At 39.2% G+C, this 288358-nt stretch overlaps 5 protein-coding genes across 10 annotated transcripts in view; 2 read left to right on the top strand and 3 right to left on the bottom strand.

The window, feature by feature from the left end:
- The window catches only part of MORC4 (MORC family CW-type zinc finger 4), a 51098-nt gene extending 20778 nt beyond the window's left edge, over positions 1–30320 (top strand). Inside the window, exons 10-17 of one of the 2 annotated variants that reach the window (XM_023248882.2) lie at positions 8683–8781; positions 11555–11683; positions 13842–13910; positions 14315–14366; positions 15736–15911; positions 27793–28486; positions 28783–29028; positions 29372–30320. In XM_023248882.2, coding sequence (XP_023104650.1) covers positions 8683–8781; positions 11555–11683; positions 13842–13910; positions 14315–14366; positions 15736–15911; positions 27793–28486; positions 28783–29028; positions 29372–29452 — 1546 coding nt within the window. In that variant the 3' untranslated portion in view covers positions 29453–30320. Of the gene's footprint in view, positions 1–8682; positions 8782–11554; positions 11684–13841; positions 13911–14314; positions 14367–15735; positions 15912–27792; positions 28487–28782; positions 29067–29371 lie in introns of both variants that reach the window. The other variant, XM_023248881.2, reaches the window with a different exon arrangement.
- A 10846-nt stretch (positions 30321–41166) lies between these two features.
- Positions 41167–51508, bottom strand: CLDN2 (claudin 2). The gene is made up of 2 exons (XM_019824131.3): positions 51404–51508; positions 41167–43989 (listed from the first exon to the last, which is right to left on the bottom strand). Exon 2 carries the CDS (start codon positions 43806–43808, stop codon positions 43116–43118), a length of 693 nt encoding a protein of 230 aa, XP_019679690.1. The 5' UTR covers positions 43809–43989; positions 51404–51508; the 3' UTR covers positions 41167–43115.
- A 15266-nt stretch (positions 51509–66774) lies between these two features.
- RIPPLY1 (ripply transcriptional repressor 1) lies at positions 66775–71095 on the top strand. 2 transcript variants are annotated; one of them, XM_006943897.4, is made up of 4 exons: positions 66775–68031; positions 68937–69012; positions 69624–69688; positions 70240–71095. In XM_006943897.4, the coding sequence occupies exons 1-4, from the start codon at positions 67886–67888 to the stop codon at positions 70511–70513; spliced, it is 561 nt and encodes a 186-aa protein (XP_006943959.2). In that variant the 5' UTR covers positions 66775–67885; the 3' UTR covers positions 70514–71095. The 2 variants fall into 2 exon arrangements, 1 of the variants encoding a protein (XP_006943959.2); XR_006593091.1 differs by lacking the exons at positions 66775–68031; positions 69624–69688 and having other exon boundaries at positions 68935–69012; positions 70240–70342.
- Positions 71096–101753: 30658 nt separating this feature from the next.
- On the bottom strand, positions 101754–161594 carry TBC1D8B (TBC1 domain family member 8B). 3 transcript variants are annotated; one of them, XM_045050706.1, is made up of 21 exons: positions 161293–161593; positions 146661–146771; positions 144072–144190; positions 143356–143581; positions 142450–142690; positions 136482–136689; positions 135005–135172; positions 126453–126602; positions 125744–125894; positions 124911–125137; positions 119571–119688; positions 118303–118588; positions 117233–117362; positions 116143–116241; positions 112756–112824; positions 112345–112585; positions 111391–111456; positions 109674–109757; positions 108549–108605; positions 106875–106972; positions 101754–104269 (listed from the first exon to the last, which is right to left on the bottom strand). In XM_045050706.1, the coding sequence occupies exons 1-21, from the start codon at positions 161420–161422 to the stop codon at positions 103874–103876; spliced, it is 3375 nt and encodes a 1124-aa protein (XP_044906641.1). In that variant the 5' UTR covers positions 161423–161593; the 3' UTR covers positions 101754–103873. The 3 variants fall into 3 exon arrangements, with proteins under 3 accessions (XP_044906641.1, XP_011277708.1, XP_044906642.1); XM_011279406.4 differs by having other exon boundaries at positions 124911–125125; positions 161293–161592; XM_045050707.1 differs by lacking the exon at positions 126453–126602 and having other exon boundaries at positions 161293–161594.
- Positions 161595–167666: 6072 nt separating this feature from the next.
- Positions 167667–276644, bottom strand: RNF128 (ring finger protein 128). 2 transcript variants are annotated; one of them, XM_004000759.6, is made up of 7 exons: positions 275986–276644; positions 199230–199477; positions 182338–182409; positions 179259–179341; positions 177760–177856; positions 176674–176842; positions 167667–169090 (listed from the first exon to the last, which is right to left on the bottom strand). In XM_004000759.6, the coding sequence occupies exons 1-7, from the start codon at positions 276389–276391 to the stop codon at positions 168957–168959; spliced, it is 1209 nt and encodes a 402-aa protein (XP_004000808.1). In that variant the 5' UTR covers positions 276392–276644; the 3' UTR covers positions 167667–168956. The 2 variants fall into 2 exon arrangements, with proteins under 2 accessions (XP_004000808.1, XP_004000807.1); XM_004000758.6 differs by lacking the exon at positions 275986–276644 and adding an exon at positions 229488–230217.
- Positions 276645–288358: the final 11714 nt, after the last annotated feature.

Genomic DNA, 288358 nt, shown 5'->3' with positions numbered 1-288358 from the left:
AGGAGAAATTGGAGTTTGCTAAGTGGACAAATAGAGCAGGGACGTTCTAAGCAGAGGGAAGTATATGCAAAGTCATGAAAGGGCAAGGGGTGTCCTGGGAGTATAGAGGAAGAAGACATCAGGACATTTGGTGCCATTTTCCTTGAAGCCTCAGTAGCAGATTTTAGAGTGGGGGAAAAGTATTTCCCCAAATCTTTTTTCGTTTGTACATAAAAAATGTAATAGAATTAGTTAAGTGTTACACTTTAATTTATCAGCAACCATGGGAATTTTAGGTTTAGTGCTTCAAAAAGAGACAGCTGTTTGGATGGCAGCCCCAATTTAATTTCAGGGAAATTGGTTCTTGATCACTAGGGCTGCTTAGTGGGTATGGTAACTACCTGCCCCCAATTTAAGGAAAATGGCCTTTTATAAATGTGAGATCCTCCTTTTATAATGGAGATCTTTAAGACTTGACTCCTAAGAGTGAAAGCTTAGAAGTGACATCAGTTTGACACTGTCTGTGAGCCAAGTTTTTCTGCTTTTGTTTTTTTGTTTATTTGGTTGTTTTTTTGAGTGAAAGGAACAGTGAAATTCTGGTGATTAGCCAGGTAGTTAAGATTTGTGAAATTCAAATATTAGATATTAAAAACTACTTAATGTCTTTCTTATATCATCTTTGTCACTGCCTCCCCATCTCCTTTTTAAATTTTAGAAGTATTAGACCTTGGCTTGTGATCTTTCAGCATGATGTGTTTGAGGTGATTGCAGGGGATTCAAATAGAGAGATTCCACAGACAGTAGGTTTATTTAGTTAAACATCTAGGATTTCTGCCTTAAGTGGCTTCATATCTGCTACACATTAAAAACAGGAAACTGTATGTACTGTCCTACATACAGAGTCTTTTGAGGATAATAAATTTGCACTACTCTTATCCCAGTTCTGGCATCATTTTCCTTTTTTACGCCATTTTGTATAAAATGAAAAGGTGTTAAAAAAATAGGGGACTTGGAGAAGAGGGTTAGAGAAAGCTGTTTGCTATCAGAAACCCATCCTACGAGTATTGTAGATAATCAAAACTGCAAATGCTAAAAGAGATACCAGCCATCATACTGCTGGAATGTCTACAAATAAATCATCTGCAATATCACTCTTAATAGTTGTGGATATCAGATTTCAGCTGCACCTATCAAGGCTCAAACTTACAACATTTTTAGAGTGAGTTTCAGCTGAAGAAATATAATGAACACATACCCACTGAGCACCTCACTGGTGCATGGCACCATGGCTGGGCTTTATGGAATTTTCCAGAGAAATTCAAGACATGGTTGCTGTCTTTGAGGAGCTTACGGTCTGTTTGTAATAATGAATTGTCACAGATGTGAAACAATTTGGAGAGCAATAAAATGTGTGATCAATCAAAACCAAGTGATATGGTATAGGGAAAATGCCCTGATAAGACAGATAGGGCTTGAGATTTGTCTTACAGAATATGGGATTTAGAAACAGGGGGAAGGGAATTCCAGGACGTAATTATAGCATGATATAAAGCAGTGAGAACTCAGAATAGTGACAATATAGGCCATGGGGATAAGAGATATAACTAGAGTGAAGGGAAATAGAGTCAAACAGATAGAGTAGGGCCATATCCTAGAGCAGGAGTTGACAGATTTATCCTGTGAAGGGCCGGAAAGGAAATGTTTTAGATTTTGTGGGCCATATGGTCTCTGTCACAACTACTCAGTTCTGCTGTAGTATGAAAGTAGCCAGTCAATAAGTAAAGGAACGAGCATGTCTGTGTCTGTGTCCAGTAATTAATACACACACACACACACACACACACACACACACACACGCAGGCAGTGGCCTGAATTTAGCCCCCAGGCTGTAGTTTGCCAATCCCTGTCCTGGAGCCACAGTTCCCAAACTATGTGCCCAGCTGCACATAATGAACTCACGGGGGAGCCACAGGATATTTTAGATTTTTGAGGGAAATACAGTGATGCTTGACTTCTGCCTATAAATAATAGAAATAGTTTTCTACTCCTGTTGGAACAAATTACTGCGAACTTAGTGGCTGAAGACAACACTAAATTGTTCTCTTCGAGTTCTGTAGGTTAGAAGCCCAGCACAGATCTCTCACTAGGCTAAAATTAAGGTATTAGTAGGGCCACACTCCTTTCTGGGGGCTCCAGGGGGGATCCACTTCCTTGCCGTTTGCAACTTCTAGAGGCTGCTGGCATTCCTTGGCCCGTGGCCCTCTTCCTCCATCTTCAGAACCATCAGTGGTGGGTTGAGTCCTTCTCAAATCACATGCCTCCAGTGACCTTGCTTCTGTCATTGCCGCATCAACTCCGATTCTGCCTCTTCTGCCCTCACTCTTCTACTTTAAAGGACCCTTGTGATTACAATTGGATAATTCAGGATAATCTCCCTCTCTTAAGGTCAGCTGGTAAGTAACCTTAATTCCATCTGCAGCCTTAATTCCCCCTTGCCATGGAATCCTAATATAGTCACAGGTTTCAGGGATCAGTCATCAGGACATGACTTCTTTGGAGAGGACCGAGGACCATTATTCCGCCTACCACAGCCTGCCTCCTGGCCTTCGGAGATCCACTTACATCTCACATGCAAAATACATTTATCCCATCCCAACATCCCCCAAACTCTCAACTATTACAACAACTTTAAGTCTAAACTATCATCTAACCATCAGTAGCTCAGAATCCCCAAATCTCATCATCTGAATCAGGTGTGGGTCTGATGCATCCTGGCATAAAATTCCACTCCATCTGCAGTTGTGTCCCTTTTTTTGTATTTTGCTCTCAAGATATAATGGCAAGACAAGCATAGGATACCAGTTATAGATATTCCACTTCAGACGGAAAAGAAAATTGAAGGAAAATGGAGTCACAGGTCTCAAGCAATTTCAAAATCCAGTCCAACGAATTCCATTAAATTTCAAGACCTGGGAAGAATCTTCTGGGGCTTGTGGCTTCCTCCTATAAACTGAAGGCCCTGCCCTGTGGGCTCATGGCTGCACCCTCAGAGTCATCTTACCTTTCTCAGGAAAGGTAGCATGTATTTGCATCTGAGTTGTTGTATCAGCCTGTTTCCTGGCCTTAGAGTTTTGGAGGTCCACCAGCCTTCTTTCAATTTCATACTCTCTCCATCCCTTCAGTCCAGTCTGGCAGTTTTTGTGCTAGCACCCCATTCTCAAGAACCTTGTGGGTCTCCACATGTATGTCATGGATATTCATTCGGTCAGACAAGAAGCTCTTGACAGGTCTTTCCTAGATAATCCTATTTCTATTCTTGGCTTCTGCTGAGATGGCTGTGGTGATCTGAGTCTTTTGAAAGAGCTTTTTGTGTGACTGAATGCTCTGACCTTTTGATCTGAGATGTTAGCAAAAGGTTTTGTAGCTACAGCCTTGACTTTTTCTCCAGAGCATGCATGCTTTCCTGACAGTGAATGTCTTCATTTTAGCATCTTTTGCAATCTGCATAGGCTGAGGATGTCCAAAATCATTTAAGCCCTGGTTCCTTTTTGACAAATAGTTCTTTCCTGATCTGTGTGTTTCCTCCCACATTTTATGTCAGCAGCAGGAAGACACCCAGCCACGCTTTCACCACTTTACTTGGAAATCTCCTCAGCTAAATGTTTAGTTACATCATTTACAAGTTCTGCTTTTCCACAGAACTGTAGGACCCAATTCTGCTAAGCTTACTGCCACTGTGTAACAAGGACCACCTTCCCTCACATTTTCCATCAGCATGTTCTTCATTTCCTTCTGAGCCTTCACCAGCAGCACCATTAACATCCCTAATTCTCCTAGCCATCTGTTCACAGTGATTCAGATAGTCTCTGAGGACATTTGTGTTTTCTCTATCACGCTCCTCACTTCCATCTGAGCCCTCACCACAGAGCTGTTTAGTATCCGTATTTCTACCCACAGTCTGTTCAATCTAGAACCTAGATTACAATCTCGGCAATTTGTGTCATTCTCAAATTCGTTCAGCCTCTGCCCACTGCTCAACTCTAAAGCTGCTTCCGCATTTATGGGTATTTGTCACAGCAGTACCCCATTTCCAGGTACCAAAATCTGTTGCATTCCTTTTGAGTGCACCATATCTTTGTGAATCTGGGTTTTTGGTGGTTGCTGTGATAAAAAGTAATACATGAAAGTCAGTGTTGAATAAGAAGTGAGGGAAACTGTGTCCACTTTCATTCCAAAGTTCGAGTAGGGGTTCAGTACCCAACAGGCATGCACACACTTCCCATTAGTAAGTAATTGTGACTATTTTAAGAATGAAATAATTTATTTTCAATTCATATGCATTGATTTCTCACATAAATGCTACATTTTAGAACATAAATACCAACTAAATTGTTTGGACCTAACTGTTTAATAACTAGAACTGGTACATACCACTTTTGACCCAAAGGTGCCATGAAAAACTTGAGACTTCAGGGTGCCATGAACCAAGAAAGTTTGAGAACTTCTGTCTTAGAGGGATGTTGGATAGAGTAGTTGACGCCTCAGATGGTGACACTTCATTGTGTATTCTTGAATAGGGGAGTGACTTGAAACAATTCTAAAGAATATAGTTATAACTGTGTACTGCTTTGTGGTTTATAAGATCCTTTACATGAATCAGGTCAGCTGACAAATCTGGAAACAGGGTACAGGAAGTATTAAAGGCTCTTTATTGGAGGGACACCTGGCAGTTGAGTGACACCAGGCGGTTGAGTGACACCTGGCGGTTGAGTGACACCAGGCGGTTGAGGGTCTGACTCTTGATTTCGGTTCAAGTCATGATCTCACAGTTCGTGAGATTGAGCCCCGTGTCAGGCTCTGCGCTGACAACAAGGAGTCTGCTTGGGATTCTCTCTCCCTCTCTGTCTACCCCTCTCCTGCTCACACATGCATATGTGCACACATGCATGTGCTCTCTTTCAAAATAAATAAACTTTAAAGGCTATTGGAGTAACCTAGGTGTGAGGTGAACATCTGAAATAAGAATGGCTGTGAAAAAGGAAGGGTACAACAGACACTGTGAAGAAAAGTTCAAAAGATTTTGGTGACAGATAAGGCATATAAAGGAGAGGGAAGAATCAAAGATCACTGCAAAGTCTCAAATGTAGTACACTGGGATATTGGCAGGGTCATTGATAGAATTAATGACGTTGGGAAAAGGAATAGTTTCATGGAGTGGTGATGGTAGAAAGTAGCCTATAGGGGGTTAAGACAAGAGAATGAAGAGGAGATAGTGTCTAGTTACATACACCAGGATTGGGGAAGTGGAAGGAGATTAATAGAACAGTGAAGTCAAGCCAGGGTTTTTTGAGAAGAACTGGAATTTGAGAATCCATAATAACAGTATCTTGGTTAAGGTGGTGGTTACATGACTGTATACCTTTGTTAAAACTGATAGAACAACACACTTAAAAAGGTGCATTTCACTCTGTGTAAATTTTACCTGAATACATGAGAACAGAGCTTTAGTTTTCTTTTTAGTGAAGATACAATGCACATACCATTAATGTCACTGTTTTTAAGTGTACACTACAGAGGGTTTTAGTATATTCACAAATCGTTCAACTATCACCTTTACCTAACTCCAAAACTTTTCCACCACCCCAAAAAGCAACCACTTGTCCACTAGCAGCCACTCCACACTTCCCCTTCTCCAACCCCTGGGAACCACACAATCTACTTCCCTTTTTTCCCAATTTTCTTTTTATTGTGGTAAAATATTGTGGTAAAATAAAATTTACCATCCTAGCCATTTTTAAGTGTATAGTTAAGTGGCATTAAATATATTCATACTGTTATGCAACCATCGCCACCATTCATCCCCAGAACTCTTTTCATCTTGCAGAACTGAAATTCTATACCTATTAAACCATAATTCCCCATTCCCACTTCCCCAGCCCTTGGCAGCCACCATTCTACTTTCTGTCTCTACGATTTTGACTACTTGAAGTACCTCATGTAAGTGAAATCGTATAGTAATTTGTCTTTTTGTGACTGGCTTATTTTCACTTAGCATAATGTCTTTGGGCTTCATCCATGTTGTAGCCTGTGTCAAAATTTCCTTCTTTAAGGAAGAGTAATAATCACACACACACACACACACACACACACACACACATGCACAGTACATCTCGCTTATCCATTGGTCCATCAACAGACACTTGGGCTGCTTCCACATTCTAGCTTTTGTGATTCATAGTTTATTTGGTCTGATATTAGTATAGACACCATTTGTCTCTTTTAGTTACTATTTACCAATAGCCTTTCCTATCCTTTCACTTTCAAACTATTTGTGTCTTTTTTTCAAGTTTTTATTTATTTATTTTGAGAGAGAGAAAGAGAGTGCAGGAGGGACAGAGAGAATCCCAAGTAAGCTCCGCACTGTCAACATAGAGCCCAATGCAGGGCTCAAACCCACAAACCATGAGATCATGACCTGAGCTGAAGTCTGACACTTAACTGACTGAGCCACCCAGGTGCCCCCTATTTGTGTCTTTTTTTTTTATCTAAAGTTCATTTCCTGTAGTCAGTATATATTTAAATCATGTGGTTTTGTTTTGTTTTGTTTTGTTTTGTTTTGTTTTGTTTTGTTTTGTTTTTACCCATTACACCAATCTGTTTTTTGACTGGAGAGTTTAAACCGTTTACATTTAAAGCACTTACTGATAAGGAGGGACTGCTGTCATTTTGCTTCGTTTTCTGTATGGCTTCTAAGATTTTTTTTGTCCCTCATTTCCTCTATTACTGTCTTCTTTTGTGTTCAGTTGATTTTTTATAGTGAAAGATCTATTCCTAATTTCTTTTTGCGTATATTCTCTAGCTGTTTTCTTTGTGGCTACCATGGGATGACATGATCCTGTGATCAGGAGCAGCAAACAGCAGTCAGAGTACAGATAGCTTGTATTTGGAGGCAGGCTTATTTTGCCCACACTGGCCCCTACAAGCTGCTCTTAAAGTATGTGCACAGCTGCCTGCCATGGGGGCTGTGCGTGGATGGGAGATGGGTAGTTGCTGCCTTTCTAAGAGCTGAAATGTGTCAGTTTACCACTCAAGCCTTCTCCAGAATCCCATCTAATCTACTTCTTTTAAAAATAGTTTTAAAATAGGGGGCCCCTGGGTGGCTCAGTCTGTTAAGCATCTGACTTCGGCTCAGGTCATGATCTCGCGGTTTGCGAGTTTGAGCCCCGTGTCAGGCTCTGTGCTGACAGCTGAGAGCCTGGAGCTTCCTTCAGAGTTTGTGTCTCCCCCTCTCTCTGCCCTTCCCTTGCTCATGCTCTCTTTCTCTCTGTCTCTCAATAATAAATAAACTTTAAAAAATTTAAAAATATTTTTAAAATAGAATTTAAAGAAAAGACAAGAAACCGTTCTTCATCCGTGACTTGAAGGAAAGATATAATCATAAAAATGTGAACGTTAGTAGGTTGGAGTAGAGTAAGTGTTTGTGGAAGGGCTCACATATAATGACTTTATTCTTTTCTGTGTAGTCAGAATCTAATTTAATATTAGTAAGGTGGAGGTAAGGAAGAATTCCTTTTAAGGAGAGACGAGGCCTACAAAACCCCTGGGCAATGATCCAAGAAGTCCAAAGATTTTTTTTTTAAATCATAAATTTGTAGTATACCAGGTGTGTACAACTCAACATTATTGTGATCCTAGGTTCAAGGGGTGCCTGGGTGGCTCAGTCGGTTAAGCATCCAACTTTGGCTCAGGTCGTGATCTCTTGGTTCATGGGTTCAAGCTCTGCATCAGGCTCTATGCTGACAGCTCAGAGCCTGGATCCTGCTTTGGATTCTGTGTCTCCTCTCTCTGCCCCTCCCCTGCTTGTGAGTGCTCTCTCTCTCTCTCTCTCAAAAATAAATAAACATTAAATTTTTTTATTTAAAAAATTGTAATCCTAGGTTCTAGAATTAAATAGGAATTGGTCACTCGAATTGACAGTTTTTAAAAGTGAAGTTTAAAAAAAAGTAAAATTCAGGTTTTGTCTTCTACACCTTACATTGTTTGACCCTACGTTTACTGTTGTTCATTTGGAAAGGGAAATAAAGGAGACTGAGCAAGAGCCAGAGCTGGGGTCCAGCCTCCACTAACGGATATGTAGTGGAAGGTTGTAGGGGACTTTGTTGTCCATTGGTGCTGTAACTTCTGTGATCAACATTTGAATGAAGAACTGTGTAGACATTTTTATGTTAGTATTTGATTGATTTCTAATATATAGGGTACAGCATTTGATCCCTGACTTTCAGTTTGGTCCTGAATTGTTTACCTGTAGTCATCTGACAGTCTGAGCAGCTCCCCCTTAATCTTACCAGTATTTGGTTCTGTCCTAGCTCTGCAATTTAGTCTTCTCTCATTGTCTAGAATGTCATCTCTCCCACTTCGTGATTCTAAAAGACCTGAAAATTTAAAGAACACAGTATTTCTTAGGACTTGTGACCATTTTACCTTTTCAACCAAAGCGACTAGTCAACAGTATGACTTCGTCATTTTGACATGTAATTTGCAAAGGCAGTAGATTCCCATCCTGGTTCCTGAAAGTGTAGATGTTCAAACTTAGGCTGAATATTCTACATTGGTGGCCTCTATTAAATAGGAGCATCTCAGAGATCATAGAATTTTTCAACAGATCCTCAGCATTGATATGCTTCTTCTTCCTTCTTCTTTCAGGTTGACAATAAATGCCCTTGCCCAGAAGCTCAATGCTTATTGGAAGGAAAAGACCTCCCAAGAGAATTTTGAGACCTCAGCCATAGCCAGGCCAATACCGTGAGTAGTAAATGTAGAATATAGAAATGTCAGGGGTTAATGTCCATAGAGCAAATGGAAGGAACAAGGGTAAGATGGTGCTTTCACATAGGAAGTTTAATTAACTAAAAATAGGAAATAACAGGTACTGATTCATCATTCTGTAGACTTCTTCATTCTGGTTTAACACTTGTGTGGCTTGGGTCATAAATATGCAGAGTTTAGTACTGTCAGTTTATCCTACAGGCAGTGTGATATAGTGGAAGATGATGACCATTTAAATGAGACACTCCTGGGTTGAAACTCTGGATCTGCTTAATAGTTTGGGTGAGCTTGGGTAAGTAAGTTACTTCACCTCTGTAAGAATATGAAATGAGCATAACATTTGTAGCATAGTGCCTGGCATATAGTAGGTGTTCAGAAATGTTAGCAAACTTCCCTTCTCTTTATTCTTAGTGAACATTGTTGGACCTGTACCAAGGCATTTGAGGGTTGAAGTAGAGAACCCAGCATATCAGGAAAAAAGTAGAATTTATTGAGTCTAGGATGGCGAATTACATACAGAAGTGTGGATCAGGATGACATGCCTCAGTAACCAGGAAAGGGTAAAACAGAGGATAGAATACATACCAACACATATATAATCAGTTACATCCCTATCATGACAAGGATTAGAGTGTTAAAAGATTTTGGGGTTGACATCCATGCACTTTTTTTTTAATGGAAGTTATCAGGCAAATGTATGATAACAAAATTTTGTTTTGGTGCAACATGACTGACTGTTGTGTGAATATCACTCTAAAGATCTCTGCTCATGTATAACCTCTGTGGTTTTCAAAGAAATGCCAGCTAGGACAAGATGCCATTTTTTTGCCTTTCAAATAAGCAGTGATAAATGCCATTAAACAGATGTTCATATATTGCTAGAGAGTGTGTGTATATGTTATTCAACCTTTCTGGAGGCAGAATTGTAATAATTATTATTCTTTATTGAGTACTTACATGCCAGTCAACTGGTCTAAGTTTTTTACATGTATTTAGATTTATTGAATCGTTAACAACAACCCTGTGGGATAGACAGATGGTATTATTACCTTTTTACTGACACTGATATACTGAGAGCTTAAGTAACTTGCTCAAGATGAGACAAGTAGAAAGTGGTAGATACGAAGTTCAAATATAGGCAGTCAGACCCCCAAGCCCAAGTGCTTAGCCATAACGCTCTTCTGGAAGGATGCAGTAGGGGAGTATGGATGGTACAGCCCCTTCAACTACCTATTTATTGCAATCACAGCTAAATGCCTCTCCTACCTGCCTGGTTGGAAGGATCCTCCATAGTCTGATATAGCCTAAGGCAAGGATTTGCTGTCTCTAATGCTTCTCTCCAAGGCAGTCACATTGGCATGCTTCTGCATGCAACTCTTCTGTGCATCCACATGCCAAACCAAAGCCAACACGACCTTTCCTCTTCCCTCCCACTGCTGCTGAAACTGCCCTTTTCTGTCTCTGGCTCTAAATTAAGCAGTAGCTGTATGGAAATAAATAGACACCAGAGGTCAGGCCTGAGCTTAGAGCTTGGACGTTTCAAGGCTAGAGCAGCCTGGAGGTAGGAGATAAGGAAGCCATATATCCAAAAACACGAATTTTCCATGTTAAAGCAGACTTTTAAACAAGAAGAGGACACTGTGTTTGAGTGGTAGAAATATGCATGCCTTTTATTTTCTTTTTCATATCTTCCTGTGTTTTCCAGTTTTTCTGTAATGAGCTTATGTTACTTATAAAGAAAAAAAGCATTATTTAAACAAAATAAAGACTAAAGAAAAAGATACAAACTAAGACATAAAAGAACTCTTATCACTCTATTGAAAATGGGTACTGGTAAGAGCAGTATAAATGTGACATACGCACATCATGCTCTAAATTACATGTTTCTCAGACTGACCCTTGGTACCCCTGTGCCCTCTTTCTGTTTCTTTTCTCCAGCCTTCTCCCTCCAGTCTGCTTTTCACACCTTAGTTGCTGACTACTTCTGTTCTATATGGACCACCTCCTTTCATAGAGAAACACATTTGCTCTAAGGTGTAGGTGACTGGGTTATGCTTCCTGGCAGGGATTTGAGTGGCTTTGTATCTTAAGCATAGACCTCTAGAAGGATTTTGCCTTAATTTCACTCAGTTGTTAGACTGAAGCCACCCTTTCTAGTTACGAGATTTAATCACATTTATAGGAGTTTTTAAGATTAATGTTAAGGATACCAACCTAATAAAATTTTGGTTGAAGTGTAAAAAAAGACTTTTAAATGGACAAAAAGAGAGGACTAGGGAGTCTGCGGGGAAATGGGGAAGACTTTTTGATGATGATGCTTCCATAACCCCCACAAATGCATTTTAAACTTGTTACACAGTTGGATAGAAGCAAATACAATGATTCCATGGGTTTTGTTTCTTGGTAATATTGTAATATATATTCTTCCTTGTTAATTTTTAGAGTTAAAATGATCCTCTTGTTTGCTTAGAATAAGAGATACTGGAAAATATTATTTAGTTCCATAAATAATGGTAGCTTACCATGTTAAGACTTGTTACTATTTTTCTTATCCATGTTTGGTATAATTCTATTATTATTTTCTTTGTGAAGTTCAAGATGTGTGTTTTAAACACTTAGACCATAGCATTACGGTTCTAACACAATTCATATATAAAATTTTATTCTTTCCCTTTTAGGGTGTGCCTTTCTAACATAAGAGCACAGAGCTAGGATATACACAGTCATACTTCTGTTTTCCTTCATTCAGGAAGATTCCCGACCAGACATGGGTACAGTGTGATGAGTGTCTTAAATGGAGGAAGCTTCCTGGCAAGGTTGATCCATCTACATTACCTGCAAGATGGTTCTGTTACTATAATTCCCATCCAAAGTACAGGTAAGGTTATTATGCCAGAGAAAATGCCTGATTTGTCTCTCTGTTCTAAAACACTTTTAAAAAGCTCTTTTGAGTACGGTTGACATGTAATGTTACATTGGTTGGTCATGTATGGCATGAGCATAGTGACTCAGTAACTCTGTATATTATACTGTGCTCACAAGTGTGGCTACCATCTGTCACCGTATGGCACTATTACACTACCACTGACTATATTGCCCATGCTCTACCTCTTTTTCCTGTGACTTACTCATTCCATAACTGGACTCCCACTCCCTTTCACTCACTTTGCCCACTAAAACACTTTTTATCTCAAGTCCATACTCTTCAGCCTGGCATCCAAGCCTCTTGCTAACTGATCCCACCCTATCTATCCAACCTTATTTTTAACCCAAATCATATGCTTTAGCCAGGCTTCTGGCTTCAGTATTTCCAACACATGCCATGCTTATTCCCTCTCCCATGACTTGATAATGTTATTCTGCTTGCTTACAGTGACGTTCTGCATTCCATCTGCCTATCCAAATCATATCCATCTGGGAAGCTTAAGTATTTTGTGTGATACTTCTCCTGTTGACAATAGTTTACAGTGATTTTATGCTAGCTTCCCATGGTATTTAATTCTTGACATTTGTTTGCATACTGTTTTGTATTTTTTTTAGATGCTTTTCATATGTATATGCTTTGGCTCTTCAAAAGATTGTAAACTATTCAAGAACAAGGGCTTTACATTTCACGTTTAGTTGATGATTTCACTCATATGCTTCCTATGCCTGAATCTATTATAGTACATATTGTACATTTAATGCCATTTGTTTGCATGTCCCTTGAAGCATCTAACATCTAGATAGTGCCTGGCATACCCATGAGCATTTATTTCAATTTAACAAATACTTATTTGACTCAGTAATCACAGAGACTCAAAATAATTATCCTGTTTGCTTCAATTAGCTGTGATTTTCTTAATATTTTTTCTGCACAATAGCAGTAGAAAAAAAGGCACTAAAACAGGGTATGCTTTTTAGAAAAAAAATGTTTAAAATGGAGGAAATTCAGTAAGTGAGGTCTAGGTCTGTAATGAGTAAGCATTCCCCCATAGTCTCCAGATGTGCCTAAGCACCTCTTCCTGGAGAATAACTGGGATTGTGTGATTGGAATATGGGACTGAGTGCTTAGGAGTCTCATTTTTTAATCCTGTATCTCCTGTCAGTTTCTACTCAATCTGAGAGACATACCCTTCCAGGACACTGCCTCCTTATAAAATGGGTGTAATAGGCGCCTGAGTGATTCAGTTGGTTAAGTGTCTGACTCTTGATTTCAGCTCAGGTCATGATTTCATGGTTCATGGGGTCAAACCCCACATCGGGCTATGTGCTGATAGTGTGGAACCTTTTTGGAATTCTCTCTCTCTCAAGATAAATAAATAAACTTTAAAATAAAATAGTTTTAATAGAGGGTTTCCAACTATTACTAATTTTTGCTTATTTGTTCCTAGGACTGCTTTTGATCTTTGAATACACTTTCTAGTACTCCTTTTAGTGTTAACTCCTAAAATTCTCTTCCTTGTGCTTTACATATAACAGATGTCTTTCAATTTATAGAATCCTCCTTTCTTTCCTCTTTGCTAATCTGTTGTGTGGTTTTTGCAGTGTAAGCTCCTAATCCCTTACTGTTTCTCTCTCTCATAGCCTTTGATTTTCTTCAGGCATCATCACCTAGTTTAGGGATTCTTGTGCTTCTAAACTGCACTTTGGGAATTACTTTCTTAGTAAACAAGAGGCAAAAGACCCAGGTTCTACTGTTAACAATAATCTCTGTATGGAACCTCAAACAGGTCTCTCTTGAAACTCACTGTGTAAAAATAAAGATTATGCTTCTTGCTGTCCACCACAATAGGAACTTTGTAGCTGTCATATACTTTGAATGTCATGGGAGAAAGGTGATATATGCACCAAAAGAATTAGATGATGCCTTGAAATAAGAATTGCTACATGTTAACCTGCATACAGGTTTTGTGATGTGGGTGGAATCTGAACTCTGTGAGGTTAGAGGGTTGTTAACCTCAATGACCTATCTTGTCATAGTTGTAAGGAAAGTAAAGGGTAAAACTGAAAAGCACATTTTGTTTCCAAAAGATGATTTCTTCTCTGTACTGCAGGAGATGCTCTGTTCCAGAGGAGCAAGAACTCAGCGATGAAGACCTGTACTTGAACAAAGCCAAGAAACAGTTGAGTATACTTAAGGTTCTAGATCATAAGGTAGAGGAGCCTGACTCTAATAGGACAGGGGACCTTTGAGAAGAGAGATTTTTTTTTCTTTTTTGATTTTTAACTATTTCCCTCTCACTTCTCTATTCTACCAGTTCTTTATTCCTGCTGATCATCACCTGAGTGTCTAATTAGTGATTGTCTTTAGTCTCTCACCTTCCCCTCCCTGTCTCTCGTTTGATGGGACATTTGAACTCTCTCTTAAGTAGCAGAGTTTAGGAAGGCACCCTCAGTTATTCAGTGAGGCCCACACTATTTTTAAATTGGTAGGAACATTATATATAACCTAAATCTGCAATTGGTAATCCATTTCAGACGGAGAAATTTCATGAATGAACTAAATAGCACTTTTATCTTCTCCTAGAGATCAAGCTCTTGAGAAGAAGAAGCTGCCAGTGGACAGTGAGAACCACCAGGTGAGAGACAGCCCATCATCTTTTTTTTCTCACATGAAATTTTCCCCAACAGAGGACATAGGTGGAAGGAAGCAAAAATCTTGAAAGCTGCATAAAAATCATGAAACGTTTCTCCTGGTGGTCTTTTTTTCTGTTGAATCTTTTGATTTTGCTTTGATCTCCTGTTACTGATGTTCAGATCGCCAAAAATAGAAGAGCCAAATCATATATTTCCCAGATTGGGATTCCATACTGATTCTGGACAGTGTGAATATCACTTTCAATGTCACAGAATATTCAGGGTTGCATTCCATTCTCATACAGGCTGCTCCTGTTGAGTGTCTGTTTTTTCCTCAATCTCCTTTCTTCCAGGATTCAGGGGTGATTCCTTCCTCCTTCCTCTTGGGAAGAAGGGTTGGTTCTTTGTGCCCCTGCCCTCTCCCCGCTTTCAGGCTGGCTGGCTTTATAAAGACTCTGCTGTTTTGAATTTTCAGGAGCACTGTCTCTCGGACATGGTTGCCCAGCTCCGGACGCTGAAGGGTGCAATAAGGTTGGCCGTCCTCTCAGGGACACTCCTTTCCTGACAGCCACCATAGCACCCATGTATCTTCCCCACCCAACCTTGCCTTTCTGCATGATTGTCCTCTTGACCGTCTTTCCCAGAGATATCTGCTAGTCGCATGTTAGATTCACCTTCTACCCGCTCAATCAGGGTAGGTCAGACTGGTGAGGATAGAGGCAATTTATTCTTCTTCTGACATCCTACCGAAACCCGGGTATATGAATACACAGGTTTCAGACCCTAATGTCTTGGCTTAGTAGTCTGATCTGGAGATTGGGAGATTTCCTGGGACCGCCCTGTCCTCATTCAGTTTGCCTTCCCATTACATCCCTCCACCTTCATCATCTGTACTGTCTTCATAAGCTGGCTCTTCCACAAGATCTTAGATGCATGTCTCTGTGTGTGTGCATTGTGGATATACATTAGTCTCTCGCATGCATTTCTCCAAAACCAGCACTGACACTCGCTGCAATGCTTATTCCTTCCACCCCTGCCAGCATCACAGATTTCAGAGGAGTGAAAATCCAGCCTTAAAACTGGGTCACAGGAGAGAATTAGGTGGTGATTAGGGGGCCTGGGTTTTATGTTGTGGGTGGGATGACTGTAGGAGCTAATAAGTGAGTTGGGGAGGTCTGTCCAGCTGATAAGGTTATAACTGAACTGGGTTCAGTGTTCTAGTGTACATTACCGTGTGCTGTTTGTTTTGTGTAAGAAACCAGTTTCTTTTTATTTGGCCAAGTGTTTTCTCCAAGCATCAGAAGGATTGACTCATCCTTTGGTATTTCATTTGAAATTAGGATTTTTATGAATCATTTCTCTCTTTGCTAGGTGTTCACTAATCCACTGAGGATTCCTGCTATTCAAGATATGGATGAATTGAACAATAAGACAATTGGATATGAGGGAATTGATAGTCCTAGCCGGCCTCCATCTGTTGGAGAAGAAAGCAGGACACCTTCTCTTCAGCTTAAGCCTCTGGATTCCAGTATTTTTCAATTTTCCAGGTGGGTAAAACATAGTCTCTCTTCAATAGTAAACCTCAGGTCCATTTTCCTGTAAAGTAGGTATGGTTATCGTGTTTATGTGTATGTTTCTCCTAAGGCCTAGCATGGAACTCAGATGGAGAAATACCATTTGGAGCTGATAGACTTGTGTGTTGCATGTACTTCCAATTTTTTTGACATTACACCTGCTATGTCAAGTCTGTCTCTCTCTTTTGAGCTAGTCATCTGACAAATACTCATTTATGTACTATGTCTTCACATTATGTTGGGAACTATGTGAGTGAAATAACGGGCGTAAAAACTCTTTGAAAAGCATAATATGCAATCCAGATATAAGGGAGTGGTACCTAGATAAGCATTACTTCTCTCCTTACATTTAGTCCTGTAGGGCCCCGTAGGCCTAACATGTCGGTCACATATAAATAATAATGATTAGAAGTTTGTGTCAGTATTGATATGAGTTTAGTCAGGGTCTTCCCATGTCCATCTTCTAGCACCTCCTCAGTACGATTTTGTTCATCTTTATAACAGGAAGAAGCATACCTTTCCTTTTTCTTAAATAACAGGAGTGTTTGAAGTGCTGAAAGATACAACTGCCCCTCTACTACCATGAGACTGGAACTCAGGGCTCCTAATTATGACTTGCCTTCTCCTCTCTACTATGCTTCTCACTTCTGGCAGGGCCAAACCATAAGGCAGATAACAGAGTTGCTCTCTAAAAGTAGAAACTTCTGCAGTCATCAGTAATGTGATGATTATATAAAGGGTTGTTTTCTTAGGTGGGTCTCTTCAGCTTCTCATCTAGATAGACATCTCTGCATGTGTGCAGGTCTCCTATTCTGTGATTCTTCACAATTAAGCCCCATAGATAATGGAAGAATCATGTGACCCCCCTTCCATCCCCCACCCCTGAACATGAGCAGAAAGTCTCAAGAGGAAGTAAGCTATTAGGAGTAAAACTAACACAACGCTAAAGGAATTAAATGAGAATCTGTATGAAATTATCTAGAACAGTGCCTTGGAAGATAATAGGTACTCAGTAACTAATGTTAAATCTGAGTGATACTGAAGGAGCAATTTCTAAGATTGAACTGTGCCACAAAATATGATCCATTCAGTCTCAGGGCCTTGAGTCTAATTCAACTCTGTTCCTATCCATTGTTTTCCAACTCCCATTGTATATTGGGAGGGATAGACAGTAAAGTGTTGTGTGTTTTCAAAGCACATTGTTATCTCTCTACTTTGATTTCCTTGAGATGGTCACACACCCAAATTGCCACTGCCGTATCAATGTTTCATTGCCCTTGCAGGCTATTCTTTCCCTTCTGTGACAACTTTTCCTTTTGCTTCAGTGTTTGTTTTGATACTCTAGAGTGGTTTCTGGTAATCTGAAGGAGATTGCAAATGCTGATATATATATATGTGTGTGTGTGTGTGTGTGTGTGTGTGTGTGTGTGTGTGTGTATTTTATGAGTGCAGTATGGCAGTACATCCATTGGGTGGCATACTTCATCATCCTTTAATGGGATTTCCGTATGAGTTGTTTATGGAGCTGCTATATCTAGATTTGGGTTTTGGCTATAGAGGATAGGTAAAGTACTTCAATCATGTGTAATTTTAATTTGACAATAATATTCTTTCAAGGGAAAGAGATACGTGATAATTGATGCTGCTAACGTTATGTTTTATGTAAGGTCGGTAAGATGATTTTGTCATTTTAAGCTACATGTATAAAGGGATTCAGATTGATTGCAAAGAGTCTGCCTTTTTATAGAGAAAAATGAAGGTACACAAGAGTTTAGTAAAATTTACAGGGTTTTCTTGGTAAAACAGTGTTTGAAATAATAGGTTTATTCAGGAGTTACAAAGGTCCCTGTTATTATCAAAACCTAAAGCTAATAAGGCTCCTTGGGTCGTGCAGTACAGCTCTCCAACTCTAGATAAAATAAAGCCCACAGTATCCTACAGAGTTTTTTAAAGTTCTAGTGGAGTACAGGGCTCCAAAGGTGTCATTGGAAATAACTTTGTGAGTTTTCACAAACCAGCAAGGGGATGGGAGGACTTGCAGTAAAGAATAGGTTCAGCCAGTATGTAAGCAGGCATAATCGTTTAGCGTATTTTTGTTAAAGGAAATAGTCCTTTTTTCTTTATTCATTCTGCATATATTTGAGTGCTTGCTGAATGAAGGGTGGTGTTCTTTTTTTGGTTTATTTATCTATTTTTGAGAGAGAAAGAGAGAGAGGGAGGAACAGAGAGAGACAATCCCAAGCAGATTCCACACTATCAACACAGAGCCCAACGCAGGGCTCAATCTCATGAACTGTAAGACCATGACCTGAGCCAAGATCAAGAGGCAGACACTCAACTGACTGAGCCACTCAGGCGCCCCTGAAAGGCAATGTTCTAAGGCAGTAATGGAATGAAAAATGAAGGAACTTATGGTAAAGTTATATATGTAAGGATCTCCAATATATGCTACTTTTCATTAGGTGTGATACAAACTTAAGGTCTAAAGTATCCATTAGCATATGGACAAAGGAGAAAATCAGCGGCTGTAATTCATTTAGCTATTTAGAGACCCTTTGAATAAACTATATGTCAAAGGCTAATTATAATTCATGTTTTAAAAGGATAACAAAAAATACCATCCAAATGACACTGCAATAGCTGAAGGAGAGGAAGAAAGACATTCTAATATGTTTAAAGGAATTTTTGAAAACAACAAATACAGGTAGAACTAGAAGAACAGTTTTATAAATGAGTAAGGTTGATTCAGCAGCTAGTATTAATATTTTAAAAGATGATCTTTGAAAGCAACTTCCAGACTGGAGAAATGAGGAGTGTGATGGACTCTTTCATGAACAAATAACAATTTAACTGGAAAATATTAAACAGCAAAAACAATCATTTGGAGTTCCTAGAAATGGTCCTAGAGGCATACAGAAATATTCAATCAAGAAAATCTATGAAATCTCAGATACAACAGCAACAGTCTTTAACATTTAGCTTGTTCTCACTCACCCCCTTCCGAGCTATATTTTACAAAAACTTCTCAGGGAGCTCTAATGCAGGTGGGTATGATCCAGAAGTTCTTTCCCTAGCTCCCAGTCTAGAGCTATGGTTTCACCTGGGAGGAATAGGCCTCTGATATTTCTCATCTCCCCCAGTTCTGTCATGCAGAAGCTCTATTCCAGGCAGACTCAAAAGGAATAGGTCTCTCTTCTATGCAGTCCCCACTCAGGGGAAGCGCTCACGTAGCATGTAGAGATAGCATGTTGACAATACTGGACTCCTATTGCTCTACACCCAGCTTGCTTATAGGGCAGAGGTTCATGCCTGAAGAAGCAAGCCAAAAAACATCACCCAGCACCCATTCATAAAGAAAATTTTCTTTTCTTTATGCCACTTGTGCACAATGGCACTGAGGCTCTGCTTAGGGAGAGGCCTTAAAGATGAAGAACTCCTTAGTTCTGCCCAAAGGAGCTGACTTTATGTGGAACAGATCATGGAGAACTCCATTCATAAAAGCATTGTCAAAAATAATGGAGGGGCGCCTGGGTGGCTAAGTCGGCTGAGCAGCCAACTCTTGATTACCGTTCAGGTCATCATCCCAGGGTGGTGGGATTGAGCCGCATGTCAGGCTCCGCCCTAAATGTGGAGCCTGTTTTAAGATTATCTCTCTCCCCTTCTGTCCCCCTCCCCTTCCCTGTCCTACTCATGCTGTCTTTCTTTCTCTAAAATTTAAAAAAAAATGGAAATCTTGGTGAGCATTAATTAAAAGGACACTTATAGCTCCATGATACAAGTTACAACAAGAAAGATGACTGAGCAGTCAGAAGTTTGATAACAAAGAAAACCAAGAAAAAAGTCAAGAAGACCTCTTCTAGGATCATAGCCCTAGGATTAGGAAGGCTGTGCATAAGCATAAGTCTGCATTTACTCTAGAGCAATCAAACTAGGACATAAGGTGGACTTTAAAGCAGCCCTCAAGCCTCACACAGATCAAACAACAAAGGACAGGGCTCTCACTGGCACTAAGGGCTTAAGCACAACCTGTAACCACTGGCTGAACAGTAAGCTTTTCTGACCCATGGGCAATTCCTAGGAAACCAGGCTTAAAAATAAATCACACTTTTCCTGGTAGACTGGAAGACTGTGTGCATGCTCAAAGTTGTGTCCTCTCAAAGGTGATTAGAAAGGGAAAATCCAAGCTGCTACTATCTGGCTGAATGTGGGGTAGAAACAGATTCCTTGAACTGTGATAGCAGCCTCCAAGCCAATGGTACCATACATGAAATAGTAAAAGCTAAAAATCTAACTGGATAAGAGGGCTTAAGCATAATCTTTGACCAGTAAAGGGGCCTATGTTGACCCAAGGGTGACTCTTAGGTTGTCAGGTAAAAGGTAAAAACCAAGAAGAAATCTGAACAGGAACATCAGAGGCTGCATACTGTAGAGGAAATAGATTTCATGGAGTCAGTTCAGCCAAGTCACTAAATAAACAACCAAGCAAACAACAACAGTATCAACTACTCTGGGAGATGGGATCAGTATCTAGAGTTGTTATGCTGTGTTATCTAAAATATGCAATTGTTGGGGTTCCTGGCTGGCTTTGTTGGTGGAGCATGAGACTATTGACCTCAGGGTTGTAAGTTTGAGCCCCACATTGACTATAGAAATTACTTAAAAATAAGAAACCTTAAAAAAAAATATCCGGTGCCTGGGTGGCTCAGTGGGTTAAGCGTCGGACTCTTGGTTTCAGCTCAAGTCATGATCTTGTGGTTTCATGAGTTCAATTCTGGCATTGGGCTCTGTGCTGGCAGTGTAGAGCCTGCTTGAGATTCTCCCTCTCTCTATCTCTGCCCCTCCCCTGCTCGCACTGTGTCTGTCTCTCTCAAAATAAATAAAGTTTAAAAAATTTCCAATTGTCAACAAAAATTTATGAGACATGCAAAGAAACAGGAAAGTGTGACCTGTACATAAGAAAAAAAGCAAATAATAGAAACTGCCCTTAAAGAGATCCAGATGTTTGATTTAGCAAAGACTTCAAAGCAGCCATTGTAAATATGTTCAGAGAACTAAAAGGAGAGCATGTCTCATCAACTAGAGAATATCAATAAAGGGGAAAGTTATCTATACCTACATCTGTATCTTTCTATATCTGTATCTATATCTATATATTTTATATGTAAATACATATATAAAAGAACCAAATGGAAATTCTGGAGGTGAAAAGTATAGTAACTAACATGAAAATTTCACTAAAAAGACTCAAAAGTACATTAGAGTTGGCACAAGATAATTAGCAGACTTGAAGATATATCAGTTGGCACAAAATAATTAGCAGACTTGAAGATATATCAATTATAGATTATGCCATCTGAAGAACAGAGAGAAAAAAGAATGAAGAAAAATGAACAGCACCTCAAAAGAAATGTGGGACACCATTAAGTACACTAACATCTGCAGAGTAGGAGATACAAGAAGAAAAAGGGTAGAAAAAGTATTCAAAGAAATAACGGCTGAAAACCTCCCCACTTTGATGAAAACCATTAATCTACACATCCAAGAAGCTTAGCAAATTCAAAATAGGACAAATGCAAGGAGATTCACAGTCAGACATAGCATAGTGAAAATATTGAAAGCCAAGGGCAAAGAGAAAATCTCTAAAGCAGAAAGAGAAAAATACTCATCATGTACAAGAGAATCCCAGTAAGATTAACAGCTGACTTCTCATTAAAACAGTGGAAACTAGAGGGCAGTAGGATCACATATTCAAGGTAGTAAAAGAAGAAAGAGTGTGAGGCCAGAATCTTAAATCCAGGAAAACTATCTTTATAAAATGAAGGTGAAATAGATACATCCTCACATAAACAAAAGCAGATGAAATTTGTTTCTACAAAACTGCCTTTCAAGAAATACTCAAGGGAGTTCTTTAGGCTGAAAGTAAGTGATACCCGATAATAATTCAAATTCACATGAAAAAATAAAAGAGCACTGGCAGTGGTATCTAATTAATTATAAAAGACAATAGAATAGCATTTTTCCTGTTTCTGTCTTTAATTAAAGAATAATTTCACAAAACAATATGTATATATTTGTATATAATTTTATGTACATATATAACCTTATTGTTGGGCTCATCTACAGATGTAAAATGTTTGCCAATAATAGCACAGAGGAGGTGAATGGGAGCAAAGTGGTATTGGAGTAAGGAAATAACACCATAGTTAAGAAATGAAGAAAATTTTAAATGGAAAAATAAGGTTGATTTAGCAAACTGTGTAAACATTATCAATATGCGATTGCTCTGCTTTCTTCTCTCAGCTTCCTCAAAAGACATAACATTACATAAAACAATAATATATTGTTAGATTTGTAAATGTTAAATGAGAAAATACCCACATAACATAAAAAGAGAAACAGTAGAGGAAGAAAGGAACAAAGAATGCATGACACATGTAGAAAACAGAAAGCTAAGTAGCAGATGTAAATTCTGTCATTTCAATAATATTAAATATGACAACTTTTAACTATCCAATCAAAAGACAGAAATTATCAGATTAGATTTTTTAAATATCTAAATATACAGGAGACACACTTTAGATTCGGAAATACAAATAGGTTGAAAATAAAAGGATGGAAACAGATATACCATGCAAACAGCAACCAGAAGAGAGCTTCAGTGGTTATGCTACCATCAGACAAAATAGACCTGACTTTTTAAAAAGTTTTTATTTATTTATTTTGAGAGAGAAAGTGAGAGAGAGGGAGCAAGCACGAGCAGGAGATGGGCAGAGATAGAGGGAGAGAGAATACCAAGCAGGCTCTGCACTGTCAGCACAGAGCTTGTTGTGGGGCTTGATCTCACAAACCAGGAGATCATGACCCGAGCTGAAATCAAGAGTGCAGCACTTAACTGACTTGAGTCACCCAGGCACCCCAAGACAAAATAGACTTTAACCAAAAAAAAAAAAAAATGTTACTAGATATAAAGGGACACTTCATAATGATAAAGTTCATTAAGAAGATGTAATAATCATACCTAAATATGGACCTAACAACAGATCCCCCAAAATACATGAAGGAAAAGCAGACAGGATTGAAGGGAGAAATAAATACCAATAATGGTTGGAGACTTCAATGCCCCACCTTCCATAATGGGTAGAAGATCAACAAGGAAGTAGAAGAATTGAAGAATGCCATAAACCAACTGGACCTGATGGACACATATGGAACACTTCACCCCCAAAAAAGCACGATGCATATTCTTCTCAAGTGCACATGGAATATTCTCCAGGTCAGACTATGTGTTAGACCATGAAAAAAAAAGGCTCGACAAATTGAAAGTATTGATAGCATACAAAGGATGTCCTTCAGTCGCATTGGAATTAAATTAGAAATCAACAACAGAAGGAAATTTGGGAAATTCACAAATATGTGGCTATTAAACAACACTTCAGAATAACAGATGAGTAAAAGGAGAGCTCACAAGGGAAATTAGAAAATATCTTGAGATTAAAATGAAAATAAAGTATATCAAAACTTATGGAATGAAGCTAATGCACTCCAAGAGAAAATTATATTTGTAAATGCTCATTTTAAAATTGTAGGAAGACCTCAAGTCAATAACCTAAACTTCACTTGAAGAAACTACAAAAACAAGAGCCAGCTAAACTCACATCAAGCAGAAAGAAAGAAATAACACAGATCAGAATGGAAATGAAATAGAGAGTAGAAATACAATACAGAAAAATCAGTGGAAACAAAAGTCAGGTCTTTGAAGAAAAAAAAAAAAAACAATTCCTAGAAGAAAGCTTTGACATTGGCCCTAGAAACATTTTTCTCAATATGTCTCATCAGGCAAGGGAAACAAAAGCAAAATTAAACTATTGGGACTACACCGAAATAAAAAGCTTTTGCATAGTGAAGGAAACCATTAACAAAATGCCAAAGCAACCTACTGAATGGGAGAAGGTGTTTGCAAATTATCCTATAAGGGGCCTAATATCCAAAATATGTGAAGAACTTATACAACACCAAAAACACCCACAAATAACTTGATTAAAAAGTGGGCAAAGGACCTGAATAGACATTTTTCCAAAGAAGACATACAAATGGCCAACAGACACATGATGCTCAACATCACTAATCATCAGGAAAAGGCAAATCAAAACCACAATGAGATACCACACTACACCTGTCAAAATCAAAAAGAGCAGAAATAATAAGTGTTGGCAAGGATGTGGAGGAAAAGGAACCTTCATGCACTGTTGGTGAGAATGCAGATCGGTGCACCACTATGGAAAACAGTATGGCGTTTCCTCAAAAATTTTAAAAATGAATTACCATATGATCTAGTAATTCCACTGATGGGTATTTACCCAAAGAAAATAAAAACACTAATTTGAATAAATAATATGCAGCCCTATGATTACTGCAGCATTATTTACAGTAGCTTGCCATGTGCAACACTAGAGGGTATAATACTAAGTGAAGTAAGTCAAAGAAAAGATAAATATCCTATAATTTCACGCATATGTGGAATTTAAGAAACAAAATAAGCAAACAAAAAGACAAAGAAAAAAAGACAAAGGAAAAAACAGACTCTTAAATATAGAGAATAAACTGGTGGTTGCCAGGGGATGTGTGGTGTGGAATGGATGAGATAGATTAAAGGGATTATAAGAGTATGCTTTTCTTGATGAGCACTGAGTAATGTATAGAATTGTTGAATCGTTATATTGTATACCTTAAACTAATATAACACTGTATGTTAATTATACTTCAAGTAGCCACCAAAAATTAAGAAAACAGTAAAATGATTCTATTTACAGTAGCCTCAAAAATGAAGTATTTAGGAATAAATTTAACAGAAGTGCAAGAACGACTTGGGAACTGAAAACCATAAAATATTGCTGAATGAGATTAAAGAAGGCCTAAATGAATGGAAAGACATTTCGTGTTTATGGATCAGAAGATGTAATGTTGATAAGATGTCAGTACTCCTCAAATTGAGCTACAGATTCGATGCAGTCCCTATCAAAATATCAGCTTGTTCTTCTGCAGACAGACCTTTGAGGGCTATGACAAAAAGAAGAAAGAAAATGAGAAGAAACTATGCAGTTGGAGAAGAATTCCTGCTATTCAAACCCTATATTAATCTTTACTAAAATGAGTGACTCCAGGTCTAGAATAAGAATCAATCCCTAAAGGGAAGAACCAGACCTTAATTTACAAAGCTAGTAAGTACTTATAGAACCAATAAGTAATATCCACCTATTTTTCTCTCATTCACATAATAGTTTCTTTTTGATTTCCTCTTATATGCAAAGTTTTGTTCCTTCATTCCCATCTAGCATAGTTAGTTAAGCTCTCTTCGGTTAAGGAGTTTCTACTTTGGTACTTTAGTAGGGAACTTACAAGAGACACATAGGCACGCTGTAAAAAGTGATATACATTATAATAGAGCGCTAAGGTGCTATGGGAATTCAGAAGTAGCATTTGAGCTGGTCAAACTTGCAGTGTTGGGTAGGAGAAAGGCATTCCAATCAAAAGAAGCAGCATGAGAAATCATGGGACATTTCTTTTGGCTGGTGTTCTTGAAGGGAGGTAATGAGAGAGCAGCTAGGGCCAAATTATGTCCTAGCTCTGTCACTGACTAGCTGCAGTTAGTGCAGTCAGTGCTGTCACTGACTAGAGAAAGTTAACATCTCTAGGTCTGCGCATCCTCTTCAAAAAATGCAGATAATACCACCACCTACTTCAGGGTTATTGGAAAAATTAAATGAGACCATACACATTAAGCACCTGTCACACTGTCTGGCACAGAGTAAGTGCTGAATAATTGTTTCTTATGTTTTGGAGTCCACTTCAAATGGACTAAGCTAAAGCATACCAAGCTAAGGCATTTGAACTTTTCTGTTGTGGGGAGCAGTACATAAAAATTTCAATTAATGGTATAACATAATCAGAGTAACACCTTAGGAAGATTAACTTGGCAGCAGGTAATCTGGAGATGAGAGAAGGGGAGACTGGAGGAAGCCACTGCAGTAGTTCAGGAGAGGTAATGTGAGCTTGAACTTGAGTATTGATAGTAGTAGAACTATATGAAATTACTGAGAGTTTGCTGGTGTCATAACACATATCAGAAACATAGGGGAGGGAACAGGTTTAAAAATGAAAATGGAAAGGCCAGTTTTATACATCGTGAGGTACAGGTGGGACCTCCAGGAAGGAATGAGTGATGGGCAATTAGAAATTCAGTACTAGAAATCAGGGCTGGGGAAATGACTTTAGAGTTACTGACCAGAGGTTATAGCCAACAGGTTGTGTGAAGTTACCAAAGAAAAGAGAGAAGAGAAGTGAATTAAGAACAGAACCCTTAGAGGTGGGAAAATGAAGAGAAGGCAGATCATTTGACTTTCATTGCCTTTCATAAAACTTTGGGTGTTGCTATCCAGTATCCCATAACTTTCCTTCATGAAGACCTCTGAACTGACTGCTTTTTTTTATTTTTAAAATTTTTTTTAAGGTTTATTCATTTCTCAGAGACAGAGCATGAGCGGGGGAGGGACAGAGAGAGCGGGAGACACAGAATCTGAAACAGGCTCCAGGCTCTGAGCTGTCCGCACAGAGCCCAATGCAGAGCTCGAACTCTTGGACCATGAGATCATGACCTGAGCCAAAGTAGGACACTTAACTGACTGAGCCACCCAGGTGCCCCTGAACTGACTGCTTTACTATCTTCCTCAACGCTGCAGCTAAATGGGCCGTCTGCAGTGGCCCTTGAGCATGTTATATAGATGGATCCATATGTTCTCACATTGCCCGCAAATACTTTGGCTTTCCCCCAAAGGTTGACACAGCAAGATCTATTAAGATGCAGACCAGTTTTCTTCCTGAGTGAACGCTAGTTTTGAAGAACATTCATGGTGCTATAAGAAGCTAATGTTTGAGATGTCTTACGGATGTTGCCAAAAATTGCAGAGAAAAGCTAGTGGCCTCAAAATACTGTGAGGTGGCCCATCCTACTGTGAGGTCCCCATCCTACTGCATGATTTTAAATTGCCTACGGATTTCATGGTGCAAGTTTGTTTTGTTAATTCCTTCAACAGTCAGTGCACATAGCAGCCAGAAATGGAAGGTGACTCAAGATTACTGTCCTGCACTTTCCTGAAGAAATGAGGGAGTGCCTGTTTGCTGTGACGGAGGGGAGTTCTTTTGCCCTAAGAGGGAAATGACTTGAATTGGCTGATTCAATTTGTTTGTTCCTGACTAGCACCCTGTGTTTTAATTAACTTTTACAAGTGAATAATGGGCAATAACCACAATCCAGTTGGCTGGCAAAGGAACTGTATGGTGTTCTCTTGCAATATAAAAAAAATATGTCTAAGTCTTTGATACTGGAAGGTTTTTGTGACACTTTAAAATTAACGAGCTGGCTTGGTTTTCCTCCACATACTCTGCGGGGCTTTTTATGACCTTTTTTCCATTCTTGTGTTAAGGGATTTTGCATGTGTATTTTTTGTTTGTTTTTTCTGCCTTTCCTTGCATTTTGGGACCTCCTAATTCAGTCTGGTTTCAATCCTATTTTCAGAATTCTTACCAAGGTCAACCTGGTCTTGTTATATCCAGATGCTCACCCTCCTACCTTTTGATTTCAGCTGTCCCTTCAGACCGATTGCTATCTCAGCAAGTCGCATGAGTTGAAGGGTTTGGAGTTTGGGGGTTGAGTTATATTCCTAACTTGAAATGCTCAGTGGATAAAAGCTCAAGTCAGTTTTAATGCAGGAAATTTGGAGAGAGGCTCCTCAGGATTAAGAATATATTTAGCTTGTATTGTGACAGCTTAAAATTTAATTTCCTCTTCTTCTTGCAGTAAGTACAAATGGATCCTGGGAGAGGAGCCGGCAGAGAAACGAAGAAGGCTCCATAGTGAGAGGACAACACCTCCTCTAGACTATTCCATGCCTGGCCCTTACAGGAGGGTTGAGGCAGCTGTCACCTACCCAGATGGGGAGAACAGCCATGATAAATCCAGTTCCGAGAGAAGCACACCACCGTACCTTTCCCCAGAATACCCAGAAGCAGGCAAGAGTACCAGTCAGAGTAGGGAGGTCTCTGTTCTGTATTCAGGGGCCCAAGACCAACACCAGGGGTCCCTGCTCCCTGAAGAATTAGAAGATCAGATGCCAAGATTGATAGCAGAAGAGTCTAACAGAGGCAGCACAAACATAAACAAGGAGGAAGTGAACAAAGGACCTTTTGTAGCTGTCGTGGGTGTCGCAAAAGGTGTTAGAGATTCAGGAGCTCCCATTCAGCTGATCCCTTTTAACAGAGAGGAGCTTGCTGAGAGGAGAAAAGTGGTTGAATCCTGGAGCCCAGTGCCTTATTCCTCTGTGGCCTCTGTCAACACCCCTGCCGCAGCCACTGGGGAGAAGGGACAAGGTTATGAGGAGAGTGGAGAGTGCAGTACGCCAAAGACGAAGAACCAAAGAGAGCTGGAAGAACTGAAAAGAACCACAGAAAAACTGGAACGTGTTTTGGCCGAAAGGAATTTGTTCCAGCAAAAGGTTAGGGCACCCCCTTAACACTAGGATATAAGACCTTATTTTAACCAAGGGACCAGACAGTTGGAGCTCTGATGGTTTCGTGTCCTGAGGCCTTTAAACACAAGAAGCTATTGAGTCATTCTGTGCTGGGTCTCAGATTGAATGGGCCCAAATGGGCTTCCCTCCCGTATTTGGGGATTGAGAAGGCCCATAAGTAGAATATGGATAGAGAAATCACAGAGTGAATTTATCAGGGGCAATCCAGGGCACTCTCATAGCATGTGGGGGTCATTGAATTTCTGTTTCTTGGACTGCAGGTGGAGGAGCTGGAACAGGAGAGAAATCACTGGCATTCTGAATTCAAGAAAGTCCAAAATGAATTGGTGACCTATACTACCCAGGAGACAGAAGGCTTGTACTGGAGCAAGAAACACATGGGCTATCGCCAAGCTGAATTCCAGATTCTGAAGGCTGAGCTGGAGAGAACCAAGGAGGAAAAGCAGGAGCTCAAAGAGAAACTGAAGGAGACAGAGACACACCTAGAAGTGCTGCAGAAGGCTCAGGTCTCCTACCGGACCCCAGAGGGAGATGACCTAGAAAGGTTAATTACTAGGGTTTAGTTATCAGCTTGTGAGTGCTAATGGGAAGCATCCCTGAAGAACCCCAGTCACTGGCCATAGATAAGGGCGGAAGCCTTAATTAATGCATAGGCCACTAAGGATCAAGGAATTACTTAGAGAGCTGCAGTCAGTCTCCCCGTGCTTTGTGGCACTGTGCTTTCTTCTTTCTGTCTAGCTAATGAAAACCTAATTGTTGAGAAATGTAGGCCCGTTTGTAAGGAGCTTCATTTTGTTGTTGGCTAATGACTTCATGTCATCTCTTCTGCCCCCTCACTCCATCATACAGGGCTTTGGCAAAGCTTACGCGGCTGCGTATCCACGTCAGCTATCTCCTTACTTCTGTCCTCCCTCACTTGGAGCTTCGTGAGATCGGGTTTGACTCAGAACAAGTGGATGGGATCCTGTATACGGTGCTGGAGGCAAATCACATACTGGATTGAGCACCAGACTTACTACTCTATACACCCTCCTTTACCCTACTCTACTTTATTCTCCTCTCTTTTCTCTTCTTCTCTCCTCTCTATCCCTCCTCTCTCTCTCTCTCTCTATTCCTCCTCCCTCCTTCTCTCTCTCTCTCTCTCTCTCTCTCTCTCTCTCTCTCTCTCTCTCTCACCTTTATGCCTTATGTAGAGGATCTTTGAGTAAATCCTGGCTCTTACTCAGTCTGCTTCTTACTCAGTTTTGGTGTGGAGAAAGAGGCTAGTTGATGGGCTTTCAGGACTTCCAGGAACAGAAAAGCAATAGTCACCAAGCCAGATGACCTGAAAGCTATAATTTTCATGATGTAGATACTTGGCCTGTTTTATATCCTTTCCTAAATGGTTTGTATTCATTTAGGTGAAAGCCAGCAAATATTGGGTCCAACGCAGTAGGTGTTTGGGGATAAATTAAGAAATATAACTCATGGTTTCAGCCTTCAAGGATCTTACAACCTAGTTGGAAGCACAGGACACACACCAGGTCAACTAACTTGTACAAGGGAGTGGTACAAACATGACAGAAGCATTCTGGGAGCAAGGGGAGGAAGTTGAAGGAAGGCATCACATCAGATATGGGACCTAAACTAAGATTTGTTTAAAGCACTAGCATGATCACATTGTTAACAGTGGTCATTCTTTAGGTGGTAGGACCATGGTTGGTATTTTTTCTTCCTGCTTTCTTCCTGCCTTTTTCACATTTTCTATAATAAACCTGTTACTCTTATATTGGAAAAAATAAATTGTTTTAAAAAAGAATGAGTAGGTTTGGATTTAGATATCAGATGAGAGACTCTGTTTAACATATAAGGTAATTTTATATTTATAATTTATGTTATATTTAGCATTACCTCTGGAAAATAACATGAACAAAAGCATGGAAGATGCTAGAATGTGAAAAATATGGTTTTTTTGGCAGAAGTGATGGGCTCATGTAAAGGAAACTAAGGTCAAATCGTGACCATCTACCCACCCTCACATGGTATTTGCATTTTGATAAAGAGTTCTTGAAAAAAATCTTCAGGGCACAAATGTAAAAATATATATATACCACCAAACTGAGATTTCAGGTAGTGCGGGGAGCTATTTTAGAGCAGGGAGATCTATTTGATATTCCTCAGAATACACCATCTACCTACTCCTGGTCTAGTGCTGAGTAAGGGGTTGATCTCATACTATCAAGAATAGTAAAACCTATACTCTTGTAAAAGTAGACATTTTGTTTATTCATTACTTTATTGTATTTATATAGCATGTACTCTCCAAAGAGTTCAAGGTACTCTTCACAAAATGTTGAAGAATGGACACATAAAAATATGCCAGCCGTGAAAAAGAAAAAGTAAAGGAGAAATTTTAAAAGAAGGGGGTGGGGCAGGTGGGCTCAAGCAATTGCAATAGGATTAGTCTGCAGAGAAACGTTTTGGATATTTGTTCTGTTTTCCTCTGCAGGGTTACTTTGGAAGACTCTCCCACGCTTATTTTATCTCCTTGGAGAGGAAGCCCATCATAGTTACTGTAGTGAAACCGTCAGGAGTAGGGGGAGGCCAGAGCCAGGCTTCACCATCAGAATGAGAACTGAAAGATACCCCTGGTCCCCTTGCGCTCCCCTCACCACAGCTGTGGACTGCCATGTGGTTAATCTCTGTGTCAGATAGATGGACTGTGATATTGAAGTCCCCGTTGTCTAAATGTAAATATTCCTGAGAAAGGGGGAATGTATTCAGCTATCCTGTCAGTGATACTGGTTCTTCAGACGGGAGCTGTGAAAAGGTGGGACTTTGCACAGATACGGACAATATGGTTGGAAGGTGGTGTGGGAAAAAATTCAGAGCATTGAAGTTTCAGCCTGTAGGAGAGTGAACGCATGCATGCATGCATGCGTGTGTGTGTGTTGGGTGAGTGGGGGGCAAAGTAGGAAAGAGTACAGGCAATTGGGCTTTAAAACAAAAAAGTTGGAAAGCTTCTAACTCCTCTACTGGTGCTTACTCTCAGCCCATTTCCTGGTCTCAACCCCATACTGCTTCTTCCGGTGACAGTTACCTGTGTGAGTCCATTTACTGCCATGCCAGAACTACCTCTTTGTTACCTATTTACAGTGAGACTGGGCCAGCACGAGGACCCTTTAACCAATGTTCAGTGCCACTGTGGAGAGATTAAAAAGTGTCACACAGCTTTACCAGAGCTTATATAGTGTGGAGGCAAAAGACATCTGGAAGAAAAAAGTTGGTGCCTCCTCCTGGCTGTCCTGTTAGGTTAACATAATCATAATTGCCCTTTCAAATGTCTTTCATAATTTACCTTTTAGCTTTTCGTTTCCCCAATCAACACTTAAGTCCTTATTATTTTATGCCTTAAAAAGTGGAATAGGTCCTTAACTGGCCCCCCTTTCCTCCTGTTCTCACTCCTTCCATCCACTCTATTCACGATCACGAAATTACTTTTAATGACCTCATCAGGTTATGCCTCTGCTCAAAGACTTGCTAGTGTTCCCCATTGTCAATCAAGTTGTAATACAAATTCCTCTCCACTGTCACTGTGAGCTCTAGAGTCCTTTTTTAACATTCCAAACACAACCCTCATTCCATCCAAGCTGAATTAGTTTTTCAGTGTCTGAACCTGCCTTGAGAATTTCTCCTCCACCTTTGCTCTTCCATTCCCTTGGCCTGGAATGTTCTCCCTCATCATCTTTCCTTTGGCTCAAATGTCAACTCCCTGCCCCCCCCCCCCAATTCCTCTGATTAACCCAGCCAGGCATAACATTTTCTTTGAACATGTAGGCTTTGGGTCGTTTTTAAGGCCCTTACCACAAACTTCCTTGTCCTGTCTTGCTATTAGAAAGCTCTAGATTCAAATATATAGCTACCTACTTGACACTTAAATTTACATGTCTTGCAGGCATTTCAAATAAAAGTGTTAAAAATAAACAGTGACACACACACCCTGGGACCGTTCCCTCCCTGTTTTCCTTGTTTTAGAAGGTGGCACCTCCACCAACCCAGTCACATAAGGTAGAAACCTGGAAGTCATCCTTAATTTTCCTCTTTTGTAGTCCCCTACATTCAGTCTGTCAGAAAGTCTGTCCTTTCTATTGCCAAAGTATTTTGACTTGACTTTACCACAGCTACGTTAGTCCAAACAACCATCATCTCCCACAGATCATTGCAACTCATAACTGGTGTCCTTGCTTCCACTCTTGTTCCCACGATTGTCTTATTACAACAGCCAGATTAAAAAAAAATACAAATCAGATTATATAACTCCCTGCTTAAAGCCCTTCTATGACTTCCCATTGCACTTAGAATAAAACCCATACCCCCTACTTCATCTGCTTTGTCTTCTGCTATTTTTCATCAGATCTCACTTTTGGTCTTCCCACTGAAAAATGTCAGGCTCTTACTTCCCTCCAAGCCTTTCTCCATACTGTTCCCTCTTCTAAAATGCTCTCATCTCCAGTTTGGGCGTGGCTGCCCATTTCTCATCCTTCAGGTCTCTGTGTAAGTGTCCACTTTCTCAGGCCTTCTGTGCAGCCTCTTTTCCCCTCTCTTTACCCTACTCTATCATTATTTTCTGTTTTTTTTAATTCCTGGCACTTCTCACAATGTGCCGTTCGTTACATATTTGGCTGTTGACTCTCACCCATTCAACAAATACTCACTGGCTACCTACAATGTGCCGTGTGATACACAGTGGTAAACACAACACACATGATGTCTGTCTGCCTCTTTCCCTAATGAGTTCTGTGAGGGGAAGGGCCTTGCACATTTTTGCCTATCACTTTATCCCAGAGCTGATTATAGTACCTGGAATATAGTAGGTAATCAGTAAATAATTCATCCTTAATGAATGAGTTAATCATGGGAACTTGATATTTCCATCTACCTCAAGAGCCTGTAGCAGTGCCTCATTTGTAGAAGAAGGGGTTGGCTAAATTGGTATGAACAAGGTAGATCACAGCCCTGAACCTTAAAATCTGCAGATGCAAAACTGAAATGGTAAGTGCAACAGGTTGCAGGGGTCAGTCGGTGTGAGCCAGAGCAGACTACTGTTTTCTCTTTGGTTGAGTTTTCATTTGGATAATTGAAAGGGCTACCAAAGGAGAAAGGGAATACAGGTGTTCTTTCCCACAGACTCTGAATGTTATTGAAAGGAAGCTCCCTAGCATGCAATTTTAAAATATGGAGGATTACAGAATACAATCAGAAGTCTATAGAGACCAGATCTTGGGAATAAGAAAACATTTCTGTCCCCTTTTTCCAAGAGCACCAATAGCTTCTTTTCAAGAGAAGAAAGAGGAGCTATCCTTAAAGGTCAGACAGAGCAAGCCTCAACGAAATAAGTTCCTGGCCCATGTTAGGAAGTCAGTACCTGCTTGTTGGATGAACAAATGGGCACCTAGCAGGGGACCAAGTCAGAGATTCTGCAGAAAGATATGCTTGTCCATGTCCGGTGATTGCAAATAATCTGGGGCAATCATTTCGAAGCAGAGGCTCAGTTCCCAAAGGCAATCCCCAGATAGAACATGTTTTAGAGTTCTGTACTATGAGTCAAAAGCTCTTTCTGGGGGATGAGGGGCAGGGGAGCACCTGGGTGGATGAGTCGGTTAAGCATCTGACTCTTGATTTCAGCTCAGGTCATGATCCCAGGGTCGTGGAATCAAGCCCCGCTCAAGCTCTACACTCAGCACAGAGCTTAAGATTCTCTCTCCTCTCTCTCTGCTCTGTCTCTAAACTTAAATAAAACCTCTCTCTGTAGTACTGTGTTAGGAGTGAAGCATGAGGGTATGTTCAGGAAACCTAGGGGTGAGCTCAGGCTAAGTCAAGTGTAATTTCCCCAAAAGAATAACTTGGTCTTGATGACATGGACATCCCTAACTTAGGACTTCTCTTAGGCAGAGAGAAAATTCAGAGAACATACTTTCTGAATCCAAAGTCAGGGCACATGGTTGGATAATAAACTAGACAGTTTGAGAGGACTTAGTCTTGGGTATATGAAAGCTTTAGTCATTGAGACATACATAGCATTCATTTTTCTCATGTAAAGTAGCATCTGCAGAAGAAATGTGTTTTGTTACTTGCCTCCATCCCCAAGTCCAAAGTTTTGATGTGAATCCTCGGAAACCCCCAACCCACTTGTAGATAAGCATAGTTCAAATGTTTTGCGTGCCTTCTGCGCGCCAAACACATTTCATACATCTGACCATTGAGTCCTCAGGGGCAGGTAAGATGACTTTAGGCAGAGGCTCTGGAAGATGTCGCCAAAAGACCTGATATTTCAGAAGGCTATGGAAACCTGTAAAGATTGGAAAGGCAGAGGTGTGGAATTTTCCAGGTTGTAGGGAAGAGTATAAGTGAAGTCACAAGGCTAGGTAGGGGGAAGAGGTGTGAATAAAGCAACACCCGAGTGGGTTTGAGAAATATTGAATTATTTAACTTGGAGCCTAAGGAACAGAATGCATCCAGGGCTTGGGAGTACCAGCAAGGGGGGGGGGGGGCTATGCTAAATCTGCTTAAGAATGGAGCCTTTGTAGGCTATGAATTGGGGAAAGTGGTTGTTGTACCTCCCCAGTTGTCCCAGAGTTGGGGACATTAAGTTTGCAGTTCCCTTGGACTAAGATTTTCTCTAGGAGTAGAACCTGATTGGTCATGGTTCTGCTTGACCTCAGATTTTCACAGATCTGAATGAAGGTCTAAAAGCCATCACCACTCCTTTCTTCTCCAACTTCTCAAGTCTGCTTTTCCTCTGGCCTCTGTTAATGGAATCTGTTGAGCAGAAGTCTATTCAAGGTCTTCAAGGTGTTCAGACTTTTGGGGAATATCGAGAAATTTTGACCTGGGAAAGCATATCCTTTGCAGATGTCAACTGTTCCTGCTCCCCAAAGACACACATTTTGGTGTGACTTTGACACTACCCTTTGGGTCACCGATATGGTTAGAATACAGTTAATTACTTGCTGAGGACCATAGTAAGAGGCAGGTACCATTTCCATTTTACATATGAAGAAACTAACGTGTAAAGTATTGTAAGAGTCTCTCCCAAGGCCACAGAGCTAGAGCATGCAGTGGCCAAACCAAACCCAGGTTTGTCTGACTCCAAAGCCCAGGCTCTTTTCCCACTACACCATACTTTGGGTCTTGAAAACAACTAATCTCCTTGCTTTTGATAAGAAAATGCTAAAGCTAGCCCACGCTACCAGGAATTTCCAAGGAAGAAAGTTCCACAATCCCACACAATATTTAACTGCCCTCATGATCAGGAAATCGTTCACTTATGTAACGAATATCCCTCCAAACAATGTGGAAATTCATTTCCTCTTGACTGGGTTTTTCACTCAGGGCTGTCACTTGGCAGCTTTCCTGATATCAAAACAGCCATCAAGATCGTATTCTTACACTCCAGGAGGTCTTGGACTTGTTGGCCTCTGCCTGTGAGTGTTCTCACTGGCTCCTCTGCACCCCACCCCCACCCCAGACAGTGCTGAGGTGGACAAGTTTCTTGGGGAGTGAGAAAGTGACACTTGAGAACATACTGGTTTATTATTACATACAGAGAAGTAAAATTAACCACACGAGGTACCTCTGGAATTGTCGAGAAAAAGATGGCACCTCATCTTGTCTGCCTTTTCTTGATTTCTACTCTGTCTCCATTGGAGGCCATTGAGTCACTGAGTTGAAGAGTGCATGTGTTCCTCAGAGAAGTCCCCTGCTCCCTCAAGTTCCATTTTTTTAAACCCATTGGACTCATCTCATTCTGCCTCTTTTTTAAAAAGCACTAAACTGAGAAACTAGTGCAAATACTGACGTCAAGGGCTAATCTACAACTGAATGGGCTTCTCTTCCTAGAAAAACAGATGTGCTTTTTCATCAAAGCACTCAGTGCCTTTAAAATTTTTTTCAATATTTGTTCTTGAGAGAGAGAGAGAGAGAGAGCAAGCATGAGCGGTGGAGAGGCAGAGAGAGAGGGAGACACAGAATCCGAAGCAGGCACCAGGCTCTGAGCTGTCAGCACAGAGCTGGGCGCGGGGCTCAAACCCACAAACTGTGAGATCATGACCTGAGCCAAAGTCGGACGCTTAACTGACTAAGCCACCCAGGTGCCCCTACACTCAGTGCCTTTAAATCAAGGGAGCAGATAGCCTTTGTGGGAGAATGCCGATTCACCTCATTGCGTCCCATTGGGTAAAATCCCTGAAATAAGTGCAAATGAAGAGGCTGCTTGTAATTTTGGTGTGACTGGCCTTTCTCCCAAACAACCAGCATAGAACTTTGTCAAATGTCACAGACTTCCAAAAGTGGTGTTGGAGAAAAGAAGCCACCACTGAACCCTGGGTTACCTGCCACACTGCTTATACTCATTTGGCACCTTATTTTGCATCACATTATATGTGTCTCTTTGCAAGCAGGTGTGTTCTCTCTGTGTTATCTCCACGAGGTCATGTTTGCAAAAAGAAAGTTCTTCAGAGCCCTCCTAAGGAAGTGACTTGTGAAGTGGCAAGGGCGCCATTCTGGAGCAATGGGACCTGAGGGATGACGGGAAATAGAACCTGATAATCTCCCCGTGTAGAGTGAATTCCTTTTCTGTTAAGACCTAAGACAACTGCCACCTGGCTCATGCAGAAATGAGGCCCAGAGCAGGGACCTGTAGGCAAGAGTTAACTGGGAATTCCTGAGCAGCAATATTCAGGAAAGTGGTAGCTTGTGTGAGGCAGAGGGGGTGGTGAGATTACAGCTTCTGTATTGCTGTGCCTGATAACAACCTGTTAATATTTTATCAGTGATCACATCGCAGCATGGAGGAGCCACCACTTAGGGCAAGAGTGAGAGATAACCCGCTGGACTTCCTGTTTGAGGTTTTCTCTCCCGTTGAGATAACAGAATTTCACATCAAAGCTAGGAGCCGCTTGCTTGGGCAGGGAGACCAAGCTGGGCAAAGGCCAGGCTTCAGGAGGGGCACATGTATTTCCTAGCCTGGGGCCTCTATGTCCCAGAGTGGGCAGCTACAGACACAAAAAAATCTGTCCATGGGCCTGGGGCTGAGTGGGAGGGAACAGTTGACCCTTCAAGGCCTCATTTGCCTTCCTTTAGCGCTGTGCCCCTCTCCCTCCTTTCTCCCCTCTTCTACATCCTTCCACATCAGTCTGTGTTTCTCCTTTGGTCCAGAGACAAAAGGCCTCAGGACACTGCCTCTGCTGCCTCTACCAATTTCCAGCTACCTGCCGGAGGAAAGGAGATGAGAGCGAAGGTGCCGAGCCCCATGGTCACTCTTTCCATTGCAGCCACCTAGGAGCCCTGCGAGGCAAACTCAGAGGGGTTCTGGGTTAGCTGCACAGTATAACCCTGTTTCCTCATTAGCATTACTCTTCACCCTTTTTCTCTATTTCCCATGGTCCTTCAGTCACAGGAAGCAGTTTCTTTTGGTCATCATTCCCCCGAAAGCTCAAGCGGTGCCAGACCCCCCACTTCATATGGATAGGGATTTGAGGGGACTTACAAACCTTTCTAAACTAGCCCCTGACACCTCTATCTTATGGCACTTTTCCCTCACCTCTCACAGGACAGACTGTATCATGCCTTGACCACACTTAAGTGTGCATGTCTTTTTTTTTAAACACTACTTTTTTTCATTTTTTTATTTATTTTTGAGAAAGAGAGAGAGAAAGAGAACACCGTCAGAGCAGAGCCCGATGCAGGACTTGAACTCCTGAACTGTGAGATCGTGACCTGAGCCGAAGCCAAGAATCAGATGCTTAACTGACTGAGCCACCCAGGCGCCCCAGGTGTACATGTCTTATCTCCGCTAGATCATCTGTCAACTCCTGCAAGGCACAGGCTTAACCTTGTTCATCCTTGTTGCACTCAAAGACCTCAGCACATTGTCTGACACAGATTAAGAGTGCAGGTGGTATGGGCAGGCTGGCTGGCTAGAGAGCTGGTTGAATGGATGTTTGAAGGGCTGGAGGAAGGTCTCTCAGAAAGTTGGAACTTGCTTTTCCCCCCCAAGAAGCCAGTTTCAGCCTCCCCCTCCCCCATTAATGATCCCATAGCAGTAGGTCACTAGGGCCCCAAGGGGGAGAAAACATGAGTCACACTATTATCAGAGGAATGAGGGAGGGCAGAAACATCTCTCCTTGTGCAAGGGTCAGAGCCATCAGTTTGGGGCATAAACACAATGGCCTTCCCTATCCCCTCAGTTGTGGCTAATCTAAATTACTTTATGATGGAAGGCAATGGGGTGAGCTGAAAGCCGTTCAACTTGGACTCAGACACAGGAAGATTTCCAGGAAACTATTTAGAGCAAGGATTTTCTTGTTCAACCAGCCAAAGGGAACAGTTGCTCTTTATCGGGTTTGCCCGATTCTTCTAGTTGAGGATGAAATTCTAACTTCTTCTGTAGAATCTTCCCTGGTGAAAAGGAAGGAGGATGTCCCAGGGCAGCCCCATCCTAAGATGAAGGGAAGCTCTGTGCCCTGTTTCCCTCGAAGGTCCTTATATCCCAGCAGCAGACAGGGATAGGATGGCTGCAGGAATCTGAAGAGCAAAAGGCACTCTTAAGCCTTCCAAGACAGAATCCCAGACCCACGTTGCTGTGGGAAGAATTTCCAAGCTTATAGTCAGACTCTGACACTCGGTGACTTAAGAGAATTTACTCACCTCTCTGGGCCTCCATTTTGTCTCCTGTAAAAGACCTGCTTTATTCCGGGTATTCAGAGAATGCAATGATGTGGATCTGAAAGTGCTTTGGCTGCCAGGTGGTGGGTCATCAGAGCCCATACCAGACTGCTGCCCACTCAGCACAACACAGTCAGCAAAGCAACCCCATCTTCCAGCCCCTAGTGGCCACTAAAGCACTCTGGGGTTCCTGGTGCCAGACGAGAGACATGACCTCTTATTAAACTTCTGTTCAGAGAGCCCTTTCTCTCCACACTATTCCTGCCTGCCTCCATTCCCTCCAAATGGGCTTGGGGTGGGGGGGATGCACCTGGGTGACACAGTCAGTTAAGGGTCTGACTCTTGGTTTCTGCTCAGGTTATGTTCTTACAGTTCATGGGGTAGAGCCCCGCATCGGGCTCCGTGCTCAGTGCAGAGCCTGCTTGGGATTCTCTCTCTCTCTCTGTCTCTCTGTCTCTCTCTCTCTCTCTCTCCCTCCCTCCCTTGTTCATGCTCTCTGTTTCTCTCAAAATACATAAATAAACTTCAGTTAGAAAATTTTTTTAGAAATAAATGGGTTTGGGTGCTGGGGTCCAAGCCACTGCACCAAAGAAGGCCTACTTCAGGAGTGCAAGGCAGTACTGGTTATAACAGACTCCTGTGTGCTAAGGCCTGCTAGGTCCAGGAGCTGGGTAAGCTGAATCTTGCAGGGCCCCATTATTGTCACTGTTGCCATGGTTAAGATCTTTATGAATTAGGCTTTGTTAACTCCCAATGAGGCCAAATCATTGGCCTCCCAAACTCTTACACCTCCAGAGTTAGGGAAATTAGAACTGAGGTGTTGTGTCTTACTCAAAGGTAAGCTTGGCATTGCCCCCCAGATGACAGCCAGCCAGCTTGACAGGAAGGGCAATTCCAGGTGGCCCACTCAGTGAATTGGTCCTGCTCTCCTACATCTGCCTCACAGGAGACCAGGAGAATGTATGTGTCCCCAGTGTGACTTTGCTGGCCATAAGTTGTTTTCCTCTGGCACCTTGGGGACCCCGGCAGTCTCTTCCAATTATTGGATCAGCAGAGTCCTATTTAGGGAGTCTCGAGACTAGGACACTAACACCAGCAATGTGGCCCTGGGAAAAAATCTTTACGTGTGGGCCTTTGTTTCCCCATTTGCTGAATGGAGGTTGTCAGATCTGTTTTGCCTTCTTCACAATGCTGGTTCAGAGGATAAAAGAAATAAACACATAGCCATTTACTAAATAACTTCAATGAAACAGTTATGAACAGGGAGGAGCCCCGGGGAAGACAAAAAGGTTAAGGTTCCCTGGGAAGTTTGGGGGGTGTCTTTATTTTTTTTTAATGTTTATCTATTTTTGAGAGACAGAGTGTGAGCAGGTGAGGAGCAGAGAGAGGAGACACAGAATCCGAAGCAGGCTTCAGGCTCCAGGCTATCAGCACAGAGCCCGACACAGGGCTCAAACTCACAAACTGTGAGATCATGACCTGAGCCGAAGTCGGACGCAGAACCAACTGAGCCACCAAGGCACACCTGTCTTGCTTTCTTAATGTCTCTATTAAGGTCTAGAATTTTTTATCTACCCAGTGGGAAGAAAAGCCAGTCTCTTTTCTTTTCTCTTCTTTTCTTCTTTTCTTTTCTTTCTTCTCTTTTCTTTTCTATGTTTGTTTGTTTGTTTAGAGTGCATGAGCAAAGGAGGGGCAGAAAGAGAGGGAGACAGAGAATCCCAAGCAGGCTCCCTACTGAAAGTGGAGAGCCTGATGTGGGGCTTGATCCCACTGTGAGAACATGATCTGAGCCGAAATCAAGAGTCAGATGTTTAACTGACTGAGCCAGCTAGACACCTCAAGAGTAAAACCAGTTTCCATCCCTCCTCCCCTTGGCCCAGTTCTCTCTGTCACATCTGCCCTGTCTGGGCCCCTTTGAATTAATAAAACAGTAACAAAAGTACTCAATCAGCCAGTGTTTATTGATCACCTACTATGTGCCCAGCACTTTTACAGATAGTCTGAAGGATACAGAGAGGTCTCAGATATGGCCCCTACCCTCCAAGAGTTTACAATGTATTTGTGAAATCAGATACACACATATGAAAAGATAACTGTCCATCCAAAAAATATGAATAAGCATCAAAGAAGCAATATTTATATGTTGAGGGTTGGAGGAGAGAGGGTAGGAGAGGGACGGAGTGGTCAGAGGAGACTCAGTGTAGGAGGTGGTGCTGAGCAAGTTCTCCAGAAATGAGGAAGATGTGGCTAAGTAGAGAGGGCCTTCCAGCTTCAGAGAAGTGCTTAATCACAGGCAAGAAGGTAGAAAGGTGAAAGGCATGTTAGAGACGAGTGAGCCCCTTCTGCTGGCACTGAGGTTTGGGGAGGTGGACTGGAGTTTGTCAAAAGCTGGGTGAGCATGCTTGGCTGGTGAGGGAAAATGCCTTTGGTCTAGCTGTGACTCCTGTCCCCCACTCCCTCCCCAGGGGAAATGGAACATTCTCACACCTCCGAGCTGAAACTGTGTGCCTGGGAGCCATCCTCTGAAATCCCAAGGGGCAGCTCAGCTATGGCTTAGATCAGGGCTACAGCTCATTGAGCATTACTGTTCCACGCAGAAGCCCTCAGACACCTTCTAGCAACTCTGAGATGTCTGGTGAAGGATGGTGGGGCCAGCCTGAAGGGTGGCGGGCGGGGGGCAGGCACCTGATGCTGTGGTCACTCAGAGGCTCTGTACTGTTCTGTGAGGAGACCCCGGGGCACTGATTGCAGACTTCAGGCTGGTTGTCCATTAGGGAAGGTGCCTCTCTCTGGCCCGATAGAAACACCCACTGGAGCCACCACACGTGCCCACCCAGCTTCTGAGACCAAAGTTCTTATTCTTTCTTGGGCAGCATCAAGGAGTGGTCTCTTCTTCAGTCCCTGCTGTCATCCCCCAGCCAAGAGCCATCTTCAGAAAAACTAGTTTCCCCTTCCTAAGGAGATCACTGTGTAGGACCTATAGCCTTGTTTCTTAGCAGGAGGCCAGGTCAGAGGGAGGCAGGGGCATCAGTGAAAGTTGGGGCTGCAGTTTCTGGGGCAGTTCCTCAAGTGGAGTCAGAGTCTGATGCTGCCTTGAGCTTTCCACCATATCTTCTTTCTTTGTGCTTTCCTCTAGTGGGGGAGCCAGATCCCCAACCCACCACAGTAGAGAATTCCAGGAAATGTCCTGGGCAGTGATTTTTTTGGTCCTTGGCTGCCTTCCCTCCCTCTCACCCATTCTTTGTTCCCTCGGTACAATGGGATGGTTTTATTTCAGTTCATGCACAAACCAGTCTGAACACTGCGGAGTCATAACAACAGTGGGATGGAGGCTCCAGACCCCATTACTGGCCAGTTTCTTTGGATAGAAGCTTAGAAAGTTGGTGAGAGCCATTCCCATAAAAGCCACTACTCTTCCTCCCCCCACATCCCCCAGCAATGAGCTAAGAGCCAACAGCCAACCTGAGCCAGAGGGAGGGTCTCTGATCACAGAGAGGATTAGCCAGTGGGATACAATTAGTAGGTCTGGGAATGGATTCCCAGGTAAATCAAAGGGCAGAGGGGAGCTTCTGTGGCATGGCCTAGGGTAGAAGGTGGAGTTTGGAGTTGAGGGTTGAGGACTCCAGGTGGGGAGTGGGTGGTGGGCAAGGTGAAGAAAACAGAAAGGCTGGCTTGGCAAGCATCTTGACAATTCAACCTGCATGCTGTCACACCAGTTCCCATTTTTGCCTTTGCCTGATCCAGTGGCCAAAGTCAGTCTATCCTCAGCAGCACCTTCTGACATGGTCCAGTAGCAATGTCCCTTACTTATGGCCCTTGGGCGGGGGGTGCTGTCCACTGTTTTTCACAGACCCAGCCACCCCTATCCCCAGCTCTGGCCCCTGGTTCTTCACACATACCCTGTCAGGCTGTAGGAGTTAAACTCACTCTTGACCTTGGGTGGTTGACCAGGTCTTGGAGAGCCCCGAGTTGCAAGGGGCTGGGCCTGATAGGCATCATAGTAGTTGGAGCGATTTCCCTGGAGTGGGCAGGAAAAGCAGAGGATGATTCCAGCTACCAAGGAGAACAGGGAGGAAATAATGCCCAGGTAAAGAGCCTCTCCGATCTCAAATTTCATGCTGTCAGGTACCAGTGGGGAGTAGAAGTCCCGCAGGATCCCGTGAAGATTCCAGGCAACAGGGATGAAGCCCAGGAGGCCTCCAAGGATGAAGAAGACTCCTCCTACCACCGCCAATCTGTCTTTGACTCTGGAGTCCTGGCAGAAGATTGTGCATCTCATGCCCACCACAGAGACGATGCAGGCCAATGAAGAGACTGCACTGGATGTTACCATCATGGCCTGGGCAGCCTGGATGTCAGCAGGCAAGCCTAGAAGCGTGCTATAGATGTCACACTGGGTGATGCCTGTGCTGTGTGTGGCACACTCCATCCAGAGGCCCTTGGAGAAGCCAACTGCCGTCACGATGCTGGTGCCAACGTAGGAGCTGGTTCGCCAGCTGGGGAGCAGCATGGCTACCAGAGTGCCCAGCAACCCCAGGAGGCCCAGGATGTAGCCTACAAGCTGGAAACCAACAGAGGCCATGGCAGACCTCTCAGCAGAAGCGTCTTCAGTACCTGCTCCCTTCCTTCTGGCTGCAGCTCTCACTCCTTGGATCTTGGCCTTTAATCCCTCATTTCAGAGTGTCTCTACCAGGCTGATTTCTCTCCTCCTTACAAGTGTCTGTGGGTGGCCACAAGCAGGCTCAAGAAGGCATCTAGAAGACCTAAAAAAATCCATAAACCAGATTAAATATTGACCAGAAGCTTATGAGAAACCAGAAAATGCTGGATGCCTTTTGACCTTTGTTATCTTTAGAAATAACACATGAGAAAGAAAAAAAAAAAACTTTGAAAGTGGAGCCAAAATGTCATCACCTCCTGCGTAGGCACATGCCTTAGGTTGGCAGCCAGACAAAGCCAAGAGCCAGACGAGTGACTCTTTTCTGAGAAGGTAGTGGTGGAAGTGGCGGTTGTGCTGGACGCGTTAGCTCCAGGTCAGGCTGTTCGCTGGCACAGTTCTGTATCCAAAGCCGCTGTTTAATGCATTGCCCAGCAACAGTGCCACAGGGCCCCTCAGTTGCAGACTGAGGCCAAATTCCAGGAGACTGGAACAGGAGGAACAGGTCCTAAGATATAGCTTTGGACTTCAGGTTATTAGAGGCCTCTTAGATATCCAGGGGCCTAGAGGGCAGTGGTCTAACCCTGAGTCATCCTTCCCAAGGGGAAAATCTACTCCAGGGCAGGTTGGGGTAAGCAAAAAACACTTCTGTCCACACTCTGAGAGTTCAGGTCCTCTCAACCCTGCCCAAATTCCCTCTGCAAGCCAGCCTAAGTAAGGCCTCCTGCATGCATAACACACTCAGACATTTCCTACATGCTCTCTTAATAGATCCCCTTACGAGGTCTGGCCTCTCATAATATGTGGAAATATTCTAGCAAAGGTTGTACCAAGGCCTAAGGGGAGCCCTAAAATTCCCTAGGCTATCTTCTAGGGGCACTAGGATAAACAGAGGAAAGGGGAACTATTCTACAATGGAGGGCTTTGAAGGAAGAAAGCATCTGAGCCAGTCCTTTAGAATCTCAGAGCTGTCTAGGATTTTTCAGTGCTCAAGGTGCAAGCCCCCACACTCTTGCCAAGGTTCAAGACCCTGAGGGTCAAGGGCACATCCTTTTCCCCATTCTCTACAAGACCTTCCAGCCCACTCACTTTTCAGCCCCCCTAATCTGGCTATTCCATTTTAACCTTCTTCAAGATTTCTCTTTTCCTAATCATCTCTTAAATTCAAGTATTCCTCAGAAGTCCATTCCTTTCTCAATCAACACTCCATCCCTGAGCAAGTGTCCCATGACTTCATCTTAAATGGACTTAATCCACCCCATGACTTGATCTCCAACCTAGCAATTGGCACTTCCAAATCTGAATTTCCATCATAGACCTTCCTCCTGGGCTTCAAGACTGGCAGAGCAATCACGTATTTAAATGTCCACTTGGGGGGCGCCTGGGTGGCTCAGTCTGTTAAGCGTCCGACTTCAGCTCAGGTCATGATCTCGCGGTCCGTCAGTTCAAGCCCCACATCGGGCTCTGTGCTGACAGCTCAGAGCCTGGAGCCTATTTCGGATTCTATGTCTCCCTCTCTCTCTGACCCTCCCCCATTCATGCTCTGTCTCAAAAATAAATGTTAAAAAAAATTTAAATGTCCTCTTGGAAATGCTATACGCACCTCAAATTTGACATGTTCTTTTTTTTTAAATTTTTTTTAACATTTATTTATTTTTGAGACAGAGAGAGACAGAGCATGAACAAGGGAGGGGCAGAGAGAGAGGGAGACACAGAATCAGAAGCAGGCTCCAGGCTCTGAGCCATCAGCCCAGAGCCCGACGCAGGGCTCGAACTCGCGGACTGCAAGATCGTGACCTGAGCTGAAGTCGGGCGCTTAACCGACTGAGCCACCCAGGCGCCCCTCAAATTTGACATGTTCAAAAGAGAACTCATCACCTCTCCTATCGCACTCTTCCCCAAACAGTTCTTCCCTGGGTCCCCTGTGATCACTGAATGATACATCTATTCATCCCCTTGCACCAGACTAAAATCTTGGGAGTGATTCTTGATGCCTTTCATGCTTATTCATCACCTTCCATGGTCAATGTGTCACCAACTCTACCTCTTGCAATACCTCAAATCCATGGTACCCTTCTCCCTATCGCTACTGCTACTTGCTCAAATCAGTGCTTCATCATCCTTTCTCCCCCAGAATATAGCAATGACTTCCTAACTTGTCTTATTTCCAATCTTGTCTCATACAATTCACTCTCCACGTTGCTAAGGTGATCTTTCAACACATTAATCTGATCAAGTGTCTACATAAAGCATTCTAGTGGCTCCCCATTGGCTAAAGGATAAAGTCCAGACTTGTTTGTACTCTATGACCTCTCAAGTTTCATCTCTTGCCATTGCCCTCCTCATATTCTTGCTGAACTAAATTACTTTCAGTTCCTCAATCATGTCATGTTGTCTTTTGCTTCCAAACCTGACTGCAGGCTGTTCCTTCTATGCAGGATGCCTGGCATTCTTCTCTCTCTGTGTAGTGACTTCTCTCTGTTTAGGGTTCAATTCATATACCTCTTCCTCTAGCTTGGAACAAGTGCCACTTCTCCATGTTCTTGCAGCATTTTGTGTTTACTTACCTCCAACGTAGTAGTAGTAGTAGTAACAGTAATAATAATAATGATAGCAACACTTACATAGTGTTTCTGATGTGACCATTATAAGCACTTTATACAGTTAACTCAATCATCACAACAACTTTTTGTGGTAGGTACTAATAATCCTATTGTATAGATGAGAAAACAGCTACAAATAGTAGTTATTACACTGTATTTCAGTTTCCTTCTTAAATCTGTGTTCTTCCCCACTATTATGTGAGCTACTTGAGGGCAAGGACTGTATCTTATTCATCTCTGTATCTCAGGTGACTTGCATAGTACATTACTCAGAACAGATGTTAACAAATCTCTTCTTAATGAGTGGATGAAAGTGATAAAGAGGTTTGAGGGACTATAAGATATGGACTTTCTAAATGAGCCAATGACACTTCAGTGTAAGGGACTAGAGCTGCCTGCTGTTGGGAAAAAAGGTTGAGAGAGGTAATCAGAGGAAGGAAGGAAATGGAGAGACAGAGAGACAGAAAAACACAGAAGAGAGCCAGAAAGGGAGAGAGAGAAAAAAACAGAGACAGAGACACATAGAGAAAGAGAGCCAGAGAGAGAGAGACAGATAAAGAGAAACAGAGACAAAATTTCATCATTTTCTATGTATATGAATTTGCCAAATATCTTGTCTCTTCAAATTCTAAACCACCTGAGGGAGGAAATATATTATACTTATTAATTATTGAATATTTTAAACATATATTAAAATCTGTTGTGCCTCTGCAGCATTGGGTGCAGAGATGACAGTCAATACTCTTCATCAGTGATGAGTATGACAAGGTCAATGTTGATGAAAAGCAGCGTGGAGTGGAGGAGGGGGCACTACACAGTTGATGGGATGGGGAGGGAAATCTAGTTTGAATCTCAGCTCTGGCACTTACCAACTGCACAGGTCCTTTCCACGCATTGGTATTGTTACTAACTTCTAAGCTGGCACAACTCTACCCTATCCTGATCATGACTGCATCTCAGTGGGGCTTTCAGTGTTCTCTGGAAGTCCTTCTACTTCTCCCTGGTGAGCATCTCCTGGTGACTACTTCAAATATTTAGCACTTTCTTTGAGCTCCCTATCTGACCTCCTCCCTCTGCAGCTCTTACCCTATCCTCATCATTTTCTTGCCATCAAGATTCCTAAACAAGCCATTTAATGTTGATGTCTCTTTTCTTCCCCATCCCACCAAATGCCCAACCCTCTGCAGCCTGGCTTCTGCCATTAGCCCCCTGCTGAAACTAAGGTTACCAACAATCATATTATTCCCAGACCCAGCAGTCATCTTTCCGTCATCTCACTTTGTCCCTCTCCTTCATAGAACTGTCCTCTCCCTTGTCTTCTGTAATACCCCTCCCAGTTTTCCTTGCCCCTCAAAATGATTCTTCTAAGTCTTCTTCATAAGTTTTTTTTTCTTGTGCCCACTGTATAAATCTGACTATTCCCTCCAGGGTTTCATCTGGACTTCTAGACTTCTCTTTCTTATTCTTCACATTCTCTAAGGGTGGTCTCATCATTCCATCTCTATACCAGTGACTCCTGAATCCATACCTCTGGCACAGATCTCTCTCCTGAACTCAAGATTTGTATAATCAACTGCATTTTGATTGACCCCATCTGAATGTTTTAATGGCACCTCAAACTCAACATTTGCAAATCTAAAATCATCTGCTCTCTTCTCCCTCCACCTTCAAACTATTTCTCACACAGTGTTCCCTATCTCACTAGGAGCATCCCTCGTCCAGCAACACAAGCCAGTCATTCTTGATTCCTCCCCTCTTCTTGACATGTAATCAGTTATAAACTCCTATAAGATTTACCTTCAAAATATGTTCTGAATGCATCCACTTGTCTCCATCTCCACTACCTAAACTTTAGTTCAAACCATGCAGCTGTTATCTCTTGTCCATCTGGAAATCTCATAGGCACCTCAAACTGGTTTCTCTAATTCCACTTCTGCAATCAATTATCCATCCAGTAGCCAACGATCTTTCTAAAATGGAAATCTAATCCTAAGTGCCACTCCACCCTTTTGCCATGTTTTAAAACTTCAGGGCCTCTTAATTGCTTTCAAGATTAAGTTCAAACTCTCTAGCACAGGAAACCAGGAAAGCTCTCCATTTTCTGGCTTCTGGTTTTTTCAGTCTCATTTCCCATCAGTTACCTCCAACCTCATGTTTTATGCTTACACACACGCACCTAATCCAGCCATACCTGAACATGTGACTTCTCTGAATTTGCCTTTCTCTCTGTTTCTAAGCCCTGAAGTATGCTATTCTACCATCCAACATTTGCTTGGCTAATCTCTGGTCATGGTTCAGTACTCATCCTCTCTTTGAAACCTTCCTTGCACTCCCTCTTCCAACCCAAGCTAGCTTAAATACTTTTCCTTTGTATCTCCTAGCTATATGTGGGTTTTCAGTGAGTGTTGGTGAGCTACCTTGAGGTTTTTAGGGAGCAGACCCTCTGCTGTTCTGGGATGCTCTCCTGCTTTAGCCTTCCTGGGATGGTGGCAGAGGAGATAAGCTTTGGTTTCCCATGAAAGTCAGGAGTGTCCCCAAGAGGAGAGCTTCTCCCCAGAGTCAGTCCTGACCTGGTAAGCATAAGTAGAAGTATATTGGGGGGGGGGGGAGACAGATTTTTTTTAAAATGCCACCCCTGAGGTTTGGAATCTCTAGAGTCTGATTTGGCATGGCTGGGCAAGAGAAAGAACCAGTGGTTGGGGCTTATTCAATTGGGAGAAATGGCCCAAAGGAGGTCAGCTTTCAGTCAGGGTCAGGAAAGCAGGGATGGACAAAACGGCAGGTGGTTGGATAGTGCGCCAATCACCTGTGTTTATGTGATGAGCAGTCGATGATTTAGAGGTAGAGTCTTTACCGGAGAATCAAAAGACTAACTTCTAGTCTCAGTTCTGCCTGGAACCTGATGAAGAAGTCCCCTAACTTCTCCAGGCACAAGTTTGCTCATCTCCAAGGTTTTGAGTCTCAATTAAGGTAATGGGGAGAGGAAACCACTTGGACAAATATAGAAGACTGAACAGCTGTTATTAGAAGCAGACATCTTTAAAGGAAACTCTTCTCTCTGAGGGATCCTCCTCGAAGTCAAGCCCTGGCTGCTTTGGAGAAACAGAAAACTCTAGGCCTTGCCAGGTGAATTTGTCTTCTGGGCATGAGGCCAACACACTCCATGGCCCAAAGGCTGGGAAAGAAAGCTTCATTTAGGATCATTACCTAATCTTGCTTAGGGGAGGGATTGGAACTGCTGGAGAGGATTAGGAGGGTCAAGACTGACAGCAGCTCCTGAATTAACCCCTTCTTGCCTGGGTACTTGCCCTGCCTTTCAACAGTCCTTGACCCAAGAGCCTTGTGTATGGCACCTCTTCTTTGGGCTCCCATAAGATTGAGCAAAATAAGACAGGTGGGGTTCTCAGGCTCAAGGAAGAAGCTGAAGTAGTGTCCTGGGGGGGGGGGGTGGTGGTGATGAAGGCCACCACAGCCCTCTTCTGCCAGTCAGCCTCCTTTCTACATCCCTTGATCTGAAAGCCCCTCTCAGGAATCTGAGACCCTTGCTCTCCTCTCTGCACCTCATCCCCAGCTGCTGAGGGCTCTAGTAAGAGGCAAAGCCATTATTCTGAAGCCTTCTTTCTGCAAAGTGTGTCCTCGGAGCAGTTCACCTTTCCTTCTGCATCAGTTTTGGATGACAGCTCAGGGAACTACAACTGGATTGAGAGATTTTCTAATTGCTTTAAAAAGAAGTTCATTTTTGTCCTGACCACCAAAGGAAAACACTCTCACTCTGCAGTGCTAGAAAACACAGAAAGGCAGGACTTAGAAAACCGACATCATCTACAATCTCTCTAGCTATAAACGCAGTTAGTGTTTTGTTTCCACTTCCATTTTCAAAGAGGAAGAGAGAATAATGCCTCAGTCCAAAGAAGAAATTTCTTTTTTTATTGAGATCAAACAGGCATATAGTATTGTGTTGATTTCATGTGTACAACATAATGATTTAATATATGCATATATTGCAAAATGATCACAACAATAAGTTTAGTTAATATCCATCACCACACATAGCTACCAATTGGTTTTTTTTCAATGAGAACTTTTAGGATCCACTCTCTTAGCAACCTTCAAATATACCATACAGTATTGTTGGCTACTGTCACCACACTGTGCATTACATCCCCAGGATTTCTCTATCTTCTAGCTGGAAGTTTGCACCTTTTGACTCCCTTCATCCATTTCGCCTACCCCACCTCTGACAACCACCAGTCTGTTCTCTGTACCGATGAGCTCGGGGTTTTGTTTTGTTTTGTTTTGTTTTTTCAGATTCCACATATAGGTGAGCTCATCCAGTATTTGGTGTCTCTGACTTACCTCATTTAGCATCCTGCTCTCATGGCCCATCCATTTTGTTACAAATGGCAGGATTTCCTCCAAAGGAGTTTCTGACAGACTTTACAGACCAGTGGGGGAGAGTTATTTAAGAGATTGATGGGGAGACTTTATGACTTCACTCAGAAATCCACCTTCTGCTGACTCCCCAAAGCTTCAGGCAGAAGAAGGCACTGAAGCTGGATGTGAGACAGTGCCCCTCCCAGTCCTCCTCTGCCCTGTATGGTTGGGCACAAGAGTAAGCTGTAGCTCCTTTCCTCCCATATTGATATCTCAGTCCTTGTGCCCTTGAACACTCCATTCAGAAATTAGTATCTGATTTGGAGAGTGCTTCCTCTGGCCCTGTAATTTCAAACACTGGAAACTTTGAGGAAATACTACCAACCCAGGTGTGCACCTGACTTATCCCTCCTGTGCCCTTCCCTCGGAAACCCAAGGTGGCCCAGCCTGGCAATACCATGGGCCAAGATGGTAGCAACTAGGTAGCAAGAGCCCATGGGTGAATTTAAAAGGCAGCAAATAAATCAGAATTGAGACACTTACAAAGCAGTTCTTTTGCAGAGCCTCGAAGGAGCTGTAATGATCCTGGAGAGGGAGGAAAGGGTCCTGATGGAGGGGAGCAAGGTGCAAGGGGCCCCAGGCTGAGGTGATAAAGGATTTCTAATTGTTAGCCACAGCTTTGCAAAATCAATCTGCAAATCTCAGCTTTGGGTCAGAGACTTATTACAGATTAGAATTAAACCCCTGGAGTCTGTGGAAGATTGAGGTGCTTAAAAAAAAGTTTGGTGAGTTTTGTGTTTTTCCTGTCAAAAACTCCAGCTGGGCTTTTGTGTGGTGACCTCTTGTGAGCCCAGGAGAGGCCTTGCAGGGAGAGGGGTTTGGCCTAAGGAGGAATTTGGAACATTCCAGCTTTGGGGGTGGGGAGAAGAGGGGGCTCTGCTAGGCCCATCAGGTGTCCCTGGCTATGGGCCCTGAGACCCAGCAGGAAGTAAGCGTCATAAACACAGGTCTGGTGAGCTAGTGCCCATGAAGCCCTGCACTGTGTCCAGCCCTGTGGACTCTTCCACCCAGCTTTATTCTGTAGCAAACTCCTAGCCCTGCCCCATCCCTGAGGTTGACCCCAGTGTGCAAAGACAAACACATGGACTGTGGGTTCAGGCTTTAGTGGGTTCAAAAGAGTGGTGTCCCACGAGGTGGAACCGAAGCAGTTACCATGGGCCTCCGCTTTGTACTATACACAGCAGTACCAAACCCCATGCCATTTGAGTATCTCAAAAGTTCTGTGAAGTGCTGTGATTGGGTTTCCTCTCCAAATGAAACACTCACAAAAAGGCTTTTATGTTTTGTTTTGCTTTGTTTTTCTGATTGGAAACATACTAGATGTGCAGCATCTGGGTGGCTCAGTCAGTTAAGCATCCGACTTCAGCTCAGGTCATGATCTCACAGCTTATGAGTTCGAGCCCCGTGTCGGACTCTGTGCTGACAGCTCAGAGCCTTGAGGCTGCTTCAGATTCTGTGTCTTCTTCTCTCTCTGACCCTCCCCTTCTCACACTGTCTCTCTCTCTCTCTCACTCAAAAATAATAATAATAAATAAGAAACATACTAGATGTTATTGCAAATAATTCAGAAAATAAAGTATAAAGAAGAAAATAGAGGTCCTCATAATACCACCGGCAAAGGACATACTGTTAATCACTTTAACATTTTGATGTACTGTAGAAGAGATGAATAGAAACATTCATACAAAGTTGAATCATGTCATACCCTACAATTCTGTAACCTTCTATCATTTCTAATGAATGTAATGATATGGCCTGGCCTTATTTCCATGTCAGTTAAACAACAGACCTGCATCATTCATCATGGCCCCATCTTATTCTGTTATATGGAAATACAATTTATGTAACCATTCTCTAGTGACATTTTGGTTATTTCCAGGTTTTTACTATAACCTAACATCTTTGCACATGCTACTGAAGGATTTAAAGGCTCATACAACATATTTCAAAAACAGGGAAGCCATTACTATTTGCAGATGAGAAAGTCTAAGCCCAATCAGATGAAATGAATGAATGAATCACCCAGCATCCCAAGTTGAGCAGTAATAATTAGACCTGGAATCTAGGTCCCTAGATGTCTGTTCAGTAAACTGCACTGACTCTCTCCCAAAGATTCCTATGTAAACATGATAAGGCTAGTGGTCACTATTCATTGAACACTTTCTGAGTGTCAGGCCTTCTGCTGAGGGTTTTCATACATGTTGTCTCACTGAGCTACTGCAGAGCTGAGGCAGCCCTGGGCACCAAATCCAGCCAGCTCTGGCACTTGACTCTTAATTATTATGCTGTACTCCATTTTTGAAGTAATATCAAAGCAAACAGATTTGTTGTCCAGTGTGAATTCAGTGAAGCAAATCAGAAATCATCGTCCTTCCCAAGGTGGCCCGGAACTGGATTGCAGGTACATTTGGGGTACTACCCGCTCCCTGCCAGCAGTGCTCCTGAGCAGGGTCTCTCCAGGGTGCTACCCCATTGGCAGGCTGGAACAGGCTAAAAGGGCAGCCAAAACTCCAAATGGAGTTTGGGGGAATGAAAGCAAGCAAGACTGAGGGGGTGGGAGGGATAGCAGGCTAATCCCCTAACCAGCTGTGTGACCAAGTCTTCACATCTTCTTTCTCCAGGTTTCACCCAGCTCAGTTTCCAAGGCTGGACTCATGAATATGAAAGCATTCTGGCAAGTAGAAAATGTCAGTTGTGTGCAAGATAGAATTTGTAGGAGAGGGGCACCTTATCAGTTCATAGTGACTCTGTGCAATTGAAGGTAGGAAAAGGCAGAATCGCAGTGGCAGGTGCCAGGGCGGATGAGGGCAGGCCGTGTTGGCAGGATGTGGTTACCAGATTGGCAATCATTCAAGGACTAGGTTTTAACACTGTGTTTCCTACAGGTCAGCACTGTCACATCCTGGTGGATTCATGCCAGAGACTATGACTCCTCAGTGTTGAGACTGCAAAGCTCCTTAGTAATCAGCTAAGACCCCTGCTAAAATTCAGAGAGCTTAGATAGGTTGGGTGGGGGGCGGATGGAGAGGGACCTAAAAAACAGAGGGGAAAATAGTCTGAGAAAAGCAGTATCTGCTTAAGGAGAAGAGTAAGCAGTGAGATAATAAAGGGAAGAAAGTGAGGATCTGGGAAGAGGTGGGTTAGGAAAGAGAGTGGAAGAAGAAGAGGTAGGAGAGGGGTCTTTGAGGAACAAAACCTAAGAGAGTCCTATATAAAGCAAGGTCTTGAGGGAGAGGGAGGACATGGTGCTATGAAAAGAGGAGCCTAGAAGGAGAAATGAGAGAGACTCTCGGGGCAAAAGGGGCAGGGATGAAAAGTCTATGGGAGAAGGAGTTAGAACCTCAGGCAGAGAGAAAATTGGAGACATTCCATCCCTATCATTCCACCAAACCAAGAGATTCACATCAAGGTCACGAATGACCACACCTTCCCCCCCCCCAAGTCACCAAATTTAATGGGCCCTTTTCAGTCCTTAACTTTCTTGACCTCTACGAGACATTCAATGCTCCCAGATAACTTTGCCCTTTCTTCTCTTGGCCTCTGTAATACAACTCTCTCATGATGTTCCTCCTATCTCTCTGGCTACTTCTTCATTGAGTCCTCCTCCTCTGCTAGATCCGAGATAGAGGTATTTCTCAGGAGCCTGACCTATTTCTTCCTCCCTTCTCACTCTGCATTCCTACTCTCGGAGGGCCCATTTATCTCTCATGTACTTAGATGACTCCCAAATTGTCATTTTCCTCTGAAATCCAGACCCTTATATACTGACATCTCCATTTGGATAACTGAAGATCATCTCAAACTCAACACCTCCAAAATTATATCCTTGATTCCCTTTGAACTAAAACCAATCTTCCATCAAGTCTTCTCCATTTGGGAAGGCCAGTTGTTTAAGCAAGCAACCTCAGAGTTAGACTTGATTTCACTCCTTTTTTTCTCTGACCCTTCACACCCCATCTCATCCGATCTGTAAATCCTTTTAATTCTATTTCCACTATATGGCTCTTTTATCTATGTACTGGTTTCCCATGTAAAAATGATACCTCCATTACCATTTCTTACCATCATCTCTCAAAATCTGTGGTTTCAGGATGATTTTACACCCTTAAAATTATGTAAGAAAAAACCCAATGTCCTTCAACCAGTGAGTGGATAAAAAGTGTGGCACAACTGTACAATGGTTTACTACTGAGCAATAAAAAGGAATGTACTATTGATACAGGCAACTGCATGGATGAAGCTCAAATGTATTGTGCTGACTGAAAGAAGCCAGATTCAAAAGGCTGTTTATGGAATAATTCCACTTATATGACTTTTTTTAATTGTTCATTTATTCATTTTGAGAGAGTGAGAAAGAATGGGGCAGGGGCAGAGAGAGAGAGGGAGAAAGAGAATCCCAAGCAGGCTCTGTGCCAACACGAGCCTCTATCCCACAAAATGCAAAACCAGGACCTGAACTGAAATCAAGAGCCAGATGCTTAACTGATTGAGCCACCCAGGCACCCCTATATGACATTCTTGAAATGAAAAAACTATATGACATTTTTGAAATGACAAAACCAAATTAGTGGTTGCCAGAGGTTACGGGTGGGGGAGGGGGTTGACTACAATGCTGTGTTACAGGGAATCCCTTTGAGTGTTGGAAGCATTACAGAATGGTTGTTGTATAACTTTACCCATGTGTCAAAATTCATGGAACCACACACCCCAAAGCACGAATTTTATGTGTCCTTCCTTCCACATTCTGTCACACAGATTATTAAAATGCATGTATATTTAAAAAGAAAGAAATAAAATTTATTAGTTTAAAAAAGAAATAAATAAAAGGTATTAGTTTAAAAAATTCTTGAAAACTCCAAGGGCTTTCCTTTTTATAGGTTATATCTATCAGTAGTTAACACATTAGAAATTACAACTGATCAATTTTAAAACTATTTATTTACTGTAGTATAGCTGACTTAAAATGTTACATTAGTTTCAGGTGAACAACACAGTGATTCAACTTCTTTATACATGACACTGTGCTCACCAGAAGCAGGGAGTTGCCATCTGTCACCATACAATGCTATTACAACACCACTAACTAAATGCCCTATGCTGTACCTTTCATTCTCATGACTTATTCCATAACTGGAAGCCTGTACCTCCTGCTCCCCTTCACCCATTTTGCCCAACACCCACCCCCTTCCATCTGGCAACCATCAGTTTGTTCTCCGCATTTATAGGTCTTTTTCTGCTTTTTTGTTTGATTTGGCTTTTTTTAAACATGAAATTTATTGGCAAATTGGTTTCCATACAACACCCAGTGATCATGCCAACAGGTCCCCTCCTCAATGCCCATCACCCACTTTCCCCTCCCTCCCACCCCCCATCAATCCTCAGTTTATTCTCAGTTTTTAAGAGTCTCTTATGGTTTACCTCCTTCCCTCTCTGTAACTTTTTTTCCCTTCCCCTCCCCCATGGTCTTCTGTTAAGTTTCTCAGGATCCACATAAGAGTGAAACCATATGGTATCTGTCTTTCTCTGTATGACTTATTTCACTTAGCATAACATTCTCCAGTTCCATTCACGTTGCTACAAAAGGCCAGATTTCATTCTTTCTCATTGCCAAGTAGTATTCCATTGTATATATAAACCACAACTTCTTTATCCATTCATCAGTTGATGGACATTTAGGCTCTTTCCATAATTTGGCTATTGTTGAAAATGCTGCTATAAACATTGGAGTACAAGTGCCCTTATGCATCAGCACTCCTGTATCCCTTGGGTAAATTCCTAGCAGTGCTATTGCTGGGTCATAGGGTAGATCTATTTTTATTTTTTTCCGGAACCTCCACACTGTTTTCCAGAGTGGCTGCATCAGTTTGCATTCCCACCAACAGTGCAAGAGTGTTCCCGTTTCTACACATCCTCTCCAGCATCCATAGTCTCCTGACTTGTTCATTTTAGCCACTCTGTGAGGTGATATCTCAGTGTGGTTTGATTTGTATTTCCCTGATAAGGAATGATGTTGAGCATTTTTTCATGTGCCTGTTGGCCATTTGGATATCTTCTTTAAAAAAAAGATTTTATTTTTAAGTAATCTCTACATTCAACGTGGGGCTTGAACTTATAACCCTGAGGTCAAGAGTTGTATGCTCTACCGACAGCCAGCCAGGTGCCCCTTTGTTTCTTTTCTTTTCTTTTCTTTTGTTAGATTTCACATGTAAGTGAAATCATATGATATTGGTCTTTCTTTGTCTGACTTATTTCATTTAGCATAATAACTTCTGTCACAAATGGCAAGGTTTCATCCTTTTTAGTGGCTGACTAATATTCCATTGCACATGTATACAACACATCTTCTTTATCTGTTTATCTCTGGATGGACATTTAGGTTGCTTCCATATCTTGGCTACTGTAAATAATACTGCAACAAACATAGGTGTGCATGTATCTTTTTTGAATTCATGCTTTTGTTTTGTGTTGAACTATTTTTAATTTTTCAATTTTTTAAAAGATTTTATTTTTAAGTAATCTCTACACCTGATGTGGGGCTCGAAGTTACAACCCCAGGATCACGAGTCACATGCTCTACCAACTGAGCCAGCCAGGAACCCTAAAACTATTTCTTTTAAAATTTAAAACAATAAACCCATCGCACATTAAAATAAGTGACACATATTTACAAAAAATAAGTATTTTCCAAACTAAGCAAACTAACAAGAAAAGTAGCACTGTATTACATTTTTTACAAATCTGTTTCTTTTCTGACTCAATAAACAGACAGCCAGATTCTCATATCTGCACTTGCATTCAATCTGTTGCAATGCATTGTTTTGGTTAAGGTAGATGAAGCAAATCCATCCTCACAAAAAATATGTATGTGGAGAGGGATGTTAATAGATATTTGACATAATTCTAAGAATGACTCCCAAATGGCACTCACCTGTGTATAAATTTCCTCCTTTTTGAGAGTGGGTGTTTACAATGTTATTACTCCCATGATTATGTTAGTTATTTGGCAAAGATAAATTATCCAAGTGGGCCTAATATAATCATATGAGTCCTTTCAAAGCAGAGTGCTTTCTCCGGCTAGTGGCAGAAAAGGAAGTCAGAGACATTCAGTAGTGGGAGAAGTGCCTGCCACTGCTGGTTCAAAACTGGAGGGGGCTACATGAGAAGGAATGTGGGTAGCCTCTAGGAGCAGAGGGTGGCCTTTGGATGATAGCCAGCAAGGCAATGGGGACCTCAGACTTACATCCTGAAAGAACTGGATTTTTCTAACATTCTGAGTTAGGAAACAGACTTTCTTTCCCCAGAGCCTCCAGATAAGGGCCCAGCACAGTCAACAAGACAACTTGACTTCGGTCTTGTGAGACCCTAAGTGGAGAAGTTGGGTGAACCCACCTTGACTTCTGAGCTACAGAACTGTGAAATAATAAGTAGGTGCTGTATTAAGTTTGTGGTAATTTGTTATGGCAGCAACAGGAAACTAATACCTTGTGGTTATTCTTCTTTGATACCACACCTAAACTTCACGAGTGGTAGCTTCTTCATGTTTATTTGCGATGTTGAATCTGAAATCATATCACAAAAACTTTTTTACTTTGCTACATTACAATTCATTGGTCTGACTTGCACTTTGAATGGGTCTATTATCCATGCATGGTTTTGTAACATTATGCATTAGTCATTTGGAAACTATTGGCCTACCCAGTTATACAGATCTTCCAATTATTGACTCATTTTATGATTGTACAATAGTAAAAACTACATTCATCAATATCACTACTAATCTTATCAGAAATGTCTTTAGGGTATTGAGAAACTCTCAAGCTCATGGTGGTAGATCAAGTTTTCCAAAATTCTGCTTTTCACTTGAAAGCTTAAACATTATCATGGACAACAAAATACTAGAAGTTGTTTTCCTTAAGATGACAGAATCCCTATTCATTTTCAACATAACACTGGCCCAAGTCTGAATAGTTGGTCAACCATTCTTTTAAGTAAAAAAAAAAATTGATAATAATAAAGAGTGTTCTATGAAAAACTGGCTAGTTTAGCTTGCAATTCAATTGAGCAAGTGCTTTTCCTCATGACACTCATCATATTTCAGTAGAAATGTTTTATGCATCCTTTCTATTTTGTCACACAATTTGAAAAGACATGTACTCAAAGGGTTGAAATTGAAGAAAAATTAATCTTTCCTGTTTCATCAAGACAGTCTTAACTGAAACTGACATTTCTTCCACCAGGACTACACTGATGATGAAGAATAACATGAATATTAGTTTGGTGCTACCGCCTTGGCCGATGCTAAGGTGCCAACATTTTTACCCACTATTGCTTTTGCTCCATCAGGGTGAATGTCAATGCAGTGAAATGGCAAATAACATCTTAGTATTGTCATGGAAGTGGTTTTGACTGAACCCCTTGAATGAACATTAGGGGCCCCCCAGTGGCTTTGGATCACACTTTTAGGGCTGCTGGTTTAGGCCAAAGCTGGAAGGTGAAGTAAGAGGGAGGGTGGAGATGAAACTTTGTCAGGCTTAGAAAGGTCCTGTCAACAGAGGAGGCAGCTGGGAATAAAAAGGAGGAAAGCATTTCTGGATTTCTTCCCCCAAGGACCTCTGCTGTTCTGCCTTCTACTCCTGACCTGCCTTGCTCCTGAGCTGTCCCAGCCAAGGCAAAAGGTACCCTCTAAACACCCCCCGGCCCCATCCTGGGATTTTGGATGCTTCGTCTTGCAAGGCCAAAATACAGAGAATCCCACCCTGGCCCCTACACTTGTCATGGCTATTTGCTACCCAAACTTAGAGCCTCAAGGCTCTGCTAGACTGAATCTATTAGTCTTACGTGGACTTCCCTACCATCAAATGACATTCCATTCCTATGGAATGAGTACCTGCTGTGTACCCAGTCCTCTGCCAGGTGCTGATGGGAGGGAGGAGGGACAACAAAGCCCCTTCCCTCATCATGTTGATAGGGAGGTTCCTGTCATATCTGAAAAGGGAGCTCACATGAAATGGCTGTGGATATTGGCATGTCTCGGAGTCTTCCTGGAGTAAGTGTGCGTTCAAAGTGGACCTGGAAGGGAGAGGTAGAATTTGAGTCGTGGAGGAGAGAGGAGACATTCTAGACCCAGGCAGGAAGCTGCAGACGATCATGTGCAGGGCCAGTGTAGCAGCAAGGCCTGCTGGAAGCCAGAGGGAATGCTGGGTGGAGTTGGAGCTGTGGCTGAAAATATAGGGAAAATCGTGACCACCTGCCATATGCTGCCAGTGACGGGTTGCCGGTACAGGTGTGTGAGCAGGATGGAAGCTGTGTTTTAGGAAGCCAAATCTGGCCATGTATGCAGAAAACACCTGAAAGTATGCAGAACAAAAAGAGCTAATACCAATTTACCTGCAGTATTTCATTTCATCAACTCTAGCCCTGTGATATGGGCACTACTCTTTCCATCCCCAGGAAACACTACTTTTTCCATCCCCAGGAAATTGAGGCTCAGAGAGATTGGTTAATTTACCTAAGGTTACCTGGATAGTAAACTACTGAGGAGGGATTCCAACTCAAGCATGCTTCCAAAGCCTAAGCTCTGAACAGCCATGGTGATGGAGGGGGAAAGAGGACTGATTATAATAATGATGACAGGCAACATATGTTGAAGCTAAATATGTGTCAGACTGAACAACCTATACATTCTTTTTTAAAATGTTTATTCATTTTTGAGAGAGAGTGCAAGCAGGGGAGGTGCAGGAGGGAGGCCTGGACAGAGGATCCAAAGTGGGTTCTGAGCTGACAGCAGAGCAAACTTAGGAACGTGAGAACATGACCTGAGTTGAAGTCAGAAGCCTAACAACTGAGCCACCCAGGCATCCCTGAACAACCTTTATACTCTTTAATTTAATCTTCACTACCACCCTGCGGGTAGGAGACCCTTATTATCTCATTTTACCTATGGGGAAACTGGGAAATGAGAGGTTAAGTCATTTGCCCCAGGCCATACAGCTAAGTGCTGGAGCTGGGACTCACCCAAATGTATCTGACTCTAGAGCCCAAGCTTTTCCACTTTAAGATCCACTGCAGAAATACAGAAACTAGATGATAGGGACCTGAGCTGGAGTGGTAGCCAAGCCCCTCTGCAGCAATGGCTGGTGAGGGCTGAGCAAAGAGCTGTCATGAAGGAAGAATTGACAGCACTTCCAGCTGCACCCATTTTGTAGTTGGGAGGTGGGGCCATTGATGGCTGAGGCCCAGCCCCAGAACACTGGTAATGGTAGAGAGTTGCTCAGGTTGTGACACCAGTCACCCACTTCCACTGGCCTCTTCTGCCATCAGCCTAACTCCCCAGCAGCTCTGGGGCCCCTAAGTGAGGCACCTGGGGCAACTGCCAAAGGGACCAAACCCTCCACACAACTGTATTCTAGAATCTCATAGAGGGTTGAAACCAAACACATCTGCATCCCAATCTCAGATCTGTCACTCACTAGCTATTTGGTAAGTCATTTCATCCCTCTGTGCCTGTTTCCTGCCCATTTTTAAATGGGAGCAGTAATAGGGCCACCTGGGTGGCTCCGTAGGTTAAGCATCCAACTTCACCTCAGGTCATGATCTCATGGTTCATGGTATCGAGCCCCGCGTCAGGCTCGACACTGACAGTGAGGAGCCTGCTTGGGATTCTCTCTCTCTTTGCCTCTCCCCCACTCACGAGTGCACTCTCTCTCAAAATAAATAAAAAAATAATTTCAAAAATCTTAAAAAAATAAATGGAAGCAATAATAGTGCCTACCTCATAAGATCTCCATAAGGAGTAAATCATAGAAGAAAGAAAGTGCTTAGCACAGTGCCCCAACACATGGTAAGCACTCAATACATGTTACCATTTTTGTTGTGGCAGTGGCTATTCTTATTAGCTTGTCAGGACCCACCACCCAGGAAGATAACTGCCACTAGTTACCAGTATCTGTTGTTACTTAGGCAGGATCAGCAGGACTCTGGGACCAAAAGGGAAAGAGAGAATGCACTCCTAAGGATTCGGAGACTTCCAGAGGCCTAGGGCCAAGCTGGGAAAGAGGCTGTCCTAAAGGAGAGAGTTTGGCCAGGTTGGCCAAAGGAGCCAGGGATGGGGCTGGATGGATCGAATGGCGGAAGGAAGAAGCCTGGCTGGGAGGGACTTTCCAGGGCACCCTCCCTCCCACCCCTCCTGCTTCCTCGGAGCTCTGTTTTTCTAGGCCCCTATGGTCCAAATGAGGAGCAAATGGGGAGCTGTGAGGGGGCTCTGCCAAAAGAACCCTGCACCACATGGGCCACGGCCTGGCTCCAATGGCGGGCCAAGAGGCAGAGGGTGCAGGCAGAGGGCTGACCCAGCAACAAACTGTTCTCCAGAGGGGACCCCCTGTCCCAGGGACCCAAGGGGCTGGGTCCAGGACTTGGCACATTTGGGACATTTGGACTTGAGGGCAGAGGTCCCAGGGACCATTTGCTATTTTTGCTTTGGGGATAGGCTGGGGTGGGGGAGAGAACCTTCCTCTTTTCTCCTCTCTCAGAGCAGACCTTGCCTCGTTTCTTGCCTCCACCTGGCCCCCATGCTGGCCTTTCAGGCTTCCTGCCCCTAACACCAGGGTCCCTGGCTCCAGAGGAAGAGGCTGGAGGGAAAGAGTAAGCTCTTCTTTCCCCAGGTGAGAGCAGAACCTGTTCCAGGTCTTTCTACCTGCCCTTCCAGGCCCTCTTCCGTCAGTTTCCTGACAGCCTAGGCTCTCACTGTTCCCCAGTGGCAGTGTAGTGCAGTGGCCAAGAGCACAGAGACTACCTGAGTTCAAATCCCAGCCTTGTCACTTTTGGCTCTGTGACCTTGAGCAAGTATCTTAATCTCATCTATAAAATGAGGCTTGTAAGAGTGTCTTCCTCATAGGGTTGTTTGCGGGACAAATTAATCCATGCAAAATGCTTAGAACAGTGCCTGGTACATAAATGTTTAACAAATGTTCTCTCATCTTACTATCCGCTTCTGTGCCAGCTTTCCCTGCCTAGCCCAGCTCAATCCTGCCCCCTCCTTTGTGAGATCTCCCCGGCATTACCCATTCTCCTGACCTCTGTTACTCCCCAGTGAGACTAGACCCATTCTGAGAGCAAGGACTGTGATATGAACAGCACTAAATGAATCACAGAATAACTGTTGTCCCCTCAGTGCCAGTTTTGTGACTATGACCCACAGCAAGAAATACATTTTGCAGCATGGCATAGTACTTGCATTTGTGTATCTTTAAATCTTGATCTCCATCTACATATGGCTAAAGCAAAAAGTTTTACAGAACAATATACATCCTTACTACATGTGATCCACTCTTCTACTTGCTGTTCATTCATTTGGTTAAATGCTGTTTGCAACCCACTACACTGATTTTAAGTCCTGACATTGGTTGTGACCCACAGTGTTCTCCATGATAAACTCTACACAGGGTCAGATTAAGACCTTCAGAGGCCCTGAACTCTGAAAAGCTTAGGAGGGAAGGACTATGGCGTGTTTAGAGAGAGGAGGTCAAGTCAAGGGGAACCACAGTGGAAGGTGCATGGAAGGCACTGGGGGCAGAAGCCTGGAGAAGCAGGCTGGGCTTAGGAAGCAAAGGTCTTCTACTGCCACACAAAGAATTCTGGACATTTCCTTTAGGTAGCTGGGAATAACTGTAAGTTTTCCAGGGCAAGAGGAGTATACTCAGGTCTGTGGTTTAGAAAGATCACTGGGGTGGCTGTGGGGAGGATAGATTGGAAGGGCCAAGTCAAGGACAGGGGAACCAACTTGGAAGCTGTTCCAGGCATCCAGGTGAGAAAGCATGGATGAGGCCATAATCAAAGAAACAATGAAGAGCATGGGGAGCACAAGGGGGGCATATGTGAGAAAATGGCTGAGGTTTTAGCTTCAATTACCTGGGCAATATGATGCTGGTTACTGAGGTAGATACAGAGGAGGTTTTGGGGGGAGAAAATATCATTCTCAAGTTTTGATTCATTCAACAAACAATGGGACTGACATAGAGAAACTAACATTTTATTTTGCCAAGTTGGAACATTAAAGAAAAAGCTAATATCCACCATTGTTATAATTTCAAAAAAAATATTTTGCTCCCTCCAAGAATAGGAAAGGCCTAATCTCAGAATAAAGTCTTTTATAACTGAATACGTTTAGATTATTGAAAAACTCTACTTTGGATGTTTTTCCCATTTTGCTGTGACCCATTGGAAATATCACTGTGTATCACCCTAATTTGGGGACGGTAACTGACAACCACAGATCTGGGAATGGGCAGAGGAAAGGAGGTCAGCAACTGAGATCAAGAAGAGTGGTTCCAGAAGTAGGTGGAAAACAAGACAGTAATCATGGAGGCCAACAGAGGAAGGAGGGTTGAAGAAATGAGGACTTGGCCAACAATGTCTTTTGCCACCCAATGTTCAAAAAGATCACTGGATTTGACAATTAGGAGGTTATTTGGTGACCTTTAGTAGTGCCCATTCACTAGGAAGATGGGGTGAGGGCCCAATTGCAGTAGGTTGAGGTACATATGAGAAGTAGGGGAAAGTGGCAGTCTACAGGCTCTCCTTTCAACACATTTGACAGTGATGGAAATAGAGGAGAGAAGGAGGGAGGGAGGCAGGAGAGAAAAAGAGAGAGAGAGAGAACATGTTAGAGAAACAAGGGAACACGTCTGGGGAGGGAGGGGCCTTATTTTGGGGGGATAAAAAAGACCTCCATTTTGTAATCAGAAGGGAACGAGCTGGTATAAAGAAGCTGAATTTTCCTGAAGAGAAGGGCACAGTGTCTAGAGGAAGGGCCCAAAGAAGGAAGGTGGATGAGGCCAAGGCCCAGGTAAAGGGATTAGCCTTTAACGAGAGGGGCACCTTGCCCCCTGAGAAGGGAGGGCTGGAGGGGAAGGAAGTTGGAGAGGCAGGCCAATTTTGGGGGGGTTGGGCAGGGCACTGAGTTAATTCATGCTTGAAGGCTTCTGTTTTCTCAGGGAAGTAGGAGGAGAAGGGTGGGGCAGGAACGTGGTTGGGAGTTGAAGGAAGTTTGGAATGTAGCCCAGGGAAATGTGGAGGCTGGAGCTGGGGCTTGACAGAGGACCATGCTGGAGGGTGGCTGAGCGGTACCAGGGCCCAGCTGAGGTTAGTTGGGTCCGTCTTCCCCTGTGCAGCCTTTGTCTCCCTCCCTAAGCTGTAAGCACTTTGAGGCAGTATCCTCAGCACTTTCCTCTTTCTAGACCATTCCTTTGCCAAGCAATGCCCAGTGCCATGTAGCCCAGAGGAAGCACCCAGCCCTCTCAGCAGAGCCTGGCAAAGTACTGACAAAACCCAGAAATGTTAGGGGAAACAGTGGTAGGATCATAATCACCCTGACAAGAAGTTATTCATTTTGATCGTACCCACCCCTTTCCTTGCCACCCTGCTGGCCATCTCACTCCTGTTCTGTGCCGACTGCAGAGGGAAACAGCCAGGCTCCCATTTTTGCCCAGCAACACTTGCAGGTCTTAAATCCTTCAGGCTGGGGAGAGCCCAACAAGGGGGCAAGTGGCTTCATCTCCCATGAGCTGAATGGGGTAGGTGGTGGCCATTCTTAGGAGGTAGCAGGACAACCATTGTGTGTGGAGAACAAAAGGCCACACAGACACACCTAAAGGCTAATGGGACTCCAGGAAAGCATGCTGGGAGTTGGTATGAGGGGAACCCTGAGGCCTGCTCACAGGAGTGAAGGGGCTAGACAGCCAGTGGTGAAGGACCGTGAGGGAATAAACACAGGTTCAAGGTCAGAGGTAGCATGATAGGTGGCATGGCTGAGAAATGTCTACCTCTTCTCCCTTGACCTCTTCCCTCCTGCCTATTTTCACAGACCATGGCCACCTAGAGGTCAAAAAGATTTCAGGGAGTGACAACAGGTCTGCTTCTTTCTCCTTCACATGCCATGTCCTTCCAGCCCTTTCTTCCACCTGGCTCCTCCTCTTAGCTTCACCCCTCAGTTGAGCCAGCGAAGCAATCCAAGCAAACTTTCATCTTCCAGAGGCACATTTAGTGAGAACTGTGACAGACTGATAGAAACTTGGGCTCCCAGCAGCCCTCCTTTTCCCCTCTCCAGGATCCAGGATCCAGCTTGCACTTACACAATTCGGGGACACAGAGCTTATAATAAACCTCTGTTTATTGAGGGCTGGGACAGTGCCAGGCCCTTGGGTTAGGTGGTGGCTGCACTATTAGAATGTTTTTCCTTTGATGGAGCCAAAATGTGTCTGCCTGTAGCTTCAACCATGAGCTTCAGCCTTGCCCTCTGAAGTCACACAGAACAAGTGTTATTTGCCCAAGTGTGTTCTCTCCTGCAGAGAAGCACTACTTTCTTTCTTTTTTATTCTCATGTGTCTTGATTTTTTACTACCCAAAGAGCATCAGATCCTGTGGAACTTTTTAGGAAGTTCAGGAAAGCATAAAGAAAGAAGTAAAAATCCCCCATAGTCTTACTCGCAGAAGCAACCCCAGTAACCTTCTCTCAGCTTTCTAAAGTGAGGCATTTGTTTCTAATTTTCCTTTGCTACAAAGCACAGAGTGGCCCTGGGGTTTGAAATAGGGTGGGGGTAGGAGGCAGGGGAGCAAAGAGGGGCCCTTGAATAAAACTATTCATACTATTTTGGTATCTGATTTCTCTCCCCCCAACTTTCTGTGTTGATAATTATACTTCTAGAACATGATTGTGAGTGCCTGCTTAGTATTCGGTTGCAAAGACTTACCCTAATTAATCTAACTGGTTTCCTGTTATGGGGCATAGAGGTTGTTTCAAAGTTTTTGGATGATTACAAACCTGACTGTGATGAATATCCAAGAGGCTGAATCCATGCCGGTGCTGGACACTGAGCTCTGGAGGAATATTTTCGGGACTTCTACAGCACTAGGAGCCCGCCAGTAGTTGTAACTGGAAGCTTTCTGGCAAAGGCCCAGAAGACTGGCTAAGGCCAAGGACTGTGCTGTAACCGCCAAGCTTGCCTCTGGATCAGTACCCATTTACCCAGGCCCTGTCACAGAGTGTTCAGGCTGGCAGGGCCCTTTGAGGCCACTGGACCCACACCCTGCACCTTCCTCTCACACGTGAGGGAACTGAGGCCCCTGGGCCAGGGATGGTTCTTCAGCAGCTTAATGGCCAGGCAGAACCCTGCCTCCCAGCCCCCCTCCCACTAGCATGCTGGCTCCTGGTGCTGAGTTCTGAAATTTGGAATCTGAGGTGGAAGCCCTGAAATGCTGCCCACACACCTTTACCGGACCACTTACTGCTGAGGCTGGAGAGGAGACTCAGGCACTTTTGCAAATGAACTGACCCATAAAGCAAAGGGCATGGAAAGAAGATTTGAGGCTCACTCCACAGGCAACTGGACCTGCTCCATCCAGAACCTCCTTTTTTCCTAACCCAGGTGGTATGCTTAATGGCAGGCACCCCATGTCAGGTCCACTTGGCAAATCTCTTTGGGGTTTGAGCCGAAGTGATGTGTGAGTCCCTCACTCTCCCCTTCTTGTTGGGAACCGGCTTTGACAAAGGCCTGTCTATCCAGCCCTCTGTGCCTGACAACTTTCTGTGGTTCGGGGTGCTAATGAGCTTCCCTCCTTTCTCCCCTCTGGCTTTGCTACTGCCTGGGGAATTTGCACAAATGGTGTGTGATTTGGCCCTTTTGTGTTTTCCTTTCTGACTTGGAGGTAAAGAAAATCCCTCACCCCCCACTGACTCTCTGTTTATTCAACTGGGAGAACTTTCACACCCAGGGACCCAGCTCCCCCTCCCTGAGCTCCCATTCTAAATCTTCATCCCTCCTCCCAGGTCCCCCAGCCCTGCACTGCCCTGAATAATTTATGAGTCTAAGAAGGCCTTATAAAAGGGTCTCCAAGGAAAGGCCAGAAGAATGCAAGAGGTTCTGAGAAATAGGAGCCCCTACAGCCTGCCTGGCTTCCAATCCCCTAAGGATGGACTCTTCTGTTCCTGCTGCTGCCCCTGTCCCAGCCCTGGCCCTGGTCCTAGCTCCAGCCCTCCCGCAGGCCCCCCAGGCACTCCCTGGCCTATTAAGTCCATCACCACTTGCTTCCAGACAGCATGTAGGTGGCAGTGAAAGGTAAGTGGAACTTGGCCTTTGGCAACCTGAACTCAGGTTTAATGGGGTCATGGGGGAGGAAAAAAATGAAATGTCCAGGATGCCCCTGTTCTCCATGGAGGAGTAAGGCAAAGCCTCACAGCCCTCAGAGACTGCCCCTTCAAGATCTCAGGCTGAAATACCTCAACTGGCTTCCCACCTCACTCATCCCTCTAGGTGGCAAGAAGGGACTTGGGGACAGTGGGCATTGCCAAAGCTGAAAGCTAAGCAGCCAGGGCCTCATGGGCCAAGTTCCTCAGTCCACTGAGGAGCACAGGGGAGACTGCCATGAAGCCTGAGTTTAATCTGACCCAGGCTGAAGAGGGGGTAAAAGAGGACCAGAGTCCCAAGAAGCCTTTGACTGGGGGACTGTCTCCTGACCACACCATAAGATCTCCATTTGCTTTTTTTCTGACCTCTGGAAGTCCAGCAGGGAAGCAGTGGGCCCAGGAATATTTCAGACCCCTTTCCCCAGCCCAAGAAGATGGTAGGACTCTGAGCTCTACTTTTTGGAACAGGAGGTGGAGGCAAGATATTTTCCACATTCCTCCAAACATTTAACATTCCAAGAAACATTTAGTGACATGCCTACTGTGTACCAGGCATTGTACTGGGTGTTGGGGATTCAGACATCATCAAACATAAATCTGCCCCTAAGAAGCTCAAAGGTGAGTAAAAATAATTACAAAACGACATGACAAAAGCAATGATCACATTGTTCAAGCAGGGAAGAGGGCCCCTGACCTGGGCTTGGGGTCCTCAGGAAAGGTTTCCTGGAGTAGATGGCATCTGAGCCAAGTTTTCGGGAAGCCTCTTTTGTTATCTCAGGGATTTCCAGGCTCCAATTTCCTTCCTCCACTGATTGAGCTCCTCCTTCTTTGTCCTAGAGGAGCTTGCCTTTGGAGGCCCTGGCTGTCCTCTACAAATGACCCACCAACGGAGGTGAGGAAACTCATAGACTCGGTGAGTTTGAGCCCCCATTACACATGGTCACATGCATATGCGGCCACGTGTATTCACATTGACCAGATCCCTTTCCAGAGAGCCCTTGACCTTGGTCCAGGGCTGTGGATGTGGGATAGCATCTCCACAGACTTGTGCACATTTGATTCTGGCTCTGGGAGGAAGGCAGACCCAAGGTTTCCACGGCAATTTGAAAGATGAAGAGACAGTGCCCAGAGAGAGGAGGGACTTGGGCAGACCCCACAGATAGTCTGTGGTAGAGCTGGTGCTAGAAATAATCCTGGTCTCCTGGCACCTAACCCTAGTGCTCTTCCCCCAAACCCATCTCCAAATCTTTGCTGCTCAGTAGAACTCTGTCTCCTGGACAGTCTCCAAACAACACAGGTATTAGAACAGGGGCAGAAAAGCAAACAACCCCCAGGATTCTGTGTCCTTGTTTTACAACCAACACCAGGACACAACTCTTGCTGTGGGGCAGGAAAGGGCTGCTCCCAGGGATGTCTAAGGTTTCTTCTAGATTATCTTACCTGTAGGTTTGTGACCTCTGATACAGAGGAGGCAGTTGTCTGGCCACGTACTTTGACCCACATGCTAGCTTTTGCTTTGGACAGGCTACTGGTGGGGCAACAGGTGCCAAAGTCACCAAGGCTAACTCCGAGTTCCATCACCCTGTCAGGTAAGCTTCTGGCGCCAAGCTCGGAACTTGATGTAGATCCATTAGCTCTTTAAATCCTCACAACATCCCTGTGAAGCAGGAGTGGGGAGGCAATGCCACTATCTCTTTCATAGACCAGGAAACTGAAGCCCAGAGTGGTTAAGGGAATTGGCCAAGGTTGCCTTCCCTGCAGGCACTGTCAATGATCCCTAAGAATGAGCCCCTATGGACAGCGTCAGTGAAGAAAGCCTTCGTAGGACATGGAGGACACAGGGCTAAGTAATTCCTGGCTAGAAGACCTTCTGAAGTGGGGGGTGGGGGTAGGATCTGTGTCAGAGTTGTCAGGTGCTGGGGCAGGGGCTCCCCACAGCTATAGGCCCACCAGACATTACCTTCCTGCCTGGGGTCAATTTGTAACAATCTAGAAGGTTCTGTTACAATGCTTGCTTTCTTCTTTTCCCTTTCACCTCATTCATGCAGGTAGGGGAAGGAGTATAGGGCTTGGATTCCTTCTTGGCCTGTATATATGAGACCTGTGGAAGTTAGGGACCATATTTCTTCTCTGTCCACAGGTTCTTCTGGCCTAAATCCCACTCTTTTGACTACCTGTACAGTGATGGGGAGATTCTGCTGCAGAACTTCCCTGTCCAGGCCACCATCAATCTATATGAGGACTCAAACAGTGAAGAGGAGGAGGAAGAGGAGGAGGAGGAGGAGGAGGGGGAAAAGGACAAAGAAGAGGAGAAAAAAGAGAAGGCAGATGAAAAGGGGCTCGAAGAGTGTGTGAGGGCACCACACATAGCCACAGCTCATCCTCCTTCCCCACTCTTGATGTGCCCAAACTGAACCGGTCAGAGTCTGGTTGGGGTTTAGTATGCTTGGCAAGCCTCTAGAGCATCAGTTTGACAGGAATCTCCGGATATAGCCCTCTGTATTGAAAGTTGGGTTCTTGAGTCAACAGGTCACTCTGGCTATATTCAACTGGCCTATGAACATAGACCTCGGGCACCTCATTGTGTTGCTGTTGTGTTGAGTGAGAAGGTCCAAGGAGCTCTAGGGGAAGACTTGCTTTCCGAAGTCCCCTGGAAGCAGATCAAGACAATGCATGCCCATGTGGAGAGGAACAGTTACTCTTTGTTGGTGGCGGGGGGAATCTTTGACTCCCCAGCATTCCAGCTGGCCACAGAGTCCTGTCTCCCCACAGAAAGCCTGACATCTGGCTTCACTTCCAGGGATACAACCATCAGATACAAGTAAAGTTGAGGCACCTCTCTGATGGGCCTTGCAGGAAAGGAAAGGGGCATCTAGAAAATCAGCTTGCTTTGAGGGCCTCCCTCCATTTTGCCTGCTATCGATTGGGGTCTGTGTGTTGGTATGAAATGAATCAGGAGAAAAATAAACTAGATGATGTGTGCTCTTTTCCTGGAACTGTGATTTCTTAACTGAACTATGCCCATGTTGTGAAGCCACAGGCAGAGGGTCAGAGAACAGCTCAAGGCCAATTCATTGCCTTACCTGAGGTCAGTTGACAGATTTTACTCCATGGGAATATAGGGCCAGGGACCCAGCATGGGGCCAGGCTCTCTCTGTCAACTTGTGAAATCAGTTAGGCTTGATTAAACTTCAAAGGCAGCTTAGGAAAGTAGCAAAAAGGCCCCCCAAAAAGCAGCTTGAAAGTTGGGAGGATGGCTGAGGGGAAGAGTGAGAGGTACAGCCTCAGTTGAGCTTTGGAGATAAGCATATGCCTGTTTTGGGGGGGGGGGGATCAGAGGGTTACTAACCCCCTGTCAACTTTATCTCCTCGATTCCCTTTGTATCTACCACAGCTCAGGTCTTCATGCCTCTCCTGCCTCAATTACGCCAACTAATGTTCTTGCCTCTGGCGGGTCCCTTTGCAATTTACCCTCCTCACTGGCCACCAGGTCACACCATGTTGTGCCCCTGTGTAAAACCTTACCATGGCTCTTCCCTGACTCCCCAACAGTTGGATTTATCCTTTTTTTTTTATTTTGATCACAGACGCTCTTGAGAATCTAGGGCTTCTCTATTCATATATTCACAAACCAAGTCCTTAATTTGATATTCTAGGCTGTTCAACAGCCTGGTTCTTGCCTGTCTCTTCAGACTCATCTCTTGACAGTTGAAGCCTATGCTATCTGTCCTTGAACATATCATGCTTTCTAACACCGTTTATGACTTTAAGCCACTGTCTGGAATGCCTCAACACTTTTGTATGTCTGTAAGCTCCCATTCATCTAATAGGATAGCTCAGACACGTTCCTGTGAGGACCTCCTTACACCTTCCAGTCCAGGTTGGACGTCCCCATATATTCAGTACCTCCTCTGCCATAGCATCTTCCTCTCTTCCTATGCAGTAAGATGGGGCTGTGTTTGATAACCCCTTTTGACTTTATCACACAGCATGCTGCCTGGCACAAAGGACATACATACCCAGGAAATGTTGAAGGAAAAAGATTCTCAGGTCTTCTTAAAGAACTGCCTCTGTCCCTCCACTTGCTAGCTTCCCATATCTTTGTTTAGCTACAAACAGGGCAAGGGAACGTCATCTGACTCCAGAACAAAATGCTGGCCATATCTCCTCCTCCTTCCACTTAAGAAAGGCTGCTTCAGTTCTGAGCCCTAGCTGGGAAGTACCTGACCTTGGACAGACTTTGAGCAGGCCACCAAACACACATTGGTGCCATCTATTGGTCAAGATTTAACCTATTTCCTTAATGAAGGCCACCAGACAGTTGACCTTTGACCACTGTAGTTCTTTTAGTCCATCCTGTTTCTACTTATAAGTAAAGCAGAAACTACCATGTGCTAGCTGTATGACTTTGGGCAAGTGACTTATCCACTCACAGCCTCAGTATCCTCATCTGTCAAATGGCGAAAGTAATACTTCCTCTTAGGGGTTGTTGTGAGGATTCAAAGAGACAATAGATGTAACGTATTTAGCACAGCCCTGGCACATAGTAACAGCACTCAGTAAATGATGGTAGTCATCACAATCATAGCTGTAGTAGTGATTACTATTAATTTTATAACAGACATGAGCTTATCTGTAGAGTCGGCTAATGACTGCTTTACTCAATTAATGGATAATTTATCCTGATCCATGTGATCTCTCTGGCACCATTTGGTTTACCAGTAGAAGAATCTTTGTGATTTTTTTTTTTTTAAAAAGAGGTCAAATGTGGCTTCCTGGGCCACTCTCTACAGGTTTCTGGCCCCTTTTTCATAGGACAGAGGTTTCAAAACTTATTTTTTGTGCTTTAGCAGGAACACCCTTCTTTTGAATGGAATGCAGAAGCCCAATATACAAACCAAATGAAGAGGGAGTTGCCCTGGTAGAAGGCACAATAGCTGATGCAGAATTCATACCCTGCTGTCCTCTCTCCTGTAAACTAACTCTCTCCACCCCTCTGTGAGGCACCTTCGGGAATCCCTAGACTGTTGGGAAGATGGTTTGGAGACTGGTGTCCCAAGGGTTAAAACAAGATTGATTTGAAGCCGAAGGCGGATTAGTATTTTAACATGTCCAGTGTTCCATTTAAAACCTTTGTTTTGGGTCCTAAGCTCCCAGAATTTCATAGCTCAAAAATTGCTTGAGTCCTTGTGCCATAGGTTGTAGGCATTTAAAATCCTTGGAATCCCAATATCCTTGGTTTTAGGGTATTATATAGCATAGAATTACAAATCCCTAAATCCCCAGGGGCTTAAAGACCCTAAAGCCCTTGGAGCACTAATTCTTAACTCAGAATGAGCTCCTCTCACTTTTTCTCCCCTCCTCCTCCTTACTGCACACATGCTATTGGTCAGTGGCATTTTATCTACCTTTCCTCCCAGTCCCCTGCCCCTGAAATGGCTTCCAACCTCCCTCCCCACACATGGTTGCTAAGTGATTGGAATTCACTGTTATGACTAATGAGAGCCCAGTGTGAATTACTTTGTCATGGGTGTATCCAGTACTTGTGGCAACTTCAAATCCGGTACACAAACTCAGGAGACAGCTCTCTGTGCAAAACTCAGAGTCTTTCCTCCAGCTCTCTCAGTTGGCGCATCCTAGTGCCCTATACTTCTTCACTCCAGCACTAATGCCTCCCATTTCCCCCACTCAAGAGCAACTGAGAGAGGGCACGTCAGTTGTGAGGCTACATCTGAGCTGGGCTTTGAAGGATGGGCCCAGGTAAACAAGAAGGACGAACACTTTCCAGAAAGAAGCAGCTTTATGACTTCCTTCATTAAATAAATTTTGAGCACCTACTCTGTGCCATACATTAATATTATAATGACTAAGGGCATGGGCTTTGGAGGCAGGTGTACCTGTGTTCAAATCCCATATCTGGAGGCAGTGTACCTGTGTTCAGGTTCCCATATCTGCCAAATGCTGGCTCTATCCATAGGTCCACTCCACTCATGTGTCAACTCAGCTGTCAGCTCTCTGCTTATTTTCCTCTGTCTCTAGGCAAAGAAAGCCCTCTTCTCTACCGAGGTGGGTACTACCAACCCCCATCTCTCCCCTCCCCCCACAATTGAACCTGTGTGGTAATAGTGGGCAGTTTGTCTCCTTTCTGCTTCAGGCCCCTGTTTCAAAATTGTTGCCAGTCATAATCCCAAACAAGGTTGTTAGGTGGCTGAGTTCCCTGTTTTGGCCTGTCAGGAGCCTGGTGTCTGTTACTGTGTTTTTGTTCACTCCCAGGTGGGAAGGCTTGTAGCAACCTCCATGCAAGCACAGAAACCCAGGTACAAAACCGTGGCAAAGAGGTCAGGTGCCTGGGTGGCTCTGTTGGTTAAGCATCAGATTCTTGGTCTTGGCTCAGGTCATGATCTCACAGTTTGTGAGTTTGAGCCCTATATTGGACTCTGCACTGGCTGTGTGGAGCCTGCTTGGAATTTTCTCTCTCTCTCTCTCTCTCTCTCTGACCCTCCCCTGTTCACTCTCCCTCTCTCTGTCTCCTCAAAATAATAAACATTAACAAAAAGGAAAAACCCTGGGAAAGAGTGAGTACTCAGTAAGTGGTAGTCACCACACTCTTTGCCAGATACTTGCTATTTGTATTATTACACCCAAGATCTCCTATGGCACTATAATCACAATAATCCTAGGAGATAGGCACAGTTATTATGCCCATTTATGCATGAGAAAAACTAAGAGCAAGGTTTTTGTACCTGGGTTTGTGTGCTTGCATAGAGGTTGAGACTTGCCAGCAGGAAGTAAGCCAAAAACACAGTAGGCAACACCAGGTTCCTGACAGGGCAGAATAGGGAACTCAGGCCACCATTTTACACCAGGCAGTTAGGGAGGAAAGAAGACAAACTACCTATTAGATAACCATGCAGGCATAGTCGGGGGTAGGTGGGTAGGTGGGTTAGGGGTAGGTTTCCCCTCTGGATAGGGAAAGTGCCTTCTTCCACCACTAAGCTAGCCCTGTCCAGAAGGGACAAGGCAATGGGGTGGCTAGGAGGCTAAGAGTCACACAGCTGATAATTATTGAATTCTTATTATGGACTGGGCACATGGCTAGGAACCTTACAAGGATTAACTCATTTCATATAACAACCCCGAGGGATGGGTACAGTTAGGAAAACTGAGCCTTTGAGTGGTTTAAAAAAAAAAAAACTTGCCCCAAATCACACCACTGGCAATCCACAGCACTAAGTGCCAGCCACTTTACATGTATTATCTCATTTAATCATTACAATAATCCTAAATTATAAGTACTAGCATAGATGAGGAAACTGAGGCTCAGAAAGATTAAGGAATCTGCTCAAGGTAACACAATTCATAAACGGCTGAGCCAGTTTTTGAGTGATTACAATACTTGTCCCAGGTCACCCCAGTGATAAGCAGCAGGACCAGGGTTCACCTCTGTCTCATTCCAGAACCCTGTGCTTTCAGGAGATGAAATCTACAGGCTTGGTGAAGGATTATATCTGTGGGAGGGCAGGAAGAGAAAAAGTTTCAGTTCTGGCTGGAGAGAAGTGAGTCAGAGGTTAGGAGTAATTCTGGGCCAGGAAAAACTGACAGATGCTGAAAGATGTCACCGAGGGAGGGACTTTGGGGGCCTCCTCCCGGGCAGTGGCAGGTTCCCACAGAAGCTGGGCTTCTTCGGGCACAGGGCTACCAGGGGTCAGGGGCTGAGGGACTTCTGTTCCTGCCCCGTAGTGCTGTGTGGCCTCTGAGTGGAATAGACCCCTGCTGGGCATGCTTCTTTCTGGCTGAAGAGTCTGGGCCCAGAGGGAGGAAGTACCAGTGGCCGAGGCGGTGCGCCGGGCACTGAGCTCGGCACCACACATGCTTTATCCCGAACAAGGTTCACCAAACCCCAGCAGGGTAGGTGGTGCTATCCTCATATTCACAGGAAAGTGGCTCAGAGAAGTTGACAGCCAGGACGTTGGGAAGCTGAGGGGACAGCCTGGGCAATGTAGCTACAGAGTCCTGGCTCCTACTAAGCTCCTCCTACCTTTTACTGATTTCCCTAGAGAAGTCATGCAAGTGCCGTAAGGGCACACACAGCTCACCGGCTCTCCTGGGCCATACATGGAAGAGAATTTCAACTACTGTGCAAAGGCATTTCTATTCCCATCACGGGGGACACCGGGGCTTGGGGCCAGGTGTAAATTAAAAGGGAACTGAAGGAAAGTGTAAGAACAAGCTGGAGTCAGGCTCTGGGCTCTTCCCGAAGTCTTCCACCCCTGGGGGGAGAGAACAGCCAGCTCCCCCCAAGGCCCCAGCAAGTTACCTGGGATCTAGTAACAGCAGGAGATGCACTGCCCCCTAGTGGTTGAGCTCTAGCCTGAGCCTGGACCTTTCGCACTAGGATACCGAGGCCCACCTACCCAGAGGATTCTACAGTCAGCAGTTCAGCACCTGGTGGTTATGGGGACAGGCTCTGGAGTCTCACTGGACCTGGGTTCAAGTACTGGTTCTCTTCCTTGCTAGCTAAGTGACCATGGGAAAAATAGCACATTAGTCTTTAAGCCTGTTTCTTCATCTGTAAGATAAAGATAATACTAATTTCACAGGGTTACTGTAAGGATTAAATGAGATAATACATGTAAAGGACTTAGCAGAGTACATGGCACATTGTAGATGTGAGATACAATGATATATATAGCACTGTTATTTTTTAACTCCTCCCTGCCATCTTAACTCCTCAAGCACTGTTCTTTTCTGACACATCTTACCATCTTAGCAGTTTCATCTTTGACTCTTCTTGACTTCTCTATCTTGCAGTATTTGATCCTGGATACCCCCAGGTACACTGTCTTGCCCCAAGGTAGGCACTGTCAAGACACTCACCTAAAGCTTGTGTGCAAGACCTGGACGAAGACACGTGTTTTCTTCCATGTATACTTTTTTTTTTAAATTTTTTGACATTTACTTATTTTTGAGAGAGACAGAGCATGAATGGGGGAGGAGCAGCGAGAGGGAGACACAGAATCCAAAGCAGGCTCCAGGCTCTGAGCTGTCAGCACAGAGCCCGATGTGGGGCTCAAACACACAAACCATGAGATCATGACCTGAGCCAAAGTTGGACGCCCAACCGACTGAGCCATGGAAGGCACCCTTTCCATGTATACTTTTTTTAAGAAGTTAATTTATTTTGAGAGAGAGCATGAGCGGGTGAAGGACAGAGAGGGAGACAGAAAATCCCAAGCAGGCTCTGCAGTGTCAGTGCAGAGCCCAAAGTGGGGTTTGAACTCAGGAACCATGTGGTCATGATCTGAGCTGAAATTAAGAATCACTTAACCGACTGAGCCACCCAAGGGACCCTCTCCATATATACTTTTAAAGAATCTTGGACTGTACATCTTTGTCCTTCACTATCCTGTGAATGTTAATAAGTTTGCTTTACACAGTCTCTTTATGTGTTTCAGAGCAGCTTTAGATCCACAATTTCATTCGAATCTCTTAATACTCCCCATATGTTCCCAATTTTCAATGAGGAAATTGAAGATGGGAACAGAAGTGACTTGTTCAATGTTGCACGGCAAGTCAGCGCAAGAGTTAAGATTGGACCCCAGAGTCTTGTGTTGAGTTCGGTGCTTTTCCACCAACCCTTGCAACTGCCCAGGGCCCTGAGCTCTAGCTAAACATGAAGCATAGATAGCCCAGGACATGGCTTATTGTTCAGAGGCCACAGCACTGCACTCTGACGACAGGTTTCCTGCTTCTACTGAGGCCAAGTTGAAGCCCCAGTAAACGATCAAACTATTCTTCTAAAAGAAAGGGCAGCAAACTACCAGGACATGTGGCCCAAGACTGACACATGTCCAACACATACCAAGAATACAATTAAATGTTTGCTGACAGGTTTGAGGAGAGGTGAGCATTATCTCCCCAGCCACGCTGCATGCGATGCTGAAAAATTAACTTTTGTCCTGTACTCACAGCCAATTTGATTTATTCAATCATCTCATGTTGGACACAGCTGTCAGGGGCTCAAAAGGCCAACTCTGTCCTTAGTACAAAGACTGTGAAGTGTTGATATATGCCACGAACATGCGTGCTGATGGCGCTGTTTGCAAGCACTGCAAACTGTTAATAGCTCTCTGTTGCTTGACATGATTCTGGGGGTAGACGAGGCAGGCATGACTGTCAGTACCAGGGGCTGCCCCACTCTCACTCTAGCACATTGTCAACAGCACAGGCACTACTGGGATAACACATCACTGAGTGCAAAGACCCCCTCCTCAGCCTCTATGTGACACCGAAGCCGAGCTTGGTTCTGCTGAAGGGAGAATCTTGTTACTTCTGCCCCAGAGCATTGGATCTCTGGGTGGCACTGAATTTCTTTTTCTGCTGTCACTTGCTTTTGATGCTCTCATCACCATGGCAACCTAAGAGAGGGAGCCAGCATTGAAATCCATTCCCCAATAGACATATGTGAAACAGCAAGATTTCCTTCTCTCTGTCTCTTTCTCTCTGTCTCTCTCTCTCTCTTTAGAGAAGAGGAACATTTTTAACCTTCCACTTTCGTCCATGGTGGAGAGTAAATACTTTCACCCACAATTCCAGGTGCTTGATATACCTGTTTCTTAGATCTTCCTACATGAGAGCTACTCATCTGATTGGTCTGAGATGAATCATTAAGGTCACCTCTCATCAGTGAGCAAGACCATCACAGTGAAAAGTGATCTACATCTATACAGCCACTTCCCCCACCTCTGGGTTTTTAGGTCAGACCAGTTCTGAAGACCTTAGCCTCTCAGATTCAGAGGGAAGGGAATAGCGTAAGCTGCATTTTCCAATCCATTTTTTTAAACTGTAGAACCCTGCAACATAAAGATAGAAGAAGAGAGCGGTTACCAAGCATATGCTGAATTCTCAAGTCAAGCCTTTGTTAATAAATGACATTTTCCTGCTGTTCTGCTAATTGTTCCTTGTGCTGTAGCATTCTGAGAAGAAAGCTTTGAGAAGGGTGAGTGGTAGGATTCAGGCCTGAAAACTCCTCCTTGAACCCACAACACCTAAGAAGGTTTGCCTAGGGTCGGTCTTGTTCAAGTCTTTTTCTCACCTTCCACTGATCTCTGATTCCCTGGGGAGGAAGTTCAGTTTGAATTCAAATTCTATATTGAGCTTGTAGGAAGCTCTTTCATGGACACTCAGAAGTGACCTATGTAGTTAAATTGTTAGCCTGGGAGCAGGGGCTTTGTCTTGGGCTAAGACTGAACATTTCCCCTGCTCAAACAGATCCATTCAAACTAAATTATCAATTTGGAAAACTGAGGAGCAATTTCCACAGGTAAGAAAAGTTTAAAATAAAAATCCATTCTTTGTAAAATTATCAGATTTTATTCATGGCTATTGCATATTTTCTGAAGTAGGGGCAATTTTTGTGGGAAAGGAAGAACATCAGAATCAGGAGACTTGACTCAGGTACCTGTACAGGTGCTGTCATTTGTTATCTGTAACATCTGGGACAACTGACCTAGTTTCCTCATCTCTAACATGGGGACAGTCTTTAGCCTATCAACATCATAGCTTTGTTGGAAATGAGGTTTGAGTGGATGGTTATATGACGAAACCACTCTGAAAGTTGTAAAATGTTATATGTAATTGTATTCTAATAAGCACCATGAAAGGAACTTCAGTATAATAGTCTGCCTTTCAAAACATAGACACAAGCCCAAGAAATTTCTAGGAGAAAAACCCTTGGAGATCTGGCAGAAAAGACATTCAGGGAAAATCACAGGAGAAACTTAAGCTCATGGCTTCACTCCTAGAGTTAGCTCAGATATTTCCGTTTTTCTGTCTGCTCAACCTTTCCTGGATACTCTGTTTCCTACTCAACTTGGGGAAGCTGTCAAAGAGGCTCTGTTTTGTACAAAACTGTGAATTGGGAAGCAGTAGCTCTGCTTGAATGGCTGGGAGTAGTGACTTTTGACAGTTGCCATTGGTAATGGCTTATAGAATCTTCAGTTATACTATTTCTCCAAAGGTAGGCTGCATGCCCATTTGAGTAAAATAAACATAGGTCACTCTGAATGTACTCAGCGTGTTAGGAAAGTGCATTTTTTTTTCTAGAAGCCACTTTATGGACTCATGCTATTAAAATTCCAAAAAGATACTGGAAATTAAAACAAAGTTCTCTAAAATGGTGGAAAAACTTACAAATAGTTCATGAGAGTTACCACAGGCACAAGAACACCCTCAAAATGGTAGGAGAAAGTCCAACTGACCAAAACATTTGCTGAAACAAAAAGTAAAATGAAGGCAGAGTCATGAGAATACAAATGAAATTACTGAAAGTAAGAAAGCTTCTTCTTACTTTTAAAATTCTCTTTTTAATGTTTATTTAAAAATTTTTTTTACATTTATTTATTTTTGAGAGACAGAGAGAGAGAGACAGAGAGAGAGAGAGAGAGAGAGCACAAGTGGGGGAGGGGCAGAGAGAGAAGGAGACAGAGAATCCAAAGCAGGATATAGGCTCTGAGCTGTCAGCACAGAGCCTGACATGGGGCTTGAACTCACAAACCATGAAATCATGACCTGAGCCGAAGTCAGATGCCTAACCAACTGAGCCACCCGGGCGCCCCTTTAATGTTTATTTTTGAGAGAGAGAGAGAGAGAGAGAGAGAGAGAATCCGAAGCAGGCTCCAGGCTCGGAGCTGTCAGCACAGAGCCGGACACGGGGCTCAAACTCATGAACCATGAGCTCCTGACCTGAGCCAAAGTCGGACACTTAATCAACTGAGCCACACAAGCGCCCCTCTTCTTACTTTTAAAAAGGGGAAAGGTGGAGATACTAGTCTTTGTGCAATATATTATACACTTGTGTACCTTTCTCCTCTTAGACATATACAAAACCATAAATAGTTCCATGAAGAGTTAGTTGAAAGGAAAATCCCTTACTATTGAATAGAAAGAAGGTAAAAATTACAAATGTAGATGTCTGTAAGTCTTCCTTATATCTATTTTTGTGAATTCAAGAATATTACATTCCAGTTGGAGACACCACAACTGAAAGCATACAGAAGAGTGTATGATTTAAAAGAAATAGGCAGGGGATGAAAGAATTAGCCATATTAAAAGTGTTTACAAAAACCAATATCTGAAAGTGCAAATCTGGGGTTGGGTTAGGATGGTAACATTAGATGTGATTTTACCACATGTTCTCTTTTTTTCCAAATGCTGCTTTAAGAGCTTACACTGTTTTTAGACTAAGTTAAGGGTTAGGCAGTCATCGAAAAAAGGATGATTAACTTCAAAAGAGGAATGGTAACACTGATAGCTTAATGGAAACCATAGAAGCCAACAGACAAGGCGATGATATTGTCAAACAGCTGGAAACGTCTTAAAAAATGAAAACGCAGAGTCAAATTTGATATCCAGCAAAAATCTCTTTCAAAAGTGAAGGAAACACACCCACACAAGTGCGTCCAATTGATTCTTTACAAAAGCGCAAAAGCAATTCAATGAGGAAAGAGCCTTTCCACAACATGGTGCTGGAACAACCCAACATGCAGAGGCAAAAATAGGAACCTCAGCCCCAGCCCCCACCATGTGCAAAAATTAATGCAAAATGGATAACAGGCAAACGTAAAACACAAAATTATGAAACATCTAGTGAAAACCATAGCAGTACATTGGGGGGATCTACAAGTAGTCAGATAATTCTTAAACTTGACACAGAAGCACCATAGCATAGAGCAAAAATGGATAAATTGGACCTCATCAAAATCCTATGAATTACATAAAAGACAAGCTATATACTAGGAGAGAATATTTGCAAGCCACATGGCCAACAAAGGACTCGTGTCTACAATACAAAAAGGACCCTTATAGCTCAACAGTCAAAAACCAAACAATCCAATTAGAAAATGGACGAAAGACATGAAGAGACATTTCATTGGAGAAGATATACGCATAGTAAACAAGCACATGAAAAGATGTTCAACATCATTACCTATATTAGCTGGCTACAGCTGCCAGAACAAAACACTACAAACTGGCTTCAACAACGGAAATTTATTTTCTTACAGTTCTGAAGGCTAGAAGTCTCAGGTCAAAATGTTGGCATGGTTGGTTTCTTTTGAGACCTCCCTCCTTGGCTTGCTGATGACTGCTCTCTTGCGGGCTCTTTACATGGACGTCCCTCTATGCACACATGCCTCTGGTGATTCCTTTTCTTCTTATAAGGATATCAGTCATACTGGATTAGGTTTTCACCCTAACAGCTTAATTTTAACTGAATCACCTCTTTAAAGACCTTATCTCCAAATACAGTTACATTCTGAGGTACTGGGGTTAGGAATTCAACATACGAATTTGGGGCAGGGTGGGGGCACAATTCAGGCCATAATTAATTAACCATCATGGAAATTCAGATTAAAACCACAGTGAGATATCACTACATGCCTATCAGATTGGCCAAAATAAAAAAAATAGTGACCAGACCAAATGCTAGAGAGGATGTTGAGAAGCTGGATCACTTACACATTGCTGGCAAGAATGTAAAATGGTATAGCCACTCTGAGAAAAAAGAATGGCATTTTTTCACAAAACTAAGCATGTACATGCCATACAACCCAGCCATTGGACTCTTGGTGATTTATCCCAGATGAATAAAAATGTATGTTCACACAAAAACTTGTACATGAATACACATAGCAGCTTTATTCATACTATCGCCAAACTGGAAATGGTCCAGATGTACCTCAATCAGGTGAATGGTTAAACAAACTGAAACACATCCATACCATGGACTATTACTCATCAATAAAAGGGAACTAAGTGTGGATATACATAACAACTTGGCTGAATCTCCGGAGAATTGTGATGTATGAAAAAAGCCAATCCCTGGAGGTCACATACCAAATGATTCTATTTATATAATGTTTAAAAGGATAAAATTTTAGAAAAGGAGACTAGATAGTGGTCTCTAGGAGCTGGGGTGGGCAGCAGGTATGTGGCTGTGGCTGTAAAAGGGTAGCCTCAGAGTGCCTTGTGATATAGAACTGCTCTGTATCTGGACATGGCAGTGGTCACAAGAATCCTTACAAGGGATAAAATTGCATAGAATGAAATACACACACACACACACACACACACACACACATGAATACAATTAAAATGAGAAATCTCAATAAGGTCAGTGTATTGAATCAATATCAATTTCCTGATTGTGATATTGTACCATGTTCATGAAAGATGTTACCATTGGGAACTGGGTAAAGGTATTATGGGCTCTTTCTATACTGTTGCTTACAACTGCATGTGAATCTAAATTATCTCATAATAAAAAATTTAGAAAAAGAAGGTGAACTGAAGATATTTTCAGACAAACAAAAACTGAGAAAAATCTATCACCAGCAGATTCATACTAAAAGAAATATCAAATACAAATGATCAAGATGGCAGCTTAGACATGCAGTAATAAAGAACAATAAAAACAGTAAACCTGTTGGTAAATATTAAGTAAACATTGTATAAATCAACAATAATAATGGCATGTAAGGTCAACAATATACGGAGCATTCAATTATACAGCAATAGCAAATAAGTCAGGAAGAGACTTAAGCGGTTTATGCAAGAAGCATGAACTAGAGATAACAAGAATCATTTCACAATGACAATAGATTCAATTCAGCAGGAAAAGATAAAAGTTAAAAATTCTAATGTACACAGTACCCTAGACTCAAAAATTTTAAAGCAAAACTTGATAGGAATAAAAGTTGATACATCCATAGCCATAAGACAATTCTATCATACCTCTTCCTGTAAATGGCAGAGTAAGTAGACAAAAATTGGTAAAGCTGTAGAACTGTGTTGTCCAATACAGTAGCCACTGGCCACACATGATGACTGAGTACTTGAAATGTGGCTAGTTCAAGTTCAGATGTACTCTAAGTGTGAAATACATACTGGATTTCAGAGATACAGTATGAAAAAAAAAAAAAACGGGCGTGAGAAGTGGAGATGCATGAACGGGGGTGGAAGGAAAGGGGCAGGCTGCAAGCCCTGTCTTGCAGAGACCCAGAGCCCTCTCATGGCTGCCACTGGCTGGGCTTAGACCCAGAAGCAACAATGAACCACACCCCCACACCCCACGATCTGATGACAGCAGTGGCAGCCATTCTGAGCCAGATGGGCCAGCCTCAGGGTCTCCAGGGCCAACTCTGCCAGGCTTCAGAGAAACCCTCAGCAAGCTTCTGAGGATGCTGTCTGGTGTGGCAGGAAAAAAAGAATTCTGGCTACCCAAATACCACAGAGGGCAATTAGGAGCTTCTAGGGCCCAAAAAGGAGGTTCTAGGTGGACGCAACTCAGCCACCTCTTCAGGCCATGGAGTGATGCAGACCTACACCTGGGTCAATTGCTATGTCTCAATTGGACAAGACCCATGGATTTTGGGAGGACACAATTCAGTCCATAGCAGCTAGTAAGGACATGGAAAGATGCTCAACATCATTTGACATTAGGAAAATGCAAATTAAAACCACAATGGATACCACTTCACACCCACTAGAGTGGCCACAATAAAAATGATAGACAAGTGTTGGCAAGCATATGGAAAGTTGGAAACCTCATACATTGCTGGTGGAAATGTAAAATGGAGCAGCTACTTTGGAAAATTATTTGGCAGTTCCTCAAAATGTTACACATAGCGTTACCATATGACCCAACAATTCTACTTCTAGGTACATACTCAAGAGAAATGAAAATGTATGACCATGCAAAATTTGTAGCACGAATGTTCACAGCAACATTACTGATAATAGCCAAAGGGTGGAAATGATCTGAATGCACTTCAATTGAATAGATATACATATTGTCATATATCCATACAGTGGAATACTATGCAATAATGAAAGGGAACCAAGTGTCACATGATTCTATTTATATGAAATGGCCAGAAAGGACAAGTTGATAGACAGTAGATTAGTTGTTACTGGGGCTGGCAGTGGGAATGAAGATTAAGAACTCTCTTTTTTGGATGATGAAAATGTTCTAAAACTGGATTGTGATGATGGTTGTAAAACTCTCTAAATTTACTAAAACTCATCAGATTGTGCGTTTAAAATGGATGAATTTCCCAGTATGTAAATTGTATCTCAATAAAGCTGTTTTTATAAAGTTTATAAAAACTAAGGATAAAATCCTATAAAATAAAAGAAGGCTACATATTGTATGATTCCATTTGTATGAAACTCTAGAAAAAGCAAAACTAAAACCATAGTGATAGAAAGCAGATCAGGGTTGGTGCAAAGGGCCGGGGGTGGAGGGAAAGGGATGCTTCAAAGGGGTCTGGGGGAACTTTTTGGGCTAATGGAAATGTTCTTTATCTTGATTGCAGCAGTGATTATAACGAGTGTAAAGTTTCTTCAAACCTCCTCACACTGTTGAAAATCATTAAATGTTACTGTATGTGACTTGCACTTCAATAAAGCTGATTTTAAAAATGTTTTAAATCAATGAAAGATTCTAGCAGACTTCACAAAAGAAGATGCAAGAATGGCCCCCGTAAGTGCATTAAATGAGGCTGAACTTCATTAGTCATCAGTGAAATGCAAATTAAAACTACAATATGTAATACTACTACACACCTTCCAGAATGGCCAAAATTAAAAAGAAAAAATTTAAGAACGCCAAATGTTGGCAAGAATGTGGAGCAATCAGAGCTCTCATATATTGCTGGTGAGAATGCAAAAAGTTAATCTGGAAAACAGTTCGGAAGTTCCTTATGAGGTTATCCTGTCAATCCCATTCCTGGGTATTTATCCTAGAGAAATGAAAATGTTTCCAAAAAGACTTATACCTGGGGTGCCTGGGTGGCTCAGTCGGTTAAGCGCCTCTTGATTTTGGTTCAGATCATGATCCCACTTTTCATGGGATCGAGCCCCACATCAGCTGTGCTCTAATAGTGAGGAGACTGCTTGGAATTCTTTCTCTCCCCCTCTCTCTGACCCTCCCTGGCATGCACGTGCTCTCAAAAATAAATAAACTTAAGATGGAAGCCGGAAGATGGCAGCGTAGGAGGACGCTGGGCTCACCGTGCATCCTGCTGATCACTTAGATTCCACCTACACCTGCCTAAATAACCCAGAAAACCGCCAGAGGATTAGCAGAACGGAGTCTCCAGAGCCAAGCGCAGACGAGAGGCCCACAGAAGAGGGTAGGAAGGGCGGCGAGGCAGTGCGCGCTCCACGGACTGGCGGGAGGGAGCCGGGATGGAGGGGCGGCCTGCCGGCCAAGCAGAGCCCCCGAGTCTGGCTTGCAAAAGCGGAGGGGCCTGACGGACTGTGTTCCAACAGCAAGCGTGACTTAGCGTCTGGGAGGTCATAAGTTAACAGCTCTGCTCGGAAAGCGGGAAGGCTGGAGGACAAAGGGAGGGAGAGCTGCTGAGCCCCCGGACGACAGAACTCAGTTTGCTGGGGGAAAAGGCGCTCGCCAGCGCCATCTCCCCCGCCCATCCCCCAGCCAAAATCCCAAAGGGAATCAGTTCCTGCCAGGGAACTTGCTCGCTCTGTGCAAACACCCAACTCTGTGCTTCTGCGGAGCCAAACCTCCGGTAGCGGATCTGACTCCCTCCCGCTGCCACAGGGCCCCTCCTGAAGTGGATAACCTAAGGAGAAGCGAGCTAAGCCTGCCCCTCCTGCCCCCGTGCACCTTGCCTACCCACCCCAGCTAATATGCCAGATCCCCAGCACCACAAGCCTGGCAGTGTGCAAGTAGCCCAGATGGGCCACGCCACCCCACAGTGAATCCCGCCCCTAGGAGAGGGGAAGAGAAGGCACACACCAGTCTGACTGTGGCCCCAGCGGTGGGCTGGGGGCAGACATCAGGTCTGACTGTGGCCCCGCCCACCAACTCCAGTTATACACCACAGCACAGGGGAAGTGCCCTGCGGGTCCTCACCACTCCGGGGACTATCCAAAATGACCAAACGGAAGAATTCCCCTCAGAAGAATCTCCAGGAAATAACAACAGCTAATGAACTGATCAAAAAGGATTTAAATAATATAACAGAAAGTGAATTTAGAATAATAGTCATAAAATTAATCGCTGGGCTTGAAAACAGTATAGAGGACAGCAGAGAATGTCTTGCTACAGAGTTCAAGGGACTAAGGAACAGTCATGAGGAGCTGAAAAACACTTTAAACGAAATGCAAAACAAAATGGAAACCACGACGGCTCAGATTGAAGAGGCAGAGGAGAGAACAGGTGAACTAGAAGATAAAGTTATGGAAAAAGAGGAAGCTGAGAGAAAGAGAGATAAAAAAATCCAGGAGTATGAGGGGAAAATTAGAGAACTAAGTGATACACTAAAAAGAAATAATATACGCATAATTGGTATCCCAGAGGAGGAAGAGAGAGGGAAAGGTGCTGAAGGGGGTACTTGAAGAAATAATAGCTGAGAACTTCCCTGAACTGGGGAAGGAAAAAGGCATTGAAATCCAAGAGACACAGAGAACTCCCTTCAGACGTAACTTGAATCGATCTTCTGCACAACATATCATAGTGAAACTGGCAAAATACAAGGATAAAGAGAAAATTCTGAAAGCAGCAAGGGGTAAACGTGCCCTCACATATAAAGGGAGACCTATAAGACTCGTGACTGATCTCTCTTTTGAAACTTGGCAGGCCAGAAAGAATTGGCACGAAATCTTCAGTGTGCTAAACAGAAAAAATATGCAGCCGAGAATCCTTTATCCAGCAAGTCTGTCATTTAGAATAGAAGGAGAGATAAAGGTCTTCCCAAACAAACAAAAACTGAAGGAATTTGTCACCACTAAACCAGCCCTACAAGAGATCCTAAGGGGAATCCTGTGAGACAAAGTACCAGAGACATCACTACAAGCATAAAACATACAGACATCACAATGACTCTAAACCCATATCTTTCTATAATAACACTGAATGTAAATGGATTAAATGCACCAACCAAAAGACATAGGGTATCAGAATGGATAAAAAAACAAGACCCATCTATTTGCTGTCTACAAGAGACTCATTTTAGACCTGAGGACACCTTTAGATTGAGAGTGAGGGGATGGAGAACTATTTATCATGCTACTGGAAGCCAAAAGAAAGCTGGAGTAGCCATACTTATATCAGACAAACTAGACTTTAAATTAAAGGCTGTAACAAGAGATGAAGAAGGGCATTATATAATAATTACAGGATCTATCCATCAGGAAGAGCTAACAATTATAAATGTCTATGCACCGAATACTGGAGCTCCCAAATATATAAAACAATTACTCATAAACATAAGCAACCTTATTGATAAGAATGTGGTAATTGCAGGGGCGCCTGGGTGGTGCAGTCGGTTAAGCGTCCGACTTCAGCCAGGTCACGATCTCGCGGTCCGTGAGTTCGAGCCCCGCGTCAGGCTCTGGGCTGATGGTTCAGAGCCTGGAGCCTGTTTCCGATTCTGTGTCTCTCTCTCTGCCCCTCCCCCGTTCATGCTCTGTCTCTCTCTGTCCCAAAAATAAATAAACGTTGAAAAAAAATTTTTTTAAAAAAAAGAATGTGGTAATTGCAGGGGACTTTAACACTCCACTAACAGAAATGGATAGATCATCTAGACATACGATCAATAAAGAAACAAGGGCCCTGAATGATACATTGGATCAGATGGACTTGACAGATATATTTAGGACTCTGCATCCCAAAGCAACAGAATATACTTTCTTCTCGAGTGCACATGGAACATTCTCCAAGATAGATCATATACTGGGTCACAAAACAGCCCTTTATAAGTTCACAAGAATTGAAATTATACCATGCATACTTTCAGACCACAATGCTATGAAGCTTGAAATCAACCACCGGAAAAAGTCTGGAAAACCTCCAAAAGCATGGAGGTTAAAGAACACCTTACTAAAGAATGAGTGGGTCAACCAGGCAATTAGAGAAGAAATTAAAAAAATATATGGAAACAAACGAAAATGAAAATACAACAATCCAAACGCTTTGGGACACAGCAAAGGCAGTCCTGAGAGGAAAATACATTGCAATCCAGGCCTATCTCAAGAAACAAGAAAAATACCAAATACAAAATCTAACAGCACACCTAAAGGAACTAGAAGCAGAACAGCAAAGGCAGCCTAAACCCAGCAGAAGACGAGAAATATTAAAGATCAGAGCAGAAATAAACAATATAGAATCTAAAAAAACTGTAGAGCAGATCAACGAAACCAAGAGTTGGTTTTTTGAAAAAATAAACAAAATTGACAAACCTCTAGCCAGGCTTCTCAAAAAGAAAAGGGAGGTGACCCAAATAGATAAAATCATGAATGAAAATGGAATGATTACAACCAATCCCTCAGAGATACAAACAATTATCAGGGAATACTATGAAAAATTATATGCCAACAAATTGGACAACCTGGAAGAAATGGACAAATTCCTGAACACCCACACTCTTCCAAAACTCAAACTGGAGGAAATAGAAAGCTTGGACAGACCCATAACCAGCAAAGAAATTGAATCGGTTATCAAACATCTCCCAACAAATAAGAGTCCAGGACCAGATGGCTTCCCAGGGGAGTTCTACCAGACATGTAAAGCAGAGATAATACTTATCCTTCTCAAGCTATTCCAAGAAATAGAAAGGGAAGGAAAACTTCCAGACTCATTCTATGAAGCCAGTATTACTTTGATTCCTAAACTAGACAGAGACCCAGTAAAAAAAGGGAACTACAGGCCAATATTCCTGATGAATATGGATGCAAAAATTCTCAATAAGATACTAGCAAATTGAATTCAACAGCATATAAAAAGAATTATTCACCATGATCAAGTGGGATTCATTCCTGGGATGCAGGGCTGGTCCAACATTCGCAAATCAATCAACGTGATACATCACATTAATAAAAAAAAAAAAGAGAAGAACCATATGATCCTGTCAATCGATGCAGAAAAGGCCTTTGACAAAATCCAGCACCCTTTCTTAATAAAAACCCTTGAGAAAGTCGGGATAGAAGGAACATACTTAAACATCATAGGAGCCATTTATGAAAAGCCCACAGCTAACATCATCCTCAATGGGGAAAAACTGAGAGCTTTTTCCCTGAGATCAGGAACACGACAGGGATGCCCACTCTCACCGCTGTTGTTTAATATAGTGTTGGAAGTGCTAGCATCAGCAATCAGACAACAAAAGGAAATCAAAGGCATCAAAATTGGCAAAGATGAAGTCAAGCTTGCGCTTTTTGCAGATGACATGATATTATACATGGAAAATCCGATAGACTCCACCAAAAGTCTGCTAGAACTGATACAGGAATTCAGCAAAGTTGCAGGATACAAAATCAATGTACAGAAATCAGTTGCATTCTTATACACTAACAATGAAGCAACAGAAAGACAAATAAAGAAACTGATCCCATTCACAATTGCACCAAGAAGCATAAAATACCTAGGAATAAATCTAACCAAAGATGTAAAAGATCTGTATGCTGAAAACTATAGAAAACTTATGAAGGTAATTGAAGATTTAAAGAAATGGAAAGACATTCCCTGCTCATGGATTGGAAGAATAAATATTGTCAAAATGTCAATACTACCCAAAGCTATCTACACATTCAATGCAATCCCAATCAAAATTGCACCAGCATTCTTCTCGAAACTAGAACAAGCAATCCTAAAATTCATATGGAACCACAAAAGGCCCCGAATAGCCAAAGTCATTTGGAAGAAGAAGACCAAAGCAGAAGGCATCACAATCCCAGACTTTAGCCTCTACTACAAAGCTGTCATCATCAAGACAGCATGGTATTGGCACAAAAACAGACACAGAGGCCAATGGAATAGAATAGAAACCCCAGAACTAGACCCGCAAACGTATGGCCAACTCATCTTTGACAAAGCAGGAAAGAACATCCAATGGAAAAAAGACAGTCTCTTTAACAAATGGTGCTGGGAGAACTGGACAGCAACATGCAGAAGATTGAAACTAGACCACTTTCTCACACCATTCACAAAAATAAACTCAAAATGGATAAAGGACCTGAATGTGAGACAGGAAACCATCAAAACCCTAGAAGAGAAAGCAGGAAAAGACCTCTCTGACCTCAGCCGTAGCAATCTCTTACTCGACACATCCCCAAAGGCAAGGGAAATAAAAGCAAAAATGAATTACTGGGACCTTATGAAGATAAAAAGCTTCTGCACAGCAAAGGAAACAACCAACAAAACTAAAAGGCAACCAATGGAATGGGAAAAGATATTTGCAAATGACATATCGGACAAAGGGCTAGTATCCAAAATCTATAAAGAGCTCACCAAACTCCACACCCGAAAAACAAATAACCCAGTGAAGAAATGGGCAGAAAACATGAATAGACACTTCTCTAAAGAAGACATCCGGATGGCCAACAGGCACATGAAAAGATGTTCAACGTCGCTCCTTATCAGGGAAATACAAATCAAAACCACACTCAGGTATCACCTCACGCCAGTCAGAGTGGCCAAAATGAACAAATCAGGAGACTATAGATGCTGGAGAGGATGTGGAGAAACGGGAACCCTCTTGCACTGTTGGTGGGAATGCAAATTGGTGCAACCGCTCTGGAAAGCAGTGTGGAGGTTCCTCAAAAAATTAAAATAGACCTACCCTATGACCCAGCAGTAGCACTGCTAGGAAATTTACCCAAGGGATACAGGAGTACTGATGCATAGGGGCATCGGTACCCCAATGTTTATAGCAGCACTCTCAACAATAGCCAAATTATGGAAAGAGCCTAAATGTCCATCAACTGATGAATGGATAAAGAAATTGTGGTTTATATACACAATGGAGTACTATGTGGCAATGAGAAAGAACGAAATATGGCCCTTTGTAGCAACGTGGATGGAACTGGAGAGTGTGATGCTAAATGAAATAAGCCATACAGAGAAAGACAGATACCATATGGTTTCACTCTTATTTGGATCCTGAGAAACTTAACAGAAACCCATGGGGGAGGGGAAGGAAAAAAAAAAAAAAAAGAGGTTAGAGTGGGAGAGAGCCAAAGCATAGGAGACTCTTAAAATCTGAGAACAAACTGAGGGTTGATGGGGGGTGGGAGGGAGGGGAGGGTGGGTGATGGGTATTGAGGAGGGCACCTTTTGGGATGAGCACTGGGTGTTGTATGGAAACCAATTTGACAATAAATTTCATATATTGAAAATAAATAAATAAATAAATAAATAAATAAATAAATAAATAAACTTAAAAAGCAAAACAGCAAAAAAAGACTTGTACCCAGATGTTCCTAGCTACATTATTCATAAGAGCCAAAAACTGGATACAACAAAAAATGACAATGAACAGGTGAATGGACATACAAATTTCAGAATATTCATGCTAACGGAATACTAAAAAGAATAAACTTCCGATGTAGGCAACAGCATGGATGAATCTTAAAAACATTATGCTGAGCAAGAAATGGCAGACATAAAAGAGAACTTAGTATGTGCCTCAATTTCTTTTTTTTTTTTTTTAATTTTTTTTTTCAACGTTTATTTATTTTTGGGACAGAGAGAGACAGAGCATGAACGGCGGAGGGGCAGAGAGAGAGGGAGACACAGAATCGGAAGCAGGCTCCAGGCTCTGAGCCATCAGCCCAGAGCCCGACGCGGGGCTTGAACTCACGGACCGTGAGATCGTGACCTGGCTGAAGTCGGACGCTTAACCGACTGCGCCACCCAGGCGCCCCTGTGCCTCAATTTCTATGAAACTCTAGTAAAGATCAATTTAATAAATGACAGAAAGCAGATCAAGGGTTGCCTGGGTATGGGGGTAGGGGATGTTGTCCGAGTTGGGGAACAAGGGGACTCGTGGGGTGGTTAAAATGTTCTATACTTAGAGTGTGGTATGATTGTATAAATTTGTCAAACTCATCAAAATCTGCACTTTAAACGAGTGCATTAATTTGTATGTAAATTATACCTCAATAGAGTTTATTTTAAAAAATAATCAGGGATATGCAAATTTAAACCACAACGAGATAACATTATACACTCACCAGAATGGCTAAGATGAAAAAGGGCAGACCATTCCAGCATTGACGAGGATACACAGCTACCAGACTCTTATTTATGATTGATTGGAGTGTTAATTGGTACAGCCACCTGAAACCCATTTGGCATCTATCAAAACTGAACATGTATGTACCCTATCAACCCAGTAGATTCCACTCCTAGACATGTAAAAGATATACCCAAAAGAAATACATAAATATGGGCACCAAAAGAGAAATATAAAAATGCTTGAAACTACATTATTTATAATATTCCAAAACTGGAAACAACCCTAACATCCATTAATGGTAGAATGGATTAAAAAATTACAATATATCCATACAGTGAAATATCACATCATAATAAAAGGAAATGAACTGCTGATATACTATGTGAATGAATCCCACAAACATAATGTTGAGTGAAAGAAGCTGAACACAAAAGAATACATATTGTATGATTGCATTTATATAAATTTTATAGGTAAAACTAATGTGTGGTCTTAGAAGTCAGGATTGTGGTTTTCTCTGGGGAGAAGAGACGGAAATAATGGATGGTAGGGGGCAGGAGGGTGGATCCTGGGGTACTGGCAATATTCCATATTGTGCCCAGAGGGGTGGTGGCATGGGTATGTTCACTTGGTGATAATTCATCTATTTTTTTAAAAAATGTTTATTATTTATTTTTGAGAGAGACAGAGACAGAGACAGAGTACGAGCAGGAGAGGGGCAGAGGGAGAGGGAGACACAGAATCCAAAGCAGGCTCCAGGCTCTGAGCTGTCAGCACAGAGCCCGAAGCAGGGCTCGAACCCATGAACCGTGAACGGAAGGAGGACGCTTAACCAACTGAGCCACCCAGGCAACCTGGTGATAATTCATCTAAATGTATACTTGTTATAATTTAATAAAATAAATTATTTTTAAAAATCCAAAACAGGGGCGCCTGGGTGGCTCAGTCAGTTAAGCATCGACTTTGGCTCAGGTCATGATCTCACGGTTGGTGAGTTTGAGCCCTGCATCCGGCTCTGTGCTGACAGCTCAGAGCCTGGAGCCTGCTTCGGATTCTGTGTCTCCCTCTCTCTCTGTTCTTCCCCTGATCATGCTCTGTCTCTGTCTCTCTCAAAAATAAACATTAAAAAATATTTTAAAAATCCAAAACACAAAAAGGTAAACACAGGAATAAGGATATTTCTCCAACCTGTTTTCCATCTATCCAGTTGCCTTTTCTCAAAGGAAATCACCAAAATGTGCATCTTATGTACCTTTTTAGATACACCCTGTGCAGTGCAAAAAATGTTTTTTTATTTTGAAAAATTTTATCTTAAATTATACTGTAAAATGGACTTTTTCACTTGGTGTTCAGTTCTATGAGTTTTAATGCATGTATAGATTCATGTACCCACTACTACAATCAGATTACAGAATAGTTTCATCCATCCCCCCAAATTCCCTTTATAATCACACCCTCAATGCCACTAACCCCCAGCAGCCACTGGTCTATTCCCCATCAATATAGCTTTGTCTTTTCAATAATTTTTTTTATTTTATCATGTAAAGATCTAATAAATTTGACGAAAAAGAAAGCATTGGCTAATATGTTTTTGTCTAAGTCAGAACAGGATCTTACACTGAGAGCAGAAATGGGTGGTACATAACTTCTGGGCAGGAGGAACTAGTTCTCACTGAAATATATGCCAAGGGAAATTGTGGAGAAATTAAGGAGAAAAGGGATAGAAACTTTGTGGATGCCAATTTCAGTCCTGCTGTTTTCTTCTGCTTTTCTCTGTTCTTTACAAATTGGTAACCAGACAAAAGCCAGTATTTAGAATTCATCCATTTTCATATTGTTGATTCAGGTCTTGGTTTAGGAGAGAAAAATTACCCCAGGCATCTAAAAATTAGTAGTCTAAACAGGAAGAAGAGAGCCACAGCTAATCCCAATTTTCAATTTTAATCATGTGTGGAGATTTCCTCCAGTAGTGGTAAGCAAGGAAGTGAGCAAGTGTCACTAGTTAAAAGGAGATGCTTAGGATACCATTAATCAGTCACCAGAGAATAGGTAACAACTCAATAAATTACTGAAATAACAGGACACCAAAAAAAAGCCAATTGCCTGAGGTGGCAAAGAACAAAATATTTCTCATGTGTTGTATAACGTGACTCGGTCCTTGGCTCTTTCTCCTTTTCTTACTCGTTTTGAAAACATGAGAAAATAAGCTACTCTTCATAAAACACAAGATTAACAAATTAGAAGAACATCTGGGTGGCTCAGTTGGCTAAAGCATCTGACTCTTGATTTCTTCTCAGGTCATGATCTCACTCTGTGCCAGGCGTGGCGCTGGCTTAAGATTCTCTCTCCCTCTCCCTCTCTTTTGCTGTCTCTTTCTCAAAAACTAAAAAAAAAAAAAAAGAGAGCAATAACCATTAATAAAATAAATAAATAATGAAATGAAAAACTACTTTATTCATTGGAATATCAGGGAAGCCTAAAGAAAATGTACATACGACTGGTGGGCTTCACCATCCATGAGAAATAGCCCAGAGGGAGTGTACTATGCTTCTCAAAATGCTCCATATGGCAGAGAGAGTCATATGTGAAGAGTGGGGATTTGTGGAAGGTTATGAACTTGAGAAATCAGCTTGAAGCGAAAGTGAGGAAAAAGACTGCAGACCAGTGAAAGGGCAGATGGCTATGTGCTCCTTGATATGGCCTTTCTCCCGTATTACTTCACAAGTCTTGAGGAAAAAATACATAAATCATCATATGCTTAAGTGTGATTCAATTTCCTTTAGAAGATGGTGAGGGGGGTGGCGTTTGGGGCTAGGTTCTGATTAGAGGCCTCAGAAAGCCTGTGTGCATTTAGAAGCAGAAAACAATTTAGAGAAATGTAAGAAAACAGAGACAAAGTCACAGAAAGAACTCTAAGCTTCCTGTGATCCTGGAATTGGCATTCAAGACAAATATACTAAATTTTTTCCAGGGGCTAGGGTAGATACGGTAGCTTGGTGTTCAGCTCCACTCCACCTGCATCCTAGAGTGTCATCCTGTAAATGCAGATGATGGAAAGTACACATGGAAACACACTTCCCAGACTTCCTTGCAGCTGAAGTTCTGAATATGATTTAGGTTCAGCTAACCACATGCATGGGCATGAGATTTAGAAGGCAGAATATGGCTTTTGCTTTATTTCTGCTGCCTGTACTGAGAAGCACAGTGGTTGATTTGTTTATTCTTCATGAGGGTTAACAGAGGTCCCCTGGTCTAGTTATTAACTACATGAGTCAAGAGGCAATGATGGGGCACCCATTTTGCTGGTGCCAGTTGTATTGCACGTGGTATGTTTCTGGAACTAATAGCAATAATAATGGCTTCCTGATCGTGGCAATAGTGACATGGTTCTGGAGCCATAGGTTTCCTGACCTTATGGAGAGACAACAACTCTTTGATGGCTTGGCTTTGCGATGTGGCTTTGAGAGTCATTCTTGAAGGCTCAGCTTAGCATCTGTTTCTACAGCTCTCCTAAATGATTCTCTAAGCCATTTTATACCCTGTAATAAATTGCTTTCTCCTTAAACTAGCCAGAGGGGCTTCTGTTCTCTGAAACTGAACCCTGACCAATAAAGAATGTAGTACCAGGAGTGCTTAAAGGCAATAGCATTTCAAGAAAGTGGGAAACTCAAGAGTTATTAGATAGCCTGATTGCATTTGAAAGCAGTGATGATACTGTTAGTATTAGATGGGATGTTGGTAGTCTATGGGGCATAATGGTGAACCAATCAAATTATCACAAATGGGCATCTACAATGAAGTGTCTTGATGGACCAGTTAGCTGCTACTACAGATTATTTTGGCATTAATGATAAACCCAAAAACTGTGGAGTGGGATTTCTAACTGTGCTCTAGAGGTTTAAGAAATGAAATGGCAATCTCAGGATTTAAATTCTAAGCTCAAAGAACAGAGGACTATGAGTTTCTGTTCTCTATGTCAATCTCCTGTTTGTTGACATAGAACTGACATAGCTGAAAATTAAAGTCTGACCCTTTGGGTTATTAGATTACAACATATGCTGAACTCACAGTCTTGTCAGGTCACTTTTATGAAAGTTAAGGGTATTTGATCACAGGGAGACCCCTAGAATAGAAATGGGGATATTTGAGTGAGTTCAGATGACTCTAGGTACTTCACCAATGAGCCTTACTTGCCAGTGTAAGTATGCTATTTGATGAGGCTGGTTCTGCCTTGTTTGAACATCCTGAAGCTTCTTGCAAGGGGATGTCAATTTTTATCAGGTACCACCCCTACCATCTCTCATTGCTTCGAGACCTATAACCAGAGTTAAGTCACAGAAGGCTCCAAGGGTACAAATACAAGTCTGAACAGGGAGGAAATAATTGCAAACTTTTGCTAATTCATTATGGCAGAAATCTGCAGAATATGTGTAGGAATGTATTTTGAGGAAACTGTACCTTGGAGGAAGGGATGTAATTTTACATTGGGACAAATAGATCAACACCTGAATACTTACCAGAGATTCTCGATTCAATTACTAGCTTGCCCAGTTGGAAGTGGCTCTTTTTTTGCTGTTAACTGAAGCCAAGGCTGAAAATTAGCCCATATTAAATGAAGTTGATATGCCTTGGTCCTTGGTATAATATAAATACTCCAAAAACTTAATAAAATAGAAACATTGGAGTACATTTATGATATAGGACCCACTAACCTACTCCTAACCATGTCCCCCAACAGGACCCAGGGGATGTTCTCTTTCCCCAAGGCAGTGAAAAATATATTGATGAGAGGAGCCTTGTTGTTTTTGACACATGCTACAGCGGTAGTCTTCAGCAGGCCAGGGATAAAGGTGGGAGACATGGCCAGTGAAAGGACTTTGCTAATTTCAATGAGAATAATGGGATTCTAGAATGGCAAAGACCAAGCAGCAACACTTAATGACAAGATATGGGGTGAGCATGGCTAACGTGATAGAAATATGGCTAGAGATGTAATCTGAATGTTTTGACCTGCAGAGAAGTTTGGTAGTGGCTAATTGTTCTTCAGTTTCCTTTTGGAAATAAATGAGCAGCCTACTAACTTTTACTTGATCTGTATAGCCAAAATATATGTCTGGAGAACAGAGATCTACTTTAAGTCATTGTGATGGAGATTCGTGGCCTCCACTCAGTTTGCAAGCCTGAGTCAGTTCACATACCCAGACCCTTGAAGGGTAAGCAAGGTACACTTGAGGAAGGACACTAAAATACCATAAGCATGTAGTAAATGTTCTTTCTGGCCTTCATTTTTCTTTCTAGCCAGAGGGGCCTGTGGCCATTTATCAGGGTAACCATGACTGGGCAACTGGAAATACCCATACTTTTCAAAGATTGGACACTGATGCTGAATTCACACTTATCCAGGGCCACTGAGAATATAATGTCATCCACTAGTCAGAGTCAGGGCTTACGGAGTCAAGAGACAGAATTTTATACTGAATCCATCCACAATGGGTCCAGTGGATCTGCAAACAATCACACGATTATTTCTTAATGAATGTATATTTACAATAGCCATACTCAGCAACTGACAGATCTACCACATTTGCTCCCTGACCAGTGTAGTAAGGGCTATTTATGGTAGGAAGGGCCAAGTAGGGTTTGCTTTATCTGTCAATACTGTATCCCTGGGGAAATCAGAGATGAGTGCCCCCCCCCCAACACATGAAGGATGTGTGTGGTTATATGGGAGGTTGGAGGGATTTGTAGGACATCCTCATTTAACTTGCCTGTTTGGCTTGTGCAGAGGGTATATGGATCTTGGAGAATGAGTTGATTATCAAAATTAAACATTAATCCAAAACAGGATTAAAAAAATCTTTTTATAGTTTATTTATCCTGAGAGAGACAGAGATAGCATGAGTGGGGGAGGGGCAGAGAGAGATGGAGACAGAGAATCCTAAGCAGGCTGTGCTATCAGCACAGAGCCCAATGTGGGGCTTGAACTCACAAAACCCCAAGATCATAACCTGAGCTGAAACCAAGAGTCAGCCACTTAACTGACTGAGCCACCCAGGTGCCCCCCAAACAGAATTTTTTTTAAACAGTTATTTATTATTGAGAGACAGAGAGACACAGAGCATGAGCAGGAGAGGGGTAGAGACAGGGGGAGACACAGAATCCGAAACAGGCTCCAGGCTCTGAGCTGTCAGCACAGAGCCCGACGCGGGGCTCGATCTCACAAACTGCAAGATCATGACCTGAGCCGAAGTCGGTCACTTAACCAACTGAGCCACCCAGGTGCCCCACCAAACAGAATTTTTTAAAAAGCTAGATAAATCATCTGCAGTATACTGTGAGAGGATTTTAAGCCGAGGAATGTAGCTATGGGGATAATTTGCTTGTGTTGCTTTGAGGGATCCAGTGCTACAGAGCTCCCAGTGTCACATGTATCAATCTTACTTTAAATAGCTAAAGAAATGGATTATGGTTGGTAAAAGCAGAAAAAAAAAGACTTATTGAACTGTTAAGCTCATGGATCCACTATGAAGCTCCCCCCACCCAAAAGGGAGACTAAAGTCTGGGCATCCAAAAGCACTTTAAGTCCCACCTCAGAACCAGAGTGTTAACGTGAAGATGCCGCTACTGCCACCAGAATGTATTCTCCACTTTCCATCCTGTTCTGAGATAGATTAAGAAATTCCAGGCAGATGCACCTCATTAATCAATCCTTGGTCACGTGGCTACATGAGGTAGGGATTCTGGGAAAGTAAACATCTGGTCTTTTACATGGTAGGCAGAAAACAAGTAGTTGTTGGGTGGAGCGTGGATGTGACTATAAACAGCATGAGGGAGTTTTGGGGGACAATGGAACTGTTCTGTATTCTAATTGTGGTGATGGTTACAGGAATATATACCCGTGTTAAAATTTATAGGCGTGTACAGCAAAAATAAGTTAATTTATTGTATGATAATTAAAAGAAAACCACACAACTATGGCCTCATGACTAGTTGTAGAAATGAGGACTACATTAGCTACCCTTAGTTTCTCCCTTTTCCTTTAAGGTACACAATTATATATAACAATCAGTTTATTTCCCTACTTTTCCTCTACTGTTTTATATAATGTGAGTTTAATGGTAATTAACTTTTTAGTTCACATGTTACAGGATATCAAGATGGGATCGGGATTGAATTAGGACAAGTGGATATCACTCATCTATGGATCCAAACGACCAATAGAAACTCGAAACTTCCCTTAGGAGACAGAATTAATGTATTTTTGTTTGAAGATTTATGTTATGACAGGCAGCAGCCTGCCATTGATGCTATTAGCTGTTATGTATGAGTATGTGAAGAAGGGTACGATGCATGGTAAAAGAGGTAGATAACACAGGTGCTTGTAGTGGACAGACTCTATGGTGCACTCCCTATGATCCCTGCTTCCTGGTATACATGCCACTGTGTAATCTTCTCCCCTTGAGAGTGGGTAGGACCTGTGATTTCTCTTTAACCAACAGAATATGGCAAAAGGGATGAGATTATCACCACTGTGAGATTACATTATAGAAGATACTCTCATTCTAGAGACACTCTTTACTAGAGTAAGTGGCCATTTTGGGGAAGCCAAGGCAAGGAACTTTGGGCAGCCTGAAGAAGTTGAGGCAGATGCTAGGAACTGAGTGAAGCCTCTAGTTGCTGAGGACAGCCTCTAGCTGACTACCAGCAAGAAGCTGGGGCTTCCAGACCTATAACCATAAGGAAATAAATTTTGCCAAAAGCCTAAGTGAGCACAGAAGTCAATTCTTCCCCAGTTGAGCTTCTACATGAGAACAGCTTGGCTGACTCCTTGGTTGTAGCCTTGTGAGAGCCTAAACCCAGCACGTAGCTAAGCTGAGCCCAGAGTTCTAACCCACTATGGTGAGATTAATAAATGTGTGTTGTGGTAATTTGTTACACAGCAATAGAAAACAAATACGGTGCTCAACGTCCATTCTAGCCTCTCAATGTGCCTTCTTGTATTGCAGAGGCGAAAAAGCTAAAAGGGTATTTTCCAGATTCCCTTGCCATTAGGATTCTGGATACATTATAGGCCAATCACATGCATACTCGTGAGACTTGAATAGCTGAGGGGGAGGTAAAGGCTATGCTTGCTTCTGCCATTTCTGCTGGTAAACATGGTTGTGAAGATGTTTTCTTGCTCTATTGTAATTTAGTCACTAGTTTGTGGGTGGTGAGAAGTGGGATGGTTGGCATCTCTGTTGCTGTGTAAATCATAGCAGGTGGGGCATGGATCTGTAAGTAGCAGCTGCAACGTTGGCTTTTCATCATGGTAGCAGGAAATAGTTTCCTAATTGTAGAAGAATTAGCAACTCCCTTGGTGGCCTGGTTCTGTGGTATAGTTTTGGAAGTTGTTCTTGAAAGCTCAATTTAGATCAGTCCTCTTGATAATTCTGTAAGCCACTTAATGTCTGGTAATAAATCTTTTCCTGCCTTAACTAATTAGAGTGAATTCTGTTCTCTGCAACCTAACCTTAACTAATAAAGGATAGAAGTCCTCAAGTGATAACTAAGTATAAACAAAAATACATCATAATAAATAACAGTAATATCTTTAAGCAAACAATTTTTCATGTTTACTGTAATAATTTGTAATATTTATTTTTATAAAGTAAAGCCACCTCATAACATTTAATTTAATGCATAAGGTATAATGCAGCAGTTCAGTTTAACACAACTACATAAGATTTTTAATATTAAGAACTCATTTTCTTAACAAGGTAGCAGCTATAAAACTATGTAGTCATCTTATTTCTCCTGCAGACTCAGAAAATAAATGTTTGCCTTTTTAACTTGCATTTATAATCATTTTACAATTCAAAAATCTAAGTATTCAATTTTAATGAATATAGGCTAAAATACAATACCTAGTAATCTTTAATATTGACTTTTTAAAATCATATCAAATATTAATAACATATGCTCTTAGAAAGTATCTTTTTTGTAAATATAACTGACAAAATATTCAACAAAGTATGTGCAACAGTGCCTCTGTATATAAGCATAGAGCCTTATGTCTTTAGTCTAGAGTCTATGTAGTATAATTTAACAATCATTGCAAAATAACAGATGTATGATAGTTTATGTATAAACTATTAACCAAAGTCTAAAATTTGAACACATTTCAGCAAATCATTTCTGAGAAAAGGCATAGATGCTTATTTACCAACTCTGTCTTTAGGTGATAATGTTCTAGAAAAGGTTAACCAAATCATTTTAAAGATAACACTAGTAAGTGTTTGGCCAAGCCCAATTTATGAAATTTTCAAAGGGTCAATTAAAATTCTTGAATCTCTTTGAAAATAACATATTCTGTGGTGATGAAACCCTTTGTGTTAGGCCTTGTTCACAGTGGACTCTTGTCAAAGGCTGACTTATACCAATTCCTTTCCAGAAAGGGAGAATGTCTTGGGTTACTCTAAAGAATTTCTACTCTTTTATTGTTTCACATCTGAAAAGTCAAAGGGCTTAAAACCAAAGCCTTTTGTGAAGAAAGAAGCTCCACTGGATAACTTCTCCCCATAATTTCCTAAGTCGATTTATTAATAAATTGCTCTTGTCAAAAACAGCACAGAAGATTGAACAGGTATGGTTTGCTTGTCTTTTTTTCTTTAAAATGCTAACAAAGCCCATTATCTCTAAATGGACTTTCACTGTAATGACTGAAATATAAGCAGCATAAAATACTGAAATTACACATCTAAATCAGATAGATGGTCAAAACTTTTTAAACAGACACCAGCAATTACCTTAACTATCATTAAACATAAGTACTTTATGAACTTGCCAGACTAAAACAGTAATTCAGTCTATCTTATGTAGCTTAAAACATGACTGGTGAAAATTCAAAATCTACAGCTAGAACCAAAGCAGTCACAGCTACTCTGAGACAAATGCCACAAACAGCAGTGTTTCAAGTAATTGCTCAGTCTAATGAGACACCTATATACTTAACTGAATTGTTTCTTAACCCTTCTGAAGAGACTGGCTTTATCTGGCTTAAAACTAAATCCAATATTGTTTCTCCTTATATGTGCCCAGAATTTTGGACTTGTTCTTGACTTGTTTTTATCAGTCAGCAGCTGCTGAACTGCTCAGGTAGGAAGAATGTAGAAGTTACTAAAAAAAAACATTTATTATTAGAAAAATGAATGAGATTAACTTCAAAAAGTTAATATTATTTCAGTTTGATAACTTGAAAATGAGGTCCCCATATGGTAATCACTTAGATAATTAAGGCTATAGATCTAAGAGCCTGGATTTCTAAAGCATCATAATAGGAACTGAGGCAATCTGGAAAGTAGGGTTTATCAGATGACATGGCAGCATCACTAACACTCAAACATAACATTACATTTTCAAAATCATCACTAATCCATATGTAAACAGCAGCACAAACTAGTAATTTTCTTACTAAAAGTGATATGGTAGTGCCCTCTGGTGGTAACATTTAGCATATTCCCCTGATACTACATATCCTGTGAACTATAAAAAGTTCGTTTGTAATGGAGAATATCAAAAATTAGAGATTACCACAAAGAAATGAATCATTGTGCTTCCACATATCTTTTTTTTAAACCTTAAAACATATTGGTAACAAGATAAATCCCTGATCCCTATTCCCAAGAATGAAGCTGAAAGCTACAGGAATCTTAGTAAACTTGTCTATGACAGGCAATTCCTGTTAAAAGAGATTTACATCTTGGTTCTGAAACTTAACTGAGAGGTTTTTGCATTTTCGAGTTTCACTTTTACATCTATGGGTCTCTCAAAAAACCTCACCAAAGCTGGTTCATTCAACAAAGACGCAAGAATCTGTTCAAATGCAAATGACCACTGAAGTTCTTCCCTCAGAGAGGAGGGATCTTTCTTCAAGTGGCTCTCTGTTTTCCCCTCACTGGGTCCTCCAGAAGCACAGACTGTACCAGAGAATTCTTTGGCTGATGCTGTAGGGCTATGTAGTTTCCTTCCAACTTCTTCCATCCTGAGCAAAAGGCTAGTTACAACAGCAATGGCTTGATATAACGACTCTTCTTCAGGGTCCCCATGAAATAAGTTATACAGAGTCTTTGAAAACTGAATGAATTGTGACTGAAAGACACAAGTTAGAAATACCACGTTTGATATTACATTTAGCAAAAAGAAAGAGAACTTAGAAGTAAACAGTCTCTTTTTTGGAATTTGTACTATTTAACCTTCACCACAGAAGTTACAAAAACTAATGATTAATCTCCAAAAAAATCTTGGTTCTAGAAAGATGGGTATGAACCATGCAAGAAAATTCCATTTAAGTTTTCTCATTTGTTGCCTAGTAGCAGTACGTTGTATATGTATATTATATATATAATAATTCCTGGGCAACTTACCTACCAGTATTCCCTCAATGTTAGGTGGTTCTTAAATAGGCAAATTCTCCTATTTCCCCACATGCGAATCGTTCATTCATTGACCAATCTTTTTAAAAAATGTTACTTATTTTGGGGCGCCTGGGTGGCTCAGTCGGTTGGGTGTCCGACTTTGGCTCAGGTCACGATCTCACCATCAGTGAGTTCGAGCCCCATGTCGGGCTCTGTGCTGACAGCTTGGAGCCTGGAGCCTGCTTCAAATTCTGTGTCTCCCTCTCTCTCTCTGCCCCTTCCCTGCTCGTGCTCTGTCTCTCTCAAAAATAAAATTAAAACATAAAAAAAAATTAATGTTATTTATTTATTTTTGAGTGAGACAGCGAGCAGAGAGGGCAGAGAGGGAGAATCCCAAGCAGGCTCCGTGTTGCCATCACAGAGCCCAAGGAAGGGTTTGAACCCATGAACTGTGAGACCATGACTTGAGCTGAAACCAAGAGTGGAACGCTTAACCGACTGAGCCACCCAGGTGCCCCAACCAATCTTTTTTTTTAAGTTTATTTATTTATTTTGAGGGAGAGAGAGAGTGCACGCAACAGCATGAGCACAAGTGGGGGAGGGACAGAGGAAAAGAAAGAATCCTAAGCAGGCTTCATGCTCAGTGTGCACAAAGCTATACACAGGGCTCAATCTCACAACCCTGAGATCATGACGTGAGCTGCCGAAATCAAGAGCGGGATGTCTACTGAGCCACCCAGGCACCCCTCATTAACCAATCTTAACAAAAGGCTTAAGGATGAGTTTTCCTTGATCTCTCCAAAGGGCTAGAGTGGGCAGCTCAAGTAGGACAACAAATTATGGAAGAATGTTTTGGGAACTATGTAGTAGTACAAGGTAGTACTACAGAGCCCATTTAGACATGTTTCTCTTTATGTATTATTATTATTCTTTTTTAATGTTTATTTTTTGAGAGAGAGAGAGAGAGAGAGAGAGAGAGAGAGAGAGAGAGAGAAAAGAGACAGAGTGCAAGTGGGGGAGGGACAGAGAGAAAGGGAAAATTCAAAGCAGGCTCCAGGCTCTGAGCTGTCAGCCCAAAGTCCAACATGGGGCTTGAACCCATGAACCGTGAGATCATGACCTGAGCCGAAGTCAGGTGCTTAACTGACTGAGCCACCCAGGTGCCCCAGACATGTTTCTCTTTAAAGGCTGAGGTGGGACCCAAGTAGAGAAATAAACTGGTTTGTTTGCTAGTTGCCCCTAGATAATCCATAGATGTTGCTAATAGATATTTGAGAATTAAAAAGAAAAACTGATTCTAACACAAGAGTTCCATCCTACTAGAAAAATCTATCTGTAAATAAAAAAGCAAATACAAAGGATATACTTAATAAAAATAAACAGTACCAAACTTTTAAGTTTTATTTTTCTTCCTTAGTTTGTAGTACTATTTATAAAAAATTTTAGAATAAATACCATACTGATTCATTAAAAAAACTTATTCAGCTACCAAATTACCTAGTCCATGAGGAATACTGTTATTTGACAGTTCTTATTTTGGTAAAATTCTGGGGATCTTCAGTATATAAACCAACAGATTGTAATTTAAAAAACATAAGAACATAAACTGAATGACCAGTATTTAAGATAGACATGGATTTAGAATTGTGTCAAGTAGTAGTATTGTTTGAGCACATTCAAATATAAGATGATAATATAAGATGATAAGACACCAGTGTGTGACCTATTTTATTAACTTCTTATCCCTAGTACCTAGCATTGGGTGTCATCTAGTAGGCACTACAAAAATGTTTACTGAATAAATGAATGCTTCTAATAAAGCTGGAAATAGGAAACACTGAAATATATGTTTATACATACATCTTTTCTATAGTCACAAATGTTGTCATAGCAGAGGAACTATCCTGAAACTAAATACATTTAAATGCTTAACGCAGAAAATCATTTTGGGGAGCCTGGGTGGCTCAGTCAGTTAAGCATCTGACTCCTGATTTAGGCTCAGGTCATGATCTCACTGTTTGTGAGGTGAGCCCCATGTAAGGCTCTGTGCTGTCAGCTGTCAGCACAGAGCCTACTTGGGATCTCTCTCTGCCCCTCTCCCACTTGCATGTGTCTTCTCTCTCTCTCAAAATAAAAACATAAACATTAAAAAAATAAAGTAGAAAATCATTTAAAACTTTGCTCCTACTCTTCTGTGCTCATCTGAAACTTAGAGATGATACACAAATTATTTAACTATTTTTGTAATAGCATGTTAGCAATTTTTAAAGTTGGATACACCCACATTCATAAAAAAACAAACAAGAAGCTAGCATTTTTTTTCTTTGAAAATACTATACCTGATTCATTCTTGGTAAATCCTTAATGCTTTCTTCTTTTTTAGAAAGCTCATCTTGCCATTGACTTAGGTATGCTTGAATATCAACTTTTCCTTTGCCTGAAAGAGTGGAATAAAACCATTTCATAATGAACAGCCCACTGTATTTCCCCAAATCTCAGAAGGAATAACTATGATTGGAAGATATTTCATTGAGATATAAGATTCCACCTTTTAATAACCCAGGAAATTATCTGAATTTACCTTTTATTTCATCCACTGGCTTTCAGAATACGTATTCCATTTCTATTAAACTAAAACTGTTACTTTGGGAAGGCTGGGGACTAGGGAAGATGTGAAGAGAGACGAAGAAGGATGCATTTTAGATTAAACAGTATACCCTGGCTTGACAATGTAAATTTCATGTAGATGTTCTGATGCATACTATTAAGTTTAAAATAGCTTCTATATGATGTTCTTAATATGCAGATTCTGAAGTGTTATATGGTGGCTTTTCTTAAAAAAATTCAAAACACTACTTATCCATTCCTTTGAAGAGTTTAATCACAATAATTAATGTGACTATTAATAACTTAAGATTCATTGGAAAACTAGGTAGATATACAGAACCTTAGGGAAGGTGTCATAATTTAAATAGATCTTTGGCAATTCATTATTTTTTAACTAAATGTTAGTCAAAAACATAAAAAGAATGATGGATTTTTTTTAATGCATTTGACAGCCTTGATCAAAATGTTAAATGTGCATATTAGACATAGTATTCTCATACTTCTATGAATTTATCTATCCTAAAGAAATATGTATAAAAGTATCCTATAATGTAAGTATAAAATGTCTGTTGCAAAACAGTTTGCAATACAAATAATTGGAAACAACCTAAATGTCCATCAATATTGGGCTAGTTATTGAATTATGGCATGATCAAATCAAACAATACTCTATACCCATTAAAAAAGAATAAGACAGATCCCAATGTACTAACGTGAAAAGATATCCATGATATATCACAAAATAGAAAAAGCAAATTGTAGAACAGTATTTATGGAATGTTTCTTTTTTTAATAAAAGAGAGAGGTCTATATGTCTTTGTGTATACATAGAAACAAGTCTGGAAAGGATACAGAACAAAATGTTTTCACATTTACTTCAGGGTAGAGTTCAGTGGGAATATAAAGACTTCTGTTTAAATTTCTTTTAGAAGAATTATCTATTACTCTTGTAATTAAAACTAAATATTTTCGGGGCGCCTGGGTGGCTCGGTCGGTTAAGTGTCCAACTTCAGCTCAGGTCATGATCTCACGGTCCATGAGTTCGAGCCCTGCATCGGGCTCTGTGCTGACAGCTCAGAGCCTGGAGCCTGTTTCAGATTCTGTGTCTCCCTCTCTCCCCTCCCCTGTTCATGCTCTGTCTTAAAAATAAATAAACATTAAAAAAAATTTTTTTAAAACTAAATATTTTCAAAATAGTAAAATTAAATGAATATGGGTTATTTACTATAACTTCTGAGACTTAAGTATCAAGACAACAAAGACTGAATTGTTAAACTGACATCAAAACAGCAAAAAAGCTCTCAGGACAAATCAATAGCCTTTAAAGGGAATCCACTTTGTGCCTTTGCCACTAACTATTCACAAAAACAGTAACTTAAACTAAATGATATTCCTAATCATAGTACCTTTTTCAGGGCTCTTTTTTAGTGATTCTGCTTCCTTCACATTTATAGGCTGGGAAACTAGAGGAAAGGAAAACAATTGAATTTTTAAAAACATTTAATAAGTAAATACCTTTTGAAAGTAAAAGAGTATTTTATATAAAAAGGCACATGTTATTTTCTTCAATTCAGGAAACCAATTTTAGCTGCCATGACCTCCTATCATCAGAACACAAAGTATTCAAAAGCTTTTATAGTTGAAAGAACACTGGGGAGAATGTATACGAAAAAAAAATCTAAAAGTATACCAAGTTTAACAAATATTATTTACTTCTGGGGGGGATATTTTCTTCCCTGTGACCTACTTCAAACTAAACTGTATTACTTTTATTATTAGGGAAAAAAGCATGCTGGAAGTCAGAAGACTGAGCTACAGTCCTGATTGTAGCAGTAACTCATTGTGAAATCTTGCACAAGTCACTTCTCTCTGGGCCTCAGTGCCCCTATCTATATATAATTAAGGGATTTGACTAGATGATTTGTAAGGTCTCTTCAAACTTAGTGTTCAAACACTTAACATATAGTAACTATAAACATACATTAATCAGGACTTATCCCTCTGTAACACATTCATGTTTATGAAAAAGAAGCAAAGGACACAAAAATAAGTGCATAACACTTCCAAATTATGTCTTGGAGACAGATTCATCCCTGTCTCCTACACCTACAGTGATTTATAATAAGTATTCACTGTTTGAATAATAGCTATGACCTTCAATCATCAAAGATGCTATTGTCTCCACTGTATTTTAACAAGGCATGAAAATGATCTGATACATTTTAGAAATTTCTGCGATGTTAAGTAGAACAATTCTGCTACGTAAGTAGAAACAAAATGCATTTTCTAATCCTCCACTAGAATAAACATTCCCTAAATGAAAACCGAAAACACACTTTAATCAGTCAAATATTTGGGGGGTATTTACCATGCATTTAGCACTGTGCTAAGTGTTATGGTTGCACAAAGGAAATATAAAGTACCATTAACTCATATTTTACTAATGGTAGCTGGGTAAAAAATACTTAAGCCAGGAAGATCTCTATGAGTGACTAATCGTCAAAACAGATACATTTTTAACAGATATTTACCATGAAGCTGACTGAAATAAAGTAAGTCTTCTTTTGAAAGTTCATCTCCTTTTGAAGGGTCCTTAGATTTCACTTCAGTATAAGCTGAAAACAGATAGCCCAATCAATTTACTAACAATAAGGGACAGCAGTGGGTCCTATAATGGGGTCAAGTAAATCTGGGGGCAGAGAGTTAAACAAAAGGTCTCAATAAGACAGACGTGAAGAAATGTGGAAGTAATACTACTCTATAGCAAATAATAAGAAGTTCTTACCACTTTTAGTTCTATTCGTTCTCTTACTTTTTAATAGTTTTTTGAGAGCGATTACAAGTTGAAATAAGAAAATGTGGCATTTTAAAATCTCTGAAAATGTGAACTCATTTAAAAACATCTTTGGTAATAAGGCAAACATGAAGTTGAGTGCTGTAACCTACACAGTGGTTTCTCTATTTTTGATCTTTCTACTTAAAGTATATTCATTCCATGGCAATATTAGACACTCTAATAATAATTTGACTTGACAATGTAAAGTTCTTAATAATTAAGTTACTAGGTGGTTTTTCTTTGGTGTTTAATGCTCTGATTGTGATAGGAGTGTGTAAAGGGTAAGAGGTGGCTTTTAGATTTTTGGTCTGGTAAAGAATGGTTCCTGGCTATCCTGGGAAGTCTCTCAAAGAAATCCCAGGTTTAGCTTAAGACAAGTTATGAGGTGCTGTTTGCTTGTGTAAATTATCCTTTCTAAACTAAATGGTACCTTTGCAATGTTCCTTTAGCTTAAAACTTAAGACTGTTTTCCCAAAATATGGATCAGGTTTGGGAAAGCCAGACTCTTAAGGTCAGTGGAAAACACTGAATAAACTGGAATGGTATGGTAACATTAGGGGAGTATGGCAGAACAGAAAGAAACCTAAGCTTTGGAGTCAGACCTCAGTTTGAATCCCAGCTATGCAATTTATTAGTTATGTGATCTGTGGCCAATAATTTAATCTTTCTGAGCCTTAGTTTCCTTATCCTTGGAAAGATAGTACGTCTCAGGGACATTGTGAGAATTAAGTAAAAGAACACATGTAAAGTAAATGCGTCAACAGAGCAAGTGTTCAATAAATGGCAGCTTTTATTTTGCTTCCTTTTCCAAATGTTTAACATCCTTGCTGCCTAGTCTCATTTTTTCTGAATAATTTGTAGTATCCCACAAGTTTGGCAATTTGTCTAAAGTTAAATTCTACTCCCCAATAACAACATCACATGTCAGTATTATACCAATATTCAAATGATAGGTAGTTCTTACACATAAACTATTATTAAGTTGACCACTAACTGAGAGGAAGCTTGTGGACCCTTCTGTTACACAGAATCTCTTCTACAGATTTCACTGTAACTACCTATCAGAAAAAGTACTAGATATATGATCCATGGGCCACAATGAAGCAATGACCTTAGATCATATTGAAAATTACATTATTTATTAAAATTGAGTATCTACCATTATATTTGTTAAAATGGAATCAATTGGAGCACCTGGGTGGCTCAGTCAGTTAAGCATCCGACTCTTGATTTTGGCTCAGGTCATGATCTCACAGTTGTGACATTAGGCCCCATGTCAGGCTCCATGCTTTGCATGGAGCCTGCTTAAGATTCTCTCCCTCTGCTACTCCCCTGTTTGCACTCTGTCTCGCTCTCAAAAAAAAAAAATGGAATCAACTCCTGTATATCATTAAAGACTGTTAAACTCTTACCTGGAGGAATATGCAGCTTAAAAAGCAGCTTAAGCTTATCAGTGAAACTTCCATTGTACATTGTATCTGTTTAATAAAATTCAATTACAAATAATCATGTTTTCAAAGAACATTCAATCAATTCCAGCAACAAAGATTAATTAATATACAGGTATTAGCCAGTAATTAGGACTCAGAAACTTTGTCACTTAAACTAACAATTAAACAACCACCCAGTCAGCCAGATTCTCTTTCAAGCGTATAAGTAAAATACACTTTATCAGAGAAAAAATGCTCTCATGCTGATTTCCCTTCCCCCAACCTAAATCTTCTTTTTTCTTTTTAATGAGGCCTTATGCCTCAATTGAGGAAGAGAATTCCTCTTTAACGGGCAATCCCTGATAAGAAAGTATGCTGGAGTGTTGGATATTTCTCTACCACTTTTCTAGGTTATGTGATTGGATTTTTACTGAGGGGGAAACTCCTCCTGAAGCCTCCATGTGCCTGAATGGGGCAAGATATGGATATTTTCTTCCCTTGTGTTAACCTTTAAAACAACTATATCTAACAGCTTGCTTTTCTGAGAAGACTGGGTCAAAAGGAGACCAATATACTTATATTTAGCAAAAGGTCCACTTATTGCTCAAGTTGGAGATAATGTAACTCAGGCTGATAAAATCTGACTAAATTGGCACTAAAAGGCAGTACTAAGTATTTCTAGGGGTACCTTTATTTTTTTCTTTAAAAAAGAAAATTATTGTGGGCGCCTGGGTGGCTCAGTCGGTTGAGCGTCCAACTTCCGCTCAGGTTACCATCTCACAGTTCATGAATTCAACCCTGGCTTTGGGCTCGCTGCTGTCAGTGCAGAGCCTGCTTCAGATCCTCTGTCTCCCTCTCTCTGACCCTCCCCTGCTCATGCACTCTCCAAAATAAATAAAACTTAAAAAAAAAGAAAATTATTGGACATCATCCTACCAATTGCAGAGGAAAATTCTTTGAAGTTTATAAGGCAGTCAGAGTTTTCATCCAACAATCTGAATGTCCATAAGGCTAGTGAGTCTTTGTTTGCAGAATGAGCCCAGGGACTCAACAAGTGATATAACACTCTGAACTGCTGGCAGTCAATCTGATACTGTTCCAAATATGGCAGACTGGGGTCATGGTACTTCAATACTGGACAACCCAAACACCAATAATAAGAAAAAAACAGCTCTTTCTATTAAAAACAAAAAGAGGAGAGTCATTAAATCATAAAAAGCAATTTTATAAAATTATTTTCTTTTAAGCATGTCTACTAAAATAATTAAAGATAAAATATTTAAAAGTGGTTGTGGTAAAATTTTGCTTAAAAAGTACTACTTTTCACTTGAAGAAGAACAACAGTACCTTAAAGATGACATAAAGTTCATCCAATTCATGAAGGCTCAATTTCACATCTTGTGATACAACACGCAACTTTAAAAAGATTAAAAGCAATTTATAATTTAACACTTCAGTACTAAAATTATTGAATCCATTTAGAAAAATCTCACTCTGCAAGAATAATTTTCTTCTAACTTTTTAAAAGAATAACAAAGACAAATGTACAAATTTTGCCCTTTAAAAAGGTTGTACATAGGCTATAGTTCAATTATACTCTGATATGTACTTTGGTTCAACTCTGATATGTACTTTGATCTTCATCCCTTCATACCCAGACATCACTGCCAAAGGACATCCATTTAATGTCTATAAATATAAGTAACAGTATTCTAAGTCTCATTCCATATATTCCTCTCTTGACACATAAACAATGTGTCAAAGTCATCAAATGGGGTTGTCATTAAGCACTTCAAAGACACTGGGAGAGGTGTGCATTCCCTATCTGTGCCAAAAAAACCTATAATCCAAGAAATAATAAGCTTAGAAAATATGTAATTTTATCCTACTCCGTGAAGAACAAGCACCAATGGTACAACGATTTGGGTATTTAAGAAATTTAAAAGAGTAAAGATAAAATATAGAATTAATAAAATAGTGGAAATGAAAAACAACTCACTATGCTCAATAAATAAAACAAAAAGCTGGTTAATTTAAAAAAAGTAAACTAGACAAATCTGGCAAGTGTGATAAAAGAAAACACAAATAAACATCATTGAGAAGTAAAATTATAATATAAACATAGGTATAAACATAGGTCATTAAAAGTGTTCAGCACAGAGGTAGCATTAAATATCTATTGAATGAATTCTTTAAGCTTTATATCAATATATCTGAAAGTCTAGATGAAATGAATAATTCTCTAGGACAAAAATTACCAAAATTAACCCAGAAAGAGCAAATTCTGAAGAGACAGAACTGAAAAGGTAATAAAAAGTCTGTCATCTACCAAAAGGCAGCAGATCCAAATAGTTTCATAGGCTCAATTCCTCAAACTTTCAGGTAATTGTTAATTCCTGTGTGATCTAAACTATTCCAGAGCATAGTAAAATATAATTTATTCCAAAATTCATTCTATGACGTGAGCACAACTCTCATTAGAAAACTAAAGTTAGCACACACATAGAAAGAAAACTGTAACCCAATGTCACTTTAACAAAGATGTAAAGAACACAGCTAAACTATTTAGCAAAATTATCAAAGCAGAATATTAAAATAATAATACAACATGACCAAACAGAATTCATTTCAAAAACCCAACAGAAGGATATTAGGAATTCCTTAATATAACTGACTACATTAACAAGGCAGAAAAATATATAAACTCAACATATGGAAAAATCTTTTGGTCAAAATTAACACTCAATACTGATTTTTAAAAAAAGGTCTGAATCAATAAGGCTCCAGGTCAACAGGAGTACAGTTGACCCTTGAATAACATGGGGGTTAGGGGCGCTGACCCCTTGTGCACTCGAAAATTGACATGTAACTTTTGACTCCCCGCAAATTTAACTACCAATAGCCTACTGTTGACCGGAAGCCCTACGAACAACATAAACAGTGGATTAACACACATTTTGTATGTTATATATATTATATAATGTGTTCTCACAACAAAGTAAACTAGAGAAAAGAAAATATTAAGAAAACCATAAAGAACAGAAAATACATTTACGGTACTATACTGTATTTATATATATAAAAATCCATGTGTAAGTGGACCTGCACGGTATGAACCTATGTTGTTCAAGGGTCAACTGTACTTAAGTTTTGGGAAGTCAAAAGTTACATGTGGATTTTCAAGTGCACAGTGAATCGGGGCCCTTAACCTCTGCATTGTTCAGGGTCAACTATATAGCATGTCCATACTATGGTATACTATTCAGTATGTTAAGAAAAGTGAGGTAGAGCTATATGTACTGATATGCAATAACTATGATATATTTTTCAGTGAAAAAATTAAGTTGCATAAAAAAGTAACTGGTATGATCTCATCTAAAAAACTGTATCAACCTCCCCCCCAAAACACACACATTTATGTCTATAGATACATACTAAAAAGATCTGGAAGATCTTACTCCTTACTCCCTTACTCCTGGGGTAAGGAAATTTTACTTTTTTTAAAAAAATTACTTATTTAAATTCAAGTTAGTTAGCATACAGTGTAGTATTGGTTTCAGGAGTAGAATCCAGTGATTCATTGCTTACATATAACACTCAGTGCCCATCCCAACAAGGGCCCTCCTTAATACCCATCACCCTATCAACAAAAGGCAACAAGAGCCCAAATATCCATCGACTGATGAATGGATAAAGAAGATATGGTATAAGATGTGGTGTCTGTGTGTGTGTGTGTATATATATATATATAATATATATATAATATATAATATATAATATATATATATAATGGAATACTACTCAGCAATCAAAAAGAATGAAATCTTGCTATTTGCAACAATGTGGATGGAATTAGAGGGTAGTATGCTAAGTGAAATAAGTCAGTCAGAGTAAGATATATGATTTCACTCATATGTGGAATTTAAGAAACAAAACAGATGAACATAGGGGAAGGGAAGGAACTTTTATGTTTTTACATTTCTGTTATGTTTAAGTTATTAATAGTGAAAATGTATTACTTATTTTTTAAGTTAATATATAAAACCCAAAACAAGGGGGCTCTATGCTATGTCACAGTAATATCACTGAATTATTTAATTGAGAGCTAAACCCAGAATCTTCAGAAATGTTCATCTTCCCAGATTGGTATCTCTGAGGATATGGCCATTAAGCAAGTAAGTTTACAAAAACAATACATGCTTATGATAAAAGCTCAATCAGTACAGAAGGATATATACAGCAAAGTAAAACTCTCCCTCTTCCAACCAGCAATCTATTAATCCCATTAACCAGAGACAACCAATATTAACAGCTTCTTATGTAGACATCCAAATATTAAAAAGGAGAGTACTTAGAAACACAGTTTTATAGCTTTTTTACCTTATCTTAGGTTTCTAAGGATAATAAAATATATTAACAGCAATGACTACTGACTATGGAGGTCAGCTGTTCGCAATGATGAAGCACGTCAAAAATATGTTATGCTTAAATGCCTATATCACAGCATTCAATATTAAAGGTCAAATAACAAAACACTTTGGAGAAATCAACATAATTCCATTAGAAGAAAATAACTTACTTCCTCTCAAATTTACAGTAAGCTAAGCTGTGGCAAGAATCTAGCTCAAAAGTTTAGTTATATTCATTTTCTTCACATAGAATGTTAATTTTTTAAAGGAAGTTGGAAAAAAATGTTAATCCAATTGGCTTTCCCCCCATAAGGCAGATACTCACCACATTCTGCTTTGTTGTTTCCTCTAGGGTCTGTATGACATACAACCTATTTCGACAGCGCAAGCTGTGTATATCTTCATAGCGAATATTACCATATTTCTGCAAAAAAAATGATTTCAGCAGATACTCATTCATAATAAATATCTGCTTTTCTTACACCTGAATTTCATCAGACTCAATTCTCAGAGGCCTTGGTTCTATTTCTAGCTATTTTCCTAACTTGTTCAGTGGTTATGCAAATTTTCACCTCCCACGTTTCAGTTGTTCTATAGATTTACTGGAGAGAATTCAATCTACTATGTGTCTAGACTATGTATAAGAACATTGGAAAAATTCTTAGTCTCTAAGAAGAATTTTCACCTTTTTATATGGTGATAGATATTTATAAGTGGTCATTATCTGTGAAAGCAAGTGAGAATCATTTCATTTAAAGATAGCAAACTGAAGCAGGTGAGTCTATATGACCTAGGAAGAGTTGATAGAACTCATTTTTATACAATGGAGCACTACTCAGCCATAAAAAGAATGAAATCTTGCCATCTGCAACACATGGATGGACCCTGAGGGTATTATGCTAAGTGAAATAAGTCAGAGAAAGACAAATACTACATGATTTCACTTATAAGTAGAATTTAAAAAATAAACAAAACCCAAACTCATAGATGCAGAGAACAGAGCAGTAGTTGCCAGAGGAGAGGGGAGTTGGAGGGGGAAAAAATGGGTATGGGGGGATCAAGAGATACAAAGCTCCAGTTATAAAGTAAGTCCATGGAGATATAAAGTACAGCATAGGGAATATAGTCAATATTGTATTAACTTTGTATGGTGACAGATGATAACTACACTTACTATAGTGATCAGTTCACGATGTATCAATACAAATGTTGAATCAGTGTATTGTACACAGGAAATTAATATAATATTGTATGTCAATTATACCTCAATAAAATAAACAAATGAAATTGGATTTTAAGTTATATCTTTAGTTGTATTATTATCTTATTCTTGATATACCACTAGAGATATAACTATAGTACTGATCATTTAAACTATGCTATGTAATTATATTTGTGGTATAAAAAAAACTTACCTCATTTGACTCTCTAATCAAATCTGTAATATCCACTTTAATAAGACTGCTTTTCTCATCACTCACATTTGAACCCTGCTGAACACTTGAAGGCAATGGGCTATCCTTATTAGTGACACTGTCAAAGAACCTATCCAAAAGTGACAGTAATACAAAAATTAGTGGAGGTAAAATGCAGAGAAAATGATAGCTAATTTCTCCCTAGTTAGAGGTTAATGTCAACTGATAGGACAAAGGGTGGTCTTATGAAGAAGTGGAATCTGAAGATGGTTAGTAATTAGGAAGACAAGGGAGAGGGGAATGGGATGGTGAAGAAATTATTTCAGAGGCAGAGAGGAGAGCATGAGGAAAGCAAATAGGCTCAGAGAGTACTCAGCAAATACCACATAGCCTAGTAAGGATGGAATACAGGGTATGTAGAGGCACGTAAGGAGAAATAAAAAAGATACATTGAGGCCCTAACGTAGAGTGTTCTGAATGCCAGAGTGTTTATATTTTATTCTGTACAAAATGGTATTTGATGCACCCTTACAATAGTGACCCATTCATTTAACATATACGTACATAGTGTACATGTGCACATGCGCGTGAGCACGCACGCACGCGCGCACACACACACAAAGTGCTCCAATATAAAATAACATTCACAGAAAAAGTACTAGGAAAATAAGGCTCAGTATACCTGACTGAAATTACCTGAAAACCAGAATGATCTCTCCCACTGGTTTTTAACATTATCAACTATTCTTCCCCCTTCAAACTACTTTTACACAACAATACTTTATAGCTCAAACTGGGACTATGAAAGTCCCAGCGTACTGAATCAACAATATTAGTGTAAATGTGTATGTTACCAAGTGACTTACTTCAGAGGGATCTGCTCTTACTATATCTTATTTTGAAACAGAGAAGTGGACATTAGTCCTAGATTTTTCATACAACTAGCTTTGTGACACTGGGCAAATTGTTTAAAGCTTCTAGGGCTATTTCCTCATCTGCAAAACAAAGGGACTGAACAAGATCATCTCCAAGGGGCTCTCCAGATTTAAACGTTACAGTTCTGACAGTACCTGTTTAAAGTTGTCACAGCTTCAGCATCATCTTTACATGTGATCAGTTTGTCTAAATTATAGTCAAGTATTGCCAATCCCAGTTGTAAAATGGCCTTTATTCCATCATAGAAGAAACAGTCCACCACATTCACTGCACTTTCAATAGGCAGCACACTAATAAAAAGTGTGAGGAACCATGAGAGAGAAACTGAGGAAAAGAATGTCATATCGGTCATACGTTCTGTAAGTTGGGGAAAGTGATCCCTGATAAGTTCTTCAAAGACTGCCTGATCCACCAAGGCACCTGGTGAGCATAAAAAGAAGTTTAAAAATGAATCCCCTTCAAAAGGATTTGTTTCTGATACCTTCCCACTTACTAGTATGCCAATATATCTCATTTCTATTCCTTCAATTATGAACTTCTTCAGTGCCTTTCCTATATTTCACACATCTCTTTATCTGCTAGTAAAGTGTCATGAATCAAGAAGCACTTGAGAAACTCAGTTCAAATTCATTTGAACAGTAATTTATTTACTCTTTTGCAGAAACCTGTAATAGGCACCATAAGAGATACTCCAATTAATGAAATAGCCTCATCTTCAAAGAGCTTAATATCTAGTAGAACTTCAGATCAATACACAAATAACTATAATGAAAGAACTTTAGATAAATACACAAATAACTATAATGAAAGAATGAAATGCAATCAATAACCCAGCCATGATACTGAAGGCGTATGAGTGTACAAAGTAGAAACCACCTACAGCTTTAAGGTAGAGTATCAAAATCTGTAAATATTTGATGACTGAAGAAAATATTATACAATTAACAAACTAAGAACTTGACCCTTCTTTTAAACCTTGAAAATATCAATACAATTCATATAAATGTAGAGATTTCAAGCTGGTTAAAATCTCTCTCTCATTAAGTAATTATTAAAAATGTTCCAGTAGCTCTGGATGCTTCAGATCACCACTGTTTTAGCAATACAGAGATAGTCAACTTAAAATTTCTATTTCTTATTAAGAAACAGACCAGGCATTTTATCTTAAAAAAACAACATAATAAAAAAACTTTCCAATCATATATTCAGTACAAAAAGCTCTTCTCATGAGCATATCAGTGAATGTAACATTTTGATACTGCTTACATTTTGTGTATTTCAAAACCTAATTGATCAGTTCTTCCACTTGATACATAAATTGGTACATAATTACAAGAGACATGTAAATTGTTCAGAAAAAAATATGTGCTTATATATGGGATATGTATGTGTGTGTGTTTACCAATGATTCGATGGTTAAAATAATCAGGCAACATCCGTTCACACACAGCAACCAGAAGCCAAAAAGCTTCTTCCTCTTTTGCATACAGAAGCAACACTGAAGTTAAAATGTTCATTGCCTAAAATTGACAGAAAAATAAATAAATAAATACTGCCTGGGTGATGATTACATTTCTTTTTCAAACCCTAGTTTCAGTAATAAAAACTATGAAAAGTAATCATAATGGAAACATAAGCACTCTGAGCCAGTCTAAAGCAAAACAAGGTAAAGTCTGGCTAACATTTGCAATCAGTTACTTTATACAGTAAATTCAAAGAAAATGAAGCAGTAATATGAATATAGAACAAAATAAGCAAAACCTCTATAATTTTACACTAAATTCAGTGAATAAAGTATCTTAATTATTGCAAATTTGGAAAAACACATAATTTTCAAGAACATATTAAAACTGGAGAAACAAACTTCATCTGTATTTTCAACTGCCTACAAGAGAACATCTCTTAAATATCAATCATCCTCAATTGTGTTCAAAACTAAACACCTTTTCTCATTAAACAGGATTCTCTTCTTTGCTATCCTAATTTTGATCATGCTCGAAACCCTTTATCTGCCACATCCAATGTGTCTTTACAGCCTAGTTTCTTCTTATAAAATGTCTTTTTGATCTGCTTTATCCTCTCCATTCCACCCTAACTTTCTCCTTGTAATCTATCTTGCATACAAATGTCAGATCATTACTTTTACATTTGGCCACAGAGCTTGTTATGAAGGTAATAAACCCTTAATGTATAGAATCTGGAAAGAATGGAAATGTATGAAGGAAATTAAATCTCCTGTATCCTACCTACCCAGAGACCACCACTGTTAATAAGTTGATGTACTATGGGTGTGCATATGTGTGCTTTCCTTCCTTTTTCCCCTTCTAAAGTTTGGTTTTTTTCACTTACCATCTTATTACACATTCTCAATGCCATTAAATCATTCTAAAACAGTGTATTTAATGACTATGAAATAATCTAGTAAGTTGAATATACTATAAATTATTCAACCATTCTACTATTGTTGGACATTTATTTTGAATCCAATTTTTCACTACTATATGTAACACTGCAATGAATGTCTTTGTATACAAATCTTCAAGTATGTTATTCTTTTCTCAGGAAAGATATACATAACAATGAAAGTATTCAAATAATACTATTTTTAAATGACATGATATTACTACCAAATTATATTCCAGAAAGACTGTACCAATTTATATTCCTGACCAACAGTGTTTGAATGTTTATTTCACTGCTCCTTTGTCAATACTAAATACTGAGAATTGTAATAATTACAATTGGTCCTTGTTGATTTGATGGTGAAAATGTTGATTTGATAGTTTTAATTTGAGTTTTTTGAGGCCAAACTTTCTTTTTATACTTTATTAATCCATCTGTACTTTTGGTTCTATGACTAATCTTTTCATGCTTGTTGCTCATTTTTATATTTTAATACTTTTCTTATAGATTTGTGTATTAAGTATGTAGATTCCTTGCCAGATCTGGCACTGTATTTGACCTCAAGTTTAGTTTTTACCCCATCAATTTTCCTGTTCAAGAAGCCATAATGGCTTAGTCTGTTAAGCATCCAACTTCAGCTCAGGTCATGATCTCGTGGTCTGCAACATGGTTCAAGCCCTGCATTGACAGCTCAGATCCTACAGTCTGCTTCAGATTCTGTGTCTCCCTCTCTCTGCCCCTTCTCTGCTTGTGCTCGGTCTCTCTCTCTCTCAAAATAATAAACTTTAAAAAGTTTTTAAAAAGAAGCCATAATGGGAGGGGGGGTCAGTGAAAATGGCAGAGTAAGGCCCTCTGAAAGTGCTCTCCTTTATATAAGAAACAAGAACACTGGTTCGGGCGCCTGGGTGGCTCAGTCGGTTGAGCGTCCAACTTCGACTCAGGTCATGATCTCGCAGTTCGTGAGTTCAAGCCCTGCGTTGGGCTCTGTGCTGACAGCTCGGAGCCTGGAGCCTGTTTCCGATTCTGTGTCTCCCTCTCTTTGCCCCTTCCCCACTCATGCTCTGTCTCTGTCTCTCAAAGATGAATAAACATTTTAAAAATTTTAAAAAAAGAAACAAGAACATTGGAAGATACTGTCAGAATCAATTTTTCAGAACTCTGAAAATTAACCAAAATCTTATAACTCAGAAAGTATTTAATAAAATGGCTGAATCTCAGTAAAAACAGTGAGCTCTGTGGCATTTTAAATTGCCTGATACACATACCTCCTCCTCAGCTTCACATTAGCCTTAAAAACCAACACTCCAGCAATTATAGTAAAAACACCTAGCAGCCACTGCAGGGACCAGGCAGGGCTGGAGCTCCTTCAGAGCCCCATTTTCATATAATTGTCATTATTTGGCCTGTCTGGTGGTTTCCACATGAAGACTCCACTCACAAGGCTGTGTTTATTTGACCTGACACAGCGTTCATGGTAGGCAAACCCTTCTTTCAGTGTGTTTGTTGAAAACAATTGGAGGCAGTTGTTGAACATGCGGCTTGCTGAGGCAGTGGATAAAAGTTGGGTCAAATAATAGGCTAATAAAGAGTCAAAATGAAAAAACTGGGGAATGAGATACCCATAGGGGGCTTTGTAAGGCTCTGAGAAATTCCTGGGAATCTAGAAGGCCATGTGCACGATATGGCTTTATGCATGCCCAGAGCTGTGTGTATGCTCAGGAAAGAACAGAAAAGGCCCTAAGCTCTCACCTCTGGTTAATCTTGAAGTTCTGCACAAGTAGGATGTGATAGAGAATAGAAAAAATAGGGAAAAATCAACAAAACCAAAAGTTGGTTCTTTGAAAAGATTTTTAAAAATTGAAACAAACAAACCCTGAAATACCTTTAGGTAGCCTAACCAAAAAGATAAAAAACAGAGAAAGGACTCAAATTATTAAAATCAAGAAACAGAGAACAGTATTACCAATCTTAACAGAAATAAAAAGGATTCTAAGGGAATATGCTAACAAATGAGATAACCTAGATATAAAATGGTTAATGAGATAACCTAGATATAAAATGGTTAATTCCTAGAAAAACACAAACTACCGAGACCAACTCAAGGAGAAACAGAAAAATCTGAATAGACCTATAAGAAGTAGTGACTGAATTAGTAATGACATAGTTTCCTGCAAAGAAGACTCTAGGAACAGATAGCTTCTCTAGCAAATTCTACCAAACATTTAAAGAAGAATTAACATCAATCCCTTATAACTCTTCAAAAAAATAGGAGAGGAAGAAATACTACCCACCTTATTCTATGAGGCCCTGATACTAAAACCAAAGAGGTATCTTAACCAGATATCATTTTATTTTATGAATATAAATGTAAAAATACTAATCAAAATACTAGCAAACTGAACCCAATAACACATAAAAAGGATTATAGAGCCAATACCCAGGGAGATTTATCTTGGAAATACAAGGAGGGTCAACATATGAAAATACATCAATGTAATACAGGACATTAACAGAATAAAAGTAAAAAACCACATGATTATCTCAATAGACAAAGAAAAATGGTTTGACAAAATCCAACACCCTTTCATGATAAAAACATTCAACCTAGGAATATATAAGAACTTCCTCAACTAGTCCCATCAGCCATAATGAGTCAGTACAGTTCACATGGCTTTTTGATCAAAAGCAATAAAACCTGCTTATTAAATTCAGACTTTTTCTTGGCTTGAAAGATTCTCCATGATTTGTCCTACACAAACTTATTTACTTCTTGATTCTAACATAAATCTAGCCAGACTGATCTCCGTGGTAGGCTTATTCTCACATGAATGGTATCGTTCATATTGTTACTTTAACTCAGAATAACTTTCCTTGTGCCCTCTGTGTTTCTAACTTTGCTCTCATCTTTTAGAAGTCAAAAGCATGTGCCACCTACTTTGAAGGTGCCTCTACACTACTATATATAGATAACATTGCGGACTCTGTGAGTATAAGTTCTTTGAGAAAAGAAGCGCCACACTTGTTTTTTTTTACCTCTCAGAGATCCTAAAATACGCTAAATATTGTAATTTAGGTGATCCATTCACTTAAATTGTTTTTCAAAAAAATTCTCTATTGATAAGATTTAATGGATAGAATTGATACATAATCATTATATGTGCTCAGCCCACTATAAAGGAATATGTGGCTGATAGTGCTAGCTATCCACCACAATCCAGTCTCCCTTCTTCCATAGTATCTGGATATATATATGCTCAGTCACACTATATTTTGCAGACTTCTTTGTAAACAGGTGTGGCCAGAAGACTAAGACCTTCCAACAGAATGTGGATGAAGTGATGTATGCGCATTCTAGGCCTACTAGCCAATAAAATCTATAATTGTTTCTCCATGCTCTCTCCGGTTTCCTGTGAATGGTAATGGCAATGAAAGAACATCTTGGAAGCCATGTTTTGAAGATGACAGGGAGTGCTTCAGCCTAAGGCCCTGAATAATCTCATGAACGAGAGCTGCCTACTGACTTAAATACTTGCTCTTCTGTTTATTCCTTTGAGGAAACTTCTATTGTGTTTAAGCTATTACCTATTTGAGGTTATTTGTGTTAGCAGTCTAGCATCCCTAGTTAATATAGTGTGCTCCTAAAGGATTTTTTCAATGATTCCCCCACTGTCTACAAAATAAAATTCAAACTCCTGACCTCTCCCAATCTACCTGATATTTTTCCTCTATCTACTTAGCTTCATTCACCCTACATTTCTAAGAAACAAAACATGGTTCTACATACATTCTATGTTTACCTCTATCTGTGTTTGGTTACACTGATGCTTCTACCTGGAACATTCTTTCATTCCAGCTCCATACATCCAAAATTCACCAATTATCAAGACCTACAAATGCTACCTCTTCCACGAAGTCTTCTCGGATTCCTCCAGATGAAAATAATTTATCCCTATGATAAATCCTGATAGAACTTTACATTTCTTTAATAATTTGTCCCACTTGCTTTTTATTTGCCAATGAATATGTTTTAATACTTACTCGTTCGTATACTTTCAAGGGCAGGATCCTTATAGGATTCATCTTTATATAGTCTTAAGCACCTAGCACAGTATCTTTTACAGAGCAGGAATGCAATAAACACTTGTTAAATGTAAAAGAAAAATGAAGTAATGAAATATCAATTCTCTTAAGTATTCCCGCTACCATCTACTTAGATTAAAAATAAGCCCTTATCAATCTCAGCCCAACCTTTCTTATCACAATTTTCAAATAGAGCTATATTTGATATGATTTTACCATTTGGAATATGTACACAGATGGGCTCATACTGAAGTCATACCTGGCAGTATCCAATTTTGGGATTCCTGTATGCATAAGCAGTGAGTACCCGCCTCAGAGCAGATATGCCAGTGTCACTCTGAAAGGCTGGGTGTTCAGGCAGGGAGCGACGCAAATCACGTTCAATTTCTTCAGTAGCCAAGTTGCAGGTCCCTAAGGACTGCTCAACCACTTCAGCATAATAGCCAGGATTAGCAGCCATTTCATTAACAGCACCTGTAAAGACGACTGCATTAACATACAAAAGAAGAGGAATGTAATAAGGCCAACACTTGCATATATACATAAAGAACTGGATAACCTTTAAATTTAGCTTTATACTCAATTAATATCCTAGTACAAACAAAAGAAAAGGCTTCACTAGAATATAACATCAGGACACCAATTTAAAAAATATATTTATTTATTTTTGAGAGGAGGATGTGAGGGAGACAGAATCCAAAGTCCGCGCAGAGCCCAAAGCGGGGATCGATCTCACAAACTGTGAGATCCTGACCTGAGAGGACACTTAACGGACTGACCTACCCAGGCACCACCCCCAGGACACCAATTTTATCCAACAGAATTTTCATAAACTGTTTTTTTTCCCTTAACTTTCCTTTGACACTAGAGCTAGAGATATTACCAATTAGCCATATCTTGCCTAATAAACTAATTTGCTCAGACAATGGATGTGTGGATATATAAGTAAGTACACATAACTACCTTATTCTCTTTGACTAGTCTGAACTCATGAATAAGAGTTTGTTCTAGCCATCTTTGTAATTGTTTTTACTTAGTGCATAACTCCTAGAAGGGGCATGGCTAGTATCTGTTAGTAAAGTGAATAAATACCTGAAAAAAGCATCCACAGCTCTCCTCTTAAGGTCTCTGGAATCCCTCTTACAACCAGATCTCGAGTCTTTTTGGTCCGAAACATGCTAACCCCACGCCCACATTCTGTAAACAGGATGTTCCATGACTGTTCCTTCATTTTTTCTTTCAACTGTAACAAAAAATCAAAGCAACTAAACATGGTGACAAATGAACTTCTTTCAAATAACTTGAAAACTCTCTTCACTGTGAAGTAATACCCGTGGAAATCAAAAACAGAGAAAGTCAAAATCAGTATTCACAGAGAGGCCAAACACTGGAGCACTGTTCACAAATCTTTCAAATCCACATGAGTCTAATAGATGTATTTTACTATTTTAATTCTTACCTAAACTCATATAAAAATGGGAAAAGCATTACACTTCAGAGGTAAAACTTTGAACCATTATTCTCCCCCACTCACCTCAATTTTAGAATTATTGGCAATCTATGCATATAAAACATGATGTTTAATTTTCATCATTTATCTTAATTCTTGTTAATAGCCCTTTTTTTTTGAAAATAGCATTTTTATGTGATGGAATGAAATAAGTCACACAGTAGTACCTGCTGGAAAACTTTATCAAGCACCAAAAGAAGATTTCAGTTGTGGTACCTTCTAGTCTGCTCTAAGATTTTTATTTTTGATAAACTGTTTCAGTCCATAGATTTTAGTATTTTGTTTTCCTACCATTTTGGAATTAAGATTCTCCAAATTCTGAGGGTGAAATACTGTCATTAAGGCTTCGGTGTTCACAGTTTTACTGCATTCTCTCTGACATGTCAAAGACTGTACCTCAATATTATCGGATGGGTCTGTAGAATCAGAACTAATAGGAACCTAAAAAAGAAAAAATGTAATTGTCCCAAATGTATGCTTAAAAGTTTCTGCAAGAAGAAAAAGTGCTCATGTTTTATCTATCATTTATAAAGCACAATCTGTCTACATAATAAATATTGAAGCAATGTCTCAGAGAGACATTGTTTTTCTTTTGAAATTAGAGATAGCAAGAAATTAGTGTCTGGAACAGCAAACTCAAGACTTCAGTGAGCCCACTCCCCTGTAAAAACAAAATATTGGCAAAGAATTTTAAAAAATACAAGTTCAGAACACTGGAAATGAACCAAAGGCACAGAATGAACTGAAAAGCAGAGATACAACTAAAACTAATGAATCTCAATAGGACATCAGACTCTGTGAAGTTTTAACATGAGACTATTCTCATCATCCCTCCCTCCCAAGCTCAGAGGTATGGTAGCCATGAAAGCCTGCATTAACACAGCCAAAGGATCTTCTGGAGCTTCACTAAAATCCCCATCCCCAGAACACAGTCAATATTTTAACCAGACTAGCAGCTCCCTAGAAAATCCCCATTCTCAGGGTATTGTTATCATTTGATTTAATTCAGAACTCAGGTCTGTGAAAAAAGCCCAGTCCCCAGGGCATTACAGATGCCTAAGGCTATGATTTCAGTTTGGGGGAAACTGGAGCCTGGCTAAAAATCTAAAAGTAAGATCTAGATAACCATAGGGAACTTTGAAAGATTCTAACATATTCTTGGGGATCTAGAAGTACGTGTAAAAGTACAGGGGTGTGAAACTGGCCAGGAAAGAAACGGGACAGGGGAAGGCCCCATTTGCTCAATTCTGGCCTATTTTAGAGGTAAGAAGTGAAAGATAAGGCTGATTTAAAAGCTTCCAGAAGTTTGAGGTATACCTTCAAAGATTTCCTTTGCAAAAAGTAGAAAACTTAATGGTTCACAGCATTTAAGGAGCTCACTGACCCACCACTGGCTGGCCACTAATTTATACTGACTAAAGCGGGTAATCAGAGAAAGCCAGGTTTAAAAATAAAAACAGGAACTATTTTTAAAAAACAACCAACAGAAAATGTCTTTGAGAGGGCCCAGTTCCTAGATTTTGTAAACTAAGAATGTAAAGTAGCTATTATAAATATATTAAAAGAATGAAAGGAAATTATGTTTAAAAAAATAAGGACCCACTTAAAAAGTGGGCAAAAGATCTGAATATAGACCTCTCCAAAGAAGATAAAAAGATGACAGACAAATAATCATATTAAAAAGATGTTCAATATTGTATCACTAGGGAATTGCAAATGAAAAAAACAATGAGATACTATTGGCTATTAAAATGGCTAAAATCCAAAACACTGACAAGAACAAGTACTTGCTGCTGAGGATATGGAAAAAAAAATTTCATTCATTGCTGATGGAAATGCAAAAATGGTACAGCCACTTTGGAAGATGGTTGGCAGTTTCTTACAAAGCAAAACATAGCCTTACTATGATATGATTGAGGAATTGTGCTCCTAGGTATATACCCAGCTAGTTGAAAACGTATGTCCACACAAAAACCCACATATGAATGTTTATAGCAGCTTTATTCATAGTTGCCAAAAACTGAAGGCAACCAACGTATCCCTATTAAAGGTGAATGGATAAACATTGTGGTATATCCAGACAATGAAATATTTTTCCGCAATAAAAACTATCAACAAAACATAAAGAAATAAAAAAATCTGAACTTACTAATAACATGTAAGGACACTGAATCTGTAATCCAAAACCCCCCACCAAATAAAAGTGCTGGATCAGATAGTTTCATGGGTGAATTCTACTAAACATTTAAAGAATTAATGACAATCCTTCTCAAATTCTTCCAAAAATCTAAAGGGGATGGGAACAATCCCAAACAAATTTTACAAGGCCAGAATACCCAATACTAAATCCAAATAAGAACACAAGAAAAGAAATTATAAACCAAAATCCCGATGAATAGAGATGCAAAAAATTCTCAACATCATACTAGCAAATCAAATTCAGTAACACTTTAAAAGGATCATACACTATGATCAAGTGGGATTTATCCCTGGGAGGGAAGGATGGTTCAACATACACAAATCAATAAATGGCATACATCACATGAACAGAATAAAAAATAAAAAACATGATCATCCCAAAAGCCATCAGACAAAATTCAATGTCCTTTCATGATAAAAACTTTCAACAATGTGGGTATAGAAGACACATACCTCAATATAATAAAGGCCATATATGACAAGCCCATAGCTAACATCATGATCCATGGTAAAATGTTGAAAGCTTTCCCTTTGAGATTAGGAACAAGATAAGCCAGCCTACTCTCACCACTCCTATTCAAAATAGTACTACAAATCCTAGCTAGAGCCATCAGTCAAGATAAAGAAATAAAATGTATCCAAATAGGAAAGGAAGAAGTAAAATTGTTTCTGTTTGCTGATTAAAGGATTTTGTATACAGAAAACCCTAAAAATTCTACCAAAAACTACTAGAAGTGATAGAGGAATTCAGTAAAGTTAAATACAAAATCAATGTACAGAAATCTGCTTCATTCCTATACACTAATAATGAAACAGCAGAAAATGAAATTAAGAAAACAACCCCATTTACAATTGCAACAAAAATAATAAAATATCTAGGAATAAAATTAACCAAAGAGGTGAAAGACTTGTACTCTGAAACCCATAAAACACTGATGAAAGAAATTCAAGACAACACAAAGAAATGTAAAGATATTCCATGCTTATGAGTTGAAAGAACAAATATTGTTAAAATGTCTGTACTATCCAAAGCAATATATACACTTAATGTAATCCCTATCAAAATACCAACAGCATTTTCCACAGAACTGTAACAAACAATCCTAAAATTTGTATAGAACTACAAAAGACTTCGAATAGCCAAAGCAATCTTGAAAAAGAAAAACAAAACTGGAAGTATCATAATTCTAGATTTCAAATTATATTACAAAGTGGTAGTAATTAAAACAGCATGGTACTGGCATAAAAATAGACACACAGATCAATGGAAGAGAACAGAAAACTCAGAAATAAACCCACAATTATATGGTCAATTAATTTTGACAAAGAAGGAATGAATACCCAATGGGAAAAAGACAGTCTCTTCAACAAATGGTGTTGGGAAAACTGGACAGCCATAGCAAAAGAATGAAGCTGGATCACTTTCTTATACCATACACAAAAATAAGGTCAAAATGGATTAAAGACCTAAATGTGAGACAGGAAACCATAAAAGTCCTTAAAGAGAGCACAGGCAGTAATCTCACATTGGCTGTAGCAACATTTTTCTAGACATGTTTCCTGAGGGAAGGGAAATAAAAGCAAAAATACGGTTTTAAGGTATGTTCCTTCTATCCCTACTTTCTTGAGGGTATTTTGTCAAATGCTTTTTCTGCATCTATTGAGAGGATCATATGGTTCAGATCCTTTCTTTTATTAATGTGGTGTATCATGTTGATTGATTTCTGAATATTCAACCAGCCCTGCAGTCCAGGAATAAATCCCACTTGATCATGGTGAATAATTCTTTTAATGTACTATTGAATGTGATTTGTTAGTATCTTGTTGAGAATTTTTACATCCAGGTTCATCAGTGATATTGGCCTTTAATTCTCCTTTTCAGGGGGTTTTCGAATCAAGGTAATTCTGGCTTCACAGAAAATGGTGCTGGGACAATTGGACAGCGACATGCAGAAGAATGAAACTGGACCACTTTCTTACACCATACACAAAAAGTAGATTCAAAATGGATGAAAGACCTAAATGTGAGACAGGAAACCATCAAAATCCTACAGGAGAAAACAGGCAGCAACTTTTGACCTTGGCCGCAGCAACTTCTTACTAGACATGTCTCTGGAGGCAAGGGAAATAAAAGCAAAAATGAATTACTGGGACCTCATCAAGATAAAAAGCTTCTGCACAGTGAAGGAAACAATTAGCAAAACTAAAAGGCAACTTACAGAATGGGAGAAGATATTCACAAATGACCTATAGGATAAAGGGTTAGTATCCAAAATCTATAAAGAACTTATCAAACTTGGGCGCCTGGGTGGCTCAGTCAGTTAAACATCCGACTTCAGCTCAGGTCATATGATCTCACGGTTTGTGAGTTCAAGCCCCTCATCAGGGTCTGTGCTGACAGCTCAGAACCTGGAACTTGCTTTGGATTCTGTGTCTCCTTCTCTCTCTGCCCCTCCCCTGCTCATGCTGTCTCTCAAAAATAAATAAACATTAAAAATTTTTAAAAAAAGAACTTCTCAAACTCAACACCCAAAAACAAATAATCCAGTGAATAAATGAGAAGACATGAATAGATACTTTTCCAAAGATGACACCCAGATGGCTAACAGAGACATGAAAAGATGCTCAACATCACTAATCATCAAAGAAGTAAAAATCAAAATCACAATGAGATACCACCTCACACCTGTCAGAATGTCTAAAATTAACTTTGGAAACAACAGTTATTGGTGAGGGTGTGGAGAAAGGGGAACCCTCTTGCACTGTTGGTGGAAACGCAAACTGGTGCAGCCACCCTGGAAAACCGTATGGAAGTTCCTCAAAAAAAATTAATAATATGGGCACCTGGGTGGCTCAGTCAGTTAAGTGTCTGACTCTTGATTTCGGCTCAGGTCATGATCTTGTGGTTCATGAATTCCAACCCCGTGAATTCCACCTCTAGCGCAGAGCCTGCTTGAGATTCTCTCCCTCTCTCTTCCCCTCCCCTGTGTGTACTCTCTCACAAAATAAACTTTGAAAAAAATTAAAAATAGAACTACTCTATGACCCAGCAATTACACTACTAGGTATTTATCCAAAGGATACAAAAATGTTGTTTCAAAGAGTCACATGCACCCCAATGTTTATAGCTATATTAACAATAGCCAAAAATGGAAAAGAGCCCAAATGTCCATCAACTGATGAATGGATAAAAAAGATGTGGTATATGTATACAATGGAATATAACTCGGTGATAAAAAAAAAAGAATGAAATCTTGCCATTTGCAACAACGTGGATGGAACTAGAGTGTATTATGTTAAGAGAAATTAGAGAAAGAGGAGTATCATATAACTTCATTCATATGTGGAATTTAAGAAACACAACAGATGAACATAGGGGAAAGGAAGGAAAAATAAGATAAAGACAGAGAGGGAAGCAACAATAAGAGACTCTTAGAGAAACTGAGAGGCTTGAGGGGAAGGTGGGTGTGGGAATGGGCTAAATGGGTAATGGGCATTAAGGAGGGCATTTGCTGGGATGAGCACCTGGTATTATATGTAAGTGATGAAATTAACACTACACTGTATGTTAATTAACTTTAAGTAAATAAATTTTTTAAAAATTAAACATTTTAAAAAGCCAAAATAAACTATTGGGACTATGTCAAAATAAAAGATTTCTGCACAATGAAGAAAGCAATCCACAAAACTAAAAGGCAACCTACTGAAAAGCAGAAGATATTTGCAAATGACATATCTGATAAAGATTAATATCTGAAATATATAAAGAACTTATACAGCTCAATACCCAAAAAACAAAAAATCCAACTAAAAAATGGGCAGAAGACATGAATAGACATTTCTCCAAAGAAGACAAACAGATGGCCAACAGACACATGAAAAGATGCTCAACGTCACTCATCAGGGAAATGCAAATCAAAGCTGCAATGAGATACCACCTCACACCTGTCAGAATAGCTGAAATGAACAACACAAGAAACAAAAGGTGTTGATAAGGATGTGGAGAAAATAGAGTCCTCTTGCACTGTTGGTGGGAATGCAAACTGGTGCAGCCACTTTGGAAAACAACATGGGGGTTCCTCAAAAAGTTAAAAACAGAACTAGTCTACAATCCAGTAGTCGCACTACTGGGTATATTTACACAATAAAATACAAAAACACTAATTCAAAAGGATAAATGCACCCTTATGTTTATTGCAGCATTATTTACAATAGCCAAACTATAGAAACAGCCCAAGTATCCATGGATAGGTGTATGGATAAAGAAGGTGTGTGGGTGTGTGGCTGTATATGTATTTACTGCAGCATTATTTACAACAGCCAAACTACAGAAACAGCCCAATTGTCCAAGAATAGGTGAATGGATAAAAAAGGTGTGTGTGTGTGTGTGTGTGTGTGTGTGTGTGTTTATTATTTAGCCATAAAAAAAGGGGGGAATCTTGCCATTTGCAACAACATGGATAGTGCTAGAGGGTATAATGCTAAGTGAAATAAATCAGCCAGAGAAAGACAAATAACATATGATCTCACGCATATGTAGAATTTAAGAAATAAAACAAATGAGCATAGGGGGAAAAAGAGTGAGACAAACCAAGAAACAGACTCTTAACTATAGAGAACTGATGGTTACCTCAGGGAAGGTAGATGGGGGATGCGGCAAATAGGGGATGGGGATTAAAGAGTACACTAGAAAAAAATCCATTTCCTAGCAAACCCGTATACTGACTGGTATTTTGTACATATTCTTATTAAACCTCTAGAAATGGGTAAGAGAGACTAGAAAACCTTAGAACTCTGACATATATCTGAAAAGATGATAAACTCATTCTGAAACAAAATCCTTTCTGGATAACTGAGCATACCCAACTCCCAGAGGCACCTGAGAGTTTTCAGGGAAAAATTCCAGTTCTTTAGGTTTAAGACACACAGATAAACTGAAGAAAAAAGATAAGCAGTACATTAAATCTAACACACAGACTGAACCTGAAATGGAATGAGACAGGGAAAAAAGTGACATAAGCAAGAATATGGAAGCACTGGGAGAGAAACTATCAGGACTGATCAGATTTTACCTGTGTCCTGACATCAAACTAAGGAATATCCTGGCTGCACACCTGAAGAGAATGAAAGATTATAAAGTTGGGGCAAGAAAATTCTTGATGGTCAACATGAAGATTCTGTGTCTGGAACTGAGATATATTTTTTTTAAATTACATGTTTTAATTGTGTTTTTCTATTATCAAAGAGAAAGCTAGTCTTATCAATACTGCATTATAATGGACTGAGCATACTATTTTTAGTCTCTACTACGGAGAGGTAAAAGCCTCTATAATCCAATCCAAATGAATAACATAGCCAGTAAAGCTAATGTTGATTTTTTTCTTCAAAGTTTTATTTTTTTTTCCTCTTTTTTTTTTTTAATTTTTTTTTTCAACGTTTATTTATTTTTGGGACAGAGAGAGACAGAGCATGAACGGGGGAGGGGCAGAGAGAGAGGGAGACACAGAATCGGAAACAGGCTCCAGGCTCCGAGCCATCAGCCCGGAGCCTGACGCAGGGCTCGAACTCCCAGACCGCGAGATCGTGACCTGGCTGAAGTCGGACGCTTAACCGACTGCGCCACCCAGGCGCCCCAAAGTTTTAATTAAAATACAATAGATACAATGTGATAAGTTTTATCAATCTATTAAAACATGAGTTTCCTAGGCATTAGAAATGAAAATTTGAATTGAAACTATCTACATTTCTATAAAGGACATACTAAACATCAAAATCAAGCTTTTAACCACCCTTTGCCAAGAATATTTGCCTTCTCTAATACTTTACTAGTAAATAGCTTTGCCACTATTTTGCTTTGGGCTATATTGTGTAAGTAAGGCTGAGCTACTTGATATTAAATAAAAGATATTCAGACTGGTTTAAAATTGCAGTCTCTCTACAGCAGTAAGAGGAGAATCCTTTTCAAGGCCTTATTAAATTCTCAAATATAGTTTGAGTTATTAAAAGCCATGTTATGTGAAAGTACAAGATACTGTCAATAGTCAAAAAAGATCAAATGGTAGTAATTTTTTTAGTTTTAGTTTTTTTTAATATGAAATTTATTGTCAAATTGGTTTCCATACCATACCCAGTGCTCATCCCAACAGGTGCCCTCTTCAATGCCCATCACCCACTTTCCCCTCCCTCCCACCCCACATCAACCTTCAGTTTATTCTCAGTTTTTAAGAGTCTCTTATGGTTTGCCTCCTTCCCTAACTTTTTTTTTCCCCTTCCCCTCCCCCATGGTCTTCTGTTAAGTTTCTCAGGATCCACATAAGAGTGAAAACATATAGTATTTGTCTATCTCTGTATGACTTATTTCACTTAGCATAACACTCTCCAGTTCCATCCACATTGCTACAAAAGGCCATATTTCATTCTTTCTCATTGCCAAGAAATATTCCATAGGAGTTCCTAAAAAAGGATGATTTTCACTTCTGCCTTATGGTGTGACCTACAAAATATAATTTCTTTGGTTTTAGTCTTTTTAAAAAAAAAATAACCCTAAGTATGAATAGAAAAGATACTATGAATTCCTTCTTAAAGAATGGACCATACAAAACACAAAGTTTTATTAAACAATGATTTGATTGGTATATAATTACCTCTGTGCTAATATCATGATATGGAGCTGAAGCTGCTCTGCACTTGAGTCTGAATTTTGCCACCAGTTGCTCAAAGTCTTTAACTTCACTGAAGCGAAAAGCTGTCTTTCCTTTGATGCTAATGATGACAGTTTTGGTGGAATCATTTGTCTTATCTATAGCTAAGACCTGGAGGGTGAAAACATTATAAATGAATCACATTCTCCCTTGTTGCTGACACTTTCAGGCAAATATGTTTAGCTTACTCTTTTTGAGAGACGGAGACGGGGAGAAGAGGAGAGGGAGAGAGGGAGAGGGAGGGAAAGTGGGAACGCACCTGTGCAGGTGGAGGAGGGGTAGAGGGAGAGAGAATCTTAAGCAGGTTCCACATCCAGCGTGGAGCCCAAGGTGGGGCTCAATCTCACAATCATGACCTGAGCCAAAATCAAGAGTGGGACGCTTAACCAACTCAGCCACCTAGGTACCCCTTTAGCTTACTCTTTTGAGACTAAAGTTTTGGTCCATGGTATGGCTTACTAAGAAATAGACTTTGCGGGGGCAGTGCCTGGGTGGCTCAGCCAAAGCATTTGACTCTTGATTTTGGTTCAGGTTATCATCTCATGTTTCGTGAGACAGAGCTCGGAGTCAGGCTATGCACAGACAGCGTGGAGCCTGGTTGGGATTGTCTCTCCCTCTCTCTCTACCCCTTCGCTGCTCATTCTCTCTCTTTCTCTCTAAATGAGCAAAAAAAAACAAGCAAAATTTTAAAAAAAGAGAGAGATAAGGGCGCCTGAGTGGCTCAGTTGGTTAAGCATCTAACTCTTGATTTCAGCTCAGGGCATGATCTCATGGTTTGTGAGATAAAGCCCCATGTCAGGCTCTGTGCTGACAGCATGGAACCTGCTTGGGATTCTCGCTCTCCTCTCTCTACCCCTCCCCTGCTCTCTCTCAAAAAATAAACTAATTTTTTTAAATAGACTTTGGGTACTAGTTGCACCACTGACACAGGTAACCTCAGTGCAAGTTACTTCACTTCTCAAGGAAAAGGTTTACTTAACGTGTAGTCTTTAAAAATGACAGTACAAATGTAAAAATTCAGTGCTATAATGCCGACAATTTATTCCTAACTTACATAAGAGCTATCAATTCTATTCTCTTTGACTATGTGTACCAAACATAATAGTCTAAGTTTTGGTATTCATGTCATAAATGCCTGAGCATGCTCCACCTTGAGTCATCCTAAACCCTTATCTGATTTATAAATTTTTATTTTTTCTATTTTCACTTTTAATAAGAGCTCTTATTCTAGTACTCTTTTCCTTAAGAATGGTGCCCTTATCATGAAAAATAAACATGACTTGAAAACATGATTATGTAAAAATTAATAAAAGGATAGTACATATAGAGGTTTTAATAACTTATAGAATGAAAGGATATTTCACTCTGTGAATGATAGCATTTCAAACTAAGAACTGATAGGTAACCAAATTTATATTACCTCTCGTAATGGAATAATTATACTACATAGACTGCCATCCTGGCTAGCAAAGCAGATATAGTTTTCTGAGATGCACATTTTTCCATGAGTGTTAAAGTGGCTGAATGGTATCCATAAGCAACATTCATGTACTTCTTTCAAAGCCTCTTCTTTGGGGAGCCTAAAAAAAGCACTGAACTGCTCACTGTGGGCTCGATTTTCCAGACCTCTGTAGAAAAGAAAAAAGGGGGCTCAAATAATGACTTCTAAAATGTACACATGCCCATATTGATTAATCTAAATGTACTTTAGAGCAGAAAGATTAAATACTACATGCTATGTTCTTCAACAAATTATGAAATGGAAGAAACACTGATTCATAACAAATTCATTTTTTTTGGTCCCTTTTCCAATTTTGTTCTACTACTAGATTACAAGGCACAAAAGTTAGAGATGACACAGGACTTCATCTGTTAAGGAATGATCTGAAGGATTATTATTATATTATTACACATCTATAATATGCAAATATGGCTAAAACCAACATTGGCAAACAATTTTTATATGTGGTTACCAGAAAATCAAGAGTCACCCAGTTCAAATAAAATAAAAATGAAAAACAAAAAATGAAAAAAGAAAACTTAAAAATGAAAATTTATGTGGCACCTGGTGGCTCAGTCGGTTAAGTGTCCGACTTCAGCTCAGGTCATGATCTCACCATCTGTGAGTTCAAGCTCCATGTCAGCCTCTGGGCTGACAGCTCGGAGCCTGGAGCCTGAAGCCTGCTTCGGATTCTGTCTCCCTCTCTCTCTCTCTGCCTCTTCCCTATTCATACTCTGTCTTTATCTCTCTCTCAAAAATAAATAAATGTTAAAAAAATAAAATAAAGAAAATAAAATTTAAAAAGTGAAAATTTATGGCATCAAAACTTACACAAGAAGAATAGTGTATAAAAGATAATGTTAAAAACTAAGTGAAGCAAACATTTAAATGAATGTTTTAAAAAATCCAAAGTAGAGGCAAGATAAAACAACACTGCTTGCACAGTATTGGGCAAAGGATAGGCATCAACAAATAAAGATGACTTGTTAACTGATATATAAATATATGAATAAAAACAATTGCTTAAAACAGTACAATTTTTCTAGAGGCAGTAAACACTTGTGTTAAGCAGCAATGCCATCTGGGGTTGTAAGTAAATTATGCAAGCTCTAACTCAAAGACAACAAAGTTAAAACCAAATTCATCATTCCAGCATATACTATTTGAATATGTGGTATTTCATCATGTCTTTCAAAATAATTCTGATGAACAGAAAGCCACATTAATTTTAACCTCACTGAAATTATAATTTGGTAGGTTATTTTATTATTATTTTAAAAGATGAGGTCTATTTATATAAATGAAAAGTACCCATGATACATTGTTAAGGAGGGTAGAAACAGACTGTGGAATAATATGTGATGTTTAGTCCCAATCATGTTTTTTGCAAATATTTTTTAATTAATGCATTAAAAAGCCTGGAAAGATATACACTGAACTTAACTATTGCTATTGTGCTTTTGTATTGTTTAAATTATAGAAGTAATACATATTTGTAAAAACAATAAGCCAAAACAATAAAGATATTCAATTTTAGAAAAAAGTCATTTGGATACTAAGTCTAAATAAGCTATTGTTCTTCTTAACTTACTAGAAACAAGGATTTAGATACGTATGATTTTCAATAAGCTCTCTTAAAATGCACATAGACAAAAATGAATATCCTAGATCTCATTTAAATAATACAGACATGGTAATGAATAACTCCTTGATAGACGGCCATTTAGAGGATATTCTGAGGGAAATAAAATAGCTAAAAGTTTTATTTTTATGGTGGCCAATCAAGGAAGAAACTACAAAAACAAATGCTCAACTATAATATAAACAGGATTCCTAATCCTTATAGAGTTCTATTTATAAATCATACACATGAGGACCTGTAAAGAATTCACCTCAGTGATCTATTTTCCAGAAAAGCAGACACGCTCACAAAGAAGTCCTCATGTATCCAGATTTTAGAAATGGCTTAGAAATAGGCAAGAAGAACAACTATACCCAATTAGGGCTACGTAGTAATCACACAACCCTCTAGAGGTCACTTGTTCTGGCCCATCCATAGGACTGCAGCTTAGGTTCCTCTCACAGTTTCCCATAGTCTACATCCTTGTGCTGGGGGCCAGAAGCTGCATTCACTAGCTATTTCTAGATCCTCTCTTCTCTCCCTCCCCTTTGGCATGCACGTTTCAGTCAACTGTTCTAAGTGTTGAGCAGTACAAAAGGACTCTGGTCCATTTCAGCAAACCAAATATAGTGGCAAAAAGCTATCAGAGATATTTCTCATGCAGACATTAATAATGATTAACATTTATCTAGGGTTTTATATTCTATAAAGTGCTTTCACACATTATACTGTTCATTCCTCACAAGTGCTCTCTGAGGTAGAAATGATAGATGAGTAAGAACTAAGGTCTTAAGAGATAATGCCTTGTCCAACGGTGGCTGTACTCTCCTTCTAAAGTCCAGGCTTCACTGACTCCACTAACTTGCCTCTTCAAAAAAAATGATACTGTCTATAAATTATGTTTAAAAACAAACAATAAAAGCTTGAACAGACCCATAACCAGCGAAGAAATTGAATCGGTTATCAAAAATCTCCCAACAAATAAGAGTCCAGGACCAGATGGCTTCCCAGGGGAGTTCTACCAGACGTTTAAAGCAGAGATAATACCTATCCTTCTCAAGCTATTCCAAGAAATAGAAGGGGAAGGAAAACTTCCAGACTCATTCTATGAAGCCAGTATTACTTTGATTCCTAAACCAGACAGAGACCCAGTAAAAAAAGAGAACTACAGGCCAATATTCCTGATGAATACGGATGCAAAAATTCTCAATAAGATACTAGCAAATCGAATTCAACGGCATATAAAAAGAATTATTCACCATGACCAAATGGGATTCATTCCTGGGATGCAGGGCTGGTCCAACATTCGCAAATCAATCAACGTGATACATCACATTAACAAAAAAAAAGAGAAGAACCATATGATCCTGTCAATCGATGCAGAAAAGGCCTTTGACAAAATCCAGCACCCTTTCTTAATAAAAACCCTTGAGAAAGTGGGGATAGAAGGAACATACTTAAAGATCATAAAAGCCATTTATGAAAAGCCCACAGCTAACATCATCCTCAATGGGGAAAAACTGAGAGCTTTTTCCCTGAGATCAGGAACACGACAGGGATGCCCACTCTCACCGCTGTTGTTTAATATAGTGTTGGAAGTGCTAGCATCAGCAATCAGACAACAAAAGGAAATCAAAGGCATCAAAATTGGCAAAGATGAAGTCAAGCTTGCGCTTTTTGCAGATGACATGATATTATACATGGAAAATCCGATAGACTCCACCAAAAGTCTGCTAGAACTGATACAGGAATTCAGCAAAGTTGCAGGATACAAACTCAATGTACAGAAATCAGTTGCATTCTTATACACTAACAATGAAGCAACAGAAAGACAAATAAAGAAACTGATCCCATTCACAATTGCACCAAGAAGCATAAAATACCTAGGAATAAATCTAACCAAAGATGTAAAAGATCTGTATGCTGAAAACTATAGAAAACTTATGAAGGTAATTGAAGATTTAAAGAAATGGAAAGACATTCCCTGCTCATGGATTGGAAGAATAAATATTGTCAAAATGTCAATACTACCCAAAGCTATCTACACATTCAATGCAATCCCAATCAAAATTGCACCAGCATTCTTCTCGAAACTAGAACAAGCAATCCTAAAATTCATATGGAACCACAAAAGGCCCCGAATAGCCAAAGTCATTTGGAAGAAGAAGACCAAAGCAGAAGGCATCACAATCCCAGACTTTAGCCTCTACTACAAAGCTGTCATCATCAAGACAGCATGGTATTGGCACAAAAACAGACACAGAGGCCAATGGAATAGAATAGAAACCCCAGAACTAGACCCACAAACGTATGACCAACTCATCTTTGACAAAGCAGGAAAGAACATCCAATGGAAAAAAGACAGTCTCTTTAACAAATGGTGCTGGGAGAACTGGACAGCAACATGCAGAAGATTGAAACTAGACCACTTTCTCACACCATTCACAAAAATAAACTCAAAATGGATAAAGGACCTGAATGTGAGACAGGAAACCATCAAAACCCTAGAGCAGAAAGCAGGAAAAGACCTCTCTGACCTCAGCCGTAGCAATCTCTTACTCGACACATCCCCAAAGGCAAGGGAATTAAAAGCAAAAGTGAATTACTGGGACCTTATGAAGATAAAAAGCTTCTGCACAGCAAAGGAAACAACCAACAAAACTAAAAGGCAGCCAACGGAATGGGAAAAGATATTTGCAAATGACATATCGGACAAAGGGCTAGTATCCAAAATCTATAAAGAGCTCACCAAACTCCACACCCGAAAAACAAATAACCCAGTGAAGAAATGGGCAGAAAACATGAATAGACACTTCTCTAAAGAAGACATCCGGATGGCCAACAGGCACATGAAAAGATGTTCAACGTCGCTCCTTATCAGGGAAATACAAATCAAAACCACACTCAGGTATCACCTCACGCCAGTCAGAGTGGCCAAAATGAACAAATCAGGAGACTATAGATGCTGGAGAGGATGTGGAGAAACGGGAGCCCTCTTGCACTGTTGGTGGGAATGCAAATTGGTGCAACCGCTCTGGAAAGCAGTGTGGAGGTTCCTCAGAAAATTAAAAATAGACCTACCCTATGACCCAGCAATAGCACTGCGAGAATTTATCCAAGGGATATAGGAGTACTGATGCATAGGGGCACTTGTACCCCAATGTTCATAGCAGCACTCTCAACAATAGCCAAATGATGGAAAGAGCCTAAATGTCCATCAACTGATGAATGGATAAAGAAATTGTGGTTTATATACACAATGGAATACTACGTGGCAATGAGAAAAAATGAAATATGGCCTTTTGTAGCAACGTGAACTAGAGAGGGTGATGCTAAGTGAAATAAGCCATACAGAGAAAGACAGATACCATATGGTTTCACTCTTATGTGGATCCTGAGAAACTTAACAGGAACCCATGGGGGAGGGGAAGGAAAAAAAAAAAAAAGAGGTTAGAGTGGGAGAGAGCCAAAGCATAAGAGACTCTTAAAAACTGAGAACAAACTGAGGGTTGATGGGGGGTGGGAGGGAGGGGAGGGTGGGTGATGGGTATTGAGGAGGGCACCTTTTGGGATGAGCACTGGGTGTTGTATGGAAACCAATTTGACAATAAATTTCACATATTAAAATAAAAATAAAAATAAAAATAAAAATAAAAATAAAAATAAAATAAAAATAAAAACAAACAATACATTTTTACAATATCAGACCTAAAGCTGTCTAGACTACTCATAGAGAAATTTAAACTAACTATGCATACAAAAATCTCTATATTTCTATAAGCACTCCAGGGAAAATCCTACTTGGATCTCAATAATTTTCAAACCTAACTTCTATTACTTCTAAGGATTAAACTCAATGGAGGGGATACTACTTGTAAAATGCATCTGAATAAACTAAAGAAAACCCACACATCAATGATTAATTCCAAAGAAAAATTATCCTATAACATAGAACACTTAACTTTTAATGATAATCAATGTTGTTATTCTTTGGTCAAATGATACTTTAAAAAGTATTAATTAGGGGCGCCTGGGTGGCGCAGTCGGTTAAGCGTCCGACTTCAGCCAGGTCACGATCTCGCGGTCCATGAGTTCGAGCCCCGCGTCAGGCTCTGGGCTGATGGCTCAGAGCCTGGAGCCTGTTTCCAATTCTGTGTCTCCCTCTCTCTCTGCCCCTCCCCCGTTCATGCTCTGTCTCTCTCTGTCCCAAAAATAAATAAACATTGAAAAAAAATTGTTTTAAAGTATTAATTAAGCTTTGAATACCTCTTGGTGATTTGTAGAGGATCATCAAGGATAGGGTCATTAGCAAATGTTTCCTTATCAAAAAGTCTCTTTATAGCATAGTTTGCCAGCTGTTCCATAAGAAGGTATGTTTCATTAATATGCAAAAACATTGAAAAGTAGTGATTCTCTCCTTGGGAACACACATGAATACTCTCTGTTAGTATAACATTTGAAGTCTTTTCAAGTTTTGAGACTGCATCCCAGGAGATAACAAGTTTTACTGCAAATAAGAATTATAAGCAGGTATGATTAAATTTCTCAATACTGATTAATGCTTATCAATCACCTCTTTTAAGACAATAGCTAACCACTTGAAAAATGCTGCAAACTAAAATACTTTAGACTTCAAGATTAGTTCAAATTTTGAAGCATAACCATTACATACAATAATTGGTGATTCTAGGAAGAGATACAATTTTAAAGAATTTTTTAAAAAAATGTTCTGATATTTAAATCTGTTACTTTACAAAATTGCATTACCACTGATGTAAAAGCTATATGTGTGCTATGAACATTACTGTTTGATTCTTCTTTATAACTATGAGCCATTAGGTATTATGGGTACTACATTTATATTGCAAATTTAAAACATGGATTGCAGAAAGTAGATAGTTTAGAACAATAAAGGAGTTATATGCCAGGTCACCATCATCATTTAATATCCATTCACTTCCCACAATATGCAAGGCATTCCATACATACTTCTAATGGCTCCTATGTTAAGTAACCAGTTAAAAGGATTCTTTCTCCAGACAAAGTGAATTTTTTAATGTACAATTACTCTTAATATCAATACTATTACTTTATATACAACCTAACAACATCACAGAGTTGATAGGTCAGTCAGCAAGTTCAAAGCCATGGTAAGCAACAGAAACCACTTACTTTCTGATCCCAACAAAAAAGAATAGAAGCTCAGAAAGTTGGTGCTAAGATAGAGCCAACCCTGACAAGGGACCCGTCCTTTCCAGTAACTGCATGAATAATAGGTCACTAACTTCTCCTGCTCTGGTAAACCAAAACATTTTTCAAATTTCAAAAGGGCTTCTCGAAATTTCTCAGGATCATCTTCTTTTGCAAAAGAATGTTTTCCCTCTTCAGCAATTAATCCCTAAAGGAGACAAAATATTTTTTGAAAATTATTAGCTACCAACAAAAATACATTTTATATATTTAAACAGTTCATTGACTAAAACTGTGTACATCTACATAGGTACATATGTGTACATACATGCTTCTCTCAGGACAGAGGTGAGCAAATTTTCTTAAATTTTCTAATTAGGCTTTTTCTAATGCCTCACAAGGACCCACCACAAATATGGGTGCTAAATATTTTTTTGAATAAGTGAAGGGTTCATTCAAATTCTAAATTCAAGAAATAATGATATGAAAATATCCCTAAGAGTACTCACAAGGGCAATAGAAACTAATCATTGACTTTTATAATTTTCTTTAGCACTGATTCTGACATTCATAGTGTGTACTTCTGCCAATCCTGAAAGGTTATCAGTGAAACAATGACCTTTCACATAGTGTTTGATCCTAAAATAAGAGGGTCAAAGATTTTAGTATTCCATCTACAAAATATATCCATCACTTACTCTTATCTTTCCTTGTACAAAATTAGTAATATCTTCATTTGAATCAAACACAGATAAGGTCTTCATGATATTTTGTTCCAACCAATCCCAGTGTTTGGTTATTTCTTCTCTGTTGGCTCCTGATTCATAACGAAAGAGAATAAAAGACTGAAGGGAAACTTCACATCAAAATTGCTCTTGATATTTACAAGCTTAGTTTAAAAAGAAATAAAAGTATATCTGTTCATTTTCAAAAATGATCATAAAGGAATAAAGATATTAATTACATTTATTCTCTATTTCATCTGTATATGTGGGGATAAATACTATTTTTCATTGTTAAGTGAAAGAATAAAATATTTAATGAGAAGGGAAAAAAGTAAATACAACTCATGAGAAAAGACAAAATTCTGAAAACAAGATGCCAGTAACTGGTGCCCACAGGAACTAGTATTTTTTAAGAGAATATATAAAGTGCCAGTAACATAAATATATATAATTTAATCCTTGGTCTTCACATAATACAGTTAGTACTGTGCATATAATCTGTGTGACTACAAACAGCATGCACATAATACTATGTGAAATGTGGATTTCAGCAGTGGCAACTCTACTTATATTAGAAGGTAAAGCCTTTGTTCAGTCACCCTTTTCATTAAAGGGCCTAGTTAACTTAAAGCAGTTTCATCAAAGAGGTTAGAAACCTTACTACAAGTAAGTAAATCCGTGTGACCTGCCAGATCAGTAGTAGGTGGCTTGTTGAGAGTCAGATTAAATATTAGTTAGGCTCTGGGTAGCTTTGGCTTGAAGAACATTTCAATATCTGTAAGTCTTCCCTGATTACTGCATAAAGATCTCACCAGCACTGTGGATTACAAAAATTTCACTCAAAAGAAACATCTTGACTTTTAGTATGTTTTATGATATATGGAAGTGACATATTAACAAATTTACTGAAACTGCAAAACTGCCTATTTCCTATAATCCAGTTAGAAACTGTATTCATGTTACTAAAGTCACAGTACCATGTGTAATAATTTTCTTTAAGGAATCACAAATACAAGCCATGGGAAAATTTTAAGTCTTTTTTGGGGTCCTTTAGGTCTAAAGAAAGCTTCATTAGTAGGTAATTATTTCATTTCTGCATCATGTTAATTTGGGGGAATAAGTGATATAATAACTGCCCCTTTTTGAAGTAGAATGGACATTTTTCCCTAAATAATTTCTACCAACCAGATTTAGAGTAGAGCTTACAAATGTCTCATGATGTCAGCAGGTATAATGTCTGAGAGCCAGGAAAGGGGTGCCTGGGTGGATCAGTTGGTTAAACATCTGACTTCAGCTCAGGTCATGATCTCAAGGTTTGTGAGTTCGAACACCACATCAGGCTCTCTGCTATCAGTGCAGAGCCTGCTTCAGATCCTCTGCCTCCCTCTCTCTCTGCCCCTCCCCTCCTCATGCTCTCTCTCTCAAAAATAAATAAAACCATTAAAAAAATAAGATCCAGGAGAAAACACTCACCAGCATCACTAAAGACAATATATAGTAAGATGCAAAAAACAAGCCACATATCTTTAAAAAATTAATGTTATGCTGTATGTTCACACATATGAACTACCCAGAATCCACGTTTTATTTTTTTATTTTTGAAATATGATTTATTACCAAATTGCGTAACATACAGTATATACAGTGTGCTCTTGGTTTTGGGGGTAGATTCCCGTGATTCACCGCTTACATACAACACCCAGTGCTCATCCCAACAAATGCCCTCCTCAATGCCCATCACTCATTTCCCCTCTCTCCCGCCCCATCCCCCATCAGCCCTTAGTTTGCTCTCTGTATTTAAGAGTCTCTTATGGTTTGCTTCCCTCTCTCTCTGTTTGTAACTATTTTTTTCTCTATACTTTTTTAAAAAGTGTATCTACTTGAGAAGAGAGGGAGGAAACAAAAGAAAGAAAAAGGTAGTCTTTCAATATTAACAGGCCGGAAATCTGGGATTTTAATTTAAACCAACATCATAAAGGCATAATAAAAGAAGTAAACTATCAATGTGGGTTTTTACAAAAATCTTGAGTTGTTTTGTTAGGAAGGATATCCTAATTCATTTTCTATCTACAATATATATATTTTGAGGCATTTGAACTATCTCGGCATGAATGAACATGTAGCATTACCTGTAAGACACCCCTTTTGTGAGAAAGTAGGTGTGTAAATAAAAATGTTTCAATTTGGGGGGCTTATACTCTCTTTGGGGGCAATTTTTAATTTTGCACTTGATTCCCTTAATCTGAGTTATCAGAGAAAAAACGAAGTATTTCATGGGAAGTTCTCATCTTCTCAGCAGTTCGGTGAAGCAGATGTAAGTTGAAAAAAGGAATCATGTAGTAGGAGCACTGACCAAAATTTGCTGGAACACATGCTTCAGGTCCCTCACACTAATAGATTTTTTAAAAAACTATAATAATCTATAATCTTGCTCTTGTCTCAATATAAAGTTGCACATTTAACTCATTTCTAAATCAAAACTGGGGAGTATAAATAAATGAAAATATTTAATTTTTAGTACCCTTATTTGTTTGAATTTTATGTTTTAAAAACTGTACTCACCACATGCAATTGACAGGTAAACTTGAGAATCGGGTGTCTGGTGTAGGATGCGAAATGGAGCAACTTTAGCAGTAGAGTCTAAGACTGAATCAAGAGTCCCAACCAAAAGCCCTGTTGTAATAAAGAGATTGTTGAAATAAAGATTTTACAATACATAAAACTAATATCACTTCATCTGACAAACAACCAATGGATTAATCTTTTTTAAAATTTCTAGCCCAAAGTTTCCTTGTGAAGATTTTGCTTAAAGAAAAAATATACTCAGGACAAAGAGACTACTGTGCTCCAATGTGAGTAGTACTGGAGAAAATTATCTTCCAATAAAAAAATAAGTCCATTTCATTGTCCAAATCTCACTATATATTTATAGCACTTATATCCTCCATAAGATTATGCATACAGCAGATAAGAATGTAGATTCTGGTACCAGAGATTTCCTGAGTTTCAATACTGGTTCTGTCACTTGTGCCAAACTGAACCAGTTATAGTTAACTTTTCATCCTCATTTGTAAAATAAGGGGGTTAAAATGGACCTACCACAAAAGGTTGTTGTAAAGATGAAATGAGTTAGTATTACATATAAAAATTAGAACAATGCTTAGTACATAGCAAAACATTCGATGTTAGCAAATACTATTTATATTAGAAAATCTTGGATATTTAAACAAGATAAAACCTTGACTAACTAAAATGTATAGGAAGGAAATTTTCTTTTTACCAATTCTTAATTTTTTTTAATTTTAGAGATAGAGGGAGAGCAAGTGGGGGAGAGGGGCAGAGGAAGAGAGAGAATCTTAAGTAGGCTCCACACTCAGTGTAGAGCCTGATCAGGGGCTCAATCCCATGGCCCTGGGATCATGACCTGAGCCGAAATCAAGTCAGACGCTCAACTGACTGAGTCACCCAGGTGCCCCCTTCTTTAATAATTCTTAATTTCTCAATTTGGAATTCAAGGTTTTTGATCAATTAGCTCCAATTTAATTAACTGATTATATTTCCTACTCCTCCCTAGAACAAAGTTTGATGCTCTCTTTAACAATCAACTAATTTCTGTTAGAATCTTTGCTAAGCAGTTCTCTTTTTACCTATACATGCTAATACAAGTCTTCTAGCTCAGTCCAGCTAATCCAAATTCTACATTTTTTTTCAAGACCTATTTCCCATATAAAATCTTGACTGGCAGCTCCAAGCAATAATGTGTTCTCTTTCCCCTGATTACTTATAATGCTTAAAGTCTATACAACACAACCAGCATTTTGGTTGTTAGGCTAGTTATTATAGCTACTTTCTAAATGCTTCATATATATTAACCTAGTCTCCTAACCTAGATTATTAGTTCTTTGAGGACAAAAATCATGTCTTCTACTTCTGGGTTTGTATTCGCCCTTTTAACATATTGCTAGGCACAACAGGAGCAAAATTTCAGTAGGATGGCTAAAATATCTAAAACTACCTTCCTTTTCTGGAAGCTTTGATTGGTTGAGTGTTGGTGTTGTTTTATAAGCAGTTCTCTTTAATTTAGCATACAGATTTTTGGGGAAAAATTTAAATCAATTGTAAAATAGGCTTTTTGCTATTTTCCTATCTTTACCCACTTAAAAGGAGTTAAGATTTCAAGCAAGCTTTGAATGAGAATATAGGTAGGTTGGCAGATGTGTGGTAGGAAGTTATTTATTATAAGCATTGAGGGAGGTAAATTAGAAGATTAGGAGATAGAATAAAAAGCTAGACATCTGCTCAGCTGAAAGGAAAGGGTAAGAGAATGAATGTAAGAATCAATAAAAAGTAAAAATAGGGGTCACAAATGCAGCATATCAATTAATCTGACAGAGGGTAAACTATTTGATAGTGGGGGTAAACTATCAAGGAAGATTTTGGCAATGGCAACAGGTACAGATTATAGAGAGAAAAGTCATCTGATATCAAAAAATCTGGTATGAATTGAAGACTTAAGAAGTAGAAATAAGAAAATCCAGACAAATATTCTGAAAGAGGGGGTACTGGGGAAGAGAGAATGGGAATGAGGAGAGACAGAGGAAATTACTGTATTTCACCTAATAATGACAAAATTCCTGAAGGGTTTGTAGATAAAAGAAATAAATAATTCTATCACTTTCAGCCTGAAAAGGGGACTGTGAGAAATTAGATTTGGCTAAGAGATCAAGGATAAAGAAAAAAAGTAGGAGCTAAACATTGCAGATAGCCTCTTCAGAGCAATATGATTGAAATTATTAAGGAAATGGAACAAAGGAGAATGTTCTCAGGTTGAAGACCAGAAAGTGAAGATATTCAAAAGAAAGGTAAAAGAGTGAAGTAAAAGAACCACAAGAGGTAAATATCTTCAGGCTGAAAAACAAAGTCAAGTATATGAATCTCTATGTATATAAATATACAAATAACAATGTGACAAAATTGTCAAAATAAAGGTATTATAAGTTTAAATAAAAGCATATATTAAACAGCATTGGTTTGGGGTGCCTGGGTGGCTCAGTCGATTAAGTGTCCGACTTTGGCTCAGGTCATGATCTCACTGCTCCTGAGTTCAAGCCCCACACAGGGCTCTGTGCTAACAGTTCAGAGCCTGGAGCTTGCTTCAGATTCCTTCTCTCTGCACCTCCCCTGCTCACTCTCTGTCTCTGTCTCAAATATAAAATAAAACAAAAAATAAAAATAAAAATAGCACTGGTTCAGCTGCTAGATTTGCCTTCCAAGAATTTAAAATCTAAAAATTTCAAAAAATGATTTTCAAATTTGTGAGGAAATCATTTATTTTGCTTTTACCACATTTTTTAAAAATACAATTTATTGTCAAGTTAGCTGAATACAGTGTATATAGTGTATACAGCATGCTCTTGGCTTCAGGAGTAGATTTTCATGATTCATCACTTACCACATTTTAAATAAAACTAGCTGAAATTCTATTTCCTTGTTTACACACACTAGAAAAAGTAGTATTAGAAGAATAGGAGAGGGACACCTGGGTGGCTCAGTTGGTTGAGCATCCAAATCTTGATTTCAGCTCAGGCCATGATCTCAGTCCCAGACTGAGTCCCAGAGCAGGCTCTGTGCTGACAGCATAGAGTGTGCTTGGGATTCTCTCTCCCTCTGCCCCTCCCCTCCTCTCTGTCTTTCTCTCTCTATCTCTCTCAAAATAAACAAATAAAAAAACACCATGCTAAAAAAAAAAAACCAATGGGAGAAAGAGCAAATTGGTTTAAAAAAAAAAGTTTGGCTTGGGGTGCCTGGGTGGCTCAGTTGGTTAGGCATCTGACTTTTGCTCAGGTCATGATCTCATGGTCTGTGAGTTTGAGCCCTGCATCAGGCTCTGTGCTGACAGCTCAGAGCCTGGAGCCTGCTTCGGATTCTGTGTCTCCTCTCTCTGCCCCTCCCCCACTCACACTCTGTCTCTCTCAAAAAATAAGTATCAAAAAAAATTTTAAAAAATAGTTTGGCTCAACTGAAAAATAATGGGTGGAGTGTGGATGTGTGAGGAGGCAGGAAAGAAAGGAGAGGCCAGCATAATCATTCTGAGTAACACAGTAATGATTAATTCTGATAGAAAGTGTGAGACTGGGGACAAACCAGTCAAAATCACTGGCAAGAAAGGTCATTTTTGCAGCAGCAGCAGAAATATTTGCATTATAAGTGCCTTACACTATGTAGAAAGGAAACTGTTCCATTTTTGTAAGTGCATTAAATCAGCATAAAACTATACAACAAATAATTTGGAAGCTAGTGCTAACAATACATTTTTAGTCGCCTGGGAAACCCACCTCATTAAGCTATAATCATCATCAAGTCCCAGCAAGTCAATTAGGATTTAATATGTGCTAATGTCTGGGTTGTAAAAGTACAAGAAAACAAGCAGATAACTTGGGGTTACTTTTCTATGTACACACAGGTTTATTATCTGACAGCCTGAACATCCAAGGTCATGAATCAGACTACACATGGGAACTTCTACAGTTATAGTAAATTGGGAAGAAAACAGACACTGTCAGCTACATGACAGAACAAGAGATTTAAAAATATAGGGGTGCCTGGGTGGCGCAGTCGGTTAAGCGACCGACTTCAGCCAGGTCACGATCTCACGGTCCGTGAGTTCGAGCCCCACGTCGGGCTCTGGGCTGATGGCTCGGAGCCTGTTTCCGATTCTGTGTCTCCCTCTCTTTCTGCCCCTCGCCCGTTCATGCTCTGTCTCTCTGTCCCAAAAATAAATAAACGTTGAAAAAAAAATTTTTTTTTAAAATATAAAGAAGTTCAAATCATCCTTTGAATGTCTATATTGAGTAAGGTACCACTGCTCCAGACCCTCGTAAATGTCTATGGGGTTTTGATGGCACCCAGCCATACAAGTAACACCAAACTTCCTAAGGATATTCACCATCATAATACTTTTTATTAAATGGCATAGGATGATAACAAAAAAGCAAGGTTCTACCATTTTTCAAAAATAGGCTATTTTCAGGTAATGGTTATTGTTCACAAACCAATTATATATATTTTTTAAAGTTTACTTATTTATTTTGAGAGAGAGAGTGAGACCGCGAGCATGAGCCAGGGAGGGGCAGAGAGAGGGAGAGAGAGAATCCCAAGTAGTCTCCATGCTTTGCACAAGCCCACATGCAGCACGTTCTTAAAACTGCAAGACCATGACCTGAGCTGAAATCAAGAGTAGGATGCTCAACCAACTGAACCACCCAGGTGCCCCAACAAACTAGTTCTTTTTAGCTGGACAGAGATAATAGCACCACTGAGATGAAAAATATCCTAATAGGTTGCCTAGTCCAAACTCTGGCAAACTCATCTACTCCATAGTATCTCAGATAGAAAGCCTGGCTTACTCCTTTATAACTCCAGAAAGTTTACGTCTCCCAAGGCAGCCTACAGCTTTGGTGGGACTCTCCATTAACTGCAAAGTCCTTTCTATAATATGAAAGGATTTATATATCCAAATGTTACAGTCAGGACTAGCTTTATGGGCTTGTGACCTGTCCATAGGGCCCCATGCTCAAAAGGGCCCCTGCTTAGTTAAATGCTATGCTGTCACTGTCTTGAAATTCTTCATTTTTGAACAAAGAGCTCTGAATTTTCATTTTGCACTGGGCCCCAAAAATAAGCTAGGTCATCCTACTTTATAGTAGTTATCTCTGGGCAGCAGAATGATGGGTGATCATTATTTTACTTTATACCTGTATGTATTTTTGGAAACTTTTACAATGAATATTTAACCTTTCAGATAAAAAAAATAAGCCTACTTCTTACACACTTTTAAAAAGGAAAAAGGAAGGTGCTTCTCAGGATAAATAAATGCTATTTCCCTGTAGCATTTGGGGCAATGCAAAACATATACTTTATTCAACACGATGGGTCTTCAGATATCATAACTATCTTGTCTCCCCTTGCTTATTCTTCTCCTAGCTTAAAATATTCCTAGTTCTTTCCATTGTTTGTTTTATGAGATTGTCTGGGCCTCTTATTTTTTCTTCTACCATTCTCTTAACATACCTATTTCTCAAAGTTTCTTATAAAATGTGCCATTCAAACCTGAATGCCAGATATGGTCTGAACAAATGCAGGTTTCTTATACTGTGGGCTCCATGGTTCTGTTAATGCAGTCTAAGATCATACTAACTTTTTAAGCCACTACATCTTATTATATTAAGCTTGTGACCAACTAATCTACTTTGATCTTTTTTACAAATATAAGCACCAACCTAGATAGTCTCTGTCCTGTACAGGTGATTTTTAAAAAAATAACCTAAATGCAATTTACATTTATCCATGTTAAATTTTATCCCACTAATGTCAACTGAGCATTCTAACTTGTCCAGATCTTTCTGAATCTTGATTTTTATTTTCTATGACCATGATTCCCAACAAAAACTTCGAACTGGATTCATTTGGAGGAGTATTTGAAACTATTCAAGCTCAAGTTTTGAAACTACTAAAGCCAAGAGATTCTAATTCAATTTATCTGAGATATGGCCTGGGTACTCTATTTTTCCCCTTAACTTTAGATCATAAAAATTTTCAAATGTACAAAAATAGAGAAAATAATATATTGACATTTCTGTGTGCCTATCACTTGATTTCAATAATTATGAACATTTCGTCAATCTTCTGTCATTTATTCCTTCCTGAAGTCATTTAGTTTTTTTAAAATTTTTGTTTTTAATATTTATTTATTTTTGAGAGAGACAGAGACAGAATGCGAGTGAGTTAGGGGCAGAGAGAGAGGGAGGCACAGAATCCGAAGCAGGCTCCAGGCTCTGAGCTGTCAGCACAGAGCCTGACGCGGGGCTCTAACCCACGAGCTGTGGTATCACGACCTGGGCCGAAGTCGGATGCTCAACCAACTGAGCCACCCAGGTGCCCCTCATTTAGTTTATTTTAAAACGTTCTTGGTTAAATATAACACACAGCCAATGCTGAGATAACTGACCTATGGTATTAATTGTCCCTTTCAATTTTTAGACACTTGCAAATTCGGTATACATTTCTCTTTTGTATTAGGTCAATGATAATGACAAATAGGTAGGACCCCCCCCCCCCAAGGGCTGAATGTTGGAGACACTATTAAAACAGCCACAGCTTGGAGACAGTACTCATCACCAATGTACTAATTTAGTACACTTCAGTTTGACAAGTGTCTCTTTCTGCTTGTAAACTAGATTTAGGGCACTGTGTAAGGCAACACTGCTTTAGTGGCAGAAGAGTCATTTAAATGAACTTCTTAATTACAAGCAAGATTTATTTCCATTCTAAGTAAAATGTCTGGTTATAAATTTTGGCCATAGAAATGATTGCTAGAACTTTATAGTGGATTCTGTATCTTGTCATAAATTGCCATCTTTACAAAGCCAAACAAGTACTCCTTTACTGAATTTTTTATAATCTCAACTTCATTAAATGTTAATGACCAAACTAGTAAACTGCCAACACACTTAGTAGGAAATACATTCAAATAGGAGAAAGTAGTGTTTTCAGTAGAGGTTGTGGGTATTCTTGATTCTATTGCTTTTGTTACCAGATCTAAGTCGTTAAAACGGGACTGTGAATGCTTATTTTAGAATAATCCAATAGCCACAGTTGGCATTTTGAAAGCTGCCAACCTTATACTAAGAGCTTTGGAAAATTAATAAAAGTAACTCTTCTTTGTCCTATTTTCCCTCTCCCTGCATTCTTTTAAAGACATTTACTTGAAAACTAGGTATATGTAAACACTCATTTCCTTTCTCAACCAAAATCTTTGTTCATTAAAGGATTTCGAAATTTGTATAGGGAAGTAACTGATATCACAAATGACAGACTATAATGTCATGTGGGGAAAAAGAATGCATGAATTATCAATCAAACGGAACTACATTTCTCAAGATTAAAACATAGGGAAATGTGAGAAGTGTTACCATCTTTATTTACAGCACTTTTACACTTTAAGACTTATCAATATACAAAAAAAGAGTAGCCCTCAAAAAATTAAAGACAATACAACATCTGAATTCCTAGATGCAAAGCAACAAGTAAGCATGGCAGCAAATGAATAAACTCATAAACAGTACAGCACTTTAAAAACATTATCTAGAAGACCTGAAGCTGACCATTATCTTGGTTAGTATAAAACAAAAGGACAACTAATACAATGATAAAAAATCAACAAATGTGATTATCCCTTGTTTTAAAACTTCACTTCTTTATAATGGAGTAAGGGAAGAAAAAAGACCATTTAGACTGGGGTAGAAAGAAGAGTGGAGATAAAAAAACAACAAAGATTTAATTCTCAAGTACCTTTAATTTTCTATCTCAGGTTTTCCTATTCTAGAGATGAGGGCATTATTTTTCAACAACCTTTTCTAGTTGCTAAGGGCATTATATCTTGAGTCTCATATTTCCAACCACAGATAAATGAATCTGGAATACTTGCTGTGTCCCCAACGACTGTCATCTTTTGCTTTTACACTATCAAATTATTTGTCCTGCTGAAAATGTCCTCCTCATTTCTCTCTACCAATCCACATCCCAGATATTATTAGTTCTCATAGATGGGTGATTTAATTCAAAAAACAATACAAACTGGTTTTTGACAAGATGTTCCTCAGATGCCACACTGGAATTATGCCACCAGAACACCACCTATGGTTATTAATTGCTGCTTTTAGGAAATCTTTGTATCATTTAACAGGGCATCTCATACGCATACTTTACACCAGATCTGGCCTTGCAAAATTGTTTTGAGGGTTTCAAATACCCCTCATTCATGACTATAAGTCACCAAAACCAGGCTGATATTATTGCTGACTACCTCAGTAATTATATATTTGTTTGCTTACTTGTTTATTATCTGTTTATCCTACTAAGTTATAAACTCTGTGAGGGTAGGAACTATTTGTTTTATTTGCTATTGTATACCCAACACCCAGGACAGTAGCTAGCTACCACCCCATTTGTTTCCACCCAGGACAGTAGCTAACTGCTACCCCATTTCTGGTTCCCTTCACAGCAAAACTCCTAGAAAGAATTATATACATTTGCTCTGTCTCCAAATACCTGTTTGGCTTCATATGCTCTAGTCCCTCTGGTCCCTGCTCATAGGTTACCTTAAAGAAGCCTTCCCAGACCAAATTTATCTAAAACACCAACCCCTCCCCTCTCTATCACTGTAGCTTACTTTATTTTTCTTCATATGGCTTAACACCACCTGCAATGTCTTATTTGTGAATTTGCCTCTGCCAACTAGAATGTCAGCCCAAGGAGAATAAAGATTTTATTTTGTTCACTTGCTGTTATCTCTAGCACCTAAAACAGTGCTTGGTTTTTAGAAAGTACTTGGTAAGTATCTGTTAAATGAATGTATCCTGTACAATCACATACAGGATTTATTCTTACCTTTTGTGCTTATACAGCAACAGCAAAAGGTCGAAAACTGGGCAGATTTTCTAACATAAAGGTAATATAAAATCCAAGCCATAGCTGTACTGCCACAGGGTAAACATTATAGTGCCATTTATTATTAATTTTTGGCTTACCTTACATCCATAGTCCTTCCACAACTGTCCACTAGAAACATGTTTTTACCAGCTGAATCATTTCTACTTGAAGTATCATGTTTTGAAAAATACAACTAAGATGACTAAAGAGTACTAAATGTATTCTTCAATACCACTCAGTAAGACAATAAGTGATGCTTATATCTGTAGAAGTGCTGTTGAAGAACTTCCAGGTTTTGGGCAATCATAGATCAAAATAAAATGCTGTTGTGATATTTTATTCTAATACTTGTACGCCATTCTGGTTATAAATCATAAATGCATAATCACTCTCATACCAATATTATTGAATAACTATCAGTGTTTTACTTTTGTAGTAGTATGATTGCAAATTGGACATATTCAATGTTACTATTCCAAATTAATTTCTATATACAACATGGGAAAAGTAATTATTAGGGAAAATGGTATAAATATAGGTCCTCCTTTGGCCTTCAAGTACAGAAAATGGTACTTCATTAATAGATAAATGAATACCAGATGTTTATATCATTGCTCACAAGTTTCAAAAACTCATGAGACTCACATAACAATGACATGAGGTGGGGAAGATAAGTTTTGTTACCATTTTACAGATGAGGAAACGAGGCCTTTATAAAACAATTAGAGCTGAATAGAGGCAGAAAAAAATATTAAAAAATCAGGGAAGACAAACAAAGTCGGGTTAATAATGCAAGTGGAATCACTGAACTCAGTGGTATACTGATGTATTTGTGGATGCTGGTTTGTAGCTGACTTATTAAAAAGAAAATCCCATAGGGTAACCTCTGGGGAGGGCAAATTACACTGTGTTCTGTTCCCTCCCTGGAACATTCTGACCCATGCAAAATCAAGTAAAAAATTACTTTTAAAGATCTCTTTGAATGAGAAAGGTCAGCTTTGTGGGAGGTTTTGAAAAATGAAGGTTGTTCAGGGTCATCACTTTAGTCTTGTTGTTTCATTAGAATGAAATCTGCTTGATAGCAATTAATACTAGTTTCCTACTTATATAATACATCTCCAATACCTTAATAAAAAAAAAAAAACTCTCTTCCCATGAGAATTGAAGATTCATGCCCCTAAGTTGAAGTGGAGTAGCAGAAGTTTCCTGTCTATGTTTCAGGAAAGGAAGACCCCAGCAGCAAGCAAGGGAAAGGAAAAAAGAGAGAGTAGTGTTATTAACAGGTATCTTAAAAAACAAACAAACAAAGAAACAAAAAAACCCTGAGGCTTATAGGTATGCAGTCAATAATCCTTCCACTACTACCAAGAAAAAGTGGTGACAATGATCATCCTTCATATCTTAAGACTTCCAATGAAACTGTCCTTTCTCACTCAAAACAACATAGATGGATCTAGAGGGTTTGATGTTAAGTGAATAAGCCAGAGAAAGACAAATACCATATAATTCTACTCATATGTGGAATTTAAAAAATAAAACAAATTAACAAAGAAATGAACAAAAAACCCCCACAATTCTTAAATATAAAGAACAAATGGGTGATTGCCCGGGGTTGGGGGAAGATGAGTGAAACAGATAAAGGGGATTAAGAGTACACTTATTGTGATGATCACTGGGTGATGTATAAAACTGCTGAATCACTATATTATACATTAAAACTAATATAACACTGTAAGGGCGCCTGGGTGGCTCAGTTAAGTGTCTGACTCCTCATCTTGGCTCAGGTTATGATCTCACGGTTGTTTTCCCTAGGGGTTGCTCTATGGGATTTTCTATTAAGTCAAAATGATATTTATTAATTTACAATATGTGTGTGGGTAGCGATTTGATATTTATCTGAAATGAAATGTCATGGTCACCATTTAGACACTCTGGTTCCAGTAATAAGGTACTTGGGAGACCAAAAATTTTATCAGTTCCTTTGTGAACATGGAATGCAGGCATATTTTGCTAAGAAAAACTTAATCGAGAATGTTTTCAAAGTTGGGCAACTTGAGTTGCGGGTGGGGAAAAAGGAGAGAAAGCCTTGTATTTTTGAGAGACGGTCACTAACAAGTTCTTTTAAAAGCTACCTTATTATGTACGTGTTTACTTATGACAAATCATTTCCACCATGATTTAAGTTTATATAAATATCATAAAACATTTTGAAATGGAAAGCGCATTTAAGATATTATGTTCTAGTTCATACATATGATTTAATTTCAAGGTAATGGTGCCATGATGAAAGAGGAGAGAGATAGGGAAACAGAATGTCTTAAAACTTCTCCATTTTAATAAGTTTACTCTTTAGTCTCATTCTACAACCCCAAAACAAGGTCTACTGAAGGAGATGATCATTCTAACACACAAGAACCTGCTTACACTATGCAGATACGGAATATTCAAAAATCAGATACTCTCAACAAATGATCTGAATTAAAGCTTTCTGATTGGCAGATCTTCCTAAGTCTGACACACTAGAATGTAGCCCCATAACTCCACTCATGCACCACCCCAACTACCAAGCAAATTGTTGATTTGTGCTTAATGAGCCAAATATGCATAAATTATTTTCAATTACATAAAGACAGGTGCTAAATTGAGATGCTATAGAAAAGTCATTACCCTTATCAGCCAGGAAGATCAAGGGATAATGTAAGGTAACTGCAAAAGTCCAGAAGGGTGAATTACTCCACTAAATGACAGAAAATCACTTTATCTATAAAATAACCTTTACATATAATGAAAATTTCCACAAGATATTCTACCTTACTGTGAACCAGGAAAACTAAGATTAAATAGGCAAATGATAAGTAATCTACTAGATGTCTACTAAATGGGTTTCAGAAATTTAGAAAAGGACCTCGGAATTCTAACTTACAAGTTAATCTCCTGTTACAACCACCCTAGGGTTCTCTGTTGCCCCAATCCCATTTTTAGGAAAAATAATAGAGTCAACTAACTTTACCAAAACCACAGCTAAAGTCATTACACTGCTGGTGGTTATTGCCAATTATCACATGGCAAAGAAATAAAATCTTAAAGAAAGTACAACTATTAACATTTCTAGATGGTCATTATCTCTTCTTCATTAAACAAAATGTATAAAGGAATCTTTTAAAGGGGTAGCACATAACACTGGATTTCAGCAAGCAAAACAGACAAAGGCAAGCTTATGCTGGCACCCAAATTCCTGTGAGAGGTAATCCAAATGTGGATTTTTGTAAAGCATAACAGAGCTCTTGGCTTCACAATTTTAAGTAAAAAAAAAAAAAAAACAGTAATTGAGCAGTCATAAAAATCAGCACATGCTTATTCTGGACCAAAACGAACCAAACAAACCTTAAAAACACCTCTGCTCCTTTCTGATCCATTTTGCTTAATTTACATGTAATAAAGTGGCAGCACTCGTGGAAATTTCAAGCATCTTGACAATACCACAGGTAAAATAATCATGCAGACATACACATTGACCACAATATGGGCCTATGGCTATTCTCAACATACATGGGTAGAAATCTTGGTTTATTTCTGCAGACAAATCTCTTATTCTAGAGATATGGGCTTTTGAAGAGTACATGGGAGTGAGTGGAATAGAGAAACTGGTGCAATAGGTCTATGTTTTAAGAAAACATGTGAAATGAAAAACTAAACACAGAAAAAAAGGAATGATTATTTACAGGAAATTTGTAACAAGTAAACTCTTTCATACTCCATTACAGTGGTTTGATTCTCAAGAATCTGATTTACCTATTATTTTTCAGGAACACAGTTGTACAAAGTGAAATATACCTCCTTGGTAAATGTGGATAAGAACACCATAAAAATTCTGGTCAAGAAAAGTTATGGGGAACCAAAATATTATGCTGTAACACAGGGCTGTAAGATGTTTTAAATGTACTCTGAGTTGTTCTTAATGGACTAAAGAGGGTAAATAATGTCACTGGGTAATTATGAACATTGATTCTCAAATTTAATTTGGAAAATAGATGTATCTATTAAATGGAAAGTCTCCTCTGCAAAATAACACTTGTAATTTTTAAAACTCAGAAAATGACCAAATGTGAGTTTAACCAGGCAATTTTTGTTGCCATATTTTCAAGGAGGACTTTTTAGAAGCCAGATAAGATGAACAAGTCTTGCAAAATTAAAAAAAAAAAAAAAAACCTCCTGTAGAACCTCAGAATTCTCTCCAGCTTGGGGATGGCTTGGAAAAAAAGAGGAAATAAAGGCACATATCTGTCACCACCTTAACAACATGCACTGATTTGGCACCAATTACCTTTCATTTCATCCTCTCAACTCTATGAGGTAGACACCATTTCCTAGAAGAGGAAGAGCAATGCCATCTCCTCCGTGAATCTTTACACAACCTTTCAGTTATTTGGTTCTAATTAGAATTTGCCTGATTTACTAGTTACTGGTTATAAGTCCAATTTGCCTGGGTTACTGGTTACTTCCCCCTAACCCGACCCTCTCCCCCGTATCCAGATCAAGAGCAATTCAAGGGCGGAAAAGTGAATCTTCACTGTCTTCGTACACTAGCATTCCCTGTGGCACACAGCAGGCGTTTATGTGTAATAAATCAAAGTATCTGTCGAATGCCATTCAACAAGAGATGAGGATGGGGCTAAAATGTAGATTTCCCTACTCTTCCCTCTTCCCGCTACATCACGCTGCCTAAAGGAAGTCTGGTCCACCACTCCAAAGCCACCATACCAAACTGCAAATGGTCACGAAAAAGAGCTCTGCGTCCCCCTACCAGCCGTGTCCAAAAGTTTGAATGCCCCTGCCCCAGACGAGAAGTCTCCAAATTGTCTGGAGGCTTTGAACACGTGACCCAGGGCCAGTTCTGGATTTGCAAAATCAAATCACTGAAGCCAGGACGGATTCGGAGGCAAGAGTTAAAAACTTCCACTGGTTTCATAGGTTGGCTTACAATCGTGGCTTTGAAAGAAGGGGCACCGCCGCACACTCGAGAGGGAAACGAATTACGACGAAGGTTACTCTGAAATAAGATCCCAGGGACTGAAAACTGGGTGGCAGAGCAAAGATGCTAAATTGGGAGGGGTCCGCGATTCTGAGCCCTCCCCCGCAAGTCCGACCTCCCCACCCCCTGCCACTTCCGAATCTCTCATTTGAAGCCTTTCCCTCAGGATGTGACCGGGGCTCCTCCCTTTCTCCTCACCATCCTCCCTGCCCCCCCCCGCGACTCTTACTTGCTCCCCCACCAGGATGGTGATTATCAAGAGGGGGTTTCGTGAAAAAAGTTAAGTCCACAACTGCCGAACTGGCCCCTGTCACCAGCCTAAACGCTACCTGTCGAGGTCTAACACTCGTCGTCAGCCTCTCCCCCGGGGGAAGCTACGGGGCAGGTACTCTGTCTCAGAAAGAACCCCTCCTCTGCCTCAGATTATTCCACCGCCTCGGAAAGGACCCCTCCTTCCATTCCCCCTCCCACCCGAAGCGCAGCGGCCAGTCGAGTGAGGTATTTTCGGGACTCAGGGGCGGCGACGGAAAGGTGGTGGCAGAAGAACCCGAGCCCCTTCGCCCGGGGCCGAGAATCGCGCGGCGGGTGGCGACGAGTAACCGTTTTCCTCACCGCCTTTTAAGTACCCGCGAACACGGCCCCGAGTTGGGTGGGGGGGTGGCCACAGCTTACCTGTGAGACCCCCTCCGCCTTCCTCGCCGTAGCCCCGACGCCGCTGAAGCACGAAGTAGTCGTTGGACCTTTCCATCAGCCACAGCTTCAGTGCATTTTTCAGGAGCACTTCCTCAGGCTTCAGCCACATCGCGAACTTTGTGCCGCCCGGCAGCGGCGACCCAGATACCTTCCTCCCCTCACCCTCCACCTGTCTATTTCCCTCTACTTCTCCTCCCACCAAATCTCCCTCAAGCCAAGCCACGGCTTGGGTTCACGTTTTCCACACTTCCCCCAACCCTCCCTTCTCTCCCACGTAGGCAGCAAGATTGCCAATTCCCTCCCACAGCTCTACCGCCCGACTGGGAAATAGTCCCGCTTCTTTGCCTCCTGGGAGTTGTAGTTTCCTATTCGCTTTTCTGTACTCAAACAATGGGAGTGGGGGACTACGATCCCCATAATCCACTGGGGTGAGGACGCGGTGCGGGTGCTTTCAAAGCGCGTCCCGCCACCACTTAAGTGTATTTTGCCTACTTAAACTTTAAAGCGTTTTTTTTTGTTATTGTTCAAATAAATGAGCCCCAGGTATAATTATGTTGCTTCTTCTCATCATTTTACAGCCGAGGGTGTTAAACTGTAGAAAACAAAGTTTCTGGAATTTTGGAGTAAAGAACGGCCCCTTCTGGGAAGCAGCAATAGCGGCAACTGATATTAAATGAGCTCTTTGAAAGCTATTTCATAAACAGATCATTTCACGTAATTCTCACAGAAGTCTTTCGAAGTGGATATTATTCCTCACTTTGCACAAAAATAAAAGCGCAGACCGGTGAGGTGACTTATCCAAGGTCACACAGTAAATGGAATCTGATAGAATTCTAATTTAAAATCTTCCTTAAACTGGAGAGTGTGATGCTAAGTGAAATAAGCCATACAGAGAAAGACAGATACCATATGGCTTCACTCTTATGTGGATCCTGAGAAACTTAACAGAAACCCATGGGGGAGGGGAAGGAAAAAAAAAGAGGTTAGAGTGGGAGAGAGCCAAAGCATAAGAGACTCTTAAAAACTGAGAACAAACTGAGGGCTGATGGGGGGTGGGAGGGAGGGGAGGGTGGGTGATGGGTATTGAGGAGGGCACCTTTTGGGATGAGCACTGGGTGTTGTATGGAAACCAATTTGACAATAAATTTCATATATTAAAAAAATAAAATAAAATCTTCCTTAGACTAAGCTCTTTCTGCCCATACAGGAAGAATATAAAATCTCCAGAAGCCACATGATTTTATTCACGCCGTGGGCCCCTCCCTTCCCCCACTGCCACCCCAATCTATTTTTTTAACTATTGTAATCAGCCACAGAAAAAGGTCTTCTCCAACTTTCCTTTTCAGGATCTAAACAATTTATAAACATTTCCCCCTTTATTAAACTCTTTAAGGAAAAAAAAAATCCCTTTCAGGGCAGCCTTCACCTCTTTGTACCTTTGGCAGCTCCTTACACACTAAGGTGAATGAGGTCAGTGATTTGTATGGCATCGCAGTGAGGAATTATTTGAGGGACATTTTTATTTATTGCAGTAAATGAGCCGATCAGAATTAAAGGGTGCACTAAAAGCAAAAACAAGTGTGTACAAAGAAAGGAGTTGGGAGGAAATGTACAAAAAACATGGAGCTCTAGGTGTGCTGTTTTGAGAACAAAGCCTCAAGGCCATTTCAATTAAAAACAAAAATGGGGTGGGGCACACCCAGATGCCAAGTCGTGGAGCCAAAGAACTCTGCCTTGGAGCAGTGTCTCTGGCTTAACCTTTCCAAGATGTGGGCCAGCTCAAGGGAGGCAGGTGTGTGCTACAACAGGGATTTTTCTTGGGGGTGAGAAAAGGGTCAATTTGGGATTAGCTTCTACTAAAAGGCAGTAAGTAGTACCAAGGCAGCTTCCTGGAAAAGATGGGAAGACACAATCATCCCAGAGCCCAAACTGCAATGTGTCTTTGGGGAAAGCCATCCCAATTTGGATGTACACTACTGAAGACGATTTCTTATCTTCCTCATAAAAGCTCAGTGAATGTAGCAAATGTCGAAAGATGTGAGTTGTTCTTTTTACCTTTCCTTCTCTTTTGAATTTTCTTCCTCATCAAAACACATTCTTTTCCAACATCCTTAATGGTTACAGTAGTGACAAGGGCTGTCCAGAAGTGGATGGTTCCTGGGGTGCCTGGGTGGCTCAGTTGGTTGAGCATCGGACTTCAGCTCAGGTCATGATTTCACAGCTCATGGGGTTGAGCCCCACATCAGGCTCTGTGCTGACAGCTTAGTCTGGAGCCCGCTTTGGATTCTGTGTCTCCCTCTCTCTCTGCCCCTCCCCTGCTCATGCTTGCTCGCTCTCTCTCTCTCTCTCTCTCAAAAAAATAATAAAAAACATTACAATAAAAAAAGAAGTGGATGGTTCCTCTCTATAATATTGATTTAATCCTTATTTAAAAACTTGTATATTTTTACATCCTTACTTTATAGATGAAGAACAGGAGTCTCAGAGAAGTTAAATAACCTAAGATCACATAGCAAAATAAGTAGCAGAGTTGAGATTTGAATGTAGATTTTTCTCACTACAAATTATGACACTATACTACCTTTTGCATATGGTTAATCTATTAACCATATGTATTAGGACATCAAATACAACATGTCCAAAGCCAAACTAAATTCTCCAATATTTTCCCTGCACAAAGTTGTTTATCATTCTAGGTTCTCATAGTTTACAGCACCACTGTTACCAAGATGTTCAAACTAAGAACCTTGGAATAATCTTCAACTTCTTTCTCCCACCACCTTCACTGTCTCACACACATACCCTCCCCTCTACTTTTTTTTTTTCAAAAGTCCATTCCACCCTATTACCACTTCAGATTGGCCTCACATCACTTTCCTGCTACACTGTAATAGCATCCCAACTCATCTTTCTGCTTCCAATCTTGTTTTCTGATTTATCCAAGCCACATATTTATGGACATAATGTTATACCATGCAGAGATAATACCTCATTTATCCAGCAATCTTTTCAGCTGAGTCAGCCTTCTAAATCATAGCCTGAAACATCTATCTGAAAAGGTAGTAGAAAACCACAAATAGCAGGGTCCCCGGGTGACTCAGTGGCTGAAGCGTCCAACTTTAGCCCAGGTAATGATCTTGCAGTCCTTGAGTTCGAGCCCTGTCGGGCTCTGTGCTGACAGCTCAGAACCTGGAGCCTGCTTCAGATTCTGTGTCTTCCTCTCTCTCTGCCCCTCCCCCATTCACTCTCTGTCTCTCAAAAATGAGTAAACATTAAAAAAAATTAAGAAAAAAAAAAAAAGAAAACCCCAAATAGCAATTCTAAACCCTGTGCCATTGAAGAGCTGAGGCTGGCAAAGATTCTTCTGGATTCTTATTTGAAACGAATTTCACAAGCTTAGTTGATGCTTGACAGCATGCAGCAGGTTTAGAAGCAGTAAAGATTCAAAACAGGTGGAGCACTGTGAGAGGAGAACCATTTAAACGTTTGCTACTCAAAATGCGGACCCTGAACCAGCAACATCTGCATCACCATCTAGCTTGCTAGAAACTAGAATCTCAGAAACCATCCTAGACCTGCTGAATCAGAATGTGCATTTTAACAAGATCCCTAGGTAATTTGTAGGCACATTAAAGTTCTAGGTGCATTGATTTAAGCAAATTAGATATTTGAAGGTCAAACTCTACAACAAATTGGGGGTGATTAATCATGTTTCCATTAAGACCTACATAGGCATCTTTTAAAAATAAGTCCTGTTAAAGAATTTTAGATGATTGAATTGCTTTTTCAAAAAGTTTATTTCAGGACATGCCCATTAAAATTTTCTAAGGCAGTGGTTGAAAATGGGTATGGGTTGGAGGAGAAATTGCCACTATTCATGCTAAGCCCTATTTATATATGCTACTAACCATCAAAATCTAGGTATGTCCACAAATATCTCACATTCATGATATGTTTTTGGAGACAAAAAGAACTAGTGGGTAGTGTTTTTCAATCTTTTCACCAAATTAACTCTAAGGTAGAGGACAGTGAACATTTATCTCTGGAGGTCAAAGTGCCCACCATACATACATACATAGTCTAAATTTTGTATTGTTTTTTTTTTAAAGTTTATTTAGAGAGAGACAGAGATAGTGCAAGTTGGGGAGGGGCAGAGACAGAGGGAGACAGAGAATCCCAAGCAGACTCTGAATTGTCAGCTTGGAGCCTAATGTGGGGCTCAAACTCACGAAACTGTGAGATCATGACTTGAGCTGAAACCAAGAGCCGGACGCTTAACCAACTGAGCCACCCAGGCACCCCGAAATCTTATATTGTTTAAAAATATTTTATATTTAAATTTTATATATGTTTAAAAATATTTTTAAAATTCACTCCAAACAGAAGAGGCAATGAGTAAAAGCCTCAGTATTTGTTATAGCCTAGGGTGATAAAGTTTCTCCAGATGTTACAGAGCTTAATTAAACTACTTAGTAAATGATCAAAAACTAGATGGGGGGTGGTGTGGGGAAGGAATGTTCCTAGCATTCCAACCTAGTCTTTAAATGCCTGGGAACCATGTACATTCTTATTTGTAACATAATACAAACTGACTCCTGCTAAACTTACATATGAACTCTCGGAAAATCCCTCCCAAAGTTGGAGACTCCCTATACATATATATCTACTGCCACTGTTAATCAGTTTATATTTTGATTATTATGTAAGAGTAATAAAGTCTGTTGCTCAAACTATCTTTTTGTTACCAATATAGGAAGAAAATGCACAAGTGACACGGAAATATGACAAAGAGAATTGAAACATACATCTACACAGACTTGTACATAATTCACAGCAGCATCATCCATAATGGACAAAAAGTAGGAACTGTTCATTAACTGATGGATAACCAGATGTGGAAAAATGGAATATCATCAATGAAAAGGAATGAGGTGCTGATGCATGCTTCAAACATGAATGAGTCTGGAAAACATTATACTAAGTAGAAGAAGCCAGTCACAAAAGATCACACGCATATTGAATGGTTCCATTTATATGAAATGTCCAGAATAAGCACATCTATAGAGATAGAAAGCAGATCGGTGGCTGCCTGAGGCTGGGAATGGGAGCAGAAATTGACTGCAAATGGGTATGAGGGAACTTTTTGGGGGTGATGGAATGTTCTAAAACTGGATTGTGGTAACAGTTGCACAACTCTGTACATTAGCTAAACATTGTGGAACTATACATTTATAATGGGCAAATTTTGGGTGTGTTAATTATACTTCAATACAGATGAAAATTTTATTTATTTTAATGTTTATTTATTTTTGAGAGAGTGAGAGATGAGTCGGGGAGGGGCAGAGAGAGAGGGAGATACAGAATCCAAAGCAGGCTCCAGGCTCTGAGCTGTCAGCACAAAGCCCAACGCGGGGCTTGAACCCACAGACAGCAAGATCATGACCTGAGCTGAAGTCGGACGCTTAACTGACTGAGCCACCCAGGCGTCCCAAGATGAAAATTTTAAAAATTATAAATTTTCCCTAAAAAGAACCCCCCCCAACACACACACATAAAACAAGAAGAATATAGATCAAGAGGTTGTTTATTATGGGGCATCACACACATGTACACCTGGCATATTGCCACATAAGACATATGTGTACCCAAGACATATGTGTGCTTTGGTTTGATAATCAGGGCTCTGAGGTGTCCCTGTTTATTAATAAACATCTGTTTATTCTTAACAAGTTTGACAAAAGAGTTAACTCATTAACAGCATCCCAACAACCATACTGCCAAAGAAAAGGCTGAAGGAAAAGAAAACTTTAATAAAGTGGTTTTATGTCTTGGGTAGTATAAAGATGGACTGGCATCAAGGTGTTTTTCTAACCTTATATTATCAGTGATCAACCTCGTTATTTACCTTGCTGACATTGAAAAATAACTCAGGGGGGTGCATGAGTGGTTCAGTCGGTTGAGCGTCCGACTTTGGCTCAGGTGATGATCTCATGGTTTGTGGGTTTGAGCCCTGTGTTGGGCTCTGTGCTGACATCTCAGAGCCTGGAGCCTGCTTCAGATTGTGTGTCTCCCTTGCTCTCTGCCCCTCCCCCACTCACACTCTGTTTCTCTCTCAATAATAAACATTAAAAAAATTAAAAAATAATAATTCATGGTACATTCAGTTGTATTAAAATGTCAGCAATTCCCCTCTCTGTAATGAAATATGTAAATAAATATCATACTAAAGTTTGAGTTTTTATTCATCAAATATATCAGTGACCATTTGCATCAACCATTTTTTTTCCTCTCCCAAATCCAAGCATATATGAAAAGTTAGTATAGGCTAACTGAACTAAACAGCAGATGCAAACTTCTATTGGAATATTTTATTTACATTTTATATTTAAAGAGAATCAATACAAATTGGGGAATATTTACAGAATTTCAAATAAGTGTACAAGAATGCAATGGTTTTGTCCATTCTACATTTAGCAAACAAAAATACATGTCTTTTCTGCTTTTGCCTAAATTCTGCTGGAATTTTCACTGGAAACACAACTTTAAAACCAAGATAAGCCACACAGAATACAAATAAAGTGCATTTTTAAATAGCTCTATTTTACTTTGGTGGATGAAAGCTTCAAACTTTATATTAAGGCACCTGGAATTCTCCCCACCCCCATTCTTTTTCAAACACCAAGAAAATGCATTCACAAAATTTACAGCTATATGGACAGAATTTTAGTTTACCTAATGTAATTAGCCCATTTAGGTAAAATGTAAACTAAATTTTCAAAGTCAACATTGTTTGGAAAACATTTTCTGCAGACTAATTTCTGCAGACTTAATTCATACACAAGGATCAATTACCAATTTTTGTGTGACTTACTCATTATCATTTTCAAATAGTATGATAATTTATATACTCTGCTTTTGAAAATCCCATAACTTTGAGAAATAGTTACACAGCATTTTTATAAGGAAACTTTTTGTCTATAAACTTGTGTCAAATTGGTGTCATTAATATACCAACCAATCCAGTCCAGTCCATATTCTTTGACAAACTATGCTCCACACTCAAATGAAGTACATTTAGCTTAATTTTAAAAACAAGAAATAGTTAAAATGAATATTTTGTTTTAATCTTGTTCTATCAACTTAATGTAGCTTAAAAAGACATTTCATGAGGTACTAGCCTAAGTTTGCATTGCTTTTTACATTACAATTCCAGATCAATATAAGCACCTGGAGAAAAACCCTGACACATATAGCCCAAGCTAAAATAGTAGTATTTTTAATTAAGATACTATCATAAAATAAAGTGATCACAGCTACTCCACATTTTAAAAGCAACATGTTTTTATAACAAAATTGTTGTAAATGAAAACCATGACTACTTGAAGAGAGTTTTAAATGTTTAAAAATGTTGCTATCACTATTGAGAGGAAACTTGGCTATGAAAAACATTATGAGTTTGTGGAAAAAAGTTAATAGATTAAATACTTTAAGTAATTTAACTATAGCATAATATTTGTCATCTCAGCACTTTCAGTATCTTTCTTATTTAATTAAGTTTATCCAGTTCATTAATAGTAAACTAAGCCCTGATTGGCAGTTCTGTTGTTATTACTAAAGTTTCAAGTTTTCTATTGACACAGATTTTAGGATTTAATTTCTCGAACTGCAGTCTCTTGATCAGGAGTTTCATCTTCTTCAAAAGTTGGGTTGTCAACATGAGGAACAACATCCACTGCCACGGAACTTGCCTCATGGTTTACCAGCTGTAGATTTTCATCTTTAAAAAGAAATGACAATTTTAGGATGATTTCACCCCTCTCTTCTTTAAGACAAAATTCAACACTCACGTCTAAGAAGCTTTTCTTGTCTAATGCTATCGTACTCTGATTATTATACTCATTCCCTGGTTCCTTTAATAGTTACATGATTTAGGCTATGTCTTACATAAGGCACATATGACATTATTATATTGATTTACAATTACTCTTTTATTTTTAAATTCACATGTGTGCTTACTTCTACCTAGATTAATAGCCTCCTTAAGAGCAAAAGTTCTGTCTTCTGCTTTTCCATCCTGAAACCCGGCTTCACATTTCAATCACCTGGGTGCTTAAAAAAATTACCTATACCTTTTCATATGCATAAATAGACTTAAACAGGAAGGTAGAGAGAGTTCTTCAAATGGAGTACAAACAGTAACAGATGAGCATAATTATACAAAGAGGAAATATATAAACATCCTGAAAACAGTGGGGAAGAAAAAAACTAACCTAAGTAACTTTGGAAAGCAGTATTTTGACTATATCCTGTAAGGCTAAAAATAAAAAGGACTACATTAGTTAGTGAAATGTTGAGTTACAAACAAGGAAAGGGGAAGGCTAGAATAAACTCTGTGGTATTTGACTAGAATCAGGTGTATCAGTATTAAGTTCACTGTTTTTCAGATAGATAGATATGTAGACGATACCCCCATAGCAATGAGCATACCTAGTGCCCAGATCTTGGTTCTGAAGTACTATTTTCCAAAAAAGCCCCCCCCCCAAAAAAAAGTAGCTCATTCTAGGGCGAGGGCAAGGAGAGCACAAGATTAACCCCTTGTAGCTTAGGGATCAGCAAACTATAGCCTGCAAGTCAAACCAATAGCTAAGAGTGGTTTTCACATTGTTAAAAGGTTCTAAGTCAAACACCCCCCTCCTCACTGTGCCAAATACAGCAGAGACTCATGGCTTTCAAAGCCTAAAATATTTACTATCTGACTCTTTACAGAAAAAGTTTGCCAATCCCTGGCCTAGAACATCCTGTGGTACCAGAAAAGTAAGGAAGTGCTCAAAAAAAAAAAAAAAAAAATGAGGCATGTTGAAAGAACACAGGAGCCACCTTGAGAGAGTTCCTGATGACCAAATCTAGGAGAATCTAAGCAATTAATAATTCATGAGAATAATTTTACAGAATAAAAGAAATATCTATGAGTCCATACTATTATAAATTAATAATTGAATAAACAAATAGATAAAGGATAACTGGTCCTTAAAATAGAAGCTTAATTAATGTAGAAAGAAGGATGGAAATAGAAAATTACCATTTGGCACACATTTCAGTAATAATTATTGCAAGGAAGAAGCATCAATTGCTAAAATTAGTGGGTAAAAAGCATGATGAGAAACAGAACATTTGCATAGTCTTTAAGTGTCTCCCTGTAAGATAATAATTACAAAGGGAAAAATAGTAACTTTAAAAGAAGCTTGGCAGACACTCACTATCTTAACCAAGTAAGCAACATTAAAAACCATCAGTAATAAGATATGAACATCATGTGCCTCATTATATGAGGCAGAGAAGAGCACAATATTATTTCTCTGGTATTCTTGCCAGAAACAGACAGTGAACAATGAATTTAATCATTGGGAAATAACAGGTTCAAAGTGAGAGACATTCTACAAAATAACTGACCAGTAATTTTCAAAGTGTCAACATCATATATGACTGAGACTAAGGAACAACCACAGACTGGAGATGAACCATTAAACGCAATGTGGACCACTCAACAAATTGGGTAGAAAAGGAACATATCCAAACATAATAAAGGCCATTTATGACAAACTCACACCTAACATCCTCAACAGTGAAAAGCTAAAAACAAAACCTTTTTCTCTAAAATCAGAAACAAGACAAGGGTACCTACTTCTACCACTTCTATTCAACATAGTACTAGAAATTGTAGCCAGAGCAATTAGTCAAGAAAAGAAAGGGCCTCAAAATCAGAAAGGAAGAAGTAAAATTATATCCACATGACATGACCTTATATAGAGAAAATGATTAAGACTCCACCAAAAGATTAGTAGAACTAATGAATGAATTCAGTAAAGCTGCAGGATACAAAATCAACATACAAAAACCAGTCACATTTCTATACACTAACAATGAAATATTTGAAAGAGAAATAAAACAATTCCGTTTATAATACCATCAAAAACAATAAAATACTTAGGAATAAGTTTAACCAAGGAGGTAAAAAATCTATACTGAAAACTTTGATGAAAGATATTGAAGAAAATACAAACAAATGGAAAGATATCCTAGGTTCATGAATTAGAAGAATATTGTTAAAATGTCCATATGCCCCAAATCCATTTATAAATTCAATGCAACTCCTATCAAAATTCCAATGGCATTTTTCACAGAAATAACAATCCTAAAATGTATATGGAACTGCAAAGACCCTGGATAGCCAAAGCAATCCTGAGAAAGAAGAACAAAGTTGGAGGCATCACACTTCCTGATTTCAAACTATACTACAAAGGTATAGTAACCAAAATAGTATACTGGCATAAAAACAGACACATAGACCAATGGAACAGAATTGAGGGCCCAGAAATAAACCCATGCACATGTAGTCACCTAATATTTGACAAGGGAGCCAAAAACACTCAATGGGGAAAAGCCAGTAAGTGGTGTTGGGTAAACTAGATATTCACATATGGTAGAATGAAAATGGACCCCTATCTTACACCACTCACAAAAATGAACTCTAAATGGGTTAAGGACTTAAACATAAGATCTGAAACCATAAAATCCCTAGAAGAAAACATATGGGAAAAGCTCTTTGACACTGGTCCTGGCAATGATTTTTTGTATAGGACACCAAAGCACAAATCAACAAGGGGAACTACATCAAACTAAAAAGCTTCTGCACAGCAAAAGAAACAATAGAGTGCAGAGGCAACTTACAGAATGGGAAACGATATATAATATCGTATTTATGTATTTGCATATATTTGCATATCATATAAAGGATTAATATCTAAAATATATAAGAAACTCATACAAAGTAGCCACAAACAACCCCCAAATAATCCAATTAAAATAGGCACTGAAAATAGAAACTGAATATATTTTCTTTTTTTTAAGGTTTATTTGAGAAAGAGAGAGAGAGAGAACACCAGCGAGGAAGGGACAGAGGACCTGAAGTGGGCTCTGTGCTGTTAGTACAGAGCCCAATGTGGGGCTCGATCTCATGAACCATGACATCATAACCTAAGCCAAAGTTGAATGCTTAACCAACTGAGCCACACTGGAGCCCCTGAATAGATCTATTCTCAAAGAATATGTACAAATGGCCAACAGGTACATGAAAAGATAATCATTATCAGTAATCACCAGGGAAATGCAAATCAAAAACACTAATCACCTCATACTTGTTAGAATAGTTACTATCAAAAAGATAAGAGATAAGTGCTGGTAAGGATGTGGAGAAAGGGATCCCAGTGCACTGTTGGTGGGAATGTAAACTGGCACAGCCACTATGAAAACAGCATGGAGGTTCCTCAAAAAACTAAAAGTATAAGTACCATATGATCCAGCAATTCCAGTTTGGGGTATATATCCAAAGGAAATGAAATCACAATCTTGAAGAGATATCTGTACCCCCATGTTCACTGCAGCATTATTCAAAATAACCAAGATATGGAAATATCCTAAGTATCAGTTGACAGATGAATGGATAAAGAAAATATGATACACACACACACACACACACACACACACACACAAACACACACACACAGGAATATTATTCAGCCAAGAGAAAGAAGGATGGACCTTGAAGGAATTTATGCTAAATGAAGTAAGACACAGAAAAACAAATACTGCACAATGTCATTTATCTGTGGAGTCTTAAAAACTCAGAAACAGAGAGTAGAATGGTGGTTGCCAGGGGCTAGGAGCAGAGGAGATGGGGAAGTGTTGACCAAAGGGCACAAATGCTCAGCTATAAGATGAATAAGTTCTGGAGATCTAATATATGGCATCATATCTACAGTTAGCAATACTGTATTACATACTTCTAAAAGTTTATATATCATGCTATTTTAACCTTACGTGTAGCTACCATCTGTCACCATACAATGTTATTACAACATCATTGACTATGTCCTTATACTGTGTCCTTTATTCCCATGACATATTCATTCCATAACTGGAAGCCTGGATCTCACACTCTCTTTCCTCCATTTTGCCCATCCCCCTGGCTTCTTCCCTATGGCAACCATCACTCTGTTTTCTGTATTTACAGGTCTGATTCTGCTTTTTGTTTGCTTATTCATTTGTTTTTGTAGATTCCACATGAGTGAAATAATATGGTATTTGCCTTTCTTGGTCTGACTTCACTTAGCATAATATCCTTTTGGTCCATCCTTGTCACAAATGGCATCATCTCATCCTTTTTTATAGCTGTGTAATATTCTATTTTATTATATATACCATATCTTCCTTATCCATTTGTCTATTAATGGACACTTAGGTTGCTTCTATATCCTGGCTATTGTAAATAATGCTGCAATAAATGTAAGGGTGCACATATCTTTTGAATTACTGTTTTTGTTTTTCTTTGGGTAAATACCCAGTAGTGGAATTATTGGATATACCTGAAAGTTGCTAAGACAGCAGATCTTAAATATTGTCACCAAACACACACACACACTTGTAATTATGTGAGGTGGATTTGCTAACCAACCTTACTGTGGTAATTGTTTTGCAATATACAGGTGTGTCAAATCATGCTGTATACCTTAAACTTACACAATGTTATGTGTCAAATATATATCAATAAGTCTGGGGGAAAAAGAGTAAAGGGGAAATGCAATGTGGGATCCTGAGACAGAAAAAGGACATTAGTGGGTCAATGGGTGAAATTTGAGTATGGTCTGTCATTTAGTTAATAACATTTTATCAGTTAATTTTCTGGTGTTAATAATTATATATGGTTATAGAAGGTGTTAACATTTGGAGAAGTTGGGCAAAGGGTATATGGGTATTATTTGTACTATTTCTGAAACACTTAGCCTGAAACTGTACCAAAATTTAAATTAAAAATCGAAAAACAAAACCTGTGCTTGGGCCCCACCCTTCATGGATTCTGATTTAACCATTCTGGTGTAATGTCCAGGCATCAGTGATATTTAAAGTTTCTCTGGATGAGCACTGGGTGTTGTATGGAAACCAATTTGACAATAAATTTCATATATTAAAAAAAAAAGTTTCTCTGAGTGAGTTTTTTAAAAAATCTACTGATTTAAGTTAATTTGAGAGAGAGAGAGAGAGAGAGAGAGAGAGAGAGTGAGAGAGAGAGAAACAGTGCACAAACATGGGGGAAGGGCAGAGAGAAAGGGAGAGAGAGAATCCCAAGAGATTCCCAGAGACTCTGTCTGTATAGTACAGAGCCCGATGCGGGTCTCAAACCCACGGATTGTGAGATCATGACCTGAGCCATAGTCAAGAACAGGACGCTCAACCAACTGAGGCATCCAGGTGACCTCTGAATGATTTTAATGTGCAGTTAGGGTTAAGAACTAGGGCTTTATTTAGTGGTTCTCAAAGTGTGGTCCCTGGACCAGCAGCCTCAGTATCACCAGAAACAAAAATTCTCAGGCCCTATTCCAAACCCACTGAGTCAGAAACTGGTGGTGGTCCATCTGTTTTAACAAGCCCTCCAGGTGACTTGATGCATACTTTAGTTTTAAAACCAGTGCTCTAATAGAACTTAGTGCCACGATGGAACAAATGGACATGAACTAATCAACTATATGTTTGCAAAGTTATTTAAACCACTATCACCACATTAATCAGTGGCTGATAGGCAAGATACCCACACTAGTAATACATAATCATAGATAAAATTAAATCTATTCTATCTGGTCATTCATTCAACATTTGAGTATCTACTGTGTGCCAGGCTGTTCTAGGTGCTGGGTATATGACAGTGACTAATAAGACACTGTCCCTATCCAAATGTTTTAAAAGTTTTAATACAATTCAGTAAAATAAATGCAGTGCCAGAAATTCTGTGAAAGCAGACGGTAGGGCCATACAGGTGAGCCAAAGGAGGCTTTTCAAAGGAGGGTAAGTTTTAAAGGAGGACCAGGAGTTAGACTGGGTTCCCCAATTTCTTGGGAGGAAGAAGAGTGAAAGGAATGGGCAGAGAGAAAACAGTGGCTCAAACTATGACTGTGGAATTAAGGTTGGAAATTAGGAAATGAATTACAGAAAAAGGGATATTGAATCAATAAGAAAGAGGAGAGGGAAGGATCTAGGGTCTCCCTAGTTTCTGGTTTGAGGCACCTGATTGGGTGTTACTACCATTTATCCAGATAAAGAATACAGGGGGAGGAATGTTGATCATCATTTCATTTGCTCGTCAAATTCTCTGCAAAAACCGTTCTGCTTACCACCTTGCCTCACAAGAAGAACAGAGCACACAGAGAAGTTGACTGGACCTTTTTAACAAGCCTAAATATAAACTGAATTATCCTGTACACTCTCCCTTATCATCACTGAATTCTATTATCACACAGTTGTGGAAACAAAAAATCACCTGGGGCAAATAGACAATGATTCTCTATTATAGGTAGAATAATCCACTATTAAGGTTCTTATGACTACTCTGTACTCCAAGAAATGTCTTAAGATTAGATTACAAGAAATACAAAGTGCACATTTTGCGTGATGGCACTGCTCTTGACATCTTTAGGAATGATGTCTATGGCACTGATAAGCCTACAGAGGATAAAGGTTTAAGTCATAGGAAGCTGAAACTTTCATTAATCATCTTAACATTTCGTTTTCTTCTACTTTTAATGCCAGGATTAGGTTATTTCAAAATGAGGATTGAGAACCATCAAACCAACAAAAACGATGAAAAAGGTAGCAGTTAAAGAAAGAAAAAATAATTTGTATGAGGGTCTTCTCTTTCTAAGGGAAAAAAGTAACAAAATTCCCTAAAATTTCTCCACTGGACGGACATTACCAAGTTACAGTATTGATTCACATGAATTTTGAAAATATATATTCAATTTTAGTTTCCATGGTTTGTTCATTTCATGGTAAATAATCAACAGGTGGCAGCACATATTCTTATACACAGTTTCTAATCTGTGCAAAAGATGGGTTCCTACGAAATCAAGCTTTTGTAAACTGAATTCTATTTTATCATTTCAGGACCCCTCTACCTTAGTTTCTGATTGCTCCACAATAAACAACGGCTTCTAAAGTTTGAAGTTTCTCATCAGCCTCTGTAAGTTAATAGCCAATACTTAAATCCATCAGAGAGAAGCTATCCAATAAAAAAATATTTTTATTCTGTGAATAATCCTGATGCATTTCATCTGTTTCAGAGACATTTGAATATGTGCATATTGAGTTAAAGTAGGGGTGTGTCCTGTACTGCATCACTGTTACTAGAAAAAACCTGGAATGTATTTAATGAATGAAAGGAACAAACACTAAAAAGCAGGAGCACTCTGCCAGGAATATGATCCTCAATGGATCATTTGTGGGGCCCTCCTTGCCCCTCAGCATGGTGCTTACTTGCTGACTGCACGTGTTCTTCCAAAGGTGGCTCATCTGCTCCCTGAACAGAAGCATATCCAGACGATGCAGTCTCACTGCGATTATCCTCTTCGTGAGGAGAGGCACTATTTGATATTTCATTGGATACAGGGACTTGTAAAGACACCGGTCCATCTTCAACATCCGCCTTTGGAAAGCATTTGAACTAATTAAAAGACGCTCAGAGTACATGCTTTTCCCTGACATATCATTACAAAGTTTCTTCATAAGTGACTTATTAGAGCAATGCTTCTTAACCTTTTAAGCCTATAATCCCTTTTGATGATCACAAAAATCTCTTGCTGGCTCTAACTGGGTTCAAAATGGGGTGAAAGAAGTTATAGGCAGATTGCCTTCACATCTGATGTTCATTTGGGTGATCCCAACACTTCATAATATAATGGCTGGTACAAGGTAGGTACTCCAAACAAAAAAACCCAGAAAACTACTCTGGGTCAAGTTCACCTCCAGCAGTTTCAAAAGGCAGTTTGCTGGCAAAACTCAAAGTCTGATGTTTAGTTAATAGTAATGACTCAATGTCAGTTTCTCACTTTTGACATATGTACCACAGTAATGCAAAATGTTAACAATAGTAAAAACTGGTGAGAGGTATCTGGGAACCCTCTGCATCGTCTTTGCAACTTTTCTATAAATCTAAAATTATTCATAAATAATAACAACAACATCTCATGCTGTCCCCCAGGGGAACTCAGAATCAGTATCATCTATGTATCTTCTAAAGTCAAGAAACATAGATGCTCATTTAACTACAAGTTTGGTGGCTGTGCAATAATAAGAGAAAAAAATGCAACAGGTATCACAAGCCATCACTTAAAATTCTGACCAAATAATAAGAGGGAAGAAGAAGAAAAATGGAGGTGGTCCAAAATGGCACCTCACTGTCAATATGATGTAAATAGGTCCAATTTTTGGTATAAATCACAAGTCTGGCATGTTACATAGCTAAAAATTAGGCATGTTATTTTCCTGAAGGCCCAGGTACATAAATAACTTAAGTTCCTTCACCTAAATAGTTAAATAGTTAAATAGTTCAGCAGTATTTACCTCAATTCCCAAAGCTTTGAGTATGTCACATTTGCACATGGGGCAAGTTCTGTGTTCTAACAGCCAAGGGTCAACACATGTCTTATGGAAAATATGGCTAGTGAAAGAAAAAAGACACATAATTTGGTTATCAGTTGTGAAATAGCAACAACACTTGGCCTAATATACTAACAAGTTACCCTATATTTTTATTTAGTTTTTCTAACAGATGACTTTTTTCTTTTAAACACACTATTACAGCATTAAAAACTATAAAGGAGCCACAGAAACAAAACTTGGAAATTTCATAATATAGAAGTTTTAAATATAAAAGCCTCATTACCTTAGTTTCAAAAAAAACCCCACTATTTTCAATACTTACTACTTCAAAACTGGCTAAGACATTACCTGACCTAAGACTTGTTCAGTATTTCAGATCGCTATTGTCTTGTCATTCCTTAACTATAAAAATGGCACAGTCATTCTCAATAATAAAGTATAGTACAGAGCACAAGATAATGCTGACACTTTAGGCCATGTGATAAGTTCTAAGAACATCACCATTTAATAGCTAAAAGAAAGAGTGCTAAGAACAGTTTCCAGGAGACGGATAATGAAAAATTAAACAATGAAAACTTCCAAACAGGTGCCCATTGAGATGAATTTTTTTCCTTCAACAGGACTATTAAAATGATTTTAAATTAAATAATCCAGTAAAACACACACACACACACACACACACACACACACACACACACACACACTATGGTTATGGTGCTGGCTAAGTTCTTAGTTTTATATGGAACTGGTTTCTAAATTATACCAGATTGTGGAAACTTTATATAATTAGCCTTATACCTATTTCAATGATATTAAAATATAAAGCATTCACCTATATTTAAATGAAAATAAACGCTCTTTCCATACTTTGGCTATTGTTGATAGTGCTGCTATAAACATGGGGGTGCATGTGTCCCTTTGAAACAGCACACCTGTATCCCTTGGATAAATGCCTAGTAGTGCAATTGCTGGGTCCTAGGATAGTTCTATTTTTAATTTTTTGAAGACCCTCCATACTGTTTTCCAGAGATTAGTCAGTCAGAGAAAGACAAAAATCATATGACTTCACTCATATGAGGACTTTAAGAGACAAAACAGATGAACATAAGGGAAGGAAAACGAAAATAATATAAAAACAGGGAGGGAGACAAAACAGAAGAGACTCATAAATAAGGAGAACAAACTGAGGGTTACTGGAGGGGTTGTGGGAAGGGGGATGGGCTAAATGGGTAAGAGGCATTAAGGAATCTACTCCTGAAATCATTGTTTCACTATATGCTAACTAATTTGGATATAAATTTTAAAAAATAAAAAATAAAATTAAAAAAAATGAAAATGAATAAAAAATGAAAATAAACCAAATACCTCAATTTGGAAATATTCAAAATAGTTTCCCCCATTATAATCATTTCAATAAACCAGATATTTTTACTGATGATATAAAAGAAAATCAAACTTACTTGCAGGTTAAGATGCGCACCAAATCATTTGGTTTATATAGTTCAATACACACAGCACAACTATCTCCATCAGGGCCAATTTCCTATGAGCAAATAGTTATTGTTACTCTGATGGATAAGAAAAAATACATTAAACTACAGAGCAAGATCACAATATATATGTATTTAAATTGCATAGATTCTTTCAAAAAGTGATTTAAAATTATTTAGACTTAATTGGAATCTAAAAAAGGTCAAATTTATAGAAACAGTAGAAAAGTGGTTGCCAGGAGCTAGAGGATGGGGGAAATAGGGAGTAGATGGTAAAACGTGTACAAACTTTCAGATATAATACGAATAAGGTCTGAGGATCTAATGTAAAACATTGTGACTATCATTGATAACACTCTTATACAATTGAAATTTGAAAATAATTTAGACTTAAAAAAGGTAAGAAAATAGAGTCAACCAAAAGAGGAACAGTACAAAGAGGAACAGGTAGCAGTGATTTAAACAAATGCATGCTGTTAATTGGTGTTAGAATTCAAATGCCATTTGTACAAGTTCTAAAGCTATGCTCCCAATTTCAGAAAAATTAAGGTATAATTCACATGCAGCAAAATTCACAGTTTTTAGTATAGAGTTTTGCAAGTGTGGACAAACATGCCGTCACTTAATCTTCACCACAATCAAGATATAGGATACTTCAATTACCCCAACAAATTCTTCTATATGTCTTTGTAATTAACTGCTACTTTCACTCACCCCCACCGTCTGGCAACCACATGGATTTTTCAGTTCCTATACTTTTTGCTTTTCTTGAGTGCCATATAAATGGAATCGTGTATTATACTGCCTTTTAATTTGGCTTCTTCCACTTAACACAATACATTTAAGACTCATGCATGTTATTGTATCAATAGGGTCCTCCCCCACCACACACATACCCTTTTTTACTGCTAAATAGTATTCCATGATATGGATGTGCCACAGTTTAGTTATCCATTTACCATTTGAAGGACATTTGGGTTCTTTCCAGTTTTTGGTAAATATGAGTAAAGCAGCCATGAACAATTATGTGTAAGTTTTTATTTGAACATGTTTTTTTTTTTCCTCTAGGTTAACTATCTAGCAGTGAGATTGCTGGGTTCTTCAGAAAGGGTTATTTTTTACTTCATAAAGAACTGCCAAATTGTCTTCCAGACTAGCTATACATTGTATTCTTACCAGCAAATCCGTAAGAGTTCAGTTGTTCCACAACTGGCCAGTGCTTGGTTATTGTCAGGTGTACTAGTTTTGCCATTTTAATGAATGTGTTGTAGTACCTCATTATGATTTTAACTCACATTTGCTTAATGACTAATGATATTGAGCATCTTTTCATGTGCTTTTTTGCCATCCATATATTTTCTCTGGTAAATGTCTCTTTCACCATTTTTCAGTATGCTGTTTGTTTTCTTACTACTGACATTTGAGAGTTCTTTATATATTCTAGATATAGTCCCTTATCAGCCATGTAATTTTCAAATATTTTGTCCCAGTCTGTGACTTGTATGTTCATTCTCGTAACAATGTCAAAGAACAAAGGTTCTTTATTTTGACAAAGTTAGATTTCTTTCTTTTCTTTAATGGATTTGTTTTTGCTGTCTTATCTAAGTAATCTGTGCCTAGCCCAAGTCTTGAAGATATTTTTCTCCAAAGTTTTCTTCTAAGAATTTCATGGTTCTAGGTTTTATATTTAGGTCTGTGATCCATTTTGACTTAAATTTTACAGACAGTATGAAGTATGAATTGAGTTTCATGGTTTTTGCATAAAGATACTTAATCATTGCATATGGAGAGCCAACAATTAACTACCCTTGCTTCATTGAAGTGCCTTTGTACCTTTGTTGAAAATCAACTGACCATATACATGTGGGTCTTCTCCTGGACTCTCTTCTATTCCCTTGATCTAAAGGTCTAGCCTCTCTCCGATACCACACTATATTGTCTATTGTATCTTCAAAATAATTCTGAAAATTAGGGAAATGTGAGTCATCGAAATTTATTCTTCATTATAACGACTGTTTTGGTTATTCTAGTTCTTTTGCTTTTCCATAGAAACTTAGCACCAACTTGTTAATAAATACAAATGATCCCACTAGGATTCTGATTGGAAGTGCACTCAATCTACAGATTAGTTTGGGGGGATTTGACATCTTAACAACAGTGAGTCTTCTGACCCATGAATATGGCATATCTCTCCATTCTTTTGGTCCTTTGATTTCTTTCATTGGTGTTTTGCAGTTTTCAGCATATAGATCGTGTATGTATTTTGCAAGATTTATACCTAAGTAATTAATGGTCTGAGTGCTATTATAAATGGTAATTGTTATTTCAATAAGCTCTATAGCTATTTTTATAGGTATCTTTGATATATGTTTTACACACAATGGCAGTTTTAAATGTCCTAAATCTAAAACTGTTCAAGTAAAGTTGCACTGAGGAATTGTATTAGTTCCCTGTTTTTGCTATAAAAAAATTATCATAACTTAGTGTCTTAAAATAACACAAATTTATTTTTTTATTGTTATGGAAATCAGAAGCCTAAAAGTCAATGTTTTGGCAGTGCCATGTACCTTCTGGAGGCTTCAGGGGGATAATCCATTTCCTCACCTTTTCTAGCTTCTAGAAGCTGGCTGTATTCCTTGGCTCATGACCCCTTTCTGGCATCACTATAACCTTCTTGCTTCCTTGGTCACATATTCTACTGTACTGCAGTCCAATTTCCCTTTTTCTTCCTCTTATAACAACACTGTGATTATGTTTAGGAGCTACCTGGATAATCCAGGATAATCTCCTCATCTCAAGATCCTTAATTTTATCTGCAAAGTCCTTTCTGCCATACTAGGTAATATTTACAGGTTCCAAGGATTAAAACCTAGATATCTATGGAAGCCACTGGTCATTATTCAGCCTACTTCAAGTATCAAATAGATAAAAAAAGTCAATAAGATTTATAAATTCCAATGAAAAGCATACTTCGGAAGAACATTTTGTTTTAACAATAACTTGGTAGCATTGCTTTAAAACAAACAGGATTTAAAAGTCATAAATGTACCTTGTCTCCTTGTTTCAGTGTACGCAGTTGAAGCCTTCCAATAGCTTTTTTAGCATCTGCCTTTAGTTGTCTCTGCAATATAAAAATCATATTAGAAAAAATATTTTTAAAAGAAATATGGTGAAAAAGGGAGAGAGGATTAATAAATATTTTTCAGGTACAATTATAAATAACATTTTTAATGATAATTTAATTATCCATTATAAATGTCCCACTTATCAGGCAGAATTTTCAAATTACTGAAACTTTTCACTTATGTTTCCCTACGTTCTTAAATAATACCTTTGGATTACAATGACAAAACTACTATTGCAATAACCCAATGACAAAGCTACTATTGCAAATGGATTCAGATGTATGAATTTTCAAAGCACTTCCTATTTTCAACCTTAGAGTGTCTTAAAATGCATCTTTTCCCATTTCTTTTTTGAATTGTGTCTTGTTTGTAAAAAGTGTACAGGATTTGTATTCAAATGGACCTAGATTCAAAATATGACTTTGTCACTTACTAAATGAATAGTCCTAGACAGGTGATTGATTAAATCTTTAAACTTGTTTAATCACCTATACCATGCAGATAATACCAATCCATACAGTGTTATTTCGTATTAGGGGGAAAATTGCTGTTTATAACCACTACTGCCTTATAAGAAGGGTAGAGTCTGATAAAGTAGTAGTAAGTCTTTCTTGTTTCACTGAACATATATGTACCTGAGTCTAGATATGAGAAAGCAAGCCCCAGACTCATTTAGGGACTAAGGACTAAAATACGCATACTTGGATCAGAAATGAAATTGGGAATTCAAGATGGTAGCATAGGAAGATCCTGAATTCACCTCCTCCCATAGACACAACAAATTAGTTGTATGACATATGGAATAATTTCCTTCGAAAAAGAGCTGAAAACTAAATAAAAAGAGTCCCCACAACAAAGGATAAAAGAGTAGCATCAAAATGGGTGAGACAGAGACATAGTCTCATCAAAAACAGACAAAACAAAACACAACAAAACAAAACCCACCCCAGATACAGTGATCCACAATTGAGAGGAATCTCAAACATATGGAACTTTTCCCTAAGAAGCAAGGGGTCTATGCTTCACATCAGGCACCCCAGCCCCTAGATCTTGCATAGGCAAGACAAGCCCCCAAAGTGCCTGGCTTTGAAAACCAACAGGGATTAGTTTCAGGAAAACCATTAAAATAGAGAACAGAGAACCCTCTCTCAAAGGACTCAATGCACAGACTCACTTACCATTTGAACCATTGTAAAAATACCAGCTTTAAGTGTGTGCCAGAGAGCCAGAAAATTTGTTGGGAAACTGAGGATGGAGACACTGGCAAGTGCCATTTTTGATAACTCACTCTAACTTGCTAATGCTGGTACTGGCAGTGACATTTTAGAACTCTTCCTCTAGCCTGTTGGTGCTAGATGGTACACCCCACTGAGGGCCCTGCCCACCCCCATGCCAGAGCTGTGGCCCCACCAAAGCAAGCAGTAATGCCCAGCTCACACAGGCATCGTCCCTCGAGCCTGGTGGAGGTGGCCAGGGGGATAGCACTGCTGAGCTCTATGGGACATCTCCTACACAAGATCACTTCATCAAGTCTGGGAAAGGTAGTTGATTTGCATAATACAGAGAAATAAATACAGAACATCAGGCAAAATGAGAGAAATATGTTCTAAATGAAAGAACAAGGTCCAGGAACCCCAGAGAGTTCCAAATAAGACAAACACAAAGAGATACACACCAAAAACAAAACCAAAACCAAAACCACTATAATTAACATGGTAAAAATTAAAGAGAGAATCTTAAAAGAGGCAAGAGAATAACCAACTTGCTACCTACAGGGGAAGCCCCATAAGTCTACGAGCAGATTTTTCACCAGAAACTTTGCAGGCCGGAAGGGAGTGATATGACATATTTAAGTGCTGGAAGCAAAAAAAATTTCCAAGCAAGAATTCTCTACCCAGCAAGGTTATCATTCAGAATTGAAGGGGAGATTAAGAGTTTCTTAGATAAGTAAAAACAGAACAAGTTTGTCAACCATTAAATCAGCCTTACAAGAAATGTTAAAGGGACTTCTTTAAGCTGAAAAGAAATGGCACTAATCAATAGAAAATTTACGAAAGTAATAATCTCTCTGGAAAAGGTAAGTACATGGTAAAGAGAGCGGATTAATCACTTATAAAACAAGTATAAGATTAATAGACAATAGTAAATTTAAGACTATAGTAATTATTTAAGGGTTGCATAAAACAAAAAGATGTAGAATGTGACAGACATAAAATGGGGGGGACTAAAAATGTGAAGTTTTGAAATGTGTTCAAATTTAAGTTCCTATCAACTTAAAACCTACCATTATATACATATTATGTTACATACAAACATCATGGTTACCACAAGGCAAAAACTTTAGTAAATACACTAAATAAGAAAGAAACCTAGGGGCACCTGGGTGGCTCAGTTGGTTGAGTGTCCAACTCTTGATTTAGGCTCAGGTCATGATCTCATGGTTTGTGAGATCAAGCCCTGTGTCCAGCTCTGTGCTGACAGCACGAAGACTGCTTGGGATCTCTCTGCCCCTCCCACACTTGTGTGCTCTCTTCCCTTCTCTAAACAAACAAACAAACAAACAAACAAATATTTTTTTAAAAAATAAAGAAAGAAATTTAAATATAACACTAAAGAAGCCCTTAAACCACAAGGGAAGAGAAAAAGAAGAAAGAGAAGAAACTACAAAAAAGCCAGAAAACAAGTAACAAAATGTCAATAAGTCAATATCTATCAATAATTACTTTAAATGTAAAACGGACTAGATTCTAAAATCAAAAGGTACAGAGTGGGTGAGTGGATAAAAAAAAAGACCCAACTTTACACTACCTACAAGAGACTCACGTCAAAAGTAAAGAGACTGAAGGTGAAGGGACAGAGAAAGATATTCCATGCAAATGGAAATGAAAAGAAAGATGGTGTAGCTATACTCATACCAGACAAAACAGACTTTAAAACAAAGACTGTAAAAAAGACAAAGAAGGACATTACGTAATGTAAAGGGGCCAATCCAGCTAGAAGATATAACATTTACAAATATATATATATATATATATATATATATATATATATATATATACACCCATCACAGAAGCACCAGCATATATAAAGCAAGTATTAACAGACCTAAAAGGAGAAATTGACAGCAATACAATAACAGTAGAGGACTTTAACACTCCATATACATCACTGTATAGATCATCCAGAGAGAAAATCAATATAGAAACATCAGCCTTAAACAACACATCAGACCAGATGGGCTTGATAGATATATACAGAACATTCCATCCAAAAGCAGCAGAATATACATTCTTGTCAAGTGCACATGAAACATTCTCCAAGATAAATTACATGTTGTATCACAAAACAAGTCTAAAATTCAAGAAGATTGAAGTCATATCAAGCATCTTTTCCAACCATAATGGTTATAAAACTAGAAATCAATTAAAGAAAAGTGGAGGGGCGCCTGGGTGGCTCAGCTGGTTAAGCGTCTGACTTTGGCTTGGGTCATGATCTCATGGTTCGTGAGTTCAAGCCCCACATCGGGCTCTGTGCTGACAGCTCGGAGCCCGGAGCCTGCTTGGGATTCCGTGTCTCGCTCTCTCTCTGCCCCTCCCCTGCTCTGTCTCTCTCTCTGTCTGTCTGTCTCTCTCTCTCTCACAAATAAACATTTAAAAAAATGGAAAAAACACAAAAATGTAGAAATGAAACATACTACTGAACAACCAATGAGTCACTAAAAAAAAAAAAAAATCAAAGAAAAAACATACCTAGAGACAAATGGAAACAGAAATACAACATACCAAAACCTATGTGATGCAACAAAAGCAGTTCTAAGAGGGAAATTCACGGTAATATAGGCCTACTTCAAGAAACAAGAAAAATCTTAAATAAACAATATAACTTTAAACCTTAAAGAAACTAGGGAAAAAAAGGAACAAGGACTAAAATTAATAGAAGGAAGGAAATAATAAAGATCACAGTGGAAATAAATGAAACAGAGACTAAAAAGATAGTAGAAAAGATCAATAAAACTAATAAAACTTTCCAGAGACGTTTCTCTGAAAAGATAAACAAAACTGATAAATGTTTAGCTACGCAACCAAGAAAAAAAAGAGAGAGGGCTCAAGTAAATAAAATCAGAAATGAAAGAATTTACAACTGATACCACAGAAATACAAAGGATCATAAGAACTACTACAATTATATGCCAGCAAGTTGGGAAAACCTAGAAGAAATGGATAAATTCCAGGTAATACACAACCTTCCAAGTCTGATTATGAAGAAAATAGAAAACCTGAACAGACCAATTCTCTAGTAAGGAGATTAAATCAGTAATCAAAAACCTCCAACAAACAAAAGGACAGGACCAGATGATTTCACTGGTGAATTCGACCAAACATTCAAAGAATATTTAATACTTATGCTTCTCAAACTCTTTCAAAAATTGAAGAGAAAGGAACACTTCCAAACTCATTTTACGAGACCAGCATTACCCTGATACCAAAACCAGACAAGGATACCACATAGAAAATTACAGGCCGATATCTTTGATGAACACAGATGCAAATATCCTCAACTAAACATTAGCAAAGTGCATTTAACAATACATTAAAAAGATCATTTAGCACGATCAAATATGACTTACTTCAGGGATACAAGAATGAATCAACATCTGTAAGTCAATCAACATGATACACCACATTCATAGAATGAAGGATAAAAATCATGACCATCTCAGTAGATACAGAAAAAGCATTGACAAAATTCAACATCCATTTCTGATAAAAACTCTCAACTAAGTGGGTATAGAAGGAATGTATCTCAACATAATAAAGGCTATCTATGAGAAACTCGCAGCTAACATCATACTCAATGGTGAAAAAACTGAAAGTTTTTCCTCTAAGATCAGGAACAAGACAAGGATGCCCACTCTCGCCACTTTTATTCAATGTAGTATTGGATGTCCTAGCCACAGCAAAAAGGTAAGAAAAAGGAATAAAATGAATCCAAATAGGAAAGGAAGTAGGAAAACTGCAGATGACATGATACTGTATATATACAACCCTGAAGTTTCTCCCAAAAAACTATTAGAAAAAATGAATTCAGTAAAGTTGTAGAATATAGAATCAACATACAGAAATCTGTTACATTTCTACACACTAATAATGAACTATCATAAAGAGAAATTAAGAAAGCAATCCCATTTGCAATTGCATCAATAACAATAAAATACCTAGGAATAAATTTAACCAAGGAAGTAAAAAAAACCTGTACACTGAAAACTATAAGATGAAAGAAGCTGAATAAGACAAAAATAAAGGAAAGATATCTCATGATCTTGGATTGGAAGAATTAATATTGCTAAAATGACCATACTACTCAAAGCAACCTATAGATTCAATGCAATCCCTATCAAAATTCCAATCCATTTTTCACAGAACTGGAACAAATAATTCTAAAATCTGTATGCAACCACAAAAGATCCCAAATATCCAGGGCAATCTTGAGAAAGAAGAACAAACCTAGAGGTATCACGCCCTCAGAGTTCAAACTATACTACAAAGCTATATAGTAATCAAAACAGTATGGTATTGGCATAAAAACAAAGATCAATAGAACAAAATTGAGAGCTCAGAAATAAATCCATACATATGCAGACAATTTATGACAAAGGAGCCAAAAATATATAATGGAGAAAGGACCTTCTCTTCAATAAATGGTGCTGGAAAAATTTGACAGCCATATGGAAAAGAATAGAAACTAAACCACTATCTTACACCATACACAGAAATTAAAATAGATTAAAGACTTGAATGTAAAACCTGAAACCATAAAATTCCTAGAAGATAGCATAGGCAGTAAGCTCCCTGACATCAGTCTTAGTGATATGTTTGTAGATCTGACTCCAAAGTTAAGGAAAACAAAAGCAAAAATAAACAAATGAGACACATCAAACTAAAAAGTTCTGCACAGCAAAGGAAAGCATCATCAAAGCAAAAAGGCAACTTACTCAATGGGAGAAGATATTTGCAAATCACATATTTAATAAGGGGTTAATAGCCAAAATAGAGAAAAAAGCTCTACAATTGAACAATAAAAAACTGAACAACCTAATTTAAAAAGGGAACAGAGGTTCTGAATAGACATTTTTTCCAAAGAAGACATACAGATGGCTAACAGGCACATGAAAAGATGTTCAATATCACTAATAATTAGAAAAATGCAAACCAAAACCACAATGAAATATCACCTCACACCTGTTACAATGGCTATTATCAAAAAGACAAGAAATAAATGTTAGAGAGGATGTGGGAATATAAGCTGATGTAGCCACTAGGAAAACAGTATAGAAGTTCCTCAAAAAGTTAAGAATAGATCTACCGTAAGATCTAGCTCCTCCAATTCTGGGCATTTATCCAAAGAACACGAAATCAAATCACTAATTCAAAGAGATACATACATCCCTATCTTCAATACCACATTATTTACAATAGCCAAGATATGGAAACAACCTAAATGTCCATCAGTAGATGAATGAATAGAGTATGTGATTGGTACGTACACACACACACACACACACACACACACACACACACGAAGACTATTCAGCCATAAAGAATGAAATTTTGCCACTTACAATAACATGGATGGATCCTGAGAATATTATGCTAGGGGCACCTGGGTGGCTCAGTCAGTTGAGCGTCTGACTTTGGCTCAGGTCATGATCTCATAGTTCAAGAGTTTGAGCCCAGCTTCAGGCTCTGTGCTGACAGCTCAGAGCCTAGAACCTGCTTTAGATTCTGTGTCTCCCTCTCTCTCTGTCCCTCCCCTGCTCATGCTCTGTCTGTCTTTGTCTCTCTCAAAAATAAACATCTAAAATTATTTTTAGAAAGAGAGAATATTATGCTAAGTGAAATAAGTCAGGCAGAGAAAGACAAATACCCTATGATTTCACTCATATGTGGAATCCAAGAAAAAACCAAAATAATATAAAAACAAACTCAGATACAGAGAAGAGATTGATGGTTACCAGAGGGAAAGGGGTTGGGCAAGATGGGCAAAGGGGGTCAACTGAATGGTGATGGATGGTAACTAGGCTTTGGTGGTGATCATTTTGTAGTACATACAGATGTCCAATTATGTTGTACACCTAAAAGTTAAAGTTATATACCAATTTGACCTCAATAAAAACACAAGAAGTGAAGTTAGGGTATAGGGGGAAATCTAAAATATAAGGGAAAGGTAAGAAAGAATCAATGAAAGGCTGTCCCTCTTTGTGGGGTGAACAGCTAAAAGGAAAAAAATCCCAGGTAGTAGGAGATATTTGGTGTTAATTTAAAATTACTTGTAATCCTGCAAATAAATCCTTTCTTCCCCTTCAATAAAATCTACTACATACATGAATGCCTCAAGTGAATATAATACATGAGTAAATTGAATAAAAGGCTAGGTTTCACACTTGGGTGAATGCTGTTTGGAACAGAGACACAACATGTGCAGCATGGCAAGATGATAAGCAATCTTCCTATTTTCTACTGTAAAATGAACTTAGTAGAAATTCAGCAAACAGTAGGTACTCAGAACCAGAGGTCATTGTGAATATGTACCTCTATCCCCAGCAGGGAAACCCCCAGCTAACATGAAGAATATGTGGAAATCAGAGATAATGTCAGTTAAGAATTCAGTATAATGTCTGGCATATAGCAGACATTAAATAAAATGTTGATTAAATGAAAATATAAACTACTATTCGTCAATAAGTCTAACAGGTTCTTGTAACATATTTATACATATCTGTAGCAAATATATTTTGGAAAGGAATAATCCATGAGTAAAGGTATACATGAGGACATTCCTTAATGCCTAAACCTGCCTCTATATAAAGTATTTTGTGAAAGGTATTTGGCTTAATGCCAAGGAGATTCCTAGACAAACTATTTCTTTGCTGTCTCAGGAACAGCTGAAACTTCTGAGCTTGTTACCTGAGTAGCAGATCTAGCTTAACAGAAACAGTTAACAGGAAGGCCTAGCTAGTCCTTTGAAGGAAAGATGGTAATCAAGACCATTTCACTCCCACTTTGGGACTTAATTGTGAGTTAACTCAAAAGGGCAATTCAGTGATGGTACTTTATTTTATGCACACATATTTTCTGCCCTGTTACCTGCATCATAAGTAAATAATAGGGGGACAGTGAAAGTAAATGAGGTACACTTAGGATCTTTAGAGCTGGAAGAACTCTTAGAAATCACCTACCCTGATATCTGATGGATAAGAAAACTGATGTCTACTGCCTTGCTCAAAATCTCAGAGTTGGTTAGTGTAGGTCCCATTGAAGCCTAGAGTTAAGTGTTCCCTTCCCTAATATCAAGGTAGTTGTCTTTTTTTTTTTTTTTTACCGTAGCTTGCACTAGGAAGCTAGTACTACTATTTTCTTATATTTATGTAGTTATTTTATAATTTAAAATTATTTTTGATGTCTGTTACCTCATTTAATCCCAACAACTCCTTGAAGGAGATTAACATCCCCATTTTAGAGATGAGTAAATGGAGGCTTGAAAAAGTTAAATAACTCATCCAAAAGGGAATGCAACCTCTAAATGATAGAGCTGTTACTGGGACTTTGCTCTTCATACTTCAAGATTCCATTACAATACGTCTACAACTCAGCTACTTTCTGAAGCTTTTCCAACACCTGGATTCTAAGATCTATGAAACTGTGGCCAGTCCTTATAGTGAACAATCAGTATGCCCAAGGGTCCTGGCACTGGCCTAGACTTCCAAACATCAGTACTTTCTTTTCACATAGATCATAAGCTATTTAGAAACCTAGATGTGAACACTGCAAATGGTTAAAAAAAAGAGCTAACAAGAAAAACAGGCAAAGAAAAAAAATGTAGTTGATGATAAGTCTTTGACAATCATTTTGCATTTTGTCTTTAGAGCACTTCTGATTTAAACAAGCTCTGTGACACAATCAAGGAATTGCACTCACTAGGAGGTGATACATCTCTAGAGTATTTACTTGAGTCTACGTAGTCTGTTTTCTCATTCCAAAATATTCAACACAATATAAATGCTTGAGTCTCCAGTGTGAGTGCTTATTAATTTATTAGGAATGAATGTTAAATATATAACTTTCTTTAGCCATATCAAAGACTAATGTAAATTTGAGGGATGGCCTCAAAGGCAAGCTCTAAATGTAATGTCCAAGTCTATGCTTATGAGAATAGAACTCACATTATAGAGAAATGCTAAAAAAAAGTTGAGGGACTATAAAAATACAGGGCAAAATCCAAGATGCCAGAGGATCCTAGGCAAGGGATTTGATTTTGAAGGATCTGTAAAAGACTTGCATAATAGTATAAACCCATGTTTATTAAAGCAGCTCTGGAATAAAAACAAGTCCTTTAAAAGGAAATGTGGGTAATTCCAATAGCTCCTACTGAGCTTTTATAAGGAAAAGCAAAGCCATTTTCTTTAAACATGGATGTGAGAATCATCATTTTGGTAAGAAGCACAAACTATGTTTTAGAGCCTGAATGAGGGTCACTCACAAAACTGCCAGTCCTCAAAATAGTTCAGTCACACTGACAGCAAGAGTTTCCAAGATACATTCATTCCTCTAAAAACTGAAATCTGAGAACAACATTAAGATCAAGCAGTTTATGTTAAATACATGTTTGGATATATTACTTAAGTCAAACTTCTTGGGTGCCCAAATATGTTTCCACATTTAAAGACAATGTGCCCAATACTAACTGTAATTTGTATTCTATTCCTTAAAAAGAACTTTAAGCATGTATCTAGTTTTTTATACAAATTTCTCTGGACACTTTTTAAATGTCTTGCCACCATTTCAGAATTCCCTCCTACCTTATAAATTCCAATAGCTCATTGTTTCTACCTCTTATCATATTCTGTAATTGTACTATTCATGTGTCTTTCCTACTAGGTTGTGAGTAGCTGGAGGAGTGGGGCTTAAACATTTTAAAATTTTTTCCATAAAACCTAGTAATTGCTCAAAGAATAGCTTCTGAATTTAGAAAATCAAAACAGATTGTCGCAATTTTCTCATCCAAGTCACACTTGTACTCATTAAAAGCCTCTACTCTGCTAAATTTGGGAAAAGAAAGGTTTCAGGAACAGGTATTGGCCTCTACCGTGTGTCAGGTGCAACCCTAAGCTTTTTACATGTGTCATCTTGTTTAATCATTAACAGCCTTATGGAATAGGTATTTTAATATCCAAGTTTTATAGACAAGAAAAGGTTCAGAAGCTTGACTAAAGTCCAGGCAGCTGGTTAGTTGCAGAGCTGTGATTTAATTCAAGCCCAGGTTCTATCTGGCTTTAAAGCCCATGATCTCTCCACTATAGTACACTGCCTCCATTGTGTAATAGCAAAGAAGCCTTTAAAAAGGCTTCACATTCTTTGTGAAGAAGATAAATGAAAGAAAAAAACCCTCAAAGTCAGCTATTATCCAATCTTCAAATCCTTCCTAAATTCACTACTTACTGTGATTTGGGGAACTCTTTTAAGCAAATATTTTATACCAACAGACTCTCCCTGCCTCCTTTCCAATCCTAAGAGATACCTGGTCTAAGAATATTTGGCAAGAGACTTGAAGACTAATCCAAAAAAGCTTGGTTGTCGGCCATTTTTCTTAACAGAAACTTAATGTCATTACTCTATTCAAAAACTGTGATCGTTCTAGTCACTGAAGAATCTCATCTATATAGTTTTCTTAGTTCTGAGTGAGACTGTATTTGGGCTGGAAATGAAAAGCCAAGCCAATTATCATCAGATATTCCAACATTCAATTTTTAAAGTGTAAAATCAAAGATATCCTACCTAGTTTATTTGTGTATTTACATCCAATTAAGTAAAATAAATGTTGCAGGCTGGCGATTGATTTGTCAGCCTGGCTTTTGGTCCCAAGGCATTCAAGCTTTTAGCATAACTGAAACCCACATGAATAACACTAGGCATGGAGTCAAACCTAATTACTTGATGGGGGGCAGGGTGTGCAAAAGCAAGAAAGGAGAGTGGATGTAAGCAAACTAGATTTTCCTGCTTTAAGTCATCACTTCTTTTAAATAAAATTTTTCATAAAAAGTTTGACTCAGAATTTATAGAACAGAATACTTAAAATCAAGAATTATGGTAACAGGATTCTTTTCCTCAGATCTATTCCTTTGAACAAAATCAATGTCTGAGTCATGTGGCTATTCAGATATATGAGAACTGAAAGACTCTATTTTTTCAATGAAAATCTATGCATATTGTTTTAATGAAGTATTCCTAAAGGAAAGAGGAGGTACAGGCTATAAAGCAGTTTCTTTTCTTTTTTTTTTTTTTCAACGTTTATTTATTTTTGGGACAGAGAGAGACAGAGCATGAACGGGGGAGGGGCAGAGAGCGAGGGAGACACAGAATCGGAAACAGGCTCCAGGCTCTGAGCCATCAGCCCAGAGCCTGACGCGGGGCTCAAACTCCCGGACCGCGAGATCGTGACCTGGCTGAAGTCGGACGCTTAACCGACTGGGCCACCCAGGTGCCCCTAAAGCAGTTTCTTATAAGTCTATGGAACTATAGAGATGGGGATAAATAGGAGTACAGACTACTTGCCTGGAGGTGATCACTGTGAACAGTGTGAGGAAATGCACTGTAAGGAAGAGTGGTGAGGAAATGGGGAATTTGACCCAGTAGATAGGTTATGACTCAGATTATTGCATTAAAAAAAAGGCAATCAAAACCTTTAGAATTAGTGATATAAAAATAAAATTAGAGAAAGTGAATATAAAATAATCCTGAGACCCATTATAAGAGCTTCCTTTTGTTCAATGAGAGCTAGAGAAAGTCTATAAAACTAAGTCCTATTAAGAGAATAATTTGTTTAATCTGCTCTTCTAACATAAAGCCAAACAATGGTTTTGTAAAAGGCTCTAGTAAGTCTTCAGGTAGGAACAGATACATACAAACACACCCACTGCAAATGTGTGTATTGACAGTGGTACAGTATGCGACACCTGATAAGTCTTCCAGTTTACTTCATGCACTAGTAGAGAAAACCTAATGTAACCAGAAATACTTCAGATATTTTTAGTCATGCTTTAAGTTGAAGGACAAATTTTAAGATATTAATGTAGCTTAGTGAGACCACATGTGAGTCCACAAAGGAGTGCTATCTCTTTGGTAGCAAACTACAAAGACATGTGTGACATATCTTTGCCCAGGGAACCAACTGGAGTCTCAGGGCTTGAGACTCAGATTGAGGCTGGTCACTAGGTAATCCTGCTAGTAACTGGCCATGCTGCCTGACACTCAGGACCCCAACAATGAAAATAGGTGCATATCATCCATCTTTACTGCCGTGCCTGGCAACCATGACAAGCTGGCACAACATGGTCCGTTGCTCCAGGTGTGTGTAACAAAATCATCAATAACGAACATAAAGAACACTTTGAGGGCCACATTCCCAGGGTTGGCCAAAGGCCAATCATGGTTCCCTTGGAGACTGGCAAGGAGTAAGCAACCAGATGTACTATGCTATTTCTTACTTCATAATCCATCCCCTATCTCTTGATCAAGGTCTTTTTAACAACAAAATAGTCCTAGTTATTTGGACTTCTGCAATTAGTACAGCATTTATACATGAGGTGCAGTAAGGATAACAGAAGCATACCTAATATTGCAGAAGCCAGTGAAGGGTGTAAATAGGATTCTTTTAATGTATAAGACAATTTCAAGCATCTTTATGTTGATGTGCCTGTTTAATTATCTGTTTACTTCCTTATTCTATGACTACTTGAACTTTGTGATAAACTTACAGTGTCATTTAATGTAATAATGGAATTAAATCTAATTCTTCCTCAGGCTAATCACTCTCCATTGGTATCATATCCTTTGGAGGTTTTAATTCAGTTTCCCAATACATATGACTATCACATGATTTATTTATATCAGGTAGTTGAATTTCACTAACAATACTGGTATTACACCATATCACAATATGGTTATGATGCAGTTAGGTTTGGTCACAAAATAAATCAGGAAGTATCACTGAAGTGTTTACTAAACCTTCCTAGAAGAACTGCTCTTTGCCCACATATTAGATATTATTATGGACAAGTGTTGTCACCAGTGAGGATGATTCTGTCATTTCTAGGTTCCATGTTAGCTAAGGACAAAGTCAATCATTTGTCTCACTTCACAGTATTATATAGTTATAGGTTCCCATTGACTGCTGTGCAGCAAGGCCATCTCCCTCTCCTGATGAGAGATCATTTGATGGGTATCATTTGATATTATTCCTACTAGCTCATCTTATTTTGGTCCATCCCTTTAGTCAAGATAGGTTAGAGATCAGCAATGTAATTTCAATTTCACTCAAAAAATTTCCATAAGTTTGGCATCTGTATGTGTCTCAAAGATGCTCTCCCTGAGCTTCCATAGCTAAAAATGGAAGGCCATTATATTGCCCCATGGTTACTGGGGGGCCTCCATTTGTATTAAGATCATTAGCAGGCCCTGTTGTGTCAGATATATGCTCTTTCCCAGTGTTAAGTGATAGCATTCTCTAGCATTATGTATTGGGTTTGTGTGGCCATATTATCAAGGCTTTATCATCCTTCCAAGTGGATTCCCATTTTTCCCTCCTCCTAGAAGATGATCCCTTCCAATGTGTCTATTTCAAAGAATAAATTATTTTCTTCTGAAAGTCAGTCTTCATCAAAAGTTAATTCAGCTTCTTCCATTATACCTAGGCCAGCTTCTATTTCACCTACAGCTCTCTTTCATTTCACCAGCCAATGTTCACTCCAACACACACCTTGTTGGTACTGAGTATTAACTGCTTAAAGTATGGTTAGGGTATGTGCACCAAACCACAAAATTCTGGGTATCTCATGCTTGAGTCAAGTTTATTGTGGTCACTCCCAAATTCAATTTAGTCTGAACACACCATAAGGTTTTCCATAATCTTCCTTGTCTCGGGTTAGGGTTGTTCCCAGTGTGGACACAAATCTACCATGTAATGCCTAATATGTTAATTTTGTTCACAATCCATTGATACTTTTGTTTAAAAGCTTTCACTGCATGGAAACAGGGATGATATGTATTCTCACACATCATACTATGACATATCAAGCATGTGGCCACTATATACTGCCCAATATATTTGGGCATCTTGGCCATCAAAATTTATGGTTACACATTTATCAGTTTGACTGACATTATATATTATGCATTATAATAGTTCAGAGAAAAGACATTCCTGAATACTCTAATGAATTCCTAATATTCTAATGAAGGTAAGTTTCCATAACTCAGTTTCATTACCATTTATACCTGTAAAATGGGGTTAATGCAGTAAAGTATTTAGTGATAGTTATAACCATCATATGCATCAAGCTCTACCTTTAAAAAAAAAACAGGAAGTCAGGAAAACTAAATAACATGTAAATGATATCATAACACTCAAATATTTATAAGCAAAAGGGATTACCAGTCATATATTTAATCCTTTAGTCACCAAAGGATACATAGATATAGCCTACTAAGTTGTGAAAGAAGCCCTTTCCAAAGCCTTCTCTAAAAGGTGACGAGTTTTAATGTTATTCTTGACCATTTTTATAGAAGTTAATTTTCATAAAATATACTATAAACTATGAAAATTACTCAAATGAATGATGAAACCAGAGTTATATATTCAATGGAACTTATGCAACACCAGGCCATTCTTTATAAACTGTATTACTTTCTGACTGGATTTAATGCCATATTAATAGATTTATTATAGCACTCAGAATATAGGAATTCATGCCCCACCATGAACATACACAAACCAAACACTCTTGTCATTGTATCCATAACTTTTAGTATTCATACTAGATACCAATTTCTCTCCCACCTCAGAGATAAAACAGCACAATATAGAAATGTCAAATATTAACACAGTGTGAAACTATTGAATGGCTTGGCCTAGGAATTTTAAACATCCTTTTGACCACAGCTAGTAACAGGCTGAACCTGCCACCAATGTTCTATGAGGAACAGAAGTCAACTAACTTTAAACATTGAGATAATCATCACTCATTACCATATACCGGTGTCTAATTTTTATGAAGGTTTTGTAATAAGATTTCAATTTCTCATCTGTTCCTAAATTCAATGAACTTTCTTGCCATATAGAAATCTTCATTGCTCCCCCACTCCCAAATAAATTGGGTTCATTTTTGTTTCTTGGAGAAAGAGTACATGAAGTGGCCAGAATTTCATTGTCTTTGGAGGAACTTCTCAGTGCATATAGAAATATATTCTTGCCCTTACTATAATGATCAGCTGAAAACATTAAATCCCTACTGAGCATTCTGGAGAAATAGCATACCACTCTGAAGCTGTGTTGAGAATACATACTTGAGAGGGGGAGGAGTTAAATGATGGTGGCTTGCACCAGGGTGGAAGCAATGAAGTAGTGAGAAGTAACTGGATTCTGGATATACAACAAAGGTGGAACCAATGATATTTGCTGATAGAGGTTATATGGGAAGTGAGAGGTAAAAGAAGAATAAAGAATAACTCCAAGATTTCTGGTCTGGGGTCAGGAAAAGCTCTTTTGAAAAGGGAAGCAGTAATAGCATGTTTGTGTGTCCACAGTAACAGAAGACAAGGCAGAGGACATAGGATATAGACAGTCACAGACAGATGCGTAGATGTGGTGGTAGCATGGAGAGGTACTCTTTTGATCAATTTCCTCAGTGGAGTAAGATCCAAATGCCAAGTTGAGAGTAAAGTTGGAGGAGGTGTTGGCAGTTTAAGGAGAAAGGAACATGAATGATTAGTTACCTGTGAAAGCAGGGGGGAAATGCCTAAGAAAAGATAGTATGGTTGTCAGGCCACATTAAAGGCTCTCTGTTTGTGGTCATAGATTTAAAGAGAGACTAGTCTGTACTGATGTCAGTGTTTTCCTGTTACTTCAAAGTAGACACAGAGTAGGGAGGAATTAGGATTTAACCAGGGTTGGATTTTGACAGCAAGTGTAACAAATAGAGGGGCCAAAGGAACTGAAGATGTATACATGGCAATGACCATGGAAGTGAAGCTGGGTAAGAAGAGAAGGGAAGATATCAGGTGGATGAGGAACAGTTTAAAAGTGGTGGGGTTAATGGCATACAACCACCCTGTTCAATGACGCTTTTGTATTTTTGCTCTATTACTTCTATACTTTGTACCTATTTATATGTCAGTTAAAATATGATAGAAATTATGAATATGTGACTCTGTTTGGAGCCTAGCACTATATCATGCACAATTAGATATTTAAATCTGCCTTCTCATGATATTCAGCCTAGTCTCCCTTCCCAGTCCTAACCCCACATGCAAATACATGCATCCACAGGCACACACATACATGTAAAATAACAGTAGTTAACTTTGGGTGGTGATTACAGTTTTTTTGTTATATGGTGTTTGAGTGAGTTTTTTTCCCTTGTACTTTCTGATTTCTCAATTTTCTATATTGAGCATGAAACACTTTGGTAATTTAGAAAGAAATTTAAAAGAACATATATATTTATACCCATATATAATTAATTGCTGGCTGTGCTCCCTAATGAAGTGTCAGAAGATTTAATTAAGTAGGATTAAGGCCAAAGACAAATTACAAAAAATAAAAGTTGTGAGAGGATGGAAGCTGATATGCTTTTAAAAACTAGCAGTTTTCATAAAACATATGCATGGATCATTGTCTAGCAAGTGAAGTATATTAAAATGCATGACTCCAAAACTACAACTGAAAGAGTATTTTTAGATTGGAAGAAAGGACCATTACGGACCTGTTTCCTGCTTTGAGCTCTTGCATTCCGTAATCTTCGAGCAGAATAAAAGATAAAATAGCCCACAGTTGCTGCCGTAATAATAAAAAAGGACACAGAGACGAAGAAAATTGAATAGTGATTCACCCAAGGGCCATGTTTCTTCCCTACTTCGATGACCATTGTTACTTGTATGCCTCTTTGAATGGACTGTAGAATTTTTGTTCCTTTCAGATTGCCAATCATGATTGCAACAATGTCTCCTGCACCTGTAAAAGAAAAGAAATTCAGTTTTAGTTTTGGTAAGGCATTCTTAGTATAAAAATCCAATTGCTAAAGTGATTTTAAAGTATTCCCAATGAGACAATGAAAGGATACTCATTCATTCAATTAACATTTATTGGGCACCTACTATGCATATACGTTATAGGGGATATAACATACTGAGACTTGGTTATTGATCTTAAGTGACTCATAAGTTTAGTAAGGAGCTATGATATTTAACAAATACCTCCACTCTCCTCAGATTAACCACCTATAACTCAACAGTATTGAATTTGGGGTCCAATTTACCTCTTACATGAAAGCTTTCTTAAAGACAAATAGTCCCCTGGATGGTAGAGAACAGGGCTTTACATCTTAGGGAATCTGAGATTTGGGAAAGACAGAAATACTTAACTATGTATTTTCCCAATTTATAAAGTGATAGACTATCTCACAAGGTCACTACTAAAATGTACAAGAATTTATTGGGGTGCCTGGTGGCTTAGTCAGTTAAGCGTCCGACTCTTGGTTTCAGCTTAGGTCATGATCTCATGGTTTGTGGGTTCGAGCCCATGACAGTGCGCTGACAGTGCAGGGCCTACTTGGGATTCTCTCTCTCCCTCTTTTTCTGCCCCTCCCCTGCTTGCTCTCTCTCTCTCTCTCAAAAATAAACAAACTTAAAATGTACAAGAATTTACATATCAGGAGTAGTAATCTGAGATAAATGATGTCCACAAGCCCAAATGTACAATGTATATATTTATATATCTCCATGTGCACATTTTTCTATATCCTCAAAAGCAATATAAAATTTGTCCAGGGTACTCTAAGGTTTTGCATGGACCTAATCAGGTTAGCAAAGAATAGAACATGAAAAATTAATAGTACTGTATGGTTCTACTCAACACCAACTAAAGTCAAGCCTGAAATTAGACTAAGCTTATTACTTAGTCTAATAGTCTAAATCTTAATCGAGAGGCTTAAACACTTCCCTCTCTACCCCAACTATATAAATCTTGTGAAAAAAATAAAGGACAAACATTATCTTTCCCAATGTTGTGAGAACGTCAGATTACTCATGTCATTCCAATGCTTATCAAGGTTTATATTCCTTCTAGTTTATATGACCTGAGACCAATAATCTTAAGCAAAAGAATAGAGTTCTTTGAACGTTAAGAGATTACCGACCAGAGAAACCTCCCACTGATACTAGGTTAAGGTACTAATCTTGGTTAATGATCAAACTTCAATCTGGAATAAACATAACTATACACAACCCCCCACCACGCACACATACACATAAATCCCAAAGGCCCTTTAAACTAGAATTTATTTATTTATTTTTTTAAATTTTTTTTCAACGTTTATTTATTTTTGGGACAGAGAGAGACAGAGCATGAACGGGGGAGGGGCAGAGAGAAAGGGAGTCACAGAATCGGAAACAGGCTCCAGGCTCTGAGCCATCAGCCCAGAGCCTGACGCGGGGCTCGAACTCCCGGACCGCGAGATCGTGACCTGGCTGAAGTCGGACGCTTAACCGACTGCGCCACCCAGGCGCCCCCTAAACTAGAATTTAAACACAAAAGTACATTATTCAAATAGTACTCACTTTCAATGATCAAATTAAGAGTACAAACCTTAAATGGCAATGTACATAGCAAAATTACTACCCAAGTAATCCCTTAAATTTAAAGTCCCCCAGTAGCCAAAGTCTTCAAAAGTTCAAGATGACGTCCTTACTTGAAGTTACTAATTCAAAAAATATATTTACAGGGTAGGATTACAGATCCTTAAAGTTCCAAAGACACTATTTTTGTTTTTTACATATGATAGCCATCTAGTTAAAACCTTTTACAACTTTACTAATTTGCCATCACTCAGTTTGGTAGACAATGACTTACTCTCTCTTCTCATTTACATGAAGAAAATCTCTAAAGCAGTGGAGGAGTCTGAAATGGCTTTTGTTGTATCTTTTTCCTCTTTCAGTAAATGACCCAAATATCCCTTATGGATCTAGAGTATTGGCTATTTTGCAAGAGAGTGGCTCACTTTTCTATTTATTTGGAAGCTTTAAATTTCTAGCTTTGGCACTAAAAGCCCAGATATTATTTCAATTCTCTTTTGTCATTATTTGTCTTTTCTCTATAAGCCATCTGTCAGGAACATTTCTGGTTATAAAATTGCAATTATATAATCTAGCATTCATTTCTGATATTGTAACCTGTATAATCTTTGAAAGTAATTATAAAAATTCAGGTTTTAGAATATCATTTCAAAGATTTCTTTTTAAATCTAAGATGTGTCCCTCTAAATTTTTTTGACTGATAGAAATAAGTTTTCATTCTTTCAGAAGACATGAGGTGGGTGGCAGGGGTGGATGATCAGGAAAATATGGACCATTGTAGTCAGATGGAGATTAAAAAGCAAGGACAGTAAGGAAATGTACTTTGTCTACACACGGCGAACAATGCTGTGCTTCAAATGCCCCAAATTCATATTCATACATTATATGTGTGTGTGTGTGTGTATATATATATATATATATATATATATATATATATATGGTCCAACCATTGTATTAGCTTTGTAATCATATAAAAGGCCCATTTCTAAACATTATTATACATCTCTTCCTCCCTACACCTTTGCAACTATTCAAAAACTGCCCCCTCCTTCCCTTCCCAATCACAGTTAATGGTATCACAACCCTCTGGTCATCTGGTGTGAATACCCAGAATCCTGTCTGAATATTCACTGCTAACCTAGTCAGTCATGCAGATGCTACTTTCCTGGTGTCTCCCATTATCAGATCCTTCTTTCCACTCCTGCTGCCTATTCAATATAGGTCCTCATGATTTCCTTGCCTGAACTACTTCAGTAATCTCCTAACTTGTGACTCTGTATCCAACATTCCCCTTCCCTTAAAGTTTCATCAGAGTTTACTTTCCTGGTTGACTTTTGCCGTCACTTGGTTGCATTATGCCTCTTTCCGGCACTAAAGTCTTTAGTGATTCCTTGGCCTCACATTTAAAGCCTTTTATGATCTGGTCCCAACTGACCTTTCCAGTTTGATACATCCCCACTACACCCCCATCTCATGAACATTCAGATCCCAAGCACATGGGGTTGGCTATTGTCATTCACTTTTTATAACTCTCCTTTTGTTCATTCTGTTCCCTCAGACTAAAATTTCCTCCATCTGCTGACATTCCCCCCTCCTTCTCTGCCTGTTCATTACCCAAATCCCAGCTCAAATGCTGCCTCCTATATTATTTTCCCAAGTTCCAAGTGGGAACGTAAATGTTCCCTCTTTGTTCCCCTGTCACTTGGTTTTTAACCTTTATCTAATACTTCATTTTGCTTTTGCGTTTCAATTGGCATGTCGTACTCCCTCCCTAAATTAAGAGCATTTTAAGGACAGAGAGTGTCTTTTAATTAACGATAGTAATGCTTTCCTTTAACAGGTATTGTCAGGGAATTAGGTATTCTATATAAGTAAAATTTCCAAGTAACAAAAAGTTTTACACAAATAATTAATTTTAACAATTTTGAATGGACATTTTATTTATTTATTTGAGGTGGTATAGGTTTATTGGTCCATTTATTAGGCTTCTTTTTCCTAATATTGACAGCTCTCCCCACTTAACTATAGTTTTATTTTTTATTGTGTAAAATACATACAGCATAAAATATACCATTTTAACCATTTTTAAGTGTCAAGTTCAGTGACATTAAGTGCATTTGCACTGTTCTGCAACTATCACCACCATCCATCTCCAGAACTTTTTCATTTCCTCCAACTGAAACTCTGTCTCCATTAAACACTAACTCCCCATTCCTCCTTCCCCCAGCCCCTGGCAACCACAATTCTTCCTGCCTCTATGAATTTGACTATGCTAGGTACCTCAAAGTGGAATCATACTATATTGTTCTTTTTGTGACTGGCTTATTCACTTAGCATAATGTCTTCAAGGTTCATTGGTGTTGTAGTATATATCAAAATGTCCTTCCTTTTTAAGGCTAAATAATATTCCTTGAATGGACATTTTAAAAATTAATCTATACTGTCCTATTTTCCTAACCAAGATATACTGATTAGGATTTATTATTAGCAATGGATCACCTTTGTGAGCCATTATTTTACATGGTACTAGTAAGGTTATTTGTCCCTAAACTGTTATGAGTTTTCACCGAAGTCACTGATTTTTTGGAGCTATAATGGACCTCAGAAATCATATAGTCTGACTCATTTCTGAGTTCTCACTGTGGGTTATTTTCTTTCAGGGAGGGAGGTTCTCACTTGTTGCCTCTAGCATTATCTCTCACCCCTTTGTAATTTTATACTTCAAATCTGCTCTCAACTCTGAAAAGTCAGTGAAGCTTTGGTCCAAAGAAAAAGCAAACAGGCTTCCAAAGAGAGCTTGAGGGCTTTAGTTGCAAGTACCCTCTGATATTTATATTGGTTGCTCGGTGACATTTTTGTTTGCTTCCTGAATCCTGGCTATGCTCTGCATAATTGAGGTTGCCAGATAAGATTTATCTATAAACTAGACTCTGTTCCAAGTGCTTTATATGCATTAACAGATTTAATCCTCACATCAACCCTATAAGGTAAGCATTGCTATTATCTCATTAAAGATAAGATTGACTAACTTGCCTAGGAGAACACAAGCTAATAAGTACACAACTGGTATCTGAACCCAGGCAGTTTGACTCCAGTGTCTCTGCTCTTCACCACCATTCTACATCAGCTATTCTTTGACTGTAAAAATGAAAATTAAATAGATACATTCAGGATGGGGGGAATGTCATGGTAAATGTTTAACAATGAGGAAGCCTTGAATGGTAGTGTGTGCCAATTTCCACGGTGTAAATAATGCTCCTGTGGCCATATGAATGCAGAGTTGGGAAAATATGGGAACAATTATCTTGATAGCATTCACTCCATTCAATAAGGAATCCTTGAACTTGCTACTTAAAAATCATTAGTAACACAATGTAGATCAAGTTTTTTACATCTTCACTCTACCTAAAATATTTTGGGAAAAGGGATAGATTAGGAATAGGTAACAATTAAGCAGAAGAAATACTCCAATTTCAAATGTTCAACAAAGAATAAAGGTTTTGGCCTGTGTCTAGCTTGGGAAAAAGGTAATGAACTAGACTGTGGCAACTCTTACTAATCTTACACAGTATCTTTCAATTAAAATGTTAATATAAATAAAGCATGTCGACCCTTGGCACTACTGGTGAAAAACACTTTCCAGTTCATAACATGGAGAAATTTGATCTAGGATTCTGCTGGTGGCCAGCCCCTTTCATGTCCTTCGAAGAGCTAATGCTATTATGGTTATGGCCTAATCTTATTTATGAACACAAGTTCACTGAATATTTATTGAGTATAAACTATGTACTAACTTCTATACTTCTGGACCTCCCCCCCACACATACATTTAAATATTAATGTGTCAAAATGCAAAATAAATTCAAAAGCATTTTACAATATGTGAAATATTCTAAGTATAATGATGGCGTGCTTCCAGCACCTTGGTATTCAAACACAAAATACAAGGAGGTGTGGAAAGCTGTTCCAGTATCATTTTCAACCAGTATTCCACTTTTAATATTAGAAAAGAGAGGGTCTGCAATGAGTGACTTACAAGTAATAAGTAAGGGCAACTGAAGGCCAAAGTACCTCTTCCAAAACTTAGTTCACATTCAATACTGCCCGACATTCGGATAATACAATGAAATCAGCACTTCTGAATTCACTCATATGTACAATGAATAAGATCTAGGTGTGAAGAAGTCCAACATGATTCTCCAACAAACATTTCCTCCATTAGAAAATCTGGAACTGATTCAAGCGGACTTCTGAATATTCATTTTGTTCACAGTAGCTTTCAAAGGCTCAGTTTCCCCCCACTATACCAACCAGGGCAGGTCAATGTATTTCAACTTAGGGCAAGTAGGGATGGTGAATGTATTTCAAAGAGGAACACTAAAGGTCATAAGACCAAGGAGTCCTAAGTGGCATTTTTTTTAAACCAGTAAAAAACAAACAAACAAGCAAAAAACCTAAACATCTGAACTTTCAGGTCTGACTAGCTTATCTTTCTTCAAATTCCCATTTTGTGGCCTTTTTTTGGCCCCCTTTTGATTGCCAGCCACAGATGAACCGAATTTAGGTTTCTTAAATTGACTTCTTCACATCAGCTCTCTTTATTAAAAAAATAATAATTCTACCATTGTACCACAAAAAAATACAAATGATTTCTCAAAGGTATTGGAAATATGTCTGTGTTTCACTGGGAATCAGACAAATCAGTACTGCATACCTCTTTAATACACCAGTATGCTCCTAACTAGCCTTAGTTAAATTCTACTATGTTGCCAGATATGAAACAGGCATTAGTACAGGTCAGCTGTTGAGTAAAGCAATGTTTCTTAACATATTGTATTGTTAACAAATTATCTTTTGGGGGGAGGGATGGTGACAGTGAAAACAACCTAAATCATCTTTTATTACCATTATTTAATGCCAAAGGAATGACGGAGAGGTAGACAGTCATGTAAAGCACAGAAAGTTGCCTTTCTCTCTGCCAGGAACCCACAGATACTTCTGCTATAGGTTGTGGAGATGACAGTATGTTACAGAATGGGTCTCAGCTTTGATATCACACCACAAAATCTCTGGCAGTTGGGAGTCCTCAGAAAACAGCATATTAAAGACACTACGGAATTAGAAACATCACTGTTGAAAAGGTCATATTTGCCTAAGTTGTGGATGACAGGTCATATTCAGAGGTAAACAATTCTTAAAATTATTATTTAAAAATACCTAGCCCTTATTTAAAAATACTACTCTGATTCCCATTAGGGAATGTTTAGCACATTGTTAAGAAACAGAGGGCTAGATCAGCATTTCTCTTAAGTTTTTAGTCTCAAGACCCCTTTATACTCTAAAGTTACTGAGGAATCCAAAGAACTGTTGTTTATGTACATATAGTTAGCATATTAGAAATTAACACTGGGAAATTTAAAAAATATTTATTCACTCATTTAAAATAGCAGTTGTAAATAAATGTTAATGTAATAGACTTTTTAAATAAAAAATATTTCCCCCTAAAAAAATGTAATAAGCATGGAATTGTCGTTTGTGTAAACCCCTTTAATGTCAGACTTAATAGAAGACAGCTGGATCTTCAGATCTGCTTCTGCATTAGATCTATTGTGATCTGTTCTTCTGGTTTAGGTATATTAAGGAAATCTGTACTCATGTACATTTATAATTAGAAAATTGTATTTACAACATTTAATAGCATTTTGAAATAATTGTAGATATTCTTCTTTGATACTACACCAAAATTCAACGAGTGGTAATTTCTTTTTCTTTTTTCTTTTTTTTTTTTTTACCATTTATTTATTTTTCAGAGAGAGAAAGAGACAGACAGAGTGTGAGCAGAGAAGGGGCAGAGAGAGTGGGAGACACAGAATCCAAAGCAGACTCCAGGCTTTGAGCTGTCAGCACACAGCCTGATGAGGGGCTTGAACCCACAAACTGCGAGATCATGACCTGAACCAAAGTCAGATGCTTAACTGACTGAGCCACTCAGGCGCTCCATCAAGTGGTAATTTGCTAAACATTAGGTACAAGGTAGAATTTGACACCACATCAATGAACTCTTTGTACTTGGTTAAATAAAAATGCATTCATCTATCTCACATATCAAATAGACCCTTTCCCATGCATGGTTTTATAATAGCATACATTGGTCATTTGGAAAGTACTGGTCCACCGAGTTATGCAGATTTTACAAACAGTGATTCAAGATTATACAATATCAAAAACTCATGGTTCAGGAAAAGTCTAGAAAACCTCCAAAAACATGGAGGTTAAAGAACACCCTACTAAAGAATGAATGGGTCAACCAGGCAATTAGAGAAGAAATTAAAAAATAAATGGAAACAAATGAAAATGAAAATACAACAATCCAAATGCTTTGGGACGCAGCAAAGGCAGTCCTGAGAGGAAAATACATTGCAATCCAGGCCTATCTCAAGAAACAAGAAACATCCCAGATACAAAATCTAACAGCACACCTAAAGGAAATAGAAGCAGAACAGCAAAGTCACCCTAAACCCAGCAGAAGAAGAGAAATAATAAAGATTAGAGCAGAAATAAACAATATAGAATCTAAAAAAACTGTAGAGCAGATCAATGAAACCAAGAGTTGGGTTTTTGAAAAAATAAACAAAATTGATAAACCTTTAGCCAGGCTTCTCAAAAAGAAAAGGGAGATGACCCAAACAGATAAAACCATGAATGAAAATGGAATTATTACAACCAATCCCACAGAAATACAAGCAATTATCAGGGAATACTATGAAAAATTATATGCCAACAAATTGGACAACCTGGAAGAAATGGACAAATTCCTAAACACCCAAACACTTCCAAAACTCAATCAGGAGGAAATAGAAAGCTTGAAGAGACCCATAACGAGCGAAGAAATTGAATCAGTTATCAAAAATCTCCCAACAAATAAGAGACCAGGACCAGATGGCTTCACAGGGGAGTTCTACCAGATATGTAAAGCAGAGATAATACCTATCCTTCTCAAGCTATTCCAAAAAATAGAAAAGGAAGGAAAACTTCCAGACTCATTCTATGAAGCCATTACTTTGATTACTTTGATTCCTAAACCAGACAGAGACCCAGTAAAAAAAGAGAACTACAGGCCAATATCCCTGATGAATATGGATGCAAAAATTCTCAATAAGATACTAGCAAATCGAATTCAATGGCATATAAAAAGAATTATTCACCATGATCAAGTGGGATTCATTCCTGGGATGCAGGGCTGGTTCAACATTCGCAAATCAATCAACGTGATACATCACATTCACAAAAAAAAAAAAGAGAAGAACCATGTGATCCTGTCAATCGATGCAGAAAAGGCCTTTGACAAAATCCAGCACCCTTTCTTAATAAAAACCCTTGAGGGGCGCCTGGGTGGCGCAGTCGGTTAAGCGTCCGACTTCAGCCAGGTCACGATCTCGCGGTCCGGGAGTTCGAGCCCCGCGTCAGGCTCTGGGCTGATGGCTCAGAGCCTGGAGCCTGTTTCCGATTCTGTGTCTCCCTCTCTCTCTGCCCCTCCCCCGTTCATGCTCTGTCTCTCTCTGTCCCCAAAATAAATAAACGTTGAAAAAAAAAAAAAAAAAACCCTTGAGAAAGTCGGGATAGAAGGAACATACTTAAAGATCATAAAAGCCATTTATGAAAAGCCCACAGCTAACATCATCCTCAATGGGGAAAAACTGAGAGCTTTTTCCCTGAGATCAGGAATACGACAGGGATGCCCACTCTCACCACTGTTGTTTCATAGTGCTGGAAGTTGTAGCATCAGCAATCAGACAACAAAAGGAAATCAAAGGCATCAAAATTGGCGAAGATGAAGTCAAGCTTTCGCTTTTTGCAGATGACATGATATTATACATGGAAAATCCGATAGACTCCACCAGAAGTCTGCTAGAACTGATACATGACTTTAGCAAAGTTTCAGGAAACAAAATCAATGGACAGAAATCAGTTGCGTTCTTATACACTAATAGTGAAGCAACAGAAAGACAAATAAAGAAACTGATCCCATTCACAATTGCACCAAGAAGCATAAAATACCTAGGAATAAACCTAATCAAAGATGTAAAAGACCTATATGCTGAAAACTATAGAAAGCTCATGAAGGAAATTGAAGAATATAAAGAAATGGAAAAACATTCTGTGCTCATGGATTGGAAGAATAAATATTGTTAAAATGTCAATACTACCCAAAGCTATCTACACATTCAATGCAATCTCAATCAAAATTGCACCAGCATTCTTCTCGAAGCTAGAACAAGCAATCCTAAATTCATATGGAACCACAAAAGGCCCTGAATAGCCAAAGTAATTTTGTTTTTTTCTTCAATATATGAAATTTATTGTCAAATTGGTTTCCATACAACACCCAGTGCTCATCCCAAAAGGTGCCCTCCTCAATACCCATCACCCACCCTCCCCTCCCTCCCACCCCCCATCAACCCTCAGTTTGTTCTCAGTTTTTAAGAGTCTCTTATGCTTTGGCTCTCTCTCACTCTAACCTCTTTTTTTTTTCCCTTCCCCTCCCCCATGGGTTTCTGTTAAGTTTCTCATGATCCACATAAGAGTGAAAACATATGGTATCTGCCTTTCTCTGTATGGCTTATTTCACTTAGCATCACACTCTCCAGTTCCATACATGTTGCTACAAAGGGCCATATTTCATTCTTTCTCATTGCCACATAGTACTCCATTGTGTATATAAACCACAATTTCTTTATCCATTCATCAGTTGATGGACATTTAGGCTCTTTCCATAACTTGGCTATTGTTGAGAGTGCTGCTATAAACATTGGGGTACCGATGCCCCTATGCATCAGTACTCCTGTATCGCTTGAGTAAATTCCTAGCAGTGCTATTGCTGGGTCATAGGGTAGGTCTATTTTTAATTTTCTGAGGAACCTCCACACTGTTTTCCAGAGCGGCTGCACAAATTTCAAAATGACTGGCTAACCACAAAAGGCCCCAAATAGCCAAAGTCATTTTGAAGAAGAAGACCAAAGCAGGAGGCATCACAATCCCAGACTTTAGCCTCTACTACAAAGCTGTCATCATCAAGACAGCATGGTATTGGCACAAAAACAGACACAGAGGCCAATGGAATAGAATAGAAACCCCAGAACTAGACCCACAAACGTATGACCAACTTATCTTTGACAAAGCAGGAAAGAACATCCAATGGAAAAAAGACAGTCTCTTTAACAAATGGTGCTGGGAGAACTGGACAGCAACAGGCAGAAGATTGAAACTAGACTACTTTCTCATACCATTCACAAAAATAAACTCAAAGTGGATAAAGGACCTGAATGTGAGACAGGAAACCATCAAAACCCTAGAGGAGAAAGCAGGAAAAGACCTCTCTGACCTCAGCCGTAGCAATCTCTTACTTGACATATCCCCAAAGGCAAGGGAATTAAAAGCAAAAATGAACTACTGGGACCTCATGAAGATAAAAAACTTCTGCACTGCAAAGGAAACAACCAACAAAACTAAAAGGCAACCAACGGAATGGGAAAAGATATTTGCAAATGACATATCGGACAAAGGGCTAGTATCCAAAATCTATAAAGAGCTCACCAAACTCCACACCCGGAAAACAAATAATTCAGTGAAGAAATGGGCAGAAAACATGAATAGACACTTCTCTAAAGAAGACATCCGGATGGCCAACAGACACATGAAAAGATGCTCAACGTCGCTCTTCATCAGGGAAATACAAATCAAAACCACACTCAGATATCACCTCACGCCAGTCATAGTGGCTAAAATGAACAAATCAGGAGACTATAGATGCTGGAGAGGATGTGGAGAAACGGGAACCCTCTTGCACTGTTGGTGGGAATGCAAACTGGTGCAGCCGCTCTGGAAAACAGTGTGGAGGGTCCTCAAAAAATTAAAAATCGACCTACCCTATGACTCAGCAGTAGCACTGCTAGGAATTTACTGAAGGGATACAGGAGTACTGATGCATAGGGGCACTTGTACCCCAATGTTTATAGCAGCACTCTCAACAATAGCCAAGTTATGGAAAGAGCCTAAATGTCCATCATCTGATGAATGGATAAAGAAATTGTGGTTTATATACACAATGGAGTACTATGTGGCAATGAGAAAGAATGAAATATGGCCCTTTGTAGCAACGTGGATGGAACTGGAGAGTGTGATGCTAAGTGAAATAAGCCATACAGAGAAAGACAGATACCATATGTTTTCACTCTTATTTGGATCCTGAGAAACTTAACAGAAACCCATGGGGGAGGGGAAGGAAAAAAAAAAAAAGAGAGAGGTTAGAGTGGGAGAGAGCCAAAGCATAAGAGACTCTTAAAAAATGAGAACAAACTGAGGGCTGATGGGGGGTGGGAGGGAGGGGAGGGTGGGTGATGGGTACTGAAGAGGGCATCTTTTGGGATGAGCACTGGGTGTTGTATGGAAACCAATTTGACAATAAATTTCATATATTTAAAAACAATTCATGGTTATTTAGTATCACCATTGATCTTATCAGAAAAGTCTAAGTATTAAGAAATTGTGAAGTTCACATGGTAGATAAAAATTTTCCAAAATTCTAATTTTTGCTTGATCACTTACTTTTGACCATTAGCATCACATACTGTTATTTTTTTCCTCAAAATGACAGGCTCACTTGATTCAATTTTAAGAAAAGGTCTTCCAAATACCCCAGTATAAATAACCTGTTTGTCAGTAATACTTTTAAGTTAAAAAGGAGCTATTTAGTGGTGCCTGGGTGGCTCAGTCGGTTAAGTGTCCAACTTTGGCTCAGGTCATGATCTCATGGTTCATGAGTTCAAGCCCTGCGTCAGGCTCTGTGCTGACAGCACAGCAGAGCCTGGAGCCTGCTTCCGATTCTGTGTCCCTCTCTTGCTCTGCCCCTTCCCCACTCATGCTCTGTCTCAGTCTCTGTCTCTCTCTCTCAAGAATAAACATTAAAGAATTCTTTTTAAAAAAGGAGCTGTTTAAAGAAAGGCTTCTTTAGCTCACAACTCAGTTATATAAGTGCTTTTCCTTCAGACAACCATCATACTTTGGTATGCTGCAAAAGTGCTTTATGCCTACTTCCCACTTCATCACATAGAATATTCAAAAAAGAGTTGTGTATGACAGGGTAGAGATTTCATAAAATTAATTATGCTTACTGATTCATCAAGCACATTCTTAAGTGAAACTGGAATTCTTTTACTGTAAATGCATAGAGATATAGTATACAGTAGTTTGATGTCTCTGTCTTAATGTCTGCTAAGGTGCCAGCAGTATTTTCCTACCGACATAAACATCAACACAATGAATATGGCAAATTATGTCTATGTATTACTATGGGAACAGTTTTCACCTCATGGAACCCTGAAAAAGTCTGAGGGACCAGTGGTCCCAGATTATATTTTTTAAAGGCTTCTTTTTAAGTTTATTTATTTTGAGAGAGAGAGAGAGAGAGAGAGAGCGAGCGAGTGAGCAGGGGGAGTGGCATAGAGAGAGGGAGAGAGAGAATCCCAAGCAAGCTCCATGCTATCAGCACGGAGCCTGACATGGGGCTCAATCCCACAAACTGTGAGATCATGACCTGAGCCAAAATCAAGAGTCAGATGCTTAACTGACTGAGCCACTCAGGTGCCCCCAAGATTATATTTTTTAAACTGTTGGGCTAATTTGCAGCAATGTGGATGGAACTGGAGGGTATTATGCTAAGTGAAATAAGTCAGGCAGAGAAAGACAGGTACCATATGTTTTCACTCATATGTGGATCCTGAGAAACATAACAGAAGACCATGGGGGAGGGGAAGGGGGGGAAGTTACAGAGAGGGAGGGAGGCAAACCATAAGAGACTCTTAAATACTGAGAACAAACTGAGGGTTGATGGGGAGTGGGGGAGAGGGGAATGTGGGTGATGGGCATTGAGGAGGGCACCTGTTGGGATGAGCACTGGGTGTTGTATGGAAACCAATTTGACAATAAATTATATTAAAAAATAAATTAAAAAAATATAAAAACGTGCTGTCAGATTAAAAAAATTAAAAAATTAAAACTGTTGGGCTAGATTAATGACCTTCAAACTTTAAAATGCATGACAATTACCTGAGAAACTTGTTAAAACACTGAACTCCCTGGACCCATTCCTTGATTCAGCTGAGGCCAGACTTAGGAATCTGCAGTTTAACAAATTCCCTGGGTTCTTTTGTTGCGTGTGGTCTGTAGCCCATATTTTCAGAAATATTGGGCTGGAGTTTGAATTATAGTTTGATGTTATGTTCAAGAAGTTTCAAGATAGTGGTCCTCTCTGGACAGATCAATGTCAATCCTTCACTCTGCATAGAAAATATCTGCCAATAGAATAATTTTGTTTTTGTATGTACTTCATACAGAGAAGTCTGAAAATAGGCCACATCAGAAACAGGTCTATTCCTTTCCTGTTATAATACATCTCCATTGCCTCTCCATTGTTTCTTACCTAAGTCTCTACAACAACCTCTAACTGGTTTTCAAACCATCAGTATCAGCCTCCCATTCATTCTTCTCACCGCTACCAGACAAATTTTTCTAAAAGGGAAAAATATTCATATTGTTCCTTTGCTAAAGGCCCTTAAAGAGCTCCATTTCACCTACAGAATAAAGTTCAACCTTTTATAAGATCTTGACCCATCTGGGTTAGGTATTGTTTTCACACTATCTAGTGCAGACTTCCTTTGAAGTTATCTGGTTTATTTGTGTTTCACTATGAACTCCTGCAGGTTAGGGACTGAGTCTTTCATCACTGTATCTACAACATCTAGCAGAGTGCCTGGCACATAATATATGTCAAATAAATGTTTGATAAAGCAATTTTAAGTATGCTATACTTAATGATAATGTGAATCTTGATTCAATCTGAAAACAAATTTATCCTTAAAGATAATTGTAGAAAACAGAGTCTAAGGTGTGCCTCCTCCCTATAGTCAAAGACCACATATCTTGACAGGGCATGTCTCCCCACAGCAAGGATGTATTATAGACACACAGATAAAAAGTTAAACACTAATTCTACCCTATAGACTTTGGGTTTAATGTGACGCTTACTGCCACAGTGCTGATCCCCCTGAAATTACCATACTGGCAGAGTAGTGCTAGTGGTGGCAATAATCTCTCTCCAACCTGGGGCTTGACTATGCCTCAGTTTCCCACTTAAATTCAGGAGCTAGGACAGGTGCCATTTCAGCTCCAAGCTCAAGTTAGAACACAGTCATCCTGGCTCACTAGGAGACTGGTAATTTAGACGCTTATGAGGAGGTTCAGAGGATATAAAAGAGAAGTCTTAAAACACTTGGAAGAGGTTGAATGTCTACACACCGCTTGGAAGAGGCTGAATGTCTACACAACTCTAAATTTGTGCTGATACTGAGGAAAAGAAAATAAGATATGCTATTACAAGGCCATGTACAAATTGTAGCATACATGTTATCTAATTAATAGGATATTCTGTAATTGTATTAAAATTTTTATGCTAAAGGTCTATGGTCATAGTTTTTGTTTTGGGGTAGCAAGGTTTCTACAAAGCAAATTCAACATTTGTTGTTGCTATATGTTAATGTTTTCTGGAGGAATGTCAGTCGGTAAACTCTATAACATCAATGTACTTATTCAATCCTTTGGGATAATAAATTGTGCAATATCCAGAGCTGTTCGGAATCTGATAAGAATATTTGATGGTGCAAGGTGAAGCAACTACTGACTAGCAACATATACACAACAGGCTAATAACAATTAGAATGATATTTGTTGGGCAGTGTAAAAAGATAAACAGGAGATTTAGGGGTTTGAGGCAAAGAAAACTTATACAAATGAACATAAGAAATTTTGGTGACCCTTTGTCCTTGTGTTAATCAGTTCTGTTTTCCTATAACACGAGACCTTGGGAAGGAGAATTCCAGTGAACAAAATGTTGCTGTATCCAGGGGGAAGACATGAGCACAAAAGCAAGCCATAGCCTAGACCTACAATGAAATTGGGACATGGTCTGTACCACTTGCCACTTTACCTGCAACCTTTCAGACCAGGTGAAACTGGTCCAAGAATGTATGGAAGGGACATGCACTTTGTACCTTAAATACTGTCAAACTCTAGCGAGTGCCATTTTTGTGTAGATCTAAAAGCCCCATCTATTCTCTTTAATGTTTATTTTGAGAGAGAGAGAGAGTGCTAGAGTGTGAGTGCACGTGAGCGGGGGAGGGGAAGGGGGGCTGGGCGGGGAGGTGGGAGAGGGAAAGAGAAGAGAGGGAGAGAGAGGGAGAGGGGGAGAGAGATTGAAAGCGAGAGAGAGAGAGAGAGAGAGAGAGAGAGAGAGAGAGAGAATCCCAAGCAGGCTTACACTGCCAGTGCAGAGCCCATGAGGGGCTTGAACTCACAAACCTTGAGATCATGACCTGAGCAGAGATCAAGAGTCGGTAGCTTAATGGACTGAGCCACCCAGGTGCCTAAAAGCCCCAACTAAGTTGATATTTCAATGTCAGACTAAAATGTCCTTAGTTAAAAAAATGCAGTAAGGCCTGAAAAGATGAGGTCCCTGGAAGGAAAGGACCATGTCATTGTTTATCTTTAGCTATTCCCTTCTCACTCTTCTACTACCACAGCATCCAGTACAGTGCTGGGCATAAAGGGTATTCAAATTTTTGCTGAATTTGGAACTTTTTGTACGCATTCTCTTCAGGTATAGATTGTAATAGGGGGGATTACATTGGAAAATTCATTAATCATTAAAATTAGGAACAACATTGTGTTTAGGGATAAGGTATTCATTTTGATCTGGCCATAAGAACCCAAGGGTACAAAAGTTACAGGTGTCCCATTAGTATTCTATGAGGTATCTGGATTAGAGAAAAAGAGAATTTGGTATGCCTCTGCAGAAATTTTCGTATCATTTAGTATAAAAAAATTCATAAATAAGAACAGTGTACTAACTGAGAATATTAAATTTCCTCCTGTACGAAGTATTACAAAAGTTAACTTTTGTACTAAGGTCCACACACTAAATATAAAAACAAACATAAGGGGCGCCTGAGTGGCTCAGTCTGTTAAGCGTTGAGCTTCGGCTCAGGTCATGATCTCCTGGTTCTTGAGTTTGAGCTCCCTGACTTTGTGCTAACAGCTCAGAGCCTGGAGCCTGCTTTGGATTCTGTGTCTCCCTTTCTCTCTGCCCCTCCCCTGCTCATGCCTGTCTCTCTCTCTCTTAAAAATAAAATAAACATTAAAAAAATTTTTTTAATAAACATAAACCGGTCTTCCTTGTGATTTTATACTTTCACAATAAATTGTTTCTGAAAGTCAATAGGGAAAATAAACCTAGCCTATAAAACTATACTTTGAAGTTACATTAGCTTGATATAAAAAGTACCACATTAGTACAAAGAAATATAACTAAAATGCTTGTTATCACAGTCAAAAACATTCTGTTCTTATCATAGTGAGATAACTAGTTCCTTGACATTGACAACAGATACAGTTAAAGCCTGAGGCCAGTCTGAAAATGAGGCAGGAGGAGGGAAGGAAAGAGAAGCTATCAAGTGCATGGTAATCAGTGTTTTCCAAATTCTATTTCAGGTGTTAAGTATTTTTTTTTATTTTTTTTTTCAACGTTTATTTATTTTTGGGACAGAGAGAGACAGAGCATGAACGGGGGAGGGGCAGAGAGAGAGAGGGAGACACAGAATCGGAAGCAGGCTCCAGGCTCTGAGCCATCAGCCCAGAGCCTGACGCGGGGCTCGAACTCACGGACCGCGAGATCGTGACCTGGCTGAAGTCGGACGCTTAACCGACTGCGCCACCCAGGCGCCCCGTCAGGTGTTAAGTATTTTAAGAGAAAATGAGTTCTATAGATAAACAAATTTAGAAAATATTTCATTTAACAGTGTTGAACAGTACTTCTTTAGCATATCAGAGGCTCTGAGAAGCCCTGCAGTGATATGCATTGTCAGTCTCCAAAAAAAAGTGCTATAGATGAGGGTGAGGAGGTGGTTAAAATATCCTTTAATGAACCAGGCTGTATACTTATTGCTTTGTATATTATCTGATTTATCCCTCACAATAACCCTATGAGGTAGGTACAGTTATTACCATCACCCCCCTCCCCCCACATTCTATAGACGAAAAAACTGAGTCTTCAAGAGGTTAATTTGGCCAAGGTTATAAAGCTATTACACTACAGTGTTGGGATTCAAATCAAAATCCATCTGATTCCTAAATCCCCTCTCTTTATCACTGTGCCATCAAAAGGTCCACAGCCATTTCTATTGTTAGGGATGAACATCTTGATTTTAAGGAGTTGTTGCTCCTTAAAATGAAAATGCACATGGAGAAGAACAAGATAGTTGTTTTAGTTTCTTGATTATGTGATTTCTCCCTGAATTTCTCAAAACCAGCCCAGAAAACCAGAAATTTGGATGGCATGGTTTTCCCCCCCGCTTTTACATCCAAAACAATTACATATCTCAAAATGTAGTAGGGAACAGCTGTAATAACCAAAGGAGAAACAGCACGTTTAGTAATAAAAAATGTTAGCAAAAGATTCAAGAGAACTAACATTTGCTAAATGCCCACTCCATGACAAACACTTTATTTACAACATCACAGAAAATGGGCATTATTATTCCACTTTTTATGAACAAGATAAATGAAGTCCAGGTTTCACAACTCGTCCAAGATTACATATTTATTAGTTGGTAGAACTAAAATCAAGCTAAGCAGTCAGACTCAAGGACACCCATTCTTCCACTGTAATATGCTATCTCTCAATTTCAAATAGACCACATTCATCTTTGGTACAATATACTGAAATAAAAATAGAGCAATCATGTAGCTTTCCTTATCATCAAAGAATAATCCGCTTGTCTTTAATTACATTATTCAAGGTAAATCAATATGCTCCTCTTCATCAGTTCAACCAAAAGGCATCAGTCAAATAGGAACAGCAAAAAGGGTTGGAGGTTGGGGGATTAGGGTAAGGGAGGTGACTGGTGAGCTGGCACTAGCCAGTTTTGGTCTCTCTTAAACATCCTGTCCTCTTGCCAAAATGAAATGATGGTGGTGGAAAACAGGAATTTGAAATACCATTACAACTCAAATCATTTTGGGGCGATGTTAAATATAGGTTGCTCATAGATCTATGAATGACAACCGCAATATAATCACATTTTCTAGCCTTCATCTAAATGCCTGTTGAAATCCTCTACAATGAGAAAAGATGTACCAACTTGAAAATCTATTAATGGCTGATTTACAAATCAGTTACGTTCTTAAAACTTTCACAAACATTACAAATGCTATTAAAATAAGCCAACTTCTGAAATCACCATAGGTTAGGAAAACAAAATGCAGAGTCCTCAAGGTGAAACACACAGAAAAGGTGAGGTAAAGCTTGAATCGACATTACAAAGACACTAAATAAGCAGAGAAAATTCTAAACCAGCATAATCAGGAATAATATAATAAAGTATATTTCACCAGGCTATCATTATGAACAAAAGCTACAAAGGTAACCCTAGTGGGTTGTGTTTCACCTATTCACTTGTAAGTCAGCTGTTGGGAAGTAAAGGCAGCATATTTTCCCATAGTAATGTGCTAAACAGTGTTTGGGTTCCCAAATGAGCCTACAAATGATTACATGTGAAAGGTGTTGAGAACTAAAAACTGCAAAGCAAATTATGAACTATTATTTAGCCCATACTTGTAATAAAACTTTTCAGGAAGCAGGATCACTGGAATAACTAAAGCAAAACAAACAAAAGCACTTCAAACTTATCTTAAATACCAGGACATAAGAAAATACATATATATTCAGGAGGATTACATGGCTAATGGGTGGTTTTTGTGGAGATTGTGGAAGTAAGTTATGGACACATTCAAGGTTGTTAAATACGAAAGCGCTGACTTGTTATGTTAAATTTCACTTCAAAAGAAGTGGAACCCCACAGAAAGAAGCTCAGATTTTTTTAAAAAGAACATGGGGCTCCAAGAGGGTGTGAGGGTATGTGTGTAACATTATCTAAGGTAAAATTAATCATGCTATGAAAGGCAGGGGAAGAGGGTGGAAACGTAGGATACAAAATCTGCTCTCAGAAGGAAAGAAGTGGTGCAGAAGGCACCCCTGAATAGGAGTTTCTGTGCAAACTGCCAACTGGTAGAGTTTTGTATAGTGGGCTATCATTTCAAGGGACATGCTAATTTTAAAAACAAGTAATTCGATTTTAATGATGTCTTAAATATCATCTTGATTGAGCTTGTATGTTCTGCATATCATTAATAAGGTGTAACATAAGAATATTATGATTCTCCTCTGCCCTTACTCTAATAAATTTTCCTCTTTCCTAGAATGACAAAAACTACTGTCATCAGATGAACCCAGTGTGTCATAAATGAAAATTGCCAATATATTTGATTCTTCATACAAAGCTGTTAAACTTAGCACTATTAAGTACTGACAAGAACAGATATTGAAGGGGGCAAGTGAGGGGAAGCAGGATTCTCATGGGAAATAAGCAAAAATACCAAGAAAGGTAAGAGGTGGGTATGTGCGTAAGGGGGGAAAGAAAAAATATATGTAAATAGTGATATGAAGGGTAAAGAGAAATTTTTCACATTAAAATAGGAAAAAATTAGTCTTTAAAGTTCTTTAGTGTTCAAGGTTCATTTTACATATGAAGAAACCACTTAGTGTTAACAAGAAAGGACGACATTAACAATCATACAGGTTAGATATATTCAAAAGGCCAAAACAATTCTTTAAATTCTCCTAATAGTCTGTAAATCATTTCTATTATCAGATATGATTTGTTCCTGTTGTTGCTATAGTCACATTATTAATGCTTCCTTTAGGATTTATCAATGGTATAGGAATATTTTGGGTTTTTAAAAAATAACAGGGGCGCCTGGGTGGCTCAGTCGGTTAAACGTCCAACTTAGGCTCAGGTCATGATCTCACAGTTCGTGAGTGCAAGCCCCACATTGGGCTGTGTGCTGACAGTTCAGAGCCTGGAGCCTGCTTCGGATTCTGTGTCTCCCTCTCTCTCTGCCCCTCCTCCTCTCATACTCTGTCTCTGTCAAAAAATAAATAAACATACAAAAATTTTTTTTAAATAATGGATTTTTTTTCTGATTACAAGTATAAGACATACTCATTATAGGAAATTCAGAAAATACAGAAAAACATAATGAAAAGAACAATAATCACCCATAATTTTACCAACCAGAAATAACCAACGTTAACATTTTGGTGTATTTTCTTCTTAAAAGCTAAGACTTTTTATTAGTTGAAGGCAGCATTTAATTAACTAAGCTACTTCAACATTTTATCTGAAATGATAAATGTCTTGAGAAACACACACATCAACAAGGGAGTTCTAGACCATCTTCTTTCAAAAAAGCAAAAATAAATAGGGTTAACTCAAAATCACTGATTTGTATCTAACTTAAGCATTCAAGCGTTAAAACCAAGTAAATCACGACTAGGTCCTGATCCTAACAGCCTCCATGATGTCAGGCATGAATCACCAAACTTTCTTTTCAAAAGAAATGAATACTATAATAAGTCTATGGGTAAATTCAAGCAGCCATGATATATAGAAAGACATGCACATACAGCTGAAAGAGAAAAAAAGAACAGGAAATACAATAATAACAAAGAGCCCTTGTACTCTGCTCATAGGGCTCCAAAGTGGGTGTTCACAGCAAAATGTGGCAACTCTGAACTGGCTTGGTAACTGCATCAAAAAGTGCATGTACGCTGTGCTTGGAAATAACTCCCTACACTATATAGCTGAGGAGCGTCACAGTTAACTAGCTCCGGAGCAGTGAAAGAGAGCGTTTCTGTGGGTGACTGAGTTCCTACCACATGCTGCAAGAGGTCACTCCCTGAAGAGACAAAGTTCAAAAATTCTTCATCTTGGGGTGTGAGGTAGTCTTCTAGGGTTCTGGTACTGTTCTGTTTCTTGATCTAGGCTCTGGCTACACAGGCATGTTTACTTTGGGAAAATTCACTGAGCTATATACTAATGATTTCTGTACCTCATTGGTATGTATGTTATACTTCAACAAAATTTACATATACAAAAAATTCTTTGTCCCTAAGATAATATTCGTGGTACCCTATCAAGTAAACTCTGGGGAAAACCCCAACCAATAATTTACAGTTCAGTGGTCGTCATGAAAACAAAAAGTGATCTTAGCCAATGAGGTGCTACTTCACCAAGCAACAAGGAAATTAATTAGGTGCAAAACTCATTTGTGACAAAGACATCACCGATAGGAATATTATGGGGAGAAGAGAAACTAAAGGTACAAATGGTGATCAAACCTTTCAAAAGACCAAGTACACAATAGGTAATGCATATGGGTTAGACCAGATCACGTTTATGGCCAGAAGTATATATATTTACATAAATCTCTATAGAGCATATTTTTGCTTAAAAATTTTTTTTAACATTTATTCATTTTTGAGAGACAGAGAGTGACAAAGCGTGAGTGGGAGAGGGACAGAGAGAGAGAGGGAGACATAGAATCCGAAGCAGGCTCCAGGCTCTGAGCTGTCAGCACAGAGCCTGATGCGGGGCTTGAACCCAGGGACTGCAAGATCATGACCTGAGCTGAAGTCTGATGTTTAACAGACTGAGCCACCCAGGTGCCCCATTTTTTAAATGTACCAATTCATAATCCTCCCTGTCACCATTTCAGCACTTCCTTTCTGCCAGTTAATGAAAGAGAAGCTCGATCCCTACCCCCCTCAAAACTTACCCCATTCAACTTGTAAGGGAATCCTCTATTTTTAATTACATAGGGAAATGCTTACAATAACAAGCTGGATACAAAACTGTACATACAATACATAATTATAATTCTTTATATATACAGAGCAAAAGAAGAAAATAACAAAAATACCCCAAAATGATAAAATGCTTCTATTTATGGATTTTTATATTTTCCTTTAAATTTTATTTTCTTAATACATTAATACTCATAAAAAATAACCATTATGATAAAAGTAGGATATAAAACCCTATCTACACATGAAAAAGAAACATGAAGGAATATTAATGGTATTGTGGAATTATGCATAGTTTTTTAAAAAAATTTTTAGCGTTTATTTATTGTTGAGAGACAGAAAGAGAGCATGAGCAGGGGAGGCGCAGAGAGAGAGTGAGACACAGAATCTAAAGCAGGCTCCAGGCTCTGAGCTGTCAGCACAGAGCCTGACATGGGGCTCGAACCCACCAACTGTGAGATCATGACCTGAGCTAAAGTCAGATGCTCAACAGACTAAGCCACCCAGGCGCCCCAGGAATTATGCATAGTTTTTAGTTTTATGATTTTCTGTGTTTTCCAAGTTTTCTGCAAGAAGCAGGATTAACTTCATAATCAGAAATAACAGAAAATGTCTTTGATACTCTGTTTTTTCCATTTAAGGCTGGGAACAGATTAAATATGGCATTCTGTAGGAGATAACACATCTTCCAGGGACTGAGGGGGGGCATGGAGTTCTTTATGTGCTTAGAAAAACAATATCTGAGGTGCCTGGCTGGCTAAGTCGGAGAACATGTGACTTTTGATCTTGGGTTGTGAGTTTGAGCCCCACATTCAGTGCAGATTACTTAAAAATAAAATCTTAAAAAAAAATAATTTGCTGATCAAGCTATTTTTTAAAGGTTTTTATGTAATGGAATTCCACATATCACCAACAAATTCAGTGGAAGCATTTTAAGTGGAGACATAAATTGAATGCTGGTGTAAATCAAGCTTTTAAAACAAAGCAAAAAAACAGAACAGGGAAAGTTCAATGTAAATACTCATTCTCACTATCTCTTTGTTACATAAGTCATTTTGCCATTAAAAACACATAAACCATACTTATGACCCAAGCTCAGCAACCTGGAGAGTGAGGATGGACAACCAGTACAGATGACAGGGTGTGTGGAATCCAATGACGAGAGTAGAAGTTGCAACTTTCTGTTGTATTTCCATAAAATCAATCTCTAACAATTTTTATGAAATAATGGAATACAGAACAATGAAATCATTACTTGTTCACTGTCTTTTCCTTTAAAATGCAGAATGTTTGTGTTCATAACTCTCACGGTGCTTGGAACAGAGTAGGCACTCAGTAAACATACATTGCGTGAATAAACTAGCGAAGGCATAAAAAAATGAAAAATGAATAAAAACCCATTAATTGGCCCATGATGGTGATTACCATAGAAATTAAGGAGCCTGCAATCTGGAAGAATTTGTACACTCTTATTCCTCCTAATTTACCTTAATTATTTTGTATATTCAGGTAAGAAGCATAGTATGCACACAATATATCCTTGATAAATGCTCAGTGAATTGGATTTCAATCCCCTTCCCCACTAGATACTTTTCTAATGAATCTTATGACCCTCTGGCATTCTTTTCATTCTTGGGTATTTTTTTTTCATTCTTGGGTATTTAAAGCAACTCGACAAGCATTTTCAGAGCACACACAGTACAAAGGTTCCCATGAGGAATATGAAAATAAAATATTAAAATAACTACAATCCAGTAGGAAGGTAAAACATATAAACACATAACTACCAGTAAAATGCAAAAAGTACTATAAGACACGGAATGCCATGGGAGCTAAAACAAACGGATTATTTTGTTTTTGGTGTGGACTGTGGTGGGAAGAGTAAAGGAAGGAATTGACAAAGGCTTCAAAGATGAGACATTTGTGTTGGGTTTTGAAGGATGGGTAAGTTTTTGGCAAGCAGAGCTGGGAAAAAAAGGGTATAGAGGCAAAAGAGAAGTACAAACAAAGGAATGATAATGGGAAAGGACAGAGGGCATTTAGGGATCAACATGAGAGAAGAGGTACATAAAGCTTTGAAAGTATGTTGGGACCAGATTAAGAGTCTTGTATCCCATGCTGGGAAATGGAGTGTAAAATTTGTAAGCAATGGCTTTTCACACAATGGCACAGATGTGATCAGAGCTGTGTTCCAGCGGCAATGTGGAAGATCTAGAAGGAAGAAACAATCGATCAGTGGCAGGGAGAACAATTAGGAGGCTAAGCATTTGTTCCTATGAGAAGACACAGGAACTAAAAGCAGGGTAATAACAGTTGCAAGGGAGAATGGGACATATGTGAGATTTAAAGTGGATCAATTGGATGTGGCATTTACTGGAGGCAAGGGTGGTGGTGGCCCGGGTGTGAACACCAGGAAGAAGAGGTGTTAGATGAATGAATTAATAAAACAACCAAAATGAAACAAAAGAGAGATAAGAGAAGTAAAAGACAGCTTGGGAGAATTTCAGAGCAGTGGTCAACAGTGTTAAATATGGTACAGCAGAAATATCAAAAAGGATGTATCTAGAAATGGACTTTGAAATGGTTCTTTACATTGGTAAACCATCACCACCCAGTCTCTTCTCATCCTCTTTTGAACCTCTCTATTGAAAAAAGGTTCTCTTCAAAGTCAACATCCTAGGAAAAAAGCAGAATAAAAATTAAATGTCAAGTGGTTGAGAAGGGATTGGTGATAAATCACTATAAAATATTATCTTGAAGTCCTTTGTGAATGAAAAGATTGGTAGCTTGAGGGTGGTAGAAATAGTTATTTGAAAAAAGAATGACAAACACAGGTGGGCCCAAAGATGACTTTCTTGTGAAGAATTCAGTCTACTCACCCTATTCCTAAAGTGTGAAAGTTAGGATTCCAAGTAATGTGGATTTAGTACTCTAGGCTATTCATTTTCAAAGTATGTACTACAAACATCAGACTCCATTTTTGTTTTCTAAAATACATTTATTTAACTATCTTGATCGTGATAAAAAAATATTTCAGGAGCTTCCTTATATGCCAGGCACTGTGTTAAATACTGTATTTGTATTATCTCATTTAATCCCAGCAACTTTATGAGGAAAGTGTATTATTAAGACCATCCTAAACAGGAGAAAACAGGCACATAGAAAAGTAAAATAACTGGCCTAAGATTTTTAAAATACAGAAAGTCCCTGACTTAATAATGGATCGACTCGATGGCTGTATCAAAGCCAAACGCATTCAGTAGAAACTTTGGATTTGGAATGTTGATCTTTTCTGGGGCTAGCAATATGCAGTAGTGAGGCCAGCAGTGATGCTGGGCAGCGGCAGCGACCTGGCACTCCCAGCCAGCCATGCGGTCGTGAGGGTAAACAATCTACGTTTACATCCATTCTATACCCTACAACTATTCTGTTTTTCACTATCTGTACAGTATTCAACCAATTACATGAGATAGCCACATTTTATTATAAAACAGGCTTGGTGTTAGATGCCTTTGCCCAACTGTAGGCTAAGGGAGGTGTTCTAAGCATGTTTAAGGTAGGCTACACTAAACTATGATGTTTGGTAGGTTAGGTGTATTAAGTGCATTTTCGACTTACTGATATTTTCAATTTATGATGGGGTAATCAGAGGTGTAACCCCATCCTAAGTTGACCAAAATCTGACCAAAAATCTGAAGTGGCAGAGCCCAACTTGTTAATATGTTCTACTGTCTTTCAACAATGTATACAAGCAACTGTTTTATACATCTCATTGGAGACCACCAAATCATTAACTTAAACTGCTTGGTTCATTCACTTTTTTACAACCCTCAGGAATAACACTTACCCTGTCATGCCTTGGAATATGTTTCAAGTTCCCATAAATGTGTCATGGATTATGAAGGTTGTAGCACTGCTCAGGTCTTTCAATTAATTCATGCCTGCACATGTTTACTCGAGGAAAATTGTACAAGCAGGTACCTACAGCACTTCAACCCGTGGGCTGTGCTCAATTAGATAGCATGCAAGGTTCAGGCCCATCTGCCCAGCAAAAGCAGAACAGTCAGTTGCACAATAACATGTGTAACGTGTCTCATCATGACAATCCTACATTTTACATGGCTTTAGTGCTTACTCTAAGTTTTGGCTGCTTATCTCATTTTCATATTTAAGATAAAGATGTATGAATAGTGATTAACCTTGGAAACCAAAATTTTCTCCTAATTCCCTTCCAGGACTCTGGATCAATGTAGTTGAAAAATATCCAGAGACTGTAAGACAAGCTGCTAATAAACATCTACCATTTGCAATTATTTATCTGTGTAAATTAGGATTTTTCTGGATACTTTGCAACCCAAAACAATAGACAGAAATAAACTGCATGGGTTGATGCAAGGCTATGACTACCTTTTGTGAAATTTCGGTATACATAAAAACAGCCTCATTTTCCTGACTGATTGCTCTTTATATAGTGGAGTTCCTCTACAATAAACAAAAGTGTTAAAGCAACTGCTCTAAACCAGTTAGTTCTGTTACTTGAAACAAATGGGTCTTCATGTTCCCAGGACTGTGATAGGGGAGAGTATGGATGTTCATCCTGAATTCAAAAGGCAAACAATTCAAGCACTCCTGTGAGAATGGCTAAAGAGAGGTTTCATAAACAAAGACAACAGCAATGGCTTTTCCACATTTGGTGTCCCTTGGGTAATTCAAGACAATACATACTGAGTTAATCAACATTTAAACCTCAGTCCTACCTCTTTGCCACTAAGATCCCAGATAAGTTGTTTCTGACCAGAGATTACAATGAACCCTAGCCTAGGCTAACTCTCAGGAATGAGCAAAGCAAACAATACAAAACTTTGGGAGCAAATATTCAACAACACACGTGCATGAAATGCAAAGTGATTTTGTCCCCTGTGTTGAAAAGAAGTTTCTCGAGGCATTCATGGAAGAAATGTGATTCTATACTTCAAGTAACTAGGCTAGCTTTTTATGGCTAGTTAGCCTAGTGGTAAAATTTGCTATAGTTATCATCTCAGTAGTAAAATTTTTAAGTCTCAAAATACCTTTCTGAGTGTCACTTAATTAAGTGCTCAATATTTAGGCCTTTATTTCTAGACAGTATCTTGAAATAAAACAGCCATGATTCTATTTAAACTGACAGCTGCATAAGCATCTGTTTGTATGTTTTCTGCATCTTGCGGCTTTAACCTACTGTAATAACCAACTTTAATTGAGTGTGATTATTATCTGTTAGGTGGCTTACATATATTATCCTTAATCCTAGCAACGTAGGGGCACCTGGGTGGCTCAGTCGGTAAAGCATCCAACTTTGGCTCAGGTCACCACCTCATGTTTCCTGGGTTCAAGCCCCATACCAGGCTCTGTGCTGACAGCTCAGACCCTGGAGCCTGCTTCAGATTCTGTGTCTCCTTTGCTCTCTGCCCCTCCCCCACTCGCACTCTGTCTCCCTCTCTCTCAAAAATCAATACACATTAAAAAAGTTTTTTAAATTACAAAAAAAAGAAGAAAACAATCCCAGCAACATAAGTATCTCCATCTTACAGATGCAGAAACTGAGACTCAGTAAAGTTACAGAACCTGATCAAGGGTACAAAGCTATTGTGTGCTAAATCCAGAATTTGACACCCGTTCTTGACTATGATGCGTGTGCTTTTTGTAGTACACCATATTGTCTCTGAATAGCATATAAGTAAGATGTATGTAGACTGCTTGGCACTTAGTGGGAGCTCAACAAAAATTAATTTTAGTGTCCCTTAAAACTATCACATAAATATAAGCTTACATCCTTAACAGAAAGTAGGATAAAAGTGATCTAAATAGGAACTGTCTTATTAAAGAGTACTCTTCAATTTCAAATCGTTCATGCAAACGAATCTCATTTGGAAGAGACAAAGTTAAACTTTTGCATTTAGATAGCCAATTGAAACTTAAGGACTTTAAAATTTACCAAATCCTTATTCTTCATTTTTATTAGACTTTAAAACATAATTTCATTCTAATCAATGACTTATCAACCAGGAGAGATACACTTGCTCCTTTAATCAATATTAAAATCTAAGAATCGCAGCATTTTAGAGCTGGAAGGGATCTTAAGAGTTCATCTCCTTCGCTTTTGTCTCTGCACACTCTGCCAATTTGGCCTCCACCTCCTAACTCTATACTATCATTTGGCTAGTGAGTAACTTGTACAAGGTCACAAAGCTGCTAGGGGCAAAGAAGGGACTAAAAGAACTCCGATCTCCTGAGTTCCAGTTCAGTGCTCTTTCCATTTTACCACCCAACCCATGCAAGTGCTCTCTAGGGAGGGCCAAACCCACCGCTTTAAGAAAAACACAAAACCTCTAGTACTGAAATAAGCAGATTCATCTCTCCAGTGACTCCTTAAAAGGCTAATCCTATCAGCTAGCCTTTACTGAAAAGGATGGTGTATTAAAACTCTTTACAGGCTTTAGTTCATTTCATCCTCAAGGCAAACCTGTGGGAGTTTTTCTTAGTTCTTTCCCTTTTGATTGATGAGGGAACACAGACTGGAAAGACTTCAAATAAGTTGCCCAAGGTCACAGGACTAGTTAGCAATGGAGCCGGAATTTAACCAAGGTCTGACTTGGGGCCCAGCTCTCGAACAACTATGATATACTGCTATTTTGTGTCTCTTCCTTTTTCTCCATTTTTTTTTCCCTTTGTCCTTTGGGGCTTCGGATCATACATACACTGTCACTACCTAATCACAAATAGGGAGAAGGTTTCTGGAAGAATCACCCAACAGGGAAAAACTGTAACCCACACCATCTCCACAAATTGAAGACCCACCTGGACTATTTTTCCCAAAGTCTAGGCCTTTGCTATCCTCATCCACAAAGCTCTTTTTTTTTTTTCAGTAACATTAATCACCTGTTTGGCCACTCAATAACCGAAATCGGATGTTTCAAAGGCAAACGAAAGCACTGATACCGACAGTTGCTTGGGACCCGAGACCCCGGGGCAGAGAAGAGCCCCCAAACTAGGCAAAGTTTCCACCCAAACTGCAATGAGGTTAACAGGGCACAGTAACACAATCTCGTATACTTGATACTAGGAAACAGGGAGAGAAAAACTGGGAGAGAGGAGGGCAAAACCTGCCTCCGGCCTGAGGCTGTTAAACAGGAAAAAGAGTGAGGAAGGGATTTCCAGGCCGCCTGCACTCCAGTCATTTCAAAGCCAATGCCCACCACCAAAGCAGCCAACGCAAGGCACCCTTGTGGAACACCAGGAAAAGGCGACCCAAGGAGCCCAAACAGTCCTTCTCGACTTGCCAGCCTCCGCACTCCGTTGGTCTTACCCTTTTCCACCAGACAGGCACATTCTGAAGGATTTTTTTTCGCCCACGCAGGGTGAGATCTTGGGAAGGAGAAGACCCTGCCTCACTTGGTAGGGACAGAAAGGGCACTCGTTTTCCCAGCGATGCAAGGGGATAGGGGAAAGACAGCACCGAGCAAAATAAGAGGAAAAAAAAAAAAAAAAAAACTGGCCTCGGAGGGGGGTTGATGGGGCGCAATGTAGTAGCTGCACTCACCCGGGTGAGACATGGGGATGACCTCATTGCGGGTCCCCGGGAAGTTAAAGATGACGGCTCCAGACGCCCCTCTCTCGTAAGCCAGATGGATCTTGTCTGCGAAGGTGCAGCCCCCGCCGCGCTGGATGAGGGCCAACCAAGAGACCTGCACGGCGCTTCCCCAGTCCCCCGGGACCGTGGGCACCGTGAAATTCGTGTGCGGGTTACAGGCGTTGAGCGCCCCCGGCCCGTCGGGCGGCACCAGGACCCCGGCCACGGGTTCGAGCGGCGAATCCTGGCCGTACACGCCCTCCTCGCTCAGCTCCCACACCGTGCGGTTCACTCCGGTGTGCGGAACCCGCCAGGACACGTTGAGGTACGCGGTCCACACAGCCTCGGCCCCCCGGGAGCCGGGGGCTTGGGGACTTAGAGCAAGCAGGAAGCACCACGCCAGCAATCGGGAAAAGCCGCAGCCACCACGGCACAAGACCCCGGCCCCGGGAGGCGGCCCCATGACGCGCGCGCTCTGCGGTTCCCGAGGGGCCCCTGGCACGCGCCCTCCTGGCTCTCGGCGGAACCCGGCCGGGCCCAGGTGCGCGCCAGGTGGGAAGGAGGCGGAGAGGGGCCGGCACGCGCCGGAGCTAGGTGGGAGCCGCGAGGCACGTAGCGTCGGCGAAGTGGCTGCAGCAGATGCAGCTCTTCGCAGCTCCGGTCCTCGCCGCTACTGCTGCGGCCGCGTCGGGCTCTGGGGCTTTAGCTGGAAGCTCCGCCCAGAGGACTGGGGGTAGAGGTGGCTGGGAGGGAGGAAAGGACACTGCGGGATCCGCCTCTTAAAAGGGTAACAGGATGGGCAGGCTAGTTAGAGTAGGCTCTGAGGCTGTGTGGCCAGGTGTGTCGCGTCGCGTTCTAAAAAATGGACAGGCCAGGAACTATATACCATCTGCGACCGTAAAAGCTCTCCAGTAGGAGAGCCCGTTTGGGGTTGCAAGAATAGGTTTTTCACTCCAAACATTTGCCTAAAGGCCTTTTCTGGCTTAAGGTGCCAGAATGTGAAAGTACTTCTAGAAAGCGCGAATCAGAAGGGTCTGAGTTGTAGTCAAGGGAATTCGGGTGGGTGGGTGGTGTCCGGAGAGCGGGCAGGCAGGCTGTTTATTGATTCTCTAGAGGGGGAGGGGCAGGAAAAGCGCATTGTTAGTTTTTTTTTTTTTTTTTTTAAAGCTTTCTCCTTTCTTGCTCCAGACAAGCGTCATACTGGGTATTTCCTTCTGACGCTTACCTCGTGCTAAATAGACTGCATCAGAAGCCCCTTCTGAAAGTAATGTTAGTCCTCAGAAAAGAATTACCGTTTTCACACACATCAAAACTAAGTCTCTTCTCTCGTCTTCCACAAACAGGTTTACTCGAATCTATACATCTGCGCCATTCCTGACCTTAGCTATATAATCTTTGCCCGTTTCCCACCAACTGAAGGGAGCCTGACTCACCTTGGTGATTCATGCATGGTACTATTGCATTATGATTCCTCCTTACTTTAAGTGTACAATTTTTATCTGCCCTGTCAATTACTGCATTTAAGAGGTGCTTAAGAAATATGCATTGGACAAAAGTGAATTAATACACCTGTTGTATAACAGTTATGGATAACTTTTTACCTTGGGGAAGTTACTTCTCTGTGACTCAGTTTCCTTATCATCTGTAAAATGGGGATAGTAATATCACCTACCTCATAAAGTTGTTCAGACGATTAAATGAGTTCATACATGTAAAGCACTTAGAACAGTGCTTAGCACAGTGTAAAAAATATATCTGTTAAATACTATTATTAGTAAACAGGGTCAGGGACCCCATACCTTGTAAATAATCTTAAAGTTGTCACTTTGAGATAATAATCAGAGACAGTGATGTTCAGGATTTTCAGTTTTAGCTACATTTTCAGTTCAAAGAGACAATTCACTTTATCCAGCCCAACATTTGTTAAATTCCCAGTCACACTCCCCTCCGTCCCTGGCCCAACATTTACTTAATCAATATTATTCCCAAAGATTAAGCAATGGGACAATTTTTCACTTGATACTCTCATGGCTTGAGACAAACCTAAGGGAAAATTCACACCATAACTAAACAGCACTAGAATCCAAATTAAATGGGCAAATCTGTGAAACATGAACCCTATTATACTAAAAGGAACATAAGAGATCAAAGTGGGTATGTGAGGCCAACAGCATGACACCCCCAACTACGGATGATGTTTATCTCTGAGATAAAAATTACCTACAGAAAAAGGAAAGGGTAGAATCGACCATCTCTAAGAAATAGTACAATTCTAGAAATTGTCTGAATTTGTTGAAGAACACACGAAATTCAATAACGATTACCTGTGTGGCAATCAACTATGTTGTACTTAAAGGAAACAATGTATTTAAAATTAAAGAGATCTTTGGGGCACCTGGGTGGCTCAGTGGGTTAAGCATCGGACTTCGGCTCAGGTCATGATCTCATGATTGGTGAGTTCGAGCCATGATTGGTGAGCTTCGGATTCTGTGTCTCCCTCTCTTTCTGTTTCTCCCACGCTAGCACTCTGTCTCTCTCTCTCTCTCTCTCTCTCAAAAATAAATAAAGATTAAAAAAAATAAAGAGATCTTTTATAAGGCATCTACAAAAATGAAGTTTGGAGAGACATTTGTTAATATTCATTCTTAAACAAGTATTTCTTGCACATCTACTATATGCCAGCCCTCAACTAAGCACTGGGGTAAAAAGGAAAAAAAGCAAATAAGACATTAACTCTGCTCTCAAAAAATTCATAAATTAGTTTCAATGGGACAAACAAGCAAACTTATTATTGCAGTATAGAGAGCTATATGTGTATAGTGTGAGTGCTGTGACAGAGGTGTGCACAGGGCAGTAACGGGTAATAGAGAAGAGGAACCTAACCCAGGCTGGGAAGTAAGGAAAAGCTGCCCACAGGAGGTGACACCTGTCCATGCTGAGTTTGAGAGGGTTAGCCTTCCTAGGCAGAAAACAATACAAGGGAATGCGCTGAGGCATGAAACTGAAAATGTTGGGAGACAAAATGTACTACAGGCTCTATAAACACAAAATGGTTGGAACCCAAGAGTACAAGACACAAAGTTCTATGGGTGCACAGAGGTCAGTTCTCGAGAGTCCTTTCATCAAAGCTGAGGAGTTTGGACTTTATCCAAAAGCAGGGAGTAATACAATCAGGGTTTACACATGGAGTAATATAATCAGCTCTGAATTTTAGAGATCATTATGGCTCCTCTGTGGATAATAGACTGGAGGGGACAAGATGAGAAGGAGTGGGCCAAGATAGAAGATTTTCAGGAGTGCTCCAGGTGAGAGAAGAAGCTGGCCCAGCCTAGACAGGTAGCAGAGATAAAGAGAGGTGGACAGATTGGAAATTTATGTTGGAGGATAAAAGAGAGGGAAGAGTTAGGGTTTGCTCTGAGGTTTTTGGCTTGGAAGACTGGATGACATTCAGTCAGGAGGATGGCTTTATTTATTTTTTTAAAGTTTATTTATTTTGAGAGAGAAAAAAAGAGAGCACGAATGGGGGAGGGGTGGAGAGAGAGAGAGAGAGAGAGAGAGAGAGAGAGAGAGAGAGAGAATCCCAAGCAGGCTCCACAGGGTCAGTGCAGAGCCCAAAGCGGGGCTTGAACTCACGAACCATTGAGATCATGGCCTGAGCCAAAGTCGGAAGCTTAAACAGACTGAGCCACCCAGGCACCCCAGAGGAGGGGTGTAAATGGGCAGAAGCGGGTGGAAGAGAGATGAGCTCAGTATAGATACGTTGATTTTGAGTTGCCTATGATGTAACTAGGTAGAACCCTCCGGTGAGCAGTTGGATTTTCTGATTATTGAACACCTACCAAGTGCAAGCCACTGGAGAGGCATAGGTATACAGAGACAAAAAAAAAGTCCCTACCCTCAATGAGTTCACAGTTTAGTAGGAAAGTCAGAGAGGTAGACGATAACAGTACAGTTTAATAACTGTTATGACTGAGAAAAACGTAGGGTGCTATGGCAACATGGGTGTGGCTGAGTCTTTAAGAACAAATAGAGTTAATCAAGCAAAAGGGTGTAAGTATATTCAGGCATAGGCAATAATATATTACATGAAAACACCAGGAGCATTCAGGGAACTAACATTAAATAGTTAAGTATGGCTGGGATGCAAGTTGCAAAGGGAGAGCCAGGGAAAGTGAAGCTGGACAAGTAGGCTGTGCCAGAATATGAAGAGTTTAGAAAATTGTGTTAAAGAGTATGGATTCAACACATATGTGCATACAGGCACACACACACATAAAGTAAATATGGCAAAATGATAGCAATTGTTGAGTCTAGATGGTGGGTCTATAGGTACTCACTGTACTATTTTTTTCAACTTCTATTTTTTAATTTTTAATTTTTTTGTTTTTAGAGACAGCATGCATGAGTGGTTGAGAGGGGCAGAGGGAGAGAGCTAGAATCTTTTTTTTTAATGTTTATTTATTTTTGAGAGAGAGATTGCAAGCATCAGCAGAGAAGAGGCAGAGAGAGAGGGAGACAGAGCATCCAAAGCCAGCTCTGTGCTGATAGCAGAGAGCCTGATGCGGGGCTCAAACCCATGAACTGGGAGATCATAACCTGAGCTGAAGTTGGATGCTTAACCAACCGAGCCACCCAGACGCCAGAGAGAGAGAGAGAGAGAGAGAGAGAGAGAGAGAAAAGAATCTTAAGCAGGCTCCATGCTCAGCGTGGAGCCCGACACAGGGCTTGACCTCAGGATCTTTGGAACCATGACCTGAGCCAAAGTCAAGAGTTGGACACTCAACCAGCTGAACCACCCAGGTGCCCCTTGTCTCTATGTTTTAAGCATTTTGTAATGATGTTTTAAACTGTGAATTTATATTGAAGTCAGTGGAACAAATAAATGATTATTATGGTACCTAGGCTCAAATAGATCATCTGGATTGTATGAAGACAAGACAGGAGGCAGAAAGACTAGTGAGGAAGCTAACATCTGCAGCACTATTCTGGAGGTCTAGCCCAGTTGTGGAGATGGAGATATCACACTATTATAGCTTAAAGACATGTAACTGTTAAAATCATCCTATGAACTCCCCTTGCTATGAGTCCATCCTCATCAAGCAACCTTCTTATTATCAGCTAGCTCCCCATGTAAATATGCCTATAGGGAGATAATGCACTGATCAGCAAACACTAGTATCTGGTCCACTTGGAAGTTATACTTCTGATTATAAATTAATCAGTTGGCATTCTGGCATGGATATTGGTCTCTTGTGAATTTGGTTAAATGTGAGTCAGTCCCCAAGAGCCCAGTCTCTAGTTATACTACCAATCAAATCTCAAAACCTACAAAGCTAAGAACCAGACTGCATATCATGACTGCATCAAAGTCCTTCCACTCTGTGGAGACTTGTCTGGGTAACTCTGTGGCTTTCCCCAATAATATCCCTCTGTCTGTGATTTCTTTTCAAACTGCAACAGAGCCTTGCTCCTATGAATAAGACCTGTTGATCAGGAGCATCAGCATCAGCAGGGAGCTTGTGAGAAATGAAGAATTTTGGGTCCCACTCCAGACCTGCTGAGTCAGAACCTGCATTTTAACAAGATCTGCAGATGATTTGTACACATGCACACAAGTTTCAGAAGCCCTGGGGCAAACTAGGGTATTGCTGATGGGTAGCCAGCACCCAGGCTCTGCTTGAACACTCCCAGTGTCAGAGTTTACTACCTCACAGAGCATCGCATCCTGAATAGTACTACATTTTGCTTGTTGGAAAGTTCATGAAAGTGTAGTTTGACTTTGCTTCAGTCCTTCCACTTCCTCCTACCCAGCTCCTGCAAGCCCGGGTCCCTAGAGTTTCCTTGCTACTCATGGCTATATTGCCACTGCACCAGGACGTTTGCTTTGAGCAATTTTCCTGTACCAAACTTCACCTTATTCCCAACCCTCCAACCAAATGGACTAGCCATAGAAGTATTCCCTAGAAGTCCTACTGTCCTTAAGGCTAAATAACAGCTACTGCTCATTGAGCATTCGCTATGTACTGTACATGCACTATCTCATTTAATTTTTTTAAATTTTTAATGTTTATTTTTAACAGAGAGAGAGAGAGAGAGACAGAGCATGAGTGGGGGAGGGGCAGAGAGAGAGGGAGACACAGAATCTGAAAGCAGCTCCAGGCTCCGAGCTGTCAGCACAGAGCCTGATGCAGGGCTCGAACTCACAGACTGTGAGATCATAACCTGAGCTGAAGTCGGAAGCTTAATGGACTGAACCACCCAGGTGCCCCTATTATCTCATTTAATTTTCACAATCATCCACTATTATCCCCGTTTTCAGAAGAGCAGACCGGCTCAGAGAGAATTTACAACCTGATTGAGGTCATATAACTAGTAACAGAATCAGGATTCCAATGCAGTCCTGACTCTAAGTGTTAATAGCTGATAATGACTCCGTATCTTCCTTTTGGAGAGTGGCTTTCGCACTTTAACATGGCCTTATACCAAAATAAGTTCAAGTGAAATGTTTCTCATATGCATTTCAGGCACTGTAACCAGTGAGGGAGACACACTTGGGCCAGGAACCTTTTGGGATTTCTCAAATCCTACCACCAAGGCTAACCCTGCTAAATATTTGTATCAGCAGTAGTGAGCCAAAAGGTGCCTTGAGCAGTGTGCCATCTAAATAATGAACTAATAAGCAGAGAAGCATCATGCAGAAGCAACAGCAGGGCACCATTGTGACCAATTATGTTTCCAATCACCCTGAGTTTCTGCAGAGGTACAGAGATGGACAACAGCATTCAGCCTTTGATATGTCTGCAAGAAATGAGACATCACACCTGGCTTCTTACCATTAAATAAATGGCAAAGCACCATCTGGGACAAATAGTGTCTTGACAACTAAGCAATGTCGTGGCTACACAGCTCATAATATAGGTGTAGAAAATGTGTAGAGAGGGGATGGCAACAATTTTCTGCTCCAGGCAGCTGTTTTGTGGATAGCAAGAGGGAATTGATGGGGGTGTGGAGAGAGTGAGCAGCCAAACAAAGCAAAAAGCCCACAATGTGATGGTGCAGCATATTTTCAAATAACATCATTTCTGAGTGCAGGTAAACTTCAGTCAACTCAAGTGGGTATGCAACTATTAGAAAACAGGGGATTGTTGTTAAACCAAGCTTTCCTGCACTCAAAGACAAGACAGAATTTCAAAGAAGTGATCTCCAACAGTGGGTATGCTCTCTCTGAAACAGTCTTCTCACGTCCATAATTATAAGCTACCCCTTATAATTAATAGCTACCCCTTTTTAATTAAAAAAAAGTTTATTTCAGGCAAAAACCTCTTTGATCTTGGCCACAGCAACTTCTTACTCAACATGTCTCCAGAGGCAAGGGAAACAAAAACAAAAATGAACTATTGAGACCTCATCAAAATAAAAACCTTCTGCACAGAGAAGGAAACAATCAGCAAAACTAAAAGGCAACCGACGGAATGGGAGAAGATATTTGCAAATGACATATCAGAATCAGATAAAGGGTTGGTATCCAAAATCTGTAAAGAACTTCTCAAACTCAACACCAAAAAAAAACCAATTCAGTGAAGAAATGGGCAAAAGACATGAATAGACACTTTTCCAAAGAAGACATCCAAATGGCCAACCGACACATGAAAAGATGCTCAGCATCACTCATCATCAAGGAAATACAAATCAAAACCACAATGAGATACCACCTTACACCTGTCAGAATGGCTAACATTAACAACTCAGGCAACAACAGATGTTAGCAAGGATGCAGAGAAACAGGATCTCTTGCATTGCTGGAGGGAATGCAAGCTGGTGCAGCCACTCTGGAAAACAGTAGGGAGGTTCCTCAAAAAATTAAAAATAGAACTGCCCTGCGACCCAGCAATTGCACTACTTGGTGTTTATCCCAGGATACAGGTATGCTGTTTCAAAGGGACACATGCACCCCAATGTTTATAGCAGCACTATCAAAAATTGCAAAAGTGTGGAAAGAGCCCAAATGTCCATCGATGGATGAATGGATAAAGAAGATGTGGTATATATATGCAATGGAGTATTACTCAGCGATCAAAAAGAATGAAATCTTGCCATTTGCAACTACGTGGTTGGAACTAGAGGGTATTATGCTAAGCGAAATTAGTCAGTCTGAGAAAGACAAATATCATATGACTTCACTCATATGAGGACTTTAAGACACAGAACAGATGAACATAAGGGAAGGGAAGCAAAAATAATATAAAAACAGGGAGGGGGACAAAACATAAGAGACTCTTAAATATGGAGAACAGAGGGTTACTGGAGGGATTGGGGGGGGGATGGGCTAAATGGGGGAGGGGCATTAAGGAATCTACCCTTGAAATCATTGTTGCACTATATGCTAACTAATTTGGATGTAAATTTAAAAAATAAAATTAAAAAAATTAAAAAAAACAAAGGAAAAAAGATAAATAAAACATTAAATAAATAAATATAAAAAATTACCAAAAAGTTTATTTATTTATTTAGAGAGAGAGAGAGACAGAGAGAGAGGGAGAGAGAGAGAGAGAGAGAGAGAGAGAGAGAGAGAGAGAGAATCCTAAGCAGGCTCCATGCTGTTAGTGCGGAGCCTGATGCAGAGCTCAAACCCACGAACCATGAGATCATGACCTGAGCCAAAACCAAGAGTCAGACGCTTAGCAGACTAAGCCACCCAGGAGCCCCCATAAGGATAGCCCTCAGCTATCCTTGAGAACCTACTATAGGCCAGGTACTTCTACCTATGAGATAAGTATATGATACATCATACAGAAGAAGAAACTGAGGATCAGGTTAAGTAACTTACTGAGGTCACCCATGGTAACCATATGGCAGAATTGGAATTTGACCCATCTTAAATAAAATCTACACTTGTTCCGGGGTGCCTGGGTGGCTCAGTCAGTTAAGCGTCCGACTTTGGCTCAGGTAATGTTTAATAAACATTAAAAAAAACACTACACTTGTCCTATTATACCACATTCCACTCTATTCAATAGTACTTTCAAAAATAACGGTAGGAAGGCAACATATTTATTGCAAACCTACTATGTGCCAGATACTTTACATGCATGAATTATATATATATCAGTCAACTCTTACAACAGGTAATAAGATCCTATTATAATTCCCTTTTTTTTTCAGATGAGGAAAATGAGGCTCAGAAAAGTAAAGTATCTTGCCAAAGGTCATACAACCAGTATGTGGCAGAGTTGGAATTCACAGTAGGAGTATGACTCCAAATTCTATGCCATTTTCACTCTCCTATACAACCTCTCCACTTACATAGTAAGGAAATTATGACAGGGTGCAAAGAATGGGTGTTTTACAGTACATCCAGTAACATATTTTAGCATTCTACAAAGCCCCTCACCAGAGGGCCCAGATTTCCTGCTTTGCAGCCTCCAAATTCCTAAACAGATTATGAAAGTACATTTAGTCAAGTGCTTAATCATCATTTATAAATGCTTACATCTTCAGGTGAGCACTCTCACTCCCATGAGTGTGTGGCGAGCAGTGCCTGAACACGTGTGTGTTATGTGCAGAAAGGGTGTTTTATGTCCGTGGATGAAAATGAGTACAGAAAGGAATTGTATTGATGGATGACAATGCAGAAAATTTGTACTAAATTGTGTCAATTTGGTTGCTACTGGGGATTAGATTAGCTATCGAGTTTGGGGAGATGATTGAGGAGATCCCAGATTGCTAAAGAGGAACAAGAGTGGGGAAGGGCCCAAGATATGGGGAACAGGAATGGCATTGGCAGAACATTGGGCAGGGCCAGTGCTGGGGGGAAATGATGGACATGGCACGATTGATTTTTACCTTCCCTCCACTGCCGGCATCAGGACAGCCTACTTGGGAAACTCATCTGGTCTCAGGCAGTCTCCTCTCTTTCCTTTTCAGGTTTCTAGTAAGATGAAGATTCCAAAAGAATTAAATCTGTGACCACAAGAGATTTATGTATATGCTATTGAAAGAAAGAAAAGTAATTACTTGGGGAAAATGAGCGAGAACAATGTTTTTAATGAATTTTCCCTACAGATATGAAAACATGTGAGATTTAGTTCCAATCCATTAATGCTACTCAGTAGACTAGATCCACAGAGCACCCCACTCCAGCCTCTGCTGTTATTTTTTTTTAATTTTTAATGTTTATTTATTTTTGAGAGAGAGAGAGACAAAGTGCGAGTGGGGGAGGGGCAGAGAAAGAGGGAGAAACAGAATCCGAAACAGTCTCCAGGCTGTGAGCTGTCAGCACAGAGCCCGATGCAGGGCTCGAACCCACAAGACATGAGATCATGACCTAAGCTGAAGTCGGGTGCTCAACCAACTGAGCCACCCAGGCGCCCATCTGCTATTAGTTTTAGATTTACTGTTGGCTGGATATTTGACACTGAGGAAGTTTCTCTTTCTTCTTCTTTTTTAAAATGTTTATTTATTTATTTTGAGAGAGAGAAAGAGAGCACATGCACAAGTTGGGGAGGGGCAGAGAGAGAGGGAGAGAATTCCAAGCAGGCTCCACACTGTCAGTGCAGAGCCTGATGCAGGGCTCAAACTCACAAACTGTGAGATCACAAACTGTAAGCCACTCAGGCACCCCAGTTTCTCTTTCTTCTTGCTCAACTATAAAATGGGGAAAATAATAATGAAAAATTATATAGCTATATTCTGAACCACTTAATGTTCCCTCAAATTAAAGCCTAACAACTCAAATAGTATATCTGAAGAAGTATCTATGATCTTGCCACTGCCTAGCACAAATGATAGAAGAGCTATAGAGGAGGGTGGGCCTGGCAGGCATAGATCAGATCAGTTTACTAAATTAGGGAGGAGTTGAGTTCTTAAAAATGTACATGGACAATGGGTGTTTTTTTTTAACCTACAGACAGAATGGGGTTAATTTTAATTTTAATTTTTTAAGTGTATTTATTTAGAGTGAGCATGTATGTAAGTTGGGGAGGGGCAGAGTGACAGAGAGAGAGAGAGAGAGAGAGAGAGAGAGAGAGGGAGAGAGAGAGAGAGAGAGAGAGAGAGAGAGAGAGAGAGAGAATCCCAAGCAGTCTCAGCTCTGTCAGCGCAGAGCCCGAAGTGGGGCTCATGAACTGTAGATCATGACCTGAGCTGAAGTCGGATGCTTAACCATCTGAGCCACCCAGCTGCCCCAGGGGTTCATTTTTAATGGGAACATAATTTGATAATTCCTAGTAAAGCTGGGATTTCTGAAAAGCAGTTTAAGAATAAACATACTTGTATTAGAGTGCATAATCACAATCACCTACTGAGGCCAAGGCTTGCCCTTTAGAAGCTCAGGTCTGCCCAAGTGTGGGCAAAGGCAGCCTTTGTATTCCAAGGGGCAAAGTCACAAATTCACAGCTGCCAGCTATATGCATTAGGATTAGCCACAACTGGCCAGGGCTCAAAACTGATCAATAACATGTAGTAAACAAGTATTTGGCATTAAGTGACCAGGTGCTGTCACATAGTTGAGACAGCTGAAATCAGCTGGCTTACCACTTGTAATTCGCACAGTAATTAAGTTTTGTCACACCAGAATTAGATAAGTGTTATGGTTATATTGGTCACAGGAAACAGGCAAGGGGCAAGCAGGCCTTCAACAAAAGGGTATTTTGTGGCTACAAAAATTACTTTGGTTTGACTTCATCACAAATCATGCAATGTAAAGGCATAGGAACTTTAATGAGGAAAAATACTAAGGGGAACATCCAAAGGAAAAAAAGTGTCCCGATCCACTGAACCACAGAACACTCTGGAATCTATAAAATCACTTCTCCCTTAGCTGACAAACCTTCAAATAGCAGGGAGTAGATACACTTTTTTCTAAGTTGTCTCTGTGTAACTTTGGGTGCAGATAGCGTCAGTATACTTCATGTTCTTCATAGCAAACTAGTTCAGATGCAGAAGTCAGTGACTGCTTAATATTCTGGATGTTGTCAACTCTGGAGCCACAGAAAGCCTTTCACCAGAGGCAATGAAGTGGCTCAGCAATGTTTGCTCTTTGGGAGAGAAGAGAAAAAAAAAAGAGCAGAAATTGAAAGCCTGAAGCTCTTGTGTGTTTGAAGAAGAGGCTCATCAAGTTTACCTTCAATAATCCCACCAAGTTCATTAAATGCCTTCGATTTTCTTAGGTGAGGATAGTTGAGGTGTTTAGGGACCTGATGAGAGCATACGTTTGGGTCCTACATGGTGTTTACAGCATAGCACTCTGCTGGTTTTTGGACCTTCTATTTGGTTAGATTCAAGGCAGGATGAAAACTTCACACGTTTCAAGAAGGCTATCTTATATCAGTGCTTTCAATTACGTCCCTTATAGGCATTTTCAGCAAACGTTTTCAAAGTTTCAAGACAGAGGCCATAGTTAAAAAAAAAAAAAAAAGAAAAGAAAAAGAAAAGAAAAAGAAAAAAAGAAAAAGAAAAAAAGAAAAAGAAAAAACAGAAGTGTATTTATAATGCCTGCTGTTATTCCATTTTCTTTTTCACAGAATCTTACCCCTGTCACTGAAAATTGTGTTAGGTAGCAGTGAGCAAAGAAGAAGCAGACTTTCTGGGGGGAAAAGTGCTAGACTAATTCCACCTGATCACTTCAATCTGTATACAAATTTAGGAATAAAACATTTTTACTAACCTTTACCCTCTGGGCTGTCTGACATACAAAATTGTAAGCAGTTAGTGACATCGGGCATGCAGGAATTATAATTTTCTCCTTTGGAATTTCAGTAATTTAAAAGAAAATTCCCCTGTTCTGTAATTTATTCATTAGAATAATAAACATTTTTTAGAGCTTCTAATATCTGCAAAGTCTTATGATAGTTGCTGGGGGAGATAAAAAATCAATGTTGGGGCACCTGGGTGGCTCAGTTGGTTGAGCATCTGACTTTGGCCCAGGTCATGATTTTGTGGTTTGTGAGTTCAAGCCTCGCATCGTGCTCTGTGCTGACAGCACAGAGCCTGGAGCCTGCTTTGGATTCTGTGTCTCCGTCTCTCTCTGCCCCTCCCTTGCTTGTGCTTTCTCTCTCTCTCTCTCTCTCTCTCTCTCTCTCTCTCTCTCTCAGAAGTAAAATAAAAACATTAAAAAAAGGATCAATGCAACATGATCCCTCCGTTAAGTATGCCTGTATACCGGGGGTAAATTGTAGCAAGAAAAATTTTGTGGGCCCTCTGTTTGTTTTTGCCTACATGCATCTGGATTATTAGCCATACAATCTTTAATTGAAAGCTTAGTTCAATCTCAATCGTCTACTAATGGAGAAGTAATATTAATTTTCTCTTAGACTATTGTAAATAGCTTTCTAATTGACCTCCTGGCTTTTTGTGTCTCCCCCGCCTCCAGATCATCCTTCATATTAACTGCCATATTACACTTATGAAAACATAGCTACGATTATGTCACTTCTCATTGCATATTGAATAAAATATAAATTTCTAAACTTGGAAGGATAGCCCCTCCACAATCTAGGTCCATATGACCACTCCTTCCTTTATGCCTCCACTGTATCTGACATATGCCTGTGTTATATATAGCATCTTTTATACCCTCCTGCATTTATTTACCTGCATACCTATCACCTCCATCAGAGACTGAGTTCCTTGAGAGGAGGAGCCACATATTTTTCTTCTTTGTAGCCCCAGCTCTTAGCCTGGCACATTACAGTACATTTGAAGAACAAGTAAATGGATGGCCAGAGCTAAAGGGCAGGTTGGCTGGCTGGTATAAATTTTTCTCATTGTTTTTGTGAAGGTGTAATTTACATGCAGTAACATTCACCCTTTTTAGTGTACAGTTCTGTAATTTTTGACAGACATACAGTTGTGTAGCCACTACCACCATCAGGACATAGAACAGTTCCATCACCCCCCAAATTCCCTTGTGTTATGCCTTTATAGTCAAACCCTGCCCCCCACCCTTACCCTAGTAACCCTTAGTCTGTTTTCTGTCCCTATGGTTTTGCTTTTTCCAGAATGTCAGATAAATGGAGTCATTCAGTATGTAGCTTTTTGTGTCTAACTTCCTTCACTTAGCAAAATGCATTTCAAATTTGTCCATGTTACTGTGTTGGCATGACAGTTACACAAAAGGGTGGTCAGAGAGATGGGTGCTATAAGGGGGTTCAAAGTTCTGTGTGAGTACAAAGGCAGGAATGTTTGATTCTGACTCAAGGAATTAGAGGAGATTTCATGGAGAAAGTAACATCTAAGCAGGGCCTTAAGGGATAGATGGTGAGGGAAGAGATTTCAGCAATGGATATAGTAGGGACAAAAGCTCGAAGTCAGGAAAGAGAAGAATGGATTTAGAAAACATTGTTTCAGTTTGGTTAGAGCACAAGAGAAGGAGTGGGAGAGCAGAAAATGTAGGTTAGGGCTTTATTGACCTTGAATATATATTTAGGAATTTGGTCTTGATTTTGTTAGGCAGTGGTCTGTCATTGCAGGTTTTTGATTCAAACTCTTCTTTGAAGGGAGTAGTAGTTCTGCTGACAAGTAATTATGCTGCCCCGCCAGAGCTGAAGTAGACTGGTCTCTGTCAGGGTGAGTATACACAGTGACTCTTAGAACAGGGCAACAAACGGTATCCAAATATATCTAAAGCATACCAAAAATATAAAATATCTGCACTACCGGTACTTGCTAGAAAATGTATTCATCAAATGACTGAATCCAATACCTACAAAAAGCTCTTATCTCTCTATTCATTTGTATTCTCTCAATTCTCTCTATAGTCAAGGTATCAAAAAGCCAAGTATAGTTCCTGGATCCCATTTTCCTAGTTCTCCACAGGAGTACTTGCCAAGGAATTTGGATGTTTTCTTATGACATTAAAAAACAATGTCTTCACAGGGGTAAGAATTAATGTTAGGGCTTCTATCTTATCCAATAAACAAGTCCCAACTTAACAGCATTAGTTTCTTTTATAAAACCTCATTACCCACCAATGTCACTCAAATTTCTACATAAAAAGAACCCCTTCGTATTTTGGATGCTTTTTCTCTGAGACAAGAACAGACATCTGACCAAAGAGGAAATGGCAAATAAGTGCATGAAGAGATGTTCAACATCGTTAGCCATTAGGGAAATGCAATTAAAACCACATGTGATATCACGGTGTGCCTACCAGAATGGCTTAAGAAAAAGTGATGACACCAAAGGTGACAATGAGGATGTGGAGAAACGGGATCACATATACACATACATTGTTGATGGGAATGTAAAATGGTACAGCCAATCTGGAAAACAGTCTGGCAGTGTCTCATAAAAATAAACATGCAACTACCATATGACTCAGCAATTCCAGTCATGAGCCTTGACCTCAGATCAATGAAAAATTATGTTCACTAAAACCTGAATACAAATGTTTATAGCAGCTTAATTCATAATTGCCCCAAACTGGAAACAACCCAGGTGTTCTTCAATAGATGAATGGTTAAGCTGTGGTACATCCATACCATGGACTACTACTCACTAATAAAAAGGAATGAACTAAGACTATATGGGACAATCTGGATGAATCTCCAGAGAATTATGCTGAGTTAAAAAAAAAAAAAAGGCCAATCCTAAAAGGCTACGTACAGTGTGATTCCATTTATATAATGCTTTGGGGATGAAAAAATTATAATAATGGAGAACAGATTAGTGGTTGCCCAGAGTAAAAGAGAGGGTATGGGATAGAGGTGCGTGTGGCTATAAAAGGGCAATATGCGGGAGCCTGTAGTGATGCAATTATTCTGAATCTTGACTGTGGCCATGGCACGTGAACCCACACATGTGATAAAAATCACATAGCACATGCAAATGAGAGCATTAAAAGTAGTAAAATCCAAATAGGGTGAGTGGATTGTATCAAGGTCAATTTATTTATTTATTATTTATTTATTTTTATTTTTAAAATTTAAATCCAAGTTAGTTAACATATAGTGTAATAATGATTTCAGGAGTAGAATTTGGTGATTCATCACTTACATGTAACACCCAGTGCTCATCCCAGCAAGTGCCATACTTAATGCCCATCACCCAAGTAGCCCATGCCCTCACCCACCTCCCCTCCAGCAACCCTCAGTTTCTTCTCTGTATTTAAGAGTCACTTATGGTTTGCTTCCCTCTCTGTTTTTATATTATTTTTCCTTCCCTTCCCCTATGTTCATCTGTTGTGTTTCTTGAATTCCAAATATGAGTGAACCCATATGATATTTATCTTTCTCTGACTGACTTATTTCGATTAGCATAATAGACTCTAGTTCCATCCATGTTGTTGCAAATGGCAGGATTTCATTCTTTTTGATTCTGGGTAATATTCCATTGTGTATATATATACCACATCTTCTTTATCCATTTGACAGCCAATGGACATTTGAGCTCTTTCCATAATTTGGCTTTAATGTCAATTTCCTGATTGCTATATTGTACTATATATAGTTATTTAAGATAATACTATTGGGGGAAACTGGGCGAATGGTATATGATATCTCTGTTTCTTAAAACTGCATGCGAATTCACAATTTTCTCAAAATAAAAAGTTTTTTAAAGGGAGGAATAGTGTTGGTTATAGAAATGTATGATATATTACTTTAATTAAATTTAGGAAATTATTTTTTTTTCTTTTTGCCAAGGAATTTGGATGTTTTCTTATGACATTAAAAAACAACAACTATGCTAAGCGAAATTAGAGAAAGACAAATATCATATGACTTCATTCATATGTGGAATTTAAAATACAAAAAAGATGAACATAAGGAAAGGGAAGCAAAAATAATATAAAAACAGGGAGGGGACAAAACATAAGAGACTCTTAAATACAGAGAACTGAGAAATTGCTGGAGGGGTTTTGGGTAGGGGAAATGGGCTAAATGGGCAAGGGGCATTAAGGAGGACACTTGGGATGAGCACTGGGTGTTATATGCAGGGGATGAATCACTGGATTCTACTCCTGAAATCATTATTGTACCAAATGCTAACTAATTTGAATGTAAATTAATATATATTATATTTTATATATATTATATATATAAAAGTACCAGAGAATATCGTCCATGCTACTGAATTTCTAATGTGTGGAATTACAAAATTTTAATATCCCAATACATTTTTGACATCTGGGATTCATGTCCCATTTGCACAAATTATATTATATTATTTATTTATTTATTTATTTATTTATTTATTTATTTTTATTATTTATTTTTTTTGGGACAGAGAGAGACAGAGCATGAACGGGGGAGGGGCAGAGAGAGAGGGAGACACAGAATCGGAAACAGGCTCCAGGCTCTGAGCCATCAGCCCAGAGCCTGACGCGGGGCTCGAACTCATGGACGGCGAGATCGTGACCTGGCTGAAGTCGGACGCTTAACCGACTGCGCCACCCAGGCGCCCCATGCACAAATTATATTTAATGCAATACGATATCAACTTACATTTAAGTCTACTGAAAAATTAATGTGGATAAGGAATGCCTAACCTAGAAGACTTTTCTCATTCCACATCGCCCCACCCACCAAAGTCTCCTCAGAATTACCAACAACTAAAACTGGAGGAAAAAATTACCATCATGGAAGTGTACATACACATATCTTTTATATGGTAATCTTAATACCCTCTGCATCCCCTTATTCAAGCACTGTCAGAGCTGTAAGACTCACTATTTATAGCCTTTTACCCATTGCCAGTGAGCTTCCATACCTACTACTCCACTAATAGCCCAGCTTTTGATACTTACACTCCCTTTAAAGTGACATTTGAGTGCTGTTAATAATTGTTTTCTCAAAAATTCTCCCTTGCCTTGTATCTCACAAATCCAATCTTTCCTGGTCCTACTTCTCTGGCTGTTCTTCCAACTCTGTGTTCTTTTTCCCTGCCATCTATTTAAATGCTGATCATCCCCAGGGTTCTCTAGCCTCTACTTTTCTAGAGATGTACAAATTTCCCTAGGAGTATATTTCCTACACCCTTCACTACTTTGGTTGATGACTCCCAAATCTGTCTCCCTCCATGCAGATGATTTTGTTGCACTCCAGTTTGTTTCTAACTGTCCTTTCTACTACATCACTCTACCTGGTCTCCTGGTAGATTGCCTCTAGGCAATGTCTTCCACATTATCACCAAGACTGCTCCTCAAAAAACAAAGATCTAACCATGTGATTCTTTTGAAATCTTTTGGAACTCCTCACCACCAGTCCTAAAGGAAAAAATAGCATAACATTAAAATCCTTCATGATTTTAGGGGCGCCTGGGTGACTCAGTTGGTTGAGTGACTGACTTCAGCTCAGGTCATGATCTCACGGTCTGGGGGTTTGAGACCTGCATCGGGCTCTGTGCTGACAGTTCAGAGCCTGGAGCCTGCTTCAGATTCTGGGTCTCCCTCTCACTCTGTCCCTCCCCTGCTCATGCTCTCTCTCTCAAAAATAAAAACATTAAAAAAAATTAAAATCCTTCATGATTTGATCCTAAACTACTTTTTCTGCCTCATCTTCTCTTCCTTCCCTCATATTATGTTACACAAAATCACTAAAAGTTTCTCAAACAAGGGGCATCTGGCTGGCTCAGTTGGTATAGCATGAGACTCTTGATCTCAGGGTGGTGAGTTCAAGCTCCATATTGGGTGTAGAGATTACTTTTAAAAAACAAAGTTTCTCAAACAAGCTACCTATTTTCTTTCCTTCATGCTATTTATTGATGTTGCCTAAAGTGTACTTCCCCCTAATTTGCATGCTAAAATCTTGTTCTTCTTTTAGGACTTGTTTTAGATGTCACTTCTGGTGACATTCTGTTCCCTCCTTCATTGCCTTATTAATTGGTCATTCTAGCCTCAACATTTCTACTGCAGTAATAGCAGCTCTCTTAGAAATTATTTCATTGTATTATTGTAATTATCTGTATACATGTCCACTTATGTAGAAACACTGAAGGCAGGGCTAACCTCTTGTCACCCCTGTATCCCTGTCGACTTGCAAATATGCCATACAGTAAATGCTTAATAAAGAGATGCTCAATAAGCAAAATCAACAACAACAACAACAAAAAGCAACCAACAGTAAAATTCACCATGTTTCTAGTTTCAACTATGTTGTCAGGAAATGCAGAGTCCAAACAGGAGCAACTACCACTGCTTCTGCTATAGTGGTTCTAAACCTTTTTTTGGAGTCAGAGCTACGTCTGAAAATTTGATGAAACCTATGTACAGAATAAATGAACACACACAATTTTGTGCCCAATTTCAAGGGGTGTTATGGGCCTCATGAAGCTTATCCAATGACCCTATGTTAATGTTTATCTGCTGCTATACTGTTCTATATGGTCGCCAGTAGCCTTATATGGTTATTTAAAATTAAATAAAATAAAAAATTCAGGTCTTCAGGTACATTAGCCACATTTCAAGCACTCAATGGCCACAGGTGGCTGTGGCTATGTATTGAACAGTATAGAGATAGAGCTGAATGTTCTATTGAACAGAATTGCTCTGGAACATTTAGGACAAGATTTACTTTATTTTTTATTTTTACTTTTTTAATATTTATTTATTTTGAGAGAGAGCAGGTAGGAACAGAGAGAGAGAGAGAGATAAAGAATCCCAAGTAGGCTCTGCTATGTCAGCATAGAGCCTGACGCAGGGCTCGATCTCATGAACCATGAGATCACGACCTGAGCCAATATCAAGAGTTGGTCACTTAACTGACTAAGCCACCCAGGCACTCCCACTTTATTTTTTAAAAATCAGCTCCCTGTACTTCAATAATACTTCATTTGTATAAAGACCCTGTGCAGCCCACCTGTGCACCTCCAAGGACCCCAGCCTAAGAACCTCTTCTTTAGATGGATGCTATTTTATCCATAATTGTTTTCTTTTGTATCGGGTTTAATCAAGGGACTAATTTAAATCCCCTTTGAATTAGGTAGACTATACACCAAAATTATCATTTCAACAATTATATACAATGGCAGAAGAAGACAGGGCTGACATTTGCAAGTAGGGAGCATTGTTTCAAGTGCATGAAGTACTTTTGGAGGAGAATAGATACAGATGAATAGATATTAAGAGATAGTCAGGAGTCAGGCTCATCTATATAATACCAAAACAGTTGGTTAAAAGTGGAACATTCAGTTGCTTTGTTCAACTAGTACCTTTAATTTATTTTAGTGTCATGTAAACACATATGATACTGTGGCAAAGGGTTATTAAAATAGAAATAGAAGAACAAGATTTTAAATGTTGCGATGGGAAAATAAATAGCCAAGTTGAATGACATTTTAGATGTGTAGGCAGAGAAAACGTGTAGAAAATGTAAGGGAACTTGTGTCTTGCAATAAGTAGCTTTCTGGTTCATTGTAATTTGTCAAGTATTTAGGAATGGAAGGCATTCATGCTTCAAGTGGTAGGCATTTACCGAAGCTCTGATGATCTTTCTCTTATTAGAAGAATTATATTCTTAAAATGTAAACAACATCCTTCTTGGTTTTCTCCTTCAAATATTGAAATCATTAAAATCTTTTAAAATATTTATTCATTTATTTTGAGAAAAAGCATGCACATAAGTGGGGTAAGGGGCAGAGAGAGGGAGAGAGAGAGAGAATCCCAAGTAAGCTCCACACTGTCAGTGGGGAGCCCAACACCGGGCTCAGTAGTCCCACGACTGTGAGATCATGACCTGAGCCAAAACCAAGAGTCCAACGCTTAACTGACTGAGCCATCCAGGCGCCCCTTGTTTCTTTTTTGAATTGAATTTCAGTTTCCACCTAAAGCTAAGTACACACCAGAATCATTATTTGAAGGTATAGTTTTCTCAGGTCATTGTCTATTAGTCCTCTATAAAAAAATTGAGTTAGAATTCAGTTATAGATACTAGTAGGTGGGAAGCGGTGATGTAGATGATACAAAACAGCAATCAAAAGACCCCTGGTGTTGGCTTTGAGATGCATTCTTCAGCACATTTTCATTTTATGTTTTACTCAGGCATTCCCTCCAGACCCCTAAGGGGTGACTCTGAAGTAGCATGAATGATCAAAGACAGCCTCTGATTTCAACATTGCAAGTGGATTTGCTGTATGCAAGTAATTAAATTAATGGTATAACTTAGCATATTTATATTCTGAATATCGCCTTACTCCCATGAGCATGTAACCAACCATTAAAGAGAATCTATGGACACATGGTTCTTATTCATTCCAGGAATTTATTTACATCTTCAAGGTGCTTGGTTTTAAAGTAATCGATTAGATTGATTTTTGTTTTATTCAAATCTATTTGGCTGACCTTGACTAACTGAGCATCTTGGTGTTTTCTTAATTGAAAGAGTTGCCATATGGTGTCAGAAGACATTGGCAATTTTGATTCAGATGCCAATATAGCATGTTACTGTTTAAATATGCTTAAGTACCAAGGTGTTTGTATTAGTCATAAAAATGCTCAACGTGCCCTCTGCTGGGCCTTTCTAAGGTTGGAACAGAAAAATGCTGTGTCATCTAGTTATACAGTGGGTTGAGAAAAGGAATTCCTCTGTAACTATCACATGCAATGAATAAACGATAAATACCAATTCACAAGTCGTTCTGGAATGGATACGTCTGGCTCACTTAGTTTGAAAAGGAAGATTTTAAAATGCTGTCTAGACACCAAGAAAGTAAAATTTTGTGATGTGCCTAGGAACTCTCCTGTGTTTTATGAAATAAAATAATTTTATCATCAGATCATCTGTCCATAAATATGTAAACCAACTAAATAATTTTACCATTATTACATTGTTATATAATTATTACATTATTATGTAAACCAACTCAATAATTCTTCCATGAGAGGACATCTGTGAAGAGGTGAATTTTAATTGAAGATTTTTGCAGAGTTTGCAAAGAGTCACTTCCATTCACTGCCCCCATCCCTGCGGTTTTATCTGAGGCCCAATCTTATAAATCATATTCCTATAAATTAAGTGGATGTTTTGCTTATGGAGAAGATTGGAGAATTAGAGTCAATGTTTTCTTTAGCAAAAGATATTTATACATTTTTCTTGGATCAAAATATTTTTTAACATCCTATGTGGTAAAGTAACAAATATTCAGCAAGTATCTTCCAGACAACTACTTTCACAATCAGTGGGGTTGTATGCAATTCAGTTGTATAAATTGTACACATAGCCTCATTTTAGTTGACCACACATTCCTGCTTATAGCTTCAAAAGAAGCAAATCATGAAACTACAGGGAATCTAGAGAGACTATTGTTTTTACTCTCCCCAGCACCAACTGGCACTCAAAAAATAGAACTGGCCAGAATATAGCTGGCTATTTTCTTTATGAATTTCTCCCTAAGGCACAAAGATCAGCTTCTCATACCCCTGGGAGTCAAAAAGATTTTCATTCTATCAAAGTGAAAATTCTTCTGGACTGTTTCAGTCAATGCCCTCAATTAAATCATTGTTCTCTGAGTTTTCTAAAACATTGTTCCCAATTGCTTGCACCATTATTAAATAATAACAGGTGCAAAATTAATGCTTGGAGCACTAAGTGAAATGTGCCTATTGGTGTGTCAGTCGTCACTGCTTTTCTTTTGTTATGGATGTTAGTGGTGTGTCAAAGGCAAAGGTAACACAGACTCAAGGACAGAAACACAAATATATTTAAAGGAATTGGGATTATGTATTTTTTCATATTTCAATAGAATGTCGTAACTTTACTGTTTAGCTTCTCAGAAATCAAAATACAATCTAGGCAGTAATTAAGGGTAACAGTTTTATCTGTCTGTTTTTGCCATTTTGTTTGGCAGAAGGCAAAGAAATCTTGAATAATCCTTGTACTCTGAGAAATAGTTTGTCTAAAGAGCAAATAGGGTATGTGAGTTCAGAAGACATTTTTAGAAGATTCACTCTCTCCATGATCTTAGATCTTACTGTAAAGAAATGGAAGTATCTCCATAAGAAGTTATACCATAAATGTCCCAAATGAATGTCAAAAAACCCCACAAACCACCACAACTTCATGTTTTTAAGATGTAATTACAGGGGCGCCTGGGTGGTTCAGTTGGTTAAGGGGCCAACTTTGGCTTAGGTCATGATCTTGCAGTATGTGAGTTCGAGCCCCGAGTTGGGCCTTGTGCTGACAGCTCAGAGCCTGGAGCCTGCTTTGGATTCTGTGTCTCCCTCTCTCTCTGCCCCTCCCCTGCTCATGCTCTGTCTCTCTCTGTCTCTCAAAAATATATAAACGTTAAAAAAAATTTTTTTAAATGAACAAGTAAAATGTAATTACAGGTTAAGGGCACAGGCCATTAAATGGGAGCCTAAAGTACCAGGTTTGTAATGTATGACTGCTGGAAGGAGACACCTTTTGTCAGTATTTACCACTTCACTAACATTTTAAGTATTCATAGAGCGAGGATTAATGTGCTGTGGACAAGTATTTCTTTAGAGAAGTATTAATAATATATCCAATAGTTTAAACAATTTTCACAAATAAACAATGTGGATATTCTTTTAGGTTTAACTTTTTTTTTTCATTGCTAGAAGTATAGTCCAAGCATACAGAGTAAAGACAGTAGAACTCTACTTGCATTATGAAATTGTTTTGCAAGTAGAGTAAAGCCTTACTAAATCAGACTTGCTTGAAGTTGGCAAGTTCTATCATTGCAATTATACAATATAGAAAGATTTTGTTACTTTGGAGGAAGGCTAGGACTCCTTATATGATGAAAGGAAATTTATGGTGTATATAAGTTCTGCACTGGGAGCAGATACCTTGAATGAGAAAACCAATTTTTCTAGTGCCTTAAGAAATACTCATTTACATAAAAGCAATTGGACTATTAATTAAAATAATTTACATTGTTCTTTGAAGTAGAGTTCTAGAGTTCATTAGCTTTGATTACATTACTGTATATGTCGAAAAAGATATTTTAAAAAACACTCTTCCATAGTTCATTGATTTCCTGTCAGGCCTTCCTCTTAAAGTTTTAACAAAATACAAAATGCAGCTTTATTATTTTCAAGTGATACAATAGCACAAACGAATTGCTGCTAAAATCATGCCAAAGAGAAGCACTGCTGGATATCCTTTAATGAAGGCAAAGATTGCAGGAAAAGAGTTGCTTTTATGTACTGCTTAAAAAGAGTTTCTATTCTCTGAAGGCACTTAACTGTCTCCCCACTCCTTTAAGTTCCAACCCCATATTTTTAACTTAGATTAAACACTGGTGAGAATTAATGAGGTTTCTATTATACTCTTCCCAAATTCACATAGTACGATGCAGGTCACCACATCTACAATAGCTTTATACAAATAAGTGAAAGAGTAATGTTAATTCCACGGTACTGCGCAGTGACACAAGGCTTGAACTAGAATCTGGGTCCTTCACTCCATGACCCTGTGTGGGTGTAAGCTCTCTGTGTAGGTGTGTGAATCACTGGTGGTAATATAGGCAGTTCCTATTGCCAGAGCTTTATATAGAAACAGCCTAACAAAGAAGTCATGTCCCCGACTACCAGCTGAAGGTGAGACACCAAATAGCTTCAGGGAGAGCCAATAGAAAAAGAACACTGTTAATAGCCAGCAAGGCTGTCATTAAGCTGAAAAGCCCCAATATTTCTGGTGTTACCACACTCCATTGGCTATACATAGAATTGTGAAGTGGGTAATATTTATTTGAAAGGGCATATACTCCCCTCTTCAGCTTCATTCATTCTTTCATCAGTGAGAGCCTAGGGTTCGTCACTGTGCTGAGTGTTGTGTGTACTCAGATGAATGAAAAAGCCCCCTGGATCTCCAGCTGTCTAGTACTTCATCCGGGTCACACCTTAGCCTAACTGATATTTTGTGCTCAAGTCACTATCAACGATGTAGTCGCTACTGTGGTATCAGTTGTTAAGGTTAAGATGTTACCTTTCCCAGGAGCACGTTCCTTTTAAACAGGGACTCAAAAACCCTATAGCTTTTAAACTCCAAAGGAATGCTGCTTTAATGATGGATGGAATTTCAGATATCATAGGGAGGAGGATATTGTTGGGCAGGGGAATTCCTGGGACCCAACAAGTCACATCACGCAGGTGACTGGCTCCCACATCCTCTCCAAGACTCAAAAAGTAAAGTCATTCTCAAAAAGCAAAGGCAATTCCCCCTCCCCATCAATGGGGGAAAAAAGATTGTAGTAGTAAGAAACATTGAAATTCAACTTTGCCATGAGTTAAAAAAAAAGTCAATACCACTGATTGAGAATTGAATGGATGATATAAACTAAGTAGAAGACAATTTCATGTAGTGAACAGTTTAATTCTAGAGCAAGCCTAAATTAAACCTATATTTAGTCATATTGTTCAAGAGGGCACAACTAAGAATAATGTGTGAAAGATAGAAGGAGGTACATTTTGGTGTAGTTTGAAAAACTTAAGTTCCTGGAAACTTAAGCTGTCCAGCAATGAACTGAACAGCCCTTGTGAGATGAAATCTTGTCCCTGAAAGTGCTCAAGTTGTGAATGGATGGCCATCAGACAGAACTATAGGTGAAGGGGTTTGTGATGTACATGGAAGATTTATATTCTTTTATGTTTAGCCTCTGACTCTATTACTATATGATAATTGGGAACCCAGGAAAGACACAAATAATACATATGAATACATACAAATGGGTAAGGAGCAAATTATTACCCATGTTTGTAAGTGTTGGATAGATGCCAAATAAAGGAGAGCTCAGGGCAAACTGTTAGTCAAGACAGGCTTCTAATAGGATGTAATTTTTGCCCAAGATTTTAAAGTGAGAAAGAGACATGGTCAGGCAAAGAAGAGATAGAATAAATCAAGAAGGGGGATGATTTCATCAGCATCATCTTACTACTACGATTTTTTTGAGAGTCTACTACAGAATAGGCACCATGCTAAGTGCTTTTTTTTATTTTACATGTGTTATTTCATTTAATCCTTACAACCATCCTGTAAAGTAGTACTGTCATATCCCCATCTTACCGATGGGGCGACTGAGCAGAGAAGACTGGAATACAGAGAGGTTAAATAAATTGTCCAAAATCACACAGCTAGAAAACGGAAGATCTGATATTCAAACACAAGTCCGCCTCCCTACAAAGCCCATGCCCTCAATCAATACTACATTCACTGCTTTTCATTAAACACATGTTCTCAGAGAGAGAACTATGAAGTGTGAAACGTGGCAGGGCAGGACAAATAGCCCTTAGTAAATATTTGTTGAGTGACTAAGTATACCATTGTTTTTTATTTATTTATTTTTTATTTTTTTAATGTTTATTTATTTTTGAGAGAAAGAGAGAGCATGAGTGGGGGAGAGGTAGAGAGAGAGGGAGATACAGAATCTGAAGCAGGCTCCAGGCTCTGAGTTGTCAGCACAGAGCCCGACACGGGGCTCGTGTGAGATCGTGACCTGGGCCGAAGTTGGACATTTAACCAACTGAGCCACCCAGGTGCCCCAAACCCTTGCCTTTTAGATGAAAAAAAGAAACACACATTTTTATGTCTTCTTTTATTCCCATTTGGAAAACCCAATTGTCAGGCTGAGTTTGACCTCCTAAGAGCTTACTCGCTGCAGAACTTCCCTTGGTCCAGGGTTTGGCTATGTAAACAAGAACAAATAGCTCTCCAGGGCTTTATATCCTAGGGTTTAACCTCAGGTATCCTGTAGTAATACGCATCAGGTTAGAGCCCTAGTATTTCTCTTCAGGACTTCTTTAGGTTTCTCTTGTTGAGTCAAAGGGCTGCAGTTTTCAGGGGAGAAAAGGATGTGTGTGTGTGTGTGTGTGTGTGTGTGTGTGTGTGTAACTGTCAGAGAAACTGCACATCTTCCTTTAGCCAACATGCAACTTACCCCTCTCTCCATCTGAGTTCTGTTCCAAAAATTCTGCACAAAGCCCTTTGGTAAATAATGGCCTTTTTGTATATCCTGGATTTTTGACAAGGCTAATTTTTTTTTTTAAAGAGTATTTGCCTCTGTGTTTGGAATGGTACTAAATGTCTCAGAATAAACCACTGTGGCCTCCGACTGCAGCTAATTTTACCATGTATAAGTTACTGAGCATTTCGATGCTAGTTATGTCCTGTATGAGACTAATAAAAATAGTGCAAAAATTATTTTGAAAAATGGTATTTAGTCTATGCAGATGTTTTTAGAGCTAAAATAATGTCAAACATCCTATTTGACTGATTATACACTCCTTCTCCTCCTCCTCCTCCTCCACTGAATTGACTGCTTTGAGGAAAAGAACTCAATTTGCATTTCATTTAAAAGCTAAAAATATACACAAGCAAATGTAGATTGCATTTAATTCAATTCTGGAATGCGGGGCATTCAGGCATTTAATGATTGCAATTTTGACATCCTAAGGCCTTTACTAGGTTTCTGTCAGTTTTTACTAAAATCTTAATCTCCTCAATGCAGAGATAGGGAATTAGCATTAGTCATAACAAACAGATCATTTCCCAGGACATTTTATTTATTAAAATGGCCTAAAAGAATTTTGTTGTGTTTTCATTCTTTATAATGATTTCATATGTTCATGCAACATCCTCCAGATACTCAGGTAACACTCAACTCAAGCCCCAACTTGCACCTGATTTAAGACTTTAAAGCAGTTCCATTTGGAACTTTACTGCTGGTTAGTTTTACATTCAGGTCATTCAGCACTTATTACTTTCCACTGTATTACCCCTTCCTGCCCAGACATTAACAGGCCCCTCCTTCATCCTTGTAATCTACAATCGCACCTCTAGGACCCTTCTGGTCTAAATTCTTCCATATTTTTCTCTCTACCATATTCAGCTCTGCCCTTCTCAGCCCCTCCAACAGTGCCTGCTTTCTTGTGAGTAATTCTCTTATATTTTGTGTACACCACCAGCCTTCTATACCAATCAACCAAGTGCTCTACTTGTCTGAGATAACTTTATTCCAGAATTTAGTTTGAAACCTTTACACTAATGCCTCCCTGGTCTCCCATTCATGTCATCCTTAGTTGTTATCCCAAATGGAAGCTAATTTAGTTCATATTCACTTCTGTTCTCCCCACTCTATACTGCTCATTCTTCTTCCACTCTTCTCCTCCCAGAAGTTTCCACTGTATCTTCAAGATTTCTGGTTACATGACACATGCATAACAGGTAAGATTTTCTTTCTCATTCCTCCTCACTGAGGGTTATACTAAGGTTTATGACATTTCTCTTAACCCATCTTAACCCTGAAGATACCACTTCTTCAGCTACTTTCGGTAGAGGCAGCCCATCATTCTGTACCCCACATATTTCTGGGCTATAGGGGGTTCTTTCACTCCCACATGGTTTCCTGACCACTTTCCTCCCACCTTCACAAATAAAACCCCTTTTTCTTGGAGATTTGTGGTAGTCAAGAAACTCATGGCATTTGGTTTTACCATCCTCTCTTTCTTCCCTGCCTGTTTAGTCATGGACCAACATCCCAGTCATTCTCCCACATATATGAAGACTGTCATTTGAATCACAGTCATCCCCTCCACCCTATGTCCTTCCATCATCCAACACTCTCACCTCATTGTGATACAACTTCAGGGAACTTTGCCACCTTAGTCACCCAATTGCCATGGCCATACTCAAGACACTAGTGTCATCCTGATCTGCTCAATTTCTGAAATCCTTTTTCTTTTGTCCATGAAACTAAAGTTTATTTTCTATTTTTTAAATATATTTTATTGTCAAATTGGCTTCCATACAACAGCCGGTGCTCATCCCAACAAGTGCCCTCAATGCCCATCATCCACTTTCCCCTCTCCCCTACCCTCCATCAACCCTCAGTTTGTTCTCTGTACTTAAGAGTCTCTTATGGTTTGGGGCACCTGGGTGGCTCAGTCGGTTAAGTGTCCAACTTTGGCTCAGGTCATGATCCCACGGCTTGTGAGTTCAAGCCCCACGTCGGGCTCTGTGCTGATAGCTTGGAACCTGGAGCCTGCCTCTGATTCAGTCTCCCTATCTCTCTGCTCCTCCCCTGTTCATGCTCTGTCTCTCTCTTTCAAAAATAAATAAACATTAAAATTTTTTTTTGAAAAGAGTCTCTTATGGTTTGCCTCTGTCCCTCTCTGTAACTTTTTGTCCCCTTTCTCTCCCCCATGGTTTTCTGTTAAGTTTCTCAAGATCCACATATGAGTGAAAACATATGGTATCTGTCTTTCTCTGACTGACTTATTTCACTTAACATAATACCCTCCAGTTCCATCCACGTTGCTGCAAATGGCAAGATTTCATTCTTTCTCATTGCCAAGTAGTGTTCCATTGTATATATAAACCAATGGCCAAATTATGGAAAGAGCCTAAGTGTCCATCAACTGATGAATGGATAAAGAAGATGTGGTTCAACTTCCTAAATCCTAACAGAAGTACCCCACTTTCTGTTGGCCTACCCTGTTGCTCTCCCTTTCAATATGCCCACTACTGATCTCTGACTTCTCTGCTAACATCTTCCATAATTTTAACATCCATGCTGATGACCCTCCCGGCACCCTGGCCTCATAATTTCTTAATCTCTTCAGCTCCAATAACCTTTACACTTCTATTACAGTGCCATATTCTGCCTTCTACTAGTTATATAAATATCCGTTCTCCCTACATTTTCCTCCTTGAGGGCAATTACCATATTTTTGTGCCATTTTTGTACAGTGCTTTGCATAGTATATGCTTACTAGAGAGGAGGTATCATGAACTAAATGAGATCACAGACTCCAGAGTCAGGATATTAGGGTTCAAATCCTGGTTTTGCAACCTATGAGATGTATGACCATGGGGAAGTTAGTTATGCCTCTGTTTCCTTATATATAAAATGAAGATACTAACACTATGTGTCTCATGGAGTTGTTGAGATGATTACATTTAGAAGAATGCTTGGCACAGGGCTAATAAAATACTATTAACAATTGCCTTCATAAAGGGCAAGGGAAAACATTTTAATAGGAATTAGGTACAATAGTGAAAGAAAACAGAGCTCCAATTATTAGGAATAATGATACTGAGAGACAGTCATTTAAAAGAGAAATTGAAAGCAAATGAATTATTAAGCAAATTTTCATTTCTATTTGTGCTTTCCACTGAGAAGAGGCCAATGTATTTATTGATTTTTGCCAGAGACTTGTTTATTTGACCACATGGTGTCACTATCATTGCACGGTGAAGTCATTAGAAGGTCACACTGAGACTATATATATTATTAAAAATTTGGATAAAAATATGCTATACATAAAAAATCCAAAAAGTCATAACTAACATTGTTATAATGTTAAACTTTGGTGTGATCATGGAAGGTTCTGAGTGTAGATGGAATAGGTTGTTGCTTACATGACATAATGAGGGAGAGTCTAACATACCATTTTATCAAATTTACTGTTGGATGGTTCTGTCAAAAGTCTTGTTATTATCACCAGCTGGAAATCAGGTTTCTTTACTCAAGTCATTTCCAGGTGCAACAAGTAAAGTTCCCACCTGGATACTCTATCAAAGTAGTTCCTGCATATCTAACAATTCCCTAAATGAGTAAGACATAGGACTTGCGAGTTTAGATGGAAATGGATACAATTTACTTACATGAAGTCCTTGCTGCCTAGGGAAGGTAGGCTTGAGTAAAGGAAGAGGGGTAGCTGGGGTAAGAGGACTTAGAAACCAAGGATTGCTGAAAAGAGAGGGAAAGGGTACTTAAGAGGAACGAGCCTATTTGTACAATTCCACTCAGGCATTTCTCTGTCTGTATTCACACACAGACACACACGTGCATGTGTACATTATTTCCTAATAGTTATCAGTAATTTAGGGGGAAATATGTGTCCATAACAAATCATAATATAATCAATAAACATTAAAAGTTTTGGAGGAAGAGGCCAAGAGTTAAGCAAAGACTATGTTAATGAACAACAAAAAAAAAACACGTGTTTAGACTCTTACAAAATATTTCTTGATTTTAAAATGGAGAAAAGGGAGATAAAATGTACATTAAAGAGCTCTGGGGTACCTGGGTGGCTCAGTCAGTTAAGCATCCAACTCTTGATTTTGGCTCAGGTCATGATCTCATTGTTTGTGATTTCGAGCCCTGAGATGAGCTCTGAACTGACATCATGGAGTCTTCTTGGGATTCTCTCTCTTCCTCTCTCTCTCTACCCCTCCCTCACTTGTGCTTTCTCTCTCTCAAAATAAAGAAATAAGCATTAAAAAAAGAGCTCATAGTGAATGTACTCATTTTGTTTTTTTCTGGAAACCAGCATCCAGAGGTTCTGTATCTTTAATTATCTTATAAAAAGGTAAACTCTTATGTGGTTATATATGTATGTACTTCTATGGAGTCAGGGGAAGGAAGACAGAGAGAAAGAGAGAGATAGAGATCCTTGGGAATATATGAGACAGAGGTACTAAAATACTGTTAGTGTAAGCTAGGTTATATTAAGCCTTGTGATGTTTGCAGTTTCATGAATTCCAAGCACAGCTGAGGTATTTTCCAGACATAACATGTTATGTATTTGTTGGTACATGTCACGATCATACCAATTTTTATTTTTTAATTACTTAATTATTTTATTTTTGTTATATTTATTTTTCACTTCAGTCTTGCCTTTTATTTTTTATTAATGTAATTTATTGCCAAATTGGTTTCCATACAACACCCAGTGCTTTATGTTTATTTATTTTGAAAGAGAGAGATACAGAGTGCGAGCAGAGCAAATATATCTGATCTATATCTACATTGATCTACACATATATGTATCAATATACATATACATTTATATTCTAGCTTGCCAGTAAGAATAACAAGATTCAAAGGCCTTATTGAAGTCCTGAAACTTGATAAAGAGTATCTCCCAGAAACTTCTTTCAAACAACACAATAGTGGAAGAGTGGGAACATTTTTTACTAAAGTCAGGATCAAGTCAAGGATGTGTACTATTATCCCTACTAGAGCCCTAGATAATGGAATAAGACCACTGGAAAGAATTAAGAGATATAATTAATATAAAAGATGAGGCAAAACTTTGTGGAAAAAATGATCATTTATCTTGAAAATTCAGGTGAATCAATGGTCAAACTATTAAAATTAATAGAAGTTCAACAAGGTGATCAGATGCAAGATCAGTATCAATAGCTTCCTTGGGTATAAGCAATAATTATGTTCATCAAAGTAGAAGAGCAGAGTTGAAAACAACCCAAATGTTCATTAATAGGGGAGTGGTTAAATAGATTATGTGTGTATACACTACGAAATATTATGCAGTAGTTAAAAGAATTAATTAGATCTAAATGTAAACATATTGACATGGAAATAGCCCAATCCCTATGGCTGAGTAACAAAATCAAGCTGCAGAATAACTTCGTTAATGTTAAAAATAAAACACAAGTTGGAGCGCCTGGGTGGCTCAGTCGGTTGAACATCTGACTGAAGGTCATGATCTCATGGTTCATGGGTTTGAGCCCCGCGTTGGGCTCTGTGCTGAGAGCTCAGAGACTGGAGCCTGCTTTGGATTCTGTGTCTCCCTCTCTCTCTGCTCTTCCCCCATTCACTCTCTGTCTCTCTCTCTCAAAAATAAACATTAAAAAAATAAAAAAAACACAAGTTGCCTATATATTCTATACTTTATATGTGAAAATCAATAGAAAAAGCTTGCAAGGTTACCTACTGGATGAATAGCAATGGCTATTTCTTAGGAGAGGACTGAGATTGGGGGTGGAAGTCAATGGGGACTTTAATCTCTAGTGGTGTATGTATGTATGTATGTATGTATGTATGTATTTACAGATCGAGCAGGGGAGAGGGTCAGAGGGAGAGAGAGAGAATCCCAAGCAGCGTTCACTCTTGTGTGGAGCCCGATGCAGGGCTTAGTCCACGACCCTGGTATCACAGCCTGAGCCGAAATCAAGAGTCAGACACTCAGCCAACTGAGCCATCCAGGCAACCCTCAATTGTTTTTTTTCTATTTTTTTGAAGTTCATTTATTTATTTTGAGAGAGAGAGTGAACACAAGCAGGGGAGGGGAGCGAGAGACACAGAATCCCGAACAGGCTCCGCACTGCCAGCACGGAGCCACACACGGAGCTTGAACTCACTAGCCTTGAGATCATAACATGAGCCAAAATCAGGAGTCGTATGCTTAACTGACTGAGCTACCCAGGTGCCACACTAGTGTTTTGTTTTTTAAAGGAGAAAGTATTACTTGTATAGGTAAAAATGAAAACAGTTTTAAAATGCAACAGCTTGCTGAATTCATCTAATAAATGTCATTTAAATTTGCCCATCTTTTCTTTCTTTCTTTTTTTTTTTTTTTGAATGTTCATAGCAGCTTTATTCAGAATAGCCAAAAAACTGGAAACCACCCAGATGTCCTTCAACGGGACAAGGAGTATATCAAGGAATACAATGCAATAATCAAAAGGAATGAACTACTGACACACGCAACAAACTGGATGTATCTCTGGAGTATTATGCTGAGTGAAAAAAACCAATCCCAAATGGTTACATACTGTATGATCTCACACACCATTCTTGAAATGACAAAATCTTAGATTAGTGGTTGCCAGGGATTAGGGATGGAGGCCAAGGGGGTGGGTGTGGTTCTAACAGGGTGCCCGGAGAGAGATCCTCGTGGTGATGGGGTAGCTCTATTTAGGCTGAAGTGGCAGTTACACAAATCTACTTGTGACAAAGAACTATACACCCACATTGTGCCAGTGTCAGCTTCTGGGATTTGATACTGTATTATAACTATGTAAGAAGTAACCATTAAGGAAAACTGGGTGAAGGGTACCTCTAGCTTTGCAACTTCCTGTGAATCTGTAATGGTTTCAAAATAAAAAGTTAGTTAGGAAAAAAGTAAGCAATAATTCTAAATGCAACTTGGTATCCTGGATTGGATCCTGCAACAGAAAAAGGACATTATTGGAAAAACTGATGTAATCCAAGTAAAGTCTGTAATTTAATTAACAGTTTTGTACCAATGTTAATTTTTGTTTTAGTTCTGATAGGTGTACCAAGGTTATGTAAGATGCTAACATTAAGGGAAAGGGTATATAGAACTCTTCTGGGAATCTAAAATTATTTCAGGGGCACCTGGCTGGCTCAGTCAGTAGAGGATGCTAAATTTGCCCATCTTTTCTTATGTAAAAGGGAATTGCTTTCTAATTGCTTAAACTTTGATTCATTCAACAACTAGTGAAGACCATGAGCTATTCTTAGTACAATTGATACAATGACAAGCATGACAGACATGGTTTCTGCCTTCCTGGAACTTACAGTCAAGTGGGAGAGGCAGATAATAAACAAATAACAAAACAATTACACATTATAAGACATTTAAAAAGAAATGAGCAGTGGGGTTTGATGGAAAATAATATGGTTGAGGGAGAGGTCCCAGAATAAGAGACATTTAGATCACATATTACTCCACAAAGCAAGCCTCAACAAATTCAAGAAGACTGAAGTCCTACCATGCATCTTTTCTGATCACAACGCTATGAGACTAAAAGTCAACCACAAGAAAAAATCTGGAAAGACCACAAACACATGGGGGTTAAGTAACAAGCTACTAAATAATGAATGGGTCAACCAGGAAATCAAAGAAGTAAAAAAGCACATCGAACAAATGAAAATGAAAACACAATGGTCCAAAACCTCTGGGATGCAGCAAAAGTCATTCCAGGAGGAAAGTTTATAGCAATACAGGCCTACTTCAAGAAGCTAGAAAAATGTCAAATAAACAACCTAACCTTATACCTAAAGGATCCAGAAAAAGAACAATAAACAAAACCTAAAACCAGCAGAAGGAAGGAAATAATAAAGATAAGAGCAGGAATAAATGATACAGAAAGTAAAAAAAAAAAAAAAAAAAAAAAAAAAAAAAAAAAGAACAGATCAATGAAACCAGGGGCTGGTTCTTTGAAAAAAACCAATAAAATTGATAACCTCTAGCCAGACTTATGAAGAAAAGGAGAGAAAGGGCTCACATAAATAAAATTACAAATGAGAGAGGAGAAGTAACAAACACGACAGAAATACAAAAAATCAAAAGAGAATATTATGAAAAACTATGTGCCAACAAATTGGACAATTCCTAGGAATATATAAACTACCAAAACTGAAATAGAAAGAAATAGAAAATTTGAATAGAATGATCACCGGCAAAGAAATTGAATCAGTAATAAAAAAAACTCCCAGAAAACAAAAGTACAGGACGAGATGGTTTAAAAGGTAAATTCTACCAAACATTTAAAGAAAAATTAATACCTATTCTTCTAATACTATTCCAAAAAAAAAAAAAGAAAAAGAAAAAGAAGGAAAACTTCCAAATTCATTCTATAAGGCTGGCATTACCCTGATACCAAAACCAGATAAAGACACCACTAGAAAAGAGAACTACAGGCCAATATCCCTGATAATACAGATGCAAAAATTCTCAACAAAATACCAGTAAGCTGAATTCAACAATACACTAAAAAAATTATTCACCACGATCAAGTGGGGTTTGTCTGGGGATACAAGAGTGGTTCAATGTTTGCAAATCAATTGATGTGATACCACATCAATAAGAGAAAGTATAAGAACCATATGATCATTTCAATAGACACAGAAAAAGCATTTGACAAAGTACAACCTCGATTCATGATAAAAACCCTCCACAAAGTAGGTTTAGGGGGGATATTCCTCAACATAATAAAGGCCACTTATGAAAAATCCACAGCTAACATCATCCTTAATGGGGAAAAAACCTGAGAGCTTTTCCCCTAAGGTCAGAAACAAGACAAAGATGTCTACTCTCAGCACTTTTATTCAACATATTACTGGAAGTCCTAGCCACAGCATCAGACAACAAAAATAAATAAAAGGCATCCAAATTGTTAAGGAAGAAGTAAAACATTTATAGTATTTTCAGATGACATGATACTATATACAGAATACCTGAAAGTCTCCATCAAGAAATTGCTAGAACTGATATACAAATTCAGTAAAGTAGCAGGATCAACAAAGATAAATCTGTTGCATTTTAAAAATATAATTTATTGTCAATTTGGCTTCCATACAACACCCAGTGCTCATCCCAACAAGTGCCCTCCTCAATGCCCATCATTCACTTTCCCCTCTCCCCAACCCCCAACAACTCTGTTCTCTGTATTTCAGAGTCTCTTATGGTTTGCCTCCCTCCTTGCCTGGTTGTAACTTTTTCCCCCTTCCCCTCCCCCATGGTCTTCTGTTAAGTTTCTCAAGATCCACATATGAGTGAAAACATATGGTATCTTTCTCTGACTGACCTATTTCACTTAGCATAATACCCTCCAGTTCCATCCACGTTGCTGCGAATGGCAAGATTTCATTCCTTCTCGTTGCCAAGTAGCATTTCCATTGTATATATACACCACATCTTCTTTATCCATTCATCAGTTGATGGATATTTAGACTCTTTCCATAATTTGGCTATTGTTGAAAGTGCTGCTATAAACATTGGGGTGTATGTGCCCCTATGCGTCAGCACTCTTGTATCCTTTGGGTAATTCCTAGGAGTGCTATTGCTGGGTCATAGGGTAGTTCTATTTTTAATTTTTTGAGGAACCTCCACCCTGTTTTCCAGAGAGGCTACACCAGTTTGCATTCCCACCAACAGTGCAAGAGGGTTCCCGTTTCTCCACATCCTCGCCAGCATCTATATTCTCCTGATTGGTTCATTTTGGCCACTCTGACTGGCATGAGGTGGTATCTGAGTGTGGCTTTGATTTGTATTTCCCTGATAAGGAGTGATGTTGAACATCTTTTCATGTGTCTCTTGGACATCTGGGTGTCTTCTTTGGAAAAGTGTCTATTTATGTCTTCTGCCCATTTCTTCACTGGATTATTTGTTTTTCAGGTGTGGAGTTTGGTGAGCTCTTTATAGATTTTGGATACTAGCCCTTTGTCCGATATGTCATTTGCAAATATCTTTTCCCATTCAGTTGGTTGCTTTTAGTTTTGTTGGTTGTTTCCTTTGGTGTGCAGAAACTTTTTATCTTCATAAGGTCCCAGTAGTTCATTTTTGCTTTTAATTCCCTTGCCTTTGGAGATGTGTCAAGTAAGAAATTGCTACGGCTGAGGTCAGAGAGGTATTTTCCTGCTTTCTCCTCTAGGGTTTTGATAGTTTCCTGTCTCACATTCAGGTCCTTTATCCATTTTGAGTTTATTTTTGTGAATGGTGTGAGAAAGTGGTCTAGTTTCATTCTTCTGCATGTTGCTGTCCAGTTCTTCCAGCACCATTTGTTAAAGAGACTGTCATTTTTCCATTGGATGTTCTTTCCTGGTTTGTCAAAGATGAGTTGGCCATACGTTTGTGGGTCTAGTTCTGGGGTTTCTATTCTATTCCATTGGCCTCTGTGTCTGTTTTTGTGCCAATACCATGCTGTCTTGATGATGACAGCTTTGTAGTAGAGGCTAAAGTCTGGGATTGTGATGCCTCCTGCTTTGGTCTTCTTCTTCAAAATGACTTTGGCTATTCGGGGCCTTTTGTGGTTCCATATGAATTTTAGGATTGCTTGTTCTAGTTTCGAGAAGAATGCTGGTGCAATTTTGATTGGGATTGCATTGAATGTGTAGATAGCTTTGGGTAGTATTGACATTTTAACAATATTTATTCTTCCAATTCATGAGCATGGAATGTTTTTCCATTTCTTTGTGTCTTCTTCAGTTTATTTCATAAGCTTTCTATATTTTTCAGCATATAGATCTTTTACATCCTTGGTTAGGTTTATTCCTAGGTATTTTATGGTTCTTGGTATAATTGTAAATGGGATATATTCCTTGATTTCTCTTTCTGCTGCTTCATTATTGGTATATAAAAATGCAACCAATTTCTGTACATTGATTTTGGACCTTGAGACTTTGCTGATTTCATGTATCAGGTCCAGCAGACTTTTGGTGGAGTCTTTAGGTTTTCCATGTAGAGTATCACGTCGTCTGTGAAAAGCGAAAGTTTGAATTCTTCTTTGCCAATTTTGATGCCTTGGATTTCCTTTTGCTGTCTGATTGCTGATGCTAGAACTTCCAACACTATGTTAAACAACAGCGGTGAGAGTGGACATCCCTGTCGTGTTCCTGATCTCAGGGTGAAAGCTCTCAGTTTTTCCCCATTGAGTATGATGTTAGCTGTGGGCTTTTCATAAATGGCTTTTATGATGTTTAAATATGTTCCTTCTATCCTGACTTTCTCGAAGGTTTTTATTAAGGAAGTATGCTGAATTTTGTCAAATGCTTTTTCTGCAACGATTGACAAGATCATATGGTTCTTATCCTTTCTTTTATTAATGTGATGTATCACACTGATTGATTTGAGAATATTGAACCAGCCCTGGAGCCCAGAAATGAATCCCACTTGATCATGGTGAATAATTCTTTTTATTTGCTGTTGAATTCGATTTGCTAGTATCTTATGGAGAATTTTTGCAACCATATTCATCAAGGATATTGGCCTTTAGTTCTCCTTTTTTGTTAGGTCTCTGTCTGGTTTGGGAATCAAACGAATGTTGGCTTCATAGAATGAGTCTAAAGTTTTCCTTCCGTTTTTATTTTTTGGAACAGCTTGAGAAGGATAGGTATTAACTCTGCTTTAAATGTCTGGTAGAATTCCCCATGGGAAGCCATCTGGACCAGAACTCTTATTTGTTAGGAGATTTTTGATGATTGATTCAATTTTTTCACTAGTTATGGGTCTGTTCAAATTTTCTATTTTTTCTTGTTTGAGTTTCGGTAGTTTGCGTTGTTTAGGAATTTGCCCATTTCTTCCAGGTTGTCCAATTTGTTGGCATATAATTTTTCATAGTATTCCCTGATAATTGCTTGTATTTTTGCAGGGTTGGTTGTAATTAATCCATTTTTATTCATGATTTTATCTATTTGGGTCCTCTCTATTTTCTTTTTGAGAAGACTGGCTAGGGGTTTATCAATTTTGTTTATTTTTTAAAAAAACCAACATGTAGTTTCATTGATCTCTTTTACTGTTTTCTTGGATACTATATTTTTTATTTCTGCTCTGATCTTTATTATTTCTCTTCTTCTGCTGGGTTTGGGGTGTCTTTGCTGTTCTGATTCTAGTTCCTTTAGGTGTGCTGTTAGATTTTGTAATTGGGATTGTTATTGTTTCTTGAGATAGGCCTGTATTGCAATGTATTTTCCTCTTAGGACTGCCTTTGCTGCACCCCAAAGCGTTTGGATTGTTGTATTTTCATTTTCACTTGTTTACATATATTTTTAAATTTATTCTCTAATTGCCTGGTTGACCCATTCATTCTTTAGTAGGGTGTTCCTTAGTTTCCATGTTTTTGGATATTTTCCAGACTTTTTCTTGTGGCTGATTTCAAGTTTCATAACATTGTGATCTGAAACTGTGTATGCTATGATCTCATTTATTTTATATTTATTGAGGGCTGTTTTGTGACCCAGTATGTTATCTATCTTGGAGAATGTTCCATGTGCACTCAAGAAGAAAGTATATTCTGTTGCTTTAGGATTTAGAGTTCTAAATATATCTGTCAAGTCCATTTGGTCCAGTGTATCATTCAGGGCCATTGTATCTTTACTGATTTTCTGTCTAGATGATCTGTCCATTGTTGTAAGTGGTATTAAAGTCCCCTGCAGTGATCACATTCTTATCAATAAGATTTCTTATGTTTGTGATTGTTTTATGTATTTGTGTGCTTCTGAATTTGGTGCATAGATGTTTATAATTGTTAGCTCTTCCTGATGGGTATACCCTGTAATTATGATATAATGCCCTTTTTCATCTCTTGTTCCAGCCTTTAATTTAAAGTCTAGTTTGTCTGATATAAGTATGGCTACTTCAGCTTTCTTTGACTTTCAGTGGCATGATAGATAGTACTCCGTCCCCTCACTTTCAATCTGAAGGTGTCTTTAGGTCTAAAATGGGTCTCTTGTAGACAGCAAATGGATAGGTGTTATTTTTTATCCATTCTGATACCCTATGTCTTTTGATTGGAGCATTTAGTCCATTTACATTCAATGTTATTATTGAAAGATATGGTTTTAGCATCATTTTGTTATCTGTAGGTTTCATGCTTATAGTGATGTCTTTGGTACTTTGTGATCCTTGCAACATTTCACTCACAGAATCCCCCTTAGGATCTCTTGTAGGGCTGGTTTAGTGGTGATGAATTCCTTCAGTTTTTGTTTGGGAAAACCTTTATCTCTCCTATTCTGAATGACAGACTTGCTGGAAAAAGGATTCTTGGCTGCATGTTTTTCTTGTTTATCACATTAATGATTTCCTGCCATTCCTTTCTGGCCTTCCAAGTTTCAGTAGATAGGTCTGCTACTACCCTTATGTGTCTACCTTTGTATGTTAAGGCCTGTTTATCCCTAGCTGCTTTCAGAATTCTCTATTTAGCCTTGTATTTTGCCAGTTTCATTGTATGTCATGCAGAAGATTGATTCAAGTTATGTCTGAAGGGAGTTCTTTGTGCCTCTTGGATTTCAATGTCTGTTTCCTTCCCCAGATTTGGTAAGTTCTCAGCTATGATTTGTTCAAGTACACCTTCAGCCCCCTTCTCTCTCTTCTTCTTCTTCTGGAATCCCTATGGTATGGATTTTGTTCCATTTGATTGTATCACTTGGTTCTCTAATTCTCCCCTCATGATCCTGGTTTTTTTTTATCTCTTTTTCTCAGCTTCCTCTTTTTCCATAATTTTATCTTCTTATTCACCTATTCTCTCCTCTGCCTCTTCAATCCGTACTGTGGCCACCTCTATTTTATTTTGCACCTAATTTATAGCATTTTTAAATTCATCATGACTATTTTTTAGTTCCTTGATCTCTGCAGCAATAGATTCTCTGCTGTCTTGTATGCTTTTTTCAAGCTCAGCGATTAATCTTATGACTATTATTTTAAAATCTTGTTCAGTTATGTTGCTCATATCTGTTTTGATCAATTCTTTAGCTGTCACTAATTCCTGGAATTTCTTTTGAGGAGAATTCTTCCATTTTGTCATTTTGGCTAGTTTTCTGTCCCTTATGAGTTTTAAAAGCTTGTTACGTGCTGTGCACCTGCAAGCACTGCTATATTAAAGGGGGTCATACACTGTCCAGGGCCTGGACCTTCAGGAGGTGTTTTCTGGAGAGTGTTATTGCTGTCTGGTGTTGTGACTTTGGTTATTTTATTTCCCTACTTGTAGTGATGTTTTGGACCCTCTACCAGGTGTGCTTTGATTTGTTCCTTGAAGTAGCCCTGGAAAGGAAAACAAACAGACAAACAAACAGAAAACAAAAACACACAAACACACAAATAAAACAAACAAACAAAAACAATCCAAAAGCAAAAAACCAGAACCACCAGCTACAAGTAAAGAACAAGTTGGATGCAGTGCTGATGTAAGAGCACATATAAGAGAGAAACGACAGGGGCGGTGAAAAAGAAAAAGTAAACACTGATCAGGCAGAGAGACCAAATGGCTTAATCCAGATAGAAAGAGAAAGGAAAATAAAGAAGGAGGTGGGAAAAAGAAACCAAGATAAAGTTACCCAGACAGAGAGATTATATGGCTTGATTATTCCAGAGAGAGAGAGAGAGAGAGAGAGAAAGGAAAATAAAGGAGGTGTAGAACATGTATGAAGAGAATGGATTAAATATGTCTGCTTAAACAAACCAACAACCAGAGTAACCAGACTAGAGGAGGGAAGAGATAAGAAGGAGAAAAGGGAGTAATAATATATGTAAATAACAAGAATTGTCTGAGAATTAATCCAGCCAATGCAGCAGTGCACAAACCCTCTTATTGACATGGCCCATGGTTTCTCATGGTGCACATTCTCCCTTTGCTGCAGCAAATAATAAACCCAACTTTTTCAACTACAGGTCTGTTCCCGGTGGTTTTTGGTTGGAAGTCATTGACATCAGTGAGTGAAGAGGCACAGCATTGTGGAAAAGCTACTAAGGCCTAGCATGGAAAAATGGGACTGAAGGAATGGAGGTAGGTGAAACAGGGCAAGAATGAAAGGGTTCTAAAGCCTTGAGCGGGCTAGGGTGTGGTTTTCTGAAAAGGTGGTTTTTAGGGGTGATAAAAGATGAGGTGATGGAGATGAAGCCATGAGCTTTTGTAGGAGGAAGAGGAGTTGTAGTGTGCTTAAACAAAACAGAACACTAATAAAATGTTAGCAAATACTAACAAAATTTTGGCTTATGTTATAAAATAATGACTCAATCTTTAATGGTCTAGAAGTTGATCATAGAGTTTTTGTATACACACTTGCTTCCCTGTTTGTCAACTGCATCATCTAATAATTTCTACATAAAGGGAAATTTCTGGGAGGGAAGAACTCCAGTAACACACTAGTTGACAGGTCTTATAACTTCAAAACACTAAACTTACAATTTTAATTCTTTAGGGTTGAGATCATTCAATGTTAAAGATCAATATTTATTAAATAAAATAAAGGCCCTACAACAGTGCCTGACATATAGTAAATGGCAATAATTATAAACTATTACAACTATTATCATTATGTTATCTTTTTCAATGTGCTTATTTTAAAAGAGGGACAACGCAGTACTTTCAAAATACGTTTTTGATCATGTATCAAATGTAGCTTCTTTGTTTTTAATACTCTGCTCAGGGTCATGCATTCAAATGACTGCAGGCATGCCTTTTGGTGAGATTTACTGTAAGTGACCTCTGGTAAATCTTTTAAAATCAATGGTTGGGTACCTACATTCCACTAGATGTTGGTGCCTACTGCATGTTGCAAAGCAATTTTTGAAAAGAGGACTACTATTCAGTTTGGTACTATTTATGCTTTAAAGATAGCAGGGGGTGAAAAGAATGTGATTGTCCATGTAAAAGGAAACCTAGAGTACTCAGAATCTAAGTTGAAACATAAGGGAAATAGGTTCTTTAGAACAGGTTTAGTTTCTAACTTTCATGAGAAGGCTGTCTCTCTTTATTTCTACAAAAATAAAAGTCACTTGTGAAAATAATAAGAACATGCAGGGAAGGCTTATGAAGTACTCTGAGCTTCAAAATAAAACAATTGGCAAGGAAGAAGTCAAACTTTTACTCTTCACAGACAACATGATACTTTACATGGAAAACCTGAAAGACTCCACCAAAAACCTGCTAGAATTGATCCATGAATTCAGCAAAGTCGCAGGGTATAAAATCAACATACAGATATTGGTTGCATTTCTATACACCAATAATGAAGCAGCAGAAAGAGAAATCATGGAATCAATCCCATTTACCATTGCACCAAAAACCATAAACGTAACCAAAGAGTTAAAAGATCTTTATGCTGAAAACTATAGAAAGCTTATAAAAGAAATTGAAGAAGACACAAAGAAATAGAAAAACATTCCATGCTCATGGATTGGAGGAACAAATATTGTTAAAATGTTGCTACTACCCAAAGAAATCTACACATTCAATGCAATCCCTATCAAAATAACACAAGCATTCTTCACAGAGCTAGAAAAACAATTCTAAAATTTATATGGAACCAGAAAAGACCCTGAATAGCCAAAATAATGTTTAAAAAGAAAACCAAAGCTGGAGGCATCACAATTATGGGCTTTAGGCTGTATTAAAAAGCTATAATCATCAAGACAGTATGGTACTGGCACAAAAACAGATACATAGATCAAAGGATCAGAATAGAGAACCCAGAAATGGATCCACAAGCATATGGCCAACTAATCTTTGCCAAAGCAGGAAAGAATATCCAATGGAAAAAAAGACACTTTCTTCAGCAAATGGTGTTGGGAAAACTGTACAGTGACATGCAGAAGAATGAACCTTGACCACTTTCTTACACCACACACAGAAATAAATTCAAAATGGATGAAGGACCTAAATGTAAGACAGGAAGCCATCAAAATCCTAGAGGAGAAAACTGGCAACAACCTGCAACCTGGGTCGCAGCAACTTCTTACTAGATATGTCTTCATAGGCAAGGGAAATAAAAGCAAAAATGAACTATTGGGACCTCATCAAGATAAAAAGCTTCTGCACAGCTAAGGAACAATCAAAACTAAACAAACTAAACTAAACTAAAACAAACAAACAAAACTAAAAGTCAACTGACAGAATGGGAGAAGATATTTGCAAATGATATCAGAAAAAGGGTTAGTATCCAAAATCTATAAAGAACTTATCAAACTCAACACCCAAAAAACAAATAATCTAGTGAAGAAATAGGCAGAAGACATGAACAGACACTTTTCCAAAGACATCCAGATGGCTAACAGACACATGAAAAGATGCTCAACGTCACTCATCATCAGGGAAATACAAATCAAAATCACAATGTAATACCACATCATACCTGTCAGAATTACAAAAATTAACAACTCAGGAAACAACAGATGTTGGCAAGAATGAGGAGAAAGGGGAACACTTTTGGACTACTGGTGGGAATGCAAACTGGTGCAGCCACTCTGGAAAAGAGTATGGAGGTTCCTCAAAAAATTAAAAATAGAGCCACCCTATGATCCAGCAATTGCACTAGTAGGTATTTATCCAAAGGATACAAAAATGCTGATTTGAAGAGGGGCACATGGAGCCCAATGTTTATAGCAGCACTATCAACAATAGCCAAATTATGGGAAGAGCCTAAATGTTCATCAACTGATGAATGGATACAGAAGATGTCATGTATATATATATACATACATACATACATGCACACACACACAATGGAACATTACTTGGTGATCAAAAAGAATGAAATCTTGCCATTTGCAGCAACATGGATGGAACTAGAATGTACTACGGTAAGCGAAATAAGTCAGGGAAAGACAGATATTATATGATTTCACTCATATGTGGAATTTAAGAAATACAACAGATAAACATAGGGGAAGGGAAGGAAAAATGAGATAAAAACAGAGAGGGAGGCAAACCATAAAAAACTCTTAAATACAGAGAAAAAACTGAGGGTTGCTGGAAAGGTGTTGGGTGGGGGGATGGACTAAATGAGCGATGGGCATTAAGGAGGGCACTCATTGGGATGAGCACTGAGTGTTGTATGTAAGTGATGAATCACTAAATTCTACCCCTGGAACCACTGTTACACTATATGTTAACTAACTTGGATTTAAATAAAATTAAAAACAATCCCCCCACACACCAAAACCAAGCAACCAAACAAAAAAGATTAAATAAAGGAAAATGGAACTGAAGATACTGAAAGAGATTCAATGGACCCAGAGGAAAAGAAAGAAATCAAGAGTAGGAATGGGGAAGAGGGGACAAATGGAAGTTAGGAGGAGAATGGAGGAGAGTAGAAAAATAAGGGAGACCAGAAATAAATGCACACTAAAAAAAAAAAAAGGCATGAATGCCTGAGTTCTGGGAATGTCCAGGATATATACTGGGAATGTCCAGTAGTGAGGGGAGTTTTCTACATTTACCATAATTTTGTACTGTTGAAAAAGACCATGTTACCTGCTTTTTTGATACCCAGAGAAAAAAAGCTACTTGTTGTTCCAGTATTACTACTAAACTGCCATGCCGCAAATTTGATTTTCTTTTACAATTCTAAAATACGTTTACTTTGCATTAATTTTCTCAGAGGCCAGATTGAGTGGTGATAACCAATTATTCTGATATTGTGTTCTTTCAGCTCTTACCCTGTTTGAAATTAAATTATTATCAGTTTTTCTTTTCAGCCATCTGGGGCTAAAAACACCCCTACCCATCCATGGTATAGAAAACTTGGGTCAGAAGTCTACTTCTTTACTAGTTTAAAACTATTTATTTAGAAAGTGGCACTGTTTTACAAAACAAAAACAGTGATTCTTGGAAGTAAATTCCAATACAAATTTAATAAATTAGATGATTATATTTACTCAAGAAGTCATAAGTAAATACTTCTAAGGGAAATCTTTACTTTTAATGTAAATTCCAGTGTGATCCTATTTCTACCGTGCTTTTTCCAACATATAATTTTTTTAGAGAGTAGTTTTATATGTATTAGTCCCACAGATTCACATCTCACATGCATATAGCAGATAGTTGAATTTTCATTTCTGTAAACATTTTGCATACTTACAATATGCTATTGTTTACTCATAATAATGAATTAGTTTTGTAGCTACCACATAACTTGAATACATACAATCCTTTCTGCATGAGAAAATGAATCAAACTGAAAAGTGCAAATTAAAAATTAAATTAAAATATTTATGATTCCTTTAGGTATGGTACATTTTCTTAAAAAAGCAGTTATATAATAAACAGTGAGAAAACTAATACAGCTAAGAAAATCATGAAAAAAATAGGGCTCACTTCATGAACTTCTTTTGTCCTTGGAACAAATTAATTACAAATATTAAGTAATAAAGAAATTCCAAGTAGTGCTTGGCAAAAAAAAAAAAAAAAATTAAGTAAAATTGTTTTACAACATCATTACCAGATCCTAGAGTAGTTCTAGATGGAAATACCATTTTAAGATAAACAAAGACATAAACCCTCTTTGGGTCTTGGTCATTACTTACCAAAATTTGCCATCTGTATTGTCTGGTTGCCAGTGTCTGGAACATTGTAAATCACAACAGCATCTGCATTTCTTCTGCCTGCTGCTTGAATTTTTTCTGAAAATGTACAATTACCTCTTTCTATCAGCGCAATCCAGGGACTGTTAGTATTAGTAAACTCAGTGTTGTAGTCACAGGCTTGGTAGTTATTGTTCTTAGGGATGCTCACCACCCCCATAGCAGTAGCCACTGGCGAAGCTAATCCATAAACACCACATTCACACGTCTCTATCGAAGTGTAGTTGCTGGTTTCGTTGTAGTAAGTCACAGTCACATAGGCATTCATTGAAAAAGACACTGTGATTCTAAATAAAAAGGTACAAATTATAAGCAGCCAAAAACAACTGGACTTATTCTCCTGGTTCATTGCTTGTTCATTTGAGCATAAAATTTAAGATGTCTGCTGATATTTCCAGCTATCAGTCAACATTTGTCCACTCACGTCCCTGCTAAGCAGAAGTTTGAAATTTCAGTTGCAAGCTGGTAACTGATCTCCCCTCTAGCAACATAAGCTCTGAATACATCAGCTCTATTTCACTTTAGTTATCTACATTCTCCCTTGTCTGCCCCTCCTCCAACTGTACACACGTAACTTTTAACGAGGACTACCTTCGCAATAAATAACACCATAAACTTTATTCAACATTTTAACTTATCAGGATTGGATGACTTCCTGCACTGAGATTTTTTTTCTTAATGTTTCAGCTAATGCAGTTTAATAAACATGGAGTGGATTGGAATGAGGAACTGGACTCTTGGGAACCCCACGTGACCAGGCTGAAAGTCACCTCTCTCAGAATATCTAAAGCACAAAACTGGTTTTCCAAGCCCTGCTGAAATATGTTATCAACCAGTTCTGCCAGAAATAAGTGAAGATCCGTAAGTTTAACTGCTATAGTAGCAGTAGAATTGATTTTAAAGCCCTTTACCCTCTTATTTCTTTGTGGAATTTTTCTTAACAGGCTCCCCAAGGAATATCTTCTGCCACTTAGTTCATTGAAAAGTAAACATATGTCAGTGGCTAGGGACCCTTTCAAGTACAATGCCTTGCCTGTAGTAGGCACTCAAATATTTGTTGATTGCCTGATACTTGAGTTGCCACATTCCATTAATTTTTATGTCCCATGTGTTATACTGTAACGAAAGATCAGTCAAGGTTTCATTTTTAATGAAAATACTAAGTATTTTAAATTCTAGTTCTTTCAGATGTATAAACAGATTTATTTATGCCATTATTTCCTTTATTGTAAGCTCTGCTTTTAATCAGGAGGGCACTGATAAATATTGCTGAGGGTCAATTGGTTGAGGCAAGTAGCTGGGGTAGGGAGATTCCAATATGTGCTAAGGGCTGGTGAAGAAGTAGATAAATCGACAAGACAGAGATATCAGGAGTCTGGGCCAAGAGTCAGCAAACAAGACAAACAGGCATCAGGCTGTCAGAGAAGCAGAATGACACTGGGTCAAAAGGAAGGCAGGCATGATGGTAGTCTGAAGTCCAAGGAAAGTAGTCTGGAATCAGACCACTAGAGTCAAGGGAACAGGACAACAGAAAATAGGAAAACAGGAGACGTTGTTTTTTTTTAAATTAATTTGTTTTATTTTTGAGAGAGACAGGCAGTGTGAATGGGGGAGGGAGGAAACGGAAGAGAGAGAGAGAGAGAGAGAGAGAGAGAGAGAGAGAGAGAGACAAAATCTCAGGCAGACTCCGCACCGTCAGCACAGAGCCCAATGCGGGGGCTCGAACTCACAAAACTGTGGGATCATGACCTGAGCCAAAACCAAGAGTCAGCTGTAACCTACTGAGCCACGCAGGCACCCTGGAGACATTATTGAATGAGATAATCAATGAAGCTATTTCTTCCCCTACTTCTTATCTGTCTTTAGGCATCTGACATAATAGTGTTGGAATTGTCCCTGTGGGTGGGAACCAAAAGTGAACACTATTCAGAGGAGGGGAGGAGTTCAGGAAATCTGTAGTAGAACCTGATGAATAAAATCCCAACAGATGCACAATACAAATATAAACCTTTCTATCATATTACAGCTGTTTATTACTCATCTGCTTATCCTCCTCCCCCATATCTAGTATTATAAGCACCTTACACATAGTAATCAGTTAATAATTATTCATGGAATTGAACTGAAAAGTTTAAAGGTCTAGGTGTATTAGCTTGTGATCTAGTTAAGAATAAACTCAAATAGTTCATTATTTTGCGATTAGCACTATGATTTTGATGGTCAAATTCATAATAAAGCCTGTACTCACTGGACAAAGAAAACTATCAAATTGAAAACAGAAGTGTTATTATTGCCAAAAACCATTAGCTTTCTGATTGCTGGTAGACATTTATGGTAAATGCAACATCAGCATTCAACATGCAAATAGTCAAGTCCCAGAAGTTTGATTTCACTTTTCCTACCAGTTATTGAATTGTTTCCAAAGGAAAAACTTCCCATGAAATAGTTTAAAAACAGATTAGTGAGAAGTGAGCTAAATCCATTAGAAATTTTGTTGGTCTTAACATACTAGTTACAGGTCTTCACATTATAGTTTTTGCTGAAGTCAAGTCATTAAAGGCCTTAAAAATGACAACTTCCCCATAACACCATGTGGCAGTGCTGGTGTATTAAAGAGAATTTTACTAAACTATTTAAAATCACTCTCTGGAGTGCCTGGGTGGCTCAACTGGTTAAGCATCTGACACTTTATTTCGGCTCAGGTCATGATCTCATGGTTTGTGAGACTGAACCCTGTGTCGGGCTCTGTGCTGGCAGCACAAGACTGCTTGGGATTCTCTCTCCCTTTCTCTCTGCATCAAAATCAATATGTAAACTTAAAAAAAATAAAAAAATAAAATTTCTCTGAAGGTTGAAGTGCATGACTTTATATGGTAACCAGCATTATATTCCTTGTATATAAGTGCATTTGTTTCCTTTTATGCCTTTAAGAGAGTTGCAACTGACAATCTTAGATTGATGTAATTTTTCTGTTAACTCTTTTTTATTTAAGTTTATTTTTGAGAGGAGGGGAGGGGCAGAGAGAGAGGGAGACAGAGGATCTGAAGCAGGCTCTGTGCTGACAGCTGCGAGCCTGATGGAGGGCTCGAATTCAGGAACCATGAGATCATGACCTGAGCCAAAGTCGGACACTTAACTGACTGAACCACCCAGGCTCCCCTCTGTTAACTCTTAAGGTAATTTGCTGGGGCGTGAGTGGTCTAGTGCTTATTCAGTGATTTTAAAGTTTAGTTTATGGAACACCTACATTATACCCACTTGGAATTTTATTAAAAACGAAGGTTCCTGGGTCCTACTCCAAGTCATACTGAATCAGAATCTGAGGGAAATATCTAGGAATCCACATTTTAAATAAGCTCTCCAAGTAATTCTTAAGCACTTTACAATTGAAAAACTTTAGATCATACAACCTGGACATGATGAAAATCATATAGAATCTAGTTGTGGTTTTGACAGACTCTCTGACATCTTTTTTTTTTCTTTTTAAAGTAGGCTTGAATGTGGGGCTTGAACTCATGATCCTGAGATCAACACCTGAGCTGAGATCAAGAATCAGATGCTTAACCGACTGAGCCACCCAGGTGCCCCATTTTATTTCAACCTCATTGTGCTTCAACTTCCAATCTATATTTGTCTTATCTACATATTGTACATTTACTCATTGTACAATCTATATTTCTATGTTTATCTGTATTTTAGGTGATATTCCGAACATTTTTGAAGTATATTACAAATCAAAAGTTTGCACAAGTGTTGGCTCTGCAACATCTAAGTATTATATCCACAGGAAAAGAAAAACCTCTCTGGGGCTTTTTGTTCGTTTACACAATAAAGGAGGTTGGATTTGAATTTATTTATCCTTAAGGCCTTTCCTAGATCTGACATGCCAGAACTCTATGAAAATAAAAGTTGTTTAAAAACTATCAATTTTTAAGTTTTCTTTCCTCTCAACACAATTCACGATGACACTGCATTGGGAGTAGCTGAATCTTGTAGTACCTAAACTGGAGGTCAAGGTATTGGGTAAAGCTTGAGCTCCAATAAAACTGACAAGTGCTTTACACAGTACTGTATAGGGGCGCTTGGGTGGCTCGGTTGCGCATCCAACTTTGGCTCATGATCTTGTGGTTTGTGAGTTCGAGCCCTGCATCGGGCTCTGCACCAACAGCGTGGAGCCTGCTTTGGATTCTCTCTCTCCCTTTCTCTCTGCCCCTTCCCTGCTCACGCTCTCAAAAATAAATACACATTAGAGAGAAGCGGCAAGATGGCGGCATAGGAGGACGCCGGGCTCACCGCGCGTCCTGCTGATCACTTAGATTCCACCTACACCTGCCTAAATAACCCAGAAAACCGCCAGAGGATTAGCAGAACGGAGTCGCCGGAGCCAAATGCAGACGAGAGGCCCACGGAAGAGGGTAGGAAGGGCGGCGAGGAGGTGCGCGCTCCACGGACTGGCGGGAGGGAGCCGGGGCGGAGGGGCGGCTCGCCGGCCAAGCAGAACCCCCGAGTCTGGCTGGCAAAAGCGGAGGGGCCTGACGGACTGTGTTCCGACAGCAAGCGCTACTTAGCGTCTGGGAGGTCATAAGTTAACAGCTCCGCTCGGAAAGCGGGAAGGCTGGAGGACAAAGGGAGGGAGAGCTGCTGAGCCCCCTGACAACAGAGCTCAGTTTGGTGGGGAACAAAGGCGCTCGCCAGCGCCATCTCCCCCGCCCATCCCCCAGCCAAAATCCCAAAGAGAACCGGTTCCTGCCAGGGAACTCGCTCGCTCCGCGCAAACACCCAACTCTGTGCTTCTGCGGAGCCAAACCTCCGGCAGCGGATCTGACTCCCTCCCGCTGCCACAGGACCCTCCTGAAGAGGATCACCTAAGGAGAAGCGATCTAACCCTGCGCCTCCTGCCCCCGTGCACCTTGCCTACCCACCCCAGCTAATACGCCAGATCCCCAGCATCACAAGCCTGGCAGTGTGCAAGTAGCCCAGATGGGCCACACCACCCCACAGTGAATCCCGCCCCTAGGAGAGGGGAAGAGAAGGCACACACCAGTCTGACTGTGGCCCCAGCGGTGGGCTGGGGGCAGACATCAGGTCTGACTGCGGCCCCGCCCACCAACTCCAGTTATACACCACAGCACAGGGGAAGTGCCCTGCAGGTCCTCACCACGCCAGGGACTATCCAAAATGACCAAGCGGAAGAATTCCCCTCAGAAGAATCTCCAGGAAATAACAACAGCTAATGAGCTGATCAAAAAGGATTTAAATGATATACCAGAAACTGAATTTAGAATAATAGTCATAAAATTAATCGCTGGGCTTGAAAACAGTATACAGGACAGCAGAGAATCTCTTGCTACAGAGATCAAGGGACTAAGGAACAGTCATGAGGAGCTGAAAAACGCTTTGAACGAAATGCATAACAAAATGGAAACCACCACAGCTCGGCTTGAAGAAGCAGAGGAGAGAATAGGTGAACTAGAAGATAAAGTTATGGAAAAAGAGGAAGCTGAGAGAAAGAGAGATAAAAAAATCCAGGAGTATGAGGGGAAAATTAGAGAACTAAGTGATACACTAAAAAGAAATAATATACGCATAATTGGTATCCCAGAGGAGGAAGAGAGAGGGAAAGGTGCTGAAGGGGTACTTGAAGAAATAATAGCTGAGAACTTCCCTGAACTGGGGAAGGAAAAAGGCATTGAAATCCAAGAGGCACAGAGAACTCCCTTCAGACGTAACTTGAATCGATCTTCTGCATGACATATCATAGTGAAACTGGCAAAATACAAGGATAAAGAGAAAATTCTGAAAGCAGCAAGGGGTAAACGTGCCCTCACATATAAAGGGAGACCTATAAGACTCGTGACTGATCTCTCTTTTGAAACTTGGCAGGCCAGAAAGAATTGGCACGAGATTTTCAGGGTGCTAGACAGAAAAAATATGCAGCCGAGAATCCTTTATCCAGCAAGTCTGTCATTTAGAATAGAAGGAGAGATAAAGGTCTTCCCAAACAAACAAAAACTGAAGGAATTTGTCACCACTAAACCAGCCCTACAAGAGATCCTAAGGGGGACCCTGTGAGACAAAGTCCCAGAGACATCACTACAAGCATAAAACATACAGACATCACAATGACTCTAAACCCGTATCTTTCTATAATAACACTGAATGTAAATGGATTAAATGCGCCAACCAAAAGACATAGGGTATCAGAATGGATAAAAAAACAAGACCCATCTATTTGCTGTCTACAAGAGACTCATTTTAGACCTGAGGACACCTTTAGATTGAGAGTGAGGGGATGGAGAACTATTTATCATGCGACTGGAAGCCAAAAGAAAGCTGGAGTAGCCATACTTATATCAGACAAACTAGACTTTAAATTAAAGGCTGTAACAAGAGATGAAGAAGGACATTATATAATAGTTACAGGGTCTATCCATCAGGAAGAGCTAACAATTATAAATGTCTATGCGCCGAATACCGGAGCCCCCAAATATATAAAACAATTACTCATAAACATAAGCAACCATATTGATAAGAATGTGGTAATTGCAGGGGACTTTAACACCCCACTTACAGAAATGGACAGATCATCTAGACACACGGTCAATAAAGAAACAAGGGCCCTGAATGAGACATTGGACCAGATGGACTTGACAGATATATTTAGAACTCTGCATCCCAAAGCAACAGAATATACTTTCTTCTCGAGTGCACATGGAACATTCTCCAAGATAGATCATATACTGGGTCACAAAACAGCCCTTCATAAGTTTACAAGAATTGAAATTATACCATGCAGACTTTCAGACCACAATGCTATGAAGCTTGAAATCAACCACCGGAAAAAGTCTGGAAAACCTCCAAAGGCATGGAGGTTAAAGAACACCCTACTAACGAATGAGTGGGTCAACCAGGCAATAAGAGAAGAAATTAAAAAATATATGGAAACAAACGAAAATGAAAATACAACCATCCAAACGCTTTGGGACGCAGCAAAGGCAGTCCTGAGAGGAAAATACATTGCAATCCAGGCCTATCTCAAGAAACAAGAAAAATCCCAAATACAAAATCTAACAGCACACCTAAAGGAACTAGAAGCAGAACAGCAAAGGCAGCCTAAACCCAGCAGAAGAAGAGAAATAATAAAGATCAGAGCAGAAATAAACAATATAGAATCTAAAAAAAACTGTAGAGCAGATCAACGAAACCAAGAGTTGGTTTTTTGAAAAAATAAACAAAATTGACAAACCTCTAGCCAGGCTTCTCAAAAAGAAAAGGGACATGACCCAAATAGATAAAATCATGAATGAAAATGGAATTATTACAACCAATCCTTCAGAGATACAAACAATTATCAGGGAATACTATGAAAAATTATATGCCAACAAATTGGACAACCTGGAAGAAATGGACAAATTCCTGAACACCCACACTCTTCCAAAACTCAACCAGGAGGAAATAGAAACTTGAACAGACCCATAACCAGCGAAGAAATTGAATCGGTTATCAAAAATCTCCCAACAAATAAGAGTCCAGGACCAGATGGCTTCCCAGGGGAGTTCTACCAGACGTTTAAAGCAGAGATAATACCTATCCTTCTCAAGCTATTCCAAGAAATAGAAAGGGAAGGAAAACTTCCAGACTCATTCTATGAAGCCAGTATTACTTTGATTCCTAAACCAGACAGAGACCCAGTAAAAAAAGAGAACTACAGGCCAATATCCCTGATGAATATGGATGCAAAAATTCTCAATAAGATACTAGCAAATCGAATTCAATGGCATATAAAAAGAATTATTCACCATGATCAAGTGGGATTCATTCCTGGGATGCAGGGCTGGTTCAACATTCGCAAATCAATCAACGTGATACATCACATTAACAAAAAAAAAGAGAAGAACCATATGATCCTGTCAATCGATGCAGAAAAGGCCTTTGACAAAATCCAGCACCCTTTCTTAATAAAAACCCTTGAGAAAGTCGGGATAGAAGGAACATACTTAAAGATCATAAAAGCCATTTATGAAAAGCCCACAGCTAACATCATCCTCAACGGGGAAAAACTGAGAGCTTTTTCCCTGAGATCAGGAACACGACAAGGATGCCCACTCTCACCGCTGCTGTTTAACATAGTGCTGGAAGTTCTAGCATCAGCAATCAGACAACAAAAGGAAATCAAAGGCATTAAAATTGGCAAAGATGAAGTCAAGCTTTTGCTTTTTGCAGATGACATGATATTATACATGGAAAATCCGATAGACTCCACCAAAAGTCTGCTAGTACTGATACATGAATTCAGCAAAGTTGCAGGATACAAAATCAATGTACAGAAATCAGTTGCATTCTTATACACTAACAATGAAGCAACAGAAAGACAAATAAAGAAACTGATCCCATTCACAATTGCACCAAGAAGCATAAAATACCTAGGAATAAATCTAACCAAAGATGTAAAGGATCTGTATGCTGAAAACTATAGAAAGCTTATGAAGGAAATTGAAGAAGATTTAAAGAAATGGAAAGACATTCCCTGCTCATGGATTGGAAAAATAAATATTGTCAAAATGTCAATACTACCCAAAGCTATCTACATATTCAATGCAATCCCAATCAAAATTGCACCAGCATTCTTCTCGAAACTAGAACAAGCAATCCTAAAATTCATATGGAACCACAAAAGGCCCCGAATAGCCAAAGGAATTTTGAAGAAGAAGACCAAAGCAGGAGGCATCACAATCCCAGACTTTAACCTCTACTACAAAGCTGTCATCATCAAGACAGCGTGGTATTGGCACAAAAACAGACACATAGACCAATGGAATAGAATAGAAACCCCAGAACTAGACCCACAAACGTATGGCCAACTCATCTTTGACAAAGCAGGAAAGAACATCCAATGGAAAAAAGACAGCCTCTTTAACAAATGGTGCTGGGAGAACTGGACAGCAACATGCAGAAGGTTGAAACTAGACCACTTTCTCACACCATTCACAAAAATAAACTCAAAATGGATAAAGGACCTAAATGTGAGACAGGAAACCATCAAAACCTTAGAGGAGAAAGCAGGAAAAGACCTCTCTGACCTCAGCCGTAGCAATCTCTTCCTCGACACATCCCCAAAGGCAAGGGAATTAAAAGCAAAAGTGAATTACTGGGACCTTATGAAGATAAAAAGCTTCTGCACAGCAAAGGAAACAACCAACAAAACTAAAAGGCAACCAACGGAATGGGAAAAGATATTCGCAAATGACATATCGGACAAAGGGCTAGTATCCAAAATCTATAAAGAGCTCACCAAACTCCACACCCGAAAAACAAATAACCCAGTGAAGAAATGGGCAGAAAACATGAATAGACACTTCTCTAAAGAAGACATCCGGATGGCCCACAGGCCCATGAAAAGATGTTCAGCGTCGCTCCTTATCAGGGAAATACAAATCAAAACCACACTCAGGTATCACCTCACGCCAGTCAGAGTGGCCAAAATGAACAAATCAGGAGACTATAGATGCTGGCGAGGATGTGGAGAAACGGGAACCCTCTTGCACTGTTGGTGGGAATGCAAATTGGTGCAGCCGCTCTGGAAAGCAGTGTGGAGGTTCCTCAGAAAATTAAAAATAGACCTACCCTATGACCCAGCAATAGCACTGCTAGGGATTTATCCAAGGGATACAGGAGTACTGATGCATAGGGCCACTTGTACCCCAATGTTCATAGCAGCACTCTCAACAATAGCCAAATTATGGAAAGAGCCTAAATGTCCATCAACTGATGAATGGATAAAGAAATTGTGGTTTATATACACAATGGAGTACTACGTGGCAATGAGAAAAAATGAAATATGGCCTTTTGTAGCAACGTGGATGGAACTGGAGAGCGTGATGCTAAGTGAAATAAGCCATACAGAGAAAGACAGATACCATATGGTTTCACTCTTATGTGGACCCTGAGAAATTAACAGGAACCCATGGGGTAGGGGAAGGAAAAAAAAAACAGGTTAGAGTGGGAGAGAGCCAAAGCATAAGAGACTCTTAAAAACTGAGAACAAACTGAGGGTTGATGGGGGGTGGGAGGGAGGAGAGGGTGGGTGATGGGTATTGAGGAGGGCACCTTTTGGGATGAGCACTGGGTGTTGTATGGAAACCAATTTGTCAATAAATTTCATATAAAAAAAATAAATACACATTAAAAAATTTTAAACAGTAATATATATCAGTGTTTATCAAAATTGTCTGCACATTAGAATCACCTGGGGAGCTATTAACTGCCTTGATGCTCAGGCTACACCCCAATCAGAAACTTGGGGGTGACACGTAGGCATAGTAATTTTTAAAACTTGCCAGGTAATACCATTAGGAAGCCGAGTTTGAGAACCACTGCTCTACATTATTGTTCAAACATTTAATATTATTGGACTTTTTCAATTATTTGCATCTTAACTACCTTAATAAATATGTATCTTAGCAAAGGTACATTATCAATATTAATAAAGGCATAGAGAGGGGAATTATTCACCTCTTAGGCAAAGAACATTTCAAATTTCTCCATATGATTGAACAACCGTATGGTAAACCCAACGTTTTAAAGATGAGGAATCACAGAACTGTGTCTCTAATAGAATACAGGTAACCCTTGATTACCTGTTGCACACTTCAAAATCTGTACTCGGTGATTCTAACTTGGTGTATGTTTCAAATGAATAAAAATTAATTTTAATATTAGCCCACACTGAATAAAAGAAACAACATTGTAAGCTGTATGACAATAGGGGCCATGTGTTTTTGCTTGTATTGTGCTGTGTTCCTGGTGCTAACCCCAGTGCTTGCCACAGAGTGGGCATTCACATACTTGGAGGTATGTTGCAATAGTTTGGCTTATTATTTTATGAGCCCCAGGATTTGGAGAAGTTTATCTCACAGTGATTTGGTATACTACATGAAATTTTACTATTATTCAGACATTTTATTTTATGCACAAATGAGAGTTTAAAGAAATAAACCTTGAATTTATAAGCCTAACCCTACAATTTAATTGCTTTGGCAATTTTACATTAAATCATTTAGTCTTTTTCTGTTTTAGTTCCTCCACATACAAAATAGATATTAAAACCTTGTTAGGGGCAACTTCTAGATCCTAAGCTACTAGGAGTCAGATACAATAATCTCAGAATCACATAAGGGATATTCAAATTCTTGAGAAAGTGTTGCTTTTCAATGAAGATGTGCTTATCATTTAAAAAAAAGCTAACATGGGGCACCTGGGTGGCTCAGCCGGTTAAGCATCTGACTTTGGCTCAGGTCATGATCCCACGGTTCATGAGTTGGAGCCCTGCATTGGGTTTTGTGCTGACAGCTCAGAGCCTGGAGCCTGCTTCAGATTCTGTGTCTTCCTCTCTCTCTGCCCTTCCCCCATTCATGCTCGCTCTTTCTCTCTCTCTCTCTCAAAAATGAATAAACATTAAAAAATAAAAAAAATAAAGCAGCTAAAATACTTTAGATTTCTTTTTTGAAAAAAAATCACTGAAAGGTGACAAGTTAGGAAGAACACTAGCAGTAAAAAAACACCTGGGATTAAAATACTTCAATTGTTTTTTGTTACAATGAGCTGCTATAATTGACAAATGGTCTCATCATATTAAAATGTTCTTCATAGAAAATCACATCTTCATGAAAGACATAGAAATAACACAAACACATTTTCAGTGTTCTAATAACTATGTTAATAGACCCAAAAAATCATAGAATTGGATGGGACCATTATTGTGCAAATTTTACAAATAAGGAAATGAAGGCCAAGCAGTTTAAGTGGCTTTCCTTAAAATTTCACTTAGGGACAGACCCATGGCTAGCTTTAAATCTGTTTTTTCAAAATCTACTTTTTGTTTCTTATCATAAAGGAAAACAAAAACTTAGGGCTACAAGTGGTATCAACATAACAATGTAAGAATGAAGATAAAATAATAAGTGGTAAGACCTGGACCAAGAAGTAAGTTTATATGCCATGTTGTTATTTTGGACAATAGACACAAATATAATATGACTTGACTAGAAAATAATCTCAAAGAACTGAAATCATCAGATAATATCCAAATCTTGTTTTGCTGATCATTTTTTAATCTTTTTTTCCTAAAATTTCTTCACTAAAAGTAGTTGATTACTAAAATAATCTGGACCAAATAATACATATTTCACCTCCCATCAATTTACCTGCTAATTCTTAGGTAGCAAAGCTTAAAAAAGAAAAATAAAGGAAATGTAAAGGAAACCAGTGAAACAGTAACCAGTATGAACCATACAAATGATTTTATTTATTTTAAGAG

This window comes from Felis catus, chromosome X (assembly GCF_018350175.1).
Source record: "Felis catus isolate Fca126 chromosome X, F.catus_Fca126_mat1.0, whole genome shotgun sequence".
Lineage (NCBI taxonomy): Eukaryota > Metazoa > Chordata > Mammalia > Carnivora > Felidae > Felis > Felis catus.
Note: the sequence above shows the minus strand (reverse complement) of the source record. Positions and strands in the feature narration are given on the sequence as shown.

Coding starts and splice junctions, on each gene's coding strand:
- RIPPLY1 (XM_006943897.4), top strand. CDS start 67,886: ATGGACTCTTCTGTTCCTGCTGCTGCCCCTGTCCCAGCCCTGGCCCTG. Junction 69,013..69,623: donor TGAGGAAACTCATAGACTCG/GTGAGTTTGAGC, acceptor TGCTTTGGACAG/GCTACTGGTGGGGCAACAGG. Junction 69,689..70,239: donor GAGTTCCATCACCCTGTCAG/GTAAGCTTCTGG, acceptor CTCTGTCCACAG/GTTCTTCTGGCCTAAATCCC.
- CLDN2 (XM_019824131.3), bottom strand. CDS start 43,808: ATGGCCTCTGTTGGTTTCCAGCTTGTAGGCTACATCCTGGGCCTCCTG.
- TBC1D8B (XM_045050706.1), bottom strand. CDS start 161,422: ATGTGGCTGAAGCCTGAGGAAGTGCTCCTGAAAAATGCACTGAAGCTG. Junction 142,691..143,355: donor TTTTTTGTTGGGATCAGAAA/GTAAGTGGTTTC, acceptor TCTTATTTGCAG/TAAAACTTGTTATCTCCTGG. Junction 116,242..117,232: donor TGATTAGAGAGTCAAATGAG/GTAAGTTTTTTT, acceptor TTTTTTTTGCAG/AAATATGGTAATATTCGCTA.
- RNF128 (XM_004000758.6), bottom strand. CDS start 229,980: ATGGGGCCGCCTCCCGGGGCCGGGGTCTTGTGCCGTGGTGGCTGCGGC. Junction 177,857..179,258: donor GTGCGCATCTTAACCTGCAA/GTAAGTTTGATT, acceptor TTCTTTCACTAG/CCATATTTTCCATAAGACAT. Junction 176,843..177,759: donor TCAAAGCTTTGGGAATTGAG/GTAAATACTGCT, acceptor TGCTTTCCAAAG/GCGGATGTTGAAGATGGACC.